This window comes from Aotus nancymaae, unplaced genomic scaffold (genome assembly GCF_030222135.1).
Source record: "Aotus nancymaae isolate 86718 unplaced genomic scaffold, 86718_ANA_hifiasm-v0.15.2.pri h1tg000020l, whole genome shotgun sequence".
In the NCBI taxonomy this organism is placed as follows: domain Eukaryota; kingdom Metazoa; phylum Chordata; class Mammalia; order Primates; family Aotidae; genus Aotus; species Aotus nancymaae.
This window is the reverse complement of record NW_026988432.1, coordinates 4,176,643-4,465,000: the sequence shown is the minus strand read 5'-3', so window position 1 is coordinate 4,465,000 and position 288,358 is coordinate 4,176,643. Positions and strand designations below refer to the sequence as shown.

The 288,358-nt window shown below is 42.7% G+C and overlaps 3 protein-coding genes, 2 long non-coding RNA genes and 1 pseudogene across 10 annotated transcripts; 2 read left to right on the top strand and 4 right to left on the bottom strand.

The window, feature by feature from the left end:
- Positions 1-66,682: 66,682 nt before the first annotated feature.
- Positions 66,683-144,401, bottom strand: FBXO15 (F-box protein 15). 2 transcript variants are annotated; one of them, XM_012465407.2, is made up of 10 exons: positions 144,090-144,401; positions 136,424-136,534; positions 131,990-132,094; positions 126,927-127,169; positions 124,021-124,230; positions 120,595-120,721; positions 117,448-117,530; positions 116,360-116,502; positions 76,197-76,321; positions 66,683-67,048 (listed from the first exon to the last, which is right to left on the bottom strand). In XM_012465407.2, the coding sequence occupies exons 3-10, from the start codon at positions 132,091-132,093 to the stop codon at positions 66,779-66,781; spliced, it is 1,305 nt and encodes a 434-aa protein (XP_012320830.1). In that variant the 5' UTR covers position 132,094; positions 136,424-136,534; positions 144,090-144,401; the 3' UTR covers positions 66,683-66,778. The 2 variants fall into 2 exon arrangements, with proteins under 2 accessions (XP_012320830.1, XP_012320829.1); XM_012465406.2 differs by having other exon boundaries at positions 144,217-144,401.
- On the bottom strand, positions 125,898-126,513 carry LOC105726111 (transmembrane protein 209-like; annotated as a pseudogene).
- Positions 144,402-145,053: 652 nt separating the features above from the next.
- On the top strand, positions 145,054-154,707 carry TIMM21 (translocase of inner mitochondrial membrane 21). Its single transcript, XM_012465408.3, has 6 exons — positions 145,054-145,657; positions 151,400-151,462; positions 151,561-151,658; positions 153,859-153,932; positions 154,016-154,121; positions 154,221-154,707. Exons 1-6 carry the CDS (start codon positions 145,357-145,359, stop codon positions 154,323-154,325), a joined length of 747 nt encoding a protein of 248 aa, XP_012320831.2. The 5' UTR covers positions 145,054-145,356; the 3' UTR covers positions 154,326-154,707.
- Positions 154,708-164,321: 9,614 nt separating this feature from the next.
- LOC105726113 (uncharacterized) lies at positions 164,322-233,095 on the bottom strand. Of its 3 annotated transcripts, none has more exons than XR_010343603.1 (3): positions 232,926-233,095; positions 232,209-232,798; positions 164,322-164,905 (listed from the first exon to the last, which is right to left on the bottom strand). It is a non-coding gene; the product is annotated as an uncharacterized LOC105726113 (long non-coding RNA). The 3 variants fall into 3 exon arrangements; XR_010343602.1 differs by lacking the exon at positions 164,322-164,905 and adding an exon at positions 178,730-178,797; XR_001109440.2 differs by lacking the exon at positions 164,322-164,905 and adding an exon at positions 212,774-213,014.
- Positions 233,096-242,197: 9,102 nt separating this feature from the next.
- Positions 242,198-245,179, top strand: LOC105726115 (uncharacterized). Of its 2 annotated transcripts, XR_010343601.1 has the most exons (3): positions 242,198-242,629; positions 242,792-242,974; positions 244,639-245,179. It is a non-coding gene; the product is annotated as an uncharacterized LOC105726115 (long non-coding RNA). The 2 variants fall into 2 exon arrangements; XR_001109441.3 differs by having other exon boundaries at positions 242,198-242,974.
- A 1,433-nt stretch (positions 245,180-246,612) lies between these two features.
- On the bottom strand, positions 246,613-282,782 carry LOC105726114 (cytochrome b5). 2 transcript variants are annotated; one of them, XM_012465410.3, is made up of 5 exons: positions 282,568-282,782; positions 256,365-256,493; positions 253,889-253,918; positions 248,725-248,759; positions 246,613-246,978 (listed from the first exon to the last, which is right to left on the bottom strand). In XM_012465410.3, exons 1-5 carry the CDS (start codon positions 282,694-282,696, stop codon positions 246,897-246,899), a joined length of 405 nt encoding a protein of 134 aa, XP_012320833.1. In that variant the 5' UTR covers positions 282,697-282,782; the 3' UTR covers positions 246,613-246,896. The 2 variants fall into 2 exon arrangements, with proteins under 2 accessions (XP_012320833.1, XP_012320834.1); XM_012465411.3 differs by lacking the exons at positions 246,613-246,978; positions 248,725-248,759 and adding an exon at positions 249,813-249,836.
- Between the last annotated feature and the right edge of the window lie 5,576 nt (positions 282,783-288,358).

Below are 288,358 nucleotides of genomic sequence, written 5' to 3'. Positions count from 1 at the left end.
GAAGGTTCTCATGGGGCCCCATCTCCCTCCAGTGGGGTCACCTATGCTCTATTTTCCACCTGGACCAACCCCTTGATACTGTGGTTCTGTGTGGAGATTCTCTCTCAGCCACCCTCTGCATCTTCCCCAGGAAGGAAGCATCTTCCCTAGCAAGAGTGAGGCAGGGGCTGCCCCAGGCACTCTCCCCATCCTGCATGGTACCCTCCACCTGCTGTAGCCACCCCACATGGTGGGGTGCATCATTGTAGGCACTGTCCCCATTCCTGGGGAAGGGGTGGCCAAGAACCTAGGACATCCATTACATTTTCAAGTTAAAATGGGATTATTAGCATAGGCTCTAATTCAATATTCCTAGTGTCCTTTATAAAAAGGGAAAAATTGAACACCAAGATAGACATAGAGGGAAGACAACATGAACAGCCATGCCAAAGTGAGAGGCCTGAAACAGTCTTCCCTCACAGCCTTACAAGAAACCAACCCTGCTCATACCTTGATCTCAGACTTGTAACCTTTGGAACTGTTAGACGATAGATTTCTGTCATTTAAGCCAACAGTCTGTGGTACTCGTCAGGGCAGCCTTAGAAAATACAATAATCCCGTGAGAATCTTCAGGTTGGCATGTGTACCTGGAGCTCATTCTTGCTGCTATCTGAGTACAATGAAGTCTATTTGTCCATTCTGTTGCTGGTGGGTTGTTTCCTGTTTTGCAGTGTTCAATGATACTGCTATGGACATAGTAATATATGCCTCATGGTGTGTACATATGAGCATCTCTGTGATGCCCACGACTAGATGCAAATTGTTTTGGAAAGTGGGTGTTCAATATATACAGCCACGATCAGTGTATAAATGATTCCCTCTGCTCCTTACACCTTCTGAAACTTGGTATCATCAGACTTTATTATTTTTACTAATCTTCTGGGTGTGAAATTATAACTCATTTGATAGATTCATTGACTGATTTTCATTTGATATGACCACTGTGTGTGGTCATATTATTATCCATTGTGTCTTTTGACATTGATTTTTCAACCTTTAAACTTTTTTAAAAATCAGCTTGAAAAAAAAATCAGGCAACATGATTTGACGTTGATATCTTATATCTCAAAAGTTGTAGCTTATGAGATGAGCAGGATTCCAAATAGGAGTTATTAAAAGCCTTTCCAACATTGTCCACTCCCAGTGTTCCCCAGAGTGTTTATTTTTATGCAAAATTTTAAGTTCAGTGTAGCAGTCACAATTACAAGATGCATTCCTGAGTTAGAGATTTTGTGGGAAAAAGGCACTATGCCAGCATAGCTCTAGATTGCTGGTGAGTGTCAATTCATGTTTATGGCTATAATATTGGGTCATTTTTCTAGTGATTCTTCATTAATAGTAAAAAATTATTATACAGCCATTATAAATGTCATCCTTTTTGGACAATGTCATTCTTTGGATACAATCATCTCATAACAACCTTTTGAGGTAAGAAGAAAAATTGCTCTTAGATCCTTAAGTGAACTGAAGCAAATAGATAGGATTTAATTTCCCACAGGTCAACCTGCAGATCAGTGGTAATATTTAAAATAGAAACAAAACATCCAAAGCCCTATGGCCGCCTCATCCATTAAACGATACCAGTTTCCTCGCTAAGAATTAGCCTTCAATTCTCTCTCATAAGAAACAGAGTTATTACACACTTCATCTAGTCTTCTTGACATGAACTTAAACTTGTAGGATCAATATTTTAGAGATGAAAGAAGCTTTAGGAATCACCCTAGTCTGATCTCTCTCATCTTAAATATTACAAAAATGAAACCAAGAAAATGCCATTCCTAAAACCATATAACTATTCAGCTACAGAACCAAAATTAAAAACTGAGTCTTCTGAGTCCCAAACCTGGACATGACCTATACACATGAGGACCTGTACAATTCACACTGTGTGCCGAGCAGCCCAGCTTTCTGCAGTTAATACCTGTAAGAGGAAATGTTGGTTCTCTGGACAAGCCTACATATCCCTAAGTAAATACCACCTAATGATGGAGATTGAAGAATTTCTCTCTTACCAAGAAATATCATATGACCAAAGAATATTTTTCTGTTTGAGCAAAGAAATCTGCTGAATTGAGACAACTGATACAATATCATAAATAAAATTATGTGCAATATCACAAAACTCAAAAAACCACAAAACTATAAACAAGGTCATGCTATATCAACTGCATATCAAAGCTCTAAGGAAAGATGGCCTGTGAAAAAGACATTTTTCTTGAACACCTCCTAGGTGGGCATCATGCTGGTCACTTTATAGACCTTGCCTTATTTTGATTACCCTCACTTAATATATGAAGGCACTCTAACAGCAAATGTAAGTAACCAAATGCACAGAAAATAATAAAGTTGGAATTCAAATCCTATTATGATGTCCTCATATATGCAGTTATAATTTGGTGTAGTGAAGGTTTGCGGTCTGTTTCGTTTTGTTTTTGATGATGATGAAGCAGAAATGCAGTGTAAACAATTTTAAGGAGACAGATAGCAAAGAGGAAAATAACATAAATTTGCAATTACACCACCCAAAGAGAACCGCTTTTAAAATTCTGATGTAGGTTGCACTTGAGCATCTGCAAAGATGCCTGCTATCAACTGCTTCTCTCCCTGAAGGTGCAAATCCTCTGCCTTTCCCTGGCATCTGGCCTGTGGCTCATCTTGACTGATGGAAAGTGGCAGAAGTGATGCTATCACAGCTTCAGTCTGGCCTTTGAGAGATCTGGCAGCTTCTGTCTTTTCTCAGGAGAAAGCCAGGTGACACCTAAGAACTCTGACTACCCAAGACCACCTTGCTGTTAGGAAATCTCAGCAACCCACGTGGAGAGGGACAGAAAAGAAAACAGAAGCCCTAGACCTGTGAGTGAAGCCTTCTTGAATCCAATAGCCCAGCCCCACCCCAGTTGACTATGACACAGTCACGGACCCCAGCCAAGCCCCTGGAGTAGAGGGACCCCACCCCCAGCCACCGCCAGAGCCTAGTCAAGCCACAGTCTCATGAGAAATAATAGATTTCTGTTGTTTCAAGTAACTACATTTTGCAGTAGTTTGTTACATAGCAATAAATAACTAAAACTAGTAGATAACTAAGGCTTCATCCTCAAAGATAATCTCTGTATACACAAATGTATGTTTCTATGCATACTCAAAACTATTTTGTACTCGGCTTTTCTTATTTCGAATCACTTTTTGCTTTTAGTAAATATTCACATTCTTCTGTAACATGACTTCTTAGTGGCCACAAGGTATCTACTCATCTGGAGTTACCATAGCTCATGGAAGGGTTCCATATTGCTGGGCAATTGTTGGCTTCTCCATTTTCCTTATACATGAGACCTGCAGTGAGCTTTTGTCAACACAAATCTGTGCACAAACATCCCACTACATCCTTTGGATGAATTCTGGGCATGTTATTGGAGCATTAAAGCATTACATATTTTTATGGTTCTGGCCAAATTGCTCTCAACAAAAACCGTCCAATTACTGTCCCCACAGCTGGGAACCAGCACTCCACTCTCTTCACACATGATCTAGCAACACCCAAGTACTTTTTATTACTCCCTTCCAATTTGGCAGATGACAAATGGATTCTCGTGGTTGTTTTAATTTTCCTTTCACTAATGAGGGTTAGAGCTTTCCTCGTGAGGGTGCGATGCCCACGTTCTGTGCTCGGCTGCCATGCCTGCGGAATCACCTCGTACATAACACCATCTGACAGTCAAGGTTAAATGAACAAAGCTACTATGAAAACTACGTGATGGAAAGAATATTTTTAATATATGGATGACAGGAATGATTTTGTCATAGGGCCTAAAGAGTCATAATCAATTTCCCTGACAGGAGAATTTCACAATCCATTGATTTAAAATCACCTGGATTGGTGATGACATTTCTAGGGCATTTGTACCTGCCACTCATCTTTGTTACCTATGTTTATAGGAAACTGTAAATCACTTCTTGAGCCAACCACTAATTGCGAAAATAAATTTCAACCTGATAAAACTTCAGATGCAATTATTTTATACTATAAATTTCAGTTAAGAGAAACTAATTCTCAAATTTCTCTTCCACACAAGTTTTTTTTTTTTTTTTCTCGAGACAAAATCTCACTCTGTCACCCAGGCTGGAGTGCAGTGGTGCAATCTTGGCTCACTGCAGCCTCCATCTCCCAGGTTCAAGCAATTCTCCTGCCTCAACCTCCTGAGTAGCTGGGATTACAGGCACCCGCCACCACAACCAGCTTATTTTTGTATTGTTTTTCTTTTTTTTTTTTTTGAGGTGGAGTTTCGCTCTTGTTACCCAGGCTGGAGTGCAATGGAGCGATCTCGGCTCACCGCAACCTCCGCCTCCTGGGTTCAGGCAAATCTCCTGCCTCAGCCTCCTGAGTAGCTGGGATTACAGGCATGCGCCACCATGCCCAGCTAATTTTTTGTATTTTTAGTGGAGATGGGGTTTCACCATGTTGACCAGGATGGTCTCGATCTCTTGACCTTTTGTATTGTTTTTAGATGGGGTTTCACCATGTGGCCAGGCTGGTCTCTAACTCCTGACTTCAGGTGATCCGCCAGCCTTGACCTCCCAAAGTTCTGGGATTCCAAGTGTGAGCCACCATGCCCAACCCTAAATTTTTAATTAAAGAAAATATTTCTAACCCACAACAGATATTATAGGTGAAAAGTCACTTGGCACCAAAGAGAAGCAAATATCATCAAAGAAGGAACAGGTCTAAGCAAACATCATTTATAATGTGACATGCTATAAAAACAGAATTTATTAAAATAACTTCATTGAAAATGTTTATTTAGTTTTACTTATTTGAGATAAAAATAAGTGACCAGAAATAAGAAAATGTCTTAAAAGTTTAAATATTTAGATTCCACAGAGTTATTATCTTAGAGAATGTGACAACTATAATTTTAGAATTAAGTTGCATTTTCCATATTGTTTTTAAGAAGAAAAGGAACTTACTTTTTGCTCTCTTTCCTTGTAGGTTTTTATTTCATTTCTTAGACTCTCCCCACCACCGCCTCGTCAATCCATTAAATATTTTCCCCAGGTTCTGCTTTCGTTCTCTTCTTTCAGCCACTATTTATTATTTGCGTGCTGTGTGCTAGAAATTGGGCTAAGTTCCTTGCAGACATCAGTCTTTGCGGATGCTTAATAACCACAGTAGCCTGAGGTGGGTATTGTTGGCCCTGACTGACAAATGAGGAAACTCAAAGTTAAAGAGGTTAAGTAACCTGCCAAAGTTGTAAAATACTCTCTCTCTGACTAGACTGACACGGTAATCTCGGTGTCAATATGCAGAGTGCCAGAGCGCTTCCAAGTCTATGTCTTTAGGCTCCAGTTCTCTCTGTGCTGCAGCCGGTGAATCTATCGCCCAGGAGACATTGCCACTTGCATGTCCCACAGGCACCACCCCAAAACTGACATGTCTGAAACCCCAGCCCTAGTCTCTCCTCACAAACCTGCACCCCGTTCTACAGACCTATGCTGTTTGACACATACCTATGCTCGTTCTGTGATGACCCATGCTGGAGACCCGAAGACCCCGTGACTCTCCTGCCCCTGTCCCCTGCACACTTGCGCTATGTGCTGTGTGCCAGGCCTTGGGCATAAAGCAGCGGACAACTCTCTGTAAACACAGACCTTGTTGCCAACTCATATTCTCATGGGGAAGATGGAAATTCCATCAAAATGTACACAAAAGTCATCCTAAGAAATGGCACAAAAGCAGAGCACAAGATGCAAATTGAGGCCAGGCTGTGGTGCAGCCAGGGTGGGGGGTGTCAGAAAGAGCGGGGAGTAAGGTCTGAAGGAAAACGGAAAACTCTAACACAGAGGTGGGAGGCTCCAAGGGTGGGGGTCGGCGGGGAACAGCATGTGTGAAGTAATCAGAAGTCAGTTAAAAATTCTGTCGATTCTACCTCTAAAATATCTCCCAAATGGTTTCTTCCACTCAATTTGTAACAGGACTACAGCCTGCCAGCTTGTTCCTGTTCTGCACTTGCTCTTCCCTCAATCCACCCCTCAACGCCGCTGAAGGAGTCATTTTCCCCACACACAAATCTGGCAGCTTCAAAGCCTCAGGTGGCTCCATCACCTCCAGACTCCAGCCCCAGCCCCAGTCCCAGCCCCAGCACACCAGCTCAAGGCAGGCTGGTCACCACTCAGCAATTCCTCCATGCCTCTCTTCCTCACCCTTAGGGTTTCTGTGTCTCCCCAGCAGAGTTTGTGTTGGATTTCCATTCCTCTTTACTATCAAGATCACTTTTCTCAGGTTAGTTAGCTGTCATTTTGACATGCATCATTTCTGAAGAGAATACACCTAGAAACTGAGTTCACCCAAACACCTTGGTGCTGAGGAGCCTTCCTCAGACCTGCACGTCAGAGCTGAAGGGCTCCTGTGCCTGGACATCAGAGGGTACACAGAACGACAATGAACTTCTCCAAGGCTTTGTCCTGGACCCCCACAGGCCACAGTTTCTCTTTCATTTGCAGTGAGCAGCCTCTGCTGTCCTGAGTCCACAGGCATGGGTATGTAGTTGACCCCATGGAAATGACATTGGGAAGTCCTTTATCATCACACACATAAACTACTGTGTATGAGTGTTTTATTTTTTACCACTAGACATAATGGTAAAATTTTTTTTTACCATTATTTTTACCACTAGACATAATGTTACATTATGAAGATGATAAATATATGATCAAGATATTATATTGTTTTGATACCACATACATTCATTATGTTACATTATCAAGATGGTAATTGCCATGGGAAAGCTGAGTTTTTAAGTGAATAAGAATGTTTTTAAAAATCGTTCTGTGGATTATTAAGTTTGATGGTATTGGTGTCCCCTTTAGGAACAGACCTGCCAAGCCATGGGGGCAATTAGGTCATCAATTCCCAGGACAATTCTAGACCTACACCATGCCCTTCTTGTGTGCGGTCCTATTCCAGGCCCCTGCTTTATGTAGAAAGTGCAAACTGCTTGTGGTAACACCGAGCCTGCAGAGCGCTGCTTTCCCCTCGGGGAGGTTCCGTGAACACAGAGCCAGAAGCTTGCCTGTGCTGCTCCTTTCTCTTCTGCCAAGGAGAAAGCTCCCTCATCTCTGGGGCTCAGGAAGGGAGGCATGGCCTTCTGATATCTCTGCCGATGCAGAATGGGGTCTTGCCACCACCAGAAAAACCTCCCTGAGGTTACTGTCTCACATCCTCAGCACCGACTGGATCTGGGAGGCCAGGACCACCCACAGCCTGATGCCACTCTCCACTTGAGTCCAGGAGGCCTCAGGGTGGAGGAGCAGGTCCCGGTGCCCCCGGCCACTCTGTGTCTCAGCTCTCAAGAGGGGAAGGCCCCAAACTGTGCGGGGAGAGGCAGACCTTGTCCATGAGGATAACGGTAGTTTCAAAGGCAAAGTACAATGAGAAGTGACACTGGGCGCTCATAAGAAATGGACACTTATTTAGGGTCACACACACACCACCCAGATGGCTCACCTGCTCTTGAAGACCTCTGTTACCTAGTGTTTAAGCACAAGAACTTCAGTTCTCCACTGAGGAAATTCAATCCGTTTCCTCAGCAAGATCCCACTCCATGGACCCTTCCCCTGGACACTGAGGGTATGACATAGACGCCTGCAGCTGTCAGTCTCAGTGCCCTGCAGGGGTGGGGCAGAGCGAGGGGATGGGGGAGGGATGGATGGATGGGTTCCTATCCTGGGGGCAGCTCCAAATGCTGACCCTTCATGGCAGCTTCCTTTTCTATACTTTCACGATGAACAGTTTCCCCAGACCCTTAATGAGTTAACTCCTAAGGTCAGCACGTCTCCCTCAGAGACAGCAAACCTGAGACTCCTAGTGAGAGAAAAGTATTTCCTTAGTTAGTGGGGTACAGGTTGCACTCCCAGTGTCAAGAAACCCCCACTGCTATGCTGAGTCCTGAAGTATCACCAAAGAGCTCTACTCACACACCCAATACTGAGTGGCAGCTCTGTTACCTGGAGAAGGACCGCAGCTTAGATTAGGTGCTTGCTACGGCGTGAACCCTCTGAGGAGTGTGTGGGCCTGGGGAGACAGCAGAATGCCCTTTCTTCCAGACTCATAGATAGCATTTGTGGTTCAGGTTTGAGAATGAATAGACACCTAAGAAAGACTTCAGCTGCTATGTGATCAATTGTAGCTCTAGGGGGAACTGGAAGACAGAGCTGGACTTGGGGATCAGATACCTTGAGTGTCACACAAGACTTCTGTCACTAGGTGACCTTCAGTTGCCTCATGTGACCCAGGGCTGCTGTGAGAATAAACGGAGATGATCGTGGGATATGAAAGTGCTGACACAGGGCCTGGCAGCGCACAGTGGATGATGGCCTCTCTTCTTCTTTTCTATTAGGCTTTACAATCTGGTTAACAATTAGGAGAACACTGTATTCTAAAGTTGCATAATTGTTCCAAAAGCATGTTGTTGTGAAATCTTCAAAAAGAACAAAGGGGCTGGAAATGGGTGGCTCATGCCTGTAATCCCAGCACTTTGGGAGGCTGAGGCAGGTGGCTCACCTGAGGTCAGGAGTTCGAGACCAGTCTGACCAACATGGTGAAACCCCATCTCTACTAAAAATAAAAAAATTAGCGGGCATGGTGCTGCACACCTGCAATCCCAGCTGCTTGGGAGGCTGAGGCAGGAGAATTGCTTGAACCCAGGAGGCAGAGGTTGCAGTGAGCTGAGATAGCACCACTGTAGTCCAGCCTGGGCAACAAGAGTGAAACTCCATCTCAAAAAAAAAAAAAAAAAACCAAAGGGGCAGTTTTTGGCTCCCATAATGATGCAGGACAGGTGAGCCCAAAATTGGGGCTGACCCAGAAGAGACCTTGGCTTTGCCTAGGAAATAATTCGAAGGCAGACAGTGGTGTAAACAGCAACTTTTACTGAGGCAGCCATGCACAGCAGCAGCAGAGGCGCTGCTCCTTTCAGAGCAGGGCAACCCCATAGACAGGCTGTCCCGAGCAGCAGCCCAGGGCAGGTCTGCAGTCACAGTCACATTGTTACCTACTTTCAATTACATGCAAATTAAGCGGAAGATTATACAAAAATTTCTAGAAAAAGGGTGGTAACTTCTAGGTCCTTGTGGCGTTGCCATGGAAACAGTCAGTATCTTCATGGTGTTGTCATGGCAATGGTAACTGACATGGCACTGGTGGGCCTGCCTTATGGAGAGGTGCTTTTACCTCTTCACCGTTTCAGTTAGGCCTCAATCTGGTCCAGAGTCCAAGCCCTGTCCCTGGAGTAGAGTCCTGCCTTCTACCTCAACAACACTTGAAACAAATTAGAAAAAATAAAGGATTGGGCACATTTTCAACAGCATCAAATGTGTCAGAAATGGGGAAAACGCTGCATGCTGTTAGACCATAGAATCTAACGCAGTTTCTAATTGTTCTGATCACGCATTTTTATGAGGAGAACAAGTTATTGTCAAAGGAAATTACATACTGTTAATGTCTTATTAATAACAATTATATTCTTCAGAAATTAACACACAGGACAGAATTCAATTTGTTCAACAAAATATAACTTCAACTTTATCGTTTTGCTGAAGGTATGCCGATCACAAAATGTCCATAATTCCTGCAATTCTGTTCGTTGTTTGACTCTGAAATTACACTGCTGACATCCCTTTTGTGACAAAAGCACTTTAACCGCCAAAAAATTTTAGAAATGACTACTAGGTCTCTTTTATGTTTGTTGAATGCAGCTGCAATATTTCTGAGTTAAGTTATGTTCGTACGTTCTCAATCTGGCTGGAACATTTCTCTGTTGTTTTGACTGCAATATTGTCCAGCAGGCCAGACTGATAATTAATTCACGTTATTAAGATGACTAATGCTCCTCTCAGATGCCAATTGAAAATCTACACCAAGAACAGCCTTGAAAGTGATTCGACTGCAGATTTGGGGGGAGTGGAGGTTATGCAATTGTTCCTTTTGTAACTCAGCAATATTTAGCAGGGTGCATGTGATATCCTGTAGGCCCTTGTGGTTTCCTGAGGACCCTGAAAATGGTGGGGAGAAAAGTCATAACTGCTGTGTTCCCAGGGGACCAATAATGAGACTTTGACAAACTCAGTCATTAAGAGATATAAGCAACCTGCACTCCTAGACAGGCCAGAAGTCAGACTCTTGTAGCAAACACTCCTAGGACTCCTGCTTAGCCCATCCTCTTGTCTAGAATACCCTCTAGCATTCTTTGTGAAGGGTTGGGCTAGCCAACAAGGTGTCAGGATGGGCACTGGACCCAAAGTAGACTAATAGGATATTTTTAAGCCCTAATTAATACATATGTTAACTAGCTTGATTTTACTGCCTCATAGTATATATGCTTCAAAACATCATGCTGTATACCATAAATACATACAGCAGGCTCAAACTGAAACATTGGCTCTCCTGGGTCTCCAGCTTGCCAACTGCAGATGTTAGGACTTCTCAGCCTCCATAATCACTTGAGCCAATTTCTTATCATAAATCTGTTTGTGTGTGTGCGCATATATATATATATATATATAGCTGTATACATCCTATTGATTCTATTTCTCTGAGAATACTAATACAGATACATTGTATTATAATTCTCTGTATACATTGATTTTCTTCATCAGACTGTGAGACCTTTCGTTACAGGGATTGCCCCAAATGCATCTTTGTAAACACAACACACAGGATAACATCTGGCCCAGAGTAAGTGCAATAAATGTCAAGTGAATGAATGATGACCTTTCAGATCGCCTTCTGTGGCTGTTAGGAGGAATAAATATGTGTAAGTCCTTTCAAATCAGTACAGCTTCTGTAAAGGAATTTGATATTTCTCCACATGAGTCTCCAAATCCATTATTATGGGAAAAAATCAAATCAAACTAGGAGCTGAGTATTTTTAACCTCTCCCTGCATTCTAGTAATCTTTATTCATTCAAAATATAATTAACAATTGTTTCTTATATGTGAAACACCATCCCTGGCACAGAGGATGAACAATTGTGACAAGAGCCCTGCGAGTCTATTCTAGTGAGGAGGCGGGGACAAACTTAAGAAACAAACATGTAAACAGGCAGAGTGGCCCACTAATGATAAGCACCAGGAGGGAACAACACGGGGCTATCTGGGGAGCAAGGACTACGTTCAATTGTACCATCTTCTCCACATTGGAGAGCTCTCCTTTCATCTTTATCTGTTTTCAGTTTTTTGTTTATTTCTCTAGTATTTTCTTAGCACATTTTCAGTTTCTGCTACCTCAGGAAGGAGCTTTAAGCAAACTCGGAATTCATTCAAACTAATTTTCCTAAAACGTGATTTTGATTGCATCATTCTCTTACTTAAAAAGCTGTGTTGGCATCTCATTTCCTACAAAGTAATGTCCAAATAATTTATTGGTATCCAAGGCCCTCTTCAGTTTGGTCTAAACCTTTCCATCTTGTTAATCTTTGGAAATGCCTCCGCACTTTCACGGTGTTTTTTTTTGTTTGTTTGTTTGTTTGTTTGTTTGAGACAGGGTCTGTCTCACTCCGTCACCCAGGCTGGAGTGCGGTGATCATAGCTCACTGCAACCTCAACCTCCCTCTCAAGAAGCTGGGACAACAGACATGTACCACCACACCCAGCCAATTTTTTAAAAATTTTTTTGGAGTGATGGGGTCTCACGGTGTTGCCTAGGTTGATCTCAAACTCTTGGTCTCAAGCAATCCACTCACCTCAGCTTCCCAAAGTGCTGGGATTACAGGTGTGAGCCACCATGCCCTGCCTGCCTGCCCACTTCCTGTTCCATATCCCCACCTCGACCAAACTTTTGCTCACTCCATTGCCCTGACTATACTTTCCGTCTTCCTTCCCCTAACCTCGGCATAGCTCCCATCTTTTAAGACCCAGATTACATGGTTCTTTAGCACATAGTATCTGCTTAGTCTGAGTTCCTTCCTTCCTAGCTAGAGGAAAACATTTGCTTCTGCAAGTCTTATAGCACTTGGTCCAAACATCCCTTATGATATTTATCTGGCTCTGTCTTTTATTATCATTTTTCAGGAACATGTCACATCCTTCCATCTGGATTATTACTTCCTTGGGAGGAAATTGTTTTATTCAACTCTGTTTTTCCTATAGTCCAGTACAAAACTGCATTCAATAAATGCTGGTTGAAAGATAAATTTGGTGGATAACCAAATGGCCCAGTGAATACAAATGAAGCATCTCAAACTTTTTAAGATTCTTCTACTTTAACTGCTGATGTCATATTTACAATAAGTCTTAGATAAATCATTCTTCACTCCTTATAGGGTTTTGTAATAAACTGTCAACACAAAAGTACAGAAGGTGAAGGTAATTTCTCCTTACCAAGAATGATCATTTTAGTGACAATGCAGAAAATTTTGTGCTGTGTATAATGATGAGCTATTTCCAAAAACAAGAACAACAAAAAAATAAGTAATCTTGGAGTTCTCTTTTACAGAAGATTCTACATTTTTGGCTGTAATGATTCTCTACACAATTATCATGATAGCACATCCTGGCAGTAGGACCCCAAGGGCTCTGAAAGCAGCATAAGGATTTGAACGTCTTTTCAAGCCTCTGGCTTCAGCACAGGAGCCTGGATAAGCCTTCTGGTGCAGGGAAGATGCTGGAATTCCTTTACGAAGTAGAATTGTAAACAGTTCTCTTGCCCTTCTGCTCATCTCAGGGATGCAAACTAAAAAATCGCCTGCATCAATTTGGCATCTGATGATAATAAATGGCTTGTCTATGAGACTACTTTCCATTACACAACAGGGGTGCATGCTACACTTCATTTAAAATCAAATGTGAAAGATCTCAAATGGTATGCAAATCCAGAAGCTTCCAAGGTATAACAAGAGTCTCATTGCTGCCTTCTTCTCTCAAAGGTGTCATTTGGATATAGTATTATCAACTTAGAGATTATAGCTGTAGTTACCCCAGTAGACATTCATTCTGAAAAGAGCTTTATGGCTTGGCTTCCCTATGCAAAGAAGGGAGTTGGACAGGTTTCCAGCTAACGTAATTACTGATTAGCAGTATTTCTGCAAATGTCTCATAAATATAATTTTTTTCTACACCTAAATGTGGAAGCTCTTATCCTACAGACACATAATGACTTGGGAGTTAAGAACACTTTGAGATAACATCCTTAATCAGTGGTGTGTGATTCAAATTAACAACTCAGCAATGGCCATGTGGAAGGCATTGAGGGAAGTGCCCAGGAGAAAATAAAGATGAGAAGGTCACAGTCTCCACCCAGAGGAGCCGATCTTAAAATAGGAGTATTCACCACACAAATGTCCATTACACAGGTAGGTTAGAAAGATGAGGCAAGGGAGGGATAATGTACCCTGGAGCACAGACAAAGGAGGCATTACCTTCAGCCAGAGGACAGTGGCATTTGCTGTGGCCCTTGAAGAATTATATCAGGATGATAATGGCAAAGAGAATGCTGGAGGGATGGAAACACTGGGGAGCCAGCTCACACAAGCCTGCCTCAGCCTGTGCAGGAGGTAGAGGTGGGAGGAAGTCGTCCAAGGTCAGGCTGGACATGAACTTTAGAGGAAGATCATTGAACACTTTGCATGCCATGCTAGGAAATGAGGACTCTATTCTTGAGGCTGTGGGAAACCATGAAGAATGCTCTGCAACGGTCTCACATCCTGCAGAAGTGGTATCCAGCAGGCACAGGAAGCAGGAGGAGCAGTTGAAGGCCAGTAAAACCAATCAGAAGCAGTAATGGCTCAACGGGAGGTGAATGTTAAGTGGGAAATTAGGAGGAGGACTTGAATGGCAGTGGTACTCTTTGTGATGTGGGGATAAACTGCTCTTTTCAAATTGCCAATAGGTTTTTTTTTGTTGCTGAAGGTAGAGTCTGGACAGTGAAAATGCCAAAGCTAGAAAGCTTCCAGCTTTGCTATTCATAACAGCTTCTGCATGGGGACATTGCAGGTGTCTGTGCTTGCATTGGTGGTATGTTGCAGTCAGCCAGGTGTCAGGCAAGTATCCAACCCTTGACTTGGGAGCCGGGTGTATAGATGATGTCATTCCAAGCAGGCTCCTGAGGCCCAGGTGTTAAACATATTGTTTGGCAAAGGAATGGAAGTGTACCTTTGGCCTGGCAAAGAGGTATACTGCTTAGTTTTGTTTGTTGGTTTCTTTCCTTCCTTCTAACTACCAATTAAGGCATGACTCTCCGTAACGTATCAGTGCATGTGTACACACTTGTGGGTCACACATGCACATATGCCTGATCACTTGCTCACAGGAGCAAACCTTACCAGGAAAGTCACATAGTTTCTACATCTCAGTCTGAAGGGAAGACCAGAAACGATATAGGACTTAGCACAGAATCACTGGAACTGGATGTCCCACCCATGGGATTGTGCTAGAATTCTCTTAACCAAACTCCAGTATTGACCTCTCTGAATTGTCAGTGCCTCCCATGCCTTCTGCAGAAGCTAAGACTCAGATTTAGAGTACAATGCATCCCAAAGAGCTCCCTCAAGTATACTAAGCAGGACACATCTATTTCCAAGGCTTAAATACCAAAGTTTTGTTGGTACAGAAATACTAGTTTTCTAAGCCAACTGAATGGCATATAAGTATGTCTGCAAAAGGAGATTAGTTGTTTCTATAAATTTGAATGCTGAGAATAACTCATTAAATGAGCTAAAAATTGTGTTGTATTAGCCCATTCTCACACTGCTATAAAGAAATAACTGAGACTTGATACTTTATAAAGACAAGAGGTTTAATTGGCTCATGGTTCTATAGGCTGTATAGGAAGCATAGCAGCTTTTGCTTCGGGGGAAACCTCAGGAAACTTACAATCATGGTGGAAGCGAAGGGGAAGCAGGTACATCTTACATAGTCAGAGCAGGAGCAAGAGAGAGAGAGCAGGGAGGTGCTACACACTTTTAAACAACCAGATCTTTAGAGTACTCACTCACTAAAATAAGAGCATTACCAAGGGGAAGGTGCTAATCCACTCATGAGAAACTGCCCCATCCAACCACCTCCCACCAAGCCCGCATCAACATTGGGGATTAACAATTTGACATAAGCTTGGGCAGGGACACAGATCCAAACCATATCAAGGGTCAATTCAGATATTGTCAAAACACTTGTAAAAGCTTAAGGGGGGAGCCAGGCATGGTGGCTCACACCTGTAACCCCAGCACTTTGGGAGGCTGAAGTAGGGTGAATCACCTGAGGTCAGGAGTTTGAGACCAGTCTGACCAACATGGAGAAACCCCATCTTTACTAAAATATACAAAAATTAGCCAGGCATGGTGGCCGGCACCTCTAATCCCAGTTGCTCAGGAGGTGGAAGCAGGAGAATCACTCGAACCCAGGAGATGGAGGTTGCAGTGAGCCAAGATCACACCATTGCACTCCAGCCTGGGCTACAGAGCAAGACGCCATCTCAAGAAAAAAAAAAAAGAAGCTTAAAGGGAAGACTAACAAAATCTGAAGAGATCTAGGAAATGATTAATTACAGAATTTTGGTCCTGCATATATTCAGGTTCACTGTAAAATTCTTTCACATTTCTGTAAGTTTCAACATTTTCATAATAAAATGTTGAGGAAAATGTATCTAAAATTCTACAGGAATGATTTTGAGTCCCCAGAAAGATGGTAAATTAGCATGAAATGCTGGTTCCTTCCTCCGGTCCAATGCTAGAGAGCCCACGCAAGTGACAAGAAAGACACAAGACTGAGAGAATAAAATGAAAATTATGCAGACGCAAAAGACCACATGCCCTTCCTTCCAACTGTTCATCCCACTTTTTTTTCCTTCCATATTGTAAGTTTTTGTTTTCTCAACTGTACACACTCCACCCCTGCAACCCACCCAGAGGTTTAACTATTATAATTATTCTAGTGTCTGGCCAAAAAAATGCAAGTGCTAACAGCTCATGAAAGAAATCTCAGAGAAATAAGTTGAAAATGCTGCTTCTGTTCCTTCAACTAAACAAATGCAGATATTACACATTATGAAACTGCCCTTGCAAATGTTATTTCTAGCAAAGAAATCTTGCAGGACATTCATAGTCAGCCCTTGTTGACGTGTTCTGTGACCATTTAAGAAACTTGACATTCTAACAGGGTGTCATACTTAAAATTTTTGCCCCTGGTAATAATATTCAATTTTACATCTCTCTCTCTCTCTTTTTTTTTTTTTTGGTTAACTTTAAGGCATATATTCTCATTAATTTTCTTGGTAAACCAGAAAGGATTGGTCATTACTCCACTATAAATAGCTTTCCTTAAACAAATGACTTTTACTTAGATAATTATTGTATTTATTTATTTTTATTTAACCTGCTGGGTGCGGGAGGAAGCATGTGTGGTGTGGAACAGAGTGAAGACCTGGAGCAAAGGCTGGCATTGGAAAGGAGCTGGGGGAAAGGCTTCCCCTCTGAGTTCTTTGCTCCCTGTCACGTTCCCCTGGGCAGGCCACTGACTGCCCCCGCTGACCACCATGAGGTTAAAAAACAGCAGTGCTTCCTCTTGGGGGTTGAACTGTTTTCCCCAATAAAAATGTTGGAGTCCTCAGCCCCAGAACCTCAAAATGCAACCTTATTTGGAAATAGAGTCTGTGCAGAGGTGATGGATTTAGATGAGTAGTAATCACACTGGATTAGAGTAGTCCTGAGTTCAACAGGACTGTGTCCTTATACAACGGGGAAATTTGGAAACAGAGACAGACATGCACACAGGAAGAACGCCATGAGAACATAATGACAAAGGTCAGGGTGATGCTTGTACAAAGCTAGAAACACCAAAAATTGCCAGAAAACTTCCAGAAGCTGGGAGCGAGGCCTAGAAGAGATTCTTCCCCAAAGCCCTCAGCAGGAACCAACTCTGCCAGACTTTGGACTTCCAGCCTTCAGAACTCTGAAAATAAGTTTCTGTCGTAAGCCACCTAGCTTGTGCACTTTATTTCAGCAGCTCTAGGAAATGAATACAGAATGATTATCTTTGATTAGTCACACAGGCCCTAATTCAATAACTGGTGTCCTTCAATAAGGGGTAAGTGTGGACTCAGAAATGGAGAATGCCAGAGGATAACAGAGGCACAGTGATCCACTGACAAGCCAGGGAAGGCCAAGGAGTGCTGGGAGCCATCAGAAGCTGAAAGGGGCAAGGAAGGATCCTCCTTGCTATAGTTTGGATGTTTATCCCCTCAGACCTCATGTTGAAATTTGATCCCAATGTTGCAGGTGGGTCCTAGTGGGAGGGGTTTGAGTCCTGGGAGAGAATCCTTCATGAAAAAATTAACGACCTCCCTGGACGAGCAGAGGAGTGAGTCCGTACTCTATTAGTTCCCTTAAGAATTGGTTGTTAAAAAGAGCCTGAAACCTTCCACATCTCTCCTTCTCGCTTCCCCTCTCCCCATGTGATGTCTACACACACAAGCTCCCTTTCACCTTCTGCCTTCGGTGGAAGCAGCCAAGGCCCTCATTTCAGATGCAGATGTGGGTGCCATGCTTCTTGTACCACCTGCAGAACTGTGCACCAAATAAACCTCTTTTCTTTATAAATAACCCAGTTTCATGTATCATTTTGTAGCAAGACAAAATGGACTGACATTCCCTAGGCTTCAGAGAGAGCATGGAACTGCTAAACACCTTGATTTTAGACTTCTAGGCTCCAAAGTGTGAGAGAGAGAATACATTCCTATGGTTTTAAGCATTTTTGTGGTACAGTTTGTGGTACAGTCATGCCTCCCTTCAGAAATGCATCTTTAGGCAACTTACCTGTGCAAACATCACAGAGTGCGCTTACACAAACCTAGATGGCAAAGCCTACTACACACCTAGGCTATACAGTTTAGCCTATCGCTTCTAGGCTACAAAGCTGCACAGCATGTTACTGTACTGAGTACTATAGGCAATTGTGACAGAATGGCAAGTATTTATGCATCTAAACATTAAAAAGGTACAGTAAAAATATGGTATAAAATATGAAAAATGTATAGGACACTTACTGAGCTTACAGGACTGGAAGTTGCGCTGGGTGAATCAGTGAGGGAGTGGTGAGTGAATGTGAAGGCCTAGGACCTTACTACATGCTACTGTTGACTTTATAAACATGGTACACTTAGGCTACACTCAATTTATTTTTAAAATTTTCTATCTTCAATAATAAATTAACCTTAGCTTACTGTAACATTTTTACTTTATAAATGTTTTAATATTTTAAACTATTTGACTCTTTTGTAATAACATTCAGCTTAAAACACAAACATATTGTTCGGCCATACAAAAAAATCTTTCTTTATACCCTTACTCTATAAGCTTATTTCTAATGTTTAAATTGCTTATTATTTTTTACTTTTCAAATTTATTTTGTTAAAAACTAAGACATACACACACACACACACACACACACACACACACACACATTAGCCTAGGTTTACTCACATCAAAATGATCAATATCACTATCTTCCACTTCCATATCTTGTCCCACAGGAAGGTCTTCAGGGGCCATAACATGCATGGAGCCATCATCTGTGATAACAATGCCTCTTCTGGACACCTCCTGAAGGACGTGCCTGAGGCTCTTCCTGAGGAGGTGTTGTCCTTTCCTGAAATATGTCCAGGGTGGTTTGCTTGGTTTGTTTCTTTTTTCTGTCATGGATGGACATGGGTAATGTGTTGTACTACAATATTACAATTACTGCATCACTAGATGATAGGAAATTTTCAGCTCCATGATGATTGATAGTCTTATGGGACCACTGTTGTATATGCAGTCTGTTGACTGAAATGTCATAATATGGTGTGTGACTGTATTTTGCTGCAACAGCCCTGGAAAACTAGTAGACCACCCCATGCCACAGACACTACAGGTATTGCTAGTGACTCAGCAGAGCCCAGGAAGGTGACAGTCAACAAATGCAGGTGGATGGACCAGCCTCTACAGCCCCTTTTTTCCCCTCCCTCCTCATAGGGAACACTAGGCTACTACATTCAAGGGAGAACAAACCCTCAGGGGTGGAAAGAAACTGCCACCACTGCAGGGACTAGAAATGATAGAACTTCCAGACTGAGCTTTAAAATAAGCTTGACAAAGGGATAGGAAGTGATATGAATAACATAAATGAAGAGCAGGCAGTTAACAAAAAAAACACTGGGTTTGAAATAATAAACTCAGTAGATGGAATAAATAAAATGAATAAAGGTTAATAAAATCTCAGGAGCTGAACAATTAGGTAAAGAAACTTATGAATAGTTATTGGGAATAAAGAGACAGAAAATATAAAAGAATACATAAAAGTCACATGAGCTAAGAAGTAAAAGTGTTTGTGGACTAATAGAAATAATAGAGAAAGAGAAAAAAATCAATTGAGAGAAAATATTGGAAAAAATAATTCCTGAGAATGTCCTGAGTTAAAGAAAGGTGAAAGACATCTGGAATGACAGCAGAGACAAGAAAGAGAATTCATACCTACATATTAATATATAACAATAAAACTTAAGGATAATAAGTCTGAAATGAAAATTCTAGAATGGCTGGTCAAAAATAATACATTACTCTAAAGCTTAAAAAAATTGGCTAGCATCAAGCTTCTCAAGAGGATCCTTGAATACACCAAGAGGTAGTATTTTCAAAGCATAAAAAAAAAACCTTCAATGCTTGGACATAGGCAGAAGAGGTAATGGGCATCCTTTCAGTAAAGAGCAGGATGTCATTCACAGGGCTTCTGGGATCACCCTATAGAAACGTGCATCTTTGATTATCTATTGAATAATTTCCTATACAATTCTGCAGGAGTAGAAGTTTGCTTGTAGAAACTGTGAGAAATGCAAATGTCATTGTCCACAGTTATGCAAAAAATTCATCTGGAAGAGATAATTAATTTCCTCTGGGTAGAAAAGATAACTTCACACATGACATTATAGTCCCCTACAGGGGTGCATCTACTAGCAAACTCATTTCAGCATGCTTAACTCTGATCTGTGTTGTGTGTGTTCTTCAAATACTCTTTTGAATCTTGATGGTTTCCTCATCAATTAATAAGTTGTATAAAATATATTGGTATGTGTTCATTTCTTATTTGCATGTGAGTCAACTTTTCAAAAATTATACTTTCAAGAATTAAAGAAAAGGAATGTTGAGCCTGTAATTTTGGCACAACTGAATTATCATTTAAAGGTGAATAAACAGAAAATATATTCTTAAATACATACAGATTCAGAAGGATTATCATATAAGGATCCTAAAAGAAAACACTTTTAATAGATGTACATAGGAGGATACAATAAAATATATGGGAATGTGAGTAAATAAATTAGTAGGGTTTACTGTTGTTTAAGAAAAGAAGAACCTAAAAAGACTTACCAAAAAAAAAAGTAAAGTAGGAAGGGAGAGCGGATGAATATCTATAACAATCCAGAATTTAGAAGCTGGAGGAATATGAAATAGCAATTCTCACCACCAGAATAACTAAAATGAAAACAAAGAAAAGTATCAAATGTAGACAAGAATGTGAAACAATTAAAATTCTCATAAAGTGCTGGTGGGAATGTGAATCAGAACACCGTTTCAGAGAACTGTTTGGCAGCATTTACTAAAGCTAAATGTGAGCAAACCCTATGCCCCAGCAATTCCATTCCCAAGGCGTACATCCAAAATAAAGCCTTATATAGACTCAAACACCAACAGACATGCACCACCATGTTCATCCCAGTGCTATTTGTAATACCAAAAGCTGGAAACAACCCAAAATGCCTTTAAACAACAGAATCAATCAATAAACTGTATAGGCATGCAATGGAACACTAAACAAAAATGGGAATTAATCATCTACAACTAAGTGCAACAATGTGGATGGCACAACATGATTACATTTGTATGAAGAACTAAAGCAAAGGTAATCCAAGGTATTAGGCATCCTTTTGGGGAGTGGAGGCAAGGTAATAACTAGGAAGGTGCATTAAGGACACAGGAGTCTGGAATGCTCGTCCTGTTCTGCTGGTAGATGTGCCTGCTGCAACCACGTGTGAATTCAGTTTGTGAATGTTCATTTATCTATACGCTTATGATATGTACACTTTATGTATATTTATCATACTTTAGCTAAAAGGTTTTTTTTGTTTTGTTTTTTTTTGTCTTTTGAGACAGTGTCGCTCTGTTGCTCAGGATGGAGTGCAGTGGCATGATCTCGGCTCACTGCTACCTCTGCCTCCTGGGTTCAACTGATTCTTCTGCCTCAGACTCCCAAGTAGCTGGGACTACAGGTATGCACCACGTCTAGCTAATTTTTGTATTTTTAGTAGAGATGGGGTTTCACCATATCGGCCAGTCTGGTCTTGAACTCCTGACCTCATGATCTGCCTGCCTCAGTCTCCCAAAGTGCTGGGATTACAGGCTTGAGCCACAGCACCTCACCTAAAAGACTTTTTTTAAATGAGACATCATCTTGGAGGTGGAAGTGAAGGAACCAGAGAAAAGTCAGTCATATTAAATCACTTGTCCTATTTAGAGGTATAATACTCAAATTAATAAACTTAAGATAATAAGTATAGACTGGGTGCAGTGGCTCACACCTATAATCCCAAGGGCTTTGAGAGGCTGAGGTAGGCAAATCACTTGAGGCCAGGAGTTTGAGACCAGCCTGGAAAACATGAAACCCCATCTCTACTAAAAATACAAAAATTAGCTGGGCATGGTGGCACAAGTCTATAATCTGAGCTACTCTAGAGGCTGAAGCACAAGTATCACTTGAATCTGGGAGGCAGAGTTTGCAGTGAGCCGAGATCTGCCACTGCACTCCAGCCTGGTGACAGAGTGAGACCCTATCTCAAAAAAAGATAATAAGTTAGGAGTAACAACATAAAGAATGAAAATAGTTCATGGTTTTTATGACAATAGAAGGATAAATTTAATCTATCCAATGAAAAGCAGAAAAAAATTAATTTGATACATAGAAAATAGAAAAGAAGACATAAATAATTCCTATTACAGTAGTCATGACATATAAAATAGGATTACATTAGCCAATCAAAAGATAGAAATTCTCAGATTAGACCTTAAAAAAAAACAGAAAAACTAGATCTAGTGAAGTGTATAAAAAATGTTTAAATAAAAGTTTAAAATACATGAATAAAATGATACACAAAATTTTATTTTAACTAAAATAAAATTGAGGTAACAAACAATATTAGAAGAAATGGAATGCAAAGAAAACAAAACGTTATTAAGAGGACTATTATCTTCTGCTAAAAGGAGCAGTATATAAAAAAGACACAATGATTATAAACAGATCTATACCTAACAATATAGATTTTAAAATTTATAAAACAACGACCATCAACAAAACAAGAAGCAATAGATACTTGAACAAATGGACATTGTAATTTTGTAGACATATCCCTCTCAAAATGATAAATACAACTGGATGAAATATAAGCAGACATGTTTAAATTTTAAATAAAACAGTAAACTTCCAGTAATATACATCTAATGAGTCTGCACATTGCACACAATCTTTTGGTTGCATTTTAAATTTTCAAACACACACACACACACACACACACACACACACAAATTACAATTAATCCCCAAAATATTCTTCAAATAAATTCCAAAAAAATTAATATGATAAAATTCTGTTCTCTAATTGTATTGCTTTAAAATTAGAAACAAATAACAAATAGAAAAGTAAACAAATAATGTATCTAGGAACAAATTGCATACTACTAAGCAATACTTTGTTAAAGAAGAAATAAAAAGAAAAATTAAGAAATTAAACTGAATACATTGAAAATATTGCATAACAATTTTTGCGATGCACAGAAAAAGCAATTATTTATAGGGAAATATATAGCTTTAAATAATATTTTATCAAAAACCTGAAAATATTGTAAACAAATAGACTATCCAACTCAGAGTCGAAATACAAAGACCAGAAAGGAAAGAAAGAAAAAAAAAGAAAAGAGAGAAAAGAGAAAAGAAAAAAAGAGAGAGAGAGAAAGAAAGAAAAAGGCAGGGGGGGTTGGTTGTGGCCACAGCCAACTAAAAATGGCTGAAAACAACTGGGTAAAATGGCCCAAAAAACAACTATAAAGCTTCAAGCTGAAAGGAAATCACACCAGATTGTCACTTCAATCCATAGGAAATGAAGAAAATGGAGAACACTGGAAATGGTAAATATGTAGGTTAATATAAAAAACTTCAAATATATTTCTTCTCATTTCTCCTTTTAACTTCTTTAATGACATGAGATTGCTTAAAGCGATCATTGTAATATTATATTGTTAGGTTCATCACATATTTATATGTAACAATATGACAAGAATAGCTCAGAGAAGGGGGAGGTGATGGAGCTACATTGGAGTAAGTTTCTAATTTTGCCAGAATTAAGTTAGAAGTAGATTGCAATAAAGTAAAATGCATAGTTTAATTCATAGAGCAACTATTTTTAAAACCACAAAAGTAGTAAAAACAAAAATTATTTTAAAATCTACAAAGGAATTAAAATTGTACATTAAAAACATCTAGCACAAAATAAAACAGTAAGGGAAGACAGGAGAAACAGAAAAGACAGAAGGCATAAAGAAAATAACAGCAAAATGGCAAATGGAAATCTCACTGTATCAACAAGTACATCAAATGTGAATGTTCAAAAACCCTAATTAACAGGCAAACACTGTCAAACTGGACAAAACTCAGATCCAACTATATTCTGTCTACAAAGGATACACCTTAAGTTCGAACATGTAAATAGACTGAAAATAAGTGGATAAGAAAAGGTGCAATGCAAACTGCAGCTATAAGAAAGCTAGAATGACTATGTTAATATTAGGTTAAATTGACTTTAAAGCAACAAATAGTTTTAAAGATAAAAAGGAATATTTTATCATGATAAAAGGGTCAATATATCAGGAAGATATAACAACATATGCACACCTTATAACAAAGCTTTCAAAACACACAAAACACAACTGACAGAATTGAAAGAAATATAGTGATGATTCTAGTTAGTGATTAGAACAATAATTGTTGGAGATTTCAGCATCCTGCTCCCAATCATTACTAGAATATTGAGACAGAAATCATCAAGAATATAAAAGACGTGAAAAGCACTATCAATCATTTTCATCCCATTGACATTCATAGAACATGCCACACAACAACTATAAAACACACAATCTTTGCAAGCACATATGGAACACTTTCTAGCCTAAACCATATGTTGGTTCAAAAAACAAGTTTCCAAAAATTTAAATAGTTGGAAATTACACAAAGTGTGTTCTCTAACTCTACAAAGGTATTAACACTGGATACAAATTTGTCTGTACCAATAGAAAGAAAATCTGGAAAAATTCTCATATATTGGAAAACTAAGCAACATGCTTATAAATACCCCACGAGTCTAAGAAACCATGAGGGAAATTAGAAAATATTTTGAAATGAATAAATTATCAATATAATCCCAACCATTATTCCAGAAGATTTTTGAGGAATTTCTCAAACTCATATTAAAACACCTAAATAATAATAAAGATTTCCAAATAGCTAAGTAAACTTTTTAAAAGAAGAGTAAACAGGACTCTCTCTATGTGATATTAAAATATACTACAAATTAGTGTAACAAAAGTAGTATTGTACTAGCACAGGGTCGGAGACATATTCCCATGAAATAAAACAGAGAGCTCACAGATTTGCCTGCAATTTTACAAGGAAAATAGATAACAGATTTTTTAGTAATTAATGATAGGGAAACCTCACATACTCTGCAAGGAAAAAAAGATACGTGGATTTTTATTTTACACCACATACAAATTAAAGACCTATATATAAAGTGTAAAACTAAAAGGCTAATAGAAGTAAACACACAGGAAGCACTTTATGATCTAGGTGGGGAGGGGAAAAACTTCTTTAAAAGTACAAAAACACAAACCATGGGGGAAAAGCTGGCAGATGAGAGTCTGCAAAATATAATACCTATGATACACAAAGAGCACCTTCAAATCAACAAGCAAAAATAAACTCAACAGGAAAATGGGCAAAGGATAGAAATATACAATTAATAGAAAGAGGAGCCCAAATGGCTAAGAAATATATGAACTGTTACTTGATCTCATACAAATAATCAAAGAAATATGGAATAAATAGTATATCATTTTACAACCATCAAAATGGTAAAATTTTAGTAAGACAGATAGTATCATATCCTACATAGGTGACAAAGTAGGGAGGTAGAAACTCTTGTGCACAACTGGTGAAATGGAAACTGTTATCACAGTTCTGAAATGCAGAGTGGTACAATTTTGTTAAAGAAAGTATATATATATATATGCTCAAGGATCCAGTAGTCTCACTCCTAGCTATAATTCCCAGAAAGAAAACACACACACACAGAAACTCAAACAGATTTATACACTTCATGTATGAGTCTATCCATCTGTTTGGGTGGCAGGACATCAAGGCACCCTAGTGGCTGTGGTAGGCTATTACAGCAACAGCTCCAGATGAATCGCACTTCCCCATATACGCACCTTCTGCAGTCCCCATCTTTAAGCACTCTCAGGTTGACCACTTGAATTGCTTTTTCCAATAAGATATTAGTAAACAATATGTAGCAGAGGCTTGAAAAGTTCTCGTACACTCGGGTTTGTAAAGGAGCCAAGGCTACTTGCTAGACACTGGTGACACAGAGTCCAGAAGATAGCCAGCTCTTACCCCCAGACATGTTATTAGGGAGCTACCTGAGATGATCCAACCCCTGCCAAGCAGCCGGATGGCCACAGGCATAATGAGAGACCCTGGGCCAGGCTGGAAGAACTGCTTAGTTCTCAAACCGTAGTCCCACAGAATCATGCACAAGTAAAGTGCTATCTTCAGGGACAATCCTTTGAGGTGTTTTGTTATGCAGCAAGAAATAAGTGTGCTATCATTATGGGAAATGAGTAAGAAATATGTGGAAAAACACAGACTGTGGATTATGATACTCTTGTCAAAAAAAAAATCCCAAACTACGTATATATTTAGCAGTATGAATAGTCCATCAAAAAAAAGTGAAGAGAAAAAAAGATTAAGAATAAGAATGAGATTCATAAATTAACACCATTTAGGTGAACTGAAAACAGAAAAATCACCATCTACTTTACAAGGGTACACATCTGTTTAACGGTTATCAACAAGAATGGGAATCTAGGGGAGGGCAGCAGGAGTCAAGACAGGAGAGGAAGAGTAGAAATTCCACAATGCATTATAATACAACATGATGCAATGTAGTATCATTTCAGAATAGAGCACAACAAAGACAGACACTTGCAGGGGCCCAGGACAAGTCCATTATGACCTGAAGAATCAGGTTAATCTCACTCTTTACAACTAATCAAAAATATATTTTTAAAGGGATTCTGAACTCAGATTCCTTTGCAAGTGTCCTTAAGTTCTCATTCTACTGTAAACAAAAATTAAAATTCTAAGGCCCCCAACCATCTGAATGGACCCCTGCTCTTGGCCAAAGGCACTCCAAAGTTAACTGAAAAACTAGATAAGACCATGATGGGAATGGAGAGCCAGACATACCTCATTTATAACCCCCTTCCTTTTAAAATTACTGACAGAACAGACTCTTTAAGTCTGGTAATAAATACTTGCAATCTATTCTCTCTGAAGCCTGCTACCTAGAGGCTTCATCTGCATGATAAAACCTTGATCTCCACAACTCCTTATCATAACTCAGGCATTCCTTTCTATTGATAGTAACTCTTTCAATGAATTGCTAATCAGATAATGTTTAAATCCACCTATAATGTAGAAGCCCCTGCTTTGAGTAGTCCTGCCTTTCTGGACTGAACCAACATATACCTTAATGTCTTGGTTGATTTCTCATGTCTCTCTAAATTGAAAAAGTCAAGCTGTACCCCAAACACCTTGGGCACATATCTTCAGGACCTCCTGAGGCTGTGTCATAGGCACATCCTTAACCTTAGCGAAATAAATTTTCTAAATTGATTGAGACCATCTCAGATACTTTAGGTTTACACTACTTTAAAGAAAGCAAAGTTGAACACAGTAGATGACAAAATATAGCAATGGTTTATTCCTATAGAAAACAGAATTAAACACTATATGCTGAGAATAAACCTTGGTTCTTCATCTAAAGATTGGCAGATGAAACCACATACTTACGTTTGAATTTAAAATAAATTCATGCATGCATGTAGCATTTCCTTATGATTCCCCATTTAACTGATGCTTTTAATTAACTATCCAGATATTGGAGTACTTCAGATACAGGGGCTTCTGCATTTACTATTGCATAGCTCAGACTTTGAGAAGTGGGTCACATTGCGAATATCTTCCTTGTGTCATGTGAAGCCAGTCTAACACTGAAGAAAATGGGTGCTCCTCCTCTCCTTCATCCAGAGGTGGAGAAATGAAGTTGATCTTAGATTGGTATCGAGGAAAACCTGCCCTTTCTCTCTGGAGGCTGAAGGCACTCATGAAGGGGAGAGGAGAAGTGAATAAACTGATCTTCAAGAGCAGTTAACAATGTCCTTCCAGCCTGGTGGAAAAGCAAGGCTTAGGGATGAACAGCTTGATCTTAGCACCCCTGAGAAGGACCACAACAGATTCCAGGTTTTTTGGGAAATTCTAATGAGCTTTACGTTTTCCTTTTCAGAATCAGAAGGGCCTTCCTTCACTCTTAAACCTGTAATAAAATTAGTGAAACACTGCAGGGTGGAACTGGCTGAGTTTGCAGGAATCAAGACAGGAGCTGTGTGCATATTGGAAGTGAAGTTGTCCAATCATGACATGGTCCAGGGAGGTACTTGGGGCAGAAACACAGAACAAAGGGTTATAGTTGAAAACCAGACCAAATGGGTGAAACACACAAACTTGCCCCAGGGGCCACAGAAATAAATACTTAAAAGAAGGGCCCATGCCCTCGTCATGCAGTGCAGCATTCCTCCCATGCCAACCAGGGCTTACAGGGAAGACTATGGGGTAGGCAGCGTGCATCAGAGCCAGCCCTCCCCTCTGCCTGCCAGTCAGCTGACCACCCTACTCTGGGAAAGTCTCCTCTTCCATTCACCCGTCAAGAGTTCTGCACCTGCCTCCATCCCTGCCATCAGCCAGGGATGGTCCTTCTCAGGATATTACTTGAAAAGGGTGAGAGAATTTTGCCTTGTCTCTTGGTGAGAAGCCACAAGGTTGTGATTTCAAAGTGGCCAACAGTTCTATCCCCCAACACTTGGGAAGGCTGAGAAAAAAAGCAGAGACAGGAAAAACGGAAAGGAAAATGGCTGACAGGCCCCCCCCAACTGCCCGCTCTTCTCGCTCTGGCTCACGGCTGGCAGCCTGTGGTCCACTCCTGCTGGCCTTGCCAGGGTGGTGCTGTATCCCTCTTTGTTTGATTCCTAAGCCATCCAGGGTCTTGCTGGTAAACTCCCCCTTGGCTTAGTTGGTTTTTCAGACATCTTCCCAAGGAAAGGATATCCAGCAATGTTAGAGCGAGCTTGCTAACCCTCAACAAGGCACATTCACTTCCTGGGGCTCCTGGAACAGAATACCACACCTCGATGGCCTAAAACAGTGGTCCCCAACCTTTTTGGCACCAGTTTTATGGAAGACAGTTTTTCCAAGGATCAGTGTTGGCGGTGGTGGTGTAAGGATGATTCAAGTGCATTACATTTATTGTGCACTTTATTTCTATTATTATTACATTGTAATATATAGTAAGTAATTATGCAGCTTACCATAATGTAGAATCATGCAACTAGACAGACCCATCTGGGGTGATATAGACAGTGATCAATCATCAGGCATTAGATTTTCATAAGGAGCACGCAATCCCTCACAGGTGCAGTTCACAATAGGGTCTGCGCTCCTATGAGAATCTAATGCTGTGGCTTATCTAACAGGAGGTGGAGCTCAGGTAGTGATGTGAGCGATGGGCGGTGGTTGTAAATACAGATGAAACTTCACTCACTCATCTGCCACTCACCTCCTGTTGTGCAACCCAGGTCCAGACAGGCCACGAACTGGTGCTGGTCTATGGCCCAGGGGTTGGGGATCCCTGGCTGAAAACAATGCAAATGATGTATCCTCTCCCAGTTCTAGAGGCCGGAAGTCCAAGATCAAAGTGTCACAGGGCTACTTCCCTCCGAGGGTCGTGAGGAAAGGACCTGTTCTGGCTGCTCTCCTCAGCTTGGCAATGGCCATCTTCTCTTCATCTTCCCTCCAGAACTGTCTGTCTCTGTGTCCAGATTTCCCTTTTTTATAAGAACATGATCATGTTGGATAAAGTCCCACTCAGTGACCTCCTCTCTACTTGATCACTCCTGCAAAGATCCTATTTCCAAATGAGGTCACATGCACAGGTACTGGGGATTAGGATTTTGATGTTTTCTGGCCCTGTGTCCTCATACCTCTCACTGTTTCTGCAATGATCTCCCTGTTTGTTTCTGCATGTCCTCACAGCCCAGATGGCCTCTTCCACTCACTCCTCTGTCGTAGGCTCTGCTTGCCTTCCCTGGAAAGACATTCTCCAGCTTTGCCCTCACTCCCTGAAGAGCCCCCAGCCATCAGTGAGCAAAAAAGGATGTTGTCACTCCCTCCACAGACTGGGTAAGGACTCTAAAGAAGTACTGCAGTGTTCTCATAACTGTCCCCAAAACACAAAATAGCTGCCACTTTTCAAAGGAGATGAGCCGTCTGCCTCCGCACCTGGCTGAGCCATCCCTCTTTTCCAGTTCCTCTTGGCCTAGCATATTGCCCAAATGGCTTGGCATCCATCCAACAAGCAAGGCATAAAATAAACCCTCATAGCTAAAATGCACATAAAATCAGAAGCGAGGCTCTGTCGCTGCTTTAAGGTATGAAGCCTTGCATGCCGAAGAAGGTCTTGGGGAGAAGCAGAGGTCACGAGCTCTCGGAAGCGGCTGTGGCTCACAGGCAGATGTCCTCTCTCCATGCTGGCCAGGCACCCATGTGAGCAGGAAGGTTGCAGCTTTGCTGAGTGTGTGCCCTGGGCCACGACTCTTGGAGGACGTGAGCCCACCAGGAAGTGGGAAGAGCCACCGAGGCAGGCAGGTGACAGGGAACACCCAGGGCCAACAGCCGCCTGTGAAGAAAGGAGATGGCAGCACAGGAGAACAGAAGGGCAAGACATGTGGCCCGTCATACTGAGATCTAATCTGCAGAGGTGAGAGCTCAACACAGAAAGGTCAATGCCCTTGAAGGAAGGATTCTTACTTACAGCTCCCAAGACCAGGGGACACAGGACGCAGCACGGGGCCATGGGCAGGAGGAAGCACTAGGACAGTCAGGAGGTAGCTGACGTGGAAGGAAAGGACAGCCCCATGCCTGCACTGTGTGGGCCACAAGAAGTAGTAGGTGTGGCAGGAGAGGCAAGTGTGAGCAAGTTTAGGATTGGACAGTTTGAGTTATTCAGCGGACTCTAGGGGCAGGGTGGACCATAGTTCAGTGCCTGGCCCTGGGGTGGTTCAAAGCAAGGGAAATGCTGGCTGAGGGTGTGAAGGGCAGATCAAGGAGGTAGATGAGGTATGGGATTTGGGTTGTTGGTTTTCATATGAAAGGTGCACTCATTTGCTGCCTCTAGGAATTTGCCAGCCCTGGGAAGGGCTGTCTCACCCCAACAACCAAAGCTCCCAAGATGCTGAGGCATCATCAAATACAGAAAATAAAACACATGATGAACACAGTGTGGAAATATGTCAAATATACTCTCAGAACTTATTCATGTGATCAACTTTTTATCAGTTAGTTCACTAACTGACACGACGTAATTGATGAATATACTTTTTCCTTAAAAATATTCTCATTCCCAAAAGTAACAGAAAAAAATTCTTGATCTGTGTATGTAATGGACTGATACAGTTAAATCTGTGTCCCCGCCCAAATCTCATATCAAAGTGTAATCCCCAGTGTTGAAAGTGGGGCCTGGTGGGAGGTGACTGAATCATGGGGCAGAATCTGTTCTCATGATGGTGTAGCAGCAACCTCCCTTGGTACCGTATCACGACAGAGTTCTCACAAGATCTGTGTTTAACAGTGTGTAGCACCTCCCCTCCCCTTTCCTCCTGGTACTGGCCATACAAAGTACCAGCTACTCATTTGCCTTCCTCCATGATTCTAAGTTTCCTGAGGACTCCCTAGAAGCTGATGCCACCATGCTTCCTGTACAGCCTGCAGAACCATGAGCCAATGAAACCTCTTTTCTTTATAAATTACCCAATCTTAAGTTTTTTTAATAGCAGTGTAAAGATGGACTAACACATATACCCTCTTCATGAATGCCGGATTGTTTTATGAATCTAAATGTCACCATGTCACAGCCCTGCTTAAAACTCTCACGTCCTCTCCTAAAGTTGAACTCCTTAGGAACACACATACAGGCCCTCCCCAGCCTGGTCCAGCGAAGATATTCAGCTCCAACCCCTGCCACTCAAGAAGATCAGACTATTTGCCTGGTATCTCTATACAATCATGTTAAATAAAACCCTTACATTATCCTGTAACACACGCCAGGCAGTTGGCTAAGCATTTATGGGAATTACTTGATTTAATCCTTCAAACAATGTGCCCATTTTACACAAAAGGAAGTCAAGGCTCACAGAGCTCAAGTCACTTGGCTCTGTCACATACTTAGGAAGTGGGGAGTGGGATTTGAAGTTGGCAGGTGCCTTTCGGAGCCATGGCTTCAGCCTTCCCACTCTACAGCCTCTCTGGGCCTTGAGCCCCTTTGTTCTCCCTCATGTCCTTCCCTGGCCCCCTCACTGTGATCCACAGGGACTCAATACCCCCTCAGCTGCACTAAACTTTAGGCAGGATTCCTCCTGACTGTAGAGCCCCAATCTCCCTTTTCCTAGAGCATTTACTTTAGAAAACTTGCCATTGTGATTCCTTCTCTGCCCCTTTGAGATGTAAACCTTCCTCCAGGCTCTTGCTAGTTTTATAGCCCAGGATTGTCTTCCTCAAGAATCTAGGGGCCATCACTTTGAAATATACCCATCAAGAAAGATGCCTCCTTGATTATGGTGATTATTTCACAGTGCCACTCCACATGGAGGCCACAACATGCAATGGAGACATGGAGACCACAGCACACGGAGACCACAGCACACGAAGGCCATGGCAGACGGAGACCACAGCACACGGAGACCACAGCACATGAAGGCTATAGCACACAGAGACCACAGCACACAGAGACCACAGCACACAAAGGCCACGGCACATGGAGGCCACAGAGGCCACAGCACATGGAGGCCACAGCACACAGAAACCACAGCACATGGAGTCCACAGCACACAGAGACCACAGCACATGAAGGCCACAGCACACAGAGACCACAGCACACGAAGGCCACAGCACATAGATGCCACAGAGGCCACAGCACATGGAGACTACAGCACACGGAGACCACAGCACACAGAGTCCACAGCACATGGAGGCCACAACACACAAAGGCCACAGCACACGGAGGCCGCAGCACACAGAGACCATAGCACACGGAGACCACAGCACAGAGAGACCACAGCACACGGAGACCACAGCACACAGAGTCCACAGCACACGGAGGCCACAGCACACAGAGTCCACAGCACATGGAGACCACAGCACACGGAGTCCACAGCACATGGAGACCACAGCACAGAGAGACCACAGCACAGAGAGATCACAGCGCATGGAGACCACTGGCTCTCAGGACCACATGCCCTGTGGGTCTGCAAGCTCTCCCCAGGCCAAAGCTTTCTTCTACTCTTTGAATTTTTCTTCCTCTTTTCTCAGCTTTTTGGCTCATATTCAGCATAGTGAATACCACACTAGTAAGAGTGCGTTGAAATGATCACATAAATGAACTAGAAAAAGACAACAAATATTTCAATAGTAACTTATTTTAAATCAGAAGGAATGCAAACTATGAGAAGAATACGTATTTTGTATGTATTACACTAGCCGTTTCTAGATTTTAGGACGACGTTAATTTCAGCTTTCCAAGGACATGATTCAACAGGATAGGAAGAGAAACAAAGCAAAAAGAAATAATGCCAATTCTTACAATAGATAAATTCCAAGCCTCTGTACTTGATTCCCAATTCTACTCCACTTTTCCCTTTTCAGCCATGCTGCTAAGTAATATGCACAGACATAATTCTCTATAATACACTGCTCTGTATAAACTCAGAGAAATGATAAATGTATTAGCTGGACATTTATTATGGGCCAGGTGTTATCCATGTTATTTAACACAGCAATCTTATGAGACATTTTCTGTCATTACACAGATGACATTTCACAAATGACAAAAGTGAGAGCCAGAGAACCAAATCACACATACAAGGTGACTCGATTAACGGGCAACAGAGTACAGAACAGAAACCAAGCTGCCCCTGTAGCAAAAGCAACGCTCCAGACACTGTCCTCGCTGCTCCACCCTGAAGGCCAACTACCAACAAATGCAAACTGAATTTGAAAGACTCGTACTGATTTCTCTCAAAAGAGACTAACACTCCTCAACTTTTTAAATTTTCTGGTCTCTATATCACATTTTTTTTCTTAACTCTGTGCTATTAAATCACTACACCAAAACCTCAAAATAAAGTTATCTTAAAAAAAAAATAATAAAACTTTTCTAAAATCTTAGAGAGAAAATGTTGATATGGAGGCTAGACAACCTTTTCAAGTTTATTATGCCTTTTCTCTCAAAACATTTAAATATTTCCTTCTCTTCTCTGATGGTGTCAGTGTGGTTCCTATTAAACTCTCTCTCCCTAAATTTTTTGCAATCTATCCATCTGACAAAGAATCTACAAGAAACTTAAACAAATTTACAGAAAAAAACAACCCCATTAAAAAAGTGAGCAAAGAACATAAACAGACACTTCTCAAAAGACACACATGCAGCCAACAAAAATATGAAAAAAGCTCAATATCACTGATTATTAGAGAAATGCAAATCAAAACCACAATAGATACTATCTCATGTCAGTCAGAATGGTGATTATTAAAAAGTCAAGAAACAACAGATGCTGGAGAAGCTGTGGAGAAACAGGAAAAATTTTACGTTGTGAGTGGGAATGCAAATTAGTTCAACCATTGTGGATGACAATGTAGCAATTCCTCAAAGACCTAGAACCAGAAATACCATTTGACCTAGCAATCCCATTAGTGGGTATATACCTAAAGGAATATAAATCATTCTATTATAAAGATATATGCACACATATGTTCATTGCAGCACCATCCACAATAGCAAAGACATGGAATCAACCCAAATGCCCATCAATGATAGACTGGATAAAGAAAACATGGCATATATACACAGTGGAATATTATGCAGCCATAAAAAGGAACAAGATCATGTCCTTTGCAGGGACATGAGTGGAGCTGGAAGCCATTATCCTCAGCAAACTACCACAGGAACAGAAAATCAAACACCACATGTTCTCACTTATAAGTGGGAACTGAACCGTGAGAACACATGGACAGAGGGAGGGAAACAACATATACTGGGGCCTGTGGTGCGGGGGAGGGAGAGAATCAGGATAAATAGCTAATGCATGCAGAGATTAATGCCTAGGTGATGGGCTGATAGGTGCAGCAAACCACCATGGCACACGTTTACCTGTGTAACAAACCTGCATGTCCTGCACATGTATGCATGGATACAAAACTCTTTCTCGCTTGCTTACACACACACACACACACACACACACACACACACACACACACAGAGCTATCCTTACTACTTCTCCCTATTTTCATTTTCTTGTCTCCTAAAAAGAAACAAGAATCATTTCAGCAAATTAAGACAGGCGAGCCACACTATATGTCACCGTATAAATAGCCATCATAAAACATATTTTAAGAAATGTGCTAATTACGGGGCCCATCCAACCAAGGCTGTTGTATGACTTCATGCATAAATCTCATATCTGCCTCTACATCCCTCAAGCCTGGGGGATGGCAGAGAAGTCACCCTTTCCTCCTGCACCCCTAAGGCACAACCTCATCACTTCCACATCACACAATAGAAACCGCATGTGGAAGTCCAGAGCATATGCTAAAAACATAGTAGCATCAACTGCCATTCTACTATAATTGAAAAAAGCAGAGTCGAAGTTTTAGAGTGTGCTCATCCAATATTTTATCACAGAAACATGCCCGCAACTCTTCTGGATGTGATGTTCTTGGCCCAACCCTGAGCTGTCGGCAGCTCCCAAGATGTCTTAGTTTTCCACTTTACACTGCTTATCTGGCCTCGCATCCATGCAGATTTTCAATATTCTATCTGGAATGGGAAAAGAACGAAAGGACCACCAGTACCTCCCACACGCAGATGCAGGGCCAGCTGCCTTACTCCTGTTCACTCTGCAATAATCCACTGTCATGGGCAGGTGCTGCTTCTTGTCAATGGAGAACTGAGGATCTGAAGTTTAAAATGTGACCCAGATCACATTCTAGTCAGTGACACAGCCATGCTAGAATCTGAATTGGTCTAACTTCCAAGTGCTCATGCTTTCCACACTATTTCCTATTCTGACAAGTTTATAAAGTAGGTTCTCTTAGTAACTCAGGATTTTAAAGTGACTTTATTTCATGATAGCCAATGGAGGTAGCTAAAGTGCAAAGGTGGGGGTAAAGACAATTTCCTGTGGGGTCAAAAACTCTTAAATTAGTGACTTTGAATCAGAGCTCTAACTGCCCAGAGCCTCCTCAGACCCAGCGGCCCGCTGGCATCTCTGTGCTCTTTCCAGGCCAAGCAGAACTCCTGCCCTCCTCCTAGAGCCCGCCGCCTTGCAGGTCCAGGCAACAAAAGCCAAAGGATGGTGGCCCTTCCCTACTTTCTATCACTGCTAATAAAATATGTCATCAAAATTAAAAGGCCAAATGTTTCATTTACAAAGTATTTCATTTTATCACCTCCAAAGCACTTGCCCATTGGAGATATCATTTTATTTATTCTTTCCAGTTTCTTTACGGCTTTCTGATTCACACCAAGCAAATAATGGTTAGAACCAAAAGGACAAGTCAGAGAATGAAATGGGGACATGGGAGATCAAACTATAAATAAAAAGCCTCAAGACTGTCCTTCAATATCCAAGACATCGATTTGCTTTTAAATATTAAACAGCAATTATCTCCTTGACCTACAAAAAGTAAGAGTGTTAAGAAATTTGCCAAGCATAGCAAAGAAGACAGCGTGGTATGTTCAGAAATATAAGCCATTAACAAGTCACTTGCTAAGCCAAGCTGGACTATGGTGGCAAACAATAATGAATTTTCATTTATTTGTTCATTATGTAAGTTACATTTTTATTGGGTGTTTGATATGTGCCAGGCACTGTGTGCTGCATCAGTGCTCTAGGGAGGAACAAGAAGCCCAAATGTTTTGTCTGTCTCCACTATTCAGAACCATCTTTCAACCAGCAGTTGAATAAGGGCTATTAGGTTAGATATTTTTGAAAATTTTGATCTAAATGTCCATCTTTTATTCTGAAAGGTAGCATAGTCCTGTTTTCAAACCCCTTATGAGAGCCCAAAGTTGATGCCAATGTCCTTGATTTTCATTTCTAACAACAGAGCAGCAGAAAGTGCACTCAAAACCAAGCCCAGTTGATGTATCTATCCATTGCTTAACTGGTTGTGCAAATGGTACATAATAACAAATGGCCCCAGGGTAGTTCAAGGACAACTGCCTTAGTTGGTGTTATGGGACGGATGTATGTGTCCTTCCAAAATGCGTATGTTAAAGTCTTCACCACAAGTGTGGCTGTATTTGGAGTAAGAAACTAAGGTTAAATGAGGCCATGAGGGTGAGGCCCTGATCTGATGGGATTAGTGTCCCTATAAAAAGAGAATCCAGAGTTCTCTCCCTCCCCTCCCATGTGAGGACACAGCAAGAAGGCAGCTGCCCACCAGCCAGAAAGCAACTGCTCACCAGAAGCCAAATCAGCTGGAACCTGATCTTGGACCTCCAGCCTCCAGACTATGAAAAATAAATGTCTGCTGTCTAAGCCACCTGATCTATGGCATTTTGGTGTCACTGCCTGAGAAGACTAAGACAATGGTATTTTTTCATTCTTCCCATTTCAATCTGTAAGTTACAGCAGAGCTTATATTACACAGTCACACGTTACTGGTTACTTTCTTTCTTTTTAATTATACTTTAAGTTCTGGGGTACATGTGCATATTGTGCAAGATTGCTACATAGGTATACATGTGCCATAGTAGTTTGCTGCATCCATCCCCCCATCAGCTACATTAGGTATTTCTTCTAATGTTATCCCTCCCCAATCCTCTCACCCGCTGCTATCCCTCCCCTAGCCCCCTGACTCCTCAACAGGCCCTGGTGTGTGATGCACCCCCTCCCTGTGTCCATGTGTTTTCATTGTTTAATATCCACTTATGAGTAAGAACATGCGGTGTTTGGTTTTCTGTTCTTGTGTCAGTTTGCTGAGAATGAAGGTTTTCCGTTTCATCCATGTCCCTGCAAAGGACATGAACTCATCCTTTCTTTGTGGCTGCATAGTATTCCATGATGTATATGTGCCACATTTTCTTTACCCAGTCTATCACTGATGGGCATTTGGGTTGGTTCCCCCCAAAGCACTGGTTACTTTCTCACAGCAGAAATTGCCCATTGTTTTGCATCAGTTCTAGTGTTACATAGAGTCATTCTCTTCCAAACAAAGACTGGGTCACTCCTAGTATAGTCTAGTGGGTGGCAATCTAGTGTATAAAGAAAATGACATCAAGGAAAATGAAGAAAATGTTTGCAATAACATGACTCTCTTGTTGGCCTGATACGTTAATATCTTAAAACTCTGCAGATGTTTCCTAGATCCCGTTTTTATATCTCAGGTTTAACTTGCATTTATGGTATCCTTTCCTCAGGCCTTCAAGTGTGGGGAATTGGCATGGAAGGGCTGAGTTAGGAAAGAGTTGAAAGGAGGTCAGAGGTTAACAACCTCTATCCACTTTTTTATGATGCTCTTGAGAACTGCTGATTAATTGTAGTAAATGAGTTTGTGGGTGTATGTACTATATTGCATATTTGGGCTTATTTAACTATATTGGTTTCTAAAAATTTAAATAAACTAAACTTTATGTGCATATATAAGTACAATCATGAAATTACTATTCAATGTGTCTATGAAATATGTCCTTACTAAGGAATACTGTTTAGATATCAAAATTGAACACAGTGATATGATGGCATAGTAATGATGGTTTTCCTTTTTGTATGAAATATTTCAAGCATACCATCGTTCTTCATTGCTTTTTCATATCTGCCATATTGGTTTCATATTACTTTTTAAATTATTCTCCGTCCCACTAACCCTCTCTCCCTCCCTTCCCAAACATAGTCTCTCACTTGAACTGATATTTATCATCTCCATTCATATTTTTAATGATTTTACCATAGATGCATGTTTTCATAAAACATATCGAGTGTTGGTTTTGAAGGTCTTAAAGTCTTACACAAATGATATCATACTGCAATGCTCTGTTTTGTAGATTTATCCACATTCATGCATGTGGCTCTGGTGCACTCACTTTGCTGTATATTATTAACATTTTATGAATATAGAACAATTTATTCATTTTCCTGTTGACAAATATATATTTCCCATTTCTTGCAATCACAAACAATATTTTTATAAACACTTTTCATCTCTCCTTGTGTACACATGCACAAGATTCCACTGGCATGTACTTAGATATGGAATTATTAGATTGTAGATCATGCACATTTTGAACCTTATTAGAGAATGCAAAAATTATTTTACAAAGTGGCTATACGAGTTTGTGCTCCCATCACAGGGCATGTGAGTTTTTATGCTCCACGAATTGTCAGATTTTTACATTTTTGCCAATTGAAGAATGTAAATTGGTATCTCACCTGGGTTTTAATGTGAACTTCTCTGAGGACTAGTGATGTTGATTATTTTCATGTTGGTTCCTTTCCTTTGACTTATTTGTTCATATTCTTTATTATCTTCCTAGTGAGTTTCTGGTCTGCAGCTTACTGCTTTGAAGGAGTTTGGGTTTTTTAAATTATTCTCAATACCAATCATTTATCAGTTACATGTTTTACAAATATCTCTCATTCTGTAGTTTATGTATGGAAATTTTTGTTTTAAATACAGACAATTTGATCTGCATTTTTCCCATGACTTGTGTGTTTTGTATCTTTATTTAAATCCTTCCCTACACTGGGATTAGAAATTCCCCAATATTTTCATCTCAAATTTGAAATTTTGCTTACATCTTCACCTAGAATGTATCTCAGCATATGGTGTAAAATAAGAGTCTAACTTTAATATTTTGCATGTGGATATCCAATTTATTGAATGGTCCATCATTTCCATCTAATTGATAATGCTATTTTGCTGTAATTGTTTCCATTATGCATAACTTTGTTTGTTTATAAAGCAATGTTTACCCTTGAGCTAGGTCTTGAAAGTATGATCCTCCACACTGTTCTTCAGAATTGTCATCTCCATTCTTAGTCCTGTAGTTTTCTGTATGTTTTTAATTCACTTATTAAATAAAAAATAATTTAGCAATTAGATTGTAGTGGTATTGTATTTGTAGATTTAGCTGGAATAGACATTGCTAGAGTCTTTCCATCTATGAAAATAGTAACTCTCCATTTATTTACATTTTTGTTTGTGTCTTTTGAGAAAGTTGTAAATTTTCTCTATATAGGATTTAAAAATCCTTTGTTGAACTTGTTCCCAAGCACCACAGAGTTATCTATTTTTGTTGCAGTTATGCTTTTTGGCAATTATAAATAACATATTATTTAGTTTAACTTTCTGATTGGTGGGTTTTAAACAGAATTAAATTGATTTTCATGCACAGATATTTTATCCAGAAGTCTTACTGAACTTTCTTATTTAAAAATTTGTCAGTAGGTTAGTTTGGGGTGTCGATGTAGAAAATCACATCATTTGCATATAACAGCTTAGTTGCTTCTAATTCTTATTCATGTTTTCTCTCTTTTCAATCTTACGCACTGCCCAGCACATCCATCCAAGCCATTTATATAAAGTTCACAAACAAAAGAAACTGAAACACGTAGGAATGCATACTAAGATTATGAAAGTATGAAGAAAAGTAAGCATATAATATCCTCAAAGTCAGGATGATGTTTATCTATATGGAAATAATTTTTCTCAGTACTGGAATAAAATGTCTGGCAACATATTTAGAAAGGTAAGTTCCCCCAGTAAAAAGAAAGTAGATTAAAAAAAATAGAAAGATGGCCAAATAGAAACAGCTCTGGAGTGCAGTTCCCAGCAAGAGCTATGTAGAGGGTGAGTGATCTCTGCAATTCCAAACGAGGCACCAGGTGCATCTCAATGGGACTGGTTGCACAGTGGGTGTAGCCTAAGAATGGCGAGCCGAGGCAGGGTAGGGCACTGCCTCACCTGGGAAGTGCAATCCCCAGAGGACCCCAACCCCCCTGCCCAACAGAGGACATCGGGGGCTTTTCCTTCCACTTCAGCACTCCGGTTCAGATGCTGCATTTCTCCCACAGTTTTTACCACCCACAGACCTGGAGATTCCTGGGCTGAAAAGCACCATGAGTTTCCAGCACAGGTGTTTCAGCTGGCACTGCCGGTTTCCACACAAAAACTCACACAAAACTGGGTGGCCATTTCAACTGGCGCCTGGAACACCTGGGAGACAGGGCTGCCCATTCAACTGAAAAAGAGGGGGCTGAAAGCAGGGAGCCAAGTGATCTGGCTTGGTGGGTCCCACCCCCACAAAGACCAGCAATCTGAAATGCTGTGGCTTGACAGTTTCGCAGCAAGCACAGCTGGACCCTGGATGGTGGAGTTCTGTAGGAGGAAAGACATCTGCCATTATCGAGGCAGTCCACCACTACAGATGCAGTTCTAACTGTACCTCTGTAAACAAAACTGCAAGGAAGTATACACAACAGCTGGGCAGAGCCGGTGGCAGCTCAGCAACACCTCTGCTGGCAGACTGTGACTAGACTACCTCCTTGCTGGGCAGGGCATCTCTGAAAAAAGGCAGCAGCACATCAGGAACTTATAAATAAAGCCCCACCTTCCCAGGCAGAGCACCTGGGAAAAGAGGTGGTTATGAGTTCCACTTCAGGACACTTAAACATACCTGCCCAGCAGCTCTGAACAGAACAACAGAGCTCCAAGCACAGCACTTGATCTCTGATAAGGGACAGATTGTCTCCTCAAGCAGCTCCCTGACCCTTGTAGATCCAAGAGGCACCTCATAAAGGAGAGCTCTGGCAAACATCTGACAGGTAACCTTCTAGGATGAAGATAACAGAAGAAGAAATTTGCAGCAACCCTTACTGTTCTGCAGCCCCTGTGGGTGATTCCCAGGCAAGCAGAGTCTGGAGTAGACCTCCAGCATTCCTACAGTAGAGGGGCCTGACTGTTAGAAAGAAATCTAAAAAACAGAAAGAAATAGCTTCAACATCAACAAAAAGGACGTCCACTCAGAGACCCCTTTCAAAAGTAACCAACTTCAAAGACCACAGGTAGAGAAATCCACAAAAATGGAAAAAATCAGTGCAAAAAGGATGAAAACACCCGAAATCAGAACGCCTCTCCTCCTCCAAGGGATCACAACTCCTCACCAGCAAGAGAACAAAGCTGGATAGAGAATGAGTCTGATGAATTTACAGAAGCAGACTTCAGAAGGTAGGTAATAACAAACTTCTCTGAGCTAAAAGAACATGTTCTAACCCAATGCAAAGAAACTAAGAAACTGGAAAAAAGGTTAGATGAAATGCTAACTAGAATAATCAGCTTAGAGAAGAACATAAATGACTTGATGGAGCTGAAACACAGCACGAGAACTTCGCAAAGCATACACAAGTTTAATAGCTGATTCGACCAAGGAGAAGAAAGGATATCAGAGATTGAAGATCAACTCAATAAAATAAAATGAGAAGACAAGATTAGAGAAAAAAAAGTGAAAAGAAATGAACAAAACCTCCAAGAAATATGGGATTGTGTGAAAAGACCTAACCTACGTTTGGTAGGTGTACCTGAACGTGACGAGGAAAATGAATCCAAGCTGGAAAACACTCTTCAGGATATTATCCAGGAGAATGTCCCCAACCTAGCAAGGCAGGCCAACATTCAAGTCCAGGAAATACAGAGAACACCACGAAGATATTCCTCAAAAAGAGCAACCCTAAGGCACATAATCATCAGATTCACCAGGGTTGAAATGAGGGAAAAAATGCTAAGCGCAGCAAGAGAGAAAGGTTGGGTTACCCACAAAGGGAAGCCAATCAGACTCACAGCGGATCTCTCCACAGAAACCCTACAAGCCAGAAGAAAGTGGGGGCAAATATTCAACATCCTTAAAGAAAAGAACTTTCAACCTAGAATTTGATAAACACCCAAACTAAGCTTTATAAGCAAAGGAGTTGAAAATCCTTTATGGACAAGCAATTGCTGAGAGATTTTGTCACCACCAGGCCTGCCTTACAAGAGCTCCTGAAAGAAGCACTAAACAAGAAAAGGAACAACCAGTGCCAGCCACTCCAAAAACGTACCACATTGTAAAGACCATCGACACAATGAAAAGAATGCATCAACTATCGGGCAAAACATCCAGCTAGCATCAAAATGGCAGGATCAGATTCACACATCACAATATTAACCTTAAATGTAAATGGGCTAAATGTCCCAATCAAAAGACACAGTCTCGCAAACTGGATAAAAAGTCAAGACCCATCATTGTGCTGTATTCAGGAAACCCATCTCACATGCAAGGACACACATAGGCTCAAAATTAAGGGATGGAGGAAGATTTACCAAGAAAATGGAGTGCATAAAAAGGTAGGAATTGCAATCCTAGTCTCTGATAAAATGGACTTTAAACCAACAAAGATCAAAAGAGACAAAGAAGGGCATTACAGTGTGGTAAAAGGATCAATGCAACAACAAGAGCTAATGATCCTAAATACATATGCACCCAATACATGATCACCCAAATAAATAAAGCAAGTTCTTAATGACCTACAAAGAGACTTAGACTCTCACGCAATAATAGTAGAAGACTTCAACACTCCACTATCAATATTAGACAGATCAACGAGACAGAAAATTAACAAGGATATCCAGGATTTGAACTCAGATCTGGACCAAGCAGACCTAATAGACATCTACAGAACTCTCCACCCCAGATCCATAGAATATACATCCTTCTCAGCACCACATCACACCTACTATAAAATTGACCACATAATTGGAAGTAAATCACTCCTCAGCAAATGCAAAAGAATGGAAATCATAACAGTTTCTCAGATCACAGTGCAATCAAATTAGAACTCAGGATTAAGAAACTACTGAGAACCTCACAACTTCATGGAAACTGAACAACTGGCTCCTGAATGTCAACTGGATAAACAATGAAATGAAGGCAGAAATAAAGATGTTCTTTGAAACCAATGAGAACGAAGACATAACATACCAGAATCCCTGGGACACATTTAAAGCAGTGTCTAGACGGAAATTTATAGCAATAAACACCCACAAGAGAAGCAAGGAAAGATCTAAAATCAACACCCTATTGTCAAAATTGAAACAGCTAGCGAAACAAGGTTAAAAAAACTCAAAAGCTAACAGAATACAAGAAATAACTAAGATCAGAGCAGAACTGAAGGAGATAGAGACACAAAAAACCCTTCAAAACATCAACAAATCCAGGAACTGGTTTTTTGAAAAGATCAACAAAATAGACCACTAGCCAAGTTAGTAGAAAAGAGAGAAGAATCAAATAGATGCAATAAAAAATGATAAAGGGGATATCACCACTGATTCCACAGAAATACAAACTACCAAACAACTCTACAAACAACTCTATGCCCATAAACCAGTAAATCTGGAAGAAATCGTTAAATTCCTGGACACTTGCATCCTCCCAAGACTAAACCAGGAAGAAGTTGAAACCCTGAACAGACCAATAAAAAAGGACTGAAGTTGAGGCAGGAATTAATAGCCTACCAACCAAAAAAAGCCCAGGTCAAGATGGGTTCACAGCTGAATTCTACCAGACATACAAAGTGGAGCTGGTATCACTCCTTCTGAAACTATTCCAAACAATACAAAAAGAAGAAATCCTTCCCAAATCATTTTAGAGACCAACATCATCGTGATACAAAAACCTGGCAGAGGCTCAACAAAAAAAGAAAACTGCAGGCCAATATACATGACGAACATAGATGCAAAAATCTTCAGTAAAATACTGGCAAACTGATTGCAACAGCACATCAAAAAGCTTATCCATCATGACCAAGTAGGCTTCATCCCAGGGATGCAAGGATGGTTCAACATATGCAAGTCTATAAACGTAATCCACCACATAAACAGAATCAAAGACAAAAACCACGTGATTATCTCAATAGATGCAGAGAAGTCCTTCAACAAAATTCAACAGCCTTTATGCTAAAAACTCTCAATAAACTAGGTATCAATGGAATGTATCTCAAAATAATAAAAGCTATTTATGACAAACCTACAGCCAGTATCATACTGAATGGGCAAAAACTGGAAGGATTCCCTTTGAAATCTGGCACTAGACAAGGATGCCCTCTCTCACCACTCCTATTCAATATAGTATTGGAAGTTCTAGCCACAACAATCAGACAAGAAAAATAAATAAAGGGTATTAGGAAACGAGGAAGTCAAATTGTCTCTATTTGCAGATGACATGATTGTATATTTGGAAGACCCCATCGTCTCAGCCCAAAACCTCCTGAAACTGATAAGCAACTTCAGCAAAGTCTCAGGATACAAAAATCAGTGTGCAGAAATCACAAGCATTTCTATACACCAATAAGAGACTAACAGAGAGCCAAATCATGAGCAAACTCCCATTCACAATTGCTACAAAGAGAATAAAATACCTAGGAATACAACTAACAAAGGATGTAAAGGACCTCTTCAAGGAGAACTACAAACCACTGCTCAAGGAAATAAGAGAGGACACAAACAGATGGAAAAACATTCCATGCTCATGGTTAGGAAGAATCAATATCATGAAAATGGCCATACTCCCCAAAGTAACTTACAGATTCAATGCTATCACCATCAAGCTACCAATGACAGAACTGGAAAAAACCACTTTAAACTTCATATGGAACCAAAAGAGAGCCCTCATAGTTTGAAGTCAGGCAAACTATACTACAAGGCTACAGTAATCAAAACAGCATGATACTGGTACCAAAACAGAGATATAGATCAATGGAACAGAACAGAGGCCTCGGAGGCAACACCACACATCTACAACCATCTGATCGTTGACAAACCTGACAAAAACAAGCAATAGGGAAAGGATTCCCTGTTTAATAAATGGTGTTGGGAAAACTGGCTAGCAGTGCACAGAAAGCAGAAACTGGACCCCTTCCTGACACCTTACACTAAAATTAACTCCAGATGGATTAAAGACTTAAACATAAGACCTAACACGATAAAAACCCTAGAAGAAAACCTAGGCAAAACCATTCAGGACATAGGCATAGGCAAGGACTTCATGGCTAAAACACCAAAAGCATCGGCAACAAAAGCCAAAATAGACAAATGTGATCTAATTAAACTTAAGAGTTTCTGCACAGCAAAAGAAACAATCATTAGAGTGAATTGGCAACAAACAGAATGGGAAAAAATTTTTGAAATCTACCCATCTGACAAAGGGCTAATATCCAGAATCTACAAAGAATTAAAACAGATTTACAAGAAAAACAAACAAACAAACCCATTCAAAAGTGAGCGAAGGATATGAACAGACACCTTTCAAAAGAAGACATATGTGAGGCCAACAAACATATGAAAAAATGTTCATCATCACTGGTCATTAGAGAAATGCAAATCAAAACCACATTGAGATACCATCTCATGCCAATTAGAATGGTAATCATCAAAAAATCTAGAGACAACAGATGCTGGAGAGGATGTGGAGAAATAGGAACACTTTTACACTGTTGGTGGGAGTGTAAATTAGTTCAACCATTGTGGAAGACAGTGTGGCGATTCCTCAAGGACCTAGAAATAGAAATTCCATTTGACCCAGCAATCCCATTACTGGGTATATACCCAAAGGATTATAAATCATTCTATTATAAAGACACATGCACACGTATGTTCATTGCAGCAGTGTTCACAATAGCAAAGACCTGGAACCAACCCAAATGCTCATCAATGATAGACTGGACAAGAAAAATGTGGCACATATATACCATGGAATACTATGCAGCCATAAAAAATGATGAGTTCATGTCCTTTGTAGGGACATGATGAATATGGAAACCACCATTCTCAGCAAACTGACACAAGAACAGACCATCAAACACTGCATGTTCTCACTCATAGGCAGGTGTTGAACAATGAGAACACATGAGCACAGGAAGGGGAGCATCACACACTGGGGTCTGTTGGGGGGGCTAGGGGAGGGACAGTGAGGCGTGGGGAGGTTGGAGAGGGATAACATGGGGAGAAATGCCAGATATAAGTGACGAGGGGTTGGAGGCAGCAAACCACCTTGCCATATATGTACCTGTGAAACAATCCTGCATGATCTGCACATGTACCCCAGAACCTAAAGTACAATTAACAAAAAAGAAAGATTTAACTATTTTCACCAAATTCTAATATTCTGTGAGAGACTGTAGGAATGCAATGTATTAGGAAAATTATTTGCTTTTTTAGCCAGGAGTCATCTATCAATACCTTACTTTATATTTACTGTGCTCTGTAGCATCTCAGTTTTTATTTTAAATAGTACTACCATATGGTCTCAATTGGCCTTTATCTTGTATTTTAAATTGTACATCAAACAAGTGCAAACTGTCATCCTCATAGTTCAGATTTAACTATCAATTTCTATTTTTACTTCTCACGGGACAGATAAGCTAACTAATCGTCCCTCCTTCTTCTACATTGTCTGCAGAGTTGGTGGATTGGAAGCTAATTCTACAAATGACAAAAATGGCAACATCATATCTAAGATTCACAGATTAATAAAAGGAGGCTTATCCCACTGTTTCTCTAGGTGGATTCCATCCCAATTATATAGGTCTTTCAGAGATCTCAGCTCTGGCTGAGGAATTACACTAAAGCTACATCCCCAAACCTAAGCTATTAACTTCTCTGGACACATACAGCTATAAAATGTCCTACAGGCAGAGACTTGGGCACAATTTCTAGTATTCGTTTGTCTCTAAAAATAACTTGCCTAATAACACAATGTACTGCTTTTCCAATGGATATTAGTGGTTTAATTATTTGATTCAAGTCAGGAGAAGATGTGTAATTGCATTCACTTCCACAAACTCGCTTGGATTCAACATTTGTTGACTGTCTACTATGTGAAGGATGACATCAGTTCATCACTGCAATTTCTCTCCCTTGGCAAACTTTAATGAAGTACGAAGCTTCATCAATTCAACGTGTTCTCTTTGTGGGCTTTATTTAGCATGCCAACTTGGTCAGCAAGATTCTCTTCTAAATGACATCCTAAAGGTCTTTCTGAAAGTGAACCTCAAAGTTAGAAGGAGGACATATAACATCGTCAACTCCCTCTCCAGTGCCCAGATGGTTACAATAAACACAACCTCTATGCAGTCACAATGCTTGTAACTTTCTAAAATTGAGTGTTTTCAGCTGCATCCCGCCTTCCTCATCCACACATCCACCGTCTTCCTTTAGACACATTCCAGAGGAGTTGCTGAGGAGGAGGGAGAGAACAACGCTGTGGCATCCAGCACCATCTGCAGCTGCTTGTTATATATACATCAGATTTCCGATTCCATGATGGGCATACCTGACTTCCTTTCATGTAGAACCATTTCTCTAAGATTCCAACACGGCGAGTGAAAAAACAGAGTCATCAACCCATTTAAAATTCATAGAAAGTGTCGATTTCCTCACTGCAAGTTGCCCAGAAACTTTAATTTGGGCTCTGAAAATTTAGGCATTATCAAGTTAGACACTGATGGTTGAAAACAATATTGAATCATAGACAGATCTTATTATAGAGCATGATAGATTGAATATTGTAGGGAGACAGGTAATAATTTATACCTGCAACATACTCAGTAAATATTTGTTGAATTGAATGTAATAACTTGGGAAGGAGTATGAATAAAAGCAGTTCTTTTAGCTTGCTCCTAGCTGTGGTTTCTCCTGCATTTTTCAGTTTTGAACCCTGTCCTCCACCAGACTTTCTAAGGACGTGAATGAGCCCCACAAGGGATTCTCCTCTCATTACTATATGATTTCTCATTCTGTACACTGCACCAATGGGAGAATAAGCACACAATTATCTACCTCAGGGTGAAGTCCTGATGGCCTTGATTTACGATTCAGAACTCTTATGGAATATTTTCCCAGGAAATTAGCCCTGTTAATGTTTCTGGAGGAAAGAGAGGAGAGATGGAGTGTGCAGACATCATATATCTTTGTGCGTTAAGAGTGTTACTGTGTGTTTGTCAGTGCAAGCTACTAAATCCACACTTTCATCTATTGCCCTGCAAGTTTTTATACAGGGGCAAGTGCTGGCTGAGTTGCATTCTACTTGTACCACATCAGAAACTGTTACTTTCATCTCTCACTTATTTCTTTGCAGAACTCCATTTGGGGTTGTGGGACATAAGGACTGTCATCGTATTAAGAAGTGTAGAGTTGCTTGCTCAGAGAGTAGTATCATTGTTCAGCATGGAAATGCCAGGATAAACAGTAACCTCTTGGTATTGAGTACCTGAAATGTTCCCCAAGTAGGCTGCATATTCTCAAGTCCAAGGCAGGATGGTCCCTGTCCTGCAGTCAGTGCTGCTCTGTCTGACTGCTAAGAGATCAATAGACTCCTTAGCTCAGCCAGAGTGCTGCCTCTGCTCACATCGAGATCACAGTCCCTGGGTTAGCTTGTGTGAGTCTTAAGGTAGAGAGGATCTGGGATGTCCCCCGTGTATACAGAACAATGCCTTTGATACCCTAGGATCTTAATGGGAATTTGGTACATGGATGAATGTACCAAATTCATGTACCAATTCATGAATGTAGACCTTTTAGACACATTTTCTGCTTTGTAACTCCTTCTGCGAGCTTCAGTTTCTCAAGGAGATGGACAATCACTGCTTAGTTGATTCAGGGCAGATACAAACAGGGAAAGTCTTCCCACTCTGACCAAATATCTATCATTACTCTGGAGTCTGTCATCTAGTCATGACTTTCGAAGGGGGATATTATCTATTTATTCAATAAGCACTTTCTGAGTAAGTCTTATTTATGAGCAAAGGAACAAGTTTTGGGGACACAATAGTGAACACACACTCACCCACCCTACCCCAGGCTATGAACCCTTTTCCCGAAGCCCCTGCCCTCCTGGTTTAGGCTCTCTCAGTGCCATTTCTTGCTGGGCTCCCTACCACTCCCCCAATCCCCATCCTCCTGACTACGCCCTACCCCACTCCTCTCACCCTATATGGGGATGAAGAGTTATTTCCTAAAGTGAGGACATCCTCTTGACCTTTTCTTTGCTTTGGTTCTGGTTTAACTGGTGACTCGTGAGTTGTGAGAGGCTGATGGGAGACTCCAGGGTTCTCAGCACCAGGCCCAAGGGCCAGCGGCACCATCCAGGGACCTGTTACAAATTCAGATTCTGATTCCCTGGCAAGATAGCTGAATAGGAACAGCTCAGCTCTTCAGCTCCCAGTAAGACCAATGCAGAAGGTGGATGATTTCTGCATTTCCAACTGAGGTACCCAATTCATCTCATTGGGAGTGGTTATACAGTAGGTGCAGCCCACAAAGGGCAAGCAGAAGCAGGGTACAGTGTTGCCTCACCCAGGAAGCACAAGTGGTTGGGGAACTCCCTCCCTTAGCCAAGGGAAGCCATGGACTGTGCCATGAGGATGGTGCTAGTCAGCCCAGATACCATGCTTTTCCCATGGTCTTCGCAACCTGCAGACCAGGAGATTCCATCGGGTGCCTATACCAAAATGGCTGTGGGTTTCAAGCACAAAACTGGGCAGTCATTTGGGCAGACCAATGTTGAGCTAGCTGCATGAGGTTTTTTTTCATACTCCAGTGACTCCTGGAATGCCAGTGAGACAGAATGGTTCACTCCCCTGGAAAGGGGGCTGAAGCCAGGGAGCCAAGTGGTCTTGCTCAGTGGATCCCACCCCCACGGAGCCCAACAAGCTAAAATCCACTGGCTTGAAATTCTTGCTGCCAGCACAGTAGTCTAAAGTCAACCTGGGACACTCGTGTTTGGTAGGGGAACAGGCATCCTTCATTACTGAGGCTTAAGTAGGCGATTTTCCCCTCACAGTGTAAACAAAGCCACTGGGAAGTTTGGACTGTGTGGAGCCCACCGCAGCACAGCAAAGTTGCTGTAGCCAGACTGCCTCTTTGATTCCTCCTGTCTGGGCAGGGCATCTCTGAAAGAAAGGCAGCAGCCCAAGTCAGGGGCTTCTAGATAAAACTCCCATCTCCCCGTGACAGAGCACTTTGGGGAAGGGGCGGCTGTGGGTGCCACCTCAGCAGACTTAAACGTTTCCACCTGCTGGCTCTGAAGAGAGTAGATCTCCCAGCACAGCGCTCGAGCCCTGCTAAGGGACCGACTGCCTCCTCGAGTGGGTCCCTGATCCCCGTGCTTCCTCATGAGGAGACACCTCCCAGCAGGGGTCAACAGACACCTCATACAGGAGAGCTCCAGCTGGCATCTAGCAGGTGCCCTTCTGGGACGAAGCTTTCAGAAGAAGAAGCAGGCAACAATCTTTGCTGTTTTGCAGCCTCTACTGGTGATTCTCAGGCAAACGGGGTCTAGAGTGGACCTCCAGCAAACTCCAGTAGACCTGCAGAAGAGGGGCCTGACTGTTAGAAGGAAACAGAAAGCAATAGCATCAACATCAACAAAAAGAATCACCATGCAAAAACTCCATTCAAAGGTCACCAACATCGAAGACCATAGGTAGATAAAATCCACGAAGATGAGGAAAATCCATGAAGATTTGGAATTTTCAGCACAAAAAGGCTGAAAATTCAAAAAACCAGAATGCCTCTTCTCCTCCAAAGGATCACAACTCATTGCCAGCAAGGGAACAAAACTAGACAGAGAATGAGTTTGACAAATTGCCAGAAGTAGGCTTCAGAAGGTGGGTAATAAACTCGTCTGAGCTAAAGGAGCATATTTTAACCCAATGCAAGGAAGCTAAGAACCTTGATAAAAGGTTACAGGAACTCTAACTAGAATAAGCAGTTTAGAGAAGAACATAAATGACCTGATGGAGCTGAAAAACACAGCACAAGAACTTCGTGAAGCATACACAAGTGTCAATGGCCAAATCAAACAAGTGGAAGAAAGGATATCAGAGATCAACTTAACGAAGTAAAGCACGAAGAGAAGATTAGAGAAAAAAGAATGAAAAGTAACAAACAAAGCCTCCAAGAAATGTGGGACTATGTGAAAAGACCCAAGATCCCAGGTGAGAGTTTCTGCCACTGACTTGTGGCAAGGCATGGTGCTGCTCTTGCTCTGGAGATCAGGAAACATTCTTCCTCTGCTTCTCCCACCACACCTCTCCCAAGGGGCACTTTCACAGACGTCCTCCAAGGTACAGGGAACTATGCTGAGCACTCCAGGACTAACAACCTCAGCTGACCGGTGCTCAGTACTGCAAAGGCAGTGGTTTCCTGCCCTCACCTCAACATCTGGCCAGCTGGCCTCTCAGGTGGACATGAGAGTCAGTTACTGGTGTAGGTGCTTGGCCCCATTACATACCCTATGAGGTTCATCTGCCATGCCAACTTCACTTACAAGTAAACTGGGACACAAAGTGAAGGAACCCACCCAAGGTCACAGAGCCAAAGAAAGGCAGTAAGTGGCAGCCTTGACTTCTAAGCCAGGGCATGCAACAGGAAGCTTCCAGAATGTCTCCCAGACCAGGAACAACCCTTGCAGCCCTAACAGAGAAGATGGAGTGTTTGTATTTTGCACAATAATATGTTTCCACCCTATTTTTACAGAGGCTGCTGTGTGGCCTATATAGCATGAAGGATATATATTTGAGGTCATTTAAAAAGGAAAAACCTGAAGATTTGAGGTGTTTCATGTGTGAAATCAATTAAACTGGATGTGGTCATGTATTTATTTAGAAAAAAAAAATTATAGCAAACTATATAAAACATAAAGTATTTGAATATATTTTCCCAAAATTGTGCTCCTGAAATGGTGGGCATGAATCTTTCTGCCTGTCGTATAGAACTCAGAAATGCGTCACTGCCTCTAGCAACATACACCAAATATTTATGGCAACTATGAAAATATCCTAATTAAAGAGTGCCAGTAGCCAGGTGTGGTAGCTCATGCCTACAATACCAGCACTATGGAAGACCAAGGCAGGAGCATTGCTTGAGCCCAGGAGTTCAAAACCACCGTGGGCAACATAGGGAGACCCCCATCTCTACAAAATATAGAAAAATTAGCTGAATGTGGTGATATTCAGCTGTAGTCCCAGCTACTCAGGAAGCTGAGGTGGGAAGACCACTTGAGCTGGGGAGGTCAAGGCTGCAGTGAGCCATAATTGAACCACTGCACTGGGACAGAGCAAGACTCTGTCTCGAAAGAAAGACTGTCAGTAGATAATTCATAGACTATGTAAGCAGCATGCATGGATTGAAAAACTAAAAGATCATACTGCAATAACTAACAACAAAATTAAAATGTTATACCCATATCAAAAATATCTATAAATGGAAGACTTTGTAATAAGAATATTAAAATATTTGAATTATTTAGGCAAAGAAGAGGAAAACACTGAGCCTTGGGAGAGAGCAGCCTGCCCGCTCCACTTTCCCCTGGGCTCTACTCAGCTCTAGGCCACCTTGCCTGGAGTCTTTCTGGCCTCTACCCAAAGCCTAACCCTAGCTCTTTCTTTTTCTTCAGTTCTCCTCCTACTTGGGTCTCACTCTGTCCACCTCTCTCCCGGCCCTTTGATTTATCTCCTACTTTCTCCTTTTCATATATTTGTTGAGGACTTGTGCTTTGAGATCAACTGTGATGCTCAACACTCAGTTAAAAAATTGGCTCTACTGAATATTGAAAAGGAAGCTGCATTTTCCCCAGACGTTCTTCCCTTTTTTCCCTCTCTTTTTGATTATGCTTTTCTTCCTACCTGGATAGCCTCGGTTTTACAACACAAAAATCAACCCATATTTCAAGGTGAGGTAGGAGGCACAACCTGACTCCAGAGGTGGAGTTTGCATACCAGACCAGATTGAGGACTAGATGAAACAGAGAAGAGGCAAATACAGCTCTCCTAAGACACGCCCACCAGTGTGGAAGTCAGTTTACCACTGCCATAGCAGCATGCAGAAGCCACTGCCCCTTTCCATGGCAACAACCTGGTGACCCAGAAATTACCACCCTTTTTCTAGAAATGTCTATATAATCTGTCCCTTAGTCTGCATGTAATTTAAAGTGGGTATAAATACGGCTGCAGAAGGGCCTTTGAGCAGCTACTCTCAGCACATTTCCTGTGGGTAGCCCTGCTCTGCAGGAGCAGTCACAGAGCTGTAACTGTCACCTTGATAAAGCTGTTTCTTCTACCACCGGCTCACCCTTGAATTCTTTCTTAGCTGAAGCCAAGAACCCTCCCAGGCTAAGCCCCAAGTTGGGGCTCACCTGCTCTGCATCAAAGGCCCATAGTGACCATTTCATTCCCTCTTCAGACCTAACTCCCCTTCTTCCCTGCACAAAGCATGGAACTGGGGCACAGCACATGTCATGATCTGCTTCTCTGGCTGTCCATGTCTTTTCCTCTTGGAATCCATAGCAGTCAGGGTGTTGCCTTGTGCTGAAAAAGCACTCAATAAATGCCTGCTGGCTTTCCTTCTCAGGGTCCCTTAACTGTTCTTCCTGTTAAGGGAAGAACAGTTTTCTTGCCTGTGTTTAGAAAGAGTAGCATGAAGTATGAGCAAGAGCCTGCTACTTAAGTGTCAAGTATCAGCTGAAGCTCACAGAGAATGTATACATCTAAAAACCAGAGCTCATACTGAAATCTGAAACAAAGGGCTTACATTCATCTGTGACATGATCCTCTCACCATTTTCATGGGGAGACTAGTGTATTTAAAATAATTAAAGGCAATCCTAAATATTCTGTCCAAAAAGCCATATTTAACTCCTGATACAGGAACAAGTTTCAAACCCATATTCACAGTTAAGGGAATGATTTTCTCACATCCACAGATGGGGGTAGGGGAGATTCTGCACACAGAAGTAATATTCGCTGTTGCTATTAGGCTTTTCATAAATCATAGTGATTAAAATGCATAGTTATACTTCTTAATTTAATAACACCCTTGAGGAATAAACGTGATGGAAACATAAACCATGAGACTATAATGCATCGTCTGCCTCTAGAATAAAACTTTCAACATTTTTCTAATGCCAGTGTGGCAGGTTTTCCATTTTTGCCCCTCCATGAAACAAAGTTTTACCATCTGGGGACTGGGGACTTTTTACACAATATAGCTTTGAGAATCCCTTTTTAAAACAGTTATAGATGTACCATAATTATCTCCTTGTGAAAGAGAAGAGCAAACGCCTACAATTTCAGGTCAGGCATCATGCAGGTCTATTTCAGCTGTCCATGGAGCCCTTACTAAATAGATACATCAGCATAGTCATTTTACAGGGCTGCCACAGATACACATCTCTCTGGCATGGCCATTCATTCCACTTAAGCAAAACCAATAATAGGGCAAATTTGCAATTTAGCTGCAAAACAGTGGCCAACAGAATCTTATTACAAAATCAAAGTATCTTGCTCTGGAAAAATGGGTAGATGGGGTCTATAAATCTGTAAGCAAGCAGACAGCCACTTAGTATCTTATTCCAAGACAACAGCAATTCTTGCCCTAATACTGCAAAGATCAGTGTGTATTGCACAAACACAAGAATTGGGGGCAATAGAAGACTGTTGGGATGTAGGTTGTATGTAAATAAAAGACTGAATCATTTTTATTGCTGGCTCCAGAGTCTAGTTACATCAGAATGTAATAGTATAATTAATGTAACCATGAACTAAATTTCTCATTTTTAAATATTTTATTGTATTATAGCAACATTAATAAAATTACAAATAAAATGTACTCAGAATCTCATGACTTCAACAAATCAAATTTCATTTATTTGTCCATTATTACTTCTAGTCTCTTATTAAAATATCTAACTTTTGCTTAGCTTAAAGAATGCTGCAGTTAAGAGGTATTGATATTTTAAATCAATACAGAATATTTTAACCTTACTATTTTAACCCTGAGGATGTTTAGGCTCTATCAATAAAAATATTTTTCTGAGAATTATAGCAAGATTAAATGCCATTAAAGAAACATGATCATTTGATTAACTACCAAGACTGCATAAGTGAATTGTTTTCAGTGTTTCCTTTTCATTGCGACCAATTCTTGTCCACGTAAATTCTGCAACATAAATTTGATTCATTGATTTTTTTTTGATCCCTATAAAATTTTACCAATCACCATGTCTGCCCCTGAGCATTTCTGAAGTGATCATTATTTCTTCCCAGGCTCATGTTCTTATGTGAAGTTTTAACTACTCTCAGTTTTATTTTAGATTTATGATTTCCACCAACTCTAATTTTTCCTAATAATGCACCCAACAAACATCATTGTGGCTAAAATGGCAGAGTCAAATACCTGCTCTCTTTATATATACATTATATAAAAAGACTTTCCTTTTGTTTTTCATAAGGTTGATTGTAGATGACTAAGATGTCCCTTACAGCCCTAACTGAGAAGATAAAGCATTGGCTGCTTATATGCAACATACATTGTTCCTCCAGGTTTTCAGTTGATGCTTTGAGACCCATCTCCTCTTCCCTTTTAAAAGCAACTGAGGTGGGGCAAGGCAGGGTTAATCTTACTCTATGAACCCCCCAGTGAGGGGAAATAAGACCAGTGAGTCATATTTTTCTGAAAGTTACTTATAGGCAGGTGTCGCTTCTACATTGATATAACTTGGAGAGGAATATTTCAGCAAGAGTTATCAAAGGAGAGAGTATGTTTCCTAAGAAAAGTGGCAGTCCTATTTCTAAAAAAGTAAAAGAATGGTTACCAACTTGAGTGCCCGTCAGAGATGATGGAACATGAAAATACTGCCCATATTGTCTTCCTGAAACTTCCTTGCTTTGCTTTCCACATTTAGGGCATGGTATAAGTAGGTCTACTTTTCTTTCTTCCAGATGGCTATAAAACTGTCCCAGCATCATTATGAAAATGTCCATTCTTCCCCCACTGCTCTGAGATGCCACCTTTGCCATAAAACAGCTGTCCTTCTGTGTCCGCCTGTTTCTGAGTTCTGTGTTCTGCTCCATTTGTCTATTTACTCTTTTCTTGCACCAAAGGGCACTCATTTCCTGCAGCATTACAGAAAGACTTCCCATGTGGCAGAGCAAGGCCTGTCACCTTCTGTTACCTCAGTTCTTTGTGTTAGTATATACCAGTTTCATTGATTTAAGACACAGTTTTTTTCAAACAGCCTTATCTCTATTAGGCAGAATGAGCTTCATTGCATGTGTTTATTTATGCTCTACTAAACACCTCTATAATGACCTTTTCTTGTGTGTCAAATGTTCATAATGCACCATCGACTGCCCAGATCCATGGGTACACAGTTGGAGATATGGAACAACAGGTCATGAGCTTTAGAAGCACGCCAATCCTAGCTTTGTCCAGGTCAACCCTAGCTTTGTCCAGTACTAGATGTGCTCCTCTGGGCATTTAACCTCTCTGCTCAACTCCTCATTATAAATGCCATTTTCATACCAACTGCCCATAGTGTTATGGGAAGATTTTAAGAAATACAGGTGAAGCTTGTTGCATAATGCCTGGCACACAATAAGGTTCCAATTTTTAAAAGCGAAAGCTACTGTTATTATTTCACGAATTTTTCACGTTCTCCCTAGCCAAGATTAAGTCAGTGAGAAATCACAGGTGTTTCATCTTGCATCTCTGGGCACTTTTCTGAACCAAACACCTAAAGATTAATGTATTTTTTACGGCCATTTCACTGACTCAATCATGTGACTGTATGTCAAGCAGTAAACATACATTTACCTTCGGAGCACCTCTCAGAGTTCATTTTTATCATTGCAGGAGGCCAGAAGGTAAAGTGAGAGGGTTAGCACAGGCCAGCTGTCCAGGCTGAGGCAGGAGAAAGAGGCTGAGGACCTGCATGTCCATCCCATGTGACTAAAACCTGACAAATCCCCAGTGTTTATACATTTCTCAGGGCATAAGCTCATCTCTGAACATCATTTTCAGGAACAAACTGACACACACAATGTCCTGTACAGCTGCAGTGATGGATGTGTGAGCATGCATCCTGCATCCCTACCAGAGCTTGTGTGTTGTGCTGGTGGCAGGGGACCTGACATGGTTTGTGGCTATGCCTTTAACCTGCTTTGCCCCCAGCCCAGCCCAGCCTTTTCTTCTAAGCTCTTCCCCAGAAGCCTGGCGAACCCCCTCGGCTGCAGTGGGCAAAGGAGGGCTGCCATTCAGCTGCTCTCGAACATGCATTTCATTTCCCCATAGCAGCCTTCATTTCTTTGGGTGTCCTATGCCCCGCCCACCTTTGTGTCTTGTGTTCAATTCCCAGAGCCATGCTCAGTGATCCTACCTCGTAGCCCCAGGGGCTTCTGCAGCTCAAGAGGTGCCTGGCGGTGACCTGGCTCATATTCCCATAGCTCATAGGAACCTGCGGTTATCTCTTGCAGCCACAAGAGATCACAGAAAACTCCCTAGGCTGCAGGTAAATGCCATGACATTCCACGCACAAAAGGTTCACAGGTGCCTGAAACCAATGCTTTTACATCCACTGTGTTAAAGGCGCAACCTCTTTCCATGACAAGCATTGGAAAAACAGTTTCCATAGATTTTCCCATGAGAACATTTTGTTTCCAAAGAAGTCAGGATCATTAGACTTTGGTGGATGTTAATGAAAATAAGAGATAACTATGAAGTTACATATGAAAGTCAACTTTCCAAAGGCTGGTCAGAGCTTTGACCTAATTTTAAATCAGACCAGATTTTGCATCTGAAATTTACTTGAAATAAAAAACACGTCCCTTCTTTTCTACACTAGCGGTAGGTATGCTTTCCTGTAACACAAACTTGTTTTCTTTGCCAACTGCATGGTTAAGAGTTTGCACCTGTTACTTTTCTTGAATTGATTCAGCTCAATGAGCCCTGCCTTGTGATTTTTTCTTTGTAGTCAAAGTACCCCAGAACAATAATTCCTCTTGCTTTACAAACAAAAAGTTTTCTCTCTGACAATGGAGTATGATTAGTAACTGCTTTCTTTTCATATATCTGACAACTGCATTTCAACACACACAATATTAAGATGGTCAGCCCCCGCAAAAAGCTAGTATTTCTACTAGGCATAATCTGTGAACATTTATGACACACAGAACTTACATAATGTTAGCATATTTAATCCTTAAGAAATATCTTCCCTTCACCCACTGTTGATTCCTAAAGTCATTAAAAGGAGCAGAGCAAGGCAGCACCTGCAGCTGGTGAAGTAAGCGATACCTAAGGCCCAGGTGGAGTGATTGGGGTGCCTGGTAGAGGAGGCAGGGATTAGGAGTGGCTGGAAGGTGGTTTGTTATTGTTTTAGTCCGTTTTCACATTGCTATGTCTTTTCCTCAGACTGGGTAATCAAGAAAAGAGGTGTAATTGACTCACAGTTCTGCAGACTTAACAGGAAGCATGACTGGGAGGCCTCCCAGAAGATGAAGGAGAGGCAAGGACCTTCTTCACACTGTGGCAGGAGAAATAAAGCGAGGAGGTTAAGTACCACACACTTTTAAACCATCAAATCTCGTGAAAACTCACTCACTATCACGAGAACAGCATGGGGGAAACTGGACCCATAATCTAATCACCTCCCATCAGACGCTTCCCCCAACATACGGGGATTACAATTTGAAGTGAGATTTGGATGGGAACACAAATCCAAACCAGTATCAGTTGTTTTCTTTTTTTTAATGTTGTACCCATTCAATGCTTGACCTGATTTTGAGGCTAGAGGCTGGTCAGTTCCCTTCCCAACCAGCTCCCTTATCAGGTTTTCATTGTCAGTGTCCACTATATGCCAGCCTTAATGGCTCCGGGGCCAGGTACCAGACAACTAGGATATGCCCACAGAATTATTCAAGCTAGCCAATCCACAGGGAGGCTGCGAAACCTAGCTAGCCTCCCTCCCCACCCAGCTTACCATGCATAGGCTGCCCCTGCAATGCCTGCTTGCTGTTACCCTGTCCCAAGGGGCAAAACCCAAGTGGCCCTATCTGGCAGCCTTCTTTCATTTGGAGCTGTAAGTAACCAAGAGTTCTGCCCATTATCCAGCTGAGTGCCAGGGTGTTGTGGACATGAAAAGAATCTTTAATCCTACAGGCCAGTGGTTGAGTGTGACGTTTCTGAGTCTGAGTGAGTGTGAAGGCTGCACAAACAGAGGTGGGCACCTTGAGGCATGAGGGGGGCCCTGGTGGTGTGTGGAGGGTCTCCTTGTGGCTGAGAGTCTCATCACAACGTATCAGAACCAAAGAGAGGAAGCAAGGCAGCAAGGCATCTGCAGGAGAGAGGTGATGGGAGATGGAAGAAGGGAGGTCTGGTCTGGGGCATATGGAAACATCCCCTTTTCTTACTTACCATTAAAAGAAAGAGCATGTTGATTTGGGAGATGGCATACATGATTCTTGGCTTTTTTCTTCCATTTTTGTGAGTGCAAAATTGCATGTACCAGTCTCAGGAATTTTGCCCCCTTTTTTTTTTTTGAGACCAAGTTTTGCTCTGTTGCCCAGGCTGGAGTGCAGTGGTGTGATCTCAGCTCACTGCAACCTCTCCCCTTCTGGGTTCAAGCGATTCTCGTGCCTCAGCCTCCCACGTAGATCCTTTCCTCCTTTCTGAGGAGGAAAGAGATTCAGGATGATGGGAGTCAGGTGGGCATGGGAGTTCGAAGCATGCAAAGGAGGAAACAAGAATGAACTTGTGGTGCTGTGTTGAAACTGAAGATATTGGGGTGAATTCACGCTTTTCAATATCTACAGATATATTAAGTTGGTGCAAAAGTAATTGTGGTTTTTTAATTTAAATTAAATTAAATTGCAGTTTTTTAATTTTTTCATTAAAAGTAATTGCCATTACTTTTAATGGCAAAAACCGCAATTACTTTTGCACTAACCTAATAAAATAGAAAGGATATAACTGAATGTGTGACATACATATGAGGTGAATACTTATATTCCTGATGCTGTTCTTGGAGAGAAAATGAAGCAGTGATACATCAGGATAGCAACGAGCATGCCTGGCACACACATCTTTGTTTATAAATACTCTCCACCAGACAGAAGACACCCTCTTTGAAGAAAGGCTGATTCCAGGGCGGTGGCAGGCGAAGTACAGGATGAGTCTAGACCACCTTATTCCAAAAGGAAAGGAAGTGTCCAGAGAGTGATGAGGACACATCAGAGAACACAGAACACAGAAGCCAGCTTGCCAGGATTTCTGCCAGTGAGATCTGAGAAAATTTGAGCACAGAAATAAATAATAATGATAACTGATTACAACCCAATGAGAAAAAAAAAACCATGATTCTATACTGACAGAAACAAATAAATATGTTAAAAGTTTGTTGATGAATAGGACAGTTACCTAGTTTCACAGTACCTCCCAGAAAATAATCATCACAAAGGTGGGAAAAATAACTTCAGACACCATTGTCATCCAGGGGCTGCAGGGAACAATTTGGTAAGGGGACAAATTGAAATCCTATGGCCCCTGATAGGACACAGTGAGAACACAGCACCACTTCTGCACTATTTCTGACAAAGATGCTATATTAGTCTGTGCTATGAAGAAATACCTGAGACTGGGCATTTTATAAAGGAAAGAGGTTTAATTGACTCACAGTTCTGCATGTCTGGGGAGGCCTCAGGAAACTTACAATCAGGTTGGAAGGGGAAGCAAGCATGTCCTTCACATGGCAGCAGCAAGGAGAAGTGCAGAACGAAGTGGGGAAGAAGCCCCTTATAAAACCATCAGATCTCATGAGAACTCACTATCATGAGAACAGCATGGAGGTAACTGTCCCTGTGATTCAGTTACCTCCCACCAGGTCCCTCCCATAACACGTGGGGATTATGGAAACTACAATTCAATATGAGATTTGGGTGGGGACACAGCCAATCAATATCAAATGCATAATATCAGACAAGCTCATATCGAGGGACATTCTATTAAATAACTGGCCTGTGACATTCAAAAGTATCAAGGTCGTTAAGAGTCAAGAAGCCTGGTGAGCCATTCCAGAGTGAAGGGAAGAAGAGCCACAGACCACCCAAACACAGCACCTGATCCTGAACTGGACCTTGTGCTATGAGGTCATTGTTGAGACAGCTGGGGAAAGGTGAATGGGGTGTCTAAGCATGAGATCATCGTTATCAGTTGTGTTGATTTCCTGATTGTGGTGGCTACGATTATGTTATTAGGAGACTATCCTTGTTCGTAGGAAATATACATTAAAGTATTGAGAGGTGATGGGGCAAACTGTTAGCATCTTACTCTCAAATGATTCAATCATTAAAAAAAAAGTTATTTGAACTACAATTGTAACAGTTTTGTAAGTTTGAGAGTGCTTCAAAAGAAAAAAACTAAAAATAAATGTCAAACTGAACCTCTTGATTTAAATAAAAAAATTGTCTTGTCATTTAGGAACCTAGAGAAAGATTTTTTTTTTTTTTTGAGACAGAGTTTCACTCTTGTTGCCCAGGCTGGAGTGCAATGGCATGATCTCAGCTCACTGCAACCTCTGCCTCCCGGGTTCAAGCAATTCTCCTGCCTCAACCTCCTGAGTAGCTGGGATTACAGGAATGTGACACCACACCACACTAATTTTGTAGTTTTAGTAGAGACAGGGTTTCACCATGTTGGTCAGACTGGTCTTGACTCCCGACCTCAGGTGATCCACCTGTCTCAGCCTCCCAAAGTGCTCAGATTATAGGCATGAACCACTGTGCCCGGCCAGAAAAAGACATTTTTAAGTGCATCTCAAAGTAGATTTACCAGTTGTTTTCAAACTGCTGATGTTTCGAAAGCTCTGGTCACCTGAACACTACTAAATTACTTTCCCCTAAGATCATTTGCTCCATGTCCTGGTCCACTTCCCTTTCTCACACCCTTACTCATAGGAAGTCAAGAGCACACAAATGTTACTTCTGCTCGGATTCCCACCACAATCTCCCACCTGTTCTCCCTGCCTTCACATCCTCCTGTACCAATTCATCCTTTCCTATCTATGTGGAAACCACATGTCTGAACAATGACAGGTCGCTTTGGTCAAATGGAGGTGGAGTAGTTAAGAAACAAAATTTTCATTTATATCCTGATTTATATAGTCCTATTACTTGAATGTATTACCTTTGTATATGAAAACAAAGCAAAACATTTAAGAGTTTCCAATCATGTAAAGAATCAAGTCCAACTCTATCTGGACATGCTTGTCCCTTCTCAGCATGGCCCAAGCTGTGGCAAGTCTACCTTCCCCGGGCTGTAACCACAGCAAGCCCCTCTCCATGCCCTTCACACAGGGGGCTCTTGCACAACCCCGGGCTCTTGTGAGATGGGAGAATTCTCCTGTAAAGAAACTGGCAGTCCTAAAGAACAGACTTCCTAATACTCATATTTGGAGGTCCCAGTACCAAACATGGTGCAGGGCCCAATTACTCCAGTGTAGCCAACAGTTGACAAGTGGGTCCCCTCGGCAGAGCTCCTGCTGAGCTTCTGAGGGCCTCAGTCTTAAATATGAGCAGACAGCAGAAGCTCCAACAGGCAAGCCTGAGAGCAAGGCAAACAGACTGACAAAGCCTGAATTCCACAAAAAAAGAGCAAGGGAAGACGTGAAAACCTTTATTTTTTTTATGTTAACTTTTTATTTTGAAAAAATTTCAGGTTTACAAAAGAGATGCAAACATATGACAAAGATTTCCCATATGCCCTTCATTCAGACTTGCCAAATGTTGATGTTACATTTTGATATTAAAGTCAGGAAATGAAAACTGACATGCTATAATCTACAGCCCCTCTTCACATTTCACCTGTGGTTCCATTAGTGCCATCTTCTGATCCAGGATCCCATCTGAGATCACACATTGCTTTCATCTGCCCCTCCAGTCTAGGAGACATTGCCTTTTATGACCCTAACGCTTTTAAAGGGGAATGCAGACTACAAGTACAAATATAAGTGCAGAGTTCCCTTCAACCTGTATTTGTCTGAAGTTTCCCCATGTATCAACCCTGTTATACACTTTTGATAAAATGCCACAAAAGTGATGTGATGTCTTTCTCATGGCATAATCAGGAGGCAATCATCTGCCCATTACTGTGCTGCTCAGCACTGGTTAAGGTACTGTCCTAGGCTCCTTCACTGTGAACTTCCTATTCTTTCCTTTGTAACCAACATTATTTTGTGGCATAAAACTTTGACACAATGTCAGTATCTCCTTTCTCATCATACTTTTACCCACATATTTTAGGGCTACTGAAGATTCTTGCCTAAGACTATTATTACTACTACGGTGTTGCCAAACAGTTACAATAAAAACTTTATTGAAAACTGAAATCAATAACCTAGAGATTTGTGCAGGACTTGGCAAACTACAGCCTGAAGGCCAAATTCAGCTGCTGTTTTTATAAATAAAGTCTTTTTGGAACACAACCATGCCCATTTGTGTACCATGTATAGCTGACTTCACACTACAATGGCACAGTTGAGGAGCTGCAGCAGACACCATATGGCCCACAAAGCCTCAATTATTATCTGGCCCTTTGCAGAAAAAGTTTGCCAACACCTTCTTTAGAGAAAATATTACATTTATAAAATAGACCCAATGCTTTAGAAGTAACTAGAAAAAAAAGAGTTCTTATAAAGTAAAAACCTGATCATCAAAATAAAAAATTCAATAGATGGATTAAGAAACAAAAATATTCCATAAAACAGAACAAAAGACTAAAAGACAGAAGATAAGATGAAAAAGGTAAGGCACTTGAGAGAATCAATCCAGAAAGAATCACAGTTCATTAACAAAAGTTAAAGACAGCAGAGAAAGTACTGTCAGATTTTTTAAAAGTCCAGGACTTAAGTACACAAGTTCATAAATTAAAATGACCCACAATGAACACAAAGACCTATTTCAAGGCACATCATCTTGAGATTTTAAGATACCAAGAGAGAAGAGTAAATCCTAAAAGCTTCCAGTGAGCAGAGAAAGAGAGAAGACCACATACAGAAGAAGAAAAGGCAAAGTAATATAAGATACAGCAACAATGATAGCAACTATCTTCAAAGTTTCCAGTGAAAACATTTTTCTTCCTACAGTTTGGTACCCAATTAAACTATCCATCAGACATTTTTAAGAAATTCATAGATTCAAAATGTATCTCCCATATCATCTTTCTTAGAAAGACACAGGAGAATGTGTACCACTGAAAGAAAGGATATGAACCAGGAAAGAGGAAGACAGGATTCCATAAAATGGAGGATGCATGTGGGGAACCCCAGAATGACAGCTTCCCAGCAAGGCTAGAGAGCAAGCAGTTGAGATGGAACTCCAGGGCTAAAGCATCCTGGAAGAAACAAAAAGTAGAATTCGTAATCTGATATGTTTAAATGTATTTAGAAACATGGAGGCAAATATAAGAGACAGCTTTAAAAAGTTGAATATTAATATGTCAGACATGTGAAAGGTACGTTGGGGCAGGGGTGTCTGCTAGCATCATTTGGTTGTGTGTGGCATGCACACCTATTTTGATGAGACTCGTAAAAGCACCAAGGCTTTATGAGCACTGCCTCCACCCCACCCTTTCCCACTGCTGCCCAGTAAACCTCCCTTCTAAGGTGAACTCAGATGTTACCTGAGATGTAAGGGACTCCCAGAATCATCTGAGCCAAGAATTGGTCCCTGCTTCCTTCGAGATCCCATAGCTGCTGGTATATCCCTATAACAGTTTCCATTGGTTCAATAAATAGTTACTGAGTATCGACTATGGAGTACCTGGCATGCTCCTAGGTGCTGGAGATGCAGCAGTGAACCAGAAGTCATCATTGTCCCTGCTCACAGGACTAGCAGTCTGGCAGGGAAGGCAGACGTTTGTGTCCACAGAGCTCCACTGTGCCATCCCTGAGGTCCTTGCTTCCCTCCTCCATCCAAACATCATTAAACAGGAGGTAGAGAACAGGGCTCTTTCCCCAGCTCTACTATGTTTCCAGTATTGTCAGGACACCTAGTCCCTCACAAAGGGGGTTCAGGGAGTCTCCACATATTTTCTCATGGTTGTATTCCAATGCAACTCTGTAAGTGGCACTCAACATCCCTGGCATCTCCTCACTCCTGGTCCTCATCTGGGCTCACTGCTCAAGCCAGCACCTCCTCCCTGCCCTGATGCTCACTCAGCTGGGGCAGGCACTCCACATTCCCTCAGTGCTCACAACATCTGACTGCATTTCAAATCCTCTCTTCCTAAGGACTTTGGCCCAAGGTTGTGGAGGGCAGGAGGGTGGAGGACAGTGTCAGCAGCAGAAATCCTTTTTACTCTCACGGTTTTTTTGGGTAAGAATGTAATATCTGTTCCCTATCTTCACTTGATTGCTGTCTTCAGGCTCTTTATTCTGCACTCTCACACGCTCACATCATACATACACCTCCAAAGAGAAAGTGGCCAGGTCACTAAACAGGAGAAGAATAAAACAGAAAGGGGCGTGTGCTCATGCATGCCTAAGGAGGAGGAACACCGCAGGACGTCAAAACTTTAAAGTAGGCAATAAAAACATAATCAAAACAAGCTATACAATCTAAAACAATGTAGAACCAAATGCCTTAAAATAACATAGGCTTAGATAAATATCACCCCGATTTGAACCCTGAGCATCTGTCAATTTTCTTAAAATATTTCCGCAGAGGAAGTTTCGATAACTCATCCGTCTCTATCCCCACTCACACAGAGCTGGTGTCCCCACTGGACTTGTAACATGCCTTGCTCTTTTAAGTTATAACTTCCTTATGATGATCTCAGATATATCTTTCCTTGGTGCCATTGGTCTATTTAACTTTATTAAATACTAACATGGTTGCTGAATGTCATGAATATAGCACTTTCTAATTCTAATGAATACAGTAAAGTTTATATTAATATTTAAGTACATTTTTTCATTTGGGCTTCTTACCAATAAAGAAAAAAAAAGAAAAACCCTTATCTGTAAGTACGCACCGCACCCCACGCGCGCGCACACACACACACACACACACACACACACACACAGTGATCACATGATCATTTACTTAAGCAGAAGTTCTTAAATTTTTAACCAAAGGCAGAAGAGAAGTAAATATCTTTTTTTCTTTTTATATGAAGTTTCATTGTTATTTTTCTTAAAATTTAACTGAATCCTTCAAACATTAAATTAAAAATGACCCACAAATAATTTCTAATATGAGACGAAAGGCATCACACAGCACTCTGCAGATTTGCTTTATTTTAACTTTCAACACTAAGAACAAAGCCAGTCAGTCAAAAATAAACACTAAATAACAACAAAAACTTGCCACCTACTGCTAATATTGAGTCCCAAACCAGTGGTTGATTTTTGCAACACTAAGGTAAAGGACCAGGTTGACAATAAAGTATTCTTCGGTCTCTCTGATCCACACCAGCTCCACGTGCACTCTTCCCTCTACATCGACATAGTCCATGCTGTACATCTGTCCCAAGAAGCTAGGGCCATCAGAGGGTATACCAGGCAATCTCATGCACACTGGGGAACTGAAACACCAAAAGGGTTTCCCATGTTCATCCAAAAGAGTTACATCCATCATAGAACAACTCTGCAAAATAAACACAGATTGACAAGGATTAAAAAAAAAAACCGGCCGGGCGTGGTGGCTCACGCCTGTAATCCCAGCACTTTGGGAGGCCGAGGCAGACGGATCACGAGGTCAAGAGATCGAGACCATCCTGGCCAACACGATGAAACCCCGTCTCTACTAAAAACACAAAAAAATTAGCCGGGCGTGGTGGCACGCATCTGTGGTCCCAGCTACTCGGGAGGCTCAGGCGGAAAAATCGCTTGAACCCAGGAGGCGGAGGTTGCAGTGAGCCGAGATTGCGCCACTGCACTCCAGCCTGGCGACAGAGTAAGACTCTGTCTCAAAAAAAAAAAAAAAAAAAAAAGGCCAATCAAACCTGATTTATATTGTGACTCTGTAAAACTGACTAGAAATGTCGAATGTGGCATCAAAATCCAGAATACTACATTGGCTTTTCATGGCCTACTTTATATCCTAGACTATACTTGTGTGTTTCATCACTTAATATTCATTCTCAGATATACAAAGGAGCACCCACAGTTATCAGTTTAGGACTTAGCACTGGGACCTCAGAGAAATGTGTCATAAACATTGATCAGGTCCTCATGGAACTTAAAGTCCAGAGGCTACAGAGGTGACACAAACCACACCAATGACCGGTCAGTGCTTCCAAGCATGAGGCGCCGCATCACCCTGAAGAGCAGTGTGGGTGTGCTCCTGGTCTTCATTGCCACCCCCAGGCCCTCCCCTCCCCTCTTCTGAGAAACCTCCTGCTTCTCTGAGGCTCCAAACTTCAGCTCTGCACCCTTGCTCCATGCCTGTCTCCGGCATGTGCCAGCCTCCTGTCTGCCTGCTCTCATTTCCGGGACTGTGGCACCAGCCCTGCTGTCTGCCTCTCCCTCTCACTCCCTCCCAAGTCTTCTAAGACTCGCCATCATCCCAAGTGATCCCAACATCCATGGAGACCTCAATGGAGCTTCTAGCACCCTAGACTCTTAGCTCCTGAGCTGTTCAACTCCATGATCTCCTCCTTGACTTGACCTCAGTTATTCACTCTCATGACGCATCACTTCCTGGAAGTGGTCCACTTCCACTATCAATGCCTCAGGCACCCTGTCTTCTAACTGCCACCCTTCATCTTCCAGTTGACTCACTGAATGACTTCCACTACAACTGTACTTCTGATTCACCCAGTGTTTTCACCCTGTAAGCCATGACCTATTTGTGTATCCTGAATTACATTTAGTAGGACACAACTGTTTGTCAAAATAAAATGAAACAAAATGAAAGAGAACACAGCATACATTGCACATAGTAGGCATAAACGTCATTTCATGAACATTGTTTTAATTGCACATATATGTGTGCATACTGCAGTGGATGTGTAGAAAGGTCTGAAGAGCACTGCGAATGGACCTAGCACATCAGCCGGCCAGCCCTTCCTTCTCCTGCCTCTTCTTCTCCACTTTAGATTTCACTGGCCTTTGCTGCAATAACACTCTTGCCAATGCATATACCTCCCTCGCTCACCTTGCATTACACCTTAGGTCCAGGTCCAGCAAAACCCCAGCCCTAGAGGAGCCCAGTTATTTTCTATCTGTCGACCTGAGCACCAAGCATGGCGGGAGGGCTGCACACAGAGCTGCTGGGTGCCCATGCAGCCACTTCATCCTCGGCGTGGCCTAGGGGTCCCACCCCGACTCTCTGGATGGCTCCCTCTCTGCCTCATGGAACAATGCCTCATCCCCTCCCTCAGCCCTCTGCATTCTACTAGGAGGGTACTCTCTGCAGAGGACCTCGCTCTTCACAGAGAAGACAGAAGGATGTTTTCCTCAACTTCCCACCACAGATCCACAGCCCAGCTCCTCTGAGCCCACCTCCTCGCATGTGTTTCTCATCTGCTCCTCCTGGGTGTGGCCCAGCAACCTTGTGCTACAGCATAGCCCATCCCGCAAAGGCACCACATCCCTCTCTAGTGACTATTTCTGTCCTCCCATTAGCTTTTAACTTTCAACACACTCAAGTAACTCCCACCATAGAAAGGCAGAGAGAGAAAACAGACTCCCTGGGCCCCGCAGGCCCCCTGCTCTTTCCTCCCTTCCCAGTCAGCCCTCTCCAAAGCACTGTCTCTGCTAGATTTGTCCATTAACACCTATTCACTCCTCAACCCACCCTGGCCTGGTATCCTTTCTCCATCATCTGACCAAACATCTTTGATAAGGCCACTAAATGTAGTGACCATCTGCCAGTCTGCATCTCAGCAGTGTTTAGTTTTTCAAGAAAACAGTGAAGACTAGTTCTACCTCCCCAAATGCATTCAGAACCCACAAGCTCTGCAGCTGTCAACCTGCTCCCATTGCTGGGGTTCTACAGCTTGGTCCTAAGCCCTATTTTCACTCTATATAATCTCTCCTCTTAAATGGAACTCGTCCACATCCATACCCTAAGTTATCACCAACATGCCTGTGACTCCCAAAAGTTTATTTCCAGGCCGAACCTCTTTTCTAAGTTCAAGACCTAAATATTCAAGTGCCTACTCAACTTCTGGATCTTTCAAGGGTCCCTCAAGTCCAGCAGGACTACGCCCAAACTCAGGACTATCCCAGCAAAGCTCTCCTGGTGCTCCTCATCCCAGGGATTGGTGGAACCACCATCAGTCGTCTGGCTGTGCATGCCTGAAATGTGGGCATCATTCTAGGGGCCTCCCTCCTAGCCTTGACAAGCTAACCATGACCCAATCCCGTCAGTTCTTACCTCTCTTTCCAATTGCTTTATTTATTTTTTTTTTTTTTTGAGCCCAAGTTTCACTCTTGTTGCCCAGGCTGGAGTGCAATGGCACAATCTCGGCTCACCACAACCTCCGCCTCCCAGGTTCAAGCAATTCTCCTGCCTCAGCCTCACCAGTAGCTGGGACTACAGGCGTGTGCCACCACACCCAGCTAATTTTTGTATTTTTTTAGTAGAGATGGGGTTTCACCACGTTGACCAGGATGGTCTCAATCTCCTGACCTCGTGATTCACCTGCCTCGGCCTCCCAAAGTGCTGGGATTACAGGCGTGAGCCACCATGCCTGGCCCCAACTGCTTTACTTTTGTCCATCTCCACTGCCACTGCCCTAGTCCAAGTGCTATGGTCTGAATGTTTCTGCCCCTCTAAAACCCGTGTCTTAAAATCTGATGACCAATGTGACTGTTTAGGAAGTGGGGTCTCTGTGAGGTGTTTAGGTCATGGGGGCAGAGCTCTCATGAATAGGACTAGGGTCCTTATAAAAGAGGCCCACAGAGCTGTCTTGCTCCTTCCACCAGGTGAGGACACTGCTAGAAGATGCCCTCTAGAAACTAGGAAGAGGGCCCTCACCAGACACCCATCTGCTAGTGCTTTGACCTTGGCACTTCCAGCCTCCAGGACTGTAAGAAACAAGTTTCTATTGCTTAAAAGCCAACAGTTGATGTTGATTTGTGATAGCAGCCCAAACAGACTAGGGAACCAAGTGACTGCTCTACTTTTAAGGAGGCAGCCATCAAACTGATCTCTCCACTCATTCTCTTTATTCAGAAGACAAACCTTTACAAAACATGAGTCTGAGCATGTCACCCACAGCTAGAAACCTGCAACAACTTTCCATGGCTCTCAAGAAAGAAGTACATTCCTTCCAGTTGCCACTAAGGCCTGGCCTGGCCTGGCCTCACCTGCCCATCCACCTAATTGCACCCAATGCCACCTCTTATCATCCACGCTCCAGATTAATGCCTCTATGAATGAGGGTATCTCTGGCACAGCTGGCGATACTGATAATTATTATAATATTATGAATGTGCTATATTTTAATTGCAGTAAAATAAACACAAAATTTACTACCTGCACCACTTGAATTCTGTATTTCAGTGGTTCACATACCTTCTCATTGTTGTATAACCATCACTACTATCTAATCTCCAGAACTCTTTATTTTGTAGAAAACTTTGTTCCCATTAAGCCCTAACTCCCACCACCCTCTCCTGCAGCCTCTGGCACCTACCATTCTACTTTCTGTCTCTACAAATTTGAGAACCTCATATAAATGGAGTCATATGGTATTTGTCCTTTTGTAACTGGCTTATTTCCCTTAGCATAATGTCTTCAAAGTTCTTTCATATTGTAGCATGTCAGAATATCCTTCCTTCTTAAGACTAAATTATACTTTATTGCATGTATAGACTACAGTCTGTTTATCCATTTATCTGTGGATGGACACTTGGTTTTCTTCTACCTTTTGGCTATTGTGATTAATGCCTCTATGAACGAGGGTACATGGTTTGAGTCATGTTTTTAACATGTTCTATATACTAGACAAATAGTAGTTTCATTTACTATTTTATTTAATTTTGAGGAAGCTAAGAATGTCAAGGATAACATCTTCTAACACTTATCTATTCAGGATGCCTCATTATTTGCCATAACTTCTGCCCAATGTTCGTGCTTTATTAATCGGAATTTAAATGCTACTCTTAGACATCAGCATAAACTGAGCAACTATGTACCACTGATTTCAGAAGTTCTAACTAATTAGATGTGGCCAAAAATGCTGACTATTTGGACCTGAGTATGATCAGGTCAAAGGGTCTTGACTCAGTAAATGTATATCTTAAAGAAATTTAAGGAACAAAGACATTCCAAACATTGAAAAAATGAGATGGTTTAATAAGTGACTGGTATGAACTGGCCGCTATCTCTGCAGAAGACCTGAGTGAAGAAGCAGCCAGCATGAAACACCCTAATCCCCGATGGCAGAGTGCACGCCAGAGCCTAAGGCCCCACACATCAGATGAGCTACACAGCGAGACCGCCCAGGAACCCCTCAGACACCCGACCTTGTTCCCTGATGCCTTTCCCAGGTGATCGGCTGCAGTGGTCCTAGAACAGCAGTGACCAGCCCCACACAGCCTGCTCCACAGCCCCCACTGCTTCCTACATGACAGGAACCACCACACACACAGCCTCGGCTGCAAGGAGGACACCAGAGTGAGGAGCAGGTGGGGAAGGAGAAGAAACACCCTATGCTGAAGCCTCACTGAGGCTGAGAACTGGGGAGTTGAAGCCAATACTGAGGGCCAGCAGATGGCTCTGTCCTTGGCAGGCCGCCGGAGCCGTCCTAGAATGGGAGTTATCACTGTGGCAGTTTTAGAGTGGAGGCTCTGAGGCCTAAGCACCTCTGAGATAACATAGCAGGTGGGACTGCATGGTGCACCCATTTTCCACACTCCACCACCCTGCACGACCTTAGCCACTGGGCTAGCAGTCATTTGACTGTGTTACTTACAACCTCACCAAACCCACCAGCATAGAGATGGTAGATCCCACTGGAGGAAGGAGGTGGAGTCCTGGGTCCCATCACCTGCAAGAGGCTGAGGAAGAGAAACCCTAGCAGAAATCAGGAAGGAGTGGACAGTGAGGCACAATGCTCTTGATGAGAACACCACTCACAGCCCTAAGCTGTCAGTGGGTGTCACAATCTTTCTGCTCTCCCAATCTCTCTGCTGCCAGATCAAGAGCTGGGAGGTGACTCTCTCCTAAAGACCTCCTACTTCTCAAAGTCCAGCATTCCCCAATTCCCTCCTAATGTAAAACATGGCCTAGCACATGATAAGAACATCAAACCCTTTAACAACATCCACATTGTTCTTCTACCACCAAAATCCAAATTCTTTCCTGAGGGTTTCAAGGCTCCTCTTGATCTGCCCCAGCAGCCTTTCCAGTGCCCCCCAATCATTCTCCCTGTCCCTGGGAGCTAGTGCACCCCAGGCAGCACAGCAGGCCAGGAAGGAGACCACCTCAGCACCAGCTGCAGAGGCACAATGGGTCTCAAGCCCCTCCCCAGGCCAGCTGCTCATCACCTATAGAACCTCACTCCATATTCCCCATCCTGTAGGAGGCATCTCATTCTCCACTGGGTGCCTTCTCCAGAATAAAACACTTCCATCCTTCTGGAAGGGGATGAATGTCAGAACCTCCCACGAGTCTTCTTCCCACTGGCCCTTTCCTCTTTCTCCTCAGAGAGCTTGTTTTCAATCATCCTCTCCTAAATCAGCCCCTCTCACCCTGAACGTCCAGGAGGCACACATCTGAGCAGTTGGCAGACCTCACCCTCCCTGCAGGAGGAAGTCGGCTCTGCTCACCTGCACCCCCATGGACCAGTGAACTATGCCAGGCTCAAAACTCTGCATCTGGGGAGAGTGCAACACTCGCACATGTAGGATCGTCCTGTTCTTCCTGAGATGTTCGGTTGTATCAGCATCAGCAGCCTTAATCACCCATGCAGCTGCACTGCTTGTCAGCAAAGTGGTACCTTTCTCATGGGTCACAGCCACCCGCAACATGCTGACTCACAATGTGCCCATAGCAGGCTCTACTAAACTCAACGGTTCTTACATAAAGCAGAACCACAGAACCACATTGAAATATCTAGTCCAAATGAACACTGATGCCAATCTCCATACAGATTTAGAAGTAACATTAAAATAACATCAAAAATGCCAAGGAGTGAAAGAAAAACATAAAAGAAACACATACAGGAAAGTCCTCATCAAAAGAAAATCCATCCATCTGAAATTCTGATAGGAATTGAGAGGAGACAGAGTAGGAGAGTATTTCATTTGAATACCTGACTTATACTGAAGACTGTGGCAAGGTTACCTTGAGAGGGTAGCCTAGCCATTCAACATGACTTTGTAAAATAGCATGGTAACCACTTACAGAGCAACTGTCCTGCATGGATTCAGTACTAACGTGCAGCCATTAAAGCATCTTTAAAGTATATTTGATATCATAGCTTGACTTAAAAAAAAAAGGAATAAAAAACTGACCTACTTATAATGTGATTTTTTTAATTTTAAAGTTTAATAATTTACCATATAAACTTATGATCTGTTGAGTTTTTACTCCAAGAACTCAGGCTAAAGATAACTTTCCACTTGAATTACCTCCATACCAGTAAGTGTTGGAGGTCACTTGACTCTGAGCTCAGAGGAAGGAGGAGATTCTCACGGGAACAGCAGGCTCTGAGGATATCAGATGTCCTTTCATGACCACACATCACTTCAACCAACACAACAAAACCAGGAAGCATCCTCCATTATTATTGTTAATATTTTCTTACTTCTTTGTCCTTCCACCAGCATCGTATTTGGGTTATGTACTTTCTCAGTTGCCTTTGCTCTGACAGGCATCATAAGCTATGTATTAGAAGCTCCTCACCAGAGGTTGTGTCTACAATTTCCAGAAGGAGCAGGGTTTTTATTTTACATTTTTTAAAAGTCATATATACCTAAGAAACTTTTTAAGCTTATGTCCACACTTTAAAAAAAGTTTTTAACTCCTTCTAAACAATTTCTTAAAATACATGTTATCATTTCACTATTCTTACGGTGATCAGATTCCTGGAGAGAAATACCTGACCTGCACAGCAAACACAAGAAATATGATATCATTGATCTGACTTTTTATTCTTTTGGGAATTCTGAGGACAGCTTAGTCTTAATACTGAACCCAAGAGCATAAAAGGCAAACTACAAATCAACTACATCTACCTCCCAGGCCCAAGGGAGAAGGTACAAGCTTTTTGAGCTATCCACTATCTTTTCCTGAAGCCCAGCTGAGAGAAGGAATTTATGGGGAAAACTGTCCAGGGACATGCAATCCATTCCCTACTTTAAAAACTCAAAATCCTGCTTTTAGATCAAGCTGTTCTTCTAGAAACCTGTGACAACCTACAGAATCACTGCTTGGAGCTCATGTAAAGGTCCAATTTTGAAGCTGTATCTTCAGCTTCTCTGAGAATTTCTATGAGAAATCTGTGTGTATGTCTACTGCTAAGATGCTATTTAGGGTTGGTCCATTATGTAGCTTAGTCTGCCCTACATAAAGTACCATTAGAGATTTGGTTTTTAATGATCAGAACTGGGATAAAGTTTTCTTTGTATAATTACTACACTTCCTTTTTTTCCCCCAATGAGAACTAAATGACTGCTCTCATCTTGCTCTGGACTACCAGAAAACACAGAACAAATTCTTTTTAAAAATTTGTTGACCCTTTGAAAGTCTGTCACATTCACATTCAGCCTTTCTTGATCCTCAAGGTCTATTTTGATGTGAATATTTTATGTTAGTACTTATTTTTATTATAAGCTCTATCAAAATCTGAAGAAAAAGAAAGAAGGTAAGTCTGTTCTCTTAAAGGCACGAAACAATATGGTGTGTGAGAAACATAATTTTTACCAAAATTTAAACATTTGCTATGAATAAATAGGATTTGTAAAATATCTCATTGTATCAAATATCAAGTGGCTCAAGGGACAGTGCTCCATAACACCACTCTTGGCCCCAGTTGTTATCATTAATGGTTCTAACAAGATGCCCACACATAACGCAGAATAAAGCCATGTTACAGGAGGCCCACGCAGTCACAGGAGATTGATCCCACTGGTCCCTGGGACTATGAAAATCTTGTTCATCTCACAAAATAAAGATGGAGAGTACCAAGCACCAGGAGCAGCCACAGGCACGAGGATCACAAAAGAAAGCAAAACTGTGAGAACATCTTTCTCCTCTTCCTCCTCCTCCCTCCTTCCCTGCTGCTTCCCAACCACTAAATCAACTCTCCCACCCATGTGGCTAATCTTTTATTTAACAGTTTGAGGAAATCTCTATATCCTGGAATAAGAATGTATAATTGCAATAAGTTTTAAATTGGTGTATGAGTGATCAAGATGTTTTCAGTAGATGCTACCTGCCTGGTCCAACCTTCAGTTCCACTCTCTTTCCACAAAACAGAGAGGCTTTGCAGAAGTAGTGGGCTGTGATCAAGTGTTCAGAAACGCTGCTGCAGACTACCTGTCCCTCCAACTCCACCATACTCACTGACAAACGAAAGATACTCAATAATCATATCATGAGTGAATCCACTAGTTGCCAATGGCTAACAGAATGTGCATAAATCTTCAGAAACCAGAACAATAAATCCAAAACTTTAAAAGAAACATTACACATATATATGATTATATGATTTTATATGTATATTCATATATACACACACACACACACACACACACACACACACACACACACACAGACTTTGTTATTATATAGAAACCAAGTTACTTGAAGAAAAGAAAATGCTTCTGCTTTTTACCTTTATACAGCCATCAAAAATATCAGTTTTCCATGAGAGGCCAACTTTTCCAATAAGAGGTAGGTGTTCTCTGTTATTTTTTAAATTTATAACAATGAGCTTCACATGTCCATTTTCAATATTTCCTGAAAAGACATAAGATTGTTTCAATCACTGTCTGCTGATGCAGTGACTGAACAACCCAAGCACGTTCAGTCGGCGGCTTCATGAGGACACCTCACCTAGGTAAGCCCTGGCCTCACTGATGGGGACAACGTGGGCACAGCAATCCTGGCCTCCGGCGTGAGGCCAGAGCAACACATCTGTGTCCCAGAGACAGAAACATTAACATGTGTCCAGAAAGGTGATGTCAACGGTGAGTCGGAAGAAGCTGGCTGAGGTGAGCCTGGATAGCCACCTGTCACTGATGGAAAGGCTCAGGAAGAAAGGGTTCTTCTGATGTGGGTAAGCCAACAGTGATGGAAACCAATACCCAGAATTACAAAACTCAAGAAAGCAGATGAAGAAATGGCAGAGAAACAAGGGATTGGAGAGCAGGCAAACATGAAGAGGAGTGGAAGAAACTCATACCTCCGCACATGCTTATAACTGAGAGAGTCCATGCACATGCCAACCCAAGTTGGAAGCCAAACCCTGGCCCTCCACTGCCAGCTCCAAGCCGGTTACCAGCAGCCTGGCCACATAGGGGAGTCCCTGTACCCACCCAGCACACTAGCCCTGCTGTCCTAGGCCATCTGTGTCAGGGAGAGCCTGCAGCACCACCTGGCTTCACACAGACACGTTCTTCCCGATTCCATCTGAACACACCATGAGACTCGACCATGAGGCGCAGCAACACAACTCATACCAGAGAGTTCTTCAGAGACAGAAGTCTGGACAAAGGGAAGGTGCAAGTCATAGGGCAAAGCAGACAGAAAAATTATGGAAAAGAACAAGTGTTTTCCAGCCCTGGCCCAGTTATTTCACAAGACAAAATAAAACCAAAGCCAAGCTTTGGGAGCCAAATCTCTGTTGTAGAAATGTTATACAGTGTTCTTCAACTTCAGTGTCACCAGAAGGTTAAAGCCCACACTTTGCCGGGGGCCGCTTTTGTGACCCAGTAATGTGCTTTAAGTGAGAGACAACACAGAGGCAGGGTTTTCAGCCCTGCAAAGGGGAGCCCCTCGCCCAGACACCATGCTGCTGGTTTCTCCACATCTTACTTCTGTTCCATGGACAGAGGCAGCCCACATTTTCCTCTCTATTGCTGAGTAACTAGCAAGAACTGTACAGCTTCCCTTCCATTCTCCCCAGGCCTGGGGACAAAAGCCAAATGACACAGACCGTTCCCAGGCAACTGCTCTGCTGTCACCTCATCACCTCGTCACCTCGGCAGGGCTTGATGGAAGAAGGGAGTAAGTGTATGAAAAGTGAGGCCTTGGTGGAGGCACAGTGATGACATTCTGAATGGACCAGATATGACTCTGCTCTGCCCTGTACTACTGCAGCCATGTGCAAAACTACTGGAGACTTCTGACTGGCACAGCAAAGGCAGGCAGCCAGCGTTGCCTACGGAAAACCAGGAGCTCATCTTCCACACAGCTTGTCCCCAGGACATGGCAGAAAACGCACTCCAAAATACCCTGGCAGCCAATAACGTCTCAATGGCAACTATCTGAGCTAATAAACATCAAATTCCTGTAGAAAGCAGAGACTGGTATTTTGTTATTACTAGGTATTCTCCCACTTCATAACAATATTAACACTGTGGTGTCTCAAAAGGTCAGAGCTCTTTCCGCCAACCCTCTGTAACCACTGATAAGACAGAGAAAGGTTAAGCTCTTCCTACATTTAAAAAATCTGCACATGGAATGGATGTGTGAAAGGGTATGTATATAAAATAGGTGTATTTTTGAGTACTTATTGTACACCAACCACTGAGTTAGGCACTTAATAGCTGAAAAGATTGCTTTAAAATAATACCTTAAATAATAACATAATTGGGTATAATTTTCTGAATTCATAGGTGATAAACCTGATGCACAGAGGTTAACAGTAACTTGCCCAAAGTCAGACCCCTGGTCAGTGGCAGAAATACAATGCAAACCCTGTTCTGTGTCCACAGTCTATGTTACAATAGATTAAGAAATATACAAAATGTATCACCAATTAGTTATCTACTAGCCGAGAATTTACAATGCAGATTCAGATTCTTATGAAGCTTTGTTTTCATATCACTCCCAAGAGAAAGGCCTATTTATAAATTAGCAAGCAGGATACACTGGGGAATCACTATGGCTTCCCAATACTTGAGGCAATGTCTCAGTCTGTGAGTCCCACACTCAGTCTCCCACTCCCAGCCTTCCTTATAAGCTGGTCACTGGTGATGCAGGTTCCTTCAATGAGACACATGTGTTCCTACAAACCTAGAGTCAAAAGCGAGCAGTGAGAGGAGGGACAGAACGGGAAGAGCCATCTGCTGGCACAGGGAGTGGCAGGGACCTGGCTCCTCGGGCTAGCAGAGGCAGAGTTCCAGAGGCCACTAATGGTTACTATACCGGTGATGGTTCCACAAGAGAAGCCACAGAGCATGGCTTTGCATCTATAAACACAGAGTCTGGCTCTCCTACAGAGACTATGAGCAGGTAAATCCTTTATTAAATTTCCATGCTCCTTAAGTCATTCAGAATAAATTCTGTTCTTGGAGACTCTAATCTTAACAATACACGAGACCATCTGCAAAATTCAGCAAAATACAATTTGAGGCTCACCATCCTTGGCTTCCAGTGACACTGTAACTGTAAGCATGGCCTTTAGACTCAAAGATCTCATTCCAAATCCTGCTTGGCCACTTACTAACTCTGTAACAATATTGATTCTTCTTATCAATGAGCCTGGAATGTTTTTCTATTTATGTCATCTTTGATTTCACTGAGCAGAGTTTTGTAATTCTCATAGAATTACAAAATAGAACTCATAGAGATCTTTCACCTCCCTGGTCAGCTGTATTCCTATTCCTAGTTATTTTATTTTCTTTTAATTTAATTTTAAGTTCTGGGATACATGTGCAGGACATGCAGGTTTGTTACATAGGTAAATGAGTGTCATGGTGGTTTGCTGCACCTATCAACCCATCACTTAGGTATTAAGCCTCACATGCAATAGCTATTTATCCTATGCTCTCCCTTTCCATACACCTCCCGACAGGCCCCAGTGTGTATTGTTCCCCTAGATGTTTTATTCTTTTGGTGGCAGTTGTGAATGGGAATGTGTTCTTGATTTGGCTGTCAGCACAGATGTTGTTGGTGTACAGAAATGCTACTCATTTTTGAACATCAGTTTGGTATCCTGAAACTTTGCTGACGTTTATCAGATCAAGGAGCTTTTGAGCAGAGACTGGGAATTTTTACGCATATAATCATTTCGTCCGCAAACAGGGATCGTTTGACTTCCTATTTGGATGCCTTTTACTTATTTGTCTTGCCTGATTGCTCTAGCCAGGACTTCCAGTACTATGTTGGAGTGGTGAGAGAAGGCATCCTTGTCTTGTTCCAGTTTTCAAGGGGAATGCTTCCAGTTTTTGCCCATTCAGTATAATACTGGCTTTGAAACAGATGGCTCTTACTATTTTGAAGTACGTTCCTTCAATGTCTAGTTTGTTAAAGGTTTTTTATCATGAAGTGATGTTGAATTTTATCAAAAGCTTTTTCTGCATCTATTGAGATAATCATGTGGTTTTTGTTTTTAATTTTATGTTATGAGACACATTTATTGATTTGCATATGTTGAACCAACCTTGCATCCTGGGGATAAAACCTACTTGATTATGGTGGATTAGCTTTTTGATGTCCTGCTATATTCAGTTTGCTAGTATTTTGTTGAGGATTTTTGCATCTATGTTCATCAAGGATATTGGCCTGTTCTTTTTAATTGTGTCTCTGCCAGGTTTTGGTATCAGGACGATGCTGGCCTCACAGAATGACCTACAGAGAAGTCCCTCCACTTTAATTTTTTGGAATAGTTTCCCTAGAAATAGTACAAGCTCTTCTTAATCTGGTAGAATTTGCCTGTGAGTCCTTCTGGTCCAGGGCTTTCTTTTGGTTGGCAGGCTTTTATTACTAATTCAACTTTTGAACTCATTACTGGTCTGTTGAGGGAGTCAATTTCTTCCTGGTTCAGTCTTGGGAGGGTATATGTGTCTAGGAATTTATCCATTTCTTCTATGTTTTCTAGCTTACGTGCATAGAGGTGTTCATAATAGTCTCAGGGTTTTTGTATTCCTCTGGGGTCAGTGGTAATGCCCCTTTGTCATTTCTGATTGTGTTTATTTTTTTATTCTCTATTTTTATTACTCTAGCTAGCAGTCTAATTTTTTTCAAAAAACAATTCCTGAATTCATTAATATTTTGTGATTTTTAACATTTCAATGTCCTTTAGTTCAGCTCTGATTTGGGTTATTTCTTGTCTTCTGCTAGCTTTAGGGTTGGTTTGTTCTTGGTTTTCTAGTTCCTCTAGTTAATAATGTTATATTGTTAATCTGAGATCTTTCTAACTTTTTGATGTGGGTGTTTAGTGCTAAAGACTTCCTTCATAACACTGCCTTAGCTTTGTCACAGATTTTGGTATGTCATATCTTTGTTTTCATTAGTTTCAAAGAATTTATTTCTGCCTCAATCATTTCCCAAAAAAACGTTCAGGAGCAAGTTGTTTAATTTCCATGTAATTATATGGTTTTGAGTTATTTTCTTAGTAGTGATTTCTATTTTTATTGTGCTGTGGTCCAAGAGCGTTGTTGGTATGATTTTGGGTTTCTTTTTTTTAATTTGCTGAGGATTGTTTTATGTTTGGTTGTGTGGTGGATTTTGGAGTACATGCCATGCACAGACGAGAAGAATGTATATTCTGTTGTTTTGGGGTGGAGTGCTCTGTAGATGGCTGTTATGTCCATTTGGTCAAGTGTAAAGTTCAGGTCCTGAATATCTTTGTTAGTTTTCTGCCTTGATGATCTAATACTGTTAGTGGGGTGCTGAAGTCTCCTACTATTATTGTTTGGTTATCTAAGTCTCTTCATAGGTCTCTAAGACCTTGCTGAATGAATCTGGGTGCTCCCGTTTGGGTGCATACATATTTAGGACAGTTAGGTCTTCTTGTTGAATTGAGCCTTTTAGCACTACATAATGCCCTTCTTTCTCTATTTTGATTTTTGTTGGCTTAGTCTGTTTTGTCTGAAACTGGAATAGTAACCCCTGCTTTTTTCTCTTTTCTGTTTGCTTGGTAGATTTTTCTCATTCAACATCCCTTGAGCCTATGGGTGTCACTGCTGTGAGATGATTGTCTTGAAGATAGAAAACCACTGGGATTTGCTTCTTTATATCCACTTGCCACTCTGTGCCTTTTAATTGGGGCATTTAGCCTGCTTATATTCAAGATTAGTATTGATATGTCTAGATTTGTTGCTGTCATCATGTTGTTAGTGGTTACTATGGAGATTTGTGTGGTTGCTTTACGGTGTCACTGGTCTACATACTTAATGTGTTTTTGTAGTGGTCAGTAATACTCTTTCATGTTTACAACTACCTTGAGGACCTCTTGTAATGCAGGTCTGGTGGTATCAAAATCTTAGCATTTGCTTGTCTGAAAAGGATCTTATTTCTCTTTCACTTATGAAGCTTCATTTGGCTGGATATTAAATTCTTAGTTGAAAATTATTTTCTTTAAGAATGCTGACTACAGGCCCCCATTCTCTTCTGGCTTATAGGGTTTCTGCTGAAAGGTCCACTGTTAGCTTGATGAAGTTCCCTTTGTAGGTAACCTGCCCCTTCCCCCTAGCTGCCTTTAAAGTTTTTTCTTTCATTTTCACCTTAGAGAATCTGATGACTATGTGTCTTGTGGATGGTCTTATTGTGCAGTGTTTCACAAGAGTTCTCTGAACTTCCTGAATTTGAATGTTGGCTTCTCTAGAGAGTTTGGGGGAATTTTCACAGACCTTATCAAAAAATACATTGTTCAAGTTGTTTGCTTTCTCTCCATGTCTTTCAGGGATGCTGATGCATCATAGATTTGGTCTCTTTACATAATCCCATATTTCTTAGAGTTTTTTTTAATTCTTCCTCATTGTTTTTTTATTTTTGTCTGACTGAGTTCTTTTGTAGAGCTAGTCTTTAAGTTAATATTCTTTCCTCAAGCTTGGTTGATTCTGCTGTTAATGCTTCCAAATGTATTCTGAAATTCTTGAAGTGAGTTTTTCAGCTATACCAGCTCAGTTTGGTTCTTTCTCAAAATGGCCCTTTCCTTTTCCATCTTCTGTATGAGTCCTTAGATTCCTTGGATTGGGTTTTGACATTCTTCTGAATGTTGATGAATTCTGTTCTTATCCATATTCTGAATACTATTTCTGTCATTTTAGTCATTTCAGTCTGGTTAAGAACCATCGTGGGGGATCTGATGTGGTCGTGTGGAGATAAGACACTCTGACTTTCTGAGTTGCCAGAATTCTTGCCCTGGTTCTTTCTCATTTGTGTGGGCTGATATTCCTTCAATCTTTGATGCTGCTGTCCTTTGGTAGGTGTATACTTTTTCTTTTATCTTGGATGTCCTTGGGGGTTTGTGATATAAGGTAGATTGAGTTGACTGGCTTCATTTTTGGTAGATTTAGGGAGGGCCACGGTTCAGCTCAGCACTCCTGGGCTGCAGGTTTTATCTCTGGAATACTGGTATCAGGCCCCTGGCTTTTTCCTTTGACCCCCTGAGCCAAAGTTTTCCCAGAATGCTGGCCATAACACTCTGATGGGTGGTGCCAAAGCGTCACGTGGTGGCAGCAGGATCTATGCTTGTTTGCACAGGCCAGCAGCACGGCAGCACAGCAGAATGCATGCTTGTCAGCTGGGATAGGACACTGGTGGGCCCAGAGAAGGGGGTGGGGCAGAGAAGGCACAGGCTGCTGGGGTCCATACACACATTCGCACCCACAGTTGTGTTGGCACTGGGGCAGGGTGCTGGTAGGCACAGAGCTGGCAACCTCTGCCATGTGTTATGCCAGTATGTGTTCATGCCAGCAGAAGTGGCGACACAGGGTGGGGGCAGGCCTGCTATTGTCCATGAACATGTCTGTGCCAGCAATGCCCATGGACAACAGCAACAGGGGGATTGTGGGTGTGCTCGTGCCAGCAGCAATAGCATGGTGGTGCATGTACACCCAGATGCTGGAAAGAAAGGTAAGGCAAGGTTCACTCACACACATGTGTGCCAGCAAAGCAATGAGGGGATGGCCATGGGCAAGTCTGTGCTAGCAAAGGGTAGGCTGCAATGAGGAATGAATGCATGTGGGCTGGTGCATGCCAGCAAGGGCCGTTCCACTGGAGCTCTCTGATGGTCAGGTGTGGTCTGCCAGTGCAGAAGCTATGATATAGGTCCAAGCCCTGGCTGGGCTTCCAAAGCAGCACTGCAAGCAGGCACAGCAAGCTGGGGCCCTGGAAGAGGCCAGCAAACAGAAGGGTGCTCAGGTGAGACTGGCCTCATCTCATGGGCAAGATCACCCTGTTCTCTTCAGGTCCAACAGTTTCCCTAAGACTAGAGTCTCCTAGGGAAGCATGGGAAACCTTGGGGAGTAGGTGTCCCTGGCCATGCTCCCCTGTAGATGTTCTCATACCAAACCTTCTCAATTCTACACAGGCTGGAGTCCAGCCCCTATCACCCCTCTAAGCAGCTATCCCTGCTAGGTCAAGTGTCTGTGGGTGACATGGGGTTTCCCACTGCCAGGATTCCAGAGGTACACAGAGAGAGCAGGTCACTCCTCGTCTGCTTAACTCACCCCTTCCCCAGGAGTTGCTGGGGGCCAGGAATAATGTGTCATAGTTTGCAGTAGCCCCATGAAGGGTCCCCAGCTCACTTCTCCTTCAGCCCAGCATGTGTATCCTCCCTCCATCCACTCTCAATGCCTTCCTTCCAAAGATCTGTTCAGAGTGCATCAGTCTTCCCCATGGCCCAGTCCCTTGGTAGCAGATGTTCCTCCTGGCTGCATTTAGTCAGCCCAGCTGTAGCAATTTCTTAAGACAACAATTAGGTTTGCAGTATCAACTGACTTCCTTTCATGAAACACTTCTCTGTGGTATGTGAAGCTGTTTTATAGCATTTTACCCATAGTAGAACTTCTTTCAAAATTAGAATCAAGCCTCTGAAACCCTGACATTGCTTTATCAACTAAGTTTATGGAATATTCTAAATCTTTGTCATTTCAACAATGTTCACAGCATCTTCACCAGGAGTAGATTCCATCTCAAGAAACCACTTTCTCTGATCATCTGTAAGAAGCAACTCCTCATCAGTTCAAGTTTTATTATGAAATTGAAGCAATTTAGTCACAGCTTCAGGCCCCACTTCTAACTGTAGTTCTCTTGCTATTTCCACCACATCTGCAGTTTCTTCCTCAAGTGAAGTCTTGAACCTCTCAAAGTCATCTATGAGGGTTAGAATCAACTTCTTCCAAACTCCTGTTAATGTTGATATTTTGACCTCCTACCTTGACTCATAAGTATAATTCTTAATGACATCTAGAATGGTGAATCCTTTCTGAAAGATTTTCCATTGACTTTACCCAGATCCATCAGATGAATCACAATCTATGGAAACTATAGACTTATAAAATTTATTTCTTAAATAAGACTTAATGGATGAAATTACCCTTGATCTATGGATTACAGAATGGATGTGGCATTAGCAGGCATGAAAAAAACATTAATCTGTTTGTATATCTCCATCAGAGCTCTTGCATGTCTAGATGTATTCTCAATGAACAGTAATACCTTGAAAGAAATTGATATAGTCTAGATATGTATCTCTGTCCAAATCTCATGTTGAAATGTAATCTCCAATGTTGGAGGTAGGGCCTCGTGGGAGCTGACTGTATCAGGAGGGCAGATTTCTCATGAATACTTTAGTGCCATCTTCTTGGTACTGTTCTCATGACAGTAAGTGAATTCTTGCAAAATCTGGTTGTTTAAAAGTATGTGGACTCTCCCCTCCTTTCTCTTGCTCCAGCTTTTGCCATATGATGTATCTTGCCTGCTCCCCCCTTCACCTTTCACCATGATTGTAAGCTTCCTGAGGCCTCCTCAAAAGCGGATGCCATTATATATCCTCTACAACCTGCAGAACTGCAAGCCTGTAAAGTATCTTTTCTTTATAAATTACCCAGTCCTGAGAATTTCTTTATAGCAACATGAGAACAAACTAATACAGGAATCTTGTTTCCTGAGCAGTGGATCTCAATAGTGGATTTATTCAGTAATCCATGCTATAAACAGATATGCTGTCATTCAGGCTGTGTCATCCCATTTATATAGCAGAGACAGAGTAGATTTAGCAGCCTTCTTAAGATCCCTAGGATTTCGGAATGATAAAAGAAGATTGGCTTGAGCTTAAAATCAACAGCTGCATTAGCCACTAACAAGAGAGTCAGTCTGTCCTTTGAAGCCACGTATATGTTGGAAGACACATTTGGGGGAATAATCAGGGAAACTTCACTGGCCTTGGTAGAGACCTAGACATCCAAAACAAGACGCTCAAAGAACACCTGGGAAATTCATCACAAAAAGATTACCACCTAGGCACACTGTCATCAGGTTATCTAAAGTTAAGACAAAGTAGGCCAGATATCGTGGCTCACACCTGTAATCCAAGCACTTTGGGAGGCCGAGGCAGGAGGATCAGTTGAGACCAGGAATTCAAGACTAGCTTGGCTAACATAGTGAAACCCCGTCTACACTAAAAACACAAAAATTAGCTGGGTGTGGTGGCACATGCCTGTAGTCCCAGCTACTCAGGAGGCTGAGGCAGGAGAATCACTTGAAATCAGGTGGTAAAGATTGCACTGAGCTGAGATTGTGCCACTGCACTCCATTATAGGCAACAGAGTGAGACTCCATGTCAAAAAAAAAAAGTTAAGACAAAGGAAAGAATCTTAAGAACTGTGAGGCAAAAGCACCAGGTAACCTCTAAAGGAAAACCTATCAGATTAACAGCAGATTTCTCAGCAGAAACTCTACAAGCTAGAAGGGATTGGGGCCCTATCTCAAGCCTCCTTAAACAAAACGATTATCAGCCAAGAATTTTGTATCCAGCAAAACTAAGCTTCATAAATGAAAGAAAGATACAGTCTTCTTCAGATAAACAAATGTTGAGAGAATTTGCCACTATCGAGCCAGCACTACAAGAACTGCTAAAAGGAGTGCTAAATCCTGAAACAACTCCTGGAAACATAACAAAACAATACCTCTTAAAGCATAAATCTTACAGGACCTATAAAACAAAAATACAATTTAAAAGAAAAGGTATACAGGCAACAAATAGCACAATTAATGGAGTACTATCTTACATCACAATATTAACATCGAATGTGACCTAAATGCTCCATTTAAAAGATACAGAATGGAAGAATGGATAATTCACCCAGCAACTATTTGCTGCCTTCAACAGACTCACCTAACACATAAGGACTCACATAAACTTAAGGGAAAAGACATTCATTCCATGCAAAGAGACAACAGCAAGCAGGAGTAGCTATTCTTATACAAAACAAATTTTAAAGCAGTAGCAGTTTAAAAAGACAAAGAGGGACATTATATAAGGATACAAGACTTTGTCTAACAGGAAAATATCACAGTCAGAAATACATATGTACCTAACAATGAAGCTCCCAAATTTATAAAACAATTACTACTAGACCTAAGAAATGAGATAGCAACACAATAGCAGTGGGAAACTTCAATAAGCCACTGACAGTTCTAGACAGGTCATCAAGACAGAAAGTCAATAAAGAAACAATAGATTTAAACTATACCCTGGAACAAACAGATCTAACAGATATTTACAGAACATTCTACCCAACAACCGCAAAACATACATTCTATTCATCAGTGCATGGAACTTTCTTCAAGCTAGAGCATGTAGTAGGCCACAAAACAAGTCTCAATAAATTTAAGAAAACTGAAATTATATCAAGTATTCTCTCAGACTACAGTGGAATAAAACTGGAAATCAACTCCAAAAGGAAACTTCAAAACCACACAAATACATGGAAATTAAATAAGCCGCTCCTGATTGAGCACTGAGTCAACAATGAAATCAAGATGAAAATTTAAAAATTATTTGAAATCAACAACAAAATGGAACAGACTATCAAAACCTCTAAGGTACAGCAAAGGCAGTGCTAAGAGGAAAGTTCATGGCCCTAAATCCCTACAACGAAAAGTCTGAAAAAGCACAAACAGACAATCTAAGGTCATACCTCGAGGAACCAGAGAAACAAGAATAAACCAAACCCAAATCCAGCAGAAGAGATAACCAAAATCAGAGCAGAACTAAATGAAATTGAAACAAAAAAAAAATACAAAAGATATATAAAACAAAAAGCTGGTTATTTGGCAAAGTAAATAAAATAGACACACCATTAGCAAGATTAATCAAGAAAAGAAGAGAGAAAATCCAAATAAGCCCAATTAGAAATAAAATGGGAGATACTACAACTGACACCACAGAAATACAAAAGATCATTTGAGGCTGCTATGAACACCTTTATGCACATAAACTAGAAAACCTAGGGGAAATGGATAAATTCCTGGAAAGATACAACCCTCCTAGCTTAACTCAGGAAGAATTAGATACCCTGAACAGACCAATAACGAGCAGTGAGACTGAAATGGTTAAAAAAAAAAAAAAAAAAATTACCAACAACAAAAAAAGTCCAGGACCAGATGGATTCATAGCTGAATTCCACCAGATATTCAATGAAAAATTGGTACAAATCCTTTGACACTATTCCACAAGATAGAGAAAGACAGAATCCTCCTCAATCATTCTATGAAGCCAGTATCACCCTCCTACCAAAACCAGGATAGGATATAACCAAAAAAGAAAACTAAAGACCAATATCCCTGAGGAACATAGATGCAAAAATACTTAACAAAATACTAACTAACTGAATCCAACAACATATCAAAAATTAATCCACCATGATCAAGTGGTTTCATACCCAGGATGCAGGGATGGTCTTACACAATGCAAGTCAATAAATGTGATACACCACATAAACAGAATTACAAAGAAAAATCACATGATCATCTCAATAGATGCAGTAAAAGCATTTGACAAAATCCAGCATCACTTTATGATTAAAACTTTCAGCAAAATTGGTATACAAGGGACATACCTCAATGTAATAAAAGCAATTTATGACAAATCCACAGCCAACGTAATATTGAATGAGGAAATGTTGAAAGCATTCCCTCTGAAAATCAAAACGAGAAGGATACCACTCTCACCACTCCCATTCAACATAGTACAGGAAGTCCTAGTCAGACCAATCAGAAAAGAGAAAGAAATAACGGGCATCCAAATCAGTAAAGAGGAAGTCAAACTGTCGCTGTTTGCTGATGATATGACTGTATACCTAGAAAACCCTAAAGACTCTTGCAAAAAGCTCCTAGAACTGATAAAAGAATTCAGCAAAGTTTAATGATACAAAATTAATGTATGCAAATCAGTAGCTCTCCTATACATCAGCAGTGACCAAGCTAAGAATCAAATCAAAAACTCAACTCCTTTTACCATAGCTGAAAAAAAAATACTTAGGAATATATGCAACCAAAGAGTTGAAAGATCCCTATAAGAAAAACTACAAAACACTGCTGAAAGAAATCACAGATGATACCAACAAATGAAAACACATCCCATGCTCATGAATGGGTAGAATCAATATTGTGAAAATGACCATATTGCCAAAGGAATCTAAAAATTCAATACAATTCTCATCAAAATACCACCATAATTCTTCACATAACTAGAAAAAGCAATCCTAAAATTCATATGGAATCAAAAAAGAGCCCGCATAGCCAAAGCAAGACTAAGCAAAAAGAACAAATCTGGAGGCATCACATTACTTGATTTCAAGCTATACTGTAAGGCCATAGTCACCAAAACAGCATGGTACTGGTATTAAAATAGGCACATAGACCAACAGAACAGAATAGAGAATCCAGAAACAAATCCAAATACTTACAGCCAATTGATCTTTGACAAAGCAAACAAAGACATACAGTGGGGAAAAACACCCTATTCAATAAACAGTGCTGGGATAATTGTCAAGTCACATGTAGGAGAATGAAACTGGATCCTTATCTCCTGCCTTATATAAAAATCAACTCAAGATAAATCAAAGACTTAAACCTAAGACCTGAAACTATCAAAATTCTAGAAGATAACATTGGAAAAACCCTTCTAGACATTGGCTTAGGCAAGGATTTCATGACCAACAACCCAAAAGCAAATGCAATAAAAACAAAGATAAATAGCTGGGACTTAATTAAACTAAGGAGCTTTTTCATAGAAAAAGCAACAGTCAGTAGAGTAAACAGACATCCTACAAAGTGAGAGAAAATTTTCACAATCTATACATCTGACAAAAGACTATCATCCAGAATCTACAACAAATTCAAACAAATTAGCAAGAAAAAAACAAACAATCCCACCAAAAAGTGGGTTAAGGACATGAATAGACAATTCTCAGAAGAAGATAAATAACGAATTAACATGAAAAAGTGCTCAGCATCACTAATGATCATGGAAATACAAATCAAAGCGACAATGTGATACCACCTTACTCCTGCAAAAATGGCCATAAGCAAAAAATCAAAACATAAGAGATGTTAGCATGAATGTGGTGCAAAAGGAACACTCCTAAACTGCCAAAGGGAATGTAAACTAGTATAACCACTATGGAAAATAGTGTGGAGATTCCTTAAAGAACTAAAAGTAGAACTACCATTTGATCCAACAATTCGACTACTGGGTATCTACCCAGAGGAAAGTAAGTCATTACGCAAAAAAGATACTTGCTCATGCATTTTTATAGCAGCACAATTCACAATTGCAAAAATGTAGAACCCATTCAAAAGTCCATCAATCAACAAGTAGATAAGGAAACTGTGGTGTACATATATACAATGGAATACAACTCGGCCATGAAAAGCAATAAATTAATGCCATTTACAGCAACCTGGATGGGACTGGAGACTATTATCCTAAGTTAAGTAACTCAGGAATGGAAAACCAAACATCATATGTTCTCACTTGTAAGTGGGAGCTATGCTATGAGGACGCAAAGGGATAATATCACAATGGACTTTGGGGACTCAAGGGGAAAGGGTGAGCAGGGGGTGAGGAATAAAAGACTACAAATTGGGTTCAGTGTATACTGCTCAGGAGATGAGTGCACCAAAATTTCACAAATCGCCACTAAATAACTTACTCATTTAACCAAATACCATCTGTTCCCCCCAAGACATGTGGAAATAATTTTTTTAAAAAAAGAAAAGCAATTCAGAAATTTAGCAAAGAGATTGAAATAATTGTAAAATGTCAGACAGAAATATTGGAACTAATAAACACATTTGCTGATCTGAAAAATTCATATGAGACTCTCAAAAACAGAATGGATCAAGCAAAGGAAACTATCAGTGAGGTAGAAAGCAGGTTATTTGAAAACATCTAGTCAGAGAAAAAAATAAAATAAAAAGGAATGAAGACTGCCTACTAGAGATAGAAAATTACCTCAAAAGGCCAAATCTAATGATTTCTGGTGTTCAAGTGAAAGTAAGCAAGAACAAGGAGTACAAAGCTTATTCAAATAAATAATAACAGAAAACTTTCCAAAACTTGAGAAAGATAAATATCTAGGTACAAGAATACTAGAAAACTCCAAACAGATTTGACTCAAATAAGACTACTCCAGGACATACAATAATCAAATACTCAAAGGTCAAGCACAATGAGAGGATCCTAAAAGCAGCAAGAGAAAAGAAGCAAATAACATAAAAGACGATAAATTCATCTGGCAATAGATTTCTATATGGAAACCATACAGGCTAGGAAGGAGTGAAGTGACATTTTCAAAGTGCTGAAAGAAAAAAATAAACTGCCATCCAAAAATATTTTATTTGGAAAATCTTTCAAATATGAAGGAGAGAAAAAGTATCTCCCACACAAACAAAAGCTGAGAAAATTCACCAACACCAGGCCTTTCTTACATGAAATTCTAAAAGGAGTTCTTCAGTCTGGAAAAAGTAAATACTAATACGCAAAAAGAAAACATTGGAAGATAGAAAACCAATTGGTAAAATTAAGCACATGAACTCAGAATATTCTAATACTGTAATTGTGGTGTGCAATCCATTCATAACTCCACTATGAAGCCCAAAAGACAAATCTATCAGCAATAATAGCTACAGCAACATGTTAAGAGATAGGTAATATAAAAATATGTAAACTGAGACAACTAAAGGCAAAAACATGGGGTGGGAAGTGGTAATTAAAGTATGTAATTTTTTTCTCATTTATTTATTCTTTTCTTTGTATCCTAAGTTTTCATCTGTTTAAAATAACTTGTTATATCTATAAGATGTTTTTATAAGCCACATGGTACAAGAATGAAGAAACCTATTAACAGATTAAAAATAAAAAGCAACAAATTAAAATATTCTATCAGATAAAATAACAACAAAGGAAGACAGAAAGAAAGGGACAGAAGGGTTACAAAACAACCAGAAAATAAGCAACAAAATGGCAGTAGTGTTTCCTTATCAATAATAACACTGAATGTAAATGAACTCAATTCTCCAATTAAAAGGCAAAGAGTAGCTAAATGGCTAAAGAAACAGAACCTAACTATACGTGCCTACAAGAAACCCACTTCACCTATGAAGACACACATCTACTGAAATGAAGGGATTAAAAAAAGATATTCCATACAACTGGAAAACAAAAAAGAAAAGGAGTGGCTATACTTCTACCAGAAAATATAAATCAAGATAAAATAGACTGTAATAATGGAGAAAGAAGGTCACTAAATAATAATAAAGGGGTGGGGGTCAATTTGGCAAAAGGATATAACAATTATAAGTATCTGTGCACCCAACATCAGAGCTCTTAGTTATATAAATCAAATATTAATAGATCTAAGGGAAGAGATAGGATGCAATACAATAGTAGGGTGCTTTAACATATCTGCACCATCTCATGTCTATTGCAGCACTATTCACAACAGCCAAAATATGCAATAATCTAAGTGTAAATTGATGGATGAATGAATAAAGAAAATGTGAAATATATACAAAATGGAATATTATTCTCCCCTTAAAAAGAATAAAATCCTGTCATCTGTAGCAACATGGATGAAACTGGAGGTAATTATATTAAGTAAAATAATCTAAGAACAGAAAACAAATACTGCAGGTTCTCACTTCTATATGAGAGCTAAAAACATGCATCTCATGAAGACAGAGAGTAGATTAGTCATGACTAGAGGCAAGGAAGGACAGAGATGAGAAGCTGATTAATGGGTACAATTATATGGTTTGACAGAAGAGATAAGACCTAGTATTAGATAGACCAGTAGAGTGACTACAGTTTATGATTGTCTATTATATATTTCAAAATCGTTAGAATTAAAATGTTTCTAACGTAAAAACACTTAAAATTATGAACATCACAAGTATACTATTTGATCTGCAAAGTTACATAGATGTATTAAATTATCACATGTATCTTAAAAATATGTACATTATGCATCAATTTAAAAAAAAATTTCCCAAAAGATTTTTTAAATGCAGTATGTGTGAAGCATAATAAAGTAAAACACAATAAAGAAAGGTATGTCTGTAACGGGAGGGATAGATGAAAATTCTAAATAAAAATATATCAATCCATTACAAATGAATATACAAATGTAGTATGAATCTGCTCAAAATCCAAAGAAGATATTTTAAAATCTAGCCAAGTGAATATTAAAAACATCTAAAAGCATCAATGGATAAAAATAATCAAGAAATCTTTGATAAAGTTCATTAGTAAGAAATGTTATATTGGGATAGGAAACATATTTTCATGACAAAATGAACAAGGAAAGCTTGAAGTATCTTCTTGCCTGGTAGAGATAAAAAAAGGTGCACTTATTCTTAACAGATAGGAATAATTCTAAGAGGTAAAGGTATGGGAATCTGTAGGCTATATATAATTTTATGTTAATCAAAAGGAAGTACAGGTTGAAAAAAGAGAAATAATCAAAAATCTAAAGAAAATACAGTTGAGCCTTTCATTCAAGAGAACTTGCCATATTTACAAAAATTTGAAAGATGCAACATAAAATAATTATTGACATACAATTAAAACCCTCTAAGATTCAAAACAATATATATAAAAAGGCAAAAGACAAAATAGGAAAAATATTTTCAACAAATTTAATGCGTATAAATCTTAGAAACATTTAAAACAATGGAACCAACAGAATATGAACAATGAATATTCAGTTAGAAGAAAAATATGATAATGAACAATGACAACAGCACCAAGCATGTTTGAAACATCCTTTAGTACCTCATGAGGTAGGTACTAATGTTTTCTTTATTCTGTGAGCAAGGACACTGTGGTAATTGATCAAGGTTACACACATAGTAAGAGGTGGTACTGAAGTCAGATCGTAAGAAGACGCGCCTTAAACAGCCTGCAATATGGTTGCTAAAACTACCATACACCTCTGTGATAGTCAATGTTTAAAATAGCCAACCTAATATTCAGACATACGTAAATTTAAAACAATCAGATGTCCTTTTCACCTCTCGAATCAATAGATATTTTTCAATATAATGGTCATGATAATAGTGCTATAATCATGAAAAATGGATACTAAATGTCCAAAATTAGGAGAATGGGTCAATAAATCATAAAAAAGCCAAACAATGGAACGTTATACAACTTTTCAAAATCAAATTTTCAAGAACTATTTAGTAACATTTGGAAAATACTCACAACGTAATTTAAAAGGAAAAAGAATGTAATATTGTTCACATAATGTTGTCTAAGGATATAGAGAGATATATATATTTGAAAATGGACCAAAATATACAATAGTTGTCCTCGAGTGATTATTTGCTTCTTTATAAACTTCTATATATTCTGAATTTTCAAATATCATAATCAAAAAGATATTGTTTTTTGTTTTATTTCACTTTTAATTGACAATAATTAAATATATTTATGGGGTACAGAGCGATATCCCATTAAAAAAAAACCAGAAAATTCTGTCATTTGTAATAATATGGGTGAATCTAGAAGACAATACGTTAAATGAAATACGCAAAGAACAGAGAAATAAATACTGTATGATCCCACTTACATGTGGAATTTTTAAAAACTGAAGTTAAAGATGTTCGTTTTTTAAAGTAATTTAATAGCAACTCAAATAAAAAGTAAAATGTGACTGGTTTCCAGTCCAATTTTTAAAACGTTGGAAGTCACCACTCCACCCTAACAACAAGTAAAAAATCAAGTCTTGTTAGATCAATAAGAAAAGTCAAGTCACAGGACAAATCACTGCCCCAAAATTGGAGAGACAGACAGGGGAATATAGAGAATCGCAGCTCTATTAAGCCAAAACCTCCACAGGAACCAGTACCAAAAAAGGGGAAACCTGAGCTGTAGTTGATAAGCTGCTAGAGACTCAGTGTGGTGGGCAAGTTTGAGAGTTAAAAACCTCAAGGGAATAGGACCCAGTCAAGGGGTGTGGGCACATTTATCTGAGTTTTACCTCTAGAAGCTTCACCTGGTTCTCACAGTGAGTATCAGAAAAATATTCCCTCATTCCCCTGGAAAATGAAGGAGAAAGGAAACACTGAAATATACCAGAGCATTCTGTGCTGCTTAACAAGGCTTGTCCTCAAGAGAAATGAACTAGAGCCTAGCCTACTAGGGAGTTTATCAGAGCCTAACCTACCTGAAGGAAGAGAAACACTCAACCCTAGTCCCCTCCCTCCAGCCATTCTGGAGACTGTAAAGTGGGGGACTGAGAAGTGCCTGTGAAGTTCACAATCTGGGATCACAGGCTTACTAAAAGACTGAGATCTAATCAAAGGACTAGGAATGCTTACCTCACACACACACACCCCTTACCACCCATTACTATTTTTTGTGGTTCCTCTTACCCAGGACATCATGTCCAGCTACCAAGAAAAAATTACAAGGCATACTAAAAAGCAAAATACATAGTACGAAGAGACAGAGCAAGTATCAGAACCAGACTCTGCTGTGGCAGGGATGTTGGAATTATCAGACTTACCAGGGATGAAACAAATATGATTAACACACTAAGGACTGTAAAGGATTAAAAAAAAAGACAGCATGCAAGAATAGATAAGCAATATAAACAGAAAGATGGAAACTCTAAGAGAACCAAAATAAATGCCAGAGATTAAAAACTCTGTAATAGAGATGAAAAATACTTTTGTTGGGCTTATTAGTAGCCTAGATAGAGCTGAGTGTATAATTTCTGAACTTAAGGATATGTCAATATAAACCTCGAAAACTGAAAAGCAAAGAGAAGAAAAGACTGAAAAAATACCCAAAACAGAATATCCAATAACTATGAGAAAACCACAAAAGGTGTAATTTACATGCAATGGAAATCCATAATGAGAAGAAAGATAAGAAAACAGAAGAAATACTTGAAACAATAATGACTGAAGATGCCCCCAAATTAAGGTCAGACATCAAATCATAGATACAGGAAGTTCAGAGAACACCAAGCACTATAAAAGCTCCCCAAAACTACAACTAGGTGTATAATCTTCAAACTACGGAAAACCAAAAAATTTAAGATACTGAAAGAAACCAGAGGAAAAGAATACATTACCTATAGAGAAGCAAAGATAATAATTATATCTTACTTTTCCTCAGAAACCAGGCAAGCAAGAAAAGAATGGAGTAAAATATTTAAATATTAAGTATATTTAATATTCCAGTGGTGGAAAAAAATCCACCATTGTAGAATTCTCTACTCTGCAAAATTATCTATTAAAAGTGAAAGGGAAATAAAAACTTTCTTAGAAAAACAATATTGAAGAAATTTGTTACCACTAGACCTGCCTTGTAAAAGAAGTTCTTCAAAGAAAAGGAAAGTGATATAGGTCAGAAACTTGGATGTACATAAAGAAATAAACAGCACTGAAGGAATAGTGAAAAAATAAAAGCTTTTACTTCCTTATTCATAACTGACCTAACAGATAACAGTTTCTTCAAAACAATAATAGTAATAATGTATTCAAATACATATGTACAGATGTATATGTTTATTGTATAAGTGAAATGAGAAACAGCAATGCTATAAAGATTGGGAGGGACGAATTTGGTTTATTTTGTTATTATAAGGTATTTGCATTACCCATGAAGTGGCAGAGTATTACTTGAAAGTGAACTTCAATTATGGTAAATGTGGTAAATTCTAGGGCAACGATTGTAAAGTTTAAAAAGAAGTATAAGTGATAATGCTAAGAAAGAAGACAAAATGGAATCATATAAAATGCTCAACTAAAACTACGAAATGCAGAAAAAGCATAGAATACATAAATAGGAATAAATAACAAAATAACAAATAGAAAACAATAACCATATGGTCGATATCTCTCCAACTGTAACAATAATAACTTTAAACACCAATGCTCTAAATATACCAATTAGGAGACAGAGATTCTCAGGGCTGGTAGAAAAAAAAACAAGACCTAATTAGGTATTTCCTACAAGAAACTCGCTTTAAAGATACACAAATTAAGTGAAAGGAAAAAAATATACCATGCTAACACCAATCAAAAGAAAGTGTAAGGAGTTATATGTCAGACAGAGCATACTTCAGAGCAAGGAAACTTACCAGGGATAAAAAAGGGCTTTCAGATACTGATAAAGAGATCAAGTTTCCAAAATTCCATAACAATTCTTAATATGTATGTGATTAACAAGAGAACATCAAAATAACATCAAAATATCTGAGGCAAAAACTGAAAGAACTGCAAAGAAAAACAATCCACTATTATAGTTGGAGACATCAACACCTCTCGATCAGAAATCGACAGATCCAAGAGGCAGAAAATCAGTAAGGACATAGGTGAACTCAACAATGTCATAAATCAACTGGGTATAATGGACATTTATAGACTACTTCATACACCAAGAGCAGAATGTACATTCTTCTCAAGCTCACATGGGACATTTACAAAGACAGACCACATTATGGGCCATAAAACCATAAAACACACCTTGGCCAGGTGTCGTGGCTCACACCTGTAATGCCAGCACTTGGAAGGCCAAGGTAGGCGAATCATCTGAGGCTCTGTCTCCGAAAAAAAAAAAAAAAAAAAAAAAAAAAAAAAACATAAAACATACCTTAACAAATTTACAAGACTGGAAATCATGCAATACCTGCTGTCAAACTGTGATATATAATTAAACTAGAAATCAATAACAGAAAGTGATCTGCAAAATTCCAAAGTACTTGGAGACTGAACAACAGGGTTCTAAATAACACATGGGTCAAAAAAGAAATCCCAAAAAAAGTTTTAAATGTTTTGAAGTAAATAAAAATGAAAATACAACTTACCAAATTTTGTGAGAGGTAATAAAAGCAGTGCTTAAATGGAAATTTATAGCATTAAATTCATACATTAGAAAAGAAGAAAGATCTAAAATCAACAATCTAAGCTTTCACACCTTAAAAAAAAACTAGAAAAAGATGAGTAAATTAAATCCAAACTAAGCAGAAAAAAAAGAATAAAAATTAGAGCAAGAATCAGTAAAATTAAAACCAGAAAATATCAATGCAGAAAAATCTATGAAACCAAAATCTGATTTTTTAAAAATGAAAATAAAAGTAATAAGCATCTAACAAGGCAAACTAAGAAAAAAAAGAACACAAATTGCTAATATCAGAAATGAAAAAAGGGACCATCAGTGTAGATCTCATGGATATTTAAAAGATAATAAAGATAATAGGAGAATACTATGAACAAAGCAATGTCCACACATTTGATAATCTAGATGAAGTGGACCAACTCCTTGAAAGACACAATCTGCCAAAATTCACACAAGAAGAAATAATCTGAACAGGATATAGTTATTAAAGAAATTGAATCAATAATTAATAACCTTGTAAAAAAGAAAGCACCAAGCCCAAATGGCTTCACTGGTAAATTCTACCAAATAGTTAAGGAATAAATTATATCAATTCTCTAAAATCTCTTTCAAAAGATAGAAGCAAAGGGAATACTTGTTAACTCATTCCATAAGGCCAGTTTTGCTCTAATTTCAAAATCAAAAACATTGCAAGAAAAGAAAACTACAGACAAGTATCTCTCATGAATAAAGATGCAACAATCCTCAACAAAATACTGGCAAGTCATATTCAACATAGAAAAATAATTATATATTATGATCAAGTAGAATTTATCCAAGGTAATTACAGCTGGTTCAACATTTGAAAATCAATTAATGTAATCCAACACATCAACAAGCTTAAGAAGAAAAATCACATGACCCTAACAATACATACAGAAACAGCATTCCACAAAACCCAGGAAAAACTAGCAATAAAGGTGAACTTTCTCAACTTAATAAAGAATACCTACATAAATCCTATAATTAACATTGTGCTTTATGGTGAGAAACTTGAAGCTTTCTCATTAAGATCAGTAACAGAGCAAGGATGCCTCTTCTCATCAGTGCTTTTCACATCATACTGGAAGTCCTAGCTAACTCAGTAAGACAAGAAAAGGAAATAGAAGGTATCCTGATTGGGAAGGAAGAAATAAAACTCTGTTCTCAAATGACATGACTGTCTAGGTAGAAAATCCAAAAGAATCTAAAAGAATGGACAAAATCCAGGACACTGACACCACCAAATGCTGTTAAGAATGTGGAGCAATAGTAACTTTCATTTATGGCTGGTAGCAGTCACTTTGAAAGACAAGTTTGGCCATTTCTTACAAAATTAAACATACTCATACCATATGATCCAGCAATCACAACCCTTGGTATTTACCCAAAGGAGTTAAAAATATGTGGCCATAAAAACCTGCACATGGATGCTTATAGCAGCTTTAGTCATAATTGCTAAAACTTGGAAGAAACAAGATGTCCTTCAGTAGATGAATAAACTGTGGTATGTCCAGACAATGTGATATTACTCAGCACTTAAAAGAAATGAACTATCAAGCCATGAAAAGACATGGAGAAAACTTAAATGTGTATTACTAAGTGAAAGCAGTTGGTCTGAAAAGGCTAATACTGTATGATTCCAACCATATGATATTCTAAAAATAGAAAAAGTATGGAGACAATAAAAAGACTAGTGGTTGCCAGGAGTTAGGATGGAGGGAAGGATCAATAGGTGAAGCTCAGAGGATTTTTAAGGTAGTGAAACTACTCTGTATACTACTATAATAGTGTTTATGGACCATTAATATTTGTCCAAACTCATTAAATATATACCACCAAGAGTAAACCCTACCATAAACTACGGTAGGACCTTGGGTGATTATGATATGGTCAACACTGTCCACTCTAGTACAGGATATTAATAACAGGAGAGATTATGATTTTGTGGAGCAGAAGCTATATGGGAAATCTCCATACCTTCCTCCCAGGTGTGCTGTGAACCTAAAATGGCTCTAAAAACTAAAGTTTATTTTTAGAAAAACTCAAATGACAGAAGCAGAATACTTTGTTATTTAAGATTTATCTCCCTTTGCTTCTTTAGTATCCTTCTTCCTCTCAATACTGATAAAAATACTGCAACATACTGCACCATGTAAAGTCTTTTTCCTTCAGCTTCTGAAAATTGGTAATAATTAGCCTGATACAAGATCAAATAAATATACATTGCTTCATACTTTGCATTGCTAATCAGGCCCTCTGGCAAGCTCTATTTATACTTCAAAGACACAACTGGACTATTTCCTGTCTTCTCTTTCACAGGGCAGCACCATCACCTCATTAAAGTGCTGGTGGACAGCTATGCTGAAAAGAGTTCATACAGCAGGCCTCATACTGTCAATTCCTAGGCAGATCTGCTTGCAAGCCTGGCCCTTGAATGTGGTCCAGGCATTTGGATTTCAGGAGTGTTCTCACGCACCATTCCTTAACCAGTAAGGGTGGTTCCTGTACCTAAACAATTTGTACAATGTGATTAATGCTGAATATCCTCTTTGCTTCTGCAAGTCTGGAATTCTGGTAGTGCCAAACAGAGGTTGCCTATGTGACAAGCTCCCCGTAAAAACCCTGGGTGCTCAGTCTCTAATGAGCTCTCATTAGAGCTGCCTAATGGTAGACATTTCACACGTCTGGTCACAACTCATTCTTAGAGGAATTAAGTGCACTTTGTGTTGACTCCATGGGGCAGGACTCTTAGCTTGCAGTGGTTTCCTGCAGACTTCACCCCATGCCCTTTTGCTCTTTGCTGACTTTGCTCTGTATCCTTTCACTGTCACAAATCTTAGCCAATAATACAACTATATCCTGAGTCCTGGGAGTCCTCCTAGTGAATGACTGAAATTAGGGACCTAATGCCATCTATTTACATTTCCGAAAGAATAGAAAACAAAATGTATATGGAAAAACCCATAGGCACTGTTATAAGCTCACCTCAAGTTTTCGTTTACAAATTACTCTTTCAGTATTTCCTTCACTATTTACCCGTACTCCCTCTTTCCCCTCATAAATCCAATTCAGGTAGCAAAATATGTCTTCATCTAAACTTCTTTTTAGTTTAATTTTAGTGAAAATACACAAAGAAGCAGGTAACAATATGTGCAAGCTCAGGGATCATAAATTTTTCTTTGAAAAGAAATTAGATGGATCCTTTTTAAAAATTATCAATATAGCCATGACTTGACAAAGTGGCAGAACACATAAAAGTACAAAGAAAGGATACTTTCCAGTTCCTTGGGGAATGAGTATGACAAAGTTCCAAAGGAGAAGCAGTCAGATAAACCTATAAGGAAAAAAGAAAGGACACAGATCCTTTTTATTCACTATCAGGTGCTAAGAGGTCAAAAAGCCTTTCCCTAGACCCAGCTTCTTACTGAGGGAGAATAACGTCTAGAAGCATGAGCAACATTTTATGGAATTAGAGGACCTAGGTTCTCCTGACCATGCCAAAATAGAACATGCTCAGATCTGAAAGGACAATGGAGGAAGAAAAGTAAAGGAGGACTTAGTGTCCACTGGCCTGAGAGCTGAGCCTGCTGGAGACATGTCAGAACTCAAAGCTAAGAGGAATGATCTCCTGCCTCAAAATGGATGACTGCAGCACTGGCTGAGCTGGGAGGTGTTGCTGGTCAGCCAATGAGATTACACTTATTTCTGAGTATTTGCCACAAAATCAGTTTGGAAATACTCTTCCCACTCTGTGACTCAAGAACCTAATCCCAGGTATCAGGAGTTAACTGGGTTCTTCTGGTTTGTTTTTAGTAACAGATATTGAAAAGAAAATCAGAGGACCTTGTAGCAAAGTTCATGAAACAGAGTTAAGAAAACAGAACAAACGTATATTTTGTTCAGAGAAAATACTGCGATCAAGTGGTAGATAACATTAAATTGCCAGAACTCACTCTGAATACTTCCCTGGGATTGTTCTGTCTAAAAACAAACATAAATCATTTGATTATCTGCAGTCCCTGCATATTCAATTCTAGAAATCCTTTTAGCCAGTATAAGGCAAATTATTCTACACAATGCATTCTATACGAACTTTCTAAAGAAATCCATATGCATCTTTTAAAGGACGAAAATATACACTGATATGCAGATATATCATAATGTAGCTAATCAAAATAGCTATTCATTGCTTCTTCTATGAGTCTAATATTAAAATATGAATAAAAGATTTATGTATACAAAAATAATGTGACAGAAAAATATGGAACTGTGAAAGATGTGAAAGGTGCTTTGCTCCACTCCCCTGGGTATCTATTTCTTTAATGATACTGTACTTTCTTGGTTACTGTAGTTTCAGAGTGGTTAACATCTGCTAAGCCAGCCTCCTCTCAATTCATTTTCAAAACATAATCAAGACCTGGATGGTGATCACACAGGTGGTTTTCTTTGCAATAATCTGTCTTATGCATTCCTGTATGTGTCATTTCACAATACAAAGATGTTTAATTACAAAAATAAAAAAGAAGAAAGAAAGAAAAAGCAAGGGAACAATTAACACAACATAGAATGGTGGTCCCGTCTGGAAGGAAAAGCAGCAGATGAGAGCAGACTAGGGACATGCAGGTGGCTTCAAACTTTGTGGTACTAGCCTATTTCTAAACTGTGGTGGCTACATGATTTTTCACTGCCCTGTTTTTCTGTAGCCTGTACAAATAGAAAAGATTATACCTTCTCATAATTAAAAATTTAAAACAAAATTTCTCAGCCATTTCATATGTATATGTGCATTCCAAACAGATTATAGACTCTACTCTGCAAGTTTGATAAATTTCCTTTTTTTTTTTTTTTTTTTTGAGATAGAGTTTCAATCCTGTTGCCTAGGCTGTAGTGCAATGGTATGATCTCAGCTCACCAGAACCTCCGCCTCCCAGATTCAAGCAATTCTCCTGCCTCAGCCTCCGAAGTAGCTAAGATTACAAGCAAGGGCTACCATGCCCAGCTATTTTTGTATTTTTAGTAGCGATGGGGTTTCTCCATGTTGGTCAGGCTGGTCTTGAACTCCCAACCTCAGGTGATCTGCCCACCTCAGCCTCCCAAAGTGCTGAGATTACAGGCGTTAGCCACCGTGCCCAGCCTCCATTGGAGTTTTTAATAGGATTACAGTGACTTGGAGTAAACTGGAGCATCCATAAAATCCCTTATTCAAAAATAGAATCCTGTAAATGTCCATACTGAATGACCAAATTCTGGCTCTATTAAGAAATTATGCCATAAAGCTTTATCCTTTCCTCTACTACACAACCCTACCACCCGGCCTGGAGCCCTCCCCAGTAACCTGTCTGGACACTGCAATTAGTCACTTCATCCCCACCCCAGCTCCTCCTGGTGTGCCCTTCCTCAGAACCCTTCAGGAATCCCTCATGTCACCCCTCCCCGCCCATGCCTGTCCTGGATCCCCAATCCTCTCTCTGTCCCTAACCCTATCAGGCAGGGATCATATGGAGGCGGGGCTTCCTTCTGTGCCTGGCCCATCTCCTGCATTGAGTAACTGTTTGTTAATGGATGAACCCCAAACGACCTGGCCTCATCCCTTTACTTCCTGCCACTCCCTACAGCCTGCCTGGTTAGTGTCAGGCCAGGCTCCTCAGGTCTTACGGAGGATGAACAGAGCAGGGAGCCACCTAAATTCCAGAGACGTGATGATAGAACATTTTATCCTTGATAAGGAGAAAGTATTTTTTTTTTTAATGGGGGCAAAGTGCTTTATCCCCAAATGCAATGACATAGCTAAAATTTACTAAATATACCACATGGTACCACAAGAGAGTTTCTCAAAAACTACAGAGGACATTCTATTTGTATACTTTTTAAATTGTTAGAAAGACACTCTGATGGCAACAGTGCCCTCTGCTGACTCCTAGTAGTGCAACCATGGGAAGTGGAAATACAGTTGAATCCACCTTGGAAATCCTACTTTGTCATCTTTTTATTGAGGGGAAAATCATAAAAGGTGAATTATTCCTATCTCGGTTTCCCATTCTCCTTCATTTAATTTAACCTCTTATGCGTTATAACAATCATATAGCCATCAAGGGGTTTATTAACATTAACACGGAATTGGCTTAAATGTTACTCCAGCAAGTCAGCAGCCTACCCTGACCACACTTACAATACCAAAACTTTGGAAATGCACTGACAGTCACATACACAAGAAGATATACTCTAAAAGCACATCATTTAAAAGGTAAAATTATACAGGAAGTATACTACAGGAAGTGGACATAGCTCGCACTGGAGTTGCACAGACCTGAGTGCACACTGTGCTACCTGCTAGCTTTACAGAACAGAGATCTGACTCACTACCAGCTTCTGACTCCTCATCAATAACATGGGGAGGGTAAGAGTACTCACCGTTCAGGATTGCTATAAAGAGGAAGTGAAATACTTAACACAAAACATTTAGCAAGAACCTATAATGAGTGCTCATTACTATCATCTTCATCATTATGTTCCCTATTAGTATCATATTCATCATTATTAAGGGCATATTTTGGGCATGAGAAATGCAATATAAAAATTAATCAATACTATGCTATATTTGTTTAGAATAATGAATGGCAGGTCCTCTTCTCTGAAGTTCTATATTTTCCCTTGAGGCAGACCTAGCACCTAACAAGCCTAACTCCTCAAGAATAGAGTGATAGGATAATTCTACATGTATATGGATTCTAACATACATAATTCTATATATATATTTCTTTCTTTTTTTTTTTGAGACAGAGTCTGGCTCTGTAGCCCAGGCTGGAGTGCAGGGGCACAATCACGTCTCACTACACCCTGAAACTCTCAAGCTCAATCGATCCTCCCACCCTCAGTCTCCCAAGTAGCTGCAATTACAGGTGCATATAATCATACCTGGATAATTTTTGTATTTTTTTGTAGAGACAGGGCTTCACCATGATGCCCAGGCTGGTCTGGAAATTCTGGGCTCAAGTGATCAGCCTGCCTTGGCCTCTCAAAGTGCTAGGATTACAAGCATGAGCCACCAAACCACACCACACCACACCACATAAAGGTAGGCCAGGGTGTGGTGGCTCATGCTTGTAATCCCAGCACTTTGAGATCCCTAATGTTAATATTCCCCTTGATTGATTATACGACCTGTGCGTGTGTATATACACGTATATATGTGTGTATATACGTGTGTATATATGTGTGTATATACGTGTATATACACACACACAGGGCATATAATATATACATGTATAATATATACATATATATACACACAGGTCATATATATATGCATACATATATATACACATACATACATATGTATACACACACATATCATAAAATCATCAAGGGATCTATTAACATTATATACACACAGAGAGAGAGAGAAAAAGAGAAAGGAAAAATGATTTCTAAATGTCAAATAATGTTATAAATTGATAAATTCTGTATAAAGACTGTACAAGTGTTCTCCGTATTTGTACATTGTAAAATTATTTCAAAATAAACATTTTAAAAATCGTAAAGTAATATAGTGTCTTGGAAGCAATTTTTATGCAATAGTTGGTGTCCTGCAAAAATTATGTCTTATAAACTATCTCAGATGAAAAACAGCACAAGTTCCTGATGTTTGCCTTTTAATGAGAGGATGAGATAGACACTTAGTGCCTGTACACAAATTTCATTTTTATTTGTGTAGCAAAGTACCCTACCATAGGCACAAAGGTAGAAAGTACTCTGCCAGACGTTGAATTTGTGAGGCTTTTTATTTCCAGAGAGGTACACGGTAACATACATTGGAAAGGGGACTCTGATGCCCTTCCTCTGGATTGTAAGAGAAAAGGAATCAAGGCAGTGGGGAAAGACCAGCAGTGGCAGCTCTGGAACAACACAGTGGCCTAAGAACCAGGCCTGACCAGCCTCCTGGGGCCTCCCTGGACCCTGAGAGGAAGGATGAGGGCAGGGCTTCACTCTCCTGTAGAGAGGCTCAGGCCCTCAGCGGCCTGGCCTGCAGCTCTTCTCTGCAGCATTCTGAAGTTGCACCTTTTCCTCTAGAGGCAACAGAAAACTGCAAGGGTTTTGACCAAAAAGATCATGGCCAATGAGGCTGAGAATCCTTTAGCTAAAGAAACAGAAAGAGCTTTAAGGTAACAGTCCCAGAAAAGTCTATCTAAGAGCCCTTCAGCTGTGTGGCCTTTGGGAGCCACTCATTCTCTTTGTGATATTTATGTGCATGCCTATTATGTGCCATGACAGTACTGAACAAAATAAACCAAAATACTGCCTTGTGGAAATTACTTTTCTTAAACATATAAACTACCTAAATAAGTAAACTCAGTATGATAGATAGTGCTATGGAAAAATACTGGGCTGGGCAGGTAGGAGATGGGGAGAGTGAGGGCTTCTAGGTGTAGCAAAGTGGGTTAAGCCTCACTGAGAAGCTGTCAGTGAATCAGGCCCAGAGAGACATGACGTCCAAGACATGATGCCCAGGACCCATGCAGAGATCTGGGGCAGTAACGCTGCAGGCAGGAGGGGCACACCGAGGATCTGAGGCCACAGCAGGCCTGACAGTGTCAAGAAACAAAGAGGAACTTACTAAAGCTGCAGCAGAGCTAGACGGGGGGAAGACAGAAGGGGTAAGGCCAGAGAGGGGACAACAGCAGTGTGGGCTGAGGTTGCGGAGGCAGAGTAGGAACCCATAGGGTTCTGCAATGGTTTACAAGGTTTAAAGGGGAAGGAGAGCTCTGAGGAGCAGCTGTGGCTGGGACCAGCTAGCCATCTCGCTCATCACTGTGGAAATCACATCTTGTTCCCCCATTTCCCAGGCCAGCTGCTCACAGTGGTGGCACCAGGTCAGGCCAGATGCCCAATTCCACACTCCATGAGGAAACTGCAGCTATGGAGAGCAGAGACTCAGTTCTGTGTTAAAACTGGCATAGAAGGCACAGCGTACCCTGGGTGTGCATTAGAGCATACTGGGGGCATCCTCTACAGTGTATACTTAGTCAAAGGGATATCATAGTCTCCAATGTTCATGAATATAACAAAGCTTCAAAATACACATAGCAAAAACTGGTAAAACAACAACAAAAAAATTACACAAATTGACAGAGTTGGAGATTTCAATACCTCTCTCTCAGTAATTGATAAAACAAGTAGGCAAAAAGGGGTTTATTAACATTAACACGCTTTTTTTTTTTTGATATTGAAATATCTCTCAATATTACCTAATTAATATTTTAGAACACTCTACTCAACAATAGCAGAACACATTCTTCTCAAGTACACATGGAATATATACAAAGATAGATCATATTCTGGAACATACAACAAATTTCAGTAACTTTTTGAAAACTCAAGTCATACGAAGCATATTTCCTGACCACAATCAAATTAAATTAGAACTCAGTAACATAAAGATCTCCAGAAAATCCCCAAATATTTGGAAACTAGATTACACACTTCTATCTAACCCATAGATCAAAGAAGAAATAAAAAGAAAATTAGAAAGTATTTTAAAGTGAATAAAAATGAAAATAAAACATATCAGAATTTGTGGGGTGCCACTAAAGCAGTACTTAGGTGGAAGTTCATAGCACCAAATGTCTCAATAGGATAATATGAAAGTTCTCAAATCAATAATTTCAAATTCTCCCTTAAGAAACAAGTTACAACACAAGTTACAACATAAGCAGAAAAAAAGTAGAAAGAATAAAAATCAACATCCAAATCAATGAAACACAAAACAGAACAATACAGGGAAAAAGTCAATAAAACCAAAAGTTAGGTCTCTGAGAAGATCAATAAAACTGATAAACTTTCAGCCACACTGATCAGGAAAAAAAAAAAAAAGAAAGAATCACAAATTAGCAATATCAGGAATCAGGTTGTATCACTACAGATTCTAAAGACATGAAAAACATAGTAAGGGACTATTACAAAGAACTTTATGCCAATATATTCAGCAACTTAGATAAAACGAACAAATTCCTTAAAAGACGAAAAATATCAAACCTCACTCAAGAAGAAATAAATAACCTAAAGAGCTCTATCTCTTTGAAAGAAAATGAAACTGTAGTTAAAAGTCTTCTCATAAAGAAAGGTCCAGGCTTTGATGACTTCATAGATGAATTCTACCAAAGAAGAAATACTACCAATTCTATGCAAAATCCTCCAAAAATCCAACAGGAAAGAATACTTCCCAACTCATTTCATGAGACCAAAACCTCACAAAGAAATTACAAAACAACTGGAAGATAAAATGAAAGAGAAGTAACAAGAATTAAATACTTCATAAATATCTTAACAAGAAATGTGCAAAACTAGTATGAAGAGAATTCTGAAACACTCCTAAGAGACATAAAAATATTTTTAAACAGAATGGAGATCCAAGATGGCCAAATAGGAACAGCTCTGGAGTGCAGTTTCCAGCAAGAACAGCGCAGAGGGTGAGTGCTCACTGCACTTCCAAACAAGTTTTCACTGCCCACAGACCAGGAGATTTCCAGGCCAAAAAGCACCACGACCTTTGAGTTTTCAGCATGGTGGTTTCAGCCAGTGCCGCGTCGGCGCAGAGAAACTCACACAAGTCTTGGCAGCCATTTCAACTGGCACCTGGAACGCCTGGGAGACAGAGCCATCCATTCAACTGAAAGGGAGGGGGCTGAGACAGGGATCCAGGCAATCAGGTTGAGCGGGTACCACCCCCACAAAACAAGCAATCTGAGACGCTCTGGACTGAGGGTTTCGCAGCAAGCACAGCTGGACCCAGGACCATCCAGTTCAGTGGGGGGCGAAGGGCGTCCCCCACTACCGAGGCAGTCCACCAATACCAAGGCACTTCACACAGCAGCTGGACAGAGCCTGTGGCAGCTCAGCAATGCCTCTGCTGGTCAACTGTGACTAAACTACTCCATGCGGGGCAGGGCATCTATGAAAAAAGGCAGCAGCATGACAGGAACTTATAAATAAAGTTGACCTTCCTAGAACAGAGCACTTGGGAAAAGAGGTGGTTACAAGTTCAGCTGCAGCAGACTTAAAGGTACATGCCCTGCAGCTCTGCACAGAATGGCAGAGCTCCCAGCATAGCACTTGAGCTCCTATAAGGAACAGACTGTCTTCTCAAGCAACTCCCCGATTCCCATATACCCAAAGAGACACCTCATAAAGGAGAGCTCAGGCCGACATCTGGCAGGTAACCTTCTGGGACAAGGATAGCAGAGGAAGAAACTGGCAGCAACACTTGCTGTTCTGCAGCCCCCCACGGGCAATCCCCAGGTGAGTGGGGTCTGGAATGGACCTACAGTGGTCCTGCAGCAGAGGGGCCTGACTGTTAGAAGGAAAACTAAGAAGCAGAAAGAAATAGCTTCAACATCAACAAAAAGGACGTCCACTCAGAGACTCCATCCGAAAGTCATCAACTACAAAGACCACAGGTAGATAAAGCCACTAAGATGGGAAGAAATCAGCACAAAAAGGATGAAAACACCAAAAACCAGAACGCCTCTCCTCCTCCAAGGGATCACAACTCCTCATCAGCTAGGGATCAAAGATGGATGGAGAATGAATCTAATGAATTGACAGAAACAGGCTTCAGAAGGTGTGTAATAACAAACTTCTCAGAGCTAAAAAAACATGTGCTATGCCAATGCAAAGAAACTAAGAACCTAGAAAAAAGGTTAGATGAGATGCTAACTAGAATGAGCAGCTTAGAGAAGAATATAAACGACTTGATGTAGCTGAAAAACACAGCACAAGAACTTCACGAAGCATACACAAGTTTCAATAGCTGAATCAACCAAGCAGAAGAAAGGATATCAGAGATTGAAGATCAACTCAATAAAATAAAATGAGAAGGCAAGACTAGAGAAAAAAGAGTGAAAAGAAATGAACGAAGTCTCCAAGAAATATGGGATTATGTGAAAAGACCTAATCTACGTTTGATAGGTGCACCTGAATGTGACAGAGAGAATGAATCCAAGCTGGAAAACACTCTTCAGGATATTATCCAGGAGAACCCCAACCTAGCAAGGTGGGCCAACATTCAAGTCCAGGAAATACAGAGAACACCACAAAGATATTCCTCAAGAAGAGCAACCCCAAGGCACATAATCGTCAGATTCACCAGGGTTGAAATGAAGGAAAAAATGCTAAGGGCAGCAAGAGAGAAAGGTCGGGTTACCCACAAAGGGAAGCCCATCAGACTCACAGCGGATCTCTCTATAGAAACCCTACAAGCCAGAAGAGAGTAGGGGCCAATATTCAACATCCTTAAAGAAAAGAACTTTCAACCTAGAATTTCATATACACCCAAACTAAGTTTCATAAGCGAAGGAGAAAGAAAATCCTTTATGGACAAGTAATTGCTGAGAGATTTCATTACCACCAGGCCTGCCTTACAAGAGCTCCTGAAAGAAGCACTAAACAAGGAAAGGAACAACCAGTACCAGTCACTCCAAAAACATACCAAATGGTAAAAACCATCGACACAATGAAGAAAACTCATCAACTAACAGGCAAAACATCCAGCTAGCATCAAAATGGCAGGATCAAATTCACACATAACAATACTAACCTTAAATGTAAATGGGCTAAATGCCCCAATCAAAAGACACAGTCTGGCAAATTGGATAAAAAGTCAAGACCCATCGGTGTACTATATTCAGGAAACCCATCTCAGATGCAAGGACACACATAGGCTGAAAATAAAGGGATGGAGGAAGATTTATCAAGCAAATGGAGAGCAAAAAAAAGCAGGAGTTCCAACCCCAGTCTCTGATAAAAATGGACTTTAAACCAACAAAGATCAAAAGAGACAAAGAAATGCATTACATAACAGTAAAAAGGATCAATGCATCAAGAAGAACTAATAATCCTAAATATATACACACCCAATACAAGAGCACCCAGGTACATAAAGCAAGTTCTTAACAACCGACAAAGAGACTTAGACTCCCACACAATAATAGTGGGAGACTTTAACATTCTACTATCAATATTAAGACAGATCAACGAGACAGAAAATTAACAAGGATATCCAGGACATGAACTCAGATCTGGACCAAGCAAACCTAATAGACATCTACAAAAATCTCCACTCCAAATCCACAGAATATACATCCTTCTCAGCACCACACTGCACCTACTCTAAAACTGACCACATAATTTGAAGTAAATCACTCCTCAGCAAATGCAAAAGAATGGAAATCATAACAAACAGTCTCTCAGACCACAGTGCACTCAAATTAGAACTCAGAATTAAGAAACTAACTCAGAACCGCACAACTTCACGGAAATTGAACAACTCACTCCTGAATATCAACTGGAAAACAATGAAATGAAGGCAGAAATAAAGATGTTCTTTGAAACCAACGAGAACGAAGACACAACGTACCAGAATCTCTGGGACACATTTAAATCAGTGTCTAGAGGGAAATTTATAGCAATAAATGCCCACCAGAAAAGTGAGGAAAGATCTAAAATCAACACCCTATCATCAAAATTGAAAGAGCTAGAGGAGCAAGATCAAAAAAACTCAAAAGCTAGCAGAAGACAAGAGATAACTAAGATCAGAGCAGAACTGAGGGAGATAGAGACACAAAAAAATCTTTCAAAAAAATCAATAAATCCAGGAGCTGTTTTTTGAAAAGATCAACAAAATAGACCACTAGCCAGACTAATAAAAAAAGAAAAGGGAGAAGAATCAAATAGATGCAATAAAAAATGATAAAGGGGATATCACCACTGACTCCACAGAAATACAAATTACAATCAGAGATTACTAGAAACAATTCTATGCACATAAACCAGTAAACCTGGAAGAAATGGAAAACTTCCTGGGCACTTGCACCCTCCCAAGCCTAAACCAAGAAGAAGGTGAAACCTTGAACAGACCAATAACAAAGGCCAAAGTTGAGGCAGCAATTAATAGCCTACCAACCAAAAACAGTCCACGTCCAGACGGTTCACAGCTGAATTCTACCAGATGTACAAAGAGAAGCTCGTACCATTCCTTCTGAAGCTATTCCAAACAACAAAAAAAGAGGGAATCCTTCCTAAATCATTTTATGAGACCAACATCAACCTGATAACAAAACCTGGCAGAGACTAAACAAGAAAAAAAAATTGAGGCCAATACCCATGATGAACATAGATGCAAAAATCTTCCAATAAAATACTGGCAAACCGACTGCAACAGCACGTCAAAAAGCTTATCCATCACGATCAAGTAGGCTTCATTCCAGGGATTCAAGGCTGGTTCAACATATGCAAGTCTATAAACGTAATCCACCACATAAACAGAACCAAAGACAAAAACCACATGATTATCTCAATAGATGCAGAGAATGCCTTCAACAAAATTCAACAGCCCTTTATGCTAAAAACTCTCAATAAACTAGGTATAGAAAGAACATATCTCAAAATAGTAAAAGCTATTTACGACAAACCCACAGCCAATGTCATACTGAATGGGCAAAAACTAGAAGCATTCCCTTGGAAATAAAGCACTAGACAAGGATGTCCTCTGTCACCACTCCTATTCAATATAGCATTGGAAGTTCCAGTCAGAGCAATCAGGCAAGAAAAAAAAATAAAGGGTATTCAATTAGGAAAAGAGGAAGTCAAATTGTCTCTATTTGCAGATGACATGATTGTATATTTAGAGGACCCTATCATCTCAGCCCAAAATCTCCTTAAACTGATAAGCAACTTCAGCAAAGTCTCAGGATATAAAATCAATGTGCAGAAATCACAAGCATTTCTATACACCAATAAGAAACTAACAGAGAGCCAAATCATGAGCAAATACCCATTCACAATTGCTACAAAGAGAATAAAATACCTAGGAATACAACTAACAAAGGATGTAAAGGACCTCTTCAAGGAGAACTACAAACCACTGCTCAAGTAAATAAGAGAGGACACAAACAAATGGAGAAATATTCCATGCTCATGATTAGGAAGAATCAGTATCGTGAAAATGGTCATATTGCCCAAAGTAATTTATAGATTCAACACTATCCCCATCAAGCTACCAATGACCTTCTTCACAGAACTGGAAAAAACCACCTCAAACTTCATATGGAACCAAAAGAGAGCCCACATAGCCAAGACAATCCTAAGCAAAAAGAACAAAGCCAGAGGCATTATGCTACCTGATTTCAAACTATACCATAAAGGTACAGTAATCAAAACAGCACGGTACTGTTTTGGTACTAGTAACAAAACAGAGATACAGACCAATGGAACAGAATAGAGGCCTTGGAGGCAATGCCACACATCTACAACCATTTGATCTTTGACAAACCTGACAAAAACAAGCAATGGGGAAAGGATTCCCTGTTTAATAAATGGTGCTGGGAAAACTGGCTAGCCATTTTCAGAAAGCAGAAACTGGACCCCTTCCTGACACCTTACACTAAAATTAACTCCAGATGGATTAAAGACTTAAACATAAGACCTAACACTGTAAAAATCCTAGAAGAAAACCTAGGCAAAACCACTCAGGACATAGGTGTAGGCCAGGACCTCATGATTAAAACACCAAAAGCACTGGCAACAAAAGCCAAAATAGACAAATGGGACCTAATTAAACTCCAGAGCTTCTATACAGCAAAAGAAACAATCATTAGAGTGAACTGGCAACCAACAGAATGGGAAAAAAATTTTGCAATCTACCTATCTGACAAAGGGCTAATATTCAGAATCTACAAAGAACTAAAACAGATTTACAATATAATGCAAAATGAAGTACATAACTTCTCAATACAATGCAAAATGAAATACATAACTCCATTTTTAACAGATTTACAAGAAACAAACAAACCCATCCAAAAGTAGGAGAAGGATATGAACAGACACTTTTCAAAAGAAGACATATATGAGGTCAACAAACATGAAAAAATGCTTATTATCACTGATTATTAGAGAAATGCAAATCAAAACCACATTGAGATACCACCTCACGCCAGTTAGAATGGCGATCATTAAAAAATCTGGAGACAACAGATGCAGGAGAGGATGTGGAGAAATAGGAACACTTTTACACTGTTGGTGGGAACGTAAACTAGTTCAACCATTGTGGAAGACAGTGTGGCACTTCCTCAAGGACCTAGAAATAGAATTCCATTTGACCCAGCAATCCCATTACTGGGTATATACCCAGAGGATTGTAAATCAGTCTATTATAAAGACACATGCACACGTATGTTCATAGCGGCACTGTTTACAATAGAAAAGACCTGGAGCCAACCCAAATGCCCGTCGACGATAGACTGGACAAGGAAAATGTAGCACATATACACCATGGAATACTATGCAGCCATAAAAAACGATGAGTTTGTGTCCTTTGTAGGGACATGGATGAATCTGGAAACCATCATTCTCAGCAAACTGACACAAGAACAGAAAATCAAACACCACAGGTTCTCTCACTCATAGGTGGGTGTTGAACAGTGAGAACACATAGACACAGGGAGGGAAGCATCACACACTGGGGTCTACTACTGGGGGGGACCAAGGGAGGGACAGCGAGGGGATGGGGAGGTCAGGGAGGGATAACATGGGGAGAAATGCCAGATGTAGGTGATGGGGGGATGGAGGCAACAAACCACATTGCCATGTGTGTACTTATGCAACAATCCTGCATGAGCTGCACATGTACCCCAGAACCTAAAGTACTATATGTATGTGTGTGTATATATATATACATATATACATATATATATATTTTTTTTAAAAACAAACTGAAAGACATTCCACATTCTTGGTTGGAACAATTCAACAACAAAGATGTTAACATACTTCATATTAATATATGGAATTGAATAATTCTATTAAAAATGACAACAAACACAAGAAAACCTAGCAATCTTCCTAAGCCAAAAAGCAAGGAAGACTCAAAGATGAATGGGATATCTACAGGACACAGAAGCAGCCTGAAGTAGATCCCACCAAGCAAGCTGGGGACAATTTTAACTCCAAAAATAATCATGTCTCTAGCTGATGATAAATTATTGAATAAATATCCAGGAGTCCAAAGTGACACTAAAAAAGGGAAGGCGGAGAGCACTGGGAGGAAAGAAGAAGAGCTCAAATTTTTTCCACACAGGAGATAACTACTGCATCAATGAAACTGTGCTCCAGAGTGAAGGAAACTAATGACTAATAGTAATACTTGAGTTTGCAGGATGGCAGATAAGAAAATAAGTGACTTACTGAAATACTAAAACTCCCTCCACTTGTAAGATAAAACTGGCTGAAATCAGTCAAAATCAATACAGCCAATTGGAGTTTTCACAGATGGAGCTTGCTGACATCACAGCCTGAATTCCCACCTCGTTTCATACTAACTCCTCCTGAATTTGCAAGTGACTCATGGGGGCATAAAGAGATAACTGAACCATGCCTGAGGACTTTGCAGATCTCCCCTTTCCTGCCACCAATCACCTACCAATCCCAGAATCTACTCCCTAAACCTTTTCTAATAAAATTACTGCCTTAAAGCCACCATGAGGAGACAGATTTGAGCTGGACTCCCATCTCCTTGTCAGTGGACTAGCCATACAACGCTTTTCTTTTCTCAAAAACCTGGTGTCACAGTATTGGTTTCTAGCACATCAGGCAGCAAGCCCCTTTTGCTCTGTAACATCAATTTCTTCATCTGAAAATTGGCAATTAAAAGGAAAGAATTAAGCATTGTCCCTGCCTTTATAGAAGTTCACCCAGCTGATAAGAGAAAGTTCTTTACAAAAGCTTACTTGATAAATATAGAAATAGTGACATAATTAGAAAATCAACATTTTTAAACAAAATATTTGATTTAGGCAAAGATCATTAATAGATGTCAAGTCCACTAGGTTAAAGACTTTGGAGGACTAGGATATTTGGAAAATAACACTTTTAAAATAATGAAGATATCCAGCGGTCACCATCTTAACCAGATGATAAAACCTGGCATTACTAATAGTAGGACAATCTGACATTATATACTTCTCAATATAATGCAAAATGAAGTACATAACTTCCCTTTTAAAATATTTTTAACAGAAATGTTAACTTTGACTCTAAGCAAGTCCTTACATGAAACTCCAAGTTTACAGGCTACAAAAGAATGAAACCAAAAGGAAATAATCAGATAAGTCAGAATGGGGCATTCTACACTCTCTCTTTTTTCCTGCTTGGCCTAAGACCCCTCCCTTTCACTGTCAATCCCAGCCTCTGTCCTGGCTTTGGTAGGCATGGCAAACACTGATGCAGCATGTAGAGGAGAAAGCCTGGTTTCTCTCTACTCTCATGCTGGATAGGAGTGGCATGGGCAATGCTGGCAAATTTACCATATTCCTTTGAGAAACAAGTCTCAGGGAAGGAGGGTGCATGGAAAAATAATAAGGAAGCATCAGTAGAGACCCAGGTGGTGGCATTGAGAGTAACGGTGAAGAAGGAGACAGAGCCAGAGCTGAAGAGCCTCAATCCAGTGAGGACTTTCACAAGCCCTGGGATGACACAGGGGTCTGGGAGGATACTGGTGCCAAAAGATTATAAAGTGACCAGGGAGGACAATTCTTAACTCAGATATAAAAATTAGTTTCCTCATCTCAACCTTTAATTTCTTAATGAAATAAAAACTCAATTAATTTCACCTTTTTTGGTGAAGAGATTGCGAAATGTACCACACAAGTAGAAAACCCCACCGCTGTGCAGATCTACATGGAGTTGGTAGCCGTGCAGTCCATACTCAGGGCTGTCATCCAAAAAGGGGCTATGTGGAGGCAGTTCATAGGGACTGAAAAGAAAACAAAAGAAGCATACAAACTTGTCATCACCAGGGATAAAATTCCTGGTTTGAAAATACTTTTTAAAAAATTAGCATCCTTATCAAAGCACTACCTCCTATAAATGAAATGCCATAGGATTCCCTATAATCTTCAATACCGTGAACTTAAAAGACTGCTTAATGTTCTTTTACCAACTTCTGTAAAAACAGGCAATGATGTGAGTTCCATAGGCAGCCACAGCCCAGTATGGGTGTACGTGGTTCTGCAGCTGACCCCAGGACAGCTGCACTACAAAGGCCACTCTGCCCCTAGTGTTGTTCTCAGTGTCCAGGGGACAGAAGTGCTCAGCAGGAAAAGGCACTGAACACCGATGTGCAGCGCAGACACCGAGGCAGACCCAAAGCCAAGACAAGCAAAGCTTTATTCAACAAGAAAAAATGACTACATAAAGTGACAAACTCAAAAATACTCAGAAACTTTTCAGGTAATAAAAAAAAAATGAGTAAGGAAGAGTCTAAGTCTAAGTCCACAGGAAAATAGTGAAATGGGAAGCCTGTGCTCTACCTAAAGACATTCAAATTCATGAAGAAATACTGTCCAGACCGGAAAGAATCATCCGCAGGCCAGGTTCAGCCCAGGGGCCATGAGTCTATATGCCTTGCAAAATGTGAAAATTCATATAACAGCAAAACTTGAAGGATAGTAGTGGCATCTTGAAGCAGTGAAATAACATCCTACTAGGTATAAATTCCTTTAACCAAAATAAATGAAGCAAATAAGTACTTGTGAATAATCCAATTATTTTAGCAACAGCTAAGTAATTATGCCTGTTGGTCTGTGTTTACTGATTAAAAACAGAGTATCTCTGCAGCTATTCTCAGGATAGTAAGACAGCATCAACTTCTAATACTTTACTGCATAAAAATTCAACACACCCACATATAAATACATACATAGTGGCCGAGCCTAATGTGCTCCTCTCCACAAGGTGATGGAAATGAAGACTTGCCATAACAAAAGCCAGTTCTTCCTCCTTCTGAAAAATTAATTAAGAAGAATACATATTTCAACCAAAATGTTTTAATTTTTCACAAGGTCGTTGTGAAGATCACAGTACATTCATCTTGCAGATAGATGCAGTTTCTTACAACCATAAGATCACCACAGTGCTAATGCATTATTACTGTTAATACATTATTACTATCTAATAAGACTTATACTTCATATTGACAGCAGGACCACAATTCACCCCAACATGCAGAGCACACAGGACCAAAAGAACTCACAACCTAGAGCTTGCAAAATATCAAAAGATATATATATATAATGGCTGTGAAAATACGCATTGTTAGTTCCAGGCTGTTTCAAACTCCTTTCAAAGGCCTTCACAGATACCAGGTTAATTCCACAAATACTGAACCTTACTGACACAATGTTCCTCTTGCAAGTAACTGCTTGATTTGACAAATGTGGTAGGAATGATTAGATTCAAGTTCTTCACTTGTCCATCAGGTCAAATAGTAGAAAATGTGACTGTTTAGGAACTGACCTCCATTTCTCCCCAGATTCACAGTTGACACTGATGGGCATAGGTGACCCCAAATGGCAAATCTGAAGGTGCCATTCTCTAGTAGGTAGGCAGAGGACAACTGAGACCACCAGAGTGCTCACAACTCTGCACCCAACACAGCTGGATGTATGTGATTCATGAAACACAGAGCAGGAAGCTGCGGCCTCACCCACAAGCCACCTTCACACAGAAAGGGGAGGAGGGAAAGAAAAACTGATACCCACAGTCGGCTGAGGAAAGGAAAAGGGACAAGAGGATGGTGTTGTCTGAAGCTGGGGTCTTCATTTTATCTAGTCATTGTACACTCATGCATATTACCATCTCAGAATCAGATTTGTCAACGACTATCTTAAAATATCAGCCTGACCTGGTGACACAAGAAATCTTATGCAGAGAGAAAAGATAACATCTTAGACGCCCGACCCTGAAGAGCAGATTTCACTCAATACCACACCTACAGAATCAGAACGTGCTTGGGAGACGACCAGGCTGAACACATAGAAAGGGAGACATTGTCCGCTATCCCCATCAAGCTACTATTGACCTTCTTCACAGAACTGGAAAAAACCATTTTAAACTTCATATGGAACCAAGAGAGAGCCCACATAGCCAAGACAATCCTAAGGAAAAAGAAAAAAGCCAGAGGCATCACACTACCTGACTTCAAAATATATTACAAGGCTACTGTAATCAAAACAGCATGGTACTGGTACCAAAACAGAGATATAGACCAATGGAACAGAACAGAGACCTTGGAAGAAATGTCACACATCTACAACCATCTGATCTTCGACAAACCTGACAAATACAAGCAAGGGGAAAGGATTCCCTGTTTAATAAATGGTACTGGGAAAACTGGCTAGCCATTTTCAGAAAGCAGAAACTGAACCACTTCTTTACACCCTACACTAAAATTAACTCCAGATGGATTAAAGATTTAAACATAAAACCTAACACTGTAAAAATCCTAGAAGAAAACATAGGCAAAACCATACAAGACATAGGCACAGGCAAGGACTTCATGACTAAAACACCAAAAGCAATGGCAACAAAAGCCAAAATAGACAAATGGGATCTAATTAAACTTAAGAATTTCTGCACAGCAAAAGAAACAATCATTAGAGTGAACTGGCAACCAACAGAATGGGAAAAAAATGTTGCAATCTACCCATCTGACAAAGGCCTAATATCCAGAATCTACAAAGAACTAAAACAAATGTACAAGAAAAACAAACAAATCTATTCAAAAGTGGGTGAAAGATATGACCAGACAATTTTCAAAAGAAGACATTTACAAGGACAACAAACATATGAAAAAATGTTCATCATCACTGGTCATCACAGAAATGCAAATCAAAACCACATTGAGATACCATCTCATGTCAGTTAGAATGGCAACCATTAAAAAATCAGGAGACAACAGATGCTGGAGAGGATGTGGAGAAATAGGAACACTTTTACACTGTTAGTGGAAGTGTAAATAAGTTCAACCATTGTGGAAGACAGTGTGGCGATTCCTCAAGGACCTAGAAATAGAAATTCCATTTGACCCAGCAATCCCATTACTGGGTATATACCCAGAGGATTATAAATTGTTCTATTATAAAGACACATGCACATATATGTTCACTGCGGCACTATTTACAATAGCAAAGACCTGGAACCAACCCAAATGCCCACTGACGATAGACTAGACAAATAAAATGTGGCACATATACACCATGGAATACTATGCAGCCATAAAAAAGTATGAGTTCATGTTCTTTGAAGGGACATGGATGAATCTGAAAACCATAAGAATCTGAAAACCATCATTCTCAGCAAACTGACACAAGAACAGAAGACCAAATACCACATGCTCTTGCTCATAGGCAGGTGTTGAACAGTGAGAACACATGAGCACAGGGAGGGGAGCATCACACACTGAAGTCTGTTGCAGCGAGTGCTAAAGGAGGGACAGCCGGGGGTGAGGAGGTTGGGGAAGGATAACATGGGGAGAAATGCCAGATATAGGTGACAGGGGGATGGAGGTAGCAAACCACCTTGCCATGTATGTACCTATACAACAATCCTGCAAGATCTGCACATGTACTCCAGAACCTACAGTACAATAAAAAAAGAAAAAGAAAAAAAAAATGAAAATGTAGAGACAAAATACAGGGTCTAGGTATCTTACAAAGAAAAAAGAAAGAAAGAAAGGGAGACGTCAGAGAAAGAGCATGAAAGGAAGAGAAGGAATGTGGACTGATTGGAAGGGGGAACATCACATGACACTAAAAGAATAACATGAAGAAAAACATGAAGGCAGGAAGAAGTGGTTTGTTGTTTATGATAGCAGAACAGCAGAGCAGCCTCAGTGGAACAGAAAGGGCCATATTAGCTTGAAAAAATGAAGTTGGTGAGATGGTAAATGGATTGCAGTTACTGAAAAGCCTTAAAGGATTTTACATTTCATGTCAAACATAATGATAAGTAAATGTGGTATTGTGATGGGGAAATGACACAGTACATACAGGGACTCAAGTCTTACCTTCCAGAGTCCAACCAGGAGGCCAGGGTGCAGGCAGAAGATCCGAATAAGTCTGTCACAGCCAATCATGGTAGATTCAGTCAAATGACTCAGATTGTACTTTGCAATTAAAGAATGCCATCGGAGTCTTTGAATATTATGCCAAGGGAAGAAGAGAGAGAAGTGAGCTTTCCTGTCTACAGTGCTGTCAGTTCTCTTTAGCGTGTCACAAATGTGTTTGAAGAGTATGTTAATGATGTGCTCAAACTAAGTGGCACGTTGGTAGGGTGGGGACACAAATGAATAAATGGCAAAATTGATACATTCAGATTTCCAACTCAGCTAGGTTTTTCTTCCCTTCCACCTTGCTCTTGCTGTCAACTCAACCTAGCCAGAAGGAAGTTGAAGGATCACGAAAGTGATGAAGTGGCAGAACTGTCTCCTGTTCTATTCCTTCCAAACCCAGCACAATACTACAATCTAAAGTAGACTTTCATGTGTATTCCTAGTCAACTGAGTGAAATGACACAAAAGCAAAGATATATTATTTCAAGTGACATAAGAACAGGTAGTCTCAGGAGGTGGTCGCAAAGCAGCTGGGCCTTTTAAAGTTATTATCAAGGATAACTCAGAGACAGTGAAAGCTGACACATTAGAAATAAACTAAATCACCAGTGTTTTCACAAAGGAGACACTAACACAGCATTAAACTGAAATCCCTAAGGAGCTGGGGCCACATCTCATTTAAAAGTTGGTGGCCAGCACCTCAGGCACAAGCCAGCAGGCAATAGGTACATTAAATAAGCGACTTAAAAAGGAGACCAGCTGCAGTCCTGTTTCAAAGTGGAAGGGACTGTGAGGCATCAAAACCAAATCAGCGGCTACCATATGACCCTAGTCCCATGTTCAACTTTTCAAAAGAACTTCTTGTGCAGAGAACCACAACTGAATAAGGAGAGATGGTCGGTGAGTGCATGTGATGTATACATTAAAAATAAACCCAGCATATGCAGAATACACTGAAGGAGGATAAATGCAGGGTCCAGAACCTCACTATGGGGTCAGGGAAGCCTGAGGTAAAACCTTAGCTTCAATCTACAGTGACTTCATGACTATCACAGTTGGTTCTTTGTGCATGAGATCACTAGCCTGCTCAGCAGGGATGAGAGCACAGGACACAGGCCAGGTGCTGAATAAACAGCAGTCCCTGCTAGCATCATCACTAATGTGAATATAGGAGTCTGGGTAGGCATGTGAGAAACACTCTTCTCTCAAAATCTGGCTGTACAGGTGTTTATTAAATAGACTCAGAATGTGCTGAGTCCTCATGTGCTTGGCCTTACAGCCACAGCCACAGAAACTAAGGCTGATGTTTTCTCAACAGTTCTCACAAATTTAGAGTGGGACAGCACCAGCTGCAGAATAGAAAACGCTGGCAAGGATGAAAATTTAGAATCTGACTAGAAAGGTATAAATTATAGGGAAATCCAAATTACATTGATAAAGCTTTCACTGTTGTTGAGAAACTTCTCATAGAGGAAACAAAAAAGACCCAAATAAAAATCACAAAGTCTCTTCTTGGCTGTCACACAGATGCATACAAGGATTTCCATTCCTGCATAATGAAAGCATTCACTTACAAACTTGCAATAAAAGTGCCGATCAAAACAAATTCCTAAAAAACACTTTTAGTCTTTTGGGGTTTTTTTGTATCACAGTATATCAAAGGCTGTCTGAAGTCCATTGAAATTTCACAGAAATAAATTACATCAAATGAATTTCCCCAATGAACTCTAGCATTTGACACTATGTAGCATCTATTACTTCTGACCTTGATGACAATTTCAGCGACATACTGTCTTTAACTGGGCTTTACAATTCAACATTATCCTTTTAACCGAATTCTTCAGGATCATTTGAATTAATGTTAACCATTTTGTTCTAATATCTGTAAATAACATTTCATGACATGCCAAGTAACATATACTGTTTAGCAAAACTAGTATAGTTTGTGGACTTACTCCCCAAATAAAATTTTGAAATGAATAAACCCTAACTACAACATTAGAAAAAGCTGGTTTCCTTTATGATGCCATATGAAATTTCAAAGATTTATCCAAATAAAAGTACCATTTTTTAAAAAGGTAACTGTTTCCAAAGTACCTTCAGTAACATATTCAGGAAAAATAATTCATTTTTCATCATAACATTAAGAATATTTTTTAGATTACAATAAAACCTGGATTTGCCAGCACTAAGGGGTCTGAATAGTCTTACATTCAGAACATGGAAAGGGAGCTCAGTAATCACTAAGACAATGCTCAAAGAGCAGGCACCATGGAGAGGAGCCAAAACAAAGTCTCCAGTTATAGAGCTGCAAAAAAAAAAAAAAAGTGTCCATATCCAGGGAAACCATAAAAGAACCCTGTCCCTCCATGGAGATGGCAGGTACTAATGTCAGATATCGCAGTATCCTCCATAGTGAGGACAGATGGGAAAGAAACCAATGGGTGGAACTGCAGCATGCAAAGATGGCAAGAAAACAACACAGTAAATACTCCTGAAAAGTCAAAGAACACTGAGACAGTAAAAGAGACAGGAGGGCAGGAAACCAACATGGAAGGAGACAGGTATTACCTTTACATTTGCAATATATCTTATATAAAGCCATGTTAGCTTGCTCCAGAGATGAGGATGCTATGCACGCATGCCATAATCCAACTTTTAGGAGGGAGCAATCAGTGATGATAAAGAGAACCTGAGAGATCTGCTCAGAAAGGCAGATGCCAGCCTCCTAGTGAATATGAACTCAGTGCAAAGCCACCTGACAACAGAATAGTAAAGGGCTCACTAAGCATTACCCATGTGCTGCACACTTAGCTGTTCTATGCATATTACAGTGATACCTTTTGATTGATATTGTTCACTGCAGTCATATATGCTAAATACTATGCCAGTATAACGATCATCTCATTTCACAGAGGAGAGAAAGGAGACACAGAAAGAGTAAGTTACTTGCACAGGATCACATATCTAGTAAGTTCAACAGAAGGCAGACAAAATAACTATTAATTATTGCTTGGTTTCCTCATATTTAGACTATGATTAGTATACCATTTACTAAAGAAGGAAGACATCATGTATTTTTCTAAAATAGTTAAAATGAAAAACCTCAAAGGTTAGCCATCAAACATCCAGAAAATTTTGTTAACTAGAATATCATTCCCTACCATTAAAGACAACCTAGATACGAGGACCTTAAATTTAGACCTAATCAGAAATGTGACAAAATGTACTCTTTTCCTCTTCTACAGTGATGCAGAATGTACATTTAATATGTGATAAAATTAAAAAGTGCTGCTGGTATTTTTTAATTACAAAAGTAATGCCAAGTAATATTTACATATAAGATGTTCTCACTCAACAGTTCTGCTGATTGGTACTTACCTATGTTTGGTGGTAGTTTTATACCAGTCCGTAAAAACTGGTGTTACACCACATAAATCTAAGGTTGACAATGATGCTAGGCATGGCCAATTTTTGCCATACCATATAACAGTAACTGAGGTGTCGTTTATGGAAAGATCAACATGCTCCATGATATATTCTTTTCCACTTTTTTCTTTCAGTATAATTGCCCAACCTAAACCAAATATTCTGGAGAGAGAAAAGAAAGCTAGCAATGTTTGTCTCATTGAAAAAAAATGCTAAAGGCAATTTCACATATCTTCTCTAAAGCATCTAGATCCTTAAAAGCCAAAGTCGAAGTTCTCAGAACATGCCCATTACAATGTTCATTTCAACAACAGTACTCTCTTTAGACTTTTTCTCCTCACCAAACACCTCCTGAACATCCATGATCTTCCAGGTACTGGCAATATATAAATAAGACAAAAGTTCTGCCCAGAAGAGACCTTGAACACTCTTACTGTACTAGAGCAGATGAGTACATTACTTCTGCTTTTTATTAAAACTTTAGGCTATTTACTAGTTATCCCTCTGTATCTGCAGGAAATTGGTTCCAGGACCCCCATGATACCAAAATCTGTGGATGTTCAAGTCCCTTATATAAATGGCATAGTATCTGCATATAACCTATACACCTCCTCCTGTATTCTTTTTTTTTTCTTATTAGCAGAGATTTATTTTTAAAAGAAATTAACTTGATGGTCAAGAGTGTGGTAAAACAAATACTCTTATACATTTCTGTGACAATGTAAATCGGTACAATTATTTTGGATAGATACTCCCATCCGAAATTTATCAAGAATTTTATGTCAGAGCTATTTAGTACACATTTAAAAGTTTATAAAAAATGAAAATGACTTAAATATTCAAGGGTAAATTATGGTATACCCGTTAGCTGAGTATTAAAGAGTCATTACACAGATTATTTTTGTGCGGCAGGTCTATAAGTAATTTTCCTTCTATTTAACTTTTCCAGTTTTCTATAAGGATCAAATAGCATCAATCTGTGAAAAATTATTTTTCAAAGTTGCATTTACCTATGAGTTATGAATTTTTACCACATACTTTCTCACAAAAATCAAAGTTGTACAAAATTTTCAAAGTTCTATTACCTGCCAAAATTAATTTTAATATTGGATAACCAGTAGAATGGAATCTCATTACAAAGAAACATGTAAATGGATAAAGGCAGACAGTGTGTTGGTTTCACCTCCAGAGTCTCCTGTTTTAACTAGAAGCTATAGAGATATTAGCCCAACACAATAGTGACAGCATCTGAAATGATCACTCTCCTTTTATGCCCCTCTTATATTAATAGTTTTATGCTTCAGGAAGGAGTCAAAATTTCAATTTGTCAATCCTGTTTCTATTAATCCTACAAATTAGAACAAAGTTTCACATTACATGGCAGTGGGAATGAAGGTTCCTACTATTCCATGGAAAGTGTCCATACTCAAGAATCATTTGTGCTCATTGGGGGAGGGGGGGAAGAAACTATGTGACAATCCCAACTTTAAGCTTAGAAGACACTCCAACATGATAAAACACACTAAAACTCTAAAAGGGTAATCAAAGGCTTCACATAACAAAGGGAAAACGGGAGTAAAAGTAACTAAAGTAAAAAAATAATCACAGTTTCAACTTGTTTTAAAGACTGCTGAAAGATCCTAGATGATGAACCTAAGTTCATTATCTCTGCAAATGCTAATTTTTCCTCTTTCATTTTAAGACGTTGTGTTTAAGATGTTGTATTCTATTCCTGGTTCTTAAATAGGTGATCGAGGCAAGTCAAGTCTCAGTTTGCTCAGATAAAATAAGTTTGGCTCATTAGATGAATTTTAGTGTACCTCCCAATTCTAAAATAATGTGACTGGACAAGACAAGAGAGTCATTACCTTATTATAACCACTGACAGGCGAGTAGGTAACTCCAGGGCTATAAGAACCACTGCCACCTGAGGACAGACTTTGCAGCTGAGGGCTGTAACCAGTCATACAGCTGGTGGTGAACTTGGGACTGGTACTGGGCGAACGAGATGGGCTATAACTCAATACACTCTGACCCTGAATTGAAGGGGAAGGTGGAGAGGGAGGGATTTGGGTTGCTGCCAGATCATGTGGAGTAGTCTATACAACAGCTGTTTTCAACCCTAAAAGTGTTTGCTGTCCAGGACTAACAACCAGACTTGTTGGTGCCACAGTATATTTAAAATATCTCCAAAAATCAAATAAGGCATTAAGGCTGAAGAGAGATGCAAGGGCAAGCTCAATATTCCAGAGGGGCCAGTATGTCACACTGTAGTATGAACTAATCAATTTTCCACTCATTTCAGTATATATCATACCAGCCATAGATACATTTAGGAATCCCCAGGCCAAAACCACTTTCCTAGCCTCTGTTTCTTTCCTCATCTTGATGGTTCTGTCCATAAGGGAAGCACTAGGGTGTGTCTCCCCCTGAATCATGTCCTCTGGCCAGAAAACGCTGGCTCCCCTCCTGTATTCTTTAAATCATCTTGAGATTACTTATAATACCTGATACAATGTAAATGTTGTGCAAACTGTTATTATGTGTAATGTATTGGTTTTTATTTGTATTCTTTTTTATATTGTTATTGTTTCAGGTTCCTCCCCGCCCCCCAAATACTTTTGATCTGCAGTTGGTTGAATCAGCAGATGCAGAAGGCTATGTGGAACAGGAAAATGCTACATACTTTATAGACACACAAAAATACTAGAGACAGTCCCACACAATCTAAATTGCACATATGTCCTATGTACACAATACTTTGAGCTGATACCATCATTCTCTTTTGGTTATAAACAAACATTTCAGAGTACTGTCAAGTAACCACTGTGGCCACTGCTCAAGAACATACTGCGTACCTGAGGGCCTCTTTGGTCTTAACTGGAAGGCCTGTGTAAGGGTTAACAGGTTTGAGAATGTCGGCTAGTGCAGCTTTTACAGATGCTATTTGTTTTGTGATATATTCTTTCTTCCAATAACCAGCTTCTTTATCCTGAACTGACAGAAAGCTCATAGACATAGCTATCTTCTCTACTGAATTAACTTTCCAATTTGATCTTGTAGCTGAAAAAGCAGTTGAGTAGATTCCGATCCAAATAAAACTGGAGGGAAAAGAGGAAATGTGTTAAATAAGAGACATTGTCACCTACCTGTAGTTATATCTCAAATTAGAGAAGCATAATATTTTCAAATAATCCAATTCCATGAATAGGTCAAGCTGAATATTTACAGTTGTTCGTCTGTTGAAGTGAATTGCAGTTTGAGATTTAGTGTTTTAAATTCAACACCACCAAAAACACATTTAAAAAAAAGGAAAAGCCCATCTCCCAGGGTCAAGTCTCAAGTGAATAATTCTCATGTCATTTAGGATCAGCCAAACCACTGCCCTCTTACATCAGTAATGGAATAGGAAATCTATTATTTTAAAAGTAACAGAATGTATATGTAGTATGATTCTTGTTTTTAAATATATGCATGCTTTTAAAAAGATCAGAAAGGATATATGTACACACACTAAGAAATTTCAACAGTGAACAACAGAATTGTACATTTTTTTGCTTTTTAACTTTCAACAAGAAATATGATTTCAGAAGGAGCAAAAAAGTGAAGGTTATTAATGGTAACAACCAAACAATAGCCAATATAAGTTTTTTGAGCACTTACTATGTGTTAAGCATTGTTTAAGCAATTTATGTATTACATATTACTCATTTATTCTTCATAAAGAAACCAGGAGGCACTGCTATTCCTGTCGCCAATGCACAGATGTTGTAACTGAGGCTCAGATGCAAAGCAAGCTGGCTGAGGTCTGTGCACTCAAGTTTATATTGAAGCTGGGATCTGAACCAGAGCTCACACTCTTATCACCTGAGTTTCACTGCCTCGTCAATCACAAAGAAATGGATCAAAGAAACTGAATAAGCTCCCCAAATTCAGACAGCCATATAATAAGTGTTAATGTGGGAATTCAAACTCAGCTCAGACTCAAAGTCTGTTCCTTCCACTCATCTCTGCTAAGAGGCTGGGAGAAGCCCCACAAGCAGTGGCAGTGAGCTGGCCCAAGGACTCTTCCCTCTCAGCCAGTACTCTCCACCAGGGAAGAGAAGGAAGACACAGGAAAAACTGAGACAGGGGTTAAAATCAATTCCTTATCTGAAAGGCAAATTTTGCATTTTAAAAATTAATTATTTGCCCGTTTATGTCTCCACATTACTACTCAGAGCAGCATGGAATGAAGCAATCAATGGCCTGGAGGCTGCAGGAAGAAAGCGATTCCTCCACACAGTGGTGGTCCTGAACTGCAGCAGGACCCCTGGGGATAAGCCTAGGTGCTCTGGGGAGGCAGAGCTATTTCCTTAACCATAGCAGAAAAGAACCATTTTTCAAACACATGACTTCAGAATGCCACCTCCTTAACTCAGACATTACATGAACTTCCCACCAAACACAAGCTCACATATAGTCAGACCCTGGTTGACAAGTCTTCCTAGTGTGAGTTTCTCAAGTCATTTCTCATCCCGTAAAATCACTTCATGCTCAGCTTTTATATTAAAGTGTCTGTGTTTTCAATTCAGAAATTTCTAGACTTTCCCATGCAAGTGGATAGATGTAATACAATAATTAGTTGAGTACCCCTAAGTAAAGTTAAAACTCTTTCACCAAAATCCTTTGAATAGACATTTTTAAAACTCCCTTTGCATAAAAGCTTGCTTGTGTTTTCTTCAAATTTATTTTACTCAGCATCTCACTCTACTTAAGTGTCCTTTAGCAGGACCTTTATGAAGCCTCGAATTCCTCACATCAGCACTACCTAAACTACCATTGATACTATTTTTACATGTGCTAGCACTTACAAACTGCAAAAACAAACACTGTCACAGAGAGAGAGGAATCACAGCATAAAATCCGCATGTATTTAGTAACAATAACCACACCTAAATATTCTTATGATGAACTATGCTCATACACAAGATCATACATTACTAACCGGAAGTAAACCTAAGTAAAAACATTTTATATTGCAGATGATGCCCTTGATTTTTTATAATACACAAATGTTAAGGTTCAGATGCTTTTCACAGTCTCCAAAACCCAAACACATTTACCTCTTGATCCCCAAATGTTCCATCCTATTAGAAGGCCTAGTCAGATTCGAGGACGAGGGCATATTTATCTAATATGACTACCAATCGGGGCTCAGGGAAACTTCTAACAAGTTGTTCAGAAAATGGGGCCAATGTAAAGTTTAGATAAATAGTGTTTCCCAGAGTACATAGCAAATAAAACCCCCTTGCGATAAACCAGATGACACCACATCCACACATCCCTGTTATTTCCATGCAGACGCCAGTGCTCATACAGAAGGGAGCAGCCCCCATTGCTGGGATGGAGCACTGGGGAGCCCCTTGCCCTTCAAGCCTGTCTTCCAATAAGTCATCAGTGTAACTCACTACACTATGTGTGCCTGCCCTCTCCTCAGATGCAACACTTACAATCTACTGTCAACTTTTCAAAAACACATATCAATTACTCATTCAATTATCATACATCCTTTTATGTAGTTTGACTTCATGATCAGACTTTGGCTTTAAGAGTCAGACTATGACTCTTTAGGTGCTTTAACTAGAACTAAAAAGTACAATTCAACTTAGCACAATTTAGATATGTCTTTCAAAAAACAAAAGAAATGTGAGTGCAATTTCATCAGAAACTGCTGTTTCCCAATGACAACTTCCAAGAAAGTGAGGGGGGCACATAAGTAATCTAGTGACGCAAAAAGCATCACTAGAACCATGCTCCACATCCAATTAAAGGCCCAGTTTATTCACCATGCAGGTGAAATGGAGAGGGGAGACAGTAAAGAAACTAAGAAACATATAATTTATCAGCTTATCTGAAGTCTGAGTTCTATCCATAAATAAAGTAAGAACTCTCCAGAATGCTACAGTTTTAGACATTTAGTTGATTCCTTCCTTGAAAAATGCCTTGCTGTGCTTTCTTTTAGTGACGACCTTCATCTCTTCTTAGATCGTTTGAGTCCCTTTGTGTTGCTACAAAGAAATACTTGAGGCTGGGTAATCTGTAAAGGAAAGGTTTATTTGGCTCATAGTTCTGCAGGCTGTACAAGGAGCATGACACCAGCATCTGCTTCTGGCGAAGCCTCAGGAAGCTTCCAAACATGGCAGAAGACCAAGGGAAGCCAACTGTGCAGAGATCACATGGCAGACAGAGAGAGAGAGAGAAAAGAGAGTGAGCGAGCAAGAGAAGGGAGGGAGGCCTGCCACACTCTTTTAAACAACCAGCTCTAAAGCAACAACTACGAGGAAGGCACCAAGCCATTCAGGAGAGATCTGCTCTGGTGACCCAAAGGCCTCCCAGAGGCCCCACTTCCAACACTGGGGATCAAATTTCAACATAAGCCTTTGGGAAACAAACAAATCCCAACTACGTAAATACAGCAATCACTGAGAAAGAGAAACGTAAAAATTGCTCTAATTCATTCTATAACTACTGTCAAGAACATGATTATTTCACTCATTGACGTGTGTGTGTGTGTGTGTGTGTGTGTGTGTGTGTGTGTGTGTATTGACACAGACAGACACATATTCTTCCATACGGGAAACATCTCCTTAAATTAAAAGAAAAATCACCCTTTCCAACCAGGGAACAGTATTATGTCCTCTTGAGAGCATGAGAATGGTTGAGGACAGCTTTAATAAGATCTGAGAGCTTATTCTGAGTTCCTCACTTAAGAGGCATACACCTAACACTAAAGACGGACGAGATGAGTCATTTCAGAACTTGACTATTCGCTAGCATGACCTGGAGAATCTTTAAAATGCAGATTTCGGAACACTAAATTATAACCTCTAGAAATGCCAACTAGGGATGGAAATTTTTTAAACTTTCCCAGGTGGTTCATATGTAGTCTTCTTAGGATGGCATTTGAGAACCACTGCACCAAATGACATTCTTGCCCACTATGTTCCACGGTTAACTAATACAACAGCCCTCCTTTCGCCATTCTCCATCTCCTTACCTAGTAAGCAAACCCACCAGTTAAAATCTTCATTCCCTCTCATCTTGCTGATTTCCCCAGTTGACATGCAGGTTCTATGTGAGAATGATACTTGTCTGATCTTTTGAAGCTAAATGAGAGAGGGGCCTAAAAAGCCCAGATGTTCTATTGTAGGCCACAAAATCCTCACTGAAAGTCAGGAGGATTCCACCATCTCTCCCTCCAAGATATAATTCTGAGATGCAGGCTACAATTATAGTGACAAACAGAAGGAGGGGTTTGTTCCCCTTTGTTCCTAGACACCCCTGCAAGCCCAGGTGAGCACAGGTGAAACCCTCTCTTCTGGCTCCCTGCTTCCAAGGGTACAGCCTCCAGGAGAGGACAGTCTTGGCTTCTCTCTGTCCATTTCGCTTTCCCCAGAGTAAGTTAACCTGATTGGCATGTTTGGGAGGAGGAGCTAAATACACCTAACTTAGCCTCTTCCTTTTCTTTCTTTAGGATCTACTTGGCCATCAGCAGAGAGCACTCATTCTACTCTGCAAACACAGGGCCAGGGTCAAAGCCAGCAGATCCCTGCACATGATGCTTGAGACTCTGTGATTAGGTCTGATTCTAGGGGGAACAGAGCCAAGTCCTCCTGGCAACAGACCTGAAGCTGCATTCTCCAACAGCTACAGCAATGACAAGTTTGATCTTTTTGGTCCATGCAGAATACATTCCTTTAAGCATATAAATGCAAATATTTGAAAATTTCATAGTAAAGCATTCAATATTTCCACTTGTGTGTAAAAATACTCTTGAATTCTCTTAAATTTTTAAAAATGGTTAAAAAGTTCTTACTAGTTTTCCTGACTTCCATCAAACTGTCATCAAAATATAACAGAGACCTGGATTTCTGCTTACTTGTCATTGGCTAGATGATAAAAGCGCCTGCTCACACATCCAGTACACAAGAGGCTCACAGCATCCAAGTAGGAAAATATCTTCAGCAAGATTTCTGAAGGCATTCTGCAAAAAGAGAAAAAATAAATAAATCACCAGAGTGGACCAGGGCTTAATCTACAGATCACCCGGAAAATGCTCATCTATAAACAGTCCATAAACAGACTCCTCCTGTACAAGAGGCAAACTGTACTCTCATCTTCAATTATTTTCTTTATTGAAATTTTCTGGTTATTCTAATTCTCATGACATAAACCATAAATAGAGCCAAGTTAGCTTGGAAAAGCTAACTTCCTCAGCATTTTAATCATATTCACACACTATGAATCAACAGGCAGCATTTCAGTGTGCCCCATGAAACTACATATTTTTTATTATTATTTTTGTAGAGAAAGAGTCTCGCTCTGTTACTCAGGCTAGAATGAAGTGGCATGATCAGGGCTCACTGTAGCCTAGAACTCTGAGGTTCAAGCCATTCTCCCGCCTCAGCCTCCCCAGCAGCTGGGACTACAGGCGCATGCCCGCTTGGCTGATTTTTTGTGGTGTTTCACCATGTTGCCCACCAAACCTGGCCTAAACTACATCTGTTTCTTCATTGAGATAAAAAGACAATCAGAGAACATATTCTTAGCTATTAATAAGAAAAACACAGAATCCCTTTCCCTAAAAAAGTAAGTAAAATGGGAAATATCAGCTAATTCCCATCTCGCCCACACCAAATCCAGGCACCGCCTTCTGAACACCCTTAGGCTTTTGACTGCTTCCTCTGGGGCTTCAAGAAGACACTGAGGGCCATAAATTTTTCTGAAGTGTCTGTTTCATTTATACTTCTAAATATGATATTGAGATGTAGTCTCAATATTCCACCTATTTCTACAATCTCAGAATTCTGCAAAACACAGTAAGAATCTGAAAGTGACTAGAAAGTATCACTAGTGTCAAGAAGTCAGGAGTGGGCCTCTATAAATCTTCAGCAAAAGGACAAGTAACAAGACAGCTACCACAGATTGTGTCAAGTGCTAGGGGTGGGGGGCAGTTCTAGGGATAAAGGAATTGGTGGGGAGAATCCTTTTATCCAATTTAAAAGAGCTTGCCCATACTCTCTACTTGTGATTGTTATGATTTTAAATTTGTTTATTTTTCAAGAGAATCAGGTTACTGGGTGTTTCACAGGAAAATAATCACTCCAAAAATTTTGATAATACTGAGAAGAAATAAAGTAGATCCTCAGGAAAAAGACAGTTAACGCCATGCCTATTGGATATGCATCACCATGTAAGTGTCCCCACCACTTAAAGCTCTAGCTATAGTTAGCAGAGACTTTCTGAGAGTTTAAACAAAAGCTTTGTTTAAACATTAATTAAATCAATCCCCCACATAAAACCCCTCCCATTCAGAATCAATAAATTAGATACTTTCAATGAGAAAAAGTATCTATTTGGTATTTCTAATGGTAGAGACACCAAAGTTGCAAGAAAACATACTTTTGTGATCATTTGGATTATTCGTTACATATAATTTTTATGTTTTCATTTAACTATTTCACAAACTTCATATCTATTATTTTTTAAATCAGTACTCTGGGCTTAAAGACATTTGAGAAAAGTATGAAGAAAACACCAGAATTATTTAACTGGAATAAAATCCCATTCAAGACAGGCATTCAGCAGGTTTTTACCTTCCTCTCCGCTGGACTAACCTAATGAAAAAGGGGTTCTCTCTGTGTCCTTCTAGCAAAAGGAGAAAATCTCTACTTTATAGTTAAGACAGTGGAGACTGACTACATTCTTAATCATTGTTCACACAATTTCTTCTAACCAGGTACAATCAATGTTTATACCCATGTTGGATTACTTTCTGTTGGATTCTAGTTATTTCACGTTGTGTGGGGTAAGGAGACAGGATGACAGGGACAGAAGGGAAAGAGGGAGTGAGAGGCAGGACCATTAAAGAAGTTTAAAATGTTTAACAAAGAAAATGCTTTAAACCAATGAGCTTCCCTAAGAATGTTAATTTGTGCATATTCATTTTCAGTATTGTGGGAATTCAAATGTAAACGTGTCATTGTCTCTGCCTCATGTTGTGAATCTATCCCAATATTCCTGCTTTTCTCACTTTCTTCCCCCTGTTCTAATGGAGAATGCTCACTTCCTTCCATCAAAGCACCTGTGCTCTAGGTCCCCACAGTTTCTGCAAAAGAACCTCAGCCTCCAGTTCCTGCCTCCTTCTTCTACACTGTTCATATCAGCCTCTGAATCACCCCAAATCTCTCATCCTGAAACCATACTTTTCCTTTGCTTCTCCCCAACCCAATCTCTCTGGAGCCACCATCTGGTTTCTAGGCTCCCTCACACTGCCAAGCTCTGGGAAAGAACAAAAGAAAACAAATACTTGTCTATACCTGCTGCCTCCACCTCCCTGCCCCTACTTTTTTGCTTCTTACATTTCAATGTGGAATAGAACACATGCAAATATGAAAATAAGTGGCCAGCCCCTTCCTTTGTATTCACCTGCAATACTCTGAGGGTCCACCACACCCTGCTGCCTCCTCCTCTGGCCTCCTCAGGCCGCAGGTCACTGACTGCTCTTGTGTCTCAGGCTCTCTCCTCTTCTGCTTCACATAACACCCTCTCCTCAATTTCTTGGACCTCAGGGCTCTTCCCTGCCTGCTTGGCTGGTTCTCACTGCCCCAGGTCCTCCAAGCTTGCTCCTGAGTTGTCTTTGCCTTCCTTTCCTCACCCTCTCACTAAGCCACCTCACCCAGCTTCATGACTGCCTACCCCACCAGGTCTCATCCTGAGCCAGACTGACACATCCATCATCCATCTGGCATCCTCCTTTGCACACATGCCAGACCCTCAGCTGTAACCAGTCTAAAGTCACCACCATGGCCCTCTCTTCTGCCCGGACCCCACCTCCCTTCCATTTCAGTCAACAGCACCTCAACCTGTACTACTGCTTCAGTCAACAGCTTCGGATTCCTACTTGTCTGTTGCCCCCTCACACCTACATCTAATTCATAAACAAATCATGTTAGTTACATCTCCAAACATACCTCCCACTTGCCTATGTCTCTCCGTCTTCCGTACTTCTGGAGAAGAGAGACAGGTAAACAAGTAAACAAGATAATCTAAGAAATTACATGACATCCACACTCCTTCCCAGAGCCTGGTAGCCCCACCTCATGTGCTCCCCCACCACCACCCTGTTCCTGCAGCATCTGGATCCCCCACCTCCACACCTCTGGTCTCCACTCACTGGCAAGCTCTTCTCAAAGCTCTTGAATCTGAGTGTTCAGTTCTCATCTTAAATGTACCTCCTTAGGTAAGTGTTTCTTACCATGCCACCCCATTATTCTGGATTTGAGGATCCATTTGTTTTCTTGACAACAGATAACACAACTTATTATGATTTGCTGTATTTTAAATCTGCCTCTTCGACTAGATCATCAGCTTCATGAGAACATGTAAGTGGCTCACCATTTGTGTCCCAGCACCAAGTACAGTATCTGCTACAAAGTAGATCCTCAAATATTTAATGGATGGATGAACCAAATGAATATTTGCTCTGTTTCTCATATCAGATGACTGTAAGAGAGCCTATTCCCAGAGCATAGGGTTTTAAGCTGAAATTAATGTCCTTAATTAAATATCCTTTTTGGCTTTTAATTTCTTTTTTTAAATACATGGAAATGTATATATAAATATATACACTGTTAGGTGAGGTAGCTATAATACATTATTAAAAGCCCAGAACTTGAAATCAAGCAACTTATGTCTGAATCACACAGTTCTGCAATATGCAGACTACGTGGGCCTAGCTTCCTACAGTGTAAAATGTCTCTCTCTGATCATCTCAAGCTTTCAGGCTCCCCACGAGGCTTAGCATATAACTGGTATTCCATAAACGTTACTATAGAACAAATCTATGGACTTCTAAGCATCAATTACACATAAATTTTTTTTAAAGCTTCCATGGATCTTCGTGCTGAGAGTCACAGTACAGAATCTTGCCATGGCAAATGGGCTCCCAGATATTGAAAGCTGAGAAATGAACAGAGCTCTTGAGCTTTCAGGAAAACACACTTTAATCCTCTTTTTCCTTTTTCAAGGGTCTTTATCAACTCAAAAGTGAATAATTTTGAAGAACATTTTAATAAAAGGAAAATTCAATTGACTCGTCACTTTTTGAAGTTTCGTTTCATAAAGCTCATTTCATAAGGATAGTGGTGACAGGCCCATGACTCATCAAACACTCCATGGTGTACTGTCTTCCTACACAATCCTATTCTTAGCAAGCTCAAAATAGCAACTTGGTATATACAGCATCATAACTTTCTCTAATAACCCCAGGCCTAGAGGCCCCCAAAAGTGACAGTCTACTTCTGCTACTTACCTATCCAGGAGCCCAGAATAGCAAGAGAAAGAGCTCTCCCAGTGCTGCCCATCTCTGCCATGGCACCTCAGGGCAGCAGAGCCTGCAGAAAACTTGACCCCTGGCCCCTTTCTGAAAGTAAATATGGGAAATTCAAATTATATAATTATCAAATGACATGAATTATCTATTCCCTTCTACAAAATTCCAAAGGATTCATAAGCTCCAAAGATTATTCACTGAAAAACTTCAGGAAAGATGATAAGGAAGGAAGAAAAGGCGGGAAAAGGAAGAGACAATGAAAACTTTAGTGTCCTCGTAAGGAAACCTGAAGACCGTACTTACTCTGATGTGCTTTCACCCTAAGGTTTAGAAATATACACTCTCATTAAAGGTTTCAACATGTCAAAGAGGTGATATCAAATACATTTAATGGAAACAAAAATGATAAATTTAATGTACTGATTGGCCAATTTGGATATAACAGAAACCATTAAAGATTATTTTTAAAAACTTAAAATTAGTGAACTAGAACTGTCAACATAATCTATAACTTTTCTGATCTTTGAGGGTTCAAACTCTAGCTTTTGCAGTCATAGGCAAACTACCAAATACTCATCCGCAAACTTTTTTACATTTTAACTTGTCCCATTCAATGTAATATATTTTCATTGGCCATCTTTTTATTTTAGTGTTACAGAAAATAGTAGTGCATCTTAGAATCAATGGTTTTTTAGATTCAATGAAATAGCATATAACATTTTTATGCAGTGAGTCTTTTTCAGAGGTTTCTACAATAAACTTTAGTAAAATCAGTCCTCAAAACCAGGAGTACTCAACAGCCCCTTGAGGGAACCAAAACACCAGAAATTACACAGCTCACAGCCTCCATGTCTAGGCAGCAGCCCACCTGGAAAGCCACGAGTGGTTACACTATTTCTCTAGGAAAGGTTTGGAAGCTTCTGCTTTAAGCAACGTACAACACATAGGTATTGGTTACTGACCCATCTCCTACCTGGTATGCTATTTAAGAAGTGGCTAAAACCTAGAGACTACATTATCTATACCCTAAGTTCACCAACACCATTGCACTGAATGTGTATTTTGTGCACTGATAGTTTAACCACCCTCAGTTTTTCATACCAAGCCAATTCCCCAGATATATTTGAAAGAACACTCATATAGGAAGGCAACAATTGGGAGCAAAAAAGAGATGTTCTAAGAACTTGGAAGGAAGGGTAATTAACCAACCCCCTGAAAGCTGGAGTACAAACTCCACACACAACCAGTCTTAACAGAGCATAGCCCTCAACTCTGAGCACAGCCTATTAGATGCCACAAGCAGTGAAAAGGAGCCCTTGCCCTAGGCCTCAGCTGGCCAGGTGACAGTGTAGCCTGGAGCCCACCTCAAGATGTCATCAAGATATGCATATGTCAGTAGGCACTCAAATCACCCACTGGCACCTGCCTGCCCTGTTCAACAGGCACAGTTCCCCACATGCTTCTGAGAAGCCAGAGTGAAATCTTGGTAGATTTTTCTCTTTAGAAAAAAGCACAGTAGCTGGAACAGGATAGGACCTCCATAAATATTAGTGATCATCTGCCTCACTGGCATCTCAACAAAGAAGAAGTTGCATAAGGTAAACTTTCCAGATCCTGGAGAGTAAAAAGGAAAAAATGAGGGGAAAAATGCTGAGGAAAAAAAAGCACTGAGGAAAAAAATGCTGGCTCCATATGCTTTTCTATCCCAGTTTCAGTGAAAGGTGCTCAATGTACTTTTGGTCTTATATGACTTTCTAGCCAATGGTTTTCAATCTGTGCTCTGCAGGGCAGGAAGACAGGGAGAAAGGACAGGTAGAAATGCTAATTTGGAAATTTTACCCTCTCCTCCTTTAATCAGATAATTCTACCTGTGAATTTTATATATTTTGTATTTCTGTTGGAAATTTTGTTTAAACAGATTTCCACAGGAGAAAAGTTTGGAGTCCATTGACGTGGTCCTAATATAGTAATCAGAAGTAAAATATAATTCCCTAATTGTATTCATTTCTAGGACTGCCTTCACAAACTGGGTGACTCAGAACAGACATTTATTGTTTCAAGTCTTAGAAGCCAGATGTCCAAACTCAAGTTGTCAACAGGGCTATGCTCCCTCTGAAGGCTCTAGGGAGGATCATTCCTCCTTCTGGTGGTTGCCAGAAATCTTTGATGTCCCTTAGTTTGTAACAGCATAACTAATCTCTGCCTCCATCTAAACAGAGCAACCTTCCCTCTGGGCATATCGGTCTCTGTGCCTCTTCTTATAAGGATATCATTCACATTACATTTACGACCCACCCTCATCCAGTATAAGCTCATCTTAACTAATTATACCTGCAGAGACCCTATATCCAAATAAAGTTACATCCTGAGGTTCCACGTGGACATAAATAACTTTAGAAGGTATTATAAACTTTGTTTACTATCATTAGTCAACACAGTAAACAAAATTTGTAACACATTCTAAAATTATTTAAAAGCATGACTTATTTTTAAATGGTTATTATTCTTATAACGTCTAAATTGACTTATGGTACATATGCAAAGATAAAATATCTATAATTGACAAAGGTTTCTAGCATTTAAGCTTCAAGTAAAGGGAATTTCTATCATTCCTCAGTCAAATAATAATTCCTATCAGGAGCTCCAAACCTGTAACCTTTAAGCCCATGAGAGTATGAAGAGCTGGTTGTGCCTAGAAGTCTGAGTCTATACATAACCTAAGCATTATATGAATAATTATATATATATACTTTAAACATAAATATTATTGTAATCAAATATAAATATATTTGATATTAAATAAATATCTTACTGAATCAGTAACAGCTTTTAGTCATTATATATTTCCTCAATAAGATGCCAGAAAGATAAAAACTGTTACCCTATGCCTTTCCAAGAGAACTAAAGAAAGGTAAATTAATCTGATGGATAAATTTTAATCTAGCAATTGGCAAAGACCAAATAAATGATAATGATTCATGCTGGCTATGTTACAAAGAAACAGGCATCCTCATTTACTGCCAGTAGGACAAGATACAGTGGTACAACAAACATTACGGAAAGCCAAATCTGATATTGGAAACCAGGATCCTTAAAAAGCACATATGCTCGGCCGGGCGTGGTGGCTCACACCTATAATCCCAGCACTTTGGGAGGCCGAGGCGGGTGGATCACGAGGTCAAGAGATCAAGACCATCCTGGCCAACAAGATGAAACCCCGTCTCTACTAAAAATACAAAAATTAGCTGGGCATGGTGGTGCGCGCCTGTAGTCCAGCTACTCGGGAGGCAGGGGAATTGCTTGAATCCAGGAGGTGGAGGTTGTGGTGAGCTGAGATCGCGCCATTGCACTCCAGCCTGGGTAACAACAGCGAAACTCCGTCTCCAAAAAAAAGAAAAAGAAAAAAAAGCACATATGCTCTTTTAAGGCAGGAATTCCACTTCTAGAAATGTGCAGATAGTTCACTCAAGAATGACCATCTCAGAGTTGTCTGCACTGGGGAAAAAAAAACACTAAAAACGGTATAGGAATTGGTTAAATTGCATGGTCTCCATAGAGTTAACAATCCTTAGTCAATTAAAATCTACATTTTCAACCCAAGTGAAGTGTTTGAATTAGAAATAGATACCTGATGTCCTCCAGATGTCTATATGGCTTGCTCCCTCACTTTCTTCAGCCATTTACAATGTCACCATCTCACTGAGACCTTCCTTGGCTATTCTATTTAAACTGCAAACCAGTCCCCAACCTACCCCCTGCCACGCACACACACACTCTATGCCCCTTCTCTGTTTCTCTCCTTAGCACACATCACCATCCAACACTATACATTTTTCCTGTCTTGCTTACTATACCTGGAACGACATGGGCAAGTATACTGCATGGGTTTGTTCACTGCTGATTATTCAGCACTCACAATATGCCTGGCATATAAGCAACATTCAACAAATATCTGCTGAATCACTAACAGTATAACTGACAAAGCAGGTTGTATCAGTATATACAATTAGGTTGGTGCAAAAGTAATTGCGATTTTTGCCCACTGCGTAAACTTATTTTTGTATTTCTCTAAGAAGAAAAGTAAACACATGCATATAAAGAAAAGAAGTCTAGAAAGAGAAACCAAGGTTTAACAGTTAATAGATCTGATTCATAGGATTACAAAATTTGTTGGTGAAGGTTTTTTTAAATGGGGAGGCTTTAAGGGGCAAAACTCCATGTATTTTCTAATTTTTCTTAGCATATCGAATCTGTAATAAGTTTGGGGTGGGTGTTGTTTTAATTTCAAAACTAAGAGTCACAAGTACAAGAAGGCCAGGGGATCACAGTTTGAAAGCACAACCCTTGAGACTGGAGCAGTGATTCTTAAAGGCATTCCTAGTAACAGTACCCCTGCAAAGAAACCGAAACCAGGTCCCCCGAAATCTGGAAGTACAGTCTGCATCAAACTCAAAACTTCTTAGAAGTCTCTAAAGTGATCTTAAAAATTAAAGCAAATATTGCATTCTACTAAATAATTTGTCTTTGTCTTATCATAAAAATGTATTATATTACTTACCAGTTAAATTATTTAACCTTTTCCCCAAAGCTTTTGTGTTGATTTTGCAGACAAGGAAGATGCTCTATGTATGCCCTACTCATTACAACTACAAGTTTGAGAACACAGTGCCAGGGTGCTTAGATGTTTCAAGAATACATACTGGCTCAATCTGCCAACAAGTTCTTACTGAAAAACTTAACCTGTATGTCCCAAATTTATGAAAGATTACTGTGAAAATGTCAATAAAATAAAGTCACCTGTTTTGTAAATATATATGTAAAATATATGTAAATAAAATAATCTTAGTAAGTTCCTCAAAGTCATACTGTAACTCTCCCCACTCAAAGATAGTTTTAAATAATGATTAAGCAAGTAAATTCTGTTTGGTACTAGTTACTACTTTTAAGTACCAAATGCTTTTCCCTAATCTGAATCCCTAATTCAGTAACAAATGGATATGCCTCTATCTTTGACTAAAACATTTAACAGGGCTTAGTTAGTTCAATTCTACAAATACTTCTTTTTTTTTTTTAATTGCATTTTAGGTTTTGGGGTACATGTGAAAAACATGCAAGGTTGTTGCATAGGTGCATACGTGGCAGTGTGATTTGCTGCCTACAAATACTTCTTAATCATATACTCTGTACAAGGTAATGTGTAAGTGCTTTAAGATATTTCATCCTTTATTTAACTGGAATATGAAGGCTACTCTATTACAAACATGTTTTCACACTTTTAAAATGTCAAAGCTTATTTCTTGCTGTTTTGCTTTTTCACAACTAAAATGGATCTCATAAAGTCCTTCATTTCAGTTTAGAAGACGAAGGCTCTAACAAGGCAACTAAAGGGACTTAAGGTCCCAAGCTAGAAGCAAAGACAGTCTCTGAGACTCCCATCTCCTTAAGGTCCTATCAGAGCTCTCTTTACCATATCTTGTATAAAATCATACATCTCATCCATGTACCTGTTAACACTATTGAAAACACATCTCTATTTCTCCATAAAATAAACCAACTGCATATTTTTAAGGGCCATATAATTAACAAATCAGCAAGTTTTTTGTTATGTTTTTATGCAGATCTATATGTCTACAAGGTTAAGTATAGACATACACTGATATATTTAGTAAGACAGATTTAGTTTGAAAACACATCAAGTGACAGGCTTTTGTCTGATAGTTTTGAATAAGTCCAATATTTTAAAAACCTAGTGACTGTGCTTCATTTTAAATATCCGGCAAATCAAATAAATTACACCAGGTATAAATAAACCCAACTTAATATGCTTTCCGCTACACTTCTTACAATTTGTGATAGTTATACATATTCACATTTTGTGTTAAACAGGGAACGCTGATTCCTTAACATCTAATTTTCCACAGCGAGACATTAAAATAACCACCTGCTTTGACCATAGTAAATCATTCTATTTTTGGCAGCAGACTTTTCTTTACCAAAAATAATGCATAATTTCCAAATCAGCTTGAAATGCAGATTCTAATGCCAAGCATAATGACAGGCCCTCTAATTATATCAATCCACCAGGAAGTTCACTCAATTTACAAAGGATAAAAGATTCATCATATAAAAATTATTCTGCTTCCCCCCAATAGAGCACTATGTAAAGACTAATTTTAGTAATAGCAGCAAATTGATTAAAAGTTCAAGTTTCCTATTTAAATTCCTTTCTCTCCTACATAAAAGAATTTTTGCAGGCACTGTCACCATTCTATCTGTGACAAGGCTTGTGGTTTGTCTAGCATTATAGGTTTTCTTTTTTTTTTTTTTTTTTTTTTTTGAGACGGAGTTTCGCTCTTGTTACCCAGGCTGGAGTGCAATGGCGCGATCTCGGCTCACCACAACCTCCGCCTCCTGGGTTCAGGCAATTCTCCTGCCTCAGCCTCCTGAATAGCTGGGATTACAGGCACACGCCACCATGCCCAGCTAATTTTTTGTATTAGTAGAGACGGGGTTTCACCATGTTGACCAGGATGGTCTCGATCTCTTGACCTCGTGATCCACCCACCTCGGCCTCCCAAAGTGCTGGGATTACAGGCTTGAGCCACCGCGCCCGGCCGCATTATAGGTTTTCAATCAAGAACTATTATCATAGCACTAAGCAACGGGGTTGTGTAAGTGGAAGTAATGGAGCCCTAGGGAGGACACAGGACATAGTTCTGCAGATGCAGGGGGATAAAACAGGTAGTTCAACTAGTATGTAATAGACTCCCTTTGTATGCTTAAACATGGACTGTTGGTTTATTATAAGGCAAAATGTGCATGACTTTCCACATTTATAAATCAAAGAGCCTTACAAGCACAAAGATAATCCTCAAGAATGTAAACCATTCTTAGCTTTATCCCCCCATCTGGTAAACTAACAGCAGTGATGGGTACATAGGTAGGGAAGAGCTCACGATACAAGGAGAGGGATTTCATAAGGTACCATTATGCATGCTGATACTTCTGACGCACTGGATCATTTTACTTCTTCAGGCTGAAGATGCTTCTGGAAAGCAGAGGCAGCCTCCTGCTCCTTTCCTATTTAAGTCCTCAAAATTGCCTTCTCTCTCACTATAGGAGAGGACCACACTTCAGTTCCAGGGAACCCCAAGAGAAAAGGAGAGAGGAGCCTCTAGGGAGCAGAACGAGACCACAGGCTCCTGCATTTAGACCGAAGACAGGCAGAATGGGACAAGGAGATGGCAACTTGGCCTTGACGTCGGAGGTGCAGAAAGTGCTGTCCCCCCACCCCCCAGACCAAACTGCCTGCCAGAAGTATCTGCTTGGGGGACGGGGGTGTACACTGGTAAGGTTTTCCTGAGCAGCTTCTACTTCCCTAAGTTGTACGGTCATGAGAAAGACGAAGGGCGATTCTTGGTTACAGAAGAGCGAAAACACGAAGGCTGGGGTGGAGCACCGTGAATTTAGGGCAGGCGTCCTGGAGCGACCTCTTGGCACCTGCACCTGTCCTGGCAGGTGAGCGCATCCCGGCGCAGGCGCCGCGAGAAAAAAATATCTCCCTGAGAGGCTACTCAACTCGTGTCATAATTTAGGGTACCCCACGTCGCAGGGTAGAAAGTTTCCTCTGGTCGTTCTTCCAGACCCTTCTCTCGTCGAAGAGAGCCTCAGGACTTGTGCCAGAGCCTGACGAATAAAATACAGTGAAAAGACCAGGGCCGCGCAATGAGGGGCTTCCGCCAGCTGACTCCACCCGCAGGCCCTACAGTCACCTGAACCCAAAGACCCTGGAGCGCCCCGGGACCTGCCTCGCGCGCCCCGGAGCCGCGCCACCGCCCCCGCTGGGCTCAAGCAGCGTCTGGAGGCCCAGCCAGTGCTGCTGGAAGATCCGACCGCGTCCAGTCGCCATGGAGACCAGGCGTTCACCACAGGACTGCCTGAGGGCGGAAACGAGGAGCGGTTGCTCCGGGACATGCCCCACGTCGCCACACCCCTAGGCGCATGCGTGCGTGGGGAAAAAGTACAACTGGGCTAGCGCGTGCGCAGACAGCAACGCGCCAGACTCGGCTCACAGAGCGGGCTTCTAGAAACTTCCGGGCTCAGCTTCTTTACCCACCCCTAATATTCTGCCACCAGGGGCGCCAAGCAAGTCCTCGGCTTATCGTTTAGGAAACCGGTGCCTGATTTGCAGTGGCCTCCCTTCATCTCCACTTGCTGGCTCTTTATCGTCCGGTTTTTCTGAAAACAGTGAAACGCAAAAACTAAATCATTTGCGCACGCGGAATGGCAAGGCCACAGTCAACGGGAGTATTTCCCAGTATGTGGAGTCCTCTCTAGAAGGATCAGAAGAACACGTACTTTGCAACTAACTAGGCTTTTGCAAGTCCCGCTTGAACCCCTCAGGGTCTGAAGTACCAATTGCGCCACAAACGCCCCACTTTCCCGCCGCTCCAAGGACGTACAGCGTCTGCGCAGGCGCCCGGCGCGGGGGCGTCTGACGGCCTGCGCCGTGCTCCGGCAGCCTTGAATTGTGGGAGATGTAGTCTCTTTTGCGCGCCCCACTGTCGCATCCCAGTTAAGTGCAGGGTTTTTAAACTACTATTCCCAGAAAGACGGGGGAGTTTCCCAGGTGACTTTGCGAAGGCATGGCAGGGACCCTGTGAATGTCAGCCCAGAAGGTAGTCAGAGCATTTTAATTCAAATAGAATGAAGACAGAAGGGAAAGTGAACATCAGGTTCTCTGTGGAGACTTTTCGTTTTCATTTACGCTGCTGAAGCTAACGTTTTTACCTAACACCCCATGTAAGTAAACGTATAGGCTTGAGTAGGAGTCCGGCCGGATGTGAGGTGAACTCTAAAGCTTTCGTAATTGTAGTTAGCATCGTCCCTAAGCGGAACGATTTTTTGTGAACATGATTTGTACTTTTCTACGAGCCATACAATATACGGAGAAGCTGCACAGGTCCTCGGCAAAGCGATTGCTTTTGCCACACGTTGTGCTTAACAAAGCGTGCTTGAAGACTGAGCCCAGTTTGAGAGGGGGGCTTCAATATCAAAAGAAAACAGTGCGACCTAGATGTGTTCTTGGAGTCACCCAGAAAGCCATCTGGACTCAGGGGCCGAGCTCCCGAAAAGCAAAGGAGGATAGTAGCAAACAAGTGTCTGTGCACAGGAGTCAGAGAGGGGGAACCGCCGTCTCAACAGCACAAAAAGGTAAAAAAGGAATACTTTAATGATTGGTCTTTCATCAAGACAAGAGCTCCCAATACCCTTTTACACCAAGTTCACTGACGAAGGTGAAAAAGCAATTCACATGAGTTTTTTAAAACCGTTTATAATTTAGAACTAGAACATATAGACCTACAGTTTTCTTTACAGATTGAAACTCAGATTTGAAAGTTGATCTTTAATATAACTTGTTTGCATTATGTCTGGGAATATGTCTGGGAAATTTTTGTCAAGTTTTATTGGCTCTGTTACATATAATAAAGAGTAACTGGATAGGATAAAAAGAGAGCTTATTGACGCATAACCAGTAGGGAAAACTTTCCGATGTTACCTGCAATAATAGAACAACATATAGGGAGGATGGAATGTGATTTGTCAGGGAAAGTCAGAAATGTGTTCACAGGTATTTTAAGATTTTTTTTTTTAATTTCTTCATTTCACTTGTAATTTGTAGGAAAAAAAATAAAAGACAAAGCAATTTAGACCCCCATGGTTATACCACACAAAGATGACTTTTTTTTTAACATTTTGCACTTTCATACACATATTTTTTAATAATTTTAACCCAAAAAATTGAGTCATATTCTACCAAGTGTTTTGTAATCTGCTGCATATGCCAAAAATATAATCTAATTTTTCATTCATAATAGTTCAGCACAAAGGAACAACCCATATGCAGAGGTGAAAGGCATAGAAACGGGCAGATGTGTCAGGTCATCTGGCTCAGGCAACAGTGCTGCTGCTTGCACTGCACACCAGGCCTCCTTAGAGAGCCCTACTGCACCCCATTCAGAGGTGACAGTCCTTGTTACTGAGTGAGTGGATGGGAGCAACATTCCCAAATGTGAAATATGCTGCGTCCAGAATTCAAAGAGGCCTATGAAGCATTGTGTTAGGAGGTACAGGGTGCAACAATTGTCTTTTACTTGCGAAGGCATGTCCTGGCACTCCCCAGTGTAGCCCCACAAGGCCCGCTCATGTATTGGTGAGCCTCTGGATCCTTGTTGGACCCACCTCTCACACTTGCAACTTGTCTGACTGAGCCTTCTAACACACTTGCCACTTGTTACTTATGGACTCAAACATGATGGCATAAACATAGTAGACAAATGTGATACTCTGTTCAATGTCCAGAACAGGATTATTCAGATAAAACTTTCTACACTCAGAGAAATGTCCTATATCTGTGCTGTACATTTGGTTAGTTCCTGGCCACTTGTAGCTATTTTGAACACTTGAAATATTGCTAAATTATGTAACTGAAGAACTGAATTAATTTAATTTTAATTAATTTAAAATTGAACTGAAATGGCCATTAGTGGCTACTGTATTAGACAGCCCAGGTCTAGAAGGTGTCAGTCCTTTAAGACTATTATGACAGAGGGTAAGAGAATTAGCAGATCCTGGGCAGGATCATAATAACAGGATAATCCTATTATTATCTGTTTCATGTTACTACAGACTACTCCTGCTGCTTCTCAGTAGAGATAGGGAAGAAGGCATACTTCAAATCAATGGCCAATACCATGAGACTGTGTTAATGCACTCCTTTGTAAAGTTACCATATGTGGTATTGCATGTATACCCTGGCTACTACTTGGTTGAGTTTGCAGTGAACCACTGTCATCTCCAGCCCCTATTTGTTTTTTGTAAAGGAAGACTGGTAAATTACAAGGTACTTTACCACCAGTGGGGACCACCATGCCTGTGTCTAAGGTCTCTAAGAATAGCACTCTCTCTGCCATTCCCCATAGATGTGATATTGTTTTTAATTTATTATCTTGGTCACTGGGGCAGTTTTAGAGGCTTCCATTTGACTTTTCCCACTGTGATAGCTCTTAACCCACTTCTAAAAGAGCTAAAGTAGGAGTTATTGTTGCCAATTACTCAGTACGTCCTCTTTATTTATATATTTGGAAATCACAGAAATGATTACCAGATAAGTCCATGGACCCAGCTATCAGCTTCTTACATGCTGAGGTGGGTCGGAGGGTCATCATGACTCTTTGGATCCTTGGACATCACTGTCAGCACAGATTATGTCCAAGTTGATAACTATAGGTCCTTTTGGTGAAGGACTGGGGGAGTCAGTCACATACACTTTCCTTCAGTAAATGGGCTCCAGGTCTGAAAACTTGCTCAGGTCCAGAAACTGGGGCAGTGTTCAAGGCTTTGCATTAGAGCAGCTACCTTCAGCCTCAGGAGTCATCTGTAGTTAGTATCTCATGACTGTGTAATTTAAAAGTAGCCTTGTCCACTACACATCAGTCTTGCCCTTGAGAACACTGTTTTCTAGTCATCAACTCTGTTGCTCTGTGCAGGTCAGACACTCTGGACTTGCCATCAGTTATGATGGTTGCACCTACCTTGGCTTCTGTCTAATACCCCAACCTGGTCTCTGTTTCAGAATTCTTTTGCTGTCAGGGCATCCTGCTCTGTAAAGATGTAACTGGCTTCCCTGTGGCTTTGGTGTACAGTGTCCTCCAGTTCCTCCTAAGAATATAGTCAGCTGGTGGGTTTTCAGGCTTTATATTATTATATCTATGGTAGCATCCCCATTCTTCGAGGCTGTTGAGCCTTTCCTTTAGTTTGCCATGGCTGTTATGTCACTTTTATTTAATGTGGACCATCACTGTCTCAAAGTTTACGGGAGCAAACCTAGCCAGCTGCATATCAGTTCCCAGGGTGCTTGCCCAGTTGCTAAATTCATCACAGGAGTGTGCCCATGCTGATCAATTCTTACGTAGCCAGGTTTGTGTTCGGTGCCCTTGACACACCACCCTTAAGAGGCAGTGATATGGTATATATGTTCCCCTGGCTCCTGCTGGTGGGGCCTCTAGCTCCTTCTGTGTATCATTCCTTCTCACCCTTCTCATGCCCAGTTGTGTTGTAATTTGGCCAGGAGGGGAGGTGGAGAGACCTCTTGAGGGCAGCATGTGTCTTCCTAGGCAGAAGCCACCCACCCACCCCTCGCCCAGTTTCCAAGATGGAAGAAGTGCCAACCTTTACCAGACGATGAGCTGCTTAGAGCATTGATCTCAAGGGCCCCCAGCACAGCTTTAGGTTCCCTTTCCTCCCAAATCAGGACCCTGACCTAGGTGTGGGAGGTCTCATGGGCTTGAAATGCCAAACTCCTTGATGCCCTTATGCCACAGACCTGACCCCTACATTTTCTGCCCTCTGGGTGCAGTTTGAGTCTTATTCTGCTGGGGAGGAGGCCCCTGCCCTTGGCGTTCACCTTCATTGGTGATTAGTTATACGTATCATCTCATCCTCCCTCTCCTGAGTATCCATGGCCCCAGCCACAGCCCTCTAAGTCATTAAAATTGCTGATGCCTCCTAAATTCCCAGAAAAACACACCAGCCAGTGCATTCCCTTCCGCCAGTATTCCATCCCAGGTCCCCATCGGTAACAGCTGCATCAGCTGCACTACAGCTGTATGACAGGCGCTGTCAGTGCCCCTCTACCACCAGGGACAGAGTCCTTATTGCTAGCCAGTGGCCAGCTAGCCAGCTCCAAAATCCCAACTGAGAACTACTTACCACTCCTGGTAGCAGCCGTTGTAGGTCGGCTTCTCAGGGAAGTGAGATTTGCGTAAGGAGGTTTATCAGGGAGTGCCCTCAGAATGCATCTTGAGGGGTGAGGGAAGCAGAACTGGGCAGAGGGGGAAGCTGAAGTGTATTTGCAGTTGGGGCCTCAGCCACTGCTCTGGGGAGCTCTGGGGCTGGGCTGGCCAGTCACCATCCTTCTACCTAACGTGGTGGCTGAGTCTTACACTTCCACATCAACCAGGCATTGAGTATGGGCTGGCCCAGGAAGTGTCATGACCTAAGTGAGGAAGCTCTCTTATGATAGAATGCCCAGAGAGGAGTTCGGCTGATAATTGTCAACTATCAGTGCTCCCTGCAGCTGGGAGCACCCACACCACAACACCCACTACAGGAGGCCTGGAGAACTGCAGAAGCAAAAGGCATGAGGGTTTTTGGCCTGAAAGTATTAGATCTGAAAGGGTTGAGAAAGTTAGACAGTGAGCAGCTTCCACTGGAGACAGCTATAAAGTAACAAACAGGAATTTTTTAAATCTGTAGAATATGGAGAATATTCAGCACAGGGCTTTATATGTAACAGATATACAGGAGCTATTGTTTATCCAATAAATGGAGAATACCTATCAGATACCCTAAGCAAGGCAGGAATGAATTGTTGGGAGGAACAGTCAGAAATCCAGGGTGTTGGGGCCAGTGACCTGGTTTGCATAACAAGGACAAATAAGGATACTTACTAGAACTAATTAGTTGTTATCATGTTCTCAACCTGGGACTTGACACGTAACTGGCAGGTAATATTTACTGACATGTATTTTGTGACACTGAGAGTGGAATGAGATGTTGTTGTAGGCCCCAACTCCTGAACCTTGGAAGGGAAATTGGATTTGTGACAATTGTTGAGTCAGTCCCATGAATTACACAGACTTTGGCAGATGTGGTCTTTTTGTTATTTGAATAATATCTTCCAAGTTGGGAATCTTGCTGAAAACCTGAAAGATCGTGCTATGCTAAAGACTACTTTTAAACAAGTGTTATATTAGCTAAAGACTTCTTTTAAACAATGTTGTTTTATATAAAAGTAATAGAAGCTTTTTATACAGAAGAGAAAGTAAAAACTTCTGTTAAAATTTTTTTCTAAAAGTCTTTTTCTTAAAAAATGTTTAAAGATTTATATTTCAGAAGTCTGAATTTCTAATGTGGTGAATAAATTAGCCTATAAACATAATGCCGGGAGGTGACTCAGTTTCTCAGCATCAGTGAAAAGCGTAGTAATAATTGTAATATGGAGGTAGTGTAATTGTAATGTTATAGCTCTTTTCATATATATGAAGATACACATAGTAGATACATGGTAGCTGTTGGTGAGTAAAAAACAGAAAGACTCGTCTGATATGCTAAGCAAGGCAGGAATGAAATGTTGAGAGGGACCATCGGGAATCTAGCGTGTTGGGACCAATGACCTGATTTGGGTAATAGGGACAAATGAGGGTTTAATACAAATGCATTTATTTATAGCTATATATACGTACATACTCTGCCCCATAACACTGTCTTGATTGAGTTTCTTTGGTTCTCAGACCTTTCGTTTAATCCATATGCACATATTTTATTAGTGTGGGAAAACAAATGTCTGGTCTGTGCATGTTCTTCATTTGCTAAGTTTAATTCACAAATCTTTCTGGCCAACGAAATTTCTACTCCAAACCCAATTCTGTTTTTATGCACCAGTCAGCGTGTGGGGTGGGACTGGCATTCGAGCTAGTTACTGACTGTTATGAGTTGACACCCATATTGGTCCATTCAGTACCTTACCTGTTTGGTTGTCAAAAGCTGCACTCTTCCTAGTCTGGGAGTGGCAGATCCGGGTCCAGTGTTGCCTAACCTACGGCAGTGGTAGACTGGATCACTTGTTAAAAGGATTTCTTCATCCTAGAAATTAAGACAGTGTTAAAATTATAGTGTTAAATTAAAACAGATTCCCAAGCTCTGCTCTGAGAGTTCTGCGGAGGCAGTAACAGTAACACACAGTGAGTTTTCCAAACGGCTGCCCCTGTACACACGCAGACCCCTTGTTTTGATCTGGAGGCAGCCTTTCTCTCGCAAGAAGCGCAGAAGCAGCAAGCAAGCAGGCCTGCTCCCAGCCGCCACGCATAACCTATTGGTGTTTTCTCTTTACAGTGAAAGAAGCCGGAAGAGATTTTACCTATTTAATAGTGGTGCTCTTTGGAATCACCATTACAGGTTGCAAAAAACAGCAAGTATAAACCCTTGAATATCTTTTCAGCTGGCCTTTTTATGTTGCCCTGGCTTTACTCCATCTTTGTTTTCTGTGATTTCAGGTGGCTTGTTTTACACAATTTTCAAAGAACTCTTTTCTTCCTCAAGTCCTAGCAAGATATATGGGAGAGCCCTAGAAAAATGCAGATCACATCCCGAGGTTAGTTCTCAAGATTCAGCTACATGAACTCTGTTGATGGGGAGAAAAGGTCTGGGAGGAGGAAATGGGCAGAATTCAAGAACCAGTTCTCATGCTAGTGAAACTCACATAATAATACATAATGCTTGAGTTATCATTACATTATTAGATCTTTGTTCTTTAAGAGAACCCAAAACTCAGTGTACAGATGTTGTCATGCTACTTGTACAAGAGAGTCATTTTGCTAGTTGTTCTTAGATATTAAATTCTTAGAATACACCAAAATATCAAACTCATGATAAGTTTCTAGTCTTTTTAAAGCCTGATGCATGACCTCATGGTCATAGTGTCATTGCTACTTAACGGAAAATGTGTCCTGTGCAAGCACTCTGCCTAGGGTCCCAGTGCATCATCTTTATTCAGTCTCACAAAAACCATTTGTGTTCGGTGCTACTTAATCTTCAGTTTGCAGAAGGAGAGACTGACACTTAAAGAGATTAAGTAACTTCACCAGGATCATGGAGCTGGTAAGTTGGAGATGATCCAGAACCTGAATCCAAGCAAATCCAAGATTTGCTTCCAAATCTGAAGCTCTTAAGCACAGTCTGCCTCTGCCCTTCCCTGGGAGGAGTGAACATGGGGAAGCTGCCTTGGTTCTTTGAAGGACCCTGTCGAGAAGGAAGTCTTTAGATGTGGCTTTCCAGTCACACATAGCCAGTGTGGCCTGGGAAGCGCTATATTTCTTACTCCCTGATGGAAAGCTTTAGCACTGAAAACATTACTCATTGAAATCCAACTTCATTCACCTTGAAAGATAACAGCAGAAAACTGTCTGCCGTTATCATCATAAATATTAGGCTGTTCTTCACACAGACCAAGGAGTAATGTCATCCCTAGCATTTGCAGTTCCTAAAGAGGAGAAAGGTTTGAATCCACAGCATGCTCTCAAAACAGAGCCTGGGGCTGATCTTCCCTGGGGCTCTGGCTCTGACTGTACCACTTTTTCTAATCATGTCAGGGTGGAAACCTCAGAAGCTAACAATCACTGGCATCTTTCTCTTTAAATCCACTGATTTCTCTTAGTTGGACCGAGGCAGGGAGAGTGAAGTATTCCAGAGGTGAAAACCAGCAGGAAATAAGGAAGGTTCCTATGATAGTTACTATATCTGACAAGAAACATTCTTTACAGACTGCGGAAATACCTATGGGTGGTAACCTAATTAAATGTTAGAATGCATCTCTGGAAAGAGATGAAGAGTTGCTATGTTATTCACAAACTCATAGATTTTTCAGCATTTTGAACAAAAACCTTCACAGAATATACAAGAGTGAGATATTTTGTCAACATTTTTTAACGGGTACCCTTCTCTTTGCCAGGTACTGTGTCTGCTTGAAAAATAGAAAATCCTGATGGGTGTTGATATTTGTATGTTTAATAGGTTAAAGTGGATTGTTCTACTTGTTTGAGCTATACAGTTCTGAAATATCATCTTAAATGTTACTTCTTTTTCTCCTGGAAAATGTGATACTGAAGATATTCTTCAAACACAAAATAAGATAAATTTCATAGAGTTGAGGGTGAAATTTTTTTAGTTTAGTATCAAATTTATATTTTTTAGAGGGTTCCACAGTATTTGCATTTTGAATTCAATAAAAACTACATTTCCACTTCATGTGGATTTTCTCATTAGAAATAATAGATTCACATCTGCAGCTCTGGTTTATTTTAAATGTCATTATTATCTGTTTTCTTTTTCTTCACTGTGTATGGTGACTTTAAAAATTTTTTGATCTCATAGTTTTAGTATTAGGTGCTATTAATTAATTAAATTTCATTTAAAATGTTCATACATTTTATCTTCAAACCATAAGGTATTAGTAGAGAAACATCTGAACTCTGTGTTGTTGTGTTGGTTTTCTGTAAAGGGAGCAGGACTGCGTCATTTCTGCCTACATGGTTCTGAAACTATAAGTCACACCATAAAGCTACCTATTTTAATCTTTGGGCATGAAATATTTGTTTAATTTATTTATGAGATGATTTTTGTATAATAACCCTTTTTTCAGTTTTCTTATTGGAGTGGTCATTTTTGAGAAGGTCCTAGGCTTACTGATTTTTTTTTTTCCTAAAATCATTTGGTTGGTTAGAAATTATTTCCTTAGGAAGCTTAAAAAACCCCCAGACACACAAAAAAAATAAAGCCCTGTCCTTGTTCTGCAGGTGATCGGTGTCTTTGGTGAGCCTCTTAAAGGCTATGGGGAGGCGACAAGGCGGGGTCGCAGGCAGCACATCAGGTACCGTGGCTTGAATTCAGAGGAAGCTCTGGAGAGATTTTTCAATGGAAGGAACTTAGACTGATCTTTCATTTTCTCGACAGTTTCATTGAATATATAAAAGATGGGCTGGAACACATGCGTGTGAAATTCTACATCGAGGGCTCCGAGCCAGGGAAGCAAGGAACGGTGCATGCAGAAGTGAAAGAGGTGTGGGAATCGTGGGTTGTGGGGTCAGAGGTTCTAAGCGCAGTGTTACTTAAGTTCTAAAAAGGAAAATAATACCTGGAAATACTACATTTTTTTCAGAACCCAAAAAGTGGTGAATATGATTTTCGATACGTATTTGTAGAAATTGAATCCTATCCTAGAAGAACTATTATCGTTGAAGATAATCGATCCCAAGATGATTAAAAGAATCAAGCAAGCAGATTACTGATGGCTGTTGGGTGGCGTGGACTCACTACTCTGATCTTCACAGCTGTCTTCCAGAATCTGTTCAAAAGAAAGACAGGAAGGAGTGGATGGTTTCTAAAGTGAATCTAATACAGTATTTGTTACATTTAAACAAACCAGACATTTTCTTTGGAAAAATTATGAAATAGAGCATATTTTATGTTCTCCCATTGAATCAATCATTACAGTATTTCTGCTTTAACACCAACTTTCTGAGTAGAAATGTTTGTTATTGAAAATTTTACATCATGTAAATAAAGGAAATAGATTTTGGTTTTGTGTTATAGAACCGAATAATGTATCCAGAATAAAATTAAAACTAACAAATATTTCATTAGCAGCTGCCCTCCACATACTTTGGAATCTGACTTGAGATAAACGTGAAAATGGTTGAGAACCACAGGGAACCAGATGGTAAATACATTCTTCAAAATTGTATCATTTTTAGGAGTCTGACTCATATTTCCCCCTTCAGGAATTAAGGGCCTTGTACATAGCGGGAAAAGCACACACTCCCAAGTTGGGTAGACCTGGGCACGCACCTCACCTTTTCTAGCAGGTGTGTGGGCCTGTGCAGATGACGCAGCCTCATCAGGCCTCCCCGTTGTGTGGTTTGTTAGGATGGCAGTGTGATGGGAGGTGCAAGCCTGGACCACGGAAGGCAGCTGTGAAGTGCCCTCATCCCCTTAGAACTTGCACTGATATTTCTCACTGCCAAAAGAGCGAGGGAGTGAATGAGAGACATATTCAAATATGTGTGTGAGGCCCCCTTTAAAAAAGGCGGGGGGCTTTATATTTATTTTATCTGAAGTACTTGCTGGGGATTTGGAAAAAAGTAACCTTCACATACAAGATCCTGATTCCCTAACTGTGTAAGTTCTATGTGCATTGGGAGAGGTCTGGAACCATGTTTATCTGTGGCGGCTTCAGTGTGAGGTGTCCCCTCTGATGTGTTTGTTCCTTCTCCCTTAGAACTGTCTGTAGAGGAATTTCTGATGTGGTCTTGAAATTTGGGGATATTCAGGATAGAGGGACCCCCAAGCAATCTGTCTCTTCGGTTTAGTTTATCTCCCTCCTTAATTTAGTCTCGTGCTTTAACTGCTTTAGATGTTTTTAATTTTAATTATAAAAATTTCCAACATTTAGGGAGTATAGAAGATACAGCAGACACTCTTGTCTCCCTGCTGTAACACACTTTGACTGGGTTAGGCCTTAACTTAGGCTTTCTCTCCTAATCAATCGTTTTTTCCTTTGCTATAGAATGTTCGGCATCAGTATTCACTGAAATGTCAGTATATAACAGGCTGAGAAGTTCTGCTTGCTATCCTGAACTCAAAAAGCAGCCCTGCTCTTCAAAGGAACTGCTCAAACTGTAGCTTGATGAAGCCCAGCATGTGAGCTCAGGTGGGGGTTAGCCACGCTCCATGGCCCTGTCATTTGGCTTAAGACCATTTGCTTTTTCTATATTCATTTTTATGTACGTCCCATTTTACAATACGTTCATGCCCCTTTAAGATTTGAGCTTTTGGTGGGGCGCAGTGACTCACACCTGTAATCCCAGCACTTTGAGAGGCCAAGGCAGGTGGCTCACTTGAGGTCAGGAGTTCAAGACCCACCTGGCCAACATGGTAAAACCCTGTCTACTAAAAATACCAAAAAAAAAAATAATAGCCAGGCATGTTGGCGCACACCTGTAATCTCAGCTACTCAGGAGGCTGAGACAGGAGAATTGCTTAAAGCCAAGAGGCAGAGGTTGCAGTGAGCCAAGATCCTGCCACTGCACTCCAGCCTGGGTGATGGAGCAAGACTTCATCTCAAAAAAAAAAAGACCTGAGCTTTTATAATTAGAAGTAAAATGAAATTACTTTTTCACAAGGAAAAATCTCTGTACCAGTAAGAGATTTTTCTGTATAGCCATAGGAAAATGTGACGTGTAACTCTCTAGATCTTTGTTCTTGTTCCCTCTGATGTACCCTACTAAATGTTAACATTTCTCTCTTTGAAAAGACCCTCTTTAATCCACTTTGATTGTGGTGTCTCTGTCCATGGGCTTACTTCCTCTTTTTCTCTGAAATCTAGGGCACACATCTGACTCTGCCTGGTATCCCTGTCTGTCATATTTGTGAATTTGCGAATGCTCTGGTCATTTTCTTAGAAGGCCTCTGTCACTCCCCCACATCTGATCAGTGAACTCTTTTCAGAACTAACTCTAGAGCAGACTCTCCTCTCACTGTTTGCTCTTCGTCCTTAATGAAGAAATTATTTGCATGGCAAGAATTTATCAGAAGTTCTGCTTTTAGCCCAGTGAGATTTCCAGCCTAACCACCTTGCAAGCTCCCTTCATAACTATTGTTGATTGATGCTAGTAATACTTTATCCGTTTCCTTCCATTTGGTAAGCCACTACAATATTACTTCTGTTTCTCTTACTCTCATCTGAAGACAGTTCCCTAATTCCTAATTCATAGATTTCCACTCAGGGTTACACTTACTATTTATTTTATATAGTACCACTCATGTGTTCCATCTGTTAGATTTCATGCAACATATTGATTGAGGGTATGCTATATGTCAGACTACAATAGGCCAGTGCCACTGAAATACTTGGGAGTGGGGTGTGGAGTGCAAGGGCCATGTGTGTCATGTGACAGGGTTAAGGTTTTAGCCTGTAGGCGCTGAAGAACACAGGAATCGAGTGAGAATTAAGCTGCTCTGCCTGTATTTAGAAGTGGTAGCTGTGTGCAGGATGGCTTGCATTTGGCAGAGGCCAGGTGAAGGTTACTATAATAGTTGAGACGAGAGGATGAAACTAGAGAGGAGGTGGTACACCTGAGAAGTGTGTGGGGCTGGGGGAAGCACAGGACTTTGTGACCAAGTGCATGTGAGAAGTCACAAAGGGGGAGGAGTCTAGAATAACTCAGGTCTCTGAGTGACTATATTAAAATCCAGGATAGGAATGGGTTATGATCAGAAAACAGTAAGGTCTACATTGAGCTCAAGGTGCATCATTCAACCAGCTGAAGACCTAGAAGCAACAAGCTTCTCAAGTCTGGCACTCAGGATGCTGTTTGAACTGGAGAAGATTAGGTGTGCCCTGCAGAGAGGAAGTAACTGGAGCCTAGGGAGCAAGGGCATTGCCTGAGAGGAGCACGAGGGCCGGTTGAGGCAAGCTTGCCATGCTGGGGTCATCTGACCAGCAGCATCTTGCAATCCCCTAATTCCCTGTAATGGTCAGCAGAGTCTAAGGGAAGGATTTTGTGTTTCTGTTTTGAATTGTACATTGGTTTGATTTATATTTTTGTTAAAGATGAAAGTAATTGGGAATGTGCTCAAGGAAGGGAGGCCATGGAGGAGACGTTGGAAACGCATGGAAGATCAAAGAAAATAGTGGAGTAAGGTCTTGGCAGGTTGAACTCAGAGCAGAGCTGGCAGGAGGCAGGAAAGTGGCTCAGGCAGAGGAGTTTGTGGAAAGATGACGCATTGGCAGCCCAGCCCAGTGGGTCAGCCTCCATGTGTCGTCAGCTGAGTGGCAAGGCGGGGTGGTGTTGGGACTTGAAGGGGAAGATGAAAGCTTGGAAGAAGCCCTGAAGGAGAAGGGAGGAAACTGACTAGGGAGCAGTGGCCAGTGTGAGACAACGCAGGAAGTGGGTGATGATGGAGGTCTGCACAGCTGTGCCGTCCGCTCACACCGGGCTCGCGGGTGTAGGAATGGCTGAGGCAGGCCGCTGGACTAATCGGTGGTAAGCATGCTAGGCTACTCTGAGCTGACCTGTTTCTTTGAAGACTGCACACCTTTACAAAGATTGAGGTAGAGGTACTTGCCCAAACAGGTATCTGCACTTCCTAGAAAGCTGTGGTAATCAGTGCAGCAAGGCATTCATGCATCAATAGACAAGGCAGTGGAATAAACAGAACAGAATAGAGAGCCCGGAACAGACTTACACACTTGTGGAAACTAGTTATGTGTCAAAGGTTACAGTGCAATGGAAAGGGTTCAGTATTCAACAAATAGTGCTGAGACTGTCATATATCCATGTGGGAGAAAATGAAATGAAATCTCTACCCCATACCACACAAGAATCAATTCCAGGAAAATTAAAACCTTTACTTTTTGCAAAACTAGACAGGAGAATATCCTTACAACATTTTGGAAAGAATTTATTAAGACACAAAATTAGAAACCATAAAGAAAACGTTTGATTTTAAAATCAAGAACTTAATCAGAAAAAAAAAATAAGCCACGAATGAGAAATCTTTAAAGAACACATAGCCAAGAAAGCATCACTTTTCAGAGTACACCAAGAACCCCCAGAAAAGGAGGAAAATCATGTTTCAGAAAATATAACCACCCAAAAAAGGAGGAAAAAGCTGCCCTAACAGGCAAAAGACCATTTCAGTAAAGAGGAAAACATGAAGCTAATAAACTTCCAAAAATACTTTAAGTCTCACTAAAATCAAGAAAATGCAGAATGGGTTACTAGTTGTCATCTGCTAGATTGGTAAGAAACTTTTAATCAATAAAACAGTGAATGGGGCAAAGGGAACTCTCATCTCCTGCTGGTGGGATGTATGTCGGTGGAACCACCTGGCTGGCCAACTTGGCATTATTTAGAAAAGTGGAAACTGCAGATTCTCCATAAAGCAGAATTTCCTCACCTGGGTGTTCACCACAGAAAACCTCTTGCTCATGTACCTGGAGCCAAGTATAAGGTATGTAAGAACAAAAACTGGCAAGTTTGACAAAAGACTGATGGGGAAAAAATGTGATACACAATTTCAGTTACCATGCGACTGTGCAAGTGGAGGCTTGAGTTGTGACTTGCATGAGTTTCACAGATGTGCAGAGCAGGAAATGCCTTTGTTTTGACACACAAGGGAAAGGGAACTAATGGCTGCATTTGTCAGTGCCGACGAATCTAAAACTTCGAGCAACAAAGGCAAACTGCAGAATTAAATATGTGTTCTGACATCGTTTATATAGAGTTCAGAAATATGGAGCTAAATAAATACTCTTTGGAAATACATATATATGCATCAAAACCTTGTAAAGAAATGCAAGCGGAAGGTAAGGCCAGGTTTCAGGAGAATAGTTGTTTCTGGTAGGAGGGAGGACGATGAAAGTGAGTTTTACTTCCTTTCTTATGGAAGACTCCAAAAACTCTAACCGTTGAGCCCTGAAAACTTGGATCCACACCTGCATACAAGTTATACCTTTTACACACCAAGTATTTCATAAATTTTAGCATGGAAAACTGAGACTGCTTGCCCTCCCAGGCTTGTATTCCAGGCCTGAGTGTATCCTCCAGCCTGCTCTCAGCCTTAGGTTTTATTAACCTCATTACATGAAATTCTTAAGTCTTTCCAAATTCCATGCATTAATATATAGATCTGTGGAAATCCTTTCTGTTCTTTTTCTCCACTACAGTATCATTACATTTGTTTCTTCCACTCATGTTCTTTCTGTATCCTAAATTGTTTCTAACCTCAAAATTTTGGCTACACATTTTTTCCACGCATCTCCTTAAATTGATTTTTAGTCCACCTGCCACGCCCATTCCCACTGCCCTGTCTTTATCTGGTCCTCACAGCAGCTGTCAGCTAGGAAATTAGAGTCATCTCCAAAATCACCGTCTGCCCCAAATCGCTCCCCTGGCACGGGAGCTGATTGTGCCCTGATGCTCCCCACGTCCTTCATTGGTTGCCGGGAGTCCTGAGAAAGCTGAATCTGGCTCGCAAACGCCTGATTGGGAAGTCAGGCTCCACCATTCTATCCTCCCACCACGGTCCAGCTTCTACAGGCCCCCTCCCTGGGCTCCTTCCTTTATACTCTTACTTTCAGAAGTTCTAGTGATGGGTTATTTGAAGACTGTTGTGTCTGTTTTGCTAGGAGACATTCCCAGCTACTTGAAATTTTCTTAATGTTTAACATTGGGCAAACTGAACGTGCCTTTCTTACCAGAGCGGTTATGGAAGTGGCCTTTTTATGGGTAAGGTTTCTCCCTCCCTCAGTTGCATTTTCAAAAGTCTTCTACAGGATTCCATAAACTTCCACATAAAAAAGTAGGTCCTTGAGGCATGTTCTGTGGCCCGTATTTATTGACAGTGCGTTTATGGAGCACAAAAGATTGCCAGCCCCATCCCCCATGGTCCCCAGGCCATCTGTGTGGGAAAGCCCTGCTCACCAGACCTTATCTCCTGTGTCCTCATAGTCCTGGGGGCTGGCCAGGCAGCCCAGCTTTACGGGAAGCCTGGGGCTCCAGGGGTCCTTGGAAACATCCCAAGCACTAACCAGAAACAGGAGTTCTCACGTGTGCATTCAGTTGGCTGCTTTAGGTGCCACCTGACCTGGAACAAGAGCAAGGGCTTCCTGCTTGCTAGGTGCTTCATCCCAGGGGACTGGAACCAGCCTCTCCTGATACCCATTTTAGTTCGCCCACACCACACCTCCCAGCTTCTTGTATCACAGCTAGAACGTACAATTTGCTAATGAAATGGGGTAGGTACAGACTGAAGGAGAACTACAAGGAAATGGACACTTGCTCTCCTTCCTGCCCGGATGTGCAGTACCCATCACAGAGCTGGTAAACACTTGGCCGGCCACGTAAGAGAAGCTGATGACAAGCCCTCCACAGCATACTCCTAAAGCCCCGGCTGAACTCCTCTCCCTCCCACTGAACCCAGCGTGGCTGAACTGCCTTGGCTGAGCTATTTCAAGGGTGAAAAGCATAGCCCAAGTCAACGCCAGGGGCTGAATCCACAGACTGACTTTATGGTCCAAGACAGAACCACCCTGTTTAGAAACATAAAATGGCAAGTCATGGCCATATCATTGCAGTCTCAGCTTTACTTTGATGAAGACTCTCTCCTTCCACCAAAACTTTAGTTGTATTTCTCTAAGTCCTGCGATTGACTAGCCCCAACCCTAGTCTCCCCCACTGTCCAAAGAATCCACTGTGAGCAAGAATCCTGCTAAGTCAGCTTAGCAAAACTTCCCCACCCTTGGTATCCGATCACCCAGGCTTACCTTCCAAAATAGTCCTGAGTCATTTCAGCCAGAAACCCCTTATCCATGATGTCTCCTCACACTAATTTTCCATCCACTGACCCCCACCCTGTCCTTGGCCATAAATCTCACTTCTTGTTGGAGTTGAAGTTGAGTCTAATCTCTCCCCACCCGGAAGACCCCTTTGAAATGGTCCCTGTTCCTATTATCACGGCCCCTTTGAATAATGTCTTCTTAAAGTCATGAATAATTTTTTCTTTAACAACCCCTATCGAAATCCTTTCTAAACATCTTCTGAGAACATATGCACGTTTCCAAGATGGTTCTTACACACAACAAGCAGCTGTGGTGGGAGGCAAGACCATACCTTATTTCTGAGAGAGTCCCAATGTGGTTTTAATCCTGAAAAAAGACAAAAACGAATCAAAAGGTTATTTCCATAGATGATGGTGAATTTTACATGTTAACCTGACTGAGCTAAGGGGTGCTCAGAGAGCTGGTAAAGCAATGTTTCTGGGTGTGTCTGTGAGGGTGTTTCCAGAAGGGATTGGCATTTGAATCAGGGGACTGTAAGGAAACCCACCCTCACCATGTGGGTGAGCATCGTGCAGTCCTTTGAGGGCTGGAATAGAGCACAAAGGCAGAGGAAGGAGACGTTGCTCTCTGCTTGAGCTGGGACATTCATCTCTTCCTGCCCCCAGACATGAACGCTCCCAGTTCCTGGGACATCAGACTCAAACTGGGCTCCCTGCTTCTCAGGGCTTCAGAGTGGAACTGAAACCACACCACCAGCTTTCCTGCTTGCAGATGGCCGAGCGTGGGATGTGCAGCCTCCACAATTGTGTCAGCCAGTTCCCATGCTGAGTCTCTCTGTATACAGCTCTATATGTCCTGTTAGTTCTGTTTCTCTGGAGAACCCTAAGGCACCATATAATAAATAAATTCCACATTCTCAGAAAACTAAGGCCTGGTAATCATAAATGTAGCCCTTGGAATACTTACTTCTGTTTGTTTCTGTGCTGTTTCTTGGAAAGATACTGGTTGCAGATGCGACGGTGTGGGGCGTATCCATAACTGGCCATCGTCCGGGTGAACACTGCCTCGTGTGACTGACTCTTGGCTGCCGCAGTTTTCATTGCCATGTTTTTGGGGTAATGCCCAAATCTGCATCACCGGCCTCGAGCTTTCTGAGCATTGCCAGCTGCCTGCTGGGCAGTTCCAGTCTCCACGTGACGAGTCCTGCCGTCACCTCAGCTTCCACACACCCAGCACTGCACTCACCGTCCCTGTACAACCAGCTCCAGCTCCCCAGGTTCTTACTGATTTCCACAGCACACAGTCACCATTGCAATCCACTCCTTCCCACCCCAGGCTTAAGATCCTAGATTGTTCTTTAAAGCCTCTGTATTTTTAAACAAGTATTGCCAATTAATCATTGACTCCTATGATGGTTCTTTCAAAATTTCTGTAATCTCCATCCCTTCCTCTGCCATAATACTAGTCTAAGTACACTAAATATGTATGACAAAAACTCGCCTCCATTTATGAGACAAAACGGAAAGTGCCCTTTTCATCCTCCTGTCCCCTCTGTAGAAAGTGGCCTTCTCTTCCTAGGAATCAGGTATCAGATGAGGCACAAAGATTTCACCTGGCTCGAGACCACAGTGCCCACAACTGAGTGGATAGGAGCCTTGTCTTCTGAGGTCTAGCACACAAGGATCCTCTGTATGTTAGCATCACAGTCTTTTCCCTTCCAGACCTTCTCAGAAGGCCCTTTTCTGCCCGTGAAGGTGAGGGGCAGAGCCACAGACCTGACAGAGCTGGAGGACGGGGGGCAGCCAGCATCTGCCTGCTGGAGGGGAGGACAGGCCCAGGGCCAGACAAAGGTCACTGGCCCTGAAAGAGGAGACCAGGAGCCCAAAGGGGTGGCTGCTGTGCTGTCTCCATTGTCCTGTCCCTGGCTGTGGTTAAGTTTTATTTTTGATGTTAAGTTCTTAATTCATCTGGAGTTATTTTTACTTTAAGAGTATGAAGTAGTGATCAAACTTTATATTTTCCATATGTATGACCATGCATCCCAGTCCTTTTTACTGAACTGACATCTGTGTCTGTCATATACCGAAATCCCATATGTGTACAGGTCTATTTTTGGGCTCTCTTTCATTCTATTTGTCAATTTTTGCTATTACCAATACTGCACTAATTGATTTACTACGTAGCTTCATAATAGGTACTGATACCTAGTAAGAGAAATCCATTCTCCCTGCCCTTTCTATTCAGAAATACTCTAGCTAATGTCAGCTCTTTACTAACATAATATTCAGCATTATTATTTTCATCAACATCCATGGAAGGCCCTTTTGGGATTTTCTATGGTCTTTCCATTGAATTTATACAAAATTTTAGGAAGTAATATGTCTACAGAAATGATAATAGAATTTTCTAAAAATTATCTATCATATAACAAATGATGGGACAAGTAAAACTTCACCCTCACCCTCCATACTGGGGTCTGTTTAAAGGGTCACGACAGTACCACACTGCAGGACTGTGACGGCTGAGAGTTCCCTATCTGTGTCCACTTTGAGCACATGTTCTAGTTCAAACCCTTGGTTGTTGCTTCCATTTGGAGCTCATCAGGTCGACCCTGCATAAACACCGCCCTTGGCCCCCTGACCCAGATGAGATATTATTCTGGGTCAGCCCCTATGTTCGGCTCTTCTTCTGTTGCTATGAACAACACACACTGGGGCCTATCATGGAGCGTGGGAGGAGGGAGAGGATTGGGGAAATAACTAACAGGTACTAGCATAATCCCTGGGTGACGAAATAATCTGTAAAACAAACCCCCATGACACAAGTTTATCTGTGTAGCAAACCTGCACGTGTACCCCTGAACTTAATAAAAGTTGGAAAAAAAAAAGAGAAATACCTAAGACTGGGTAATTTATAAGAAAAAGGGTTTTAATTGGCTCATGGTTCTGCAGGCTTTACAGAAAGCCTGCTAGGCTTCTGGGAAGACCTCAGGAAGCTTTTACAGGAGACAGCCATGTCATGCAGCCTCTCCCCTAGGGTCGGGGGCAAGAACACTGCCAAATGTCTCTGCCCTCACTCCTCATGGGTGATGAAAACAGGCGCCCATAGTCAGACACCACGTCTGGGCTGGAGAGGATAGCAGCTTCCCTGAGGAGGGATGCCTGAACAGCACAGAGGACCTAGTGACCAGGAAGAAGCTGGGAACAGGTGGGAAAGGGCTGCGTCTGTTCCCTGCGGCTACCGTGACACAGTTCTACAAACTGGGTGGCTTAAGACAACAGAAATGTGTTATCTAACAGCCCTGGAAGTTACAAGTCCAAAAACCAAAGTGTCCGCAGGACCCTGCTCCCTCAGGAGGCTCCCAGGGAGGGCTGTTTCTTGCCTCTTCAAGCACGTGGTGGCTCCAGGCATTCCGAAGCTTGTGGCCGCGTCACCCGGTCCTGGCCTCCGTCATCACGTCGAACTCTCCTCTGCACTTGTCTTCTCTTCTGTGTGTCTGTCTTACAAAAATACATGCACTTGAATGTAGGGCCCACCCCTGTAACCCAGGACGAATGCATCCTCCCAAGAATGTTTCACCATACAAGAGATTATTCACAGGTCCAGGATTGAAACGTGGACCCACCTAGTGGGAGACCACCCTCAGAAGGCAACCAAAACCATCTGCTACAGCGGCGTGTGGCCCGAGGTCATCTGAGCATACACGGCCTGCAACCAGGGATCTGAACGCACGCCTGTCTGGTTTTCAACTCCTGAGCTTTTACACATCACCTAATGTTGCCTTTCATGTTTTTTTGCCCTCCCTACATTTCAATTTCCCCATCTCTTAAATGAGGACACCAATACCTACTTCTTAGGGGTTTTGTAAGGACCCTATGAGGCCGTAGGGAAGGGGCTTCAGTGGTAGCTGGCACGTGGTTACCCTGCAGCTGTGAGTGTGTTTCTTGCCTTCCTTTTACATTGTACATAGAGAAGGTATCGTTTTAACTCCTGTACTTCCAGTTATTACAGTATTTGGATATTAATAGGTTCTTAGAAAAAAAAATGTGTTAAATCTCAACATCATAGGGGCCTATAGTTCTGATACCCAAGCCATGCATTACTCAAAAAGTGACTAAGAAAGCTACCAATTCCTGGAGTGCTGGCCATGAGAAATAGAAGGCAGCAAAAATTACGGCCGTGGCCTGTTGCATACGAAAGTGGTCCTGCACTAGCAACATAAATCTAATGCCTCTAGAAGGCTGAATCACCATGAGGAGCAGCGTTGGCAGGAAAAACACTTACGCTGCTCTTCAGGATGTGGAATAAAGCAGCAAAAAAAAAAAAAAAAAAAAGGTTTATGGAACAATCACCCTGTAAGACCACTTACTTCATAATACGACAAAACAAAATGCCAAAACAGAAGGATATTCTGATCAAATAGTTACTGGAACCACAGTAAATGCTTTGCTGTGTATCTATTGATTTGACCCTACAGATTTGGATTCATGTTTAGAATGTTTTCATGATAAAACATTTGTCCAACTGCAGTGAAGGTGGTGCAGCCATTTACACGAGAAGCTCCTATTTGGCTCAGAGTCACCGTTTGCTTTCAATCATTTGCATTAGATACTCTGCATTTATCTGTTGACTTTCCAGAGTGGCATGTTGGCCCTACCTTGCTTCTCATTGTGTGGAATATGATGCTACCAACAGCTGAATATCTGTATGTAGCTTGGGAGAAAGGTACTCGCCAAATTTCCCCGAGACTCTTCCTAAGCCACTCTTCCCCTTTTACCACCAATATCCTATTTCCAGATTTCTCATCCAACCTAGGAAAAGAGTAGTCAGCACTTTTCTGTTTCATAATCATAATACTGACCTCTCCTAAAAATTATAAAATATCTCTCTCTCTTCTCTTTTTCTACACTCTCTGCTTTTCCTGGAATTTGTGACGGAAGTATGGAATTTGTTTAAAAGCAGTTAAGGGAATGGTAAATACAGCATAAGATGTTTAACAGGTTTTACTTTACATGCTTATCACCTTGAGATCTGAGTAATATACAAAATGAAAAAAAAGCAGAGCAAAATTAAAGCTTAGTTGAAAAGGTCAAATTCATCGCACGGACAATCCTGACTTCATTCCTTACAACTGGTGTCAGTGGCTGCATTTATTGCTGGCAGAGATGATTATCTGATGGGTATTATAGCATCACGGGAGGGTGGCATGACAAATAAACAAAATGATTTTGGTCAATCATGATTCTCTAGTTTAAACACGGGTCACATTTATGAGAACTCATTGTTCACATCCCCTGACTGTTCTGGCCACCTGAAAATGGACACGGGAATGTTCATTTATTTAAGCAAAGCTGTCAATATTGTTTCAAAGAGATATAAATATCAACAAATAAATGCCAAGTAAGGCATATGGCTTATGCACACAGGGAAGCCTCTAAAGGAATATGTCTTGATTTCTAGATGAACCCAGCAGAACCCCTTGTCTCTGGCAAGATGATGAAAATTACGTACACTTTTCCTGGAAGCCACTGGCTGCTGTGAGTTATTTAGGAACAATTCAGATAAAAGTCATAAACTTATTAAGCTAAATATCATCATCATTGATATCAATTTGTATTTAGCCTATAGATATAAGAAATGAGATAAAAAGAATATGTTCCAAGTAGTTGCAAATACTGTAACTGAATCCTCATAGGCTCGTGATTTTCCACATTGAGGGGTTACAAAGGTGTTTATTTTTAACTCTATCAAAGGTGACTGCATCATGATTTGTTATTGATATGGATTTATTTCATTTTTAATGTATTTCATCCAGGAATGCCAATGCATTCGCTAAGGCTCATGCAGAAGTTTCTCAACCATGCCAATGCTGCCTGCCACTGCTCTGCAAGGCTCTCCTTATGGTAGCATGGGGGAGAGCTGGCTGAGGGAAAGAGCCAACCTCTTGGCTGGACTGCATCCAGCCTTTGAAGTGTTCTTGACTCGGCCCCTGTGGTTGCAACTCTGAGGACGTTTTTCAAGTGGGCAGCTTGCACTCCTCCTGCGCGAAGGGCACCGCAGACTTCTAGAGTCTCAACTGGAGAACTGGGGTTTCAGTGCGTGGAGAGCTCTGATCAGCAGGTAAATGACACCAAACGCTTCAAAATCCAGGTGACCCCACACGGAAGCTGTGTCCCCAGGAAACAGCAGGACACAGACTCTGGCTACTCTCACTGGAAGCCCATCAAGCCTCAGTGTCCCCAAGTTACAACCCTCGTTTGTGCCCTTTGTCTCCTGCTTCTGTCTCTGACGTCCGTCCCTCCTCTCTCCTCTGTTTCCTCATCTCCGTACTCTCTCAGACTGAAATAAAAACTAGAATAAAGACTGCTTAGGGACCATGTCGACAGAAGTTTATGTTCCTTCTTGCTTTAAAATCAGGCAAAGTGAATCTTTTAGGCATCACCGGGTCAGTAGAGGTGAGGAGGAGTCTCGTGGAGTGGGAGAAGCACAAAGTGAGAAAGGTGCCCTATTCTAGGTCAGCTCAGGACACCCGGAGGACTCCCCACCCTGCCGACGTTTCTAACGTTAATACCAGGACCCCATCTCCTTCTCAGACCAGCTCCTCATATTTTCACCTTCTTGTTTGCAGTGAACAGGTCCAGAGACTCAATCAACTTTTCTTCTCTTAAGCAATACAGATTCGAGATGGAGCATCTGGGCTCAGAATCCAGACAGCTTTAGCTGTGTCAAGTCCCAACTCTACCACTGCGAGAGGTCACTTACTTTACTTCTCCATAAACTGCCTAGTTTCTTATCTATAAGTAGGATAATGATGGTGCCGATCTTGTAATTCCTTCTGAGAATTAATTGCATGTAAAGTTCTAAGAAAGACTGGTGTGAGGCGGGTGGATCACGAGGTCAAGAGATCGAGACCATCCTGGTCAACGTGGTGAAAGCCCGTCTCTACTAAAAATACAAAAAATTAGCTGGGCATGGTGGCGCGTGCCTGTAATCCCAGCTACTCAGGAGGCTGAGGCAGGAGAATTGCCTGAACCCAGGAGGCGGAGGTTGCGGTGAGCCGAGATCGCGCCATTACACTCCAGTCTGGGTAACAAGAGTGAAACTCCGTCTCAAAAAAAAAAAAAAAAGAAAGAAAGAAAGAAAGAGAGAAGGAAAGAAAGAAAGAGAGAGAGAGAGAAAGAAAGACAGAAAGAAAGACGTGACGAAAGGGTGAATCTATTCTTTAGGAAAACTACTGACTCTAGTGTGGATGTTCCCACCGCGCCTGCAGACGCGGCACCCTCAGGAAGGGAGAGACGCTGCGAGCAAGGGGAGGATCTCGCAGCAAATCCCCACGGTCTCACCTGGCCCTGTGGCGAGCTCCCATGGGGGGAAACAAAAATATCAACAAAACAGGACAACGTGCCAGAAATAAGCTGAGTGCTGAGATGAGAGACGAGGGAGCTATTCACTGTAAGGGCAGGACTGGGGAAGGCTTCAGGTGTTTCTGTGCACAGGGACCCAGGAAGGGGCTGTAAGCCATCACTGCACCTTGTAAGGAAGCAGTGAGGATGTGGCAAGGAGAGTCCCTCCTGGTCACCACCTCCTGCACCCTGAGGAGAGGGTCAGAACCCACTCACTTGCAGGAAAGCCGTCAATGCCAGCCCTCCTTACCTTGTGGCAAAGTCCGCTTCCCTCCCCACGCTCTCAGACCTGTCCCCCTGCCCAGGTCCCTCCTCTCTTCCCCACCCAGTCCTCCCAGCTGCACTCACTGCTCTGTTTCTCTCAGCTGCTGGCTTGGGCTCCAGTCTCCCGAGGGTGCTCTCGTCTCTCTTCACCCAGCTCTGTGGCCCCAAGGATGCTTCTCTGGGTAACACTGCCAGGCTCGCCTCCCTGCCTGTAACTCCACCCGGCCTGAAACCAGCTTCCTGCTTCCTTTTCCTCACGGAAGGCTCCCACTGGGGTGCCACAGCCTTGGGTGTGGGGTGGGGTGGTGAGGAAACACTGAGCATGACAAATGGTTGATCCTTTGCTGAGGAGATGGGGTTTCCTTCCCTGAGTGATGGGTAGCCAATAAAGGTTTTTAAGAAACTGACTTGTGTTCCAGATCACTCTGTCAGCCAAGTGAAAACTGGATTGATTGATTGATTGATTTTTTTTTTTTATTTTGAGACAAAGTCTCACTTTGTCACCCAGGATGGAGTGCAGTGGCACGATCTCTGCTCACTGCAACCTCTACCTCCTGGGTTCAAGTGATTCTCCTGCCTCAGCCTCCTAAGTAGCTGGGATTACAGGCACTCACCACCACGCTCAGCTAATTTTTGTATTTTTAGTAGAGACAGGGTTTCATCATGTTGGTCAGGCTGGTCTCAAACTCCTGACCTCTTGATTTGCCAGCCTCGGCCTCCCAAACTGCTGGGATTACAGGTGTGAGCCACTGTGCCCAGCAAAAACTGGATTTAAAAGGTGAGAAGTTAAAAAGAGAGAAGCTAGCTTAGAGAGGATGCCCTTGGCCTGAGAGGTGATGGAAGCTTAACAGTCAGGCTCTGGAAGTGAATGGGGATCTGAGGAAGAAGCAGGTCTGGGAGATATTGGAAGGTGGGATGTGGGAGGTTTGCAAACTGACTAGAGGTACATGGAGAACAATTAGCCAAAGACAGCTCTGTGCTGATATTTTCGAAAATTTGCCCCACAGATTTTATCAGACTTTCCATTTTTAAGGAAGAATTTTGTGGTCAAACACAGGGAGGGGAGCATCACACACTGGGATCTGTTGGGGGGAAATAGGGAAAGGACAGCGGGAGGTGGGGAGTTAGGGAGAAATAGCATGGGGAGAAATGCCAGATACAGGTGATGGGGAGGAAGGCAGCAAATCACACGGCCATGTGTGTACCTATGCAACAATCTTGCATGTTCTGCACATGTACCCCAAAACCTAAAATGCAATAAAAAATATGTAATGATATTTTAAGATTCAAGTTAAAAACACTTTTGACTGCAGAATGTCTCAGTGCATTGACAAAGGAACTTATAACAGTCAGTATCTAAGTGGGGAGTTAGGAGGAAGATGGTCTCAAAGTTATTTGAAGAGAGAACCTTCTCCCGCAGACACACACACACACACACACACACACACACAGATACACACACAGAGAATATGTATTCGCATCTCAAGAAGCAATTCCACAAGGAACACCATTTGGAAAGTGCTGCCTCAATACGTACAACTTTATATGTGAGGAGAATAACAACATCAAAGTGGTGATAGAAGCTGGTAACAGAAAGGGGAGTGGGTGTGGGGAGTAAAATTACAAGCTCAGCTCTGGCATTTGAAACGTCTCTAACACAGAGACCACAGGCACTCGGCGACAAGCTTAGAACTCAGAAGAAAGAACAAGAATGGAGACACCATATTCGGAGCTCTTTGAAATAAAATTGATGCTTTCTTTATTTACTTATTGTCTTTCTTTCTTTCTCTCTTTCTTTTTCTTTTTTTTTTTTTTTTGAGACAGAGTCTCACTCTGTTGCCCAGGCTAGAGTGCAGAGCCACAAACTGGGCTCACTGCAACCTCTGCCTCCCGGGTTCAAGCAATTCTCCCACCTCAGCATCCCAAGTAGCTGGGACTACAGGCATGCACCACTATGCCTGGCTAATTTCTGTACTTTTAATAGAGATGTGGTTTCATCATGTTAGCCAGGCTGGTCTTGAACTCCTGGCCTCAAGTGATCCACCCGTCTTGGCCTCCCAGTGTGCTGGGATTACAAATGTAATCCACGGTGCCAAGACAGAATTGGTATTTAGAGACAAAAAGTTAGAGACCCAGAAGGAGAAAGCCAACTAAAAGTGGGGAGAAAAAAGAATTCTTGAAGACATTGTAGCCAAAGTTAATTCCACATTTGATGAAAAGCAACAAGCCACGAATCCAAGCAGCTCAGTGAGATACACAAACGAAGGCATGTCAGGGCAAATCAATGAAAGTCATAAAACGTCAGAAAAAAAACTGTCACATTAAGGAAACAAACAGAACTAATGTGCAGTGATAGAAGTCGTAACATCGTTTGCTCCTGTGGGCTGAGAGAAAGAAATGGAAGACTGGGAGCGGTGGCTCACGCCTGTAATCCCAGCACTTTGGGAGGCCGAGGCGGGTGGATCACGAGGTCAAGAGATCGAGACCATCCTGGTCAACATGGTGAAATCCCGTCTCTACTTAAAAATACAAAAAATTAGCTGGGCATGGTGGCGCATGCCTGTAATCCCAGCTACTCAGGAGGCTGAGGCAGGAGAATTGCCTGAACCCAGGAGGCGGAGGTTGCGGTGAGCCGAGATCGCGCCATTGCACTCCAGCCTGGGTAACAAGAGCGAAACTCCGACTCCAAAAAAAAAAAAAAAGGAAGAAATGGAAGAGGTCGTTCCAGGGTGGGGACATCACGTGGGGTTGTACAGATACATACAGCTGTCACAACTCAAGGCCGTATATCTAAGATCTGGGCGTTCTGTAATAACGCCTCAGTTTAAACAAAAAGGTGGAAGCAGGTGGAGAAAGGGCAGGAAAACAGGGTGTGCAATTCAGGCAGAGCCCTGGAGACAAAGGACAGTGGCCACCTCCAGCGTCAGCAACCGTGGAGTCAGCAGGAACTAACCCCTCCACTCGAGGGACAAGCGGATCCACATCTTAGCTTGTTAACATCTTAGATGGGTCTCAAACGTCCTGTGATTAGAATCATCTGTCCCAGGTCACCTGAGTCAGGACTTCCGCAGGTGTGGCCTGGACATCCGTATGTTTAAAGCTTCCCAGGTAACTTGATGTGCAGTAGGCATCAAAACCCTCTAATCCTGGTCAGTGACATGGAGGGTACATCCTGGCCTATCTGATCCTCAGAAGCACTTTAAAGCTTCCTAAAACTGCATTTCAAGAGGCCTGGGGCAGGTCTGTGTTCGTTGTCTCCTGCAGCTACCAAAACAGCCAACCACGCCCTGGCTTACGACAAGAGGTGTATTGCCCGGGGCTCTGAAGCACAGAAGTCTGACAGCAAGGTGCCCGCCCGGCTGAGCCAGCTCTGCAGGTTCTAGGGAAGAGCACTTCCTTCCTCTCCCAGCTTCAGGCGCCTCCCTGCAATCTCTGCCTCCCTGGTCTCAGAGCCTTCTCTCTGGTTGTCTCCCCATCGCCTCTCTTCTAAGGACACCTGCTATCGGATTTAGAGCCCACCCAGATAGTCCAGGATGACCCATCTCAAGATTGTCCATTTAATTCCATCTCAAAAGACCCTTTCCAAATAAGGTCACATTCACAGGGTCTAGATATTAGGACATGGACATATGGGGAGAGGGCACCCTCTAACCTATGACGGGGCCCAAAAGTTGATGATTTTTAGTGAATTCCTCAGGTCACATGGTGATTCAGAACACCTGGCCAGGAGAACACCTCCACACTGGGATCTTACAACTTCAGCCACCGCTTTGCTCTCAGGGGGTTTCCTGCTGCCGGTCCCAGCTCTCTAATTCTGCTGTCCTTTTTCTGGGGACAAAGGTCTTTGAAGGGATTCAGTAAGCATGCAGCAGTGAGGATGGGAAAGAGGCTGCACAGGGCTGTGAGCAGCTCCTTCTCCAGAGCTCTGCTGCACGGCGGCCCTCCATTGCAGCCCTGCTTCTCAGGGGGTGCGCCCATCTGTTCACGCGACATCTGCAGTAATTTAATAAACACGGGCACACAGAAGGCAGCTTCGCTTCGGAAAGAATTTAACCTGCTGCAGAGGTAAATTATTTGACTCTACCCAGTGAGAGCAAAGAAAGATGTCCTTAACACAGCTTCTGCTGGGTTCCCTGTGTGCCAGAATAAAGGGGCTAGTGAAGGTGACAACAAGGTTTCCAGGCTCACCCCCTCCAGTTCAGCCTCTGCTGCATTCCGGGCGTGGAAAAGCCATTTCCAGCTAAGTGCTGAGATGTAAAATAGAGTGGGCTGTAACTACCAAAGTACTACCAATAACCTTGCCATTCCAGAGCCATTTCTTTTTTTCCTCCTGAAAACCGTAAAGCCAGAGATGACGGTATTCATGATCATGGTGCTCTGTGATATGTGAAGAGACATTGGGAGCCTCGGTTAGGAGGAACCGAAGGGGTTCGTCCATCTGTTACAGCTACAGTCACCGCCTGCTCAAGGTTGAAAGTGCAGCGAATTTCCTATTCGAAATATAATTTGGGTCTCTGTTCACCTTAATGCCCCTTACGGAGGCTGCTATGAACTCCTTTTGATATCATTGCCAAAGATGTGATTTTTTCCACTTGCCTGAAATGGACTTTGGAACATGCTTTGGTTCTTTACAAAAATTGTAACATGAAGAAGTATTCACAGGAAGTTAGAGTTCCTTACGATGTATAGGAGACCAGCCTTCAAATTTGAACATATTTTCGGAATGAAAAGGCAGACTGAATTGTTTAGGGTACTTAAAGGGTTCAGCTTAATTAGATTCTATCTTTTGGTCAAAATAATTTCCATGGCAAACAGGAATCCCTAGCTCTGAAGCCTTTCTTCATATCTCATTCAAATACCTTGTTCGAAATTATATTGAGCAGAACTCTTTGGAGAAGCAGTAAAGCTACTCTGTATGTCTGCTTTAAACCCTTGTCATAGAGTTTCACTGTGTTTTGAAAGTTATGGTCTGGATTTATCACTGAAAGGAGAAATGGTTTCTTTATGCTATGAAATCTTTTCTCATATAGTGTCCTCTGCATATAACTTTTATGATCACTATTTTATGACCTTTATTCATTATTATGATTTTTCTCATCGGAGTCCTTTCCCGTCTTTCCTCTGACTGCTCCCCATGTGAGAGAACATCAGCCACCCAGTCTCTGAAGCACAGCGGAGCCGGAGGTGAGGCGGCTCCAACCTCGCTTCGTTGCCCAGGGTGCCGGACGTGAGACCATGAGGGCTGAGCTGACCAGGAGGCAGAGGGAGGAAGTATTCATCTCCATGCAGCTTTTCTTCTAGGCATGGTTGCAGGAATGCTGTAGAAATTATTAGGTAGGCTGGGCGTGGTGGCTCACGCCTGTAATCCCAGCACTTTAGGAGGCTGAGGCGGGTGGATCACAAGGTTAGGACTTCGAGACCAGCCTGACCAACATGGTGAAACCCTGTCTCTACTAAAAATACAAAAATTAGCCAGGCGTAGTGGCATGCACCTGTAACCCCAGCTACTCAAGAGGCCGAGGCAGGAGAATTGCTTGAATCTGGGAGGTGGGGGTTGCCATGAGCCAAGATGGCACCATTGCACTCCAACCTGGCAACAGAGCAAGACTCCATCTCAAAAAAGAAAAAAAAAATTATTAGGTAACCTATATTTCCACTCTTTAGGGAAATAAGTTTTCTGAGAAATCTTAATAGTACTTTGAAAGTCACAATAGTATTACACAACGATTTGAAAATGTTTTCAGAGAGTTGAGTAGTTGGGGGCATCGCTGTAGAGGTAGATGAATCCAGGGAAGAAATCCTCGTTCTGCCACTGCCTTTGTTGAGTGACGTGGATAACGTTGCTCAGTCTCTCTGAGGATCAGTTTATCTCTCAGTGAATCAGAGACAGAGTCGGAGGCTAACACTCGTCCGCAGCCCAGCACGAGCTCTGGAATATTCAAGGCCCAATAAACACGAGCTGTGGCGCTATCACCCAGCCCTTGCTCTAAAGTAACCATTCACATTCACTAAGACTGGACTTTGAGAATTAAATGCCACACTTTTCTACACAGTGGAAATGTGTGACCACAAGAATTCAATGTTATTTTTCAGGGAGAGCCTACGCGTAACCCACGCCATGTTAAAATGCAAAAGAGTATTGCAAAACTGAGAAATTGGGTGAAATCTCAGCATCGCCAAAACAGCATTTAACTACCTTTTAAAGAAAAAGCAGGCCCTTCATTCCCCTTCTATTTTATTAAATGCCACTAAAAAAAACCTATCTTTCTTTCTTATTATTTACCCTCTACATGACCTTCCCACTAGTTAGTGATAGACATTTGTCTTTGTTTTTAAATACTTGAAGAGTAGCAAAAATTTATTTTTAACTGAAGCTATGAACAATATAATCATTTAGAAGCACACATTCTTTAGTAACTCTGAGCTATCTTCATAATTTACCCAAAAGGAATCCACCTTAAGAAGGAAGTCACCTCATAATTTCCTTTCTCAATCAACCCATTATAGGGCCCACTGTGTCTCTCTCATTGCCATAAATTCTCAAGTGACCACATCACAAAGGACACTAAGAAGCTTAGCTGGGACAGTCGCAAGAGTTAAGATGTCTCTGACACAGTGGAGGAGCTGGGACGTGGGCTTGGCTGGTGAGGCCGGAGGAACAGAGTGAACACACGTTTGCATTGGACATGCCAGATTCCAGAGTCAGGCGTGCCGGCATGTGGGTCCAGAGTCAACTGTCCTGGGTTCTGCGCAGTTCAGGACTGGAGACTGAACTGTGTGTCCTTCAGACATGTACTTGAAACTTCCAGTGCTGGAAGCCATGAGAAAGGGCATGACTCAGGGTTGACAGTGGGTTGAGAGCAACAGTCTGACAGACGCCCTAATCCAGCACTGGCCATGGATGTCAGGCATGAGAGACAAGCCTCCACATAGACACTGCCATGAGTCAAATTGTGTCCCCCCCAAATTCACCTTCCCCTGGAACCTCAGAATATGACCTTAATTGGAAATAGGGTCTTTGCAGATGTAACCAGGTGAGGCTAGAGAGGAGATCACACTGCATCGGGGGCCTGAAATCCAGTGGGAGCGTCCTAGGGGGAGAAGGAAAAGGACACACGGATGAAAGAAGCCACGTGACAGTGAAGGCAGGGACTGGACGATGCTGTCACAAGCCAGGACACCGAGGGTGCCTGGAGCCACAGAAGCCAGAGAGAGCCAAGGAAGGAGCCCCGGCCTGCAGCCTGAAGAAGGAAGCAGCGCTACCAACGCCTTCACTTTGCACTTCTGGCCTCCAGAACTGTGGGAGAATAAATGTCTACTGTGTTAAGCCACCCAGCTCCTGATCAAGTGTTACAGCCACCACCGTCAGCTAACACAGACGGCGAAACACAAGTGGCATCGGGCAGCGACCAGAGAGCAGAGGCTTCTGCCTCAGGGGCATCCGGAAGAGGAGAACAAAGGGGGCGTTCCTGGAGACCACAAGGGGCACGTTCACGGAGCAGAGAGAGCAAAGTCATGAGGGATGGTGGGCGGAAGTCCACATCAGCAGAAGACCACCTTCCAGCAAGTTAGGCAGCCAACAGGAGAAACCAAAGGACAGACCCCAGGGGTGGTTGGGAGAGTCAAGAAAAGGACTTGAAGATAACAAGACCTTGTTATACTTGAAGGCAGCAAAAAAGTCACACATACTTGCTCTAAGAATTGTAAAACTCATAGAATTGTCAGTTAAGATGGCTATATCAGTGCAGCAAAGATCAATTTACACTTTTCTACTGTACCATAAATTTGGTTATGTTATAAAACCAAAGCCATCTTCTTACTGTGTCCTCATGTGGTCAGCCCTTTCTGCATGACTGTGTTCTAATCTCCTTACTTTAAGGACACCCATCAGATTAGATTAAGGGGCATCCTAATGATCTCATTTTTCCTTAATTTCTTCCTTAAGGCACTATCTGTAAATACAGTCACATTCTGAGGTACCAGAGAGGAAAACTTCAGCATTCAACACATAAATTTCACAGAGGAGGCACAATTCGGCTCAGAAAGCCGGAGAATGTCCTCATCTGTAGAAAGTACGCACTAGCGGATGTGGAAGTAACGTGGCATCATATCAGCAGTTTATTTCCAGGTGATGTAGGAAAAAAGAGTTTTTATACTGCACTTGCAATTTTTCTGTTAAGTTGGAGATTGTTTTTAAAACATTTTTTTTTTAAAAAAGCAATCAGTGTGGGGCATTTAAAATGTGTGTGACTGGGTAGGTGAGTCAACCACGTCTAATGAAAGGCTGTGGCAGCCCTGTGAAATCTCAGCTCTGAGTTTATTCGAGCTCTTTCTCTCGATCTTAGTCCATGGCAAGTGTTCCACTCAGCACGGAATTCCTCCCGCGATCCATTATCAAATGTTGGCGTGAATTCTTAATATTCAGAAAGAAAATGATCCTGGAAAGTATAAAATATTTACAGCCTGCTATCTGTTCTGCCTCGCTTGAGGAAAATTCTCATCTGTACACAAATGTTCTTCAGCTTTTGAGACCAGATGGCAGAAAGTCATAAAAAGACTGAAAAATTAGAAGGCGGGAAGTGGAGCACGATGCCCATCAGAGAGCGGTGGTTCCCCGCAGGGCCAGCGTCTTCACACTCTTCAGATGAAGGACTTGCGGCAATGCGGCAGCCTCAGTCCACCAGGCTCTGTCCATTTCTCCTCTTAATTTCATATAAATCTCCTTTCTGTCCCCGGTGCATGACCCATGCCCAGGGAAAATGCCTCACTGCAAACTGTCATCGCTGCAGCCACTGAACAGGGGCGGCACAGTTGTTCAGCATCAGTCCCCCTGCAGGAGGGCTGACCTCATGAGGAGCTTTGCGAGTGCCCCTCCATCACCGTCTTCCTCATGGGCTCTGGGCGAGGAGCTGCCCGCTGCTTCACTTGAAGGCCTTCAGTCTTTCACTTTCTTCGGGTCCATCTGACCTAATCATGCCACCATGATCGTCACAGGCACAGACATCAGGAGACACCGCCAGCACACAGCAGCTGTGCTTGGGGCCTCGTAGGTTCACCTCGGGCAGTGCTTCCAAGCACATGGGCTGGCCGATGCCCTTCAAGCCCAAGCCAGACATCCTCCTGCTCTTCAATATCACCTGTCAGTTGCCACAGCCCTCCATGTGAGCTCCTCCAGAAGCGGACGCTCAGGTCACTGGGGAGGTGATTCCAGCAAATACCAGGAAGAGCTGAGAAGCAAGACAGGAAAGGAGAGGAAGGCGACCCAGGGTGGGAAAGGAAGGGTGGCCGCCGGGCTGCTGAGCCTCAGCTGGGGGCCACGGGAAGACGCCCTGGCACCTGCTTCTGAGCCATCCTCCCCAGGGCCGGGCTGGGCTCTCCAGGGGGGCACCTTGCAGGGGTTCTGCAGGACCCTCCAGCCCTGGGGTCTGGTACAGTGTCTGCTGTATGTGAGGGTTAGCTTATGCATCTGGAGCTTTCTCCCAGGAAAATGTTGCTCCTGAGCTTGGTTCAGCTGCTCTCACACCTCAACCTGTGCCTGATTCTAATCTCATTACTGTAAGGTTTCTTGCCGAGTTAAATGAGGAAACGGAGACCCGAGTAAGGAAATTAAAAGCCAATTTATTCAGCTCCCGGGCGAGGTTCTGTGGTCCAGGAAGGGGGCCAAAGAAGTCACGCTTCTCTTCTTGGGGAGCGGGGTTTTATAGGGAGTGGAGGTAGTTGATCGGCTGCAAGGGAAACAAACCGGAGGTAGTCTCATTGGTTATGAAAGGACTGGGCACGGGCGAGGTGAGCTGCCATTGGCAGCCAAGCTGGGCTACTGGCAAGTGGGCTGGTTGAGGACATACGGGGCAAGCTGCCATAGGGCAGGTCTTTGGCGGGATTTTAAAAATTTTGGCGGGGCCAAGTGCATAGTTTGCTGATGAGTGCAGGATTAGATTGGAATGTGGAAATAGGTGTGGGGAGCCCACGTGGAGAGGCCAGGTGCTGAGTAATGCACTCAGAATGGTGTCGTAGTTTTCAGGCACGGAGAGAGAAGGGTGTGTCCATTTGACTCCTAGCGAGGCAACCAGTCTTACAATTACAATTATTATGGTAACTTAGAAAGGTTTTTTCCAAGGAGACGGTCTGCATGGTGACTTTCTGCTTAAGACAATCAGCTGGTCCATCAACCAGAAGGCTCAACTGGAGCCTCTGTGCTGCATCCTGAGTGCCCAGGCTCGTGGGGGCTGCACCTCCCTCCTGCACCAGCTCCCTCCAACTCTCCCCCTCCTCCCCTGCATCTTCCCCACGTGTCCTCCACCATGCCTCACCCCCTCCCCATCTTCTCCCCTCCTCTCCCCTACCTCTCCCTTCCTCTCCCCGATCTGCCCCCTACCTCTTCTCTTCTCTTCCCATCTCTTCCCCACCTCTCCCCACCTCTCCTCTCCTCTCCCCTCCACATGCCCAGCAGCCCTTCCTGTTCTACACACAGATTCTCCTTGCACTGGGCGATTCAGTCCCTTCTACTCCCTGCCCTCATCTTACACAGAGGAAACAGGAGCACATTTGTGCTTCATAATAGACATGAACTTAAAGGAATGAACACATGCGTACACTAACGTTTCTCTACTTTTTAACACCAATAAAAATGAGGCATGCCCTAATACAGTCACACTGCTTTTCGGTACATTTGAGAGTAGCTTTTCATTCCCAAGCATCCTTACAAATTCACAGGCCTGCAAAAACTGACCTTACCTAAACTAAAGTTGTCATTTTCTTTTTAAGCTCAAGTTACTGCAATGAGACCATCAGAAATTTCTTTGCCAGTCCCTTTGTTGTGATATCATCGAGAGGCCCGATATATGGGATGCGTTCCCTCCGAGAGCACTGTCTGGAGGGGTGGAGAATGGTGCTGGAGAGAATCATGACCCAGGCAGTGGGAGTGCAGGACCCAGGGAGGCAGGGCCACCGTTCTCCTTAGGCCACATTTCCCGAGGAAATCAGAGAAAAACATTCCTTTTAAAGCATAAAACATAATGTCACATTATGTTAAAGTTAATTAAAATGGAAATTAAGTAATTTAATTTAAGCAATGTAATTAAAATATTTAAAATTTCTATTTTATTTCCACTACAACTTATCTGCTTTAATTTTTAAACCTGTCTTCAAACTGTAATTAGGCCTCTTTCTCTTTAATAAGTTCCACCTTACTCATTAGCCATATTTCTGTTGCAGTTGATTGAGAGTTCCATTTAAGAAGCCCAAAGTGTGTGTGTTTGGGAAGTTCAGATCTTCAACCAAAGTACAGGAGCTTAGAATGTGATCTACAAGGCACAAGGCAGTGGGGAGGGAGGTTTTGGGGGGCTAGTACATTTCCATTTCCCTTAATCACTCTGCTGACCACCACCACCTCAGAGAAAGCTTCCAGGCTCACCCCCTAAAGCTGCCATCTGACTTAATAAGGTCAATCCACAAGGTCTTGTTTGTCTTACAGAAATCTAGCAATGTCCTTTCCTTTTGTTTGTAGACAGCCAATGTAGGAGGTTTCACTGCTCATGTTTTTTAATGAGGGGAAATGGCTTTAAGTTTTTGTAAGTCTTTAGTAACAATCATGGGCTACATTTCACCAGCAGTATTTCGGAAGACCTTCTTAATTTGCCTCATTACTCTTTAGCACATACCTATGAGCCTGGATTCTTGGGACAAGAGGAAAAAGCTCTTCCGGGGTGTTGACAGCTGGCAGACTTGAAAGGGCAATTTAGTTTCCTTTATTTACCTCTTCTATTCACTGTTCTTCTCTGAAGAAATACAAATGTGCCAACAGGGAGAAAAGATTTGCAACACAGGAGGATTCCCCTATTCACAAAGACTCATCCCCGTTTCCTTTAAGAAGAAAGCCCCTCTACATTGCGTTATGATTTATATATTCTAGAACAGTATTAATAATCATACAGAGGCATGGTATTAATTTTAAAAGTTCCGGTAACACAAACGGTGGAAAATGCAGGTCTGACTGGTATCCCAGGTGGTACAATAGCAGCTGCTCTCCCACCTTTGCCAAATGCATTGGAAAACTCTCTAAGGGTCTCAAAGGGGGTTGTAGTTTAGGGTTCCTTTCAGGCCCATGAGAACCAGGATGGGGTGGGAAAGGTGAAAAATACATGCCTTCCTGTGCGGGACAGGAAATGTGGGTAATCTGGAATGTTTTAGGTCTGGCCTCGGGCACCTAGTGAAGCAGTGTCATTGTCTGGGGGAAATACCAGAAGTTTGTTGTCTCACACCAAGGGAATCAAGGACATGGACACACAAGATATGAGTTTAACAGCACAGGTTTAATAGGTGAAAGAAAGAGAAAAGAGAAATAGCTCTCTCTTGCAGAGAGAGGGGCTCCCAAGTGGGACTTCTGATCCCCGTCAAAATGCAGCAGGGGTGTTGGTTTATGGACTGGCTTGATTTAGATAGGGCCCAAAGATTGGTTGGACCAGGTGTGCTATTTACATAATATGCAAAGAAGCTGGCCAGCCCACCTTAATCTTTTATTATGCAGATGAGTTCTCTACATGGCAGGCACCATGTTGTCTGTTCCTTACTGTACACATGGTTGATAAAGGGAAGATGGAGCCTCCTTGTTGAACACCCCTGGCCCCCAGGTGGCCTTTTCCTTGCACCTGCGCAAGCCCTCAGCTTCCCCTCCGGCTTCCCCACCTTGATAAGTGGTACCACCAACCTCCCTGTTCCTACTTCAGATCTAACATTTCAACAACTTTTACCAGCTGTACCTTCCAAATCTCTTCCCCTCCCATTAGCTCTGTGACAGGAAAGAGGTCCCAATCCAGACCCCAAGAGAGGGTTCTTGGATCTCACGCAAGAAAGAATTCAGGGCAGTCCACAGTGCAAAGTGAAAGCAAGATTATCAGGAAAGTAAAGGAATGAAAGCATGGCTACTCCATAGACAGAGCAGCCCCAAGGGCTGGTTGCTCATTTTAATGGTTATTTTTTAATGATATGCTAAACAAGCGGTGGGTTATTCACGCCTCCCCCTTTTAGACCACGTAGGGTAACTTCCTGACATTGCCATGGCATCTGTAGGCTGTCGTGGCGCTGGCAGGAGTGTAGCAGTGAGGACGACCAGAGGTCACTCTCGTGGCCATCTTGGTTTTAGTGGGTTTTGGCCGGCTCCTTTACTGCAACCTGTTTTATCAGCAAGGTCTTTATGATCTGCATTTTGTGCTGCCCTCCTATCTCATCCTGTGACTTAGAATGCCTTAACTGTCTGGGAATGCAGCCCAGTAGGTTTCAGCCTCATTTTACCAAGCTCCAAGATGGCGTTGCTCTGGTTCACATGCCTCTGACATCTCCACTGTGACCCCTCTGGGCCAAACCACCAGCACCCTTTGCCTGCAGCGAGGAAGCACCTCTGGTCCTGCCTGCCTGGTCCTGCCTCCTCTCTTTCCCCTCTCTCTCTGTTCTCCAAACAGCATTGGAAGGGATGCTTTTAAAGTGTAAATTAGACCATCATTCCCTACTTAAAATCATGAAGTCAGACACAAGTTACTAAAGAAACTGCAGTCTGCCTGCCCCTCTGCTGCACTTCTGGGAAAGATTTAAAATCCCTGGACAGACTCCCCTGGGTAGCGACTCAGAGGAATGGCGAAGCATCCTAATTACCAGCCCAGCTACTTGTCCAAGAGCCTCCTTTGCAAATTCACAGTTTGCCTCCTTATTGTCTGTGAGGAGTCCCTAATTGGTTCTTGTTAGGTAAAAATTAAGTTGCAGTTCTGATTTGTGATGCAGCCTCTGGCAAGTCAAGCATTTTGTTTCATGTTCCACTGAATTTTCTGCAATATGTTATTTTCCACTGTTCAACCTACTTCTGAGAACAAATACAGCAGAACAAAGTATTTCCCACAAAAGGAGTTACCTTTGAGGGTTACTCTGAGGTTCAAACAGCCATTATTTGTTGAGCCTAAGGTGTTGAATGTGTTTAGTGTGGTTAGAGTTGAATCTATAAACTTCATTTAAGCATTTTCCAGCAACTCCCACAATACAAACAACTTGCTTCTTTTCCTTTTGAGTATGTTATTACCCTGCTCAGAAACATGCCGTGGTACCAAATTGCCTCTCAAAGTCAAACTGCAACCCTTTATCTCTAACTTCTAACATTCTCTAACTCCTTCTCCCTGACATACTTGTCTGTTTCCCACAGTACTCTGTCTTGGAGCCAGCTACGATCCAGCCAGCACATTCAGGCGCCATCTCTCACCCTGCAGGAGAGTGCTGTCTCCACCCCAGAATACCAGACCTCCAGTCAGGCCGATCACCCCCTTTGCATTTTAAACATAAAAATCATTCCAACTTTCAAATCTGTTTCAAAAGTGCCTTCCCTGGATGACCTCTCCTGTCAGGACTCTTCTGATTGCTCCAGCAACAATTTTAGCATGCATACCTGCAAAAATGCTCTGTCTCTGTCTGTGTCTCTGTTTGTCATGCACACACACATGCACGCACACACATCTCTAATAATATCTAAGACAAACACACATGCTCTACCCCAAAGAGTGAATTGAAAATCATCCAAAATTGGGGTCATGGGAGGGAAACATAATGCTTCTATTTCCAAGATTATAGAATTCTTGATGTGGAAATAATTACAAAGTCATCATTCTACGCTATTTAACTCATCATCGTAATAGAGAAGGAGCAACAGAAATACCAACCGGAGCTTTTCCACTAATTTAGACTCTCGCTCCTAGCCCAGGTTTGCTGATCTCCCCAGTCCATGCTCTTCCTCACACTCGAAGGATGGCTCAAGTTTTTAAGAGAGTACATGCACAGGGCATAGAACAAAAATGTCTTCCTTCAATGACTTTTAAAATCATATAATTGCAATTCTAACAATCAAAATGAAAAACACTTCACAATTGGAGAAGACTAAGAGGCCGAACACCAACATCCTCAATAAATGGTGAAAATAATAATAAAAGCCATTCATCAATAAGAAGCAAAGCTCTTTCTAGTGATGCCGTACGCTAAAATTTCCTTCCTTCCTTCGTTCCACAAACTTGGAGTTTCTACTTCGCACCAGGCTTCAAGTTAAGCCCAGGGGATAGAAAGAGCCAGTGTCTGTCATGGAGGAAACTGTGAATTATGATGGGGGCAACATTGGAGGACATGGCAGTTACCGCTGAGTGTAGAACATTCCCCAGGGTGAAGAAACACCAAGAGGGTGCCGCTAGCCAAGCTGCGCCTGAAAGAACAAGCCGGGGCAATGTGAGTGGGCGGGAAGAGGACATTTCAGGTGGGAGGTGCGGTCTGTTCAAAGGCTGGTGGCGGGGAGCTGGGGCCAGGCGCGCAGTGCGCCGGCACAGGCTGCAGGGCGTGTGACCTCCCTGTGTATGCTCAGGCACCACACCTGGAGGCACCATGCCCCTTACATGCCACTTTGTCATTATGATGATTTTTAATATTTTTATTATAATTTTCTTAACCCCAAAGATGGACATGTAAAAATATTTATAACAATTGTCTGGCAGATGGCAGTAAAATGTGTTGTTCTAAGAAAAATTAATGTACTCTGACAACTTTCTGATGATGGAAACAAAGTATATTATTCTAAAAGGGTTGGTATATAATATATACATATATAAAAAGAAATTCTACTTTAAGTCACAAAAGAGAACTTTTGCAAATCAAAAGATTTGATGAGCAAAATATTTTAATGATCATCAAAATGTTTTATTGATATCATGAGATCTAAAATAGCCTATGTTTCTAAACAAGAGCTGCTATTCTAGCTGACGTAGTGATCAGCAAACATTTTAAAATTTAAAAAGGAACCCCCGGCTGGGCACAGTGGCTCATGCCTGTAATCCCAGCACTTTGGGAAGCTGAGGTGGGCGGATCACCTGAGGTCAGGAGCTCCAGACCAGCCTGGCCAACACATAATGAAACCTCCATCTCAACTAAAAAGTACAAAAATTAGCTGGATGTGGTGGCACACGCCTGTAATCCCAGCTATTTCAGAAGCTGAGACAGGAGAATCACTTGAACCTGGGAGGCACAGGTTGCAGTGAGCTGAGATCATGCCACTGCACTCCAGCCTGAGCAACAGAGCAAGACTCCGTCTCTCAAAAACAAAAATAAAAAATAAAAAGGAATTCTTATTGCTATTAGATCACTGGATAAAGTTAATGTTTGCCATTGTATTCTTCATGGGTATTTACCAGAATAGTATTGCTGAGATGACAATTTAAGCCTTCTGTTTCTTTCACTGTGATGTTTATTATTATTGTGCAATAATGTATTTGTTTGCCATGACAACTCACAATGTAAGAATTGCATATAAATACGTTTGATATATTACATAATAATGCATAAATGTAGCAATTGCTTATAATTGTATAATTTTCATCAAAATGATAATTAGATGATGTTAAAATTTAGATGCTTCTTGCCTATTTTTATGTCACTATTTCTAAGACAAAATACATTTCAGATGTCAGAAAATAAAACTTAGAATCAGAAAATAAAAAACTGAAAGCTGTTAGAGAAGAAAACGAGGGGAAAAATGTATTATTGAATAACTTCTTGGAGATAAATAAAATGTCAGAAAAAGGGAACATATTTAAAGCTAGTAGTGTCGTAACCGAGCGAGTTAGAAGGAACGCGCCATGCTCTGAGTTCCAAATTAAGAGTCCTTTATTAATTAGCCAGCGACCGAGAGACGGCTAACACTCAAAATTCTCTCAGCCCCCGAGGAAGGGGCCTAATTATCTTGTATACCTGGATTTAGGTAGCAGAGGGGAGTACCTAGGTGAAGTGGAATTTTACAGAAGCAGAAAAGCAGGTTAGAGGAAGGGGCTGTGGGCACAGGTGGCTTCCGTACAATTATCAAGAAGGAGGGTGATCAGGCTCCTTCTACACAATGATCAAAGGGAAACTTTTTTCTTACAATAGCAGCGGGGAGGTATTTGAAGCAGGATGAGGTTACAATGGTTACAAGTGTTAACAACAGTACGATTCAATGCTTCTAAGTGCAGCGTGACCCAGTTATGCACCCAAAGGGGCTGTGGTAAGGAGGGGTAAGCCAGGTTGGAGTTTACAGCTAAAATGGAGTCAGTTATGCCAGCCCAGGGTAGGTTATTACACTAGGTGTCCCTGGAATGCGGTAGTTGCCACACCAGGGACACACAGTGTTGAATTTACTACCATCTACATCCTTGCCTGCTACAATTTGACAAGTTGCATGAAATACTAGGAACGTTGCCATTATCATAGACTTCAAAGCATACGTACACTACTATTATTTTGGCTTTTAACAGGCACATAAAACAAATGCTTTGTTTTCTCTAGCTTTTCACGAGAAAAAACCATTAACACATGGGGACTGTAAAAGCAAAGCGACAGCTGTTCATTCAATGCATATTCTATATTCACATCGGGTGTAGTATTCTACGCCAAATTAGTATGCAATAAATATGAAAAAATGTAGACGGTAGAATTTTAAAAGCTATTTTTCAGCAACATAAAATCTCCTACTGCCTTGGCTGATGTGTAAAGAATATAGGAGAATCTAGGACGAGGATTCTCAGACTGAGCACAGCCACAGCATTAGTGTGCAGAGGTTACCCCAAGAGGCAGAGAGACAGGAAGTGACACTCACTACTGTTCCCTCCACCACCCCTCTCCACGTGGATGGCTTCCATCAGCAGTTTCTCTCCTCCAGGAGGCGTCTATGCAAAGGCAAGCAAGAAGGCTTCCTTTCTCCTTCTTTACTGTACCCCCTCCTTGCCCCTTGCTTTTTTCTTTGGATTGTTATTGGAGATTGCTCCATAGAAGCCGTCCCATTCCCGTCACCAGCTGCCTCACAGTGCTTTGTCTAAACACATATCCTGGTCCCTATCAGAGGTCTTTGCCAGTCTTCTGCTGTTTGAACAAAGTCGTATTGGTTGTTTCAGTTTTGATTTCTCTGCAGACAGCAAGGCTGCATGCTGTGCCACAGCTCTGTTCCCGACGCCACCCACCAGCAGGTGTTTCCTCCAGTTCCTGGCTCTCTTGCTCCACTGGCTACTCCCTACTCCTTAGCACAGACTGAGGAATCCTGAGAGGAGGAGGCAGCATCATCATCCTCTATTCTGCCAGCTTGGCACTGAAAATCCCTGGAGAGATTTTAAAGACAGTATGTACTCCCCTGCCTCTTCATTGTAGTCAAAAAACCTCTCACCTAAAGTCAGAATTATTTTGAGGAAAAAAAGAAATATTATAGTAAGAACAAAGACTTGGAAAACCTTTTCTTTCAAAAAGATCTGGAAGTGGCATACCAATATTAACATCTGGGGAGTGTCTGGGACTACTGAGGGAGATGGTAGAATGACAAGAGGAGAAGATCAAAAAGGAAAGGAATCAAGGTGTCCACAGGGCTGAGAAACCCTCTGCAGGCTCTTGGGAAGGATCTGTTTCCTTGCTCAGTTGGGTTTTGGTGAATTCAGTTCCTTGAGGTTGTAGGACTAATGTCACTGGATATTCCTCTGGCTCTTCTACAAGGAATAGCTGATGGCTAGCTAACACAGTCTCCATGGCAGGGAATCTGTATTTCTGCCCAACAATGGGAGCTCATCAGGTGGGTCTGACCTGGAAGCAATTTCCTGTGGGATAAGATCTAGTGAAGCCCATGACCCTTCCCACACCTGCAGACCAAAGGAGCAATTTCCTGTGGGATAAGATCTAGTGAAGCCCATAACCCTTCCCACACCTGCAGACCAAAGGAGCAAAACCAGACCGAGACGCAAAGAACAGAGAAACACACAGAGAATGCAGTAAGAGAGAAAGAAGAGGGCCGGTCTCAAGAATATCATTTTTCATAGAAGTGCCTCACAGTCCCACATGACAGGGATCTGTACTGTAACAAATTAGGAATGAAAATAGACAGAGTCCTCTGTGACTAGAGTAAGAGTTCTACCTCAGGGACACACCCGTCCCATGAACACAGTCAGTCCCCAGAGTTTCAGAAACATGGCTTGAAATTCAATCAGGCATAACAGAGAGAGTGCCGGACGGGGCCTGGCAGGGGGTGGGCTGAAGACCGTGGTGAACGTTCTTACACATCTTAGTGTTAAGGCAGGGGTTCAGATTTTCCCTCTGGGAGACAAGAAGTTGTTAACAGAGGAAACACACGTTCAGATTTATTTTCAGAAGGTCATTAATCCTCACAGTGGAATCCATCATCTGTTATGGACCAAGAGCTCTCGGCTTTGAGACCTTTCAATGACCTAATAATGCAACCTTCATCCTCATTTCTTATGAGTATGTAACGTGATATTGTAAAGAGTTTCAGTTTTATGGAGCACCACATGAGTTATTAAAGGTTACTAAAAGCAAGAATTTAGAAACTAAAAATAGAACAGTGCTAGTGTACACAGAGTTCTTATTTCAGGAATCTAATAATAAATTTGGACTGGCAACTCTCCTATTGTGTAAGAATAAATTCAAATACTGGAATACCCATACTTCCAGGAAAACTACTTTGACGACAATTCATACTTTTGTATTGCAATGATTACTTTAATTGTTTCATCTCTTCCTTTATTATAAAGTATAGTTATTTAATATTTTTCTTCACTTTTATCAGCTCAGTCATTTGATACAGGGTAGGTGAGCCCAAAACTGGGGCTTATCTCAGGAGGGTTCTAGGCTTCACGGGGGAAAAAATTCAAGGGCAAGGCTGTGGTGTCAGACAGCAACGTTTACTGAAGTGGCTGCACAGCAGCAGAGGTCCTGCTCACTGCAGAGCAGGGTGACCCCATAGGGAAGGTGTCCAGAGCAGAAGCTCAGGGGCAGGCCTGCAATCACATTTATACCCGCTTTTAATTATATGCAAATTAAGGAGCAGATTATGCAGAAATTTCTAGGAAAAGGGTGGCAACTTTCTAGTTGTTGGGTCATTGCTGTGGAAAGGGGTGGTAACTTCTGACTGCGGCATGACAATGTCAAACTGACATGGCACACTGGTGGGCGTGTCTTAGGAGAGCTGTTTCCACCCGTCTCTGTTTCAGCTAGTCCTCAATTTGGTCGGATGTCTAAGCCCCACCTCCAGAGTTGAGTTCCATCTCCCACCTCAAGTTGTTAATTATTTGTTACCCTTTTCATGTAGGGTAATTACAATCCTATATTTGTGCTGATGTAGATTTTTAGCAGTAGCACTCATTCTATAATGCATTCTACTTTGGATATATTGAGACACTTGTGGAATATTGAGACGGAAATGTTGAATTAAGAACACTATGTAGATTGGACAAAGACTTGGAAAATCTTTTCTCTCAAAAAGATTTGGAATTAAGATCAATACATAGATTAGACAAAGACTTGGAAAATCTTTTCTTTCAAAAATATTTGGCAGTGGCATATCAATATTAACACCTGGGGAGTGGCTGGGACTACTGAGGAAGATGGTAGAATGAGAAGCGGAGAAGATCAAAAAGGAAAGGAATCAAGGTGTCCACAGGCCTGAGAAAGCCTCTGCAGGCTCTTGGGAAGGATCTGTTTCCTTGCTCATTTGGGTTACAGGTGAATACAGTTCCTCGAGGTTGTAGGACTGAGGTCACTGCTTTCTCACTGGTCGTCATCTGGAGCCATTCCCAACTTCTATAGGCTGCCAGCTCCTGGGTTCATGGTCTCCTTCCTCCGTCTTCAAGGCTAATAGTAGTGGGTTGAGTCTTTCACACTAAGAATCCCTCCTCCTCCTTTCATCTCATCTGCCTGACCCAGCCAGGAACGACTCTCTTCTTCTAAGGATTCACAATGATGATGAGACAAGGTATGAACTTTTCCAAGAATCAGGTTCCTGAGTAAGCAATAGTAGCATCTGTTCCAAAATTCAGGTGCCCCAGCTACAGAGGCTAGGCTCTGACTCACACAGAGCATGCAGAGGTACCGCTAGAAATCCAGCTTCCCCAGCTACAGAGGCTGGGCTCTGACCCACACAGAGCATGCAGGGGTACCGCTAGAAATCGAGCTTCCCCAGCTACAGAGGCTGGGCTCTGACTCACACAGAGGCACTGCTAGAAATCCAGGTGCCCTAACTACAGAGGCTCTGACCCATGCAGTAGCACTGCTCTCTCTCTCTCTCTCTGTCTTTTTTTTTTTTTTTTTTTTGAGACAGGGTCTTGCTCTGTCACTTGGGTTGGAGTGCAGTGGTGCCATCTCAGCTCACTGATGCCTCGATCTCCCAGCCTCCCAAGTAGCTGGACTACTAGTATGCACTACCACGCCCAGCTAGTTTTTTGTTTTGTTTGGGTTTTTTTTTTTTTTTTTTTTTTGTAGAGATGGGGTCTCACTCTGTTGCTCAGGCTGGTCTTAAACTCCTGGTCTCAAGCAATCCTCTCACCCCAGCTTCTCAAAGTGCTGGAATCACAGGTGTAAGCAACCATGCCTGCCTGACGCTGCTCTCTTAACAAGCTCGTTTTGGGCAGAGAAAACAGTGCCATGCCAGACCACAGTGGAGACTGGAGCAAAGGGAAAAACCAGTACCTCTGATCCTGTCTTCACTAGAAGTGTTGACATTTTGTTGATCCTGGATATTTTGCATGGATTTTGATTTTTTTTAACAATTTCTTTAAAATATTATTTATCTAGGCCAAGTATCGTGGCTTACGCCTGTAATCCCAGCATTTTGGGAGGCAAATGCAACTGGATCACTTAAGGTCAGGGGTTCGAGACTAGCCTGGCCAACATGGTGAAACCCCGTCACTACTAAGAACACAAAAATTAGCCAGGTATAGTGGTGCATGCCTGTCATTCCAGCTACTCTGGAGGCTGAGTCAGGAGAATATCTTGAGCTCTAGGAGACAGGTTGCAGTGAGCCGAGATTGCACCACCGCACCCAGCCTGGGCAACAGAGTGAGACTGTCTCCAAATACATATATACACGTGTGTATGTGTAATTTATCTTAATGACTTTTTGTCACCTCCTTTAAACTGGGTGCCAAAAGTGAGCCCCTCTCTTGTGTTCCTCCGTCCCACGACCCTGAAAGAAAATGACCCATTGCTGAGTAGTACCCTGTAAAGGAATCCAGGTATACAAACAACTTTCCCAAATCCAGGTTTATATGCTGCTTAGAATAGCAGAATCATTCCACGATACCAAAAATGGGGAATGGAATCAAAAATGTTCATGGTATTCCGAAACACACAGAGTAATACAGCTTATCTTTACAACTTCCATTGATCCAAAGGAAAGATGAGTAATGAAAATAGAGAAGACAGAAGTTACTCTATTCCTTCCTGCCATGCGTTTAACTTTTCAGTAAATGGCCGCAAACATGCTCAGAATGTTAGATCAATGTGTTTCATCAAAGGAGGGAGCCCTAGCCTTCATTTGCCTGCACCTGAGGCTTTGGCTCTTCCGTTTGTTTTCATAAATAGAGGAAGAATATTAAGGATTCCATATGAAAGAACCAGGTATCGCTGCGTTGATTCTGTTTGTCTTTTGTCGTTTTGTTCCGTCTCCAAACTAGTTCCCTCTGCAGGGTGGGTGAGAAGGCTCCTTCCTGGTTCTCAGCTACTATAACAGAAATTTAGGGTCTTCTGAGCCTAAACGACTGCTTACCCCTTCACGGCCACTAGAGGGCCACCGACACCACCGTAACGAATTGACCCACCCAGATTCAGGATGTTTACCAAGTTGGTCATTATTTACACTATAAAGGCATTCTTTTAAGACCATTGTTTCTTTAGAATATCTTTTTAAAGACATCTGTCTCTTTAAGATTTATTTTATATAGTATTTATCTACATTTCGATATCCCCTAGTAAGTTCAGTTAAAAAAAGTTTGTGCATAGCCCCCAGAGAGTCAATAAATATTTAAGTACTAGAGTTTGCATTCCATAAGACTTTGTGCTAGATAACGAGACCACAAAATTGAAAAAAGACTCAATCCTTGTCCTCAAGAATAGATGAACGGGAAGCACAATTAATTAATTACGAGTATCAGAGCCGACCTTTGCACAGGGACAGGCAGCATGGAAAAGGGAGAATTCACTCTTTGGAGAGGGAGGGAATTCAGCTAAACTTACGTGATATTTTACACAAAAGGGATATGGCCAGCGTGTAAAGTGACATGCATGTAATAGGAAAAGTGAAGCAATTGATATACTCTTAAAGTGTTTATTACTTGAAATGCTGGAAGTTTGAAATCATTCCCACACTCTCCCAAAGGAAATATTTTGTTCACCACTGGATTTATCAGAGAAAAACACAAAACCAAAGTGAGCACAAAATCTCCAAGACCTAAGAGCGTTAGAAATCTAAAACGGACTATGAAACATTCCCACGATGTTTTTCCTCCATAAGAAACTTAATTTTTCTAAAACCCTTTAAAAGATATATTTTAATTTGAGAAAGAGTTTTTTAAATGTATTTTCTCCAAAAGCCGTGCTGTGTACCCTATTCCTGGCAACGCTCCTCCCCTCCTGTTTGGAGAAGCCGGTATAGAGGGAAGCTGCCTGCTGCATACCTGTAACCTCCTGTTTCTGTGAAGGGGGGTCTGGCTCCTGTGTTTTGCATAACGAGGAGCTGAAAGGGACATTAAACAGAGGGCAGAACATGAACCCGGAAATCCCTGCCAAGCCAATGATCCAGAGGCTGACCTCTGTGCCAATTCCCTGTGCCCTGGGCATGGAGCTCACAGGAGATTAACCCAGCTTCCTTCCCTGAGCCCAAGGACCTAGGCTCAGCACCATGACCCCCAGGAGCTTCCTGGGATTGTCAGCCAGCGGCATAAGTCAGCTGGACGCAGAGAATGACCTGGAAATCCTGGACGACACGCATCCTAGTTTTGCCCGCAACAGTCAGAGCCAGGAGGCTGAGGAGGCACGGCCAGGGTGGGGGCAGTGGCACAGTCCCCCTGTTTCCTGGACTGTCCAGGCTCAGGTAGAGGGAAGGAGAGCAATCAGGTGGTGGGTGGGGACAGGCCCATGCTCAGCCACTGGGGCCTTGCCTGGTGTGGGACATCCAGCTCCCTGATACAGTGTGCTGGGACAATGCCAGAGCCTGCAGGTCAGGCCATGATGGGGCCTGGGTCCACTGCTCAGGCTTCAGGCAGAAGGGCATGAGGTTGGAACAGGAGCTGTTTATGGGACTCGGAGCTAGAAGAGGATGAGCAGGAAGAGAGAGGAAACAGGAAAAGAGGGTGTCCCCAAAGGAGGGTCCACATGGATGACGTGGCCAGCTCCAAGAGCCACCTCCAGGTCCTGGTCTTCACATCCAAATCCTAGGTCCTAGGGAGCAGCACGTCCACACAGATGGGCTGTGCCCTGTGCCCCTCAGAGCTCAGACAACAGAGGTGGCACAGACGCACGGCGCCCAGCACAGCTGTGGTGCCCTGAGGCCTCAGGTGTCTGGATGTTGCTCAGGTGCCCTGGTGGCTCAGGGGAGAGCAGATTCAGCCACCGCGGCTGGCCTGGCAGGAAGTGGCTCCTGGACCCTGCTGAGGCAGGACAGGGCGGGAAAAGAAGACAACGGGGCCCCCGTGAAGTACTCAGGCTGCCTGTGAGAGGGTGGCAGGCCCAGGACTCAGCAGCGCTCTGACAGCGAGCTGCGGGTGGGAACAGGATGGACTGTGGTCCAGGTGACCTGCTGGAGGGAGCCTTCTCAAGCCACAGGGCAAAGGCAGAAGAAGGACATAAGGAGGCTGATCCGTTGGAGTTTAATGAATGAAGAAATGGTGGCTTCTGCCCATGCTCCATACCCCAGCCCCCAGCCCCAGGGAGAACACACAAGCAGCAGTGCCCCAGATTGGGGTGGGGAGGTTACGGGTGGTGACCAGCAAGTTGACAAGCCATACTGGAAACTACTGGAAACCCCAAGACTGTAGCCACCTTCTAAAAGTTCATTTGTAATTATTTCACCTTGGGTGATGAGGATAAGAAAAACTGGGAAGTCTGCTGCATCAGCAGCCTAGTGGAGGTGAAGAGCTTAAAGCCTGGAGTCCTTATTAACTGTGAGACTTTAAATAAGTAACTGAATCTCTCTGTGGCTCTGTTTTCTCATCTGTGAAAGAAGGATACGTACATTCCATTCCTTAAAATCTTTTTTCAAGGATAAAAATGGAGTAGCGGATACACAGCACTCAGCGCGTACCTGGCACAGAGCGCAGCAATGTTAGCGACTGTTATTATCACCATCTTCTCCCTAGGAGAGAGGGAAAAGTCATGCCAGCGATATGTTGGGGGAAATTCATAAATTAGGCTGGTTGTGGTGGCTCACACCTGTAACCCCAGAACTTTGGGAGGCCAGGAGGGAGGACTGCTTGAGGCCAAGAGTTTAAGACCAGCCTGGGCAACATAGCAAGACCCCATCTCTACAAAAATGTTAAAACTTAGCTGCGCCTGGTATCACAGGCACCTGTAGTCCCAGTTACTCTGGAGGCTGAGACAGGAGGATGGCTTGAGGCCAGAAGTTGAAACTGCAGTGAGCTGTGATGGTGCCACTGCCCTCCAGCCTGGGTGACAGGGTGAGACCCCACCTCTTGAAAAAGAAGGGGGGCTTTGCAACAAAGTCATTTGGAAAAAGCAACATATTTTGTAAAATCATCTTGTCTCCCAACAACTAAGTTATGTACGCAAGGGTTATGGCTCTCTCACTTCCCCAGCCAGACTATGAAGGAGGAAGCCCCCATCCTCGGGAAGAAGAGATGTGAACCAGGCAGGATGGACCCAAGGAGGGAGCCCCTTAGAGACTGTCCAGATGAAGGCTAGTGGGGTGCAGCTCCGCCCGGCGCCTTGGGCTCTCCTTCCCGCAGGAGCCTCTTACCCTGCCATGGCTGCATTCTACCCTGGGTGGTACGGGGCACTGCTGCTTGTGTGTTCTCCCTGGGGCTGGGGGCTGGGGTGTGGAGCATGGGCAGAAGCCACCATTTCTTCATTCATTAAACTCCAGCGGATCAGCCTCCTTATGTCCTTCTTATGTGCCTGGTGTGAAGAGTGCTTGATTTAGCCAAAATCCATGCAAAAAAAAATAAAAAATAAATGTTTTTCAGTTCATGAGAGGGGAATGTTGCGATGCAGTGTGTGTAAATTGCTCAGACGACTGCTACAAAGAACAGAAAAGGAGGTGGGACGCCCATCACAAAACCTCGGCTTCCTTAGTTATTTGGGATAAAAATGATTTTGCTGCCACCTTTCCCGGGAGGGCATCTGGGAAGGACGACTCAGACCCGTTTGGCTAAGACGTTTCTAACGTGTCGCACAGAGGCTCTTCATGTTCCTCTCCTACTTTGTCAAACATCGCACACAACGAAATAAAAGACTTAGATTTCACAATCTCCTTTTGTTCTTTTATTTCCTCAAACAGCTTTTCTTTCTGTTCAAAGGACATAAAATCCCCCTGTGTGCCCACTGGAATATACGGGCAGGAGACAGAGCGGCAATGCCATGACCTGGGTCCCGTCTGTTCTGTTTCTGAACGTGTGTGGTGTCTGAAGTGCCCCGTCCTTTTTTGTGGCCCTGGCTGGACTGTGGTTTGCAGAATCTGTCCTTCCACTCAGCCCCTGCGGGCAGTGCCCCGGGCCACGTGGGACGAGCTGCATCCCCCCAGCCAGGGCTCCCGCTTGGGCATCGCTCTCCCACAAAGGGAGGAGGGATTGGCGCTTCTCCTCCTAAACACTGTGGGTATGGCCCTAGGCTGCCTGGGGGGAACTCTGACTCTGCACTGCACAACCAAAGGTGAACCACAGCGGTGCAGAGGGGTTGTGCCAGGGGCCCCAGGTAGCTGCACAGCCCTGCAAGAGGGACACAGGCTTCCAAGCGAGCAGAATTGGCTTTGAACCCTGGTTCTGTCCTCTTAAAAATGCAGGACAGTAGAACAGGCCACCCCAATATATGCCACTTTGGCATAAGGGTTCTTCTGAGCTCAAGGTGCTTAAAAAAGGAGAACCATCCCAGCAACCCAACCACGGCTGGTCTTCCCTGGACACCGTGAACCACACTGTCCAAAGCTTCTTCACGCCCGCCAACACCCGCCATCCCCCGCCATCCCCCAGTGATGAGATGCTGAAGCAGGAGCACGAGGTGGCTGCGCTGGGGGCGCCCCACAACCCTGCTCCCCCGACATCCACCGTGATCCATATCCGCAGCGAGACCTCCGTGCCCGACCACGTCGTCTGGTCCCTGTTCAACACCCTCTTCGTGAACTCCTGCTGCCTGGGCTTCATAGCGTTCACCTACTCCGTGAAGTCTAGGGACAGGAAGATGGTTGGCGATCTGACTGGGGCCCAGGCCTACGCCTCCACCGCCAAGTGCCTGAACATCTGGGCCCTGATTTTTGGCATCATCGTGACCATTCTGCTGATCATCATCCCAATACTGACTTTGCAAGTCTATCAAAGATCAAGGAGTTGCCTGGGGGGACTCTGACTCACGCACTGCATGACCAAAGGCGAACCACAGCAGCGCAGGGGGGTCGCGCCAGGGGCCCCAGGTAGCTGCACAGCCCTGTGAGAGGGACACAGGCTCCCAAGCGAGCAGAATTGGCTTTGAACCCCAGCTCCGCCCTCTTAAGAATGCAGGATGGTAGAATACTGTCCTGCATTTCTCCTGTACTGTACGTGGGAAACTGTACTGTACTCTTTCCCACGTACTCCGCCTTCCACTCCTCACCCTGCCCCCGAGCCGGTCCTGTTTCAGCCCTTTATCCTCACACACTTTTCTACAAGGGCGTTTGATAAAGTACACGTTTTCCTGAAAAAAAAAAAAAAAAAGAAAGAAAGAAAAAGAGCAGGTGCAAGAAGGGGACCCTGACCTTCCTGTTTATTACCGTAAACAAGAGATGAAACCCTGCGTGAAAGACGCCCTCCCTGTGCCAGGACAAAGGAAGACATTCTCATCAAAGTCAAAGCCGGGGAGTGAGTGCTCTGTAAGCAAACCCGGTGAAGCCCGCGCTTCCCTTCATCTGTCCCCAGTTAACAGCCCCACCCAAGCCCCTTTGTCTGGCTGTGTTTTCACATGTATGACTCTTTGTCCAAGCTAGTGCCTAAGTCTGTGGCCCCGCCTGCTTCTTTGGGTCTCCATTTTTGTTGCGAGGACTCCCATGTCCATGCAAAAGTTACTTAATAAAACCTCCACACTTTTCTCCTGTGAACCTGCCGCTGTCAGTGGATTCATCCGGCTCATCTAGCAGCCCCAAAAGGGCTGAGGAGAAATGCTGCATCCGCAACACAAACTAACACGTGAAAAACGGCTTAGCCGCTCTAAACGTTGACCTGGTCGTCTGTGAAATCAGGGTAAGTGTTGGAGGTTTGCTGCATTCCCCCGAAAAGGATACACAAATGTGACCTTATGTGGAAACACGATCATTGCGGATACGGTTAAGCGTGAGTTAAGACAGGTCACGCTGGATTTGGATGGGCCCTGAGTCCAATGCTGGGTGTGCTTCTGAGAAGAGGAGGGACACAGACAGATACACACACGGAGGCCAGGCAAGGACAGAGGCAGCGACTGGAGTGATGCGCCCATTCGTGAAGGAACAGAGGATTGCCAACCACCACCAGAGGCTGGAGGACGCAGGAAGGACCCTCCCTAGAGCCGTCAGCGGGAGCGAGGCCCTGAGGACACCTTGATTCTGGACGTTTGGACTCCAGAACCGTAGGAGAGTAAATTTCTGTGATTACTCCACCAACTAGTCTATGGGACTTGGTTACAGCAGCTTATGAGGATGAAATGAGATTACATACGTAAATGATTGCTCAGTGTTATATATCATCCCTTTTTTTTCCTCTTCCCCAGGAACTGGAAATAGAAATAAGCCCAAGAAGGGCTTTGATAACGCTGCCGTCACCTGAGAACTTAAAGGCGAGTCCTGCTGTGCTTTGATCGATCTAATCAAAATGCACAACCAGATTATGCATTCAGAGGCTCAGAGATCTGGAGCTGAGGGCTTGACCCCACAGATATGGAGGTGTTTGCATGAAGCCTTACAGGAAAGGATCTCAGTCTGAGACTGGATGGCCTGATGGGCCGCAACGCTGGGCGGGTGGCGGGGTGCCCTGGGACGGGGAGGAGCAGAAGCTGCCGAGTGGATTGTCCTGCTCTGTGATGGCAGAGGGAACTCGGGCAGTCAGTGCCCAGACCCTCCGTGACGGGTCTATAAGATGAGGGACACGGGTGATCGCCAAGTCCTCTCCCACCCCTCACTTCAGTAGCACAGTAAGTAGCACACGTGGCCCAAGAGATCAGCCCCCAAGGCGGTGACACCGCACGAGCTGTGCTACTCCAACAAGGACATCCTGGATCCATATTTACGCTTCACACCCAATTCTGTTAAATCCTCTATACCTGTGAGAGTAACTCAGTTGCTGAAAATCATTTACTCAGTTTTGTTAAAGCCTGGAGGCTCTGGTCTAGTCAGAGAGAACTCAAGTGTTCGAATCGGATCATGGAAAATGGATCTGGAGGAAGCCTGTGTGTGAAGCCTGCTGTCAGCAGCCCAGGCGCTGCCACGGTCCTCAGGGCACCGTCCTCCTGTGGCTGCAGACGGAAGGGCTGGCCTCCCTCGCCACGCTGGTGCTCTCAGTGCCCACTTGATGGGGATGGCGACATGTTCTTTCCCAGGGCTGCCATAATGAGGAACCATCCACGGGGAGGCGTAGACACAGCTGTGGAGGCTGGAAGTCCGAGGTGAAGGGGCCCAGGGGCTGGTTCCATCTGAGGGCAGGGAGAAAGAAGCTGTTCCTGGCCTCTCTCCCTACTTCTGGCAGCTGCTGGCAACCTTTGGTGCTCACTGGCGTGCGGAAGCATCTCCTGGACATCTGCTCTGTCGTCACAGGCCTTCTCCCTGCATGCACGTCTCTCTCCATAGCTACATTTCCTCTTCTGATAAGGGTAAGTCAGACTGGCTTAGGGCCCAGCCTAATGACCACATTGTGATTGGATTGCCTCTGTAAAGGCCCTATCCCAAATAGGGTCAGATTCTGAGGTACCGGGGGTTAGGACTTCAACATGTGAAATTTTAAGGGACACATTTCAACCTATAATCGGTGGGTGCCCTCGCCCTGCGACTCCAGCTCCAGGGGAGTTGGGGGAGGCCTCCAAGGCTGTGACACATGGTAGCAACGTGGACAGGTTTCTGCTGCTCACCTTCCAGAACTCAAGACTACGCAGCTGCCAGACATTTTTTAGCTTCTGGTGTCAGAAACCCAACTCAAGCAAGCTTAGGCATAAAGGAAATTTAACAATCCCTGGAATCTGAAAAGGAAAAAAAAAGTGGGTGGGGATTGAGCAGCCAGATGTAAGAAGGCCAGAGATGCAGCTGCCCTCAAGGATAGCTGGGCCAGGCCTTGACCCACCAGGAATCTCCTCTACGTTCGTCAGCTCCCTTCATGCAGAGCAGCTGGCTTCCTTCATGGGCCGGAACGAGGCTGCACGGTGGCCTCACACCCACAGCCTGCGGTCGGGCATGGGCTCCTCTTTGGCTCTGCTTCAGAAAGTCCCAGGAGAAGCCACCCTGGACCAGCCAGCTGTGGGCGGCTGGGTGGGATGCAGGGGGAGCCCAGCAGTCCCATTAAGATCACGTGTGTAGAATCAAGAGTTTCAGGGGAGTGAGGACATTCCCAAAACAAGTAGCATCAAAGGAGATTATCATGGGTCCCAAAAGCACTGAGCTAAAGGGAAAATTCAAGCTGGAACTGCTCAGGCCAAATCTGCCCCCCGTTCTATTCAAAGTCACCCCTCTGCTCACTGAGATAGATGCATATTCTGATTGCCTCCTTGGAAAGGCTGATCAGAAATTCAAAAGAATGCAACTGTTTGTGACGTGGCGGCCCCCTCCGTGCTTCGAGTTGTCATGTAGTGCTTACATATATTTAGAAAGTTTATTTTGTACTGCTTACGTATGTTGATTGATGTCTCACATCTCCCTAAAATGTATAAAACCAAGCTGTGCCCGATCACCTTGGGAACATGTCGCCAGGACTTCCTGAGGTTGTCATGGGTGTGTCCTCAACCTTGGCAAAACCCACTTTCTAAATTAACTGAGATCTGTGTCAAATGTCGGGAATTCACAGTGGCAAGTTGTTTGGGTGAGGGTGGGAGAAGCAGCCCTGGAAGTCCCCTCCCAGCTTCAAATCTTCCGCCTTCGCATTGAGCTCTCTTGCCTTCCCAGACCGAACCACTGTTCAACAGAGGCTGACATCTCATGTCTCCCTAGAATGTGTAAAACCAGACTGTGCTCTGCCCACCTTGGGCAGATGCCATCAGGGCCCCCTGAGGCTAGATCATGGGTGCATGCCATCAACCTTGGCAAAATCAACTTCTAAATTAACTGAGACCTGTCTCAGATTTTGGGGGTTCACGTGTCTTATATCTTTTTAATGTTAAACATGCATTACCCCAATTTATTTTCAGTTTGAAAATCCAACTGAAAGCAAATATTATTTACCTTCATTTTCTCACAATATTCAATTTATAACAACAATAACAATAATACCTAACATTTGAATTGTGCTTGATAGTTTAGGACGCTTTAAGCTTTCTAATAAAACTAGTTAATAGATCATCAAAAATGTCATACCCTAGCTATTCTGATAATTAGAGGCTTATTATAATAATAGCATGACAAGAGAATTAAATCCTTGGACATGAAGTTAAAGAAAAGGAAGTTTTAAAATAATATTTAAAATACTTTCAAGTTTTTAGGAGAATAGCATCATTCACTTATAAGGAAATCTATATGAAGTGTAACAGGTAAACTTTGATCTTACTGATATATTTTTACATTTTAGTCAGAACTTCATAAGACGTAATCAGTCGCATACTTCAGTTTTTTTTTTTGGTGTTTGTTTGTTTGTTTGAGACAGAATCTCCCTCTGTCACCAGGCTGGAGTGCAGTGGTGCGATCTCAACTCACTGCAACCTCTGCCTCCTGGGTTCAAGCAATTCTTCTGCCTCAGCATCCTGAGTAGCTGGGACCACAGGCACCCACCACCATGCCCAGCTAATTCTTGTATTTTTAGTAGAAATGGGGTTTCACCATGCTGGCCAGGCTGATCTCAATCTCTTGACCTCACGATCCACCCACCTCAGCCTCCCAAAGTGCTGGGATTCCAGGTGTGAGCCACCACATCTGGCCATACTTCAGGTTTTAAGAGCACTTTTGAACTTCCTGGAGACTCAAAACTGCCACTCTAACTGGCCTTAAAAGGAACAACCCACTTGCTGTCAGAGCAATGAGACTAGTGGGAACTTCGCCCTTCACTGGCTGACTGAGCACCCAGGAAGCTTATAGAAAATTCTAGCATCCAGAGAGACAGCAGCAGCAGTGGGCGGGGCGTGAGTGGGAGGCACTGCACTGGGAAGTTGGGTTTCATGCAGTTTACACAAGGATAAGACCAAGGGATCGAGTCGTGAGACATTAAGTTTAGGGTTTTCTTCTCCCAAAGAGCAAATGTTTTTAGATCTTCATGAGGGGTATCAACCTTAAAATGAATTAGTATGGAAGAATGAGACATGGCATTTTGCCAGAAAAATTATACTATGTGCGTGTGATCTGGGAGTATTATGTCTAAGCCCAGTAGGTACAAACAATAAACAATCAAAGGAGGACGGCTGCGACATTCTAATGGTAGAAATTAGAGTCCCGAGAAAAGACAAGGCCAGCAGTGTTTGCGGCAGTAAGCCGGGAGTGAACAGTGAAATTGATGTCTGCCTAACACGAACTCAGTGCTGGAAGCAAAAGCCGCTGAAGAAAGCGAATACTCACGCTCAGTAATAAAAACGTTGTTTTATAATAGTTTTACTGAGTCTTTTGTAAACAATAATCAGTAGAGTGATATAATTTTATTCTGCTGCATGCACTAAGAATTAATTAGGCCAGGCGCAGTGGCTCACGCCTGTAATCCCAGCACTTTGGGAGGCCAAGGCAGGCAGATCACCTGAGGTCAAGCATTCGAGACCAGCCTGGCCAACATGGCAAAACCCAATCTCTACTAAAAAAAACATAAAAATCATCTGGGCATGGTGGCAGGAGCCTGCAGTCCTAGCTATTCAAGAGGCTGAGGCATGAGAATTGCTTCAACTTGGGAGGTGGAGGTTGCAGTGAAAGGAGATTGCGCCAGTGCACTCCAGCCTGGGCAACAAATCAAAACTCCATCTCAAAAAAAAAAAAGAAAGAGAGAATTATTTAAATACCTTCATAGGAGAGGCATGAGCCAAAATAACAGAATTATTGCAAAATGTTTAATTTGAGCTAGTGCCTGCTATAGAATTCCTATTACTTTCAAAAGTTGAGTTATATATCAAAATAACCAGACTTAGGTCTAACTGAGGGAAATAATATATTTTTACATTATTTTAGACTGACTATTTTTGCACTATTTTTAGATTTACATATCCAATAATGGTCTTATTATTTCAGTCTTAGCCAGAATTCCAGATTTAGAATATTTCCCACTCTCCAAATGGGGCATGTGTTGCTATGTGAATACATCTCAATAAAGCTGTTAAAAGAACAGAGCATGTAAAATCCCAGATAAAACATATACCTTCAGGGAGCGGACCCCAGACTATGGCTTATTATTTAGGTTTCACCAATCTACCATGTTAACATCCTGGCACAGAATATGTACCCAGATAAACCTTACCTTACTACCAAAACCCTGCTAATAGCGAACACTTACCGAACACAGACTAAGTGCCCAGAAAAGCTCCAGACGCTTCACAAGCACTAACTCACGTAATTCTCACAATGACTTAGGAAGTAGATACCACACTTTCTCCCTTCTAAAAGAAGAAACGAGGACACAGAAATTTTATAAATTGTCACAGGTCACACAGTTGGTGAGGAGCAAAGCCAGGATCTGCGCCCAGGAAGTGTGGTTCCAAGTGCAGGCACTGAAGTCAGTGGAAGTCTCTGAGACAGGGTCTGCAGCAGGACGGCCCTGAGGACAGGTTGCCAAGTGCCTGTGCTTTCTTTGGCACCCAAATCCGAGCCCTCCCGGAGGCCTCCCGGTGGACCGCTGGCCACATCCCCGTACCGCTGTGCACCCTTTCAAAGCTCAACATAGAGATATTGTGGAAAGGCACTAAGCAAGATGTCAGGTAATGGCCCCAACGACATGGTCGCTGCACAGTATTGGAATTGGCCCTCAGGACATAAGATGGGTCCCAGCACTAACATCCCACAGCCCTGACAACTCCAGAGGACTGGCTTCATTCTAGGATTGATGCAGGTCTCCATCACCTCTGGGGGCTGAATTTGGACAAGCAACCCCAGAGCCAACATGGAGCACTGCCTGTCTCCTAAGTCACCACTTGCCAGATGGGGTCCGCTGTGTGGTCGATGCCATTTTCCCCCAGGGCTGGAAGGCCAGGAGCATGGAGATGGAAGCAGAGCCTTCACCGCCCTTTCATGGACCCTAGAGAGTGAGTCCAAAACTCCTCTTCTGCATTCTTCTTCTGCTTTTCCCTAAAGATTGCAGCAGTGTGTGTAGTCCTGCTACATGACTCTGGGAGGTTATAAACCGAGTACTTTGGGGATTCCCCTTCCCCCCGTTAGGTATAAGAGGCTAAAGAGGTTACTCTACTGAACCCGAAGGACACACCCATGTTCAGTGGGTAGAGAGGTCTCTAACCAGCACTGAGCCTCCCTTAAAACTCTCATGGAAAATAGTGTGAATCAACAGAAATGCCTCCTCCTTCCCTCCTTCTGCTCCAAACGGTGCTCCTTCTCCTGCTGTGCCAGATTACTGCTTTCTCCTTTCTGTTCAAGAACCTTCACGCTCAGAGGTATTAATAATTTACCTAATTTCGGCCAGGTATGGTGGCTCACGCCTGTAATCCCAGCACTTTGGGAAGCTGAGGCAGGCGGATCACTTGATGTCAGGAATTTGAGACCAGCCTGGCCAATATGGTGAAATCCCATCTCTACTAAAAATACAAAAATTAGCTGGGCGTGGTGATGTGTGCCTGTAATCCCAGCTACTCAGGAGGCTGAGGCAAGAGAATTGCTTGAACCCAGGAGGTGGTGGCTGCAGTGAGTTGAGATTGTGACACTGCACTCCAGCCTGGGTTGACAGAGCGAGACTCCATCTCAAAAAAGAAAAAAAGAATTTACCTAATTTCAACCTTTCCCCTGGTAATCAAAACATGGCATGACCCCATCTAAAGCTTCTCAGTTGCCATAAACAAAGTTTGAAATACTTCTTTATAAAACAAGAGCTTTATTTATTTATTATTTTTTTATTTTTTTCAGGTGGAATTTCCCTCTTGTTGCCCAGGTTGGAGTGCATTGGTGCAATCTCTGCTCACCGCAGCCTCTGCCTCCCAGATTCAAGCAATTCTCCTGCCTCAGCCTCCTGAGCAGCTGGGATTACAGGTATGTGCCATCATGCCTGGCTGATTTTGTATTTTAGTAGAGACGGGATTTCCCCATGTTGGTCAGGCTGGTCTCGAACTCCCAACCTCAGGTGATCTGCCAGCCTCCACCTCCACCTCCCAAAGTGCTGAGCCACTGTGCCCAGTGACAAGAGCTTTATATTAGTTCATTCTCACATTGCATGAAGAACTACCTGAAACTGGGTAATTTATGCAGAAAAGAGTTTTAATTGGCTTACGGTTCTGCATGGCTCTACAAGAAGCATGGCTGGCGAGGCCTGAGGAAACTTACAACCATAGCAGAAGGCAAAGAGGAAGCAGGCATGTCTTACTGGCCAGAGCAGGAGGAAGAGATGGTAAAGCGGAAGTGCCACACACTTTTAAACAACCAGGTCTCCTGAGAACTTACTATCACGAGGACAGCAAGGGGGAAATCCACGCCCACGATCCAGTCACCTCCCCCCAGGCCCCTCCTCCAACACCAGGGCTAACAACTGAACATGGGATTTAGGTAGGACACAACTACTAACCATACCAAGCTTCAAGAGAGCAATGAGATTGAACGTCCCAAAGCTGAGTTTTGGGACACATAAAAAGCTTCTATAATCTTCTCGCTCCCCACAGAAATGATTTCATTGGCAATTCAGAAAGCTGTGTTACGAGGCCAGAGCACAAAACCAACTCTCTGGACAGTAGAACTTAGCAAGTCTTCTTCTGGCAACTTCTATAGACCGTATTTTAAATTTATACACAGATATGTAATAGGTCAACATAAAAGAAAGTTCCTTTTGCTTCCTGACTTCTGATCTCTTCTTACCCATAAATTATTGATTTAGCAAACCTCTTTTTTCATATATAAAAGATGATGCAGTTGCAAGTACTTGACTTAAAGACACTTTTTGGCCATTAAATTGGCTTCCAGGATCTTAACCAAACAATGAGCAAAAAGAAATAAAAAGAGATTAACTTCAAAAGAGCATCCAGATTCTTATTAGCTAGATTGCTATTTATAGGCCTTTTTGGTGAAGAAATAACAATTTTTTAAAAACATAAATTATTTAGGATAAATTTGGCAGGGGGTATATAAAAACTTAAAACAAGAAAAATAATTTGGGATAATTTTTGTTTGATTGAACTAGGAATAAAAGATAGGACGCTCAATTTAACTTGAATGTCAGGTAAACAACAAATGATATTTTACTTTAAGTATTTCCCACATATTGCATATTAAATAAACACTACATATGATGTTCGTATCCAAAAAAAGTCATTGTTTGTCTGCAATTCAGCTTTAATGGGAAGTACTGTATTTTAATTTGCTAAATCTGGTAAATGTAGATTGTTATGTTTGGTCACAAAGTGTTCTTGGCAGGCTAAAAAAAAATGATTGTTTGAGAGCCTTGCAAACTGAAAACTGGCATACGTCACATTCAGAAAGCACAAATACCTTATTCGGAGCTTAAAATATACTTTTACCAGCAAATAAGACTATATAGGCAAGTTAGGGTTGGGAGCTAACCCAACAAATGTTTCCCATCTCAACGTGCAGGTAAAATACTACCTAACTGAAATTGGGGAGATAGTTTAATATGGCTACAAAATTCATGACTAAGTAATTTTTTTGTTGTTTTTAAAATTTATTTTAAATCTTGAATGCTGGTTTTGAGAAGAGCCAGGTTTCCCTTATGGGATGGGGGAAGTGATACTGAAAAGGCTTGAGGTTGGAAAAGAACTCAACTCAAAGTCACCCACCTCCTTTTCTTCTGTCTGTTTTGGTTCAAGGTATACATCATTCCTTAGTGAAGGCAGAGTAGCATTGCTCACAGTCATAATAACGTTACTGTCAAAAGCAGCAAGAGGGGTAGCATGCTCCTACAAGGAGCCAGGGGAGAGGGGCTGGTAACACGACCTGTGTGTTCAAGCAAGGGGAAGCCCCAGGAGGTGAAATTAGCTGAGCTGGGTCTAGGGGGGAGGCAGCAGAAATGGCCTGTGTCTCACACCGACCACCAGATGGATGGACAGCCCTGGGCAGGTGGTCGCCTGGGAGCTGAGGGGGCAAAAGTAGCCTTGCCACGAAAATGAAGAATTAGATGAGATGAAATGTTCGGAAGTTAACTTTCAACTCCAGGAAGTGATTCTATCGCATAGTCAGACTCAGTTCCTTGTTCTTTGTGACTTTTTCCATAAATATTCATTCAAAACTAGCCTTTGCTGATAAAGAGGGATGTGTCGGCAATTTCCTTTCTACATTCCTTTCTATGTGATTGTTTTAAAAAACCATGCAGGTTGGGCACGGTGGCTCACACCCATAATCCAGCACTTTGGGAAGCTGAGGAAGGCGAATCACTTGAGGTTAGAAATTCAAGACCAGTCTGATCAACATGGTGAAACCCCATCTCAACTAAAAATACAAAATTAGCTGGGTGTGGTGGTGGGCACCTGTAATCCCAGCTACTTGGGAGGCTGAGGCAGGAGAATCGCTTGAACCCCAGAGGCAAAGGTTGCAGTGAGCCGAGATCATGCCATTGCACTCCGGCCCAGGCAACAAGAGTGAAACTCAAAAAAAAAAACGTGTCTAAACTAACACATTTGGAGTTTCCCCAGCCTGGAAAATGAGCCCTATACAGGCAGCCCCATGACACAGCAGAGTTGGGAGGGCAGGAGGTGGGTGTGACAGCAGAAGACAGGCCCAGGGCCAGCCTGGTGACCCAACTCCTTGGGTCCAATTCACTCTCCCATCCACACATAGCTTCCATTGCCACAACATGGCGGGCTGCCTCATGCAAAGGAAGGCGCCTGCCCATCCCCTAATGGGGAACAGGACAGGCACACTGCCTTCATTGAGTACACAGGAGGCTCCTCGTGGTCAAGTGACCAATCAGTTAAATTACACAGGCCAGTACCACTCAAATCATCAGACGAAAGAGCAGGGCAAGGGAAAATGAAAAGAAGTCAGAAGCAAAGTCTGCGTAGCTGCTGGCAGTTTGACTTGTAACTGCCAAAGTTAATTCAGTCAGTCATTGTTTGAGGAATCCTACTTGTAAATTCACCTACTTGCTAAAATTTATCTTTTGTTCATTTATTTATTTATCGAGACAGAGTTTCACTCTTATTACCCAGGCTGGAGGGCAATGGCATGACCTCAGCTCACTGCAACCTCCACCTCCTGGGTTCAAATGATTCCTGCCTCAGCCTCCTGAATAGCTGGGATTATAGGCGCCTGCCACCATGCCCTGCTAATTTTTTATATTTTTAGTAGAAAAATACAAAAGGGGGTTTCACCATGTTGGCCAGGCTGATCTCGAACTCCTGACCTCAGGTGATCCACCCGCCTCGACCTCCTGAAGTGCTGGGATTACAGGTGTGAGCCACCACCCAGGCCTAAAACTTATCTTTTGAAACCCCCAAATTAGTGCTCACTGTGCTTTTATAGTCATTTGTGGACAGGCCAGAATGGTGAAAATGTTCAGTTGTCCAACTTGCCCATTCCCTCTCTGCCTTCTTATTCCAGCCGTCACACTATAAACAAGTGTTCTTCTTCACACTCTATTTAGCCACGGTTTAAATATTTTTGTGCTTTTTCTTGGTGATTTTGCTCCTTAAAATGGCCCTCAAGCACAGTGCTGAGGCAGTCCTGTATTCCTAAGCACCAGAAGGGCTGTGATGTGCTTTATGGAGAACACTCACATGTGTTAGAGAAAAGCTTCATTCCAGCCAGAGTTATAGCACTGTTAACAAGAGTGTCATGTGAATGAATGGATGGTACATAAAATAAGGTGCCTTCAAGCAGAAATGCACATGAAACAAGCTTAGCAACAGATGATCGATAAAAATGCCATCACCAAAGTTCACAGGAACATACCCTATATTTTCCCTATGAGTAGTGTTCCTTATCTGCTAACTCAGTGTTCCCGGTGACTTTATAGAGCATAACTGCTGTGAGTAATTAAGGTCAACTGTATTTATCACTTTCTCTTTTTTCCCTTTCTCCCTTGCCTTAGCCAGCACCTGCAGCAGTCAGGGTTCTTTCCCTGGTGGGGTGAACTGCACCTTCAGACCTGAGCTTTCTCTGAGCTCTTTGCAATTCTGTATTTATTGGGTTGGTAGACACTGAAGTACTGCAATGCACCCCTGTAATTCCCAGTTCCTGGTCTTACTCCTCTCTGTCCCCACTGGAGAGAAACAATCTAATTTCTTCTTGAAAATGAGATTAATCAATCCAACCCCATCAGAGCCTCCTCATCGTAGCCTGTGAGTTCAGTGGCATGAGGAATTCAGGGCAGTCTGGTGGCAATCTTAACCTCTAATCCATGGAACTATCGTTATAATGGACACAATCCTCTCCTGAAATGAGAACTGAGACATCTAGACCAGCAGCCCTCAAGCCTTTGAAAATAGACAGCAAAAATCTCTCCTCAAACGGGTTCTTAGGTCCCACCCCATGGTTTCCAGACCCACGCATGCTGGCTGTGGGAGAAGGGACACCAGCAGTGGCCGTGGGCTGACATCGGTCCTGGTCCTACAGGGCAGCCTCCTGGATTCTCAGCGTGCTGCCTCCCAGCCAACACGAGCTGCTCCTGTTCTTTCAGGCTACCCGGGAGGGTGTGGTCAGATATGATGGGCCAATACCACACCTGTTTATTTGTGCAGAGAACAGCTCCCTCACTAGGTTCCCATGACCATGGGTCACTCATGCCTGAAGTCCACAGACACATTTCAGTCAGGGAAGGCAAGTCCATACCCAGAAGAAAACATTTCCGCTCAGGACACAAGCCCTCATGAGGTGAGTACGATGTAATCCCCTTACCACTGGCTTCTGGCAGCACTGCCCAGCCTCAGGCCACTGGGCCACAGCACCCTATCCCGGGCTCAGCCTCAGCCTTGCTGTAGGCAGATTGGGTCCTCAGTAGTGGTGGCACCAACACTGGCCTGAGAAGGAGGATGTCCATGCCACTGAGCCTGCAGACAGCCCCATCCCTGCCACCATGAGCCCACTGAACAGACACTGCAGTAGCTGGTGGAAAACCCCATTCTCCATAGAATGGGGCATATCGTCTACTGATTCTATCCTCTGTGGTAGATATTCTTTGGAGCTCACTCGGGTGGAAGACTCTCCTTCTGTGCCTTTTCCCAGAGCAGCATCCATGTACCCCTTCTTCTGATTGCCAGGTCACCCATCTTCTGACTTTTTTCTTTCAAACTCCATAAAAACTGCAGAGTCTTGAGCCACTGCTCAAGAATCAGGGAAACTCCACACCTCTCAGGATTTCTCCTCCCACGCAAAGTGAACAACCAGATATACTTCCACTGGGAGTTCTGCCCACAGAGGATTTTCTTTTACCTTTAACTTTCAGGGACTTTCCTGTATGGGGCTATAATGGCACAGCAGTCCCAACTGAGCTTAAAAACCATCAGCCACCATGACACCTGAGGTTTGGTCATCCAACTAAGAAAGGAGTTAGAGCCACCTCCAGCTGCTACAGCTAGCCCATTAAATCCTGAGTCTTGAATAAGTACACCCAAACCAATATACTGTTTGGTCCAATCTGAAGTTATATTTTACCCTACGGTATGTAAGACCCATAAAATCTATTTCCTCACATATTCCCCAGCGTTAGAAATTAGCAAACTAGTTTGTTGCAGAAGCTGCCTGCTCAGGAAGCAAAACTTGAAGTTCCTTACCCTGCCCGATCCTCCTCAGAGAATAATGACACTGGACTCTGGTAATAAGTCTGGAGGCAAAGGTTGCAGGTCCCACAGATGGTGAGAACGGGTCTTCAGGGCAACCATCAGTCTTCACACAAGAAAAGCCTACTTTCCTCAACCCATAGCAAATCTAGCAAGACAGGCTCAGAGGGATCAGGGGTGGGAGAGCCAAGGTTCTCGGATTACTTGAGTCTACTCAGATGTCTCTTTCCCATGTCCCTGGGTCCCACCTCTTCCCCACTAACGCCATGGATTTAATGTATGGATTTAGAAGTGCTGCCATTTCTGTAACCCACACAGTTAGACATTGGGCCTGACCCCCAGCCATGCCTGCCTTGTGCCTACAACAGGTAAGTGATTGTTTTAAGGTTGATCTCTGGATCTATTTGTGCCTTGAACCAAGATTTCCAGCTCTGAACTTGCTACTATTTTTCTGAAAAGTCTCCAGTACCATCAGATACCCCCAATCCTTGTGACTATCATCACTGGCACATCATTCAAATGCAGCTTCTATTTAATCTCCCTAAGCCTTTAACCCAACCAACACCTCACCTCCAGCAGCAACTGGTGATGATTCAGGCAATTATAATGCAACTCCATGCCACAGGTGACTAGTGTCCCATCTTCCCTCTGCCAGACCATCATCACTGCGTACTCAAACAGATGAGCAATCCAGTTCCACAGTCTTCTCTTACAGATCTGATTTTGGCATAATTCTAGTATCAAGAACTTGATTATTCAGGGTCCAATTTGAAAAGATCCTTCCGCACTTGAAACAGAGGAAATCTAATGTAAGGAATTGGTTGTACCGGTGGCAGAAGTGCAGCGAAACCAAATCAAGGGCACCGCCAGAGATTAGCAACACAGGAAGGTAGTGCCACCCTGGGCTGGAGGGAAAAGGGGGTTCCTGGTCCAGAATGCTGGGTCAGCTGGTCCAGGTGGGAACCAGAGCAGGCCTGGCAGACAGAAGCTAATACCACAGAGAAGATGCAGCCCCTGCCTGAGACCCCACACAAAACAGAGGGAAACCCCTGGCTCCTCCCTTCCCCATCTCTCCAATCTCCTGCCATTGTCTCAATGGCCAAATCAGCTGTTCTGAGAGTCTAGGAAATTAAGCCTGCACTGAAGGCTGCAATGAAGCAAGGATGATACAGAACTGAGCAGGGACAGGTGAGGAATAGATCTGATAGCGGAAAATTCCAAGGACCAGCAACCTGCACGGTGGGGTTAAGATAACCAGAGTCAATGTGCGTAAAGTAAGTTTCACTCAAAAAAATTAGCTGTGGCCTGTGTGGATTCTTTCGACCTTGAGTGACGGTTGGAATAAACTCTTGTGACTTGTAAATAGAAGTACTGAAAGTGAGTCAACAGCAGGCCGAAAGAAAAATGTGATGTCAGAAAAATCAAACACACAAATATTTATGTCAGATAAGAAGTTCCTCATTCCCAATGTGATGTTCTGGACACAGTGGGTCCCTTTAATATACAAAATAGATGGACGTGGACTCGCTGGGCTTAAACTTGAAATGGGGGCTGGGAGTCTCACCACCACCCTCACGCCCACCATCCCTGAGAAGCCACTGACTGCCAGCAGGTGTCCTGAGAACTACAGAAAGGTAAGCACAAATCACAGATTTAAAACAACTGTTTGCAACCTCGTACATATCATTTTCAAGACACATGCAGTATCCCAAGAGATGTCAGATTAAACCCTCACTACTGCATGAGGCTAACACAGTGCAAACCCAAAGTATAAAGCAGTAAGGGGTCTTAGAGATAAACATGCCTATTCCTGAGACAGAGGAGACAGACGTCACAGATGTCCCTGATTTCCAGTTACTATTTCTTTCCTTTTTTAAAGGGATAGCTGTCAACCTTGTTTTTCTTAAAACTAGTTCTTGTGCAACAAAATGTTGCTTGTTACCGGTTCAATATTGTACTTTGAAAAAATTGGGGCCTAAAGAAGTTACATGACTTGTTTTCCAAGGTCACACAGTAAGCGAAAGGCAAAATCGAAATGTAAAACCCGCCCCCCAACTTCTAATCTAGCAGCAACCCTCTGTTTCAGCAAATGCTGACTGTGGAGAAGCAGAACTGTGCTGCCTCCCGCACCGCCGAGGGACGAGCAACAGCCTGCTGCTTTCCAAAACGTCCCTTGAGGTCAGCCCTGCTGAGGGTTGTACCAGTCAAACCTGTGTTGCAAGATGGCTTCAAATATCAATTAAGATCGTAACACACTGGACAGCGAATGAAAAATTCATGTGAGAAGAGGTCTGAGTTTGGATAACTCTAGGTCTCATTCAAAAAGAAAGCATGTTGTATTTCAGATACGACATTTTAAGTGCATTTCCTTCTTTTCTGGATGAGCCTCTCATTCTGGGCTGTCGTAGAATGTAGTGAGAACCTCGGCCATAGCACGTGGCCTACTTGATTGCATTTTATTCACGCAACCGCCTTCCGCCTGGCCCAGGTGCCTGCAGCTCTGTGCCTCTAGTGATCAGCATACATTTCCACACACGGTAGTACCTCATCAATGTTTACTCGACAAATGAATATATAAATGAGTGAAAGTTAATGATCAATCATCGAACCTTCTAGAGCTTGACAGCTCCTGTGCTGTCAATGTGATGTGTCACGTGCACATTTTTTGCTGACCTATTCCTTCAACCAGGTGATACACGCAAAACAGTAACAAATTAGATTAACAGTCCTTAATAGAGATTTCTAGCAAAGAGCTTCGAGAAATAAATAATTTCAAAATTTATTTTGAAGAGTATTTATTGCTTGAAGAGTATTTCTAGATAGTTCATCAGCATATTACATAACGTGATACGCGGTAGTTCCCCCTTCTCTGTGGTTTTGCTTTCTGCGGTTTTAGTTGCCCACAGTCAATCACGGCCTGAAAATATTCAGAAATAAACAATTCACAAGTGTTAAATTGTGCACCATTCTGAGTAGTCAGATGAAATCTCTCACCATCCCACTCTGTTCTGCCGGATGCGAATCACCCTCGGTCCGGCACATCCGTGCTGCATACGATACCTGCCCCCATGTGTGATGTTGGAGCTGTCTTGGTTATGAGACTGAAGAAAATATGATATGTAGGGTTCAGCCAGGTTTCGAGCATCTGTTGCGGGTCTTGGAACATATGCCCTGGGGATAACGGCGGGGGGCTGCTATATTCACACCATATGAAGTGTTAATATGAAAATGACTACTTTTAATTCAGAAATTTTTATTAAGTATTTTAATGTTGCCTTTGACATCTTGTTTTTAATTTACTAAGATTTTACTGAGTGATTCATTTAGAAAATTATTTATTTATTTTTAATTTATTTACTTATTTTGAAATGGCGTCTCACTTTGTCACCCAGTCTGGAGGGCGGTGGCACGATCTCAGCTCACTACAGCCTCCACTTCCTGGGTTCAAGCAATTCTCCTGCCTCACCTCCCTAGTAGCTGGGACTACAGGCACCTGCCACCATGCCCAGCTAATTTAGAAAATTATTTCTTTTTCTTTTTTTTCTTTTTTTTGAGACAGAGTTTCGCTCTTATTACCCAGGCTGGAGTGCAATGGCACGAGAAAATTATTTTTAAAGAGAACAATGAAAAGATGAAGCACTAATACCGACTTGATGGAGTCTAAACTAATGAGGTTGTGTTGTTGCCAGACACATACAAGGCTCTGAAACTCAACATCCTCTGAAAGTAGACCCTGGGACAAGTCTGCAAGTGCAAAGCGTTTATTTGGGAGGTGACCCTAGAGTGGGGACGTGAAACAGGGGAGGGAAGAGAGGCACTGAAGCCTGTGACAGTGCCACAGGCAGCTGGGCTCACCCTAGCAGGGGCTCCAGAGAGGGCGTGGGGCCCAGGCATTGTCCCAGGAGAAGGGAGGAAGCCAGGGTACTTACCCACCAACTCCTGCCCTTGTTGACTCAGATCACACCTAGGGCGTCATCTCCCTGGCCCTCTGTGCCCACCAGTGATCGTTTCACGGCAGAGCCAGAGAGTGCCCTCCCTCGGGGAGAGAAATGCAGGACGCCAACAACTCCAAAGGGAATGGCCCAGGGTGACTTCCTGGTAGGGGAGGACCTGGGTGGGGTACCTAGCCAGGATTGGGAACCGCAGAGCAGCTACACAAACGTAGGTGTCATCATCCCTTCTAGTTGTTTTCTAGAACCTAGAGAATAACTCTGTGGTACCCGAGTTACTCTCCTACAGAACTTAAAAGGGCCCAAGCTTCCCTGAGTGGCTCTGGCCACCCAAGGTGAAGTGAGGTGCATGGTCTCATGATGACAATGTTTTTTGTGATATTATAATTAATGAAAACCATGTATTCCAGTGATCTACACTTCTTTATTAGAATGTCCTTTTAGAAAGAGATATTGAAAATCCAAAAGACCAAAAGAACAGGCTCACGCTTCAAAACAAAAACAAGAAAAGCTGCTCATTATCTATTTAATATAATTAACTACTCAAATAATGTCAATTGTGCTAGAAAAAATATCCTTTAGGCCAGGTGCTGTGGCTCATGCCCGTAATCCCACCACCACTTTGGGAGGCCGAGGCAGGTGGATATGAGGTCAGGAGTTCAAGACCAGCCTGACCAACATGATGAAACCCTGTCTCTACTAAAAGTACAAAAATTAGCCAGGCATGGTGGCACAGCCCTGTAATCCCTGCTACTTGGGAGGCTGAGGGAGGAGAATCACTTGAACCTGGAAGGCAGAGGTTGCAGTGAGCCAAGATCACACCACTGCACTCCAGCCTGCAAGAGAGCAAGACTCTGTCTCAAAAAAAAAAAAAAAAAAAAAGGTAAGAAAAAATATTCTTTAGTGCAACCACTGGCTGTCCACCTACTAAGAATCACCAGTTTGCCCCTTTTAGTGCTTCAGGGAAATCAAGAAGGAGAAAGTAAGGCTGGTGATATGTGCCCCTACCCAAATCTCATCTTGAATTCCTACCTAGAAGGGACCCAGTAGGAGGTATCCTACTGGGATAGGATACCCCATGACCTGAATCATGGGGTCAGGTCTTTCCATGCGGTTCTCATGATAGTGAATAATTCTCATGAGATCTGATAGTTTTAAAAAACAAGAGTCTCCCTGCACAGTCTCTCTTCTCTCGTCTGCCGCCATGTGAGACATGCCTTTCACCTTCCGCCATGATTGTGAGATGTCTGCAGCCACATGGAACTGTAAATCCATTCAACCTTTTTTTCATTCCTAGTCTCGGGTATGTCTTTACCAGTAGCGTGAAAACCGACTAGTACAGCTGGCCTTCTCTGCTTAGGTGAGGAGGAGAGAAGGAGGGGCCCAAGTGGGGCAGGGAGAGGAACTAGCCCAGTAGCACTGCCTGGGCTCACCTGAGGAACAGTGCCCGTCCCTTTCCATCCTCACAGAGGGTGCAGGCAGGGGGTGCTGCTGAGTTGGGAAAATAAGGCAGGTTTTACTGAGAATGAGCCCTGAGTACAGCAGCTATTTTCAGGTGCTCAGAGGTATTTTCGTTTTGCGCATTCACAGGTATTTTCACAAACAGCCTACAGGAATGTTGTGCTTACCTGAACACATGGGTTTCCTGCTTTACAGACAGCTTTCAAGTTGGTCTTAGCCATGGTAAACATGCCCACGAGGCCCCGGACTTCCAGGGCCCCTTTCTGTCAGCATCATGCAGTCAGCATGCTCCCCTCCTTCCTTCCCCACGCTGGGCCTGAGAGCCCCAACTGCTCCCAGGATCTCCCCTCTCCCCACTTGGTGCCCTTTTAGAAATTAGACTGAAAATACCCTTTCTGGGCCCCCATCAGGATCAGATGGCTTTAGATACTGTTCTCCCCACTTGCAACCTTTCCATTTAAGACTTTCATCTAAGACTGGCTGTGAGGATGGTAATTCAGTGAGTGATGCAGAGGACTCACTAGGCCCCAGCTGGGAACCCCACCCCTCCTCAGGCCTTTTGCTTCATGCTTATTTCCATGTCACCACCGTGCATCTCATGCTGGCATTTTATTTTGTCTGTTCCCTCTCGAGTAGCAAACTCACTCCTAAGTAAACAGTTTAAAGAAGTGGCCTCTCAATTTCTAGGAAGAAAAGCTAATGAAGATCTCTTCCTTAGGGCACGAGTTTTCCCATTAGAAAGCACACCTCAAATATCAAAGATCCATTTTCACTTGTTTTTATGAAGGACTTGGAACCTTGGTGAAAGGTTATTCTACACATTTCAAATCTTACGTTAGAATAATTAATTTAGTCATTCAACAAATGTTTGAATGCATACCATATGATAGGCACATGCTGGGTCCTGCTGATGGAAACCGAAACAAGTCAGACGATGCCACCCTCATGGAGCTCAGAATGCAACCATTTAATTGCGACGTGATGTGTTATGTATTCTTAACCGCCTGGGGCTAATCTATAAAATGAGGTCCTATCCTCTTTCTAATCTACTGAGACACTGGCCATTCACTGACTTCCAGGAATACAAAACAGAGGCAGGGAAATCAAGCCAATCCATTTATATAAATTTTAAGTGCATACCAAAAAAAAAAGGGAATGTAGGTTATTGGCTAAAATGACCTCGATGGGTCATCTCTGTCCAATACCAAGAACAATAGGATAGCAAGTACATAATAGGTGTTCAATTTTTAAAAAATTTTTCTTTGCAAATAATTTCAAACTTCCAGAAGAGTCTCAAGAAAAACAATTGCTCAAAAAACACCCCCACACCCATTGCCCAGAATTCTTATGATTCGCGCTATATCCCATTTGCTCTCTCACTCGCTGTTACTGTGTTTATAATTTTCCTGAACAATTTGAGAATATGTTGCACACATCATGGCCCTTTCCCCTAAACTGCATTTCCTCAGAGCACAGATAGTCTTGCGTGACCATAGAACAATCTTGTTTTATTATTCTTCCAATTTTGTAATTGTTCTCTGATGTTCTCTATAGCATCTTTTCCTCCAGGGCAGGACACTACTTCGGATCTGGCCCATTTTCACGTCTCTCTAGTCTGAGACATTCGCACAGCCTTTATCTTTTATGATATTCCAATTCTGAAGAACAGCCTCCTCCTCCCATTTTAAATAGAATTTTTTTCATTTGGAGTTTGTCTGATGCATTTCTGGCCAGTGAATGACACAAGTGGTGCTGCATCTTTCTGGGGCATCCTACCTGGAGGTGTTCGCCATCCATCGTCCCTCTTTGGTGACGCTTACTCATAGCACAAGTCAAGGCGTTTCTCCTCTGCACACTTCCTGTTCCCTTGCAGTGAGAAAGCAGTCTATGGGGAGACCACGCACATGTCCTGATCCTCACAAAAATCCCCCCTTAGACTTCGCATCCACCCACAGTTCCTGCTGGAACCAGTCTTCACCGCAATGATGAAAATGATGATGGAGATGATCTTCCATTTCCCACGCTGCTCCACGTTTACCATCAGCATTCGCCACTCCTAGGCGCAAGAGCCCTCCTCTCTCTCCGCTTTATTTTTCCTTTTATTATCTCTGTGGACCCAAGGATTCCTATTTTTGCAGGGCTTCTCAGGCACTCCTGGACTTCATTGTTTGAGGGCCCAAATTGTCCCCGACTCCATCAATGGGAGACCTTCAAGTTGTCCCCCTGGCCACTAGCATCTGTCTGATAGGCCCCAACTTTTTTATATCACTCCTTATTTTGTGGCATAAGAGACTCCATACTCATACTGTACCTACCCTGTCCTAGCCCTGAAATCAGCCCCCTGGCTCCTGTTAGTGTGGCATGGCACAGAGGCTGCGGGGCGGGCAGTCGGTGTGCTCATAGCTGCTGAGGGGCGTTTACTTCTGGGCCCTTTCAGGGGACGTCGTGCTCAACAATTGCTCGAATGCTTGAGCAAAGAAGTGCATTTCACTGAGATGTCCTTACCAAGGGTCTCTTTTGTCTGAACCAGCACTATGAAGCAAGAGAATGTTCTTTCTTAGGGACAGAGTCCTGGAGGTTGGGATGAGAGAAGAAAGTCAACCGGGATCTGCGATACAGACCCGGGGTTCCCGGCACAGGTGCTGATGCTCATGCCCTCCACGGAGGCAGCCGCTGAGACGGGCTCCACTCAGGACAGAGGCTTCAAGGACTGCTCCCCAGCTCTGCTCACTTGCTTTTCATCTTTGTTGTGGTTTTAGACAGCAAGCCACCAGGTTGCTTTAACTAGAAAACAGAGCAGTGTAGGGACACTAGTGGAATCGGGGATCTACGTGAATTCTCCATTTGCTGTTGTGACAATTAAATGAATTCAGTGACACTCCAGGATGCCCCGTGCCCCACGTGTATCCCCAGGCACGAATCTGGAGCTGCCCTGGCACCAAAGAGCACATAGTCAGGTTTTTTGTTTTGTTTTGTTTTGTTGAGATGGAGTCTCGCTCTGTCACCCAGGATGGAGTACAGTGGCACCATCTCACCTGACCACAACCTCCGCCTCCCGGGTTCAAGTGATTCTCCTGCCTCAGCCTCCCAAGTAGCTGGGACTTTAGGTGTGCACCACCATCCCTGGCTAATTTTTGTATTTTTAGTAGGGACAGGATTTCACTATGTTGGTCAGGCTGGTCTCAAACTCCGGACCTCGTGATCCACCTGCCTTGGCCTCCCAAAGTGCTGGGATTACAGGCATGAGCCACCACGCCCAGTCTGTTCTTTTTTAAAAAACATTTTATCATGAACAATTTACATCATGGAAGAACATGGGAGAATGTGTGGCCTCACCTGCCATTCTTACTTCATCTACCACCGCATCCCTGCCCCATGCTTTCTGGAAGAAAATGTTAATGAAAGTTGTAAACACACATCTATTTGCATCAAACATTAAGGACAATACCATTATCATAGCCCACAAAATTTAAAGTAATAGTCTAATTATCTAATATAATTATCTAATTATAGTACTGTTAACTTTTAAAGAAAACCTGTAATATGTACATTTGGAAAAGGAGAAATTTTATTTTTTTATAAAGCGTTTCAGCCTGCAAGGTGGCCATTCTTCAGGCCGGGAAGATGCCTCTAGCCAAGACCAGAGATAGGCACTTCCAGAAGGGAGGGCTGGGGTAGGAGCTTTATGTTTAGGGTTAACTGGACACAAATTTCAGCAGGATATAGAAGGAGCTATGAATGCTCATGAACTCGATCCTGACACATGCATATGTAACAAACATGCATGTAACATAGGACCATGTTCACTTTGGGGTGGAGATGTAACATTTAAATTTATTACGATTATGCCCTATGTGTGAAAAGGGCTGTTGAGGACACAGAGGGGCTCAGGTATACAGGCTCTGTGAATGGCCAGAGCCCGTCCCTGGTCAGGAGTCTCTTATCAGGAGAAAGTTACTGAAATCAGTCTCTTGTCCAACCAGAGCTGGAGCTGTGACTGACAGAACAGGGGCCCGTTAGTAAGCATCTGGTGCAATGCTCTTAACACTGCTTATCTCAAGGCCAGAGATTGTTTGGCTGCCGAGAAAAAGAACATCCTTGGGGCAGTGAGAACATAGTTTATTCTTTAAGCACAAGGAGCGTGACTTCACCTTTGCCTGGCAGGGCCTTAGGTCCTGTTTCTAATTTAGTATCTTGCTGCATGGTGTGTCCCATCAGTCCTTCTGATCTCTATTTTAGCGTTAATGCTGACTGGCTATTGTGTCTAAACTGCAAAAGAAAGGGGTATAACAGGGCGCGTCTGCCTTGTCCCGTAGTCACGGCTGGGAACTACGTTTTAAAGTGTTTTCTGGGGTCCCGTTGGCCAAGAGGGGGCCATTCGGTCGGGGGAGTTGGGATTATTTCTAGTTTGTAGTGTCCAGCCCATGCTTAACGTTCTTCAGTTATCTCAAAAAATGTCTTTTTACACTTTGTTTAAATTGAGATCTAAACAAACAAAACATACAGACAACACTAGATGGAAACACAGCTTGAGCATTTCAACCCAGAGTAGTCTCCCTTTTATGTAGAGCCATTTATCTGTTGAAGAACCTGGGGGGCCTTATCAAATTTCCCACAGCCTTGACGTGGCTGGTCGTCAAGTAGCTCTTCATATATAAGGGGCGTTTAGGTCAGGAAAAAATGGCCAGTGGCGAACCCGGATAAATAAATAAATGAATGGCGAACCTGGTGGGTGACGCGGTGACAAGAAGCATGGTGATAAAAATTCACAGGAATGGGAGCAAAGGAAGGGGAGAAGCAGAATGCATCCCGATCCAGGAAAGGCATCTAGGAACCACGCACAAGGGACAGCTGAAAGAAAGTTGGTAGCTGATGGCTGGGCACCCACGGGCTAGTGCACACTGATTACAAGATCCAAGTCCTCCCTGCGAAGGCTGTGGAAGGAGGTTAGGCTTTCCACAGGCTTCCATGGTGGGCCTTCACCAGCATTCAATCTGGTCATCGTTCTCTCTGACATGGCTCACATTATCAAGAAGTATCTGTGCTGGAATCATTTTTATCAAGGAAAGAAAACTCCTTAGCTTACCATAAGGCTTTCAAACAAAACAAAACACATCTTAAAACCACTTGTCTTTTTGTGTTCATTTTCATGTAATTTATGCCTTTACCATAATCTTGTTTTCAGTATCTGGATATGGTACGAGGCCAGGATCCACAAGTACAGGCACAACGTGGCTAAAGACCCAGTGGCCGCGCAACGACTCCCACCCTCCCTGAGCAGCTGTCCAAAAGAGGACACACCCATTTCTTTCCTGGGTTCATGTCCTAGGGCTGCCATAACAAAATAGCACAAACCACAGTCATGGGTTCTTCATAGTTCAGAGGTCAGAAGTCTGAAATCCAGGTGTCATGGGGCTGCGCTCCCTCTGATGCCTGTAGGGAAGGATCCTTCTTGCTTTCCGGCTTCCAGCATTTGCAGTCAATCCTTGGCATTCCTCAGCTTGCAGGTCACTCCAATTTCTGCCTTCCTTGTCATTTGGCATTCTCTGTGTGTCTCTGTCTTCTCATAAGGGCACCATCATATTGGATGAGGGGCCCACCCTGCCCCAGTATGACCTCATCTTAACTCTTTTCACCTGCAGTGACCCTGGTTCCAAGTAAGATCGCAATGCCAGGTAGCAGGGGTTAGGACTTCAACGTAGATGTGATTCCACCATAACATCCCCCTTTCATAAGTGAGCTCACTATGACTTAAGCATGCAGCTGTAGCTCCAAATAAAGTGTAGACTGTCGATCTCCCTCTCCACTTACAGTAATGCATCTGTCTGCCCAGATTCACGTATGCAATTCTACAGGCTGCCAGTGTCTTGATGTGTTGTATGATGCCACCCTTGTGGAAAGCAGCTTGTCAATGTTAAGCTGTCCACCTGCATGGTGTGGACATCTGAGATCCCTTCCTATATGCCAGGTTCAAAAGGCTCTAGGAGAGGTGGTCAAGGAGAAAGTAGAAAGCTGCTTGGTGCTGGAGGGGAAAAAATAAATTCAGAAGGCAAAGCCAGGCATCCTGAAACCTGTACCTTTTAGAAGCAAGGAGGCGGGCATGGGGGCGCATCCCTATAGTACCAGCTACTAGGAGGCTGCAGGGGGAGGACCAACTGAGCCCAGGAGTCCTGGGCTGAGTGCGCTACGCGGCTGGGCATCTGCACTATGTTCAGCATCAACATGGGGACCTCCCGGGAGCAGGGGACCACAGGTTGCCTGAGGAGGGGTGAATCGGCCCAGGTCAGAAACGGAGCAGGTCAAAACTCCCATGCTGATCAGTAGTGGGATTGTGCCTATGAATAGCCAATGCACTCCAGCCTGGGCAAGATAATGCGATCCTGTCTCTTAAAAAAAAAGAAAAAGAAGTAGCAGCAGCAGCAGCAGCAAAGTGACAAGAGTGAAGAGATAAGAATCAGAGACACCTGGGCCAGCACGCGAACACGTCCTGCTGAGGAATCTTAAGCAAGTTACTTCACTCTTTGGAGGTTCCATTTGCTTATTGGTAAAAATGAGGCAACCACAGGAGCTCACAGGGCTGCTGTCAGATTAAGTGACATGATGAATGAATGATGCTTACTTAGCACGTGGTGCTCAGGACATGGCAGGGCTTATTACCCGCCTTGGGTCCACCCCACACAGGCACACAGGGATGGTTGGAACCTGATCTGCAGGGGATATGTTCCCTGGGGGAATGTCTGCTCCCCTAGTTCCTGCCAGGCTTTTTGGGGTGCACTGAGGTGGTGAGTATACACTAGAGACAGGCTCAGCAGGGACACTGTTCCTGCTCATGGGCAGAGCAGATGAACAGGAGAGCAACCTCATTCAGCACAGCTGCAGGTGAGTCACAGGTAGCAGTGATGTGTGAACTGAAGACCAGCGCATGAGAGCCTTGGTAGAACTAAGCGCCTGCATCAGGTACCTGTGGAGTCAACTGTGGATTTAAACTCTGCCTCCATCAGGTGCCTATGGAGCTAACTGTGGATTTAAACTCCACCTCCATCAGATGCCCTGGAGTCAACTGTGGATTTAAACTCCGCCTCCATCAGATGCCCTGGAGTCAACTGTGGAATTAAACTCCGCCTCCATCAGGTGCCCTGGAGTCAACTGTGGATTTAAACTCTGCCTCCATCAGGTGCCTATGGAGCTAACTGTGGATTTAAACTCCACCTCCATCAGATGCCCTGGAGTCAACTGTGGATTTAAACTCTGCCTCCATCAGGTGCCTATGGAGCTAACTGTGGATTTAAACTCCACCTCCATCAGATGCCCTGGAGTCAACTGTGGATTTAAACTCCGCCTCCATCAGATGCCCTGGAGTCAACTGTGAATTTAAACTCCGCCTCCATCAGATGCCCTGGAGTCAACTGTGGATTTAAACTCCGCCTCCATCAGATGCCCTGGAGTCAACTGTGGAATTAAACTCCGCCTCCATCAGGTGCCCTGGAGTCAACTGTGGATTTAAACTCTGCCTCCATCAGGTGCCTATGGAGCTAACTGTGGATTTAAACTCCACCTCCATCAGATGCTCTGGAGTCAACTGTGGATTTAAACTCCGCCTCCATCAGATGCCCTGGAGTCAACTGTGGATTTAAACTCCGCCTCCATTAGATGCCCTGGAGTCAACTGTGGAATTAAACTCCGCCTCCATCAGGTGCCCTGGAGTCAACTGTGGATTTAAACTCTGCCTCCATCAGGTGCCTATGGAGCTAACTGTGGATTTAAACTCCACCTCCATCAGATGCCCTGGAGTCAACTGTGGATTTAAACTCCGCCTCCATCAGATGCCCTGGAGTCAACTGTGGATTTAAACTCTGCCTCCATCAGGTGCCCTGGAGTCAACTGTGGATTTAAACTCTGCCTCCATCAGGTGCCCATGGAGCTAACTGTGGATTTAAACTCTGCTCTGCTGGATAGCTATGGGAGCAAAAACCAAAGGACAGACTTGTGGCATTCACAGCCAAGGTGAGATCATCAGCCAGTGTGTGTGTAAGATGTCTGTGAAAGGTGATGTGTCTGAGATAAGAAGGTCTAGAAGACTCTACTAATACTCCCTGGGTATGAGGACATAGAGACAGATGGTTGGCCATGAGTACACATAAAGGATGTTAGAAAGGGGAGACCTTTCTGAATACATTGGGGCACAGAAGCACATTAACCCACATAGCAATCGCCCCAAATGCATGAAAAATGAGCATGCATGCAGACATTTCCCAGACTATTACCCCACCCAAAATATTGGACTCACTCTGAACTAGAGTTAGTGACAAAGTGTGACCAACTGTTATATCAAAGGTCTAAATTACAGTGTAGGAATCAGAAGCAAATAAATAACCAGCATGCAGATAAGAAATAGCAAGAAAACAGTCATGGCCAGATGCCTTCCACCAGCCACGCCCAACTCCTCACACACATAGACGCATGTGACTTCCCCAGCTGGGTTTTGCACAGCGTCTGAATGGGGTTCACCTTGCATTCAGCACCTGTGACTTACAGGCTTCTCATAGATTCTAGTGGAAGGGTCTCCTCCAAATGCTGTACATTTTTAAAAAGTTAGGGGCTGGCTGGGCGTGGTGGCTCACACCTATAATCCCAGCATTTTGGGAGGGGAGGCAGTTAATCACCTGAGGTCAGGAATTCGAGACCAGCTTTGCCAGCTTGGTGAAATCCCATCTTTACCAAAAATACAAAAAATTAGCTAAGTGTGGTGGCACATGCCTGTAATCCCAGCTACTTGGGAGGCTGAGGCAGGAGAATCGCTTGAACCCAAGAGGCAGAGGTTGCAGGGAGCCAAGACCGCACCACTGCACTCCAGCCTGGGTGACAGAGCAAGACTCCGTCTCAAGAAAAAAAAAAACATAAAAATAAAAATATTGGAATGAAAAGGAATTTTTCATGAGTTTCTCTTTAAATTGTTAGAAAGCTCACCCCGTCACTGTCTTGGGGAAGTGAGCACTAATTGTAGAGAGTTGTAATTTTGTTTTCTGTTTTTAGAGACAGGCTGGAGTGCAGTAGTGCAATCATGGCTCACTGCAGCCTTGAACTCCTGGGCTCAAGCAATCCTCCCGCTTCAGCCATTTGAGTATCTGGGACTACAGTCATGCACCACCACATAGGGCTAATTTTTGAATCTTTTGCAGAGATAGGGTCTTGCTGTGTTGCCCAGGTTGGTCTCGAACTCCTGGGTTCAAGTGATCCTCCCACCTTGGCCTCCCACAATGCTGGGATGACAAGTGTGAGCCACCACACCCATCCTAGAGCTGTCATTTTTAATTCTTTGCCTGTCACAAACTCAATACAGGCAAAAATATGTAATAGTCCATCCATTGCAAATGTCCCTTCCCCCAATAAAAGACTGAAAGTCTGAATTCAGGTGACAACTAGTGACCCCAAGGATAGGAGCTGCTTAACCCCAGCCTACACACCCACCTGCACAGAGAAAGTGCCTCCCACAGGCCTGGCTTGATTCTGCCTGTTAGCCACATGGTACGTTTCTGGCAATGCTCTACGCCCAGCTAGCTGCTGAGTCACCTGCATGGGGACTGCCAAGTAGGTATAGGGTTTTCAACTTAGAAGGAACAGCAAAGCTGGGTGAAGCCACCTCTGGCCTGAACCATGGAGAAAGGTTTAACGGTATAGAGGTGTGGGGTGTTCTGGTGTCATTCTGCCAAGCTTTACTGCCCTTCAACCTGTAGACAGGGCACCCACTCTTGCTTTGCTGCTGAGGCCACCTTTCACTCACTTTACCTTTACACCTGCTCCCTCTCTGCTTTCCTGGGGGATTTTTTATGAGGACAACTTCACAAAAAACGAGTTGGGGGGCCCCAGAGTGCCCTGCCATTGAGCAGATTCATCCTGTGTCCTCCAAGGCAACCAGGATGAGGGCGGCGCTCGGCCGCACTCTCTGACCCTCCTCAGTGAGCAGATCCAGATTGTCGTCAAGATGCCACTTTGCCAGAACGGAAGCCACAGGCTGGATTTGGGCATGTTTCCTTCTCATTGTTCTGCTTCCCCTCTGTGAGTGGTAGAACCAGTTTCTGGTGCAGCGCCTTTCTGCTTTAAACAATTAATTTAAAAATGGGCCTAGGACACATTGCCCCTGAATATCTGGTCCAATATTAGGTTTACTTATTGTTACAGCTTGAACTGTGCCCCAACCAATTCATACGTTGAAGTCCTAACCCTCAGTATCTCAGAAGGTGGCCTGATTTAGAAATAGGGTCCTCGCGGGTACTTAAGTCTGTAATCCCAGCGCTGTGGGAGGCCAAGGCGAAAGGATCACATAAGCCCTTGAGTTCAAAACCAGCCTGGGCAACATCGCGAGACCCTGTTTCTATTAAAAAGTCCAAAAATTAGCCAGGTGTTAGCTGGGTATGATGGAGCATGATTGTAATCATCTACTTGGGAGACCAAGGCAGAAGGATCACTTGAGCTTGGGAGGTCAAGGCTGCAGTGAGCTGTTATGCCACTGCACTCCAGCCTCAGTGACAGAGTGAAACTGTCTCAAAAAAAAAAAAAAAGAAGAAAAAAGAAACAGGGTCCTCAAAGATGTTCTTAGTTAAGATGAGGTCACACTGGAGCAGGGCAGGTCCTAATTCAATATAGCTGATGTCCCTATAAAAACGAGGCAGCCAGGTGTGGTGGCTCATGGTATAATCCCAGCATTTGGGGAGGCCGAGGCCAGGGGATCATTTGAGGTTAGGAGTTCCAGACCAGTCTGGACAACATGGTAAAACTCTGTCTCTACTAAAAATACAAAAATTAGCTGGGCATGGTGACAGGCACCTATAATTCCAGCTACTTGGGAGGGTGAGGCAGGAGAATCTCTTGAACCCGGGGGCAGAAGTTGCAGTGAGGTGAGATCATCCCACTGCACTCTGGCCTGGGCAACAAGAGCAAAACTCTGTCTCAAAAAAATAAATTAATAAAAATTAAAAAGGGACATTTGGGCACAGGAATGCCTTGTGTGGATGAAGGCAGAGATCGGGGTGCTGCTACAAGCCACGGAACACCACGGATCACCAGCAACTCCCGACGCTGGGAGAGAGGCCTGGAATGCTGCTCCCTCACTGCCCTTAAAGGGAAACAACACGGACTGCACCTTGATCCCAGCCGGCTCTCTCCAGAATTGTGAGAAAATAAATCTCTATTGCTTAAGCCACCCGGCTTGTGCTACTATATTACAGCAGTCCCAGCAAACGAATACATTTATTTAAATAGAGTTTTTAAACATTGGCCATCTAATAAATTATAACAAACTATTAGTATTTAATACATAAAATCCGTAATGAGGGTCCTTTCTCATCACAACGCTTATAGTTTATATTTAAGAGGGAGAGAAAGTATCACCGACCAGAAACTACACCATGTGCCCGCTTGTCACCACCTGATACTTTCCTAGTCACTTCCCCGGCACCACCAAGATGCCCATTCAGTGGGTTTTAAACAGATGCAATGGAAAGGACACCCAGCTGCAGTTCTGCTGTAAGAAATAATGCCCCCTAACTCAGGCCCAATGTAAACAGTGGGCTAGAATCATTGCCACTTAACTACACGCTGTCCAAATCAGTGACTACGGTATCGGCAGATTGCTTCTCTTGTCCTCTGTTCCCGGACTTTCCAGAGAGGATTGATGGCGGTGTGGGTCTGCCTCACCTCAGCTCCCCAGATATCTAACCGAATCCATTTGGCATGCAGCCTTGTTATTTATTAGCTCTTTTAGTATTGTATGTTTTATTTTACTGGTGACTGACGGTTGTTAAGCAGTAGGTTCTAGGTTGCCATTCCAGCTTGCGTGATTTTAAGGAATGGTTTCTAGAAGGGCTTTCTAGCACATACCCCTCAGAAGAAGCTTAGTCAATTCTTTCCTGATGGTAACATATGAAAGCTTTATGTCATAGGAAATCATAGTAATATTTCCGTGGCAACATGTGCAAAATCGTTACGTATATCTTGCTTATTATATAATCCTTTGGCTATACTTAAGGACGGCTCTTAAAGGCAGGTACACGGCGGGGTCACATGGCATTAAACAGATCATCTTTCTTTCACGCCCACACACGAATCAAAAGCAGTGCTAAACAAAGTATTCATTCAGCCTTTAATTTCCAAGGGGAAGAGGTTACAATGAGAATAATTTCTTCACCTGTATATCAAACAGTCACAATCCTGGGGAACCCAATTTCCTCCTCAGAAAGCCAAATGTTAAGGACTTCTCACAATCTGACTCTCACAGTAAAATCCCATGCAACTCTTTATGTTTCACCTTTGAGAAAAAAAGGAGCATCAACTTTAACAGCTCCTTGAACTTTGGCCCTTGCAATGAAAGTGGTTGTGTAACAGGGTACATATCAGTAAGCGAGGCTGTTCTTTATATGTTTTGGGTCAGGAAAGAGCAGGTGAAATTTTTCTGGGGTCAGCATTTGGAACAGACAAACCAGTGGGAGGAACAGAAGGTGACAATATTTAACTAATAAACAGAGCTGAACTCAATCTCCTGCCTTGAGAGTGGAGCCGTGCAAGGTCCTCTGCTTTGAGAGGCTTCGGCTCTGAGCATTTGTCAGCAACGTTTTGCGCCATATTGTTGCGCTGAAGTTATTATTCAATGATTAGGAAAACGAGAAATGCTTGGAGGCCTCCGCTGACTTTTGTCAGACTGAGTAAAGCCAGAATTTCTCCTCTGATGGCCTATGAAGCCAGTCCTTGTTCAGCATAGGGATTAGTGCCTGTTCCAGCAGGGGCTGGCGAGGTAAAGACACAAGCATACGGGAAGTCCGTCTGACTGGGGAAGTCACGCTAGCTATGCGATGACACGTCAGAGACTCTCAGGCAATATGAAAGCCACCGAAGATACATTACACACAGGAGGAGTTTGTATGCAAACTCTGATATGACTCCTCCACAAAAAGCAAAAGCCTATTACCTGATGAAACATGATGTGTTAATACTACTTAATTATGGCTTCAAGGCCAGGCACAACGGCTCACGCCTGTAAGTCAAGGGAGGCCGAGGCAGGCAGATCACTTGAGGTCAGGAGTTCTAGATCAGCCTGGCCAACATGGTGAAACCCTGTCTCTACTAAAAATACAAAATGAACTCGGTGTTGTGGCACATGCTTGTAAACCCAGCTACTCAGGAGGCTGAGGTAGGAGAATCTCTTGAACTGGGGAGGCGGAGGTTGCAGTGAGTCGAGATAGTGCCAATGTACTCTAGCCTGGATGACGGAGCCAGACTCCATCTCAAAAAACGAAAAAGAAAAAAAATTATGGCTTCAAGTTCAGGCTGTAGTTGATTTAGTGAAAAAGAAACCAGCTGAGCAAACGTGAGCAGAAAAATCAACTGTTCATATCTTGTGCATTCCAACCTAGAAAAGCTCCCTTCAGCCTATGACATTGGCACTGGTCTGACTTACTTCACCATATCCAAATCCTTGCCGGCCACTTCCAAATACTAACTTAAGGTTTTCAAAAAATTCAAATATCTGTTTGCAACCTGAGGTCCCTTCAATCTATTCTCTAACAAATGTATGGGAAGGCATCCATGGCAGGCCATGAGAGAATGTCCGCACTGGATCAGCTGATAGCTGAGGCTACTGCCATATCCCACGTGAAATGGGGCTCTGAGGGCTAACCCACTTCCATTTGCTGATCTGAGCTGGATTTTGCTCAGAATTTATCATTCATTCAGGCTGGAGTGGGATCCCCGGGGACTGTCAGGACCAGTTCTGATGGAAAGCTGAGGCCAGTTGATCCGGCCCTCGGGCAGGGCCATAGGAACCAGCAGTGGTCCCAGTGGCAGCAAACTTTGGCATTGCTCTGCATCAGCTGAGCTTTGCAGCAGGAGGAGAGGAGGAGTGAGAATCTGCAGACAGACCCTGGAGCAATCAGCTCCCGAGACCTAGTGGTGCACCACTCCTTCCCCAGGGTCAGGATTCTAAGTTCTGTGCTGTATTTTCTAGAAGTCTTTGAGTTGATGAAAAACTCACCCACCTAAAATTGTCTTAGAAAATCAGGGGAATTTATGAGTTTCAATTTCCAGGTTTAACCAAAAGAGATTTCCATTCTTGTAGGTCAGCACTTGCCAAATGATCAGCAATATCATGTGCTTTACACCTTCTTATTAGAAGTCCACAGTAGGTATGGCCTCAAGAGAGGCATGAGCCAGCAGTTCAGACAGCATCTCCAAGGACTCAGAGTTTCCCAGTCTTTCTAATCCACCTTCCACGTTGACAGGCTCAGCCTCAATCTCTATGAGTCCCTACCCCAGAAGGACCCAAGATACTTTAGGATGTCAACATGGCTGTGGCAGCACCAGACATGTGTCTTTCCATCCCCCCACCAGGGGAGAAAAGCAGTCTCTCCCGAGCACACACACAGCGGAAAGCAGATCCACTTTCCAAGGAACATTGGTGAAATCGCTTCTGCCTCCTTGGTTCTGATAGAGTGGAATCATTTCCTACTAGGCCAGGAGATGGGATCTTCTTTCAGTTCAAGTGAATCCTAACTCAGCCTGGAGTTAGGTGAGGGGTCAATCTCAACCATGTCTCATAGCTGAGAACAAGGGAAGCAAGTCATCCCAGAGTTCAATCTGGGTGCTGTTACCAGAGGGGAATGGATATTCAGCAGCAAAGAAAAAAAAAAAAAAAGAGAGAGAGAAAGAGAGAGATGCCTACTGTCCACTCCTAGTGTAGAGATGGGTGTAAACTGAACAAGCATTTAAATTTAGTGAGCCTCACAGGACTAGATTTCCTCAACGAGGACTCTTCCAGGGACAAAAGGACCTAACCTCCTGCTGATGGGGCTGGACTTTGAATGGACACTGTATAAGGGCATTTGTGCCCGCTCTGCAGAGGCCAAGCATATGCCCGCACAGTGGTCTTGGAGCCAGCCAGCCTCCTAGTGCTATTCCATGTCCTTCCACAGGCCTGGTCACTCCCTATTTTGTTCTTATGGTGCTTGTTGCAAACCTTTCCATTTTTATAAAGGAATATGATAAATAATTCTGAAAGGATATAGATTAAAATGCTAGTTGCCCCAAAACAAAAACAAATAAATGGGACCTCTGCACAGCCAAAGAAAGAATCAGCAGAGTAAACAGACAACCCGCAGAGTGGGAGAAAATATTTGCAAACCACGCATCCAACAAAGGACTAATATCTACAATCTATAAGGAATTCAAACAAATCAGCAAGAAAAAAACAAATAACCCCACCAAAAATGGGCAAAGGACATGAATAGACAACTCTCAAAAGAAGATGTACAGACATCCAACAAACATATGAAAAAATGCTCAACATCATTAATCATCAGAAAATTGCAAACTAGGAACACAATGAAATACCACCTTACTCCTGTTAGAATGGCCATAACTAAAAAGTCAAAAAATAATAGATGTTGGCATGGATGTGGTGAAAAGGGAACACTTTTACACCACTGGTGGAATGTAAACTAGTACAACACCTGTGGAAAACAGTGTGGAGATTCCCTGAAGAACTACAAGTAGAACTACTATTTGATCCAGCAGTCCCACTACTGGGTATCTACCCAGAGGAAAAGAAGTCATTCTATGAAAAAGATACTTGAACATGCATGTTTATAGCAGCACAATTCGCAATTGCAAAGGTACGAAACCAACCTAAGTGCCCATCAACCAATGAGTGGATAAAGAAATGTGGCATATACACCATGGAATACTGCTCAGCCATAAAATGGAACACAGCAATGGCCTTTGCAGCTACTTAAACAGAGCTGGCAGCCCTTATTCTAAGTGAAGTAACTCAGGAATGGAAAAACATTGTATAGTCTCACTTACAAGTGGGAGTTAAGCTATGAGGATGCAAAGGCTAAGAATGATATAATGGACTTTGGAGACTCCGAGGGAAGGGTGGGAGAGAGGTGAGGGATAAAATACTACACGTTGGGTATAGTGTACACTGTTTGGGTGATAGGTACACCAAAATCTCAGAAATTACCGCTAAAGAACTTATCCATATAACCAAAAACCACCTGTACCCCAAAAACTATTAAAATAAAAAATTTAAAATATGAAATAAAATAAAATGCTATTGTAATTATTTTTAGGTAGCCACCAAGCAATTGTTAGGATTTAAATTTATTTTCGTACGTTTCTGATTTGTATGTTGTCTTTTTTAAATGAATATATATGTAATAATTTCATAATGAAAATTCCATTTAAAGAATTTAAATGCCTAAAAACAAGCTTCTTTATAAATACATGCATTTTGATAGGCTTAGGAAGTGGCCTTCCTAAGTGGCCTTCCTAAGCCCGTCAATAAACGCGTGTATTTATGAAGAGGCCCAGAGGCCTCCCTGCACCTGCCCTTGGCCACCCGAGGTCTAGAGTCTCCAATGCATCTCTCCAAATGTAAATCAGATCCTGTCTGTTGCAGCCACGCTGGCCTCCTTGTTCTTCAAATCTGCCAGGCACACAGCTTTGCACACTTATTCTCTCGGGAATGCTTTCATCAAATATTTTCAAGCTCATTCCTACACTTCATGCAGGTTGCCGCCCAGATGTTCCCAATTCACAGAGGAGCTCCTGATCACCCTAATTAAAATCACATGCCTTACAGGCCTCCCCACTTTACTCATTCCATAACACTTTTTCACTGACTGGTGTTCCTCGAGCGTCTCTTTACTTACCTGTGGTTTGCTGGTGTCCCCATGGAATGCAGCTCCCAAGGGCCGGGATGGTGGGCACTTGTTCAGGGCTGTAGCCCCAGGCCGAGGATGGCTCTTGGCACATGGTACTGCTCAATGCCTGGGTAGGGGGTGATATTAGGAACAGCTGTGTAAACTACAGAGTGGTGATTTTTTCCCTTCATTCTTCATAAACTCTTCTCAAGGGCTTCTTTCAGTCGGAAAAAGCAGCTTAGCAGTTAGACATCATTCGCTGAGATCACCAAGTACTTTTCTTCCCCTGAGTGGACAAAGCCACATGTAAGTAGTGATTCTTGATCTTTAGGGGATCACAGACCCCTTAAGGATTTTGGAAAAGTTATTTCTTCTCAGAAAGATGCACATATGAACAGAATGCTTTATGTAATTTTTGGAGGTCTAAGGACCCCCTGGAGCTGCATTTTGAAGTAGAGATCAGCTACTCTGAATTTCAGGTGCCACTCATTTAAGCCTCATTGTGATTCAGCTGCGCCAGAAGCTACTAGAAAGACCTTTGCTTTGGGTTTCTCTCACTGAGAGACAGGTAACTCCAATTCATAAAATGGCAGTCATTTCTGAGGAAATAAACAGAGAACCAAGAATGATAAATGGAAATTTATTATGTGAACTCAAGATAGGGGAGAACAAAGCAATGGTTTAGATTGAGCAGTATAAACTTTAGAAGAAGCTCGGCCTACTCACCAGATTACCTCTCCACGTCCTCTGAAACGCAGATAGCCAGTGTCCACAGCATGCTGACGTGCACAGTTATCTGCCTCTTGACTGCCTGCACACTCCTGCTCCAACTCCAATTCATCAGTGCACTTGTTCTCACTCTGCTTATATTAGCTTTATTTTTTATTTTATTTTGAGACAGAGTCTCGCCCGGTCACCCAGGCTGGAGTGCAGTGGCGCGATCTCAGCTCACTGCAACCTCCGCCTCCCGAGTTTAAGCAATTCTGCCTCAGTCTCCTGAGTAGCTGGGATTACAGGTGTCCGCCACCATGTCCCGCTAATTTTTGTATTTTTAGTGGAGACGGGGTTTTGCCGTGTTGGCCAGGCTGACTGCAAACTCCTGATCTCAGGTGATCATGATCTGCCTGCCTCAGCCTCTCAAAGTGCTGGGATTATAGGCAGGAGCCACTGTGGCCGGCCTTATATTAGCTTTACATGCAATTAAATTACACTAATTGAATCTGATGTAGCCTGAAGAAAAATACAAGTTCAAAAGGAAAGATGTCCCCATAAAGACTATTTGGATGCTATTAAAAGCTTTGATAAAGGAATTGTTAAAATGACTAATTAGGCATGTGCAAGGCAGCTATAAAAGACCAGGAAGAAAAATTCTAAAACTCTAGGAATTCTACAGTATGGAGACAGCTTTGAAAGCTTCTTTCTGTTCTCGTTCCACATTAAAGTTAGGGAAAGGGACATTTTAGATGCATCATGGTTACAGAACTCCTATCAGAGGATCATCCAGACTCAAGAATAAATTTAAAAAGCTCTGGGCAAATGAACTTAAAATGAGTTAAAATATAACCATTACGATTTTCCACTTTACCTGACTTTGATCAACCATCCAACCATATAGTTAAGGGCATTCAACTACATTCTAAAAAGAGAGAGGAGACAGCCCACCCGAAATCATGAAAGAAATTAAGGAAATCTATGAGCACCACTGAATTAATTTTGTTTGCAGCTGTAATGCCGTCAGACCTGTATTGTGTTTTCTTTGCAAAGTCATGGCTTGGGAAACTGACAAAGACTAGATCCTCTGTAATCCCAAAGAGAAGAGAACTTTAAAGCTGTAGAGGGACACAGGGAGAGAGACACGTGGTACAGGTTTGCTTGGGTGAGAAGAGCTTCACGAGGACAGAAATGAAAGTTATGGAATGCAGTTTGAACTCAAAACATATAGGGAACCAGCCACAAATAGGCGTGATTCTCAGGAGATAACTCTGAAAAAAATATTAAAGGAAACATGAAGAACCATTGGAGAAAAAGTGCAAAAATCTATTCCATGGTTTCCCTAAAAGGATTTTGTTTTCTCTAACATATGAAAACTTCAACCAGAAACATTTAGCTGCTCTAAATCACATCTGTGAATTCCGCGCGTTACTCCGAGTCCGGGAGTCAATCAGTAAGGAAGCCTGTGGCAAGAGGAGAGGGGAAAATGCTCTCTTTAGTTATTGCTAGGTCTCAGTAGTAAGTCTTGGACGCTGAAAGAGTATTTTCCCAGGAGGACGGTGTCACTTGGGGGCCCCTAAAGACAGTAGATTCTTAGTTAAAAGGAAACGCTGTTAGGCACTGGGTGTAGTGCCACAAACGTGAACTTCATCAGCACCAAAGTCTACAGACTCAGGGTGAGGGCGGGAGTGCTGAAGTCATGAGATACCGCAGCTCAGCAGAGATAAATACGAACTGAGGTTATCAATCGCAGGTCCAAAGGCGCAGAACTTCCCTGACCTCCAAGAACGAGCTGGCCCTGCCCTCCCCCACATGTTTGCTGTTGATAATCTCCACCCTCCCTCGCCTTCAGTCTTTTGGGCCCACGCCAAGATCTAGGTACTAGCTTGACCTTCCAGAGTGTTTCACAAACTTCCAGGATCTGGTGTACTAAGAATATGACGAGCTCTGTCAGGTAACATCTGTCTCTGCCTCTTGCCACGCTAACAAAGTGTTGGAGTCTGAACATTCCTGTGCTCCGATATACACAGCCCGGAAGTCCTGCAGTTCTCAAAACCCCCTGCCTCTAAAGGCTGAGGAGCAGTTTGTAAAGTGCTTCAGAGCTGCCTGGGGCTGCGGGGCAAGAGTGATACCAGAGTGGTGTTTTACTAAGAATAACCCCATGATGATGGGCACAAGAGATTGAAAATGGAGACTGGAAGTGGGAGACCAGTTGGGGGACTCCAGTCATCTATTCATTTAGTTATGCGGTTAACAAACGCCTCCTATGTCTCAGGAAAAATTGGATGAGACCCCGAGAACACAGTGCAGAACAGAAATAATGACCTGGGCAGATCCAGGAGAGAGTAGGAACTGAGTTTTTGCAGCAGTAACTCAGAGCAGCCAGCTGCAGCCTAGATGAGGACCGTGGCACTGGGCATGGGGGAGGGGGTGCTGGTTAGAGAGGAGACGACTGGCCTATCTAGAAACACACGCCACACATCAGCGATCAGTTTATCTTCAGTTGCAAAAATCATATATTTAATTCCAACAATATGTAAGTGAACAAAGTATACAGTGAAACAGTAAAAGCCTCTCCTCCTTCGCATCTCACCCTATCAAGGAGGCCACTCTTAACCAAGCGGTGACTGAAGGAAGCAACGCTGAAGGTGAGGATTGTGGAGGAGAAACCCTGTTTCTGGCATGAGCTGGGTGGATGCTCCTGAGATAAGAAACGCTGAGGCCGGGCGCGGTGGTTCACATCTGTAATCCCAGTACTTTGGGAGGCCAAGGCAGGTGGATCAGGTGGCATGTGCTTGTAATCCCAGCTACTCAGGAGGCTGAGGCAGGAGAATCACTTGAAACCGGGAGGTGGAGGTTGCAGTGAGCCCAGATCTCGCCATTGCACTCCAGCCTGGGCAACAAGAGCAAAACTCCATCTCAAAAAAAAAAAAAGAAAAAGAAAGAAACAAACAAAGAAGAAACGCTGGACAGGACAATTTCTTGGGCATAGAGAATGAGTTCACCTTGACTATGTTTAATTTTTTTTTTGTAACGGCTTTGTTGAAATATAGTTCCCATATCACACCGTTCGCCCATTGAAGGTGTACAGTTCAATGGTTTTTAGTACATTTAGAGTTATGCAGCCATCACCATAATCCATTTCAGAACATGTTTCTCAATCCCAAAAGAACCCTGCACCCATTATCAGTCACTCCCCAGTTTTCTTAAGCCTTCTTCCCAGCCCTAGGTAACCACGTTCTGTGTCTATGGAGTTGCCTATTCTGAACATTTCATATAAATTGAATCATACCATATGTAGCCTTTTATGAATGGCTTCTTTCATTCGGCAAATGTTTTCAAAGATTCAGCCACATTCTAGCATGTTTAGTACATTTTATTGTGAAATAATATTCCACTGTGTAGGTAGAATACAACTTGTTTATCCATTCCTCTACTGATGGACGGTTGGGCTGTTTCCAGTCTGGGGTATTAGAAATAATGCTCTGAACATTCACATAACAAGTTTTTGTCTAAACACTTGTTTTTCCTTCTTTTAGATGTATACCTAGCCGTGGAATTGTTAGGTCACGTGGTAATTCCGTTTAACTTTTTGAGGAAACGCCGTACTGTTTTCCACAGAGGTTGCACCATTTTACATTCTCAGCAGCGATGTGCAAGGGTTACGATTTCTCCACCTTTGTCAAAGCTTGTCAGTGTCTGACATTTTGGTTATAACCTTCCCCATGGGTGTGAAGTGGCATCTTGTGGTTTGGATTTGCACTCTCCTAATGGCTGATGCTGAGCATGCTAATCACGCTTATCTGCCATTCATGCGTTTTCATCTGGAGAACTATCCATTCAGATCTTTTGCCCATTTTTAAATTGAATTGAGTTTTGTTGAGTTCTAAGGGTTCTTTATATATCCTAGATACAAGTCCCTCAGATACATGATTTGCAAGTATTTTCTAACATTCTGTGTCATCTTAGGTTACTTGATGATGTCCTTTGAAACAAGTTTTAATTGTGATGAAGTTGTTTATCTATTTCATCTTTTGCTCTGTGTGCTTTTGTTATCTAAGAAGCCATTGCCTAATCCAAAGTCATTAAGATTTATGCCTATGTTTTCTTCCAAGACAAATACGGATTTTTGCTTGTATGTTCATGAACTGGCAAACTAAGAAAAGAAATGTGAAGGTAATGCTATCATTACTTATAACAATGTTAAATTTTTCTTTTTCTTTTGTTTTGAGATGGATCTCACTCTGTTGCCCAGTCTGGAGTGCAGTTACGTGACCTCGGCTCACTGTAATCTCTGCCTCTCAGGTTCAAGTGATTCTCCTGCCTCAGCCTCCCAAGTAGCTGGGATTATAGGCATGTGCCACCATGCCCAGCTAATTTTTGTGTTTTTAGTAAAGATGGGTTTTCGCCATGTTGGTCAGGCTGGTCTCGAACTCTTGACCTTAGGTGATCAACCTGCCTTGGCCTCTTGAAGTGCTGGGATTACAGGTATGAGCCACTGTCCTGGCCAATGTTAAATGTTTCCATGTGAAAATTCTCAAATGATCTCTCCTTAAACTGCTATTGACTTATAAAAATGGCAAGCATAATCGTAATGGAAAAATAAATTCAGTTTAGCAATAGCATATTAAGATAATGAAATAATAATTTTCAAAGATTGGTGAAATTTTTCCATATGATGTCACTTAAAATTATCATGTGAATTTCAGATTCTGCTACAACTTGGAAGTGTTCCTTTATTTACAGAATTCCCTCATGGCTACAAGAAGATTAAAACAAGTCAAACTTTCTAATCTAAAAATGACAACATGCCGTTTTAATGGTTTCGTAAATTATCTGGACTAGAGGTAAAATTCTTGTAATTGCACGTTTTGCATTGTTTCTTCGGGAGACCTAAGGTCTTCAAAAAGCAAATTTGTTTCACTTGCTTCTTTCTTCTTTCTAGGGAGTGGAGATGGTGTAGCGCACGGTGGCTGGCCCACCTCTGGTTGTATGTTTGTTTCTAGGCCAATCCTGAAGCCCTTGGTCAACTTCAGCCTGGTCCGACAGATCCCAAATACAACCGGACACATAGCTGGCTGCATGCCAACGGAGACCATGCCTGGGAACACCCACTGCCCTCAAGCTAGAAATTATACTCGCGGTCTTCATGAGGCTTTGGTTCATGTCCAACTCCGTGGCTTATTGGACTCTGTGCCATCACCTTCAGAGGGAAGGAGGAGTGACCAGAAGGATACCCAGGCTACAGAGAAGAGTAGAGAAAAAAGCTTCACTATTCCTTCATTTTCAAGGCCTTTTCCTGACAGATGTCCCTTTCCCACCCAGAACTTGGGTTGTGTTTTGTATCTTGATGAAAATGTTCAAATTTCGGTCAAAAAACAAGGAAGACTGTGATTTATGTTTCAGGATTAGCATAATGATTTAGTGATCTCTTACTACTCAGATATCATTGATTGATTACAAATTGTGACTCTTCACAGAACCCCTTAGACACCCCCATCCCTATTTGATAACCTCATGCCCTTCTCTCTTGCTTCTGAGCTTCCCTGGCAGGTGCTGAGTGCCCAGCATGCTCCTTCCTGCTGGCCTCTGCCAGCCACGCCTCCGCCAAGCAGTTGAGCATCAGACCTGACATCAATCTGTGCCCCCATTGACTTCCCACCTCCCCATTGTCTCCCCATCCCCCGACTATATCCCCATCCCCTATCTCCCCAACCTCCCATTACCTCCTCGTCCCTCCACTATCTCCTCACCTCCCCACTATCTCCTCACCTCCCCGCTATCTCCCCATCTCCCCACTATCTCAACTCCCCACTCTCTCCCCATTCCCCTACTATCTCCCCATTCCCCTATCTCCCCATCCCCCACTATCTCCCCATCTTCCCACTATCTTCCCATCCCCCCACTATCTCCCCATCTTCCCACTATCTCCCCATCCCCTCACTATCTCCCCATCCCCCCACTATCTCCTCATACCCCCACTATCTCCCCATCCCCCCATTATCTCCCCATCTTCCCACTATCTCCCCATCCCCTCACTATCTCCCCATCCCCCCACTATCTCCCCATCCCCCACTATCTCATACCCCCACTATCTCCCCATCCCCCCACTATCTCCCCATCCCCCACTATCTCATACCCCCACTATCTCCCCATCCCCCTATCTCCCCATCCCCCACTATCTCCCCATCTTCCCACTATCTTCCCATCCCCCCACTATCTCCCCATCCCCCCACTATCTCCCCATCCCCTCACTATCTCCCCATCCCCTATCTCCCCATCCCCCCACTATCTCCTCATACCCCCCTATCTCCCCATCTTCCCACTATCTCCCCATCCCCTCACTATCACCCCATCCCCCCACTATCTCCCCATCCCCCCACTATCTCCCCATCCCCTCACTATCTCCTCATACCCCCACTATCTCCCCATCTCCTTGCTATCTCCCCATCCCCCCGCTATCTCCCCATCTTCCCACTATCTCCCCATCCCCCCACTATCTCCTCATACCCCCACTATCTCCCCATCTCCTTGCTATCTCCCTATCTCCCCGCTATCTCCCCATCTTCCCACTATCTCCCCATCCCCCCACCATCCCCCCATCCTCCCGTTGTCCACCATTGTCTCCTGGCTTCTGTGTCCACTCCTTCCAGGAGATGGCAGAGTTCTCAGCAGGGCCCTGCCATTCCTCTTCCCTTGTCCTTGGCAATGCTGATGACCAAGGAGCGACACTGACCTTCCAGGGTGACTGCATGACTCCAAATGCCAGTGCTCCCCACCCTGATGTGGAGCCAAACCAAATGGTGCCTCCAGATAAGGTGACAGAGTGGACAACAGTGCTCATAGGAGAGGGAAAGGGGAGCTTTGTACACTCAGCCAGCCCAGCCTTCTGTATGTTGATGTGATTAGTAACTGCGGTTACTGCAATCAGCTTTGTTTTGCTCAAATTTTATACACCAAACACCTCATCTTAACATAAAGCAAAGTTTAAGAGGTCTGGAGGGGGGAAGTGCAAACACATGTTAGACACATGGGCCGGCCCGCAGCGGGGTGGTCATTTCAATCCTCACCAGCTGAGGAGCCACCATCCCCAGCATCTGTGGGGCAGGAGGACCACACATCGTGTGTCCAAGTGTTTTAATGTTGTGCAGCCACTGACCAGTCTTAAAATACACCCATCCACCTGCCTTGACAAATGGCCAGAAAGGCCACATTTGAATTTAGGATTTTCAGATTCATCAAAGTTCTGTGCCAGATGGTGGTGGCATTGGAAGAGTCAGCTCCCAGCTCCCTGCTTCCCTTCCCAGTGCCAGTCCACCGACAAGCGGAGTCAAAGAGCACTCATGAAGACTCCACTTGCAGACCCCACCCCTTCATCCAGGGTGTCCATCCTCTCTGAAGACCACAAGCCCTCGGCTATGCTTTCAGCCCTGATGTGCACCCCAAAGCCTGGTGACCCTTGGGAGGATGAGCTGGGGAGACCACAGACCTACAGGCAGGACTGGGCCGTGCGTGCGGGGTACCAGGGGTTGGAGGGGAACAGGCTCCAGGTGGGCACATCCTTGGCCCAGGGGAGGCCCACAACCAGCGGCCAGATGGGGTCCTCCGAGTGGGCAGGGGCCCCTCTAGTCAAGGTCTAAGGGAAGCACTGCTCATGAATTATATCAATAGGAAGGTAATATTCCACAAGGACAATAATTTACTCAAAGCGATGCAGCTAGCAAGCAGGAGGGCCAGGTTTCCAGCCGCAGTCTTTAAGCCTCCCAAGCTTCCTTCCTGCCCGAGAGTGACTGCAGACTTCAGTGCCACAGATGTCTTCCTGAAAGAGGAGGTGTTTTTCATTCTGTCCCTGCTTTATAGTATCAAAGATGCCTTACCTTTAATACTTTGAGATTTAGTGATTCCAACTTAACAGTCAAGAGGGTCTTAAAAAATCAAATCAAAGACTTCTAAGCCATGGAAAATATTAAACAATTCCCAATTTAGATTCAACTCCAAACCACAAATGTTTCTGAGAGCGAGGCTATGTGCTGAGGCCTTGGACTGACGAGCTAACTACAAATAAAAAGCAATTTTTAATTTACTATTTTGAAAGAAAACATTCAGGCAGCCTGATGTCAAAACTAAGCATGTAGTGCATAACCTCACTCAACATACACTATTGATGCTTGAAACTTACGTTTTGATTTCACAGTGTGGCCAAGCCATGGAGAAGGGACCTGGGGACAGGTGCCCGAGGCGGCGGGGAGAGACAAGTGAGAACCAGTCTCTGCCTTCTACTTAAATTACCCTTACAAGAGTTTTGAAAAACACCTTCAGTTGCCCTTTAAAATTTTCATCATGAGTTTAAAGATTTACAAAGGGCATCGTTGTACAACATTTAAAATACTGACATTTTAAAATAAAGCTGAAATATTGCTCTTTAAAATAGACTAAGTGGAATATAAATATCAATGCAATTTACCCTCATTTCCCTTTTGTAAAAAATGCTGAAACACTCTTTCTTAGCAGAAAGAAACTGTACATTGTTCCTTTTTCTCCTTGACCTCATAGATTTATTTCTCCCCAGTTTTATCCTAATAAAAATATTGTTATGACGTCTTTTGCCTCACAATCACATTGTCTATAATAGAAATGTATATATTCCAGTGAAATTAAAAATTCGATTTTGATTTTCTGTGGACCCATATCACAAGATGAGTTCATCTGTAATCTGACCAGTGCCCCAGGGTACTCCCTCAGGAGGGAGGCTTTCATCGGAGGTGGTGAAGGCATGGTAGAACAGATATTGCTCAATGCAGTGTCACCACCTCTGCTGCTGACTGTCCATCTGAACTCCAATAACCTTCCAGTAGGCTAAATCGCCCTGTTCCTACTCTGTTTCACTGTCAACAGAGCACATGCCAGACAAGGAAAGCACAGGGCGGGGTACCTTGATTAAAGAAGTGTCTTGATTACAGACTCACAGACCCCACTATGTACCATGTTTGACAGTAGCTTTCACATCCAATATTAAAATTCGGGATGGGTGAGAAATAGGTCTCTGTCATGGATGGAATGGCCCCCCAAATTCCTATATGGAAACCCTGTCCCCTAATGTGCGGATATTGGGAGTGGGGTAGCATCAAGCCGTCCTAAGAGTCCTGAGACAGCTTGCTTCCTCTCCCTACCATGTGACTATGCCGAAACTGCTGGGACCTTGATCTTGGACTGCCAGCCTCCAGAACCATGAGAAACAAACGTTTGTTTTTAAGGCCACCCAGTCCAAGGTATTTTATTAGAACGGCCTGAGCTAAGATCTCCTCTTTCCTGAAAAGAGGGATAAGAGGAATTGAGTTGAAAGAGAGTAAAGGAGGATGTGCCAGCATGGACATCAGGTCCCTTTTAGAAAAGAATGTGCTATGGTTTGACCTGTGTCCCCCAAAACGATATGCTGAAGTCCTAACCCCAGCCCCTCAGAGTGTGGCTATTTGGAAACAGGATCATGAAGATGTAATCAGTTAAGATGAGGTCATGCTGGGGTAGGTAATCCAATGTGTCCTTATGACAGAGACACAGAGGGAGAAAGAGTATCAGTGACAACAGAGGCAGAGCCTGGGGAGATGTGGCAGCAAGCCAAGGACTGCGAGGCGAAGACTGAGGTGAGGACTGCCAGATGAGGACCACGAGGTGGGGACCACCAGGCGAGGACTGCTGGCCACCAGTGGCAGCTGCAAGAAGTGAGGAAGGATTCCACCCCGAGTGTCGGAGGGAGTGCGACTCTGATGAAACCTTCATTTACAACATCTGGCCTCTGCATGAGGAGAACAAATTTCTGTTGTTCTAAGCCACCCAGTTGTGGTACTTGGTTACAGCAGCCTAAGGAAACTCCCGTGATCTAGGTCGAAGCTGAGGATCTGGAAACGGGTTCCCTAACGCCATCTGTGTCTGCACACCCCTTGGAAAGGCTGCCCTGCAACAAGAATCTGCTTCCAGAACTTCCACTCGCCATCGCCTAGACACCTCCAGAGGAAGACAGATGCCTGTTCCAACCAGAGCCCTAATCATCAACTCAAACCCAAAAGGTGAGCAACTGACACACGTGCACCCAACACAGTCCCTGTGTTACAGGAAAGGGGTCCTGATCCAGACCCCAAGAGAGGGTTCTTGGATCTTACGCAAGAAAGAATTCGGGGTGTGTCCGTAGTGCAAAGTGAAAACAATTTTATTAAGAAAATAAAAGAATAGGCCAGGCACGGTGGCTCACACCTGTAATTCCAGCACTTTGGGAGGCCAAGGCAGGCGGATTGCCTGAGGTCAGTAGTTCAAGACCAGCTTGGCTAGCATGGTAAAACCCCGACTCCACTAAAAATACAAAAAAATTCGATGGGCGTGGTGGCGTGTGCCTGTAATCTTAGCTACTCCAGAGACTAATACAGGAGAATCCCTTGAACCCAGGAGTGAGAGGTTGCAGTGAGCCAAGTTGCACCACTGCATTCCAGCCTGGACAATGGAGCAAGACTCCGTCTCAAAAAAAAAAAGAGAGAAAGTCAAGGAATGAAAGAATGGCTACTTCATAGACAGAGCAGTCAGTCCCCAGTGCTGCTGGTTGCCTATTTTTTGGTTATTTCTTGACATGCTAAACACGGGTGGATTATTCATGCCTCCCCTTTATAGACCACATAGGGTAACTTCCTGACATTGCCATGGCATCTGTAGGCTGTCGTGGCGCTGGCAGGAGTGTAGCAGTGAGGACGACCAGAGGTCACTCTCGTGGCCATCTTGGTTTTAGTGGGTTTTTGCCGGCTCCTTTACTGCAACCTGTTTTATCAGCAAGGTCTTTATGATCTGCATTTTGTGCTGACCTCCTATCTCATCCTGTGACTTAGAATGCCTTAACTGTCTGGGAATGCAGCCCAGTAGGTTTCAGCCTCGTCTTACCAAACTCTTACTTAAGATGGTGTTGCTCTGGTTCACAGGCCTTTGATACCTGGGCTGTGGTCCCAGGAGCAGGGAGGTTGTTGGAGCACCTCAGTGACTCCTTTGCACACCGGATGCTAAGAACCATGTGAACCCCAAAAAATCAGGTCTCAATTTCAAAAGTTTATTTTGCCAGCTGGGTGCGGTGGCTCATGCCTGTAATCCCAGCACTTTGGGAGGCCAAGGCAGGTGGATTGCTTGAGGTGGGGAGTTTGAGACAAGCCTGGCCAACATAATGAAACCCTGTCTCTACTAAAAATACAAAAATTAGCCAGGTGTTGTGACACATGTCTGTAATCCCAGCTACTGGGAGGCTGAGGCAGGAGAATCGCTGGCGGGGCGCGGTGGCTCATGCCTGTAATCCCAGCACTTTGGGAGGCCGAGGCGGGTGGATCACGAGGTCAAGAGATCGAGACCATCCTGGTCAACATGGTGAAACCCCATCTCTACTAAAAATACAAAAAATTAGCTGGGCATGGTGGCGCGTGCCTGTAATCCCAGCTACTCAGGAGGCTGAGGCAGGAGAATTGCCTGAACCCAGGAGGCGGAGGTTGTGGTGAGCCGAGATCGCACCATTGCACTCCAGCCTGAGTAACAAGAGCAAAATTCCGTCTCAAAAAAAAAAAAAAAAAAAGACTTCATCTCACCAAAAAAAAAAAAAAAAAAAGTTTATTTTGCCAGGGTTGAGGACATGCCCGTGACAAAGCATGTCAGGAGGTCCTAACATGTCCCAAGGTGGTCAGGCACAGCTTGGTTTCATACATTTTAGGCGGACATGAGACATCGATCAACATACGTAAGAAGTACACTGGTTCGGTTCGGAAAGGCGGGACATCTCGAAGTAAAGGCAGGAAGACCGAAAGTGGGGAGCCAGCTTTCAGGTCACAGACAGGTGAGACACAAAGGGTTGCTCTGAGTTTCTGATGAGCCTCTCCAAAACAGGCGATCAGATACGCATCTATCTCAGCGAGTAGAGGGGGTGACTGAATGGAATGGGAGGCAGGTTGGTCCTAAGCAGTTTCCAGCTTGATTTTTCCTTAGTGATTTTGGGGGCCCAAGATATTTTCCTTTCACAACCAGCAGATGAAAAGAAAGGGCAGCCTTGTGAAGTCTCTCACCTCTCTGAAGGGAAAGCAAGAGAAAAAGGAGTCAAATCCTGAGATTCGAGATTCTGGCTGCACGAACTGTAAACGTAAAAACAGGAAGTAAACTCGCTCTCCTTTACTCCACATGTTGTTCCCAAAACACAAGAAAAATTGCCAGCCCTGGCAGCAAATTGCTGAGTCATTGATAAAAATGTCAAAGTTCAAGTGTTGTGGTTCTTAATGATAAACAGCCGCTATTAGCCAACGTCTTCAAAATGATTTACAAGTTAACCCTTTAATGTCATCTAAAGTATGACAAACCCACTCCGATTCATTTCATGGGTGATTTAGGAGGAATGTTTAAAAAAGTACTAAAATGTGAGGATTTATAGCTAAAACTCACAACCAAAAATACTGACATATTTACACAGGTCCCTTAACAAATGTTGTAATTTATTTTGAAATAGAAACTAGCTTGTCAACTTTCGCTGAGTAAAGAAGGCAAAGGCGGTGCATGCTCTTTGATTATAAAGGTTGTGCTCTGTAAGAACAACACAATTCCTTTCCAATGTGCTCTGAAGAACTTTGTGGTTTGTCAGCTCACGCCAATGCAAACGCACTCAGTCACAGCCAACGACGTGGGTACTGGGGTTTAACAGATTCATCCTTTAAGTTTCCACATTTAAAAGAACATCACATAAGGCAAAGAATAAATGGGAAGTATGATGACTGAATCTGCCCCTTAGAGCCCCAGTGAGGAGACAGAGCCAAACCAGAACTCCTCACAGCTCAACATCAGCTGCTAAATTTCTTCAAAGATCAGATTCCAATGTCCCACAGTCTCCTTACAAACTAGAAAACCAGCCTTTCCTTAGAAGAGTATATAAACAATTCTCCCCTCTGAATGAGGAATTCTTAAATCTTGAGAACCTATGAAGCTGAGTGTGTCTTTGCAAGGGTACGCTTAAGCTGAGAGAATGGCTAGTTGAGATGCCCTCTCGTGGTCCACGCGTTTTTAAGTCATTGATGTTTTTCAATCAGTGAAGATAAGAAGTCACTTTTATTGGCCCTGTAGGCTACTTTCTTCTTTTGTCTATTTCTTTTTTGAGATGGAGTTTCACTCTTGTTGCCCAGGTTGGAGTGCAATGGCATGATCTGGGCTCATTGCAACCTCTGCCTCCCGGGTTCAAGCAATTCTCCTGACTCGGCTTCCCAAGTAGCTGGGATATCATGCATGTGCCACTATGCCTGGCCAATTTTGCATTTTTAGTAGAGATAGGGGTTTCACCGTGTTGGTCAGGCTGGTCTTGAACTCCTGACCTCAAGTGATCCACCCACCTCAGCCTCCCAAAGTGCTGGGATTCCAGGTGTGAACCACCAAGCCCAGTCACTACTTTCTCTTTTTATTATCTATTTCAAGTAGAACAATATTAGAAATCCTTAAGCTATAATTTCTGGCCTTTCTTAATTTCCTTGAAAAAATAAACTATATTGAAAGCATACAATACATGGAAGGAGACACTCAAACCTATTCCCCACCTCCAGTCCCATGGCCTCCCTGGATCTGAATGATTTACACACTGAAGGAGTCCTCTAAATAATCAGAGATTCTAAACATTAAAGATAATCATACACCAAACAGACAGGCAAACAGTGCATACTTTAAAAGCCAGATATATTTTTAAAAGATCATACTTATAATAATTACATAGTAAAGAAACATCAAAGTAGATGAATAAAAAGGCACACTTGAACAATTAAAAATTCGAGAGCGGAAAGGACAGTTCTTTCTGTTTTGTTTCTAATGTTGGAAGAAAGAGAAAGAGATACATTGAAATTAATCTTTTCAAGTGAAGGTTTCTGTCAGTGAAGTAGTTAGCATTGGCTTTTTCCCTCCTGTGTCCAAAGCAGGCTTTCTGTGCACTGGCTTCTGAGGAGGTGTTCAGTCTTCCGCCATGTACAGGCGATACATCAAGGCGACGGCCACTGCTGAGATGCCAGGGATCACCCAGTTGGTCCACCAACTAGAAAGACAAAAAGCTAGGATGTTGGCATGACGTTCACTGTGGGAACTTGAAATCTTTGCTCCTTTTAACAGAAAATTACCAGGGCATGTTTTTCTTAACTCTGTAACCAGTTTCCCTGAAAAGGCAACCTGCATTTGCTAAAAGTGACGTGAGTGCAATGGATGCCCCGGAATACGAGCAATCGCTGCCCTGCTGGCTTTATGAGAAAACTCATGCCCCACCTGGCTGGAAGCGGTGGCTCAGGCCTGTAATCCCAGCACTTGGGAGGCCAAGGTGGATGGATTACTTGAGGTCAGGAGTTCAAGACCAGCCTGGCCAAAATGAAACCCTCTCTCTACCAAAAAATAAAAAAATTAGCTGGGCATGGTGGCAGGAGCTAATTGTAATCCCAGCTGTTTGGGAGGCTGAGGCAGGAGAATCACTTGAACCCAGGAGGCAGAGGTTGCAATGAGTCAAGACTGTGCCACTGCATTCCAGGCTGGGCAACAGAGTGAGACTCTGTCTCAAAAACAAACCAACAAAAATAAACAAACAAAAGAACTAATGTCCCACCAGCTGTAAAGTTGAAGAGTATGGACCCTGTGATTGTTAAGGCTGCCATTGACACCACAGCTTTCAGCTTAGTTTTGGAAAAATCTAACCGTTGCAACCTGTGCTGAAGTGGATTTAAAGGGTTAAATCCTATTTATTTTTTGTGTGTGGTCCACAGTTCTGAATTCACACACACAAAATGCCTAATTTACAGTCCTGATGCATAGAAGTTTGATCTATAAATTGTAGATTACAAATGAAATGAGGGACAAAGGAGGGATGAGCTATAATTTCTCTTTGAATCTTTAAATTAGATTTGAATCTTTAGATTTCGATCTTCAATTTAGATTTCAATTTCTTATGAAACAAATTAATGTGTAGGCTTTAGAATATAAATAGACTAGGTATACATATGTGTTTCATATGAATTCTAAGTATAATCCTTTCGTAAGGATTACAAGTGTAACTTTCGTCTTAGTGGGATTTGGTGGGGTTTTTCAATTTCACTTTAGAAAGAAACTGGCTTGTTAATGAAGAGTAAGGTGAAATACTGCCTACTGCCTGCAGATAGGGAATGCTCCAGAACACCAACAGACTGAGGCAGTTCAGTTTGACAGGATGAAATATATATGTTTGCTTTTGAGCTTGGGTCCAAAAAAGTGGCTATGACAGAAGTCAGTATGGTAGAGCTGCCAAAAATGTTAATATGCCCTTGGACTATAAAAAACAAATCTGGTCCCTAGAACCATCAAGTCATGCTACAACTTTACAGCTAACTAATAACAATGACCAAGGAAAACTAACCCAAGCTTAGGGAAATGTAATCATTAGAGTTTAAGAAACAGACATGTATTGAAAGGAAGGAAGTGGAATTCTGCCCGGATAAGCCAGAAATCAGCTGTGGGACTGGCGGCCTGAGCTGCTGCCCAGGTTGGGGGTGGCGGGGGAAGGAAATGCCATTGTTCTGTATGTTCCTTGGGGTGGATGCAGCCCTCGGGCGAGATCACACGGCTGTGGATGTGGATGGTGTTCACAGTCGGCTGCCTGAAAGTTTGGGGATAAGTGCTATGAACATTCAGGCCTTCAGTGGAAAGTCGCTGAGACAGCACAGTGTCAGGCCCAGGGACCCAGCAGGTGCGGGAAGTACCGTGTCCAACCTGGACGCCTGAGCATTCCCATCCACCACTGCTTTAAAAGAAAGCAACCACATACCTGGAACTAGAATCAACAGTAGTGATAAGAGTTTCCTGAAACACAAGAGGAAAAAGTAAAGTTCAAGGGAATGCTGAACTTACTCCACTGACTAAAAACCTGTTTGAAAATAAGAGCACAATATTGTATGCAATGCATTCTTCAGAAGATGTTGAAAGGGAAAATTACATCATAAACTTCTTTTCACTAAAATGCCTTTTTTCCCCCAAATAAAACATTTTAAGCATTATCTATATTTACTTAAGGACATAACCTCAATAATTTAAAAACACTCAAAATTAATACGTTACATGAAGTATCTTACACACAATAGGCATCTAAATGCTTTAATGCAAAACCTGAGAACAGATACTCATGTCCGTATACACATAATCCCACGTCACCTTTAGGAAAAGCAGTTTAATTCTTCAAAAGCATGGACACAATGTTCAATTTTTAAAAATGAGTTACTTCATCCAAATCTGACAGATGGTATACCCAAGTTACATTAAATACGTGTCAACCAAAAAGACAAAGGAAGAACTGCCATTTGAAGTTTTATATTCTAGGCCACCTTTCCCTGGGCTGCTTTAATTCTAACCAGATGGTACCAGCAAGACACCAGATCTGCCTCACAGGACTGCTGTGCCTGGTGTCACACTTGTCACCAGCCGCTGGTCGCTGTCACCCTAACAGCAAATCCCCAAATAAGGAAGCCCTGTTTTTATTCTCCAGGGCTTTCTAGGAGCAACTCATCTTTTGAGTAGCACTAAAGTGAACTGACAACAACTCTGGAAAAACGCATACTTCTCCAAACAGCTGAAAAGCTAAGGTCTGATGAAATAAAAACTTTTCTGGACTTGAAAATGTGTTAAGAAGCATTATTTTGATGTTCCACACCAGCAAAAGTATTAGTGCCTCAAACAGAAGTTGCCATAAATTAGGCGGCTTCAGATCTGCAGTTTCCCAAAGCACAGATAAAAAAGTACCAGCAGAACAATCAGCGGCCCGCAGTGAGGCAAAGCATCACTCCGCAAAGCACGTTAGAGAAACGCCCGACAGACACCTGTCAGGGAAAAGCCAGCAAAGCAGTCATGAGACCCACCAACCTTGAAACATCGCCTTTAAGGTTCCTGACACAGTAGAGGAAAAAAGGTAAGTCATTTAAAAATAAAATTGTAAATTTATCATCTATTCCAGCAATTTTAAAATCTCAGCATCTATAAAAAGTATTCATAACTATAGCAAGAATTAGCAAAGATTACTAGAAATAATCAAAATACACAAAAATAGTTAGCTATTAGAGGACACAATCAGTTCTGAAACAAAAGAATCACTGAAGGTAACATATGATTGTCAAACTAGAAGGTGAAGCTTGAAACAGGAAGGAAGGCAAACACATTCACGGCGTTGTTAACCTGAGCCCTGAGCGCAGGCATTTCACCCACGTGCTGATAACTCTGGAACCTCCCACCTGCCCTCCTGCCGCCTTCGTGGTTACCATGGGTGAGTGCTAAGGTTAAAACACCGCTCTCACATCAGCGCCACCAGCAACAGCCATGAACTCTAAAGAGCAGAACCTGAAATAATTCTATCACCTTTTGATTGTTGAGATCTTCTTGGCTCTGAAGCCCAGGATGCTTGACAGTTAAAGGAAATCTGAATTACCACTTTGCACTTTGATGAAAAAGTTACTGGTCTTTAGTGGTCAATGCTGAGGGCCTCGCTTACATACGTGACTATCAAAGATCATAGCAATGAAGAAGGAAAAGTCCGGTTTTTATAACTGGCTCTGCCACCTGTTCACTCCATGACTTTGAGGGTTCAAGTTCAGTAAAAAGAGGTTAACAATTAAATCAGTATGTCAAAGGCCAGGTGTGCGGCTTATGCCTGTAATCCCAGCACTTTGGGAGGCTGAGACTGGTGGAATGCTTGAGTCCAGCAGTTTGAGACCAGTCTGGGCAACATGGCGAAACCTGTCTCTACAAAAAAATACAAAAATTAGCTGGGCACAGTGGTGTGTGCCTATGGTCCAGCTACTCGGGAGGCTGAGGTGGGAGGACTGCTTGACCCCACGGGGTGGATGCTGCAGTGAGTTGGGGTCCATGCCACTGCACTCCAGCCTGGGCAAGAGTGAGACCCTGTCTCAAAAAAAAATAAAAATAAAAATAAGTATTTCATGCATAATGACTTATAAAAGTCATGTGAATCAGTGTAAATTATAAGCTCCATAAATTATGAAAAGCATGCAAAGCCCAACAAGGCTCTGTAAATCAGAGTCATCTCATTTATAAGTTCATCTAACATAGCCCACTCTTTAGTTGGAAGCCTTTTTCCCTTAAAATAGTGACAGAGTGATGCCTAATGTGGCAAGCCCATGACCTACAGAAGAAGCTTAAGAGACTGCAGCTGACCAGCCTGAGACGGGTGATAGATGGTTCTGGAGCAGGTACTGTGAGCCGGGTGCCTAATACCCCAGTTGCAATGTACTCACCTCCCTTGGCAGGTCTAACACGGAGATACTGTGAGGACCAAATACTTTCTATAAGAATGTTTTGAAAACTATAACCAAGAAGGGTTATTGCTCCTACTAATCTTCTCTATGTAATCAAATGTGATACAAAGGTTTATGTTCGATTCAAATGTATAATCTGTAAGTCTACAAATAATTTGGCAACTTAACACTATGCTTTCATTAGGGTAGGTTCAAGCTAATAATCTTTACTGCATTTTATTTCACTATTCAACTAGGTATTTCAAGCAGGCAACATTTCAAAAATTGAGAACACAGTGTACGTTTTTCAATCTGGAGATAGGTAGATGGTTATACAGACACATGACAAAAGAAACACCTAAGGGTACTATCTTCTTCTGCTCAACAGAAAGCACAAAAAGATCAGGCCAAAAAAGGGCTCATGTATTTCCTTTCATTTCATCTGCTTATGGCCTCTCAAAAAAAGCCAGCAAGTTCTTGTCCCACATTCTTCTGGTTCAGCTCTCACTGAAGCAAAGTTACAATAAAGAAGAGTTGTTAAAAAAAATACTCAAACATTGATTAATCTGTAAAATCTCTGAAGAGAGTAAAAACATCTACTTTAGACTGGGCACCATGGCTCATGAGGCTCATATCTGTAATCCCGGCACTTTGGGAGGCTGAGGCGGGCAGATCACGTGAGGTCAGGAGTTTGAGACCCGCCTGGCCAACAAGGTGAAACCCCCGCTCTACTGAAAATACAAAAATTAGCTGGGCATGGTGGCAGGTGCCTGTAATCCCAGCTACTCAGGAGGCTAAGGCAGGAGAATCGCTTGAACCCAGGAGGCAGAGGTTGCAGTGAGCCGAGATCACGCCATTACACTCCAACCTGGGTGACAAGAGAGAAATTCTGTCTCAAAAAACCCAACCAACAAACAAAAAAAGACATCTACTTTTAAAAGTGAGTGTGATTCTCAAACTTCAGTGAGACCCTCTACCGGTAACAAGCCGATCAAATATCAACTGCTAGCGCTGCAATGAAGTGAGCCATGTCTTAACACACAGAGAGCTGTCACTCTATCACAATGTTGGCAGAAAAGCTTTCTTTGATACTAAAAGCTAAAGTCCTGGGATTTAGCATGTAAACTTCTTCTGTTCCCAAAATACTCTCAGTATCAAAGTAACTGCCACTTTAAAATAGAAAACTAAGAATAACAAATAGTAATGGGCAATTAATCCAACAGAGTATAGGCTGTAATACACGTGTTCTAAAAGCAGATAAAGAAGGAAAGGCTCTGTCCTTCAAACAGAAAGCAGTGATGGCAGGAGACATGTTTACACTCCACACCTAAAAGTGTTTTCTACTTGTAGTCTTTACGGTTTAGGGAAACTGCTGGCCCTGTGGTCGTCGAAGTTCATCGAATGAATCTTAAACCTCTGTTTTACTATAGCTAAATAACATACACCAAAATGACTAACATACTAAACACATGATAAAAGTATATATATACTCTTCCCTTAAGAGACTTCAGAGAAAAAGGAAAAACTGGATGCATCACAGAATTTCGGCTGTCCAAAAAGTAGCCTCAAAAAAGGTGCTAAAGTCAAATGAGCTCACAGCAAGGATTCCAAGCAATTGTCACAGAGGTCATTCAAATTCTGAAGTCCATTTTTTATCTTCTAGAAGCACTCATATCATTAACATTGAACTTAAGCCTGTCTTGAATAAGGAGAGAATATAAATGAAATTGCTTTGCACTAAACAGTATTACATAAGACTTTCACTGAACCATCGGGGCTGTCGAGGCAACTGTGGCCTTTATGCTCATACTAATGGATTAACGGCTTCGATCCTGCTGCAGATTAAAGACACTGTCTAGGCAGCAGCAGCTCGAAAAATCAGCTTACCAGTTCTCGACACAAGCTCAGTGAGGTTTGCTGTGGCACTTTCTCTAATGAAACCAAGAGTTTACACCAAAATGAAAAATCATACCTTCTTTTTTGTCATTTGTTTTAAGCAAAACTTTCCCCCATAGTCCTTTAATTAGATGCTAGAAACGATTTTGCCGACCTGTACTTTTCAGGAACTTAGGATGTGCACATTGGTTCTCATCCTACATTTATCTTCAAATGTAAGTGAGACGGTCAGTTCAGAGAGAAAGGCTAGTGAATCAGAACATAAAACCAGTATATTACCAGAGTTATTTTCTTTTCCCGAGGAATAATAAGTCAAAAGAATATTATTTAATTTCATTAAATTCATCTGACAAGTATTTATTGAACACCTACTATGCCCAAGAGACTTAAAGATGAAGAAAACATAAGATGCATCCTTAAAGATGTAAGTAATAAAACCACTATCCATTCAGATTTTAAGTTCTCTGAAAATGAGGCTTACGTCAAATCTTTTAGATCAGAAGCACAGAGCTATTATGAAAAGTAGCTCTTCAAAGGGTATATATTGATAATTATAATGAAAAAAGTAGTTTAAATATTGATAGCCTTAAAAATTACACACAAGCCATCCTAACAAATCATACTGACAGGTTTCCATAAATAAAAAATATTTGCTGAGCCAGTAGGTTATACATTCATTTATCTAGAAAGACCTGTGCTGGCCTCAGTCAGGTAAATAAAAGACCTCTGCCTTCAGTTTGACAAGAATTAAATACAATGAAAACATCCAGAGACATTAGAAAAGGTCACACTTACCGAAGGCTTGTTTAACTTTGGTCTGTCATCCTGCAATGAAAAAATAAGGCACATTATGGAAAATCTAAAAGAGTACTACTTCCAAAATGCTCACTTTGAGATTTTTTTTAAAAAAAAAAACACAATTCAGCAATTAGCATTTCAGGTTCAACATTCAGCTATTAGACACAAAGTTTGATCCATCTGATTTAACAGCAAAAATTAGTAGCAGATTAAGTGCCAAGAGATATTTTCTATCTGAGTCCCAGAGTTTAGAACAGCAGCCATGCCAGTCCTCTGTACATGCTGATGTGCACATACATTTATTAGACTCAGATTGTGATATGCAATTCAGGGAGCAGCTGAAGACTGATTCTTCCCTTCTGTCCTCTCAAATTCCATTTGAGATTGTGCAGTATCTCTTGTGTGTGGTATCTTCACTTAACTCCTGCAATCTCCCAGTTTTAGAGGCATAAACTATTTAAACTTCAGGCTGAAGCTGTCAAAAATACAGTGTGTTTAAAGGCTAGCCAGGGGGAAGTCCAGGGGGTAGGTGAAGCAGAAATGCCTTAGCCGGGGCCTGAAACCTACCCTAGAGCTGGAAAGAACAGGTCGGGATCAGGCACGTGTAAAGGCAGGCCTCCCTGACGACTCTAAAACAACTTCGCCTTTGTGAAGTATGGGATGAAAATATAGGGGCAAATAAACTTGCCAGATAAATGAAGCTTACTCCCTCAAAGCAAGTATCTCCTACCATCAAAAACAAAATTAAACAAACCTCCCCACTCATTGGAAGTTGTTCTCAAATGGGTCTCCTACTTTCAAGCCTTCTACAAAGAGCCTAATGTAACCTTTCCTTCATTCAGTCATTACAGGAAGCATCTGTGGTATATGATAAGACTTCTCCTATATTTTTTAAGAGTTTCTCAGTTTGCTCACTTGGAATGAGGCTATTTGCCTCTACATTTTTTTCTTATGAGAGCAGAGCCAGCTCCCAGCAGGCCTCTGTCCCCTTCTGGTGGGCTGCTCACCAGGCTCACAAGTGGGAGGGCAGGATGGAGCCAGGCACTCCCAGAGATGGGGAAGGCAGCTGAGTGAGTGGCCCTGGGACCCACTCCAGGTGCTCAGAGCACTCAGAGACTTCTTTCCAAGTTTTCAGCTATTTTCCTGATAACTCAGACTGACAGACTAATGATATTTAACGTGGTCATTTATGACTTCCACAGAAGGGTCTAAAATCCTAACACAGCCCAGTGTTTACAGAAAAGCCAAAATAGGGTCAGGCATGGCGATTCACACCTGTAATCCCAGCACTTTGGGAGGCCGAGGCAGGTGGATCACGTGAGGTCAGAAGTTTGAGACCAACCTGGCCAACATGGTGAAACCCCGTCTCTACTAAAAATAAAAAAAAAAAAATGGCCAGGCATGGTGATGTGCGCCTATAATCCCAACTACTTGGGAGGCTGAGGCAGGAGAATTGCTTGAACCCGGAAGGTGGAGGTTACAGTGAGCCGAGATCACACCATTGCATTCCAGCCTGGGTGACAGTGTGAGACTCTGTCTCAAAAAAAAAAAAAAAAAAAAAAAAAAAAGATAGAAAGAAAAGAAAAGAAAAGCCAAGTCAAATTAGGCCATGGCCAGTGTTTTCCAAAAGTTGGTCAATGGACTGGTCCAGAGCTGACATTTCCAAACGTCTGGGGTAAAGTGAGCAGAATACGGACAGTGTGCTAGTTCTACAGAACGTAGAGCTTATTCATTTCAGATAGCTCAGTTTTTATATTTTTTAAATCATTTTTTGGAACCAAAATATCCTTGGTCTAATAATGAAAGTGGGAGTGGGTTTCTTAATAAAAATATTTTGGTCAGAAAAGGAAAGAGAACAATGCTGGGTTCCTTCTTCCACCTTTTCACAAGTGCTGCCGCATGGAATTTCTAGGACAGAGAAGTACTCCCCAGTGCATGGCCTTGGGGCGGGGATGCACCTAAAACGAAGTGCCAGTAAATAATGCAACCAGGCTGCACATGGGTGCTCACGCCTGTAATTCCAGCACTTGGGAGACAGAGGCAGGTGGATCGCTTAAGCCCAATTTGGGACCAGCCTAGGCAACACAGTGAAACCCCATCTCTAAAAAAATACAAAAATTATCGGGTGTGCTGGTGTGCACCTGTAGTCCCAGGTACCAAAAGGCTGAGGCGGGAGGATCACTTGAGCCCAGTAAGTCGAGGCTATAGTGAGCCATGATCATGCCACTGCATTCCAGCCTGGGTGACAGAGCAAGACCCGTCTCAAAAAAACAAACAAACAATAAACAGTGAGCAGTGAAATGCAAAGGCATTTTTGGTCAATTTACCTATGACAAAAATGGTGTCCTAAAAATCAGGAGGTTTTTTTTCTTTACTCCTTTTTAAATGTGTATACATGCAAGCTTACAGATTTGGGTAGGGTCATCTGATAGCCTTAAAGACAAATAAGAAAGGCCCCCCAAAATGTACTTACTGGATGGAGCTCCCCAATGATATATGTTTTGGATAATTCCCTGGCATCTGTAGAGTGCCCGACATCCTCAAAGTTCTCAGTAGCATCACCTCCAGCCTGTTCCCTTAAGACTTCTTCCCCACCAGGATGCTGTTCAAAGGAGAGGTAGAAAGAAAACATGTTTGTTTTTTTTTTTTCAGGCAAATGAATTAAAGGCAAATGGCCAGAATTTATTTAACCAAACAGGCTACTCCTCAGAAGACACAGATGACAATGGGAGACTGTAACCTGTCCATAAATGTGAATTAAAACAACACCTGCCTTTGTATTCAATTTCCATCATGTAAGTACAATAGGCCTAGGGAGTAGAATTGCTTGAGGCCAAGTTCAAGACCAACCTGGGCAACACTGTGAGACCCCACAACTATAAAATACAATTTCAAAAATGTAGCCGGTCCCAGCTACATGAGATGCTAAGGTGGGAGGTGGTGTGAGCTCAAGAGGCTGAGGCTTCTGTGAGCAGCAACTGCGCCACCGTACTCCAGCTTAGGTAACAGAGGGAGACCCTCAAAAAGACAAAAGTATAAAAATTTTTAAAATAACCTTCCCTGGCCAGGCACAGTGGCTCATGCCTGTAATCCCAGCACTTTGAGAGGCTGAGGAAGGCAGATCACTTGAGTTCAGGAGTTTGAGACCAACGTAGCCAACATAGCAAAACCCCGTCTCTACCAAAAAATACAAAAATTAGCCAGGCGTGGTGGCACGTGCCTGTAGTCCCAGCTATTCAGGAGGTGAGTCTTGAGAATCACTTGAATCCGGGAGGCGGAGGTCGCAGTGAGCCGAGATTGTGCCTTGCACCACAGCACTCCAGCAGGCTAGGCGACAAAACAAGACTCCGTCTCAAAAAAAAAAAAAAAAACCCTTTCACTAACAGCAGCAGTTGCTTCCCCATGTCATTCATACAGCTTAGTAAAAGCTTGAGGCTGGTGTCTTTCATCCTGTGGTAATGTTTGTTTTGTTCTTCCATAAGGCTCTCAAAATTGCTCTTAATTGGTACCCGATCTGTTTTCTCTTGACTCCTGCACCTGTGACTGACTCCTCTGACTTCTTCAGTCTAAGGGTGGCCGCAAGAGCTGGCATGCCTGAGATGATGATCCACGAGAGGCACATGGTATGTCGCTTCCCTTTGGAAAGCACCCTGCGTGCCGGCAACGCACAGGCAGCCTGCCGGACAGAGAAGTCCCTGCCTTTGCAGAACTCACATCCTACTAGGAGAAAAGAAAAGCAAAGCAATTAACTTGCTGAAGACGCTGCCACCAGGACACAGTGCTGCCAGGACATAATGGAGGCACAGAGGCAGGGACTCCACACTGGGGAGAGGTGGGAAGAGTCTTTTGTGGAATAAAAGAGTTTTAGCGCTTTCAGCTACATTCATTAGTGAAACACGGGTGGTCATGACGCAGGGAGGGAAATTTTTTCTCCAAGATGACTGACAAGTGGGGCTTGATCACAGGATAGAGGTAAGGAGGTCTGAAGAGTCTCAGGCAAGGGAAGCAGACTAATAAAGAAAGTGGAGCTTGGGCAAATCATCCTAAGTGCGTACTTTTCTAGGAAAAAACCCTTCTTTAACTGAGCTTGAATGCTATCTTACATTCATTCCAACCTTGAGCAAGTCACCTGCAAGTGTCCAACAACTGGACAAAAACTGGTCTCCCTCACAGAGTCGACTATGGTCAGTCCTTAATTTCTCCCAATAATGGAAGACATAAGGGCATATAACACGTAGGAAGTTTGATCATGATTCTGTTTTGAAACCGATTTCTCTTCCTACTTTGTCTAAACATACCTAGTGCTAAGGAAATCTATTCTTTTTCTTTTTGTAACATTTATCCATCTATGTTGCAGAAAAATTGGGAATACGATGAAAAAAATTAAAATCACCTATCATCTTGCCTCCAGAGAATGCTAGATACACACACACACACACACAGGTATGAATAATGTTTACTAGAAACTGATTATCTTATGCATTGTTTAGTAAATAAAAAAGGAGATAATACATGGTACAGAGGCGGGGTTGCCTAGTGGGTACCACTCACTCTGTGAACTTGGGGAAATACTTACTTAGTTTTTGAGGATGAAATATGTTAACATATGTGTCTGGCACATAATTTATGCTCAATAAATATTAGCCAGCATTTTTATTAAATACTTTCCAGTGTCACGATTGTAGTCTGTTTTGTACTGCACTGCTATGAATAAATACCTGAGACTGGATCATTTACAAAGAAAAAAGAGATTAATTTGGCTCTCAGTTCTGCAGTCTGTACAAGCATGGCACCATCATCTGCTCAGCCTCTGGTGAGGCCTCGGGAAGCTTTTATGCACAGGGGAAGGCATGGGGAAGTCTGTGCATCTCATGCCGAGAGAGGAGGTGGTCCCAGGCTCTTCCAAACAACCAGCTCTGCATGAACTAACAGTGAGAAGTCACTCACTACTGCCAGGATGGCACGAAGCCATTCACAAGGGATCCCCCCCCAATGATCCAAACACGCCTGCTAGCCCCACCTCCAACGCTGGAGGCCATTTCAACATGAGATTTGGAGGGAACACATCCAAACCATGTCAGTCACTAAGTATTCTTTCTCAGCATGGCTTTGACATGGCTACCTGATGTTACATTGTGTAAGCATTCCCCAAGTTACTGAATGTCTTCCACGGGGGCCATTTAGATAAAAGTCCACCTTAAACAGGCATGGGAATGCATGCCATATGTGCAGGCAACAGAGTGGCTAACTCAAAGCCAACCCGAAGCTTCTGGATTCATCTCCAAGGCTGCAGCAATAAAAGCATGGTTTTGTTGATTCTGGAAAAGTCTGTGTAAGGTTGGGCACTTCCATTGTCCTACTGAGTAGCAGAGAAGCCACAGATGAGATAGAAAATGACTCGGGCAGCACCCACAACTATGTAAACTCACAGGCTGCTGTTACTTGCATGGGGACGGCTTCGCTCAGGAACTGCCGGAAATTTTGATTCCTGTCGAGGATATGTCAGTGGAGACAAATCTCCCAGAGTCAATCATTTATTTTCCAGGGACAGCAGATGTTCAAAGGACGACTTCAAGTGAGGTTAAAAACATAGATTTGGCCCTTTATAAAGAATCACAGAGAGCAGGGCACGGTGGCTTGCGCCTGTAATCCCAGCACTTTGGGAGGCTGAGGCAGGCGGATCACGAGGTCAGGAGATGGAGACCATCCTGGCTGACATGGTGAAACCCTGTCTCTACTAAAGATACAAAAAACTAGCCAGGTGTGGTGGCACATGCCTGTAGTCCCAGCTACTCGGGAGGCTGAGGCAGGAGAATCACTTGAACCTGGGAGGTGGAGATTGCAGTGAGCTGAGATTGAGCCACTGCACTCCAGCCTGGGCATGACAGAACAAGACTCCGTCCCCCCCAAAAAAGAAAAAAAAAAAAACCAGAATCGCAGACTTAGACAAGTTTTTAGATACAGAATTCTGATCTTTAAAGTGCTAAAACTGAGAAAATAAACGTTTGATTTCATGGGGTAATTCGACAGTCTTAATCTGAAACACAAGTACAAGGGCAACTCCTCACCTCCATTTCTGAGCAAGAACAGCAGCGAGGGATAGGGATGTATGGATCTACCTATCTACCTCTGGTTTTTACCTTGCCTAAACCATTTGGGGGGCAATTTTCTAGCAAAAAAAAAAAAAAGAGAGAAAGAGAAATATCTTGGATTATATCGGTTTCACTGACAACTGATGTAAAATTTTAAAGTAGATTTTAAAAACTAAGAAGAAGACAGAGCTTAGAATAAACTGACATAATGTTTTCACTCTATCCTAAAGGTCTGTCTTAATAACTAGTAGGAAAATTACAGCCTAAAAATTGATATTTTGGAAAAAACAACTCATCTTGATAAGACAGTAAAATATAAGGGTGGCCTGCTGTAATATCTAATATTTTCCTTGAAATACATGTATTATGGAGAGAGAGACACTTAGCCAAGTAAACTGAATCTAAATCATATTTTGAAACTTGTCAATTAATCTTGTCAATCTTACTCTTGTTAGCAAATGCATGCCGCAGTTTTAATAAGCACACATCACATTTTCAGACTAAAGAAAATGCTCTTCTTTGCCTTTCAGCATTCTGAAGTGACAAAGGAAAACTGGGAATGCTGGTGTTTGTGCCATCTGGGCTATGCCCAGAGATCAACATGTGGAAGCGGTTTATGTCCTACCTTTAGGCAGCTTACAGCACTTGGGGGTGGCCTGAAGAAAAGGCAAGGTAGAAAGTGGTAGAATAACAGGTAAGTAAAATTATCTGATAATTATCTAAAAGATTTAAGAAAAAGACCAAAACGTGTGGTTACACATAGGTAAGATTAGAGGTAAGAAAAGACGTCAAATTCTCCCGAAGAGCCTGAGCCAAATGGAAGCTATGGTTCCGCTTTGGTGAAGTCTGTGGCAGAAATCTGTCCTCCATAACACACTCCTTGCTAAGCCTCCACTCCTGTGACACTGTGGCAGCAATGACCAGCTGCAGAACCCAGAGAAAGCGAGAAAGGTGGGGAGAGGATGCCGCACGGAGGGTAAGGGGGACCCAGAAGTGGGGATGAGGAGGGAGACGCAAAGCCGCTTCCACGTGAGCTGCCCCCAACAGTCTTCCATCTTTCCAGAGGAAGATTTCCATTTGTTTCTGTTATTCTGCACTCAAGTTAATTCACTCTACAAACACACGTGAAGGTCTCCATGTGGCAGCCACAGTTGGAGCCAAGATAGCCATGGCTCCCGCCCTTGGGGAGTTCACAGCCTAAGAGAGATGAAACAGGAATAACTATGACTATGCAACAGCAAGGGAAAGTAAGTGTCCTGAAATAGAGAGTGTGGTGCCATGAAGAATATGACAGAGGAATGTCACCTGCACAAATGGGTCAGGACGGGCCCTGCTGAGCTGTCCCACAAGCCAGGAGCTGCAGTCGACAAGGGCCAAGGGGTGCATGGGGAAGGCATTGCAGGGGCGGGGCACGGCGAGCTCAGGACCTGGGAGAGAAGGCCCAATAGGGCCCCAGGGAAGGAGACAGCCAGGCAGGGGTGTGATGGGACCAGGCCCTGCACTGCTTCTGGGCCTCTCCAAGGATTCTGGTCTTTGTCCTCTGAGCAATGAGAGGCCATGGTAAGGATCTAAGTTGGGGAGGTAACACAATCAGATTTAATTGTAAAATATAACCCAGGCTTCAGAGTAGACAGCAGACAAAAGGGCAAGAGAGGGAAAGCTGTTCTCCGCAGCCATTCCAGAGGGTAGGGTGGGGGCAGCTGCAGGTGCAAGGGTGTGCACAGCGTGAGGCAGAGTGCACAAGAGGGCTTCCGGACAGCAAGGATGGTGGGGGAGACAGGAAGCACCGCTGGAGCCAGTGTTTGGTTTGCACAACTGAGTGGAAGATGGAGCCGAATGCTGAGAACAGGCATCAGGGAAAGAGACCAGGTTTAGGGCTAAACCGGTTACTGAAACTTGCTCATCGTGCCCACATATCCTGTGGCTCCTAATACCTCCCATATACTTTTGTGAAATCTCTACTTTGTAAGTTACCCAGATATACTTTGTTCTCAACAGCATATGAAAATCCCCAGGTATGACCCAGGGAATACAAATACAATGGAAATGGCTTTCACTTTTTGCATCTATAATTTAAAGATTAGCTATGGGAAAATAAACAGGAAATATGCTTTAAAAGATTGAAGGTCGGCACCGTCTAAATTCAGAAGACATTAACTGCCACACCCCTACCCAATAATAAGGAACTTGCGGGAAGACACAGTCCATCCCTGCACTGTAAACAGTAATGTTGGCTCCCAGCTCCTATCACTCCACGGCTTTATATGGCTCACACATAAAAGTTCGCAGCAGAATTTTGCACAGTGGTTCTCTTCTCCTTGAACTGGCTTCTTCACTTGACTTCCAGAAGAACAGGCCCTGCTAGTGTTCTTCCAACCTTCTCGGCCACCACAGTCTCCTGATCATCTACATGTCTGAACACAGGAGCACCCTGGGGCTCAGTCCCTGGCCCTCATCCCTCCTCCATCTGTGTTGCCTCTCCTGGTGATCTTATCAAGTCTCCCCACTTAGAATATCATCTGTCAGCCAAGGAAAGCAGTGGAAGAGCTCAGGCCCCTCCCACATGCAGCAGCTACTCAGCACCTTCACTCCATAGTTAACGCACATCCCATTGTAACAGGACCGAACTGCATGTCTCACACTTTCTCCCCCAAAATACACTCCCAGTCTTTCCATTTGCGGTAAACGCTGCCACCACACACCCAGTTGCTGTAGCCAAAACCGAGAAGTCAAGCTTTATTCCTTTCTTTCTTAATCTCCTCCGTCAGTCAATCCAGTTGGCAACCTTCAAAACAGATTGAGAATCAAACCACCTGGCTACCCCACCCAGGGACAACAGCAATTGTCACCTAGCTGGCCTCCCATGTTCTCTATCAATTCCCTGAGATCGCCATGCCATGAAGACTTTTAGAAGCTGATTACAGTACCCTGGGAAAGGGATCATGCTGGCGTAGTCTAGGGGGTGGCAGTAATAGCAGCACGGAGGTAAACGGTAAAGTAGGGAGTTTCAGAGATGAAACAGACGCCTTCAGTGATATTCTAATGGTGACAGGTTCCCACTGCTGTTAACAAACATCCAGTCTTTGCCATGTCCTGCAAGGCCCTTGCTCATGGGCATGGCCACACAGCCCTCAAGCTGGCCGCACTCGGTCCCCATCTCAGAACCTGACATCTGCCTTCTGCTTGGGATGCTGGTCTCCCAGACTTTTATCAGATTTCATCCATCATCTCACTTATGTGCTGCTCAAATGTCAGCACCTCAGAGCCCTCCCCTGCTTTTCCCATCTAAAGTAGCTTGCCTGGGTGTGGTGGCTCACGCCTGTAATCCCAACACTTTGGGAGACCAGTGTGGGTGGACTGCCTGAGGCAAGAAGTTCAAGGTTGCAGTGCTCTAATTGTATAATTGCACTCCAGCCTGAGCAACAAAGCAAGACACTGTCATTTATTCATCAAGCTAAATAATTCATTAAAGCAGCCTGCCCGTGTCCCCACACTGTTGTCATTATCTTTTACTGCTTTACTTTCCTCTCAGTACTCGTCACTACCTACAATTATTGTCAGCCCTCCACATCCACAGGCTCCTTATCCACCAGCCATGGATGGAAAATACCCAGGAAAAAAACTGCCTCTGTACTGAACAGGAACAGGCTTCTTGTCAATACTTTCTAAACAATACAGTATAATAACTGTTTATCTAACATTTACATTGCATCAGGTACTATAAGTCATCTAGATTTAAAATACTCAGGAGGATGTGCATAGCTTATATGCAAATAACTACATCATTCTATATCAGGGACTGGAGCACCCTCGGGGTTTGGTATCTAGGGAGGTCCTAGAGCTACTCCCTGGAGCATACCTAGTGACAGCTACATTTCATATCAATTTGTTTCTAAGATTCACGGATCTGTCTTGTTCTTCACTGTTTCTCTAACTCTTAGTTCAATATCCATAAGTATTTGTTGGATAAATACATGAAGATCGTTCATTACACATTGGTTTTGTAACTATTATATATAACCAGTTCAGCAGCTGATGGGAACTTTCCCTCTCATTCCAACTCCTCCAGTTCATAGCACTCACCTTTCCTGAGCTGTAACAGTTCTTCCCATTCAAATCATGTTATTTTGTAATTAGCTGCTGTCTGATTCAGTTCATCAAAATATTTTACTGCCTACTATGTGCATGGCATCACGTGGGACAGAAAAAGTACACGAAAAATCAATGTGATCCAATCTTGAAGAAGCATGCAGTTCATTTGGAGATAAAGAAAGAGCACAGAAGAGACTTCTGGCCTTCCCTGAGATAGCCTCATACTTCTGATTATCTACAAATGACCTAGTGGGTCCTAAACTCGCAGTAACTGAAATATCACTGAAGTGTGGTCTTGTGTGACTTTCCCTGAGGGCAGGAATGAATGAGCCCTGTGGCTACCACAGGTACCTCTCTGGCTCTCCAACCCTCATCCCACAGCGCAGTTTGATGATTCTCACCTCATCTTTTTTAATTTTTAAAAATGTTTCCAGATTGATCAAGGTATACTTAAGAAATAAAAACTGTATATATGTAAGGTATACAGTGTGACACTTTGATACACATATACATTGTGAAATGATTCAATCAAGCTAATCACCATATCCATCACCTCAGGTACTTACCTTTTGTGTATGAGTGTGTGCAAGAACACTTAAGATGTATTTTCCCAGCAATCTTCAACTACGCAATACAGTAACTGTAGTCACCTTGTGTGCAAACCTTCTCCAGAACAAGAGTTTGGCACAAACTGAACTACTCTGGCAGAATGTGCTGCTGCCAACTGACTCATGCAAGGAGAGGCCAACATGAAAGATGAAGATGGCCAAGGATTCAATGAGTCTCCTATGGCGCTGCGGCAGGTTTTAGCATCAAGCCTGACCTGTTTCACCATCTTGCCCACCCTCAGGCATAAAGATGTAAAGTGAACAAGTTCCTGTCTGGATAATGACAAGGCAAAGAAGGGTTGCACAATAGAGTTTCTTTTACTTATATTAATATAATATAAATTAAGAGTTTTATGGTATCCGGGTGCAGTGGCTCACTCCTGTAATCCCAACACTTTGGGAGGCCAAGGTGTGCAGATCACCTGAGGTCAGGAGTTCCAGACCAGCCTGGCCAACATGAGGAAACCCCATCTCTACTAAAAATATAAAAATACTAGGCAGGTATGCTGACGGGTGCCTGTAATCTCAGCTACTTGGAAGGCTGAGGCAGAACTGCTTGAATTCAGGAGACAGAGGTTGCAGTGAGCAGAGATTGCACCACTGCACTGCCATCCTGGGTGACAAAAGTGAGATTCTGTCTCAAAATAAAAAAAAAAAGAGTTGTATGGCTTTAGTCCTTGTTTTTACCATCACTAACAATCTGGTGTCTTAACCTTTTCAGTTACACTTTTTGTAATGTGAGAACCACGGTTGTAATTGTACTTGTAAAGCTGAGGATTCATTAAGGTCAAGGGTCCACCAAACACGTACACACAAAAATGAAAGGAATGCAAATATGGCAGAAAATGAAGTGTTAGCTGAACGGCATCAGTAACTTCAAGGAAAGGCTAGGTCATCTCAGCTAGGAGGACAGTCAAGGGAAGAAGCCCCTGTGTGCTGAGTGACTGACTGGAGGGTAAGGTCACCCCTCTGCCTAACGCAAGTTATCCCAATGAATGGCACTTCCTGCACCTCTGCAGTATTCAATGATCTAAGAGGTTCGGCCCTGGTTTCCTAATAAACAAAAGAGTTTAAAAAGGAAGAAAATACTATCTTCACAAACTTGGTAAATTATTCTTCATTGGGCACCAAATATCCATAATGAATTAAGCACTATTTACAGTCCTTTGGACAATGCTAACAAACAGAAACAGCTTTTCATTTCATCTTTAATAGCACCAAGCCAGTATTTTCAGATAAACACTGTTGAGTGACCTGCTGTGAAAAATCAAAACACTTAAAGCTGATGGCCAACATATAGCTCATTACCTACAAAGCCGAAGCCGGCCTAGCCATGGCCCCAGCCCTGCCTCTTTCTAAATACACTCCAGCAGTAAGGATTTACTTTAAACTGAAGGACGCTCTATGCAGGTGGGGTTCACCTGCTCCTGGATTCTTCCTGCAGGAGAGATGGCAAGGCTCTCAGGGCCAGCTCTTCATTCACAGCTCCCTCAGGGACAACTGGCTTCCTTCATACTTATGTTGTAAGAACCTCACTGAGAAGACACGTGGCCCACTTAACACCAGGGAGCTCAGTGGTTTCCACCCAAGGTGATACAAAAAAGAAGCTCATGCAAACCTTTTGGGCAATGCTGGCATGCCCCATGGATGGCACACCCACAATTGTTCACGTGGCACAGCCAGTCCCTAGAAGGCTGCCTACATCTGCATGCCATTCTCCAGCTCCCAAATGCTCTCTACTTTGGTAACAAATAGCAGTGAGATGGCGCACACTTGACAGCTTCCAAATGAAAATAAGGAGTCCAATTAAAATGAAAAAAGAGTAAAGAAACAGAAGATGCTTTAGAATAGCACAATAGTGCAAATATGTCACAAGTCAGCTGAAAAATAAGTACCATCAATGAAGACATGATCTTGGGATGACGTTGTATGTTAAGAGGCCAAGAATGAGAAAATATACACGAGTGATGTTTCCACTTCTTTTTAGAATAAGGCCAAAGAGAAATGCTAAATAAAATAAATGTATTATTAGAGATTCCACAGTATATAGGATTTTTAAAACTGCAAGAAAATTACATTTTCTACTTAAGAGTGTACACTAATAATGGATCTATAAAAACTGGCAAGATAAAATAAATTTAGATGCTACTCAATACAGATGATTTTAAGAAATACTTAGTGTGAAGGCAATAATCTTAAGGAGAAAGAAAACGCTGCTAGGAAAGTCAGTCACTCTAGGTTTCAATATGCAGTCTATACCTGTCACTTACTCAGAAGCTAGTCACCAGGTGAAAACAATTACCAGGTCCATTCTTCATTCCTGTTGTTTCTAGGGCCATTTTATAGTTGCTTGCTTTACTCAGAAAGTAAAAATGGCTATAAACTGTATTTTTGGAATTATCTTTGCCAGCTATATTCCTCTTTAACACAAATAGTTGGATCAAATGAGACTGCCTTTAGCTTGACACAGAATAATATTTGTGTTTAGTGTTGTCCTTAACTCCTAAAATTGCTACATTTAGTGGCCTTGGAAAAGCAAGTTATAAAACCTCAAAGTCAAAGATTAACAGTCTGACTCAGTCAACAGCAGAGCCTTCTGTTCCTGTAAAGGAAACTAAGGTGGGCCTCTCACTGCAGCCGCCAGCTGGTCTTCCTCGCTGCGATCCTTAACCCACGCTTGTCCCTTGTGTATACTGCTGCTGGGATCTCATCCTCAAATACTGTTTTGACCATTTCTTGTACCCTCCTCAAAAACCTATGGTGGTGAATTTCTGCAGCCAAATCAAATGCCTCTGGAACTTCTCAAAGACAGCTTCAACACCTATGCAGCACAGGAGGTGCCTTAGTTGAACAAATCAGCTGGGGAGAGGGGGGGAAGGGGAAGGGGGAGGGGGGAAGGGGAAGGGGGGGAAGGGGAAGGGGGAGGGGGAGGGGACTGCTCATTGCTCCACCGTCTGTTCCTCCTTTCCTCCTTAATACTTAAAACTCTGAGCTTGGAATGGCCGCTAAAAAAAGATGTTAGAGATACTTCCCAGCCTCCCTGCAGCTGCGTATCCCATGCGGTTAAACTCTGGCTCATGGAATGGAAGAAGCTTCCAGAAGTCTTCCCTCCGGAGCGGTAGACCTCCTGTGCCCTCTCTTCATCCCTTCCTTAATCCCGCTGCCTGGAGTGGAGACCCTGCCTCTGAGCACCAGGATGAAGGCTGTCCCAGGATTGGCCAGAAGGGAGCCGGATGCAGCTATCGCACAGCTCTGGCGGCAAAGCTCACTTCTTGAGGGCAAATAAATTCCTATCCTGCTTAAGTCAGTTATTAGGGGATCTCCTGAGCCCAATCCTAGTTAGTACAGCAATCATTTAGTCAAGAAACATGACCTGAACATGCAGAAGCGCCTGAAACGCACGAATACACAGTCGCAAGCCTCGAGAAGCTTCCTACCAATCAGGGCTTGACATGCACCAAGCACCACGAGGAACATGAAGGGGCATCTCAATTGCTGCCTGAACACAGCAGAGTCTGGAAAACTGGGAGCTATTAAAAAATAACCTTGGCCCCTTTAGAATAGTTAGGATGTGGATCAACAGAACAGATAAAGATGAAGAAGCTGAGAAGGAAAGGCTTGAAGAACATGCTGGAGGAGCCATCACCACAGAGTAGGGCAGGCTGGTAGGACCCCGTGGCGCGCAGACCAGGCACCCCAAGACCAGCGCCGCACCGGGATCTGACCCAGCCTGGAGGCTTCTCCAACCCCATCTCCCCGTCTACCCATCCAGCCTTAATACTTAACCCCCTTCAGCTTCCTGCACAGCCCACTATCCTCCACCTCCTCTGTGAGCCCGGCATCAAAAGCAGGCAACTGAGCTGGAGATCTTGACTAAACGCGGTGGAGTGAAGGTGAAAAATCCCAGAGGCTCAGAGTTGCAAAGGACCTTCAGAAGACCAACAAACTAAATTGTCAGATGGAGAATATGGGACGCAGAGAATGAAGCCCAGTGCCACACTGATAGCTCAGGAGGGAGGTGGGACGGGAACCCTGCTTTCTGACTTTGAGAGTTCAGCTCCCCTGACCTTTTTTCCTGCACATGCAAATAAAATGACCATTTCTACATTTCTGAATAAAGTGTCTTTAAATATAAAAAGATGTCTTAAAAATAGTTTCTTCATAAATTTCCCTTTTGAGAATTTGGGAGAAAATTCCACACACTTCTAAACCTCAAGAAATGTCATTTGCCCAGCCTTTCTGGGCCTTAGCAAGTACAAAAGATTCAGACCACACACACACACACACACACACACCCCACCTTGTCAGGGCTCCACTTGACTACAAGGTTGTCCCTATTAAACAGTCAAAGCATATGCAGAATGACACTACAATATGACAATCTGCAACAGGTCAAAGTCGTGCCTTCCGAGGGTTTGCATAACCAAGCAAAAAGTAAACGACAACCGGAAAAAAAAAAGCCTTTTCACCTAAATGCAACGCTATGTGACCAAAGTCCATCAATGCTGGAGTTTTAAACAGCATCTTTCATTCCAAATGCATAACACTGCCAAAAAAGGTGGAGTAAAGAGATTGTCCATAAACAATGACTAGGCAAAAAAAAAACAAAATGCATTTAAAGAGCTTATCTGCAATAGTTAAGCCAAAAATGAAAACAATTCAAAAGACTTTGGAGAATGAACAATTGATGCAAGATTTAGAATAAGATAACAAGATGGTCTGACCAAATGTTTCCTATCATTTCTGGATGCTGTTTTTCTAAGATGGCAAAGGGTAATGGCCTCAAAGGTGGTTTGAATTCATGAGACTTCTGTCCTGCTCCATTCTGGACTCTGTTGAGGGGCCAGTGTCGCATGGGGCTCAGACTTGGGGCTTCATATCCATCCTCACAAGCACTGTTGGAATTACTTCCCATTTCACCTTGAAGGTCATGGCATGAAACTAAAGAGGCCCCTCCAGCAGTCACCCAGCTTGCCTATGGGACCCACAAACTCATTCAAACATCTGATAAATGCCAAGCCATGCTCTGTTGCTACCAAAATGGCAAAGTCATGGCCCCACCCTCAAGAATTTAGAATCTAATAAGGAAACTGACATGTAGACAAATAGCTAGATGTGGTGAGCACCAGGTGTGGGAGTCATGGCGCAAAACATGGAGGGATTAACTCTCCCAGGAGGGTGAGGCAGAGAAAGGACCCAGGAGGGGTCACTCAGGAGGCAATGCTTGAACTCCATGTGAACATTTCAGCAGGAGTTGGCCAGATGAGCAAGGAGAGGCATCCCAAGCCCAGGACACAGACACATGGAGGCTCTGAGGCAGAACACAATGGTGTCATGGAGGATACAGGGGTAACTTTACATGGCTCAGGTGAGGGCTTCGGTCTCCAGTGAGAAATTAATCCACAAAGGCCAGACTGGAAGAGAGCACCTGGAGTTTTTGCCAAAGATCTCTGCATTTCACAGCCTGAACAAATGCCTTCAATTTCTCTCCTTTCCACTCTAGCAGCTAGGGAAAAAGTCTAGGGACAAATAATGACAAATATCAGTGGGTAACATTTAACAAATGCTCACTGTGTATAGGGAAGTGTTCCGAGTACTTGTGTGGACCCTTCCAAAGCTCACAAGCCCAAGAGGCAGGCATTACCATTACTATCCCCACTTTACAGACAGAGAAGCAGCACCAGGCGACAGAGTCCGTTAGGGGAGGCCCTGGGGAATGAACAAAGGCCGCCTGACTCCACGCCTGACTCCACACCGGCTCTCTTAACACTGTGTGTACTGAGAGAAGAGCCACTTCCCTGAGATCTGCTAACAGGGTTCTAAGTCCAGATGATTCTCCATCCCTCAGGCACAGTCCATCTGGCAGCTACCCACCTGCAAGATTATGTGATATAATTAATTAGTAGACTCCTTGGCAAGTAAGAGATGTTTGAGAAAGATCGATTCACTTTCCTTTCTTCCCCATCCCCATTTTGTATTGCCACAGAGACGGTGTATAGTCCCTGGCACAGTTCCTGGCCTTTGGAAAGTGCTGAAGGCCAATTCCAGTACCAAACCCAAGGGACCCCCTTCTCACCACCTCTCCTTCTTCACCAAACCCAAGGGACCCCCTTCTCACCACCTCTCCTTCTTCTTCAAAAGGTTTCTATGTATTTAATCAACTGGCCGGATGCTACTGAACCACAGAACCAAAGGGCATGCATTCATAGAAACATCCTATGACAAGAATAATAGACATTTGTACATAAGATAGTTCTTAAAGGTTAGTTAGGCCGAGGACAGATAGGTCTTACAGATAGCCTGGGAGCTGGCAATAATCTTGCAGAATACTGTTATAATTTCCTCTTCTTGAAAAAGAGGAACAAAATTATTAATTACTTTTAGAACTGAAGTAGTAAATATTTGGTCTAAAATATACCATGAACCAAATTTTGGTCACTATGCCCTGACCAATATTTTAACTTCTACCATTATTACACTTGTCTCGTTGGGTAAAATAAAGCAGGTGTGCTGACTGGAGACCTAACTCTTCCTCTAATCTCTGAAGGGTACATAAGCCACCAATTCTGACACAATGACCTTGGGGCACAGGGAAGGGCCAGAGCCAGGCCTGCCTCTGAGGGACAAAGCAGGAGGACACTGTGGCTCCAGACCTGCCAGGCCCAGAGCTGCCACAGCATACCTCCTGCTTTATAACCCAATGCAACCCAATGTCCTTGGAGGAATACGCAAGCCACCAAAACTGGAGGCCAAGTGGTAGATGAGTGATGACCTAAGAGAAGCTGTTACTCTAACTACGATCTGTCTTGAGCTGGAATGGCCAAAAGATGAGATAAGGCCAGGTGCAGTAGCTCATGCCTATAACCCCAGCACTTTGGGTGGCCAAGGTGGGCGAATCACCTGAGGTCAAGAGTTCAAGACCAGCCTGGCCAACATGGCAAAACCCCATCTCTACTAAAAACTACAAAAATTAGCTGGGCGAGGTGTTGGGCACCTATAATCCCAGCTACTTGGGAGGCTGAGGCAGGGATAACTGCTTGAACCCGGGAGGCAGAGAGCCAAGAATACCAGTCACTCCAGCCTGGACAGAGTGAGACCCCATCTCAAAAATAAATAAATAGAATATAAAAGATGAGATAACAGAAGAGCCTCCGCTGAGCCCAGAGGGAGAAAGAAAGGAGGCCTAATGGTGGCATGTACCCATCTCTCTCTTTTGTTTTGTTTTTCCCTCTCCATACCAAATAACTAGGTCTCTGCTTCCTTTTATGTTTAGTATTAATCATGATAAACTGGTGGAAACATGCAGGTGAGACAAAGGAGATAAAACAAGGTATCGGAAAATTATTAAATCTCATCCAATAGCCATTCCGTATCAGTTTTCTAGTACTGATAAACTTTTCATTCTTCATTCAGTCAATAAATACTTATTTAGTCCTTTCTATTGCCAGCATTGTTCTAAGAGCTGGATTTATCAGAGCATGAAAGAGAAAAAGTCCTGCATTCACAGAGCATACGTTTCTAGTGGAAGGACACAGACAAGCAAAAACTAACAAATGAGTAAATTACACCGTATGTTACAAGGTAATACAAGCTACAGGGGAAAAATTCAGCAGCGTAACTGGGCTCAGGAGTGCAGGGCTGGGGTAACTTCCAGGTTTAAATATGGTGGTCAGGATACGAGGCGATAGTGAGTGAGCACTCAAAGGAGGTGAGGCAGGAAGCCATACGTTATTTGGGGAGAAAAACCTTCCAGTGCAAAGAATGGAAAATGGATCACGCTTCCACCATGTCTAAGAATTCTTTGCCTCATCCTAAGTCACTTTAAAAAGTTTTACATTTTGGCCAGGTGCAGTGGCTCATGCCTGTAATTCCAGCACTTTGGGAGGCCAAGGCAGGTAGACCACTTGAGCCTGAGAAGTTTGAGATCAGCTGGACAACATGGCAAAACCCTGTCTCTACCAAAATATATATATATATATATATAAGCTGAGCATGGTGGTGCATGCCTGTAGCCCCAGCTACTTGGGAGGCTGAGGTTGGAGAATCACCTGAGTCCAGGTGGTGAAGGCTGCAGTGAACCATGATCACGCCATTGCACTCTAGCCTTAGTGACTGAGTGAGACCATGTCTCAAAGAAAAAAAAAAAGGTTATGATCTATGATTCATTCGGAGTTAATTTTGGCTTAAGATGTGAAGTTTATGTCAAGGCTTATATTTTTGGCTATTGATGTCCAGTTGTTCCAGAATGGTGTGCTGAAAAGGCTATCCTTCCTCCATCGAATTGCTTTTCCATCTCTGTCAACAATGAGGTGGAAATCTTTGTGTGAGTCCATCTCTGACCTCTCTATTCTGCTGCATGGACATATGCATGTGTCTCTCTGCCAGAACTACACTTTCCTTACAACTACAGCCATATCCTAAGTCCTAAAATTGGGCAGTGTGATCAGCCCTTGAAGGGTTTAAACAGAGTATACTGACCCAATCTGACTTCAAAAATGTCACTCTGTCATGGTGAGAATATGCTGTTGGGGGCAGGAGGGGACCAACCAGGGGAACAGCATCAGAGATGGCAAAGAATGGTGAGATTCTGACATTATGAAAGTGAAGCCCACAGAACGTCCTGGTGGACTGGATGTGGAGATGAGAACAAGAGAAGAGAGGAGTACGACCCCCAGGATTTTGGCCTGAACAACTGGGAGAATGGAACTGCCATCTGCTGAGATGGGGACCTGTGAGGGAGCAGGTGTGGGACAGGAAATCAGTTCAGTGTTTCACACTTGGGGTGAGAAGCCTAGCCTCAGGGATACAAGAGCCAGTTCAGGACAGAGGTCTTTCTGGCCAGGATGTCATTAGCACATTACAGCCATGCTACTGTGTAAGCCTGCCAAAGTGGAAAAGCCCAGGCCCCAGGGGGCCCTCCAATAAGGAGGTCAAACCAAAGAGATTCAGAAAAGGAGACAGAAGGTGGAGGGAGGAGGGACCCAGGAGGGAACGGCAACCCAGGGGGGCAAGCATCTATGTCAGAGTCTGCTGAGCCATTGTGTTGAGAACTGAGAACTGACAAGCCACCTCGGGAGACCTTGGCAACCACAGCCCTTGCAGTGAACGGGTGTGGTATAAAAGGGAACGGAGGAGGTGGACTGGAGTCCCAGCCTAACCCTTTCAAAGGGTTCTACTACATAGGGGAGCAGAAAAAATCCTGGAGAGGGCAGGAGAGTCAAGGGAGGCCGTGTGTGTGTGTGTGTGTGTGTGTGTGTGTGTGTGTGTGTGTGTTTCAGGGGAGAAGGGACTGTGTGTGCATTTTGCAGGAGAAGAGGGTGTGTGTGTATTTGTGTGTGTGTATATGTGTGTCTGTGTGTGTTTTTCAGGGGAGAAGGGAGTGTGTGTTTTGCAGGAGAAGAGAAAAAACAGCAGGAACACTAATGAGAATAACCCAGCGGGGTGCGGGCCCGAGGGGCCTGGTTTACTCCTGGAATCATCCTCCAAGGATCAGCAGGTGACTTAGGGAACTTCTGTGAGTGAGAAGGGGAACTAGATCTCAGGTGGGCTCAGGGCAGGAAGAGACTGGAAAATGCAGACAAAAGTGCTCCCTTCCCTTTAAGTCTCCTCTTTCTTTCTAGTGACTTCATGGAAGCCTCCCTCTATGCCTTGTGTTCTAAGCTCTGAGACAATGTCACAATCCAGACTTTCACAATAAAGTCCCACTAGCTTCTAAGTGCGCAATCCTCAGGGCCAAAATCTCAGGCCAAGGTCTACAGAGCAAGAAGAATCACACGCGTATGTGTGTGGAGAAAGGGGAAAAAAGTAAGATAGTCACAGAGCAGGGGCTCGTGTCTGTTCCTTCACCAGGCTCTCCTTTCCCATCCTAGAAAGAGTCACTTCCTGGCATCCGACAAGGGCCAGGTGCACAGCAGCCAGGCAGGCAGGAGCCCTCATCGTGCGGAGAAAGCAGTAGACAGACAGGCGGCGTATCACAACTGGTTGGTCTAACTGCGAGCAGAGGCACAAAACGGGATGGGACACTGTGCTGAGACCTAAACAGGACTGAGGCCGACAGAGGAGAAACCAGGGCAAAGGTTTTAAGGCAGAAACAAGTTTGGCTTGTTTGAGAAACAGAGAGAGGGTCAATGTGATCAGGTGTGGGCATTAGCAAGGAGGGGAGGGTGTTATCTGCTGAGGTGAGGGAGGTAGTTAAGGGCCGGATCACTCAGAGCTTTCTAAACCAGGACAAAGAGATAAGATTTTATTCTAAATGCAACAGGAAGCCATTGAAAGGAACTGAATGGAGAAATGACAATCTGTTTCCAAAAGACAAAGGCTTTTTTGGTGTTTCTTCTAGAAATCTCACTTTTTAATGCAATAAATAGCATATATTACTCAAGCTGAAAACTCATAAAACCGCCACCCATTTGATGGAACTAACGAAATACTGAGAATTTCCTGCCCAGGGGCCACCATGAAAGGTGGCAAAGACACAAAAGAGGCCATGCCAGGGCATCTGCTCTCAGCTTGGAGGAGAAAGCTGTTCTAACACCCTGCAGCCAACCACGTGGCAAATGCAGAGGGAATGTGGGCCCAGAAGGGGTTGGGGAGAGATTAATTGAACCCACTGAGGAATTTATCAGAGCAGGACCCTCCTCTGATTTCCATTTAAACAATCCCTCCCAGGGCAGTCATTTAAGAGGCCTTTTCCAAAACAACATTGGCCTCCTCACACATACCCACCACACGGGTAAGCAATCAGCTTCCTAACCAAAACCACACCAATGCTTCAGCCCCTGCCTGGTGACAGCAGCATCCAGGTCAGGAACAGAGACTGTACAGACTCCACCCGACTCTATTTAAAAACTCCTCTACAAGAAACAAGAATGGCTGTTTCCTTCACCTCCTAGAAGGCAACATAGTAAACTGACAATGGATGGAAAGAAAAGCATATTTTTGCCCACTAACCTTCCAAGGGTTTTGGCTTTGTTCAGATCTTTGCATCACAAATTCCCTTTGCTTTCTCCCTGGTTCCCAGAGAGAACTCTCCAGTGATGGAGGTCTCCAGCAAATGACAGCAACTCTGTATCAGTGGGATGGACTTTTGCTTTCAAAGCTACACTAGTTCTCTTCGGTACTCCTTGGGTCTGAAGCCTCAGCAGCAGACTCAGCACTGAAGACACTGGGCCGCAGCGCCCATAGCCTGGATTGAAGCCCTGCCTTTGCTCCTTATTGGCTGTGGGACTTGCTGAGCAAGCTGCAAAATCTCCCTAAGCCACACTATCTAATCTTTAAAAGGGAGGACACTCACCACCAACCCCACAGGGTTGTTTTGAAGGTTAAAAGCACAGGCCAGGCACAGTGGCTCACACCTGTAATCTCAGCACTTTGGGAGGCCAAGGTTGGTGGATCACCTGAGATCAGGAGTTCGAGACCAACCTGACTAACATGATGAAACCTCATCTCTACTGAAAATACAAAATTAGTCAGCATGGTGGCTCATGCCTGTAATCCCAGCTACTTCAGAGGCTGAGGAAAAATAATCGCTTGAACCCAGTAGGTGGAAGGTTGTTGTGTGCGGAGATTGCACCATTGCACTCCAGCCTGGACAAGAGCGAAACTCTATCTCAAAAAAAAAATTAAAAGCAAAAACACAAAGCTTTTATGTGCAAAAAACACTTAGCATACTCCCTAGCACATACTGAATGTCCATAAACATAGAGCCAATGTCCACTGCTATCGCTTTTCTTATTAGCTCACTAGGGACTGCTGGGGATGGGAGGATTAAAGAATTGCATTTACTTAACACTTTCTGAGGAGAGAGAAAGAAGGCTGAATATATTTTTCAACCCAGCTAATTCTGGACACAGCTGCACAAAGCTTGATGAATAGGTCTGCCAAGAACAAACAATAGCAGGCACTAAAAGAATCAAGCTAGAAACGGATACCCCCAAGGCCTTCAGCTACAGAAGAGTTCAAGTGATTCCGTTTCAAACAGGCTCCTGTGCCCACCAGCCAGGCAGAGGGGGCCCTTAACTGAGCCTAGAGGCTGTGAATCACCCTACCCTTCCCCGAAGTCCGCGTCCCTTATCCTCTGCACCCTCCAGAGCCTCCCCAGCATCAGCGCTGGTTCACATGACATCATTTCGGCATGGGCCTGTCTAGAGACAGAATTCTACAGATGTAAGAAAGTAACTTCTAGCCACCATCCACAGAGATGTCAGCTCTCCCTAAGCCAACAGGCAGCACAGGCCAGATTCTATTCAACAGCAAGAACTGAGATGTCCCCACCCAGTCTTCAGCTCACCCTCCCGGTCCCCATGTTAGAATTCTGAAGAGGCACTGAACAGAGAAATGACAGCTTCTCTGTTACTATAGTTACCCAGTTACTACCTACACTCAAGACTATGTTCCCAAGAAAACTAGGTCCAAGGGTAACATGGAAGAAAGCACACTGGGTTAACATGTAGGGAATGGCTCTGAGCCTGCTACTCAGCTTCCCGAGCAGTCAGCTGCTGCCTCCCATCACTTTACTGATGCTCTGAGCCTTCAGACAATGAAATTCTTTCATAGAATACACAGGTATTACTCGCCACAGCTGCACTTTTAAGAGAATTTATAAGCTAAAGGTGCTAAAAAATTATTCTATACATTTCCCCTTCTGACAGAAATATACAGCCAAATAATTCAGGAAGGGAGGCGAGTAAGGTGCGACCAAGTTCCTCAGCTCCTAGGAACTGAGAAACACACACGCTGCTGTGCCAGCCCTCAGAGTGGCCAACAGGACAAACCACCCCAGGGCGCTCTGGTAGCACGCATCAAAATGTAGAGTGGCTCATGCCTGTAATCCCAGCACTTTGGGAGGCCAAAGGGGACAGATTACTGAGCACAGGCACTCGAGACCAGCCTGGGCAACACAAGACTCCATCTCTACAAAAAAATACAAAAATCAGCTGGGCATGGTGGCTCACACCTGTGTTCCCAGCTATTTAAGAGGGAAGAATGCTTGAGCCTTGAAGATTGAGGCTGCAGTGAGCTGAGATCGCACCACTGCACTCCAGCCTGGGCAACAGAGCAAGGAGAGAGGATTCTGTACGTTAGGATCCCTCTATCCAATCAGGAGGCAGCCTGGGAACAGGAGTTACTGAAATTCAGGACTGCTGCCACAACACCTGTTTAGTGGGAAAATGGCAGATTACAGGGCAGCATGCAGAGCACATTTCCATGGCTGTGAAGCACATCCATGAGCAGGGCATTGTGTGGCAAGTGTGCAAGCTGCTCGTGCGGCCACCTTCAGGTAGCAGAGCTCCAGGCAGCTTTGATTTTCTTCTTTGCAGTTTTCCACACTGTCCAATTCCTTAACATCATCATGTATTATTTTCCCCTTAAACTTACGTTTAAAAGCTCCCAAAATGGGATGATTTCCAATCACGCAAAGCATACACTCCTGGAAAATCATATACCAAGTGAATATTTGTATTTTGAATCGTTTTGTTTACTAATTAACATAATTTCTGAGATATGTTCCCACTAAATAATGTACCTTCCACATAAAAATCGTAACAATTTATTTTAAAATTTTAATTCAATCAAAATATAGTCATGTAAATGCCTTCTCTTTACATACTTTTTCCAATGTTTTCACACGTATTATTTCTCTCAATGTAGATGCCAGTGACAGAGTAGTCCCCACTTCAGAACAAGGAAAGTGACTGAAAGAACTACTTGACTTGCCCAAGGTCACCTCCTTGATAGGTCTATAGCCAGGTCCAGTTTCCTAACCCCAGCCCAATGCTTTCCCATGAGTGCCCAGAGGGACCCGGGTTGTTCAGACTCCACTCAACTACAAAGGCGCTTATCAGCCATCTTTCACAGGAGGACTTTTCAGAATACCAGACATTCACATTAAGTCAAATTGAGCATATTATTTAGTCCTTGATTTGCCAAAGCTGGCTTGCCTGTGTTTTCCCTTCCTTGTTTATAATTTTCATCCACCTTAAAGATAATCAAAAAGCAAAAGTTAATTTGCTGTTTCTTTACTGTTTTCTTTACTGTTTCAAAACGAAGTCACCTCTTGGAACCTTTTTTCAAAAGTAGCAACAGGTTACCAAAAAACAAAGAGCTATATGTAGAAATATATAAAAGACCCACGGGTTCACATGCCCCAGGTGGCCTTCTAAGATGTGGTTTTGCTATTACTTTACCCAAGATGCATAAGCCGCTAACACTACCAACGATACCTTTGTATTTTCCTCCTATGAACTTCAGAATTTCTAAGTTTTATTTACCTAACAGTATGTATTAAATAATGTTCCCATTTTATATACATCAAAGACATATTTGCCAATTGCAACCTGTCGCATGAGATTCAGAATATAATCAAAGTTTTTTGCAAAAAGGAAAGGCATTTAGTATTTTCTCCCTAAATATGGCAGCTTTAACAAGGGGAAAGAGGTCTATGCAACGTAGGCAGCCATGTTCGAAGGAAAATAGCAAAGAGCAAGTCCCTACAAGAAAACCTGCTAGAAAGACACTCTTAAGACTCCAAAAATCAAAGTGAGTCAGGAGCCAATAGCTTCTATGAGGTAGAATGCTGTAAAGAACATTTAAGGCTCAGGTCCAAGACTATCAGAATCCCAGGATCACTAGAAAATGCTCCACAGAAACAAGTTTCCATTTTTATGATGTAAAGGGAGAGGAGACAACTTGACAAAAAGACATCCTGCTTTATACAATTTTCCAGGACAATGTCTGTTTCACAAATCAAACACCCACTGATTTGAACCCAAAGCAACAGCTAATGTAACTTATTCATTACAGGATACCTTTTTCTCTCCCCTCCACTGAATAAATGCTGCTGCCCAAATCACGGAAAGGGAAACGCAAACATTTCTCCCCGGCCCTAAATGCCTAAGTTTTCATTTCATATAACTGTCCTTTGAAGTTCTATGATCAAGCAAAGACTCAATTTCACAAATATAAACTCAAAAACTAGAACTCAGGATTGAAAAAAAAAATCTAGTTCAAAATATGTAGGCAATAAAGCTCAAAATCTTTTAAGTATCAGACAGTGACTAAGCACCTGCTGCTATGTAGACTGCTGTTAATAAGAAGCCAGTCTTCCCTCATAGGTTTCTACCCCTCCTCCTAAACAACAAAACAGCTTTAGAGGCCAGTATTTCAGGAGGTCGGAGCACAGGTTGCACAACAACTGAGCTTCAACCTGTGTTCTTGGCTTGTACCAGACAGCAGGGCAGGATCCTGCCACCACCGCACCATATACCTTCTCAACATGAACGCAGACGTGTAGGTCAATCTAGGATACTCTACAAGAATGGGAAATATTCAGCCGTGAGAAATCTTGTCCATACAGATGCGGAAACTCAGAGTAAACAGTCTAGCCCATAATGACTGAAAGTTCATTTGAGAATCAGGAGGGGAAGAGAAATCTTTCATATTTATGTAAATTAGGTGAGATAAAATATTTTTAAGTTACCACGCAAAGGCTTCATGAAATTCTGGAGCCTTTCAACAACAGAAGACAGGAAAGAGGTCCTGGCAAGCGGGGAAGAGAGACAGAGACATTCTGCGCTCATTTCTGTTTTAAAAGTAGGTAAACGACAAAAAGGCTGGCCTCATAAAACAATGGAAATGAGAGGAAAGTAGGAAGAAGTAAAACCGCCTGGCAGAGCAGTGTGCTGAAGACCTCTGAGTGAGGAGACGTGAGCTTATCTGAGATGTAACCCCAGGAACGCAGGAAGTCGCCTGCAAGGAATCCTGGGCCGAACCCAGAGAGAGGCTCCCAAAGGTCTTGCTGGGGGCTGGGAAGCCAATGACTAGTACATGCAATAAGAAGAGATGGTCACAGAAAGTCAAAGCAAATAATAAAGACATGTCCATAAAAGGTCGAATCCGGAGGCCTTGCTTTTTTCTAAGTTCCACGTGCCTTTTCCCAGAACCACAGGCTGGCAGACAGTGGAGGCAGAAGGCGTGCAGTTCTCCCGACGCCTGAAAATCCCTCCAACTGCCTAGACTCAACAGGACCAAAACCTAACTCCTTGTTTCTCCCAGACCCTAGCCTCCTCACTCAGGCCATCCTCCTCTTCATTCAGGGGGTTAGCTACCTTCCTGTTCATTTTATTTGAAATGCAGTGTCCACAAAATCTTTAAGAATAAAGAAATTTGTTTTCAGTGAATTTACTCACTCAAAAACTTATCTCTCAGCTTTTCTCAGAAAATTTGTGCACAATCCCCCCTTTCCTGACTCACAGGAATGAAATGTGAAAGTAAATGGTTTCGAGTACATTTTAACAAGAATCTTCTCTTCCTTACTATCTCCTTCTAAAAATCTACCCCTAAAAGTCATGTACAATAACCTCAGTAATTCTCAAGTAGGAGAGATTATATGCCCTTGGGGACCTCTGACAATATCTGGAGACATTTCTGGTTGCTATAAATAGGAGGAGTAGGGCTGGGAGGAAATAGGGGAGGCGGTGGCCCAGGCCTGGAGTGCAGCGGCGTGATCTTGGCTCACTGCAACCTCCGCCTCCCAGGTTCCAGGGATTCTCCTGACTACAGGTGTGCGCCACCAAACTTGGCTAATTTTTGTATTTTGGGGGTTAGGCATTTCACCATGTTGGTCAGGCTGGTCTCGAACTCCTAGACTCAAGTGATCCGCCTGCCTCGGCCTCCCAAAGTGCTGTGATTACAGGTGTGAGCCAGGTACTTGGCCCAGCCTTATTTTTTAAAACAGGCCTTTTGATTTTAATATTTTCTGCAAAACCAAAGTCCTCTGATGTAAACTGTGATCCAGCTCAGACCAGGCCTCTATTTCTGTCTCCCTGCTTCCCCACTATGTAAAAAATTCCCATCACTAAACCTTCTCATTATTGGGAGAGGGGCGTGTATACGTGTTAAGATTTATGATTCAGACTCCCACAAAGTGGGAAAACACTTCCAGAGGATCTAAGACAATAACCAAAAACGCCTTAGTGTGTGCGGCAGAAATTATAATCGAAAGCAAAAATCTTATCAAAGGAATGTCTTCCTTTAAGTTAACGACGTCATTTTACACCTTCCAAAGCTGCTAGGGGCGAGTCCCAAAGCAGAACGTGCGCTACTCTACCTGGCCTCGTCCTCTGCACTTGCTGGAGCTACACACCCCGCGGTCTCAGGAGTCAAGCACTGCACCTGGCTGCCAAAGCGTGACTGGCAGAGGTTAATTAACACCTGGCCTCCTCCAGGTGAACGCGAACGCGAGTGGGTAGGGACTGCAAGGTCGGCCCGTGGGTGCCACGGGAAGCGAGGGCTCGGACCACACTCGACCTCCGCACTCGGGGTCCCCGCAGGCGGGATCCGCGGCTCTCGGGGTGGGTGGTCTCCAGCCCGCCACTCCGGGAATGCCGCCGGTCCTGGATGGACATCCTTCTACTCAAACCCAACGGTGAAAGGGATCCTTTAAAACCCCGGCGTAGCTGCGCGCTCTCCTGGTAAGAAGCTCCAGCACCGCCGCAGGGCCCGGGCGCCGGCTCCTGCCCAGTGCGCCCTCGGCGCACGCAGCGAGGAAGCCGCCGCTCCCGGGCGCTCCCAGGTGCACTGCGCGCGCCGGTGTGCGGATTCAGGGAGCGCTCCCAGGTGTGTACGCGCAGGTGTGCGGACTCGGAGTGGCGCCCCCAGGCGTACACGCGCAGGTGTGCGGACTCGGAGGGGCGCTCCCAGGCGTACACGCGCAGTGAGCGGACTCGGGGAGAGCTCCCAGGTGTGTACAGGCAAGTGAGCGAACGCGGGGGGCGCGCCCAGGCGTACGTGTGCGGACTCGGGACTGCGAACTACGGGTCATGCCAGGGAACCCCCAAACCCGGCCCACGCTCCCTGCGCCCCAAACCGCTCATCACTAACTCACCTCTTCCAGAAATTTGGTCAAATCGTACACCTTGTGGTGCAGGATTAGCCAGGTGCTCTTGCTGTGGTTGTGCTTCTGAATCTCCTCGAGAGTGTAGTACTTCACGGCCTCGTCAGACTTCTCGGCCATCTCTGCTCGCCGCCAGCCAGGTCCAGCACACAGAGCAGCGTCGGGTGGAGCAGAACGGACGACTCGGCCAGCTCCACCCGGGACAGTCCCCGCGCCGGTCACCGCACCGAGGGCTGGGCGACCGGCTCAGGGGCGGGGCGCCATAGAAGGACCTCCGAGGGTTGGCCAGTATCCTTGTCACTCAAAAGTCCCCGCCTAAGGCCGACCCCCACGCCCTCAGCCAGCCCAAGCGTGGTCCCGCCCAGCGTGCGGGTGTTAATTGGCTGCCGGAGTTGCCCATCACAATATGCCCGCTGCCGCAGCGCCCGGACGCCACGACGGAACTCCAAGGAGTCTGCGCGGAAGGGCGAGACAAAAGCGGGCTAGGGCAGAGGTGGGAGGTCGGAGGCGTCCCTGCGGGTTAAGCGTGCGAGAGAGCGAGGGGCACCAGCGGGCATCTATGGGCCCGGTGCAGAGTACATTCTTGTGAGGGCAGCGACCTCGGCCGCGAATCGCGGGACTTTCCTAATCGCGGCAGCCTGAGTCCCAGAAGTTAATTTGTAACAACGGTAACTGTCCAAGTCCATGTGGGCGTCTCGGGGAGCCGTTGGCAGGCACCGGAGAGATGAAAGCCCCGTGCGCGCTAGAAAACGGTTTCGCAACTCATCTCGGGAAGCAGATGCGCTGCCCCCCAAAAATAAACGACGAACTTTGCCTGACCTCGCTGGGGCTTTGGAATGCCTCATCCTCACAGGAAAAAAATCCAGGGAAATCATCTTTTCCATAAAAAGTTAAAGTGTCCAAATTATTTCTGTGGCTCTGAAGTAGTTATTCTGCGGTTCTCCAGTGACGGCAAGGCCATGCTATATACGTACAGGCTATGTACGTTTAAGGTAAATCAGATTGTCTTCTAGGAGTCTGAAAGAGAACCTCCCCAAAGGGCACCCTCTTTCCCTTCTAACACAAGGGAAATACCACATATAAAGAGCTACAAATATTTGAAGGAGGAAGAAAAGAGAAAAAAAATTCCAGCATGTTAAAATTTGATATTTTATTTAGTCCTTTTGAGCAATGCTAGTTAATTCCAAAAGGAACAACGTGAGAGGTTACACATGTGGGGTCCTCCATCCTTCCAGGGACTCAGAAGGCTCCTATACATACTAGGTGTCTGATGAATGCGAGCTCCCTTTTACCCTGCTTATCTCCTCCATAGGAATGCATACCTATCCAGAAAAAAAACCCACACACACACATTTTTTAAGTATTCCAAAATGATCCATTGCTTTTCCATGTCAAGCAAACATTTTCAAGTGTAACAATTTGTTATCAGAGATAGTTCTAAAGATTAGTGTTAAGAAGGTAAATTATTTGTACTATAATATACTGTCAGTTGTGGTTCATATATAATATAGAAATGTTTTATTTCACATTAACCAACAAAAATATAATGTTGAAATGATTTCCAATCTTTAATTGTGAAATAATTGTAGGTTCACAGGAAGTTGCAAATAGAGTAGAGGTGCTGTGTACCCTTCACCCAGTTTTCCCCAATGGTTACATCTTTTTGTAACTGTAGTACAATATCAAAGCCAGGAAATTGGCATTGGTACAATGTATGTGCCTGCAGTAGTCCTCCCTTGTCCTCAGGGGATAGTTCTAAGACTCTAGGAGATGCCCGAACTCACCAATAGTACCAAACCTGATTACCACTGTGAAAGTTGATCATACAAATTGGGTCATTCTTATTATGCCCAATTAAAGGCAAGAGGCCAGGGGGAAAAAGCACTCAGGAAACATCGTATATAACTCTAAGAATGTAATTATCTGCAACCCTAGCCAAAGAAACTGCCTACTGTTAACTTAAAACCAGTTTTATCTAATAGCTATTGAAATAACCTGCCTCTACTATAAGAGGTTTTACCTACCACCAACACTCACTAATCAGAACTTGGTGTTCCCCAAAACTTTACTAGTGCTAGTGAACTTTCAGAACAATACATGTGTCTCCTTTTTATAAAACCTCAAAGTTTCTCTTTGTTCGTTGGACATACCAAAGACCACCTGTGTATGCTTGGACTTGCAATTCTTGCTTCCCAAATAAAACGTTTTAGATTCACCTCTGTATTGTGCTTGACTTGGACATACTTGGTATCAGAAGTGGGATTCCAAAGCTGACTCATCTTGGCTTTGATGTTTGGATGAGGGAATTTTCCTGTTTATTTCGAGAAGGCTGTCATCTTTCTTGGTAAGTATGTACTTTATTTTCTATCAGTTCTTGCATTTACTTGGCTTCTATTAGCATTTGCATCTAATTGGCTTTGTGTATTTGACATTAAACCAAATCACCTAGAAAAATTTAGTTACAAATGGGCTCTCAAAGTTTAGAGGCATAGCAAGATATTTTTTAAAACTCCAGCCGGTAACATGTTTAAACATTACAGAGATCATTCAAACAGTCAATTATTCTTTAAACTAAAAGACCACACCTATAAAATCATATACCGCAAATAAGACTTAGATTTCAACTGATACCTTGAGGCAAAAAAAAAAAAAAAAAAAAATCAGCACTCAAAGATTGTCTAATTACAAAATACTGTCTCAAAGCTAGCTGAGAGGCTTTCCTCTCTGGAAGCTTCCTCTTCCCTTCTTGCAATTCCTCCTCTTCACCCTTTTGTAACCTAAACTCTCTTTTTTCTAGAACACCAAAGTTATTCTGGCATATGAATTATTTAAGTAAAAATACTTGAAACCGGCAGATACAAAATAAAATTGTTTTGACCTTCATGCTGTTTCTTAAAAGCTAAAGATTAAATTCTCATGTAAAACACTATACTATAAGGAATGGCAGCATTCTTATCTTCAAGGACAAAGAATTGGGAACAAGAAAACACTGTACAGACCTTTTTAGGGTAAATCCTATCTTCTACCCCTCATCATGTAATTCAGACATATTTCCACAGTTATTTTTTATAAAATCCACTATATTGGTAACTGCCTCAAACTCCTTTATTCAAAATTTGTTTCACAGCCTTTACAGGATTGCAAAAACTTAAAAGCTTAGCCTTCTTCCATTTTGTCAGAAAACAATTTCAATTCAACTGATTTTTAAGAAACTAGTGAGTGTATATGTTTCACTATTTGTGACTACAATTTTAAAATAAAATCTGTAAGATCTTTATGTATATAGGTAAGTTTATGCATATGTACATGTATTATGTGATCTGTTGCATCTACATGATAAAATCTGGTACAGTCAGCCAGAAATCCCTTAAGGAATTCTATTTAGATAACATACGTACTCATATAAAACATGTAACAACCTTAAATTTTTTTACTTTGCCTTACTTAAGCAAATCATTGATAAATTAACTGGTTTTTAAATTGTTGATAAAATTAGAGAAGTCTTCAAAATTGTCAACATAAATATTTGCCTGGGTTTACTGGTCAGTTTTATATTTGTCTCTGCTAGAGCTCTCAAGGTTTAAAGCTATAAACCCAGCCTAAAACAAAATAAGGTTTGTGTATGCAATTCTTTGATGGATAAGATTAATTTAATATTGTTGATTTAATAAAAACAGCTGTATATTCTGAGTTACCAACAGGATAACCATATATTAAACTTTAAGGTTCTACCATAGGTAAACACTTGATATTAACAGGCTATGGAATTGTAATAAAAAATAACTTAAAATAGTGACTAGCTCTAATATTTTAATTTTCCATAAGTAATCTAGGTATAATTACTTAAATTAGGTAATTAGAAATGAAATAAACAATTATAAATGAAATTTTTATGTAATTTAAACATTTAAAGTTATATAAAGTAATAAATACTCATTAAATGACCAAGTTATATCCAAAATGGAAACAAATTGCTAACTACATAAAAGTTTCTTTCTTGCCTTCTTAAATTTTATAAAAATACTAAATATGTTTAGGTCTATTGATCAAAATATGAATTTAGGGAAAAATAATTTTGTATGAGAAAAAAATCTTCAGTGGTAAATTTTTGTCCTGAGATAAAATAATTACTTTTTCCAAAATTTACACAGAAAAATTATAGGACTACGAATGGGAGTTTGGGAAAATAATGAAAGTTCTAAACAAGTTGAAGAGGATTAATAGAAGATGGGCTTTATGAAGGAAGTTTTATGTGTGATCGGATTGGCCAGGATTTAGAAAGAAATCGTTTACATGTTTTTCTAAAAATTAAACACTGGTGTCAGGAGTTGCTGACACAGGACCAGAGTATAGTTCTCTATATTTAAAATAACAAGGATTTCCTGAAGTACTGATCTGTTCTTAATAAAACTGCAAGAGGTTTAGATTTTTAATTCTAAAATCTGTTTAATACCCATGTTCTGAACTGCACAGTTTTTGTTGCTGCCATTTCTTCCTAAGATCTATTTAATTTCTCTAGTTTCAGGTTTAAAATGTTGTCCTTTTCATTGAAAATGGTAATTTCATTTCCTGAGGTAAAGTTTCCTTTTGAAATTTCTCAGATTCACATCTCAGAGATTCAACCTTTACTATATCTCACTACCTTGACTTGCAGGTCCGACATCCCTGGCCTCACCTTTTTCTTACCCTTGTGAAGGCCTGGGGTAAGAGTGCTCTTCTCCAACTTTGTTATCAGTTCCTATAACTTTTTTTTCCAGTTCTAACTCTGCTTTTTTGGCCTGAGATTGAAATATTTATCTAAAAGGCCTAAAAAGCAGTATTTTCCTTCAGTATAACTTGATTCTGTACTCTTAGCTTTTCTTGATGTATATGAATTGTTATCTTATAACTTTGGACATAGTCTTCAGATGTCTGATTAAATTTAAATACACTTTTGCATCAGACTTGGCATCCAGATTATCTAAATGAGCTTCCATAAGGAGAAACAATCACCCTGCCAAAGGTTTTTCTTTACCTTTTTGGTAGCAGATCCAAGAAACAAAGATTTTACATTTTGTCAAGATAACTTTCTATGTCGCCTTTATTAGATTTTTGATTACTTAGGAAAACTAAGCTTTAAAAGGATTAAGGTTTTTATGTCTATGTCACTTTAGACTATCATTCTTTTTAAATAAATGACTATTATTTTACAGTGACCTGTTATTCTGTTTTGATCAAGTGGTTTGAGTATTTTAACATCTTTGAAAAATTTACCTAAAATCAAATCCTAAATTAAGCCTTTTTGACCTAGAATTAACTTTAGAATTTTTCAGATGAGCCTGTGAAAAGCCTCCAAAGATATATCTCATCTTGTAGAGATATTAGTTAGGCTTATTTGGTAAACTGTGTAGGAAACATTGTCAAATAAGTGATACTAGATCTTTTAGTTATATTTATGGGTATGTTGTTGATAATCATGTTTCAAAAATTACATAAATTCACAGAAGTCTAATACGTTAGACATATTAGATAGGTTGATCCCATCACTGAGGAACAATTAAGCCTTACTACACAATGATTGATCCTTGATGTTTTCAGAGAAAAATCTTGATCAGAAAAGGGAAATGTGAAAGGTGATCATACAATTGGGTCATTTTCATATTCAACTAAAACAAAGTTGAGAGTCCAGGGGGAAAAAGCACTCAGAGCACATAATATAGTAACATTGCACTAAGAATGTAATTCTCTGAGAGGCTGGCCTCAGAAATTGCCTGTTGCAATCTGCAATCTGTTTTATCTAGTA

What these genes read in the sequence shown, in the direction of transcription:
- FBXO15 (XM_012465406.2), bottom strand. Translation starts at nt 144,353, where the DNA reads ATGGCGACTGGACGCGGTCGGATCTTCCAGCAGCACTGGCTGGGCCTC. An exon ending in AAGACCAAAGAGGCCCTCAG is followed by an intron (nt 124,231 to 126,926) that starts GTACGCAGTATG and finishes TTCTCTCTCCAG; the next exon opens with AATATTTGGTTTAGGTTGGG. An exon ending in TCCTGGTTGGACTCTGGAAG is followed by an intron (nt 117,531 to 120,594) that starts GTAAGACTTGAG and finishes TTAATTTTTCAG; the next exon opens with AAGGAGGAAGAACTGGCTTT.
- TIMM21 (XM_012465408.3), top strand. Translation starts at nt 145,357, where the DNA reads ATGATTTGTACTTTTCTACGAGCCATACAATATACGGAGAAGCTGCAC. An exon ending in CTTTGGAATCACCATTACAG is followed by an intron (nt 151,463 to 151,560) that starts GTTGCAAAAAAC and finishes CTGTGATTTCAG; the next exon opens with GTGGCTTGTTTTACACAATT. An exon ending in AATGCAGATCACATCCCGAG is followed by an intron (nt 151,659 to 153,858) that starts GTTAGTTCTCAA and finishes CTTGTTCTGCAG; the next exon opens with GTGATCGGTGTCTTTGGTGA.
- LOC105726114 (XM_012465410.3), bottom strand. Translation starts at nt 282,696, where the DNA reads ATGGCCGAGAAGTCTGACGAGGCCGTGAAGTACTACACTCTCGAGGAG. An exon ending in TGACCAAATTTCTGGAAGAG is followed by an intron (nt 256,494 to 282,567) that starts GTGAGTTAGTGA and finishes TCCTTTGAACAG; the next exon opens with CATCCTGGTGGGGAAGAAGT. An exon ending in CAAAGTTAAACAAGCCTTCG is followed by an intron (nt 248,760 to 253,888) that starts GTAAGTGTGACC and finishes CTTGTGTTTCAG; the next exon opens with GAAACTCTTATCACTACTGT.